This window comes from Schistocerca nitens, chromosome 3, assembly GCF_023898315.1.
Source record: "Schistocerca nitens isolate TAMUIC-IGC-003100 chromosome 3, iqSchNite1.1, whole genome shotgun sequence".
NCBI lineage: Eukaryota > Metazoa > Arthropoda > Insecta > Orthoptera > Acrididae > Schistocerca > Schistocerca nitens.
Window position 1 is genome coordinate 497,873,196 of NC_064616.1, and position 288,358 is coordinate 498,161,553.

At 42.0% G+C, this 288,358-nt stretch overlaps 2 protein-coding genes and 2 long non-coding RNA genes across 4 annotated transcripts; 1 reads left to right on the forward strand and 3 right to left on the reverse strand.

The window, feature by feature from the left end:
• Nucleotides 1–5,485: 5,485 nt before the first annotated feature.
• LOC126248428 (testis-specific gene A8 protein-like) lies at nucleotides 5,486–234,758 on the reverse strand. The gene is made up of 6 exons (XM_049949395.1): nucleotides 234,715–234,758; nucleotides 73,187–73,397; nucleotides 29,761–29,931; nucleotides 27,539–27,781; nucleotides 26,361–26,467; nucleotides 5,486–6,285 (listed from the first exon to the last, which is right to left on the reverse strand). Exons 2-6 carry the CDS (start codon nucleotides 73,392–73,394, stop codon nucleotides 6,193–6,195), a joined length of 822 nt encoding a protein of 273 aa, XP_049805352.1. The 5' UTR covers nucleotides 73,395–73,397; nucleotides 234,715–234,758; the 3' UTR covers nucleotides 5,486–6,192.
• On the reverse strand, nucleotides 110,784–120,467 carry LOC126248429 (uncharacterized). Its single transcript, XR_007545486.1, has 2 exons — nucleotides 120,225–120,467; nucleotides 110,784–113,096 (listed from the first exon to the last, which is right to left on the reverse strand). It is a non-coding gene; the product is annotated as an uncharacterized LOC126248429 (long non-coding RNA).
• A 7,839-nt stretch (nucleotides 234,759–242,597) lies between the features above and the next one.
• On the forward strand, nucleotides 242,598–243,267 carry LOC126248246 (uncharacterized). Its single transcript, XR_007545437.1, has 3 exons — nucleotides 242,598–242,722; nucleotides 242,881–242,991; nucleotides 243,171–243,267. It is a non-coding gene; the product is annotated as an uncharacterized LOC126248246 (long non-coding RNA).
• Nucleotides 243,268–250,262: 6,995 nt separating this feature from the next.
• On the reverse strand, nucleotides 250,263–266,818 carry LOC126249296 (polyadenylate-binding protein 1A-like). Its single transcript, XM_049950949.1, has 2 exons — nucleotides 266,039–266,818; nucleotides 250,263–250,313 (listed from the first exon to the last, which is right to left on the reverse strand). The coding sequence occupies exons 1-2, from the start codon at nucleotides 266,816–266,818 to the stop codon at nucleotides 250,263–250,265; spliced, it is 831 nt and encodes a 276-aa protein (XP_049806906.1).
• Nucleotides 266,819–288,358: the final 21,540 nt, after the last annotated feature.

Here is a 288,358-nt window from a genome sequence, read left to right on the forward strand (position 1 = left end):
AATATTGGGTATGATGAGACCTCTGAGATGGGTCACAGAACTTAAAAGATCAATTTTCTGAGATATATTTAACAAGATATGATCAGAGAAGATTCCATAGATTTTTTTTTAAATTTGCAGGAGCCAGAAAAAAATCTGTGGAATAAACTCTCAAAGGTCACCGCAAACTTAAAGTTAACGAATATCTCTCTTCAACATCTGAAAGTGACAGTGATCAACCTAAGGCCTCTGAAGAAGACAAATATGCCAACATTTCTGATAAAGATGAGGCTGATGAGCAGAATAAGGATCCCCAAATGATTAGAATAAAATGACACAAAACTATGTTAAACGCTATGAGAAGTCAAAACATCGATCTTAATAAAATGATTGGTATTGCTACATGTGGGAGCTCTGCCATGAATTACAAGGGATCAGGGCAGTTGTGACAACAAAGAAAGAAGGTAATGACGCTGGATGAGCTCTTTGTTTCAATTATTCTCTAGCATGGTCTATTTCTAAGCGTTCTGACGTGCAATTAGTGCGAAACTAAATTGGGATCGTTAAAGCGGTTGTCTCTTTGTTTACAGGTTCGCCGAAAAGAAATGTTGTACTCATAAGGCATGTATGGAGTCAGCTTCCCTCCATGTGTGAAACAAGGTTGGTAGAAAGGCATCAGCCTGTAACGTCTTTTGTAAAAAATTAACATTGAAAAAATCGTCATCCTTTAAAAAAATTTATCTGTGGTCAATCTTTTCAAGTGATATTTCTAGCCTAACAGCTACGACCCTTTTATACGCAATTACTAAAAGAGAATTCATCATAATTATTTTATGCCTTGCTGATGTACTCAGCCAAACATTACCTCTCAGTAGGCTTTCCAACATTAGACTATTGTTGTTGCCCGCATCTCGTGCTCGTGCGGTAGCGTTCTCGCTTCCCACGCCCGGGTACCCGGGTTCGATTCCCGGCGGGGTCAGGGATTTTCTCTGCCTCGTGATGGCTGGGTGTTGTGTGCTGTCCTTAGGTTAGTTAGGTTTAAGTAGTTCTAAGTTCTAGGGGACTTATGACCACAGCAGTTGAGTCCCATAGTGCTCAGAGCCATTTGAACCATTTTTGAACTATTGTTGTTAGCAAAGGAACTAAAATCTTGACTGATGCTTTCTTAGTTTTGAAAACAAAGCCGGAAAATGTGGAACGTTCAGAAAAAAGAGAACCTGGCAGATACCATGGTAAGCAACATTCAAACATCCAAGGGCAGATCTCGACAAGTTAACAGGCCTAACGTTACTTCATCAAGTTTGGAAAGTTATTTTATGGCGAATGACTTTATCCCTATTCTTGACACAATAAACACCTATATATAAAACAGATTGTCAAAAGACGTTATCCATATCTACAACCTGAACACACTTCTACCAAAAATCTCTTCATTTTCAACAACGCTATTTTTGCTTTGTATAGGTACTCATTCTTTGGGGTATAACCATATGCAGCAGTATTCGCGTGAATGTGATGCACATATTGTTGTTGTGGTCTTCAGTCTGAAGAATGGTTTGATCGGCTTTCCTGGCTTGATATCTCTTTACAGTTTTCACACTACACACTTTTCTCTTTTACCAAACTAATGATACGTTTATGCCTCAGGTAGTGTTCTACCAAACGATCGCTTCTTTTGCTCTAGTTGTGCCACAAATTTCTTTTTTTTTCTAGTTTCTTACGGTACCTTCTCATTTGTTACCCGCTCTATTTGTCTAATCCTCAGCGTTCTCCTCTAGCACAGGACCTGATCTTTAATTCCTGTAAGAAATTTCTCTTTGGTTTCCTTTCTGGCGTGCTCTATCTACAGATGGAACAACACACCTACTGTTTGCATTTCATGTCCTTCGACTCTTATAACTGGAGACTTCTTTCTGTACAAGCTGCAGTAACTTTTTGCTCTATGTTTTTTTTTTATCACTGTTACATTCAAAACTTCAAAGACTGTGTTTCAGTCACAATTATTACAGATTTCTCTAACAAATGTTAAATATACGTTTGCAGTGTGTAAATATTGCTACTAAATATATGACTGTAGTAATACTGTGATATTTTTTTACTCAGAAGTAAATGAGAGGGTTTGTTTGTTAGTTATGTATGGAACAATGCTGTCTTTCTCCATTTCTGTAGTCATGGCGTCCATAGCTACTATATAAGTACTTGAGGTATTTCAAAGCTGTCTTTACAGGAAATAAAAATGTTATTGATTTCACCATCACGTTTCCGGCTATTCATTTGGAACATCATCAGTTGTCTGGAATCTAACATAATATGTTAGATCCAGATCCAAAAACAGTTCGTTTCATAGGCTACTGAAGTGTGAGTTTTGCTTAGTTTTACTTACCTCATTTAGTCTGTTTTGCTCATATCTGGAAGCGTCTTCAGCATGCACATGTTTCAGACATTTTTGCATTTGATAATTGTCTTTTTCGTGTATTTGCTCACGGACTTACAGCACTACACATTTCACAATGGATAGTACGACTAAATGTTGCAACACTATTATACAGAAATCTCTTTTTACACTCCTCTGACTGACCTATGTCAATGTATTTTGTGCGAGCAGTATTTCCGATTTATGTTAGAGCGGTTTCACTTTAACGAAACATGTTCTTTTGATCTATGGTCTGTATATGTGTCCTATGTCGCTTCATTTATGTTGGCATGTATTTATTTTACTATTTGAGCGAAATGGAGGGAGGGGTAGTATACATGTTATAGATCTAGATAAAAGGTAATACTCGTTTTAGCGGTATAGTGTTAATATTTGGAAAGGTGAACAACTATGGTATTCCTGTGTATGTCACTAATTACAACTAGAATAATATTTTCCAAAATTCATTCGATGTAGATATGCATGTGAAAGATATCTCTGATCAAAAGGGGCAATTACGTTCATAGTAAACCTCCAAAGGCAGGTAAATTTCTTTTTAAAGAATGTATATGGTGGGTGGAACTTCGATTCGCAGTATGTGTTAATCTTTTGTAGGTTTGCCATTTGTAATTTTTTAATGAGCCATAGACTGGGAACACAGCAGTAGATTGGAAAATTGGTGCTACAAGAAATGCACCAACAGGAAAGTCAGAAGTAGGAAAACCTGCTGTATTGAGTAAATTTACTGACTGTTCTTCGTAGCTCACCAAAGTAAGGCACATTACCAGGCTTCGAACAGCAAGTAAATCAATTTTTCGTCGTGTTATACGTTTATGATAAAATCTTGTGATTCGCCAGTAGAGCTGTGAAAATCCATTGTCAGAACATGTTTCAACGTTTTCTTAATAGCCACTGTGAAATCTAATACGTTAAGATACATAGAAAACCACAGTTTCAGAAGGGCATATCCTAAACGGAGAAACTAAAGTGCTGTTTCTTGCCTTTATAAGGTCACATTCATGCCTACTTAACTCACAACGAACAGCATATACTATCACTTTTATCATTCTTCCCTCGGTTAGGTGATGCTGCTTCTTGTGTGGTAGTTTTCCAGAAGACGAAGATGTCTGCTGCTGACTGTTCCAGTTGTTTCCATGTAATGTTTGATGGTGAGTGATCTACTTGCTTCAGTAGTTCCACGAGTGACGAGTGAAATGTATATAATTAAGTTATTTGATGTCTTCTTTGGGAAATATGTCAAAAGCTATACTGATCGTTCCCAGATACAGATCTTGCAGTTCTGATTGTTTAATTGGTAGATACCATTATGTCTGAATTCTGGTGCTTGCTACTGTACCCAGCCGCTAGTTTTTTAAGCTGACAGCACGTTATACACTTACAAAATACACGCAGCACCAAGGGGTAGTCTTGCCATGTAGAAGACAGTTGATAGGCGTGTTTCTACATGTGAAAGATGATGAATCTTCAAATTTCGCGTCAGTCGCATAAGAGTGGAGGCAGCAGGTTTGCTTTAAGTACACGCTGTAACGGTCGTGAGCGCTAGTTACGTTTGAGATAGGGCGTGGTGAGCTGATGATAGTCAACAATGCCTTTAAGGCGAAAAAGAAGCCATTATCAGCACTAGCCTGAGTTTGAACGAGGTCGCATAATAGGGCTATGAGAAGCTGGATGCTCCTGCTGCGATACTGTAGAAAGGCTTGGCAGGATTGTAGCCAGTGTATACGACTGCTGGTAGCGATAGTCACGAGAATATACGGTCGCAGGAATATCGTGCACTTACCGGCCACGCGGTACTACCGAGAGAGAAGACTGCGCACGTTCCACTGACCCCAACATGCGCCATTTACGATTTCAGTGGCGCCAAGCTACAGCTCATTGGAGGGCATGGTGGAAAACTGTTGTGTCTTCTGATGAAATCCGGTTTTGCCTCGGTGCCAGTGATAGCAGAGTGCTGGTGAGAAGGAATCTAGTTGAGGATCTGCAAACAAACTGTCTGCGTGCTGGACTCACTGGACCTACACCTGGAGTTATGGTGGGAGGTACGATTTCGTATGACAGCAGGATGACTCTCGTGGTTACTCCACGCAGCCTGACTGCAAATTTGTATGTCAGTCTGGTGATTCGACCGGTTGTGCTGCCATTTACGAACAGCATTATAGGGAGTGTTTTCCAACAGCGTAAGGCTCGCCCACATAACGCTATTGTAACCCAACATGCCCTAATGAGTGTCGACGTGTTGACTTGTCCCGCTCTATGACCAGATCTGTCTCCAATCGAGCACATACGGAACATCATCGGACAATTCCAGCGTCATTCACAAACAACATTAACCGTCAGTGTATTGACTGACGGAGTGCAGCAGGCAGGGAACTACATCCCGCAAACTGACATCCAGCGCCTGTAGAAAACAATACAAGCAGGTTTGCATGCTTGCAATCAAAATTGTGGTGGTTATACCGTTATTAATGTATCAGCATTTCACATTAGTTTTGGTGTCGCAATATTCTTCCGTAAGTGTATATTACTGTTTCCGCTGTTCTCGTACGTTGAAGAGTATTTTGTTTGTGGCTTCTTTTTCGCTGTTCTGGCTTCTGTGTATAGCGTACTGTGAAGATCATCTTGATCGTTTTGAGCTCCCCAGCTGTTTGGCAGTAATATTAATGATTAATGAAAACCATCACATCTTTATTACTACTCATTTATTGTGTCACGACCGGGTTTCTTTCGAACATCACAAGGTTGGCAGTAGTTAGAACAAGCAGTTAGGCTGAATGCTGTACTATCTTCACGAACTGAATAGGAAAATCGCACTGCCAACAGCCTCATAATCCTCAATGAGTTGTGCAAGGAACAACACTGTGCCTCTCCGAAACAAATATTTGTTTTAATGATTTCTTCTATCAGATTCCTTAAATATTTAAAATTTGCAGTTTACTTGGGTCAAAAATATACGTTAAGTAAGAGATGTCATTTTGTACAGTGAAAGTCATATTCAGCTTCTTCGGGTTTAGGACCTTACTTACACATCACTATCGGCTTACACAATATGTTGTGAGTAAAAGTCAACAACAGTTATTGAAATTTTAATTATTTAATTTTTTGATGATCATTAAGTACCCCTAGCAGGGTAGTACACTTTACTGAAAACTCAATGTTGCTAAGACTAGGTTAACAGAAATTTTCAGGTTCTAAACCCGACTTACAAATCAATACCTCTTTAAAAAGTATGTTAATACAAGTCTATAGGAATTAACGAACTATGTTACATCGATTAATTGAAAGCAGGTTGCCGAATAAATTTTTTCTAATTACATTGGTGCACAGCCTGCAGAAGAAGACTGCTGCAATTGCCAGGAGAGCTGCTGAGTCTTATCGTTATCTTACCTGGTGACTGGGTAGGCGCGGTGTGGGTGTTGCTGCCGGTTCGTACGTGAGTCGTAACTCTAAAAGTAGCTGTGCCAAACAGAGGACACATCGCGCGATGCACATACAACAGCATTCCACAGAGCACAAATAACAAGTGAGTGGTTGTGGGGGTTCCGGCCCCTCCCCTTTGTCACACAGTCCACAGCCACCATATAAGGTAACACAAGTCTCAGTTGGTCGTTTAAGGGACTACAAATAGGGGGTGAAAGTACTTTATTTCTTACTAATATATGATAGGTTATACAAGACACTACTTCTATATTATGATACGCAATAAAATGTTAATATTTATGAATAATTTATAATAGTAAAACACGTAAGGTATAAGATCTTCAGTTGAGGATGAGAATAATTCACATATATGCTTCAGCAGCATATCTGCCACTCTCCATACACTCAAAGGGCAATTCGAAGATGTAATCTGAATCATCCACGATCACGTACATCTGAAACAATGAAAGAAAATTTCAACTTGACAAACAGGCAAATCAAGACGAGGAAATGAAGAAGTTAACGAGATGTTATGGGAATGGTTCGTAAGTGCCCGGCAAAAAAACTTATTTTTGTCTCTAACCGTGTTGCAAATTTAGGCACTGAAAGTCGCTGTAGAGCTTTGGAATACGGAGTTTAAGGTATGCACAGGATGGCTAGACAGTTTTCAAGCTAGACACCATCGTGTAGAATGAAGTGTGTGGGGAAGCTAAGGATATGCAGGAAAGTGTAATAACAGACTGGAAGACAATAATGCACTACCTACATAAGGTTAATGACCGGAAGGAAATGTTCATATACCGATGAAACGGAACTATTTTATCGTATACTGCCTTCAAAACCTCCAGCAATTCGAGATGAAAAGTAAATCGGCGCAAAAAGATTCAAGGAAAGAATCGGTATACTGCTGTGTGGAAACTGGTCAAGTAGTAAAGCCACTAGCGATTGGAAAGGCGGCAAAACCCAGTTGCGGCGAAAACAGACGTCATTAAGCTTTCAGGCGATGCAACAAAAAGGCGTGCGTAGTAAGTGGTCTTCCGGAAGCGTCGCTGGGCTCTTTCAGAGCGAAAATGAGAAAGGAAAATAGCCAAGTTCACCTTTACCTAGACAGTGCAACCTGCCACCCAAAAGTCACGTTTACAAACGTGAAATTGGCTTTGTTTCGGCCAGGTTCAACGAGCCTATCACGACCCATGGTCCATCGCGTTATTTACACATTCAAGCATCATTACGGCCGATTACTGATGCAGCCTCTTATTCTAAGTGTTGAAGAAGCCAAAAGTGCATTTTTTCTTGCACGGTCTGTCCTGGATGCGGTAAACTGAATTATTTTGCCAAAAATGTAAATAAAGTCGAAACTGTCACCAAGTGCATCAACGAAGCGGGGTCTGGAGGTGATGAATAAGACGCTTCTGTATTCTTTCGAAGCTCAAGGAAATACAACATCAATTGCTGTAATAACTCAAATGGAAAGCATTTCACTTATTCCGGGCGACTACATCCGAAGGAATGACTTTCTTTCTGTCAACTCACTCCACTTTTACAAGTACTTGACCAACAGATCTGATAGAAATCCGCAACACAAAAGATGAGATGGAGACAAAGGTAGAGTAAAAGGACGAAGAATAAGAATAAGAAGAGCAAAATAACGAAGCCAGAAAAGTTAATGCGCGAGAAGAAGCTATTGAATGGATAAACGATTTCATCAGATTTTCAACACATGAAAATTGTCCCAACCTGTTTGAACTATTGTATAGCGCAAAAAATACATAGAGAAAACAATTTAAACATGTAATTTTACAGCTTTATCTCCTTGGTATGTGGCGCAAAAAGTGAAATGTAAATAAAATAAACGCAGGAATTATATGTGTGAACAACAACATACGAATGTAAATTTACAGCAAAATTCAGACATGCCGTAATTATGTATCAGCTACTGTAATAGCCTAGTGTTCTATTCTATAGTAGACTATATATTAAGTGACCATCGACTGTACATGAGTAAAGGTAAGTAAATACGTGCATAGTTACAAATTCATATTTTTGTGCATGGTACTTGACAAATGTTATGTAGCCTAGAATGTTTTATGTAATGTGGATATTTGTCCAATTTGGAAAATTATTTTAGTCGCGTGTGATTCCATTTTGAACACGTTTTACTGTACAATGTCTCTCATCTCTAGGTATGTTGGCTGAGACATTTTTACCAAGCAAAATGAAAATAGGTACCGAAAGTAACAACTAATTAATATATTTTTGAAATATATTGTTTGTCAGTACCGGATGTGCATGGTTCATAATATGGTCGGTATTTCTACATGGCTTATGTATTTATATGCATACTTGTAGCTTGCTCCTGTATGTATTTTTATTCTCTCAGCAATGTATCATGTGATGCAATAATACCACGTGCCGAAAGTCATAGATGAAATTAGGCAATGCAACCGAAAACGACGCCTCATTCCTCCTCATGCATATCAGTATATTAAACAACCGGATATCGTATGGAGAAAAACATAGAACTAATATATCATTGGCAGTATTCACTTGACTTGCCGCCTAATGAGTTTTTGTTCCTTAATGGTAAACAAATCTGCTTAGATAACGATTTTCATCTCAAGAAGTTTGAATCCTTCCAAAGACAAGTTTCTGAGGTTATTCAAAAGTAAATAAATTTTAAAGGTAAAAATTTTAAAACAATAACATTTCCACCAAGAAAGGTTTTTCTTTCATTACTTGAATTGAGGTCCTCATACAACGCAGGTTGTTTGAGAAAGATACATCCGAAATCGTAAAACTCTATGTTATACAGACTGAAAATAAAAACTTAGGGTGAATTTTAACTTATGTGTAGGTCGTAAGATTTTTAATCGAAAGAACCATTCGATTTTACAATGGTATTTTTTAAATGCATGCACATGTAACCTTGGTACCATCAGCAGATACGTTTAGAATTAAATTATCGTTCACCTTTCACAACTGTTCGATATGCTGGCCACCGAACGAACGACAAACATCCAGACGATTGTCAGATTCGTCCCATACTTTTGAAAGTGTGGCTGGAGTTGATGCATTCAATGTATGCGGGTAACAGTTCACTCAAATACGTTGGAAGGGTAGGCACATGCACGGAGATTTTTCACAAACCTTCACAAAAAAGTAGAATCGCATGCTGTGAGATGAGGCGACCTCTGCAGCGACATGTTCCAGCTTACAACTGGCTCAAGGTAAACCTTTTGCCTCGATGCGTAGCTTCAAATTTACCCCAAATATCTGGCTCCTGTATAAATGAAGATGTAGTATTGCGGCATGCGATTAGTATGTTTGAAACACGCTGTATACTACATGGTGACTAATGTATACTGACTAACGTGTTTCTGACGATGGCGCTGCCAGTTAATACGGTCACAAACCTATATTGTGAGGGAGACCACTCACAAAGTAACGTTAACTGCGTAAAAGTTTTTGCCTGTTGTATAGTTACCTAGAAGCCGACAATGACCTCCAGTGGCGTGGTGAATAAGGAAAGCTCGTCGCACAGTGAATCATTTTAAGAAAGTTGTGCATATACCATTAAGTGGTTCAGCGTGCCCCCGTGAAATACCACGATAAAGAATCACTATCGGCCGAACTAAACGTCCTCAGTCGTAGGTGCATTCACACTGTGGTCGACGAATATGTCGAAAACTTCCAGTTTAGGAGCGCCATGGTGTTGCTTAACCCACTGAAACATTACATGTATATTAATGCAGGAAGAAGTATAATCAACGGTGTAATTGTCTTATTTGTCAAGAAATGAAAGTCCAGTCCTCTGAACATTTACTAGAGCTATAATCTGCACATACTCAATGAATAAATTTATCGTTCTGAAGGATATATTGTACTGAAATGGCAGGAACTAGTGACAAGTGTTGATGGAATTTAATTCCCTAAACCATGGATGTCTTGAAACATTTACTGATCATCTGATTGAAATACAACTTGAGCATTTCCCGTTCCTCGGTAGCTGCTAGGAGGCATTTTCACGAATGAGTTACGCCTCATTCACGTAAAAGCGTACTCTGTCCACTTTGCTGACACGTCATGGGATACCTCCTAACATCGTGCCGGATCTAATCCTGCACTGCGTAGTGCAGCAAGTCGTTGTGGCATGGACTCAAACAAGTCACTGGAAGTCCCTTGTAGAATATTGGGCCGTGTTACCTCCATAGCCATTCATAAGTACGGAAGTGTGCCGGTGCAGAACTTTGTGAACTAACTGGCCTCTCGATTATGTCCCATAATGTTCGATGATATACATGTCGGGTGATTTTGGTGACCAAATCATTCGCTCACATTGTCCAGAATGTTCTGACATGGCGCACTGCATCCATTAAAAGGTCATCGTTGTTTTGGAACATAAAGTCCATGAGTGGCTGCAAGTAGTCTCCTAGTAGAACACGGCTTTCCAGTCGTGTAGGGTCCAACTGAAATGGTCACGAACTCACGAAAGGTGCTGCAGGCGATGTCGTGCTGTTAGCAAAGGCACTTGGGTCGGTCGTCTGCAGCCATAGCGCATTAATGCAAAATTTCGCCTCGCTGTTCTAACGGAAAAGTTTGTCGTACATCCCATATTGATTTCTCCGGTTATTTCCACGAATTGTTGCTTGTCTGTTACCACTGACAACTCTACGCAAACGTCACTGTTCTTGATCGTTAAGTGAAGGCCGTCGCCCACTGCGTTGTCCGTGATGAGAGGCAATGCCTAAAATTTAGTATTCTCGGCATACTGTTGACGCTGTATCTCTGAATATTGAATTTCCTAACGATTTCCGAAAAGGAATGCCCCAAGCGTCTAGCTCCAACAAACATTCCGCCTTGAAAGTGCCTTAATTCCCGTTATATGGACATACGTCGGAAACATTTTTTTATGTATCACCTGAGTACAAACGACAGCAGTGCCAATGCACTGCCCTTTTATATATTGTCTACGCGCTACTAGCGCCATCTGTATATGTGCATATCGCTGTTCCTTGACTTTGTCACCTCGTATGCTCTACTGGAGTGACCAGAAACTGTCAGTATATTTCTCAGCAGAGTGTGACTTTATTTGCATCACTGCCGACTTTTGGTTATAAAGCGGTAACCATTAAGAGAAAAGACTTGCTACTTATTAAGAATAAAATAACGACGAAGTCCTAACACGTTGTTCATACTTCATAACTGAGAAGTTAATGGGTTACCAAAATTAAGTTCATTAAACATATGTAACTGATTGTTGTTATATTACTAAAAGTTGTATTTGCTTTGTAATGTAAGCAGAAATCTGATCCTGTTATGTCGTCACTTCCTTCTTTTTTACCTTATCTCAGCTCTCATCCATAAATTCCAATATGTCTCTTACCACCGAAAGAGCTGTATCGTAAGTCATTCCAATGAAGTCGTCGAATGAATGTTGATGTATGTAGTTCGCCTCACGGCGGGATAATGCTTTTCAACTGCTTTCTTTTAATGTATGCTCGGCTTGTTATGCTGGCGCATCATCGTAATCAATCAGCTGTTCTTCCTAGTCATATACGATTGACATGCCATCGTAGAGTGTGCTGGTGTAACGTTAAGAGTTCAAGTTATAGACATCTTGGCTTTTCGTTAGGTAGCTGCTGCTAAAACGACGTAGCAGCAGGTCATAGCTCGGCCGCTATTTCTATGTTGACCCCTCCCGTGGCTGGCTACGCTCTGCGGCGCTGTCATTCGACTCGTCTCGGGACGGATTTCCGGACATCCACTCCTAGTATGTATTTAACTGCCACTTGTCCTAACAGATACTCCACTGGAAACGGTTTCGAGAAGCACCATATTCTTTAACCTGAGTACAGATTTGCAGTTGTGTATACGGACACAGATCAGCTGTGTAATGGATTGGTGACAGTGAAAATTTGTGCCGGAACAGGACTCGAATCCGCATTTCTCACTTATAACGAGAGGTTGGCCTCATAATTAGTCTATCCGAGCACGCCCCACGGCCAGACCCAAACTTCCATATGTCGCCAACCATGTGTCTACAACCTGTACCCGTATTCTGATTATGTATATTCCCGTACAGGCGTGACATTTTATTTGAAAGTCGCTTGCCCTGTGTCGGCGAATAAACAACGAAATTGCATTTCCCGTGCTATTTCGAATTACAATACAATATTCCTCGCCTGTACAGGAATGTACGTAATAGATGTATGAGTACAGGTTGCTGACACGTAGTTGGCAACACACGGAAGTTGGTGTCTCGCCGTCAGTCGTGCTCCGATAGTCTAATTATTAGGCGACCGCTTGCGATAAACGGGAAATCTGGGTTCGAGTCCCGGCGCGGCAGGAATTTTCATTGTCATCATTCCGCTATACAGCTGATGGTAGTCCATATTCGCAATTGCAAATACATATCTTGCATTTCACAACGGCTGTAGTCAGCACAGTACCTTTTCCTTTGGACATGCATGCATCTCCAAAGGAACATTGCATCGTAATTAGGAAAAACAAAAGCACTGAAATGCAGTATTTAAGTTTAGTGGTGACATCACTTCAAGGTCTGACAGTCTTGCAGATTTACATTTAATATTCAAATGTGTGTGAAATCTTATGGGATTTAACTGCTAAGGTCATCAGTCCTTAAACTTACACACTACTTAACCTAAATTATCCTAAGGACAAACACACACACACATGCCCGAGGGAGGACTCGAACCTCCGCCGGAACCAGCCGCACAGTCCATGACTGCAGCGCCGAAGACCGCTCGGCTAATCCCGCTCGGCTACGTTTAATAGAGCGATCATTTACATCTGCTAATATGTTCATTTAGAAGCCACAAGTAAATTAAAAGAATATTCTACTACTATTAACGTGGAATGCTGGTGATTCACATGTTGGGAAAATCGACACCCTTTGAAGAAAGAGATGGAAGGCCAAAAATAAATGTGGTATGGGTTAACGGAGTAGAAATAATGAAACTTACTTTTGATTCGATCACCGAAGTGGCGTGGTGCCACGTCAAGTTTCACAGACGGCTTCGTCCGGAATTCACGCGCTATTAACGGTCCGGTCACACCAATTCTGTAATTTTATCTGATTAACAACCGAACACTGAGATTTGCCCAAAACTATAGGGTTGCTTTCAGTTAAACATTCGTTACAATAGCCAGTGCAGACGGAAAAAGTATTTACCGTTAGGGTGTCAAGATTTGTAGAAATAATGTTCAGTCTATGCGCTGCAGGATTTGCGTTCGTACCAGTGTTAATGCCATGACTTGCCATTAGGACCAGTGCTGGTAAGGCGACGAAGAGCTAAAATACAAACATCAGTGTGTATTACAGTTGTAAACATTCAACGTGAGCCTGGACGCACTGAGGAGGGCTTCACTGTTGAAGCTACTTCACCAAAACAACAGCAGTAATGCTGCTGCTCTTCTCGAGTATCGACGCATTACGGAGAGATCCTCTTTCCCCATCGGGTCTGAAGAACGTGGTTCGGAAGTTAGAATTAACTGACGATTTGGGAATTTGCTCCCGGAAGAGGCCAATGACCAACTGCTATACCAATTGTTGAAGCAGTTACTGCTGCCATGACTGATAATGCTGCACGCAATCTGCGATCTTCAAGCAGTGCAAGAGTTGTGTCACGACAACTGAACATTCCGTGGTCCACTATTGGGAAACTGCTGCAAACAATAGTGAAACGGTATCTCGTGTGAGGTTCCAGGCTGCCGCGGGTACTGATGGTCATCACATTGAGCAGCATTTGTAATATCTTACGTAAACATGATATGCACTTAACAAATGCTACCCTCTCACGTAGAAATTAAAATGTGTTTCGTTCAAAGGCTTATTCTTTATTTCTCTTCAGCATGTCGTTGAGAATGTTTCCAAAAATCTTCATTGTCCTACGTTCACTCGGTTTTCATGGGGGCACTCACCAGTAGGAAACAACCCTGCATATTTACCGCCTATGCCCGAACTGTTGTATTTCCTGATAAAAAGACCGAGCGGGGTGGCGCAGTGGCTAGCACACTGGACTCGCATTCGGAAGGACGACGGTTCAATCCCGCGTCCGGCCGTCCTGATTTAGGTTTTCCATGATTTCCCTAAATCGCTCCAGGCAAATGCCGGGATGGTTCCTTTGAAAGGGCACGGCCGACTTCCTTCCCCGTCCTTCCCCAATCCGATGAGACCGATGACCTCGCTGTCTGGTCTCCTTCCTCAAACAACTCAACGCAACCCCTGATGAACGCTGGTTCTGGCTTGGTGCCAGTGATAGCCGTCTGTTGGTTTGAAGGAGGCCAGTTGAGGATCTGCAACCAACATGTATGTGTGCTAGACACACTAGACCTACACCTGGAGCTATGGACTGGGATGCTGTTTGGTATCACAGAGCGAGCACTCTCGTGGTTATCCCAGGCTCCCAGACTGTAAATATGTACGTCAATCTGGTGATTCGTCCTGTTGCGCTGCCATTCATGAACAGCACACGAGGGGGTGTTTTCCAACAGTATAATGCTCGCTCACATAACGCTGTTGTAACCCAACGTGCTGTACAGAATGTGGCTGCTCGATCACCAGATATGTCATCAGTCGAACACAGATAGGACATCATCGGACGACAGTTCCAGTGTCATCCACAAACAGCATTAATCGCCCCTGTGTTGACCGACAGAGTGCCACACACATGGAACCCCATCCCACAAGCAGACATGCTGCATCTGTAGAACACAATACACGCATGTTTGCATGTTTGCATTCAACATTCTGGCGGTTATACCATTTATTAATGTATCAGCATTTCACATTTTCTGTGTTGTATCTCGCGTTTACACTAATGTGAAATCTTGCAATGTTAATCACTTAAATATGCCACCGAGACTAATGTATTTCCAAAAATTCTTTGGTGTATATTAATTATATTTTAGTGTTGGGCTTTTTGAAAAATGGCTGTAAGCACTATGGGACTTGACATCTGAGGTAATCAGTCCCATAGACTTAGAACTACTTAAACGTAACTAACCTAAGGACATCACACACATACATGCCCAAGGCAGAATTCGAACCTGCGACCGTAGCAGTCGCGCGGCGCCAGATTGAAGCGCCTAGAACCACTCGACCACAGCGGCCGGCGTTGAGCTTTCTTTTCGTCAGTTTATTTACGAGTCTTATAGTGACGTCGCACAGAACTATTGATTGTCATATATGAGTTCTGCCCACATTTGAAGCATACTTACTATTAATCAAAGTTAATTTTACGTAGCAACCATTTTTTAAACATTGCAGTGTGCTAGTTGTCAAGCGTGTGTCTTTGGCTATGGGTCAGTCGAAATTACATTAATACCAATGATCATACCATGACTGTCCTGTAATTACTATACAAGACTTATAGCAATCTCGCATTTAGCAATAACATTGCACGATTTATTTTGCTTAGACATTGTAATTAGGCTTCATTCAACCTGGGGATGCTACCTGGCTGTAACTGGAGTCATCCATGCAAGTTTCAAGAGCATGATTGTTGGGAGAGGACAGTGGAGGATGGCAAGCTTGTTACTGATTGGTCTAGAGAGAAAGGGTAGGGAGTGCCATTTGCGCCACCATAATTGTCGCTCGCATCGGAGGCGTTCATTTCAACTGAAGGCATTTAAATATCACTGAAACTACACATCGCATTAAAGAAGGTTAGAATTCCAATTTGTCTGTCTCTGAGGAGGACATCGAACGATACTACAGTCGACATCCCACCCTACAAAGTGCCAAGGTGGCGAGGGCTACTTTGAAATCTTTAGTGGGAACCCATGGTTTTTATTGCAGATTACGATTCTACGGCAAACTCTAAATACTTTTTGTCCGAAGTATTTTCTTTGTTTCGCCACTGATGGCCCTGCAATTGGAGGAATAGAAATGAGTACACAATCGTAATTCATGACATGCTACTCAATGGCTATTGAACATCCAGTGGCACGTGTGACCCCACTTCCATGCTGCGAGGGTAGGACAGGCCAGTCTTTCATAACTTCTAATTGGAAACCCCATTCTCAAAGTTTTATTCCTCCGATATATCGAACAGGGGACTACTCGAGTTGCCACTGTGACCGTGGCTCGAGGTGAACGCTACTCTACTTTTCCAATTAGAGTATGTGTTCAATACACTTAGCTATCCGCTTTTCAAATGACATACGACAACAGTATCATATCTGTGAGAATGTCAGCACAGATGTTTCTGATGCGGTCGACCATGTCTTCACGACCGGTTGGCACTTGCTAGTACATTTTATCTTTTAAATATCTCGAGCCATCTCTGCCGTACCCTGATCATTGTAAACATGGCCTAATAACTCCCGTGCGTCAATTGCGTAATGCGCTCGGCAACTGTAATGCTGAAATCACATACGTTGTCTAATGTCCAGTAACAGTACCGGTACTTCCTATCCCAAAAACGTTTGATATTGGCGACGATTCAACGTGCCGTCGATAAAATATGGATGGACCAATGCGTTTGTTCCCCTCGATGTGACATGTGAGGTAACGGGCGAGTTGTGGCGCCCTGAAAATATTCTGAGTTCAGAGTTGGTGGGCACCGCTCGTGCCTCTCGGCAAACCGCGGTTCGTTAGCAGTCGCGTGATGCCGTACAACGACCAGAGCACGCGGTCCAGGGACCGTGTGGCTGGAAATTCTATGGTGACGCTGTGTCGATGAAGGAGAAATGCCGGGAGTGCCAGACATGGCGTACTTTGTGAAACCTTAATGGCAGACATTTCACAGTTCATATAGAAATTAATAGTAGCCAGAGGAATCATGATACCTCAAAAGAAACATGTACATTACCATTATTTGCACGAATATTCTGATGGTGTAATCAGATTTTCAGTATCTTTATTAGTTTAAAGTTAAGTATCTGATGATAAATAATACAAATAACACCCAGCAACAAATTTCCAAAATCTAAACGGTTCGTCCGATTTTGTCGATCGGCGTGTCTTTAGAAGGCTATTAGAGTAAACCTAAATTGGTATAAATTACAGGCATGTAACTTGAATAGTACGCGAGTTATTGGAGGTCAAAGTGGCCGATTACTATCGATCGCGTCAGGACATAAGTACTCCACAGTTACACAAAAAACCGTAGCAGCATGCTTATAAATATATTTATTCATCTATGTCTTTGTTTATATCCGATATGTACTATTCATGAAGAAATTGGTCAATTGTTTATTGTGTTTTAGGAAGGACAGAGACATTAGGCTACTGGCGTACTTCTGCTCTATTCCATTGATACATGTTTATTTAATTTGTTTATGTATTTAACAATGTATGTTAGACCTTGTTTATAGTCCAGCCGTAGGAATACTTATTTAATTTCAAGTTATTTAAATGTAAATCCAGTATTTCGAATGTGTTTCATTACCTTTGTGAGTGTGCATTGGCTTGGAGACAGGGCGGGAGCGCTCTAGGCAATCACAGTGATCGTTCCAAAAAGGACACGTGGAGAGACTGTATGGAAGTGGGAGACGGTACGGGAGAGGACATGAGAGAGTCTTGGAAGTACGGCGCGACGGTCGCACGGTCGCGGGGAAGACTTGGAGAGTGGAGCAGTTTGCGCGTGGTCGCGGGAGATAGAAATATTTCGTAGTGCCATCTTGTGCACTTGTGAGATTTCCGTGGCTTCTGCAGTGAAGACGTAATATGCGTTTAGAAGTGAATATCTCGTGAGCTATGTTGTTGTTCATAACTAATTACGGGAAGTAGGAATCTATTGTTTCCCTGTTATTCAACTTATATTTTATGTAGTTGCTGGACCATCGACACCAATACGTGTTTTACAGTAAAAAAGGGCAGTCTTAAATGTACTTCTGCTATCGCACTCATCATTTAAAGTCGTTAAAATAGTACCTGCAGAATTTATTTAATTGCAGTTGGTCGGTTGTTTTGGGGAAGGCGACCAGACAGCGTGGTCATCGGTCTCATCGGATTAGGGAAGGACGGGGAAGGAAGTCGGCCGTGCCCTTTCAGAGGAACCATCCCGGCATTTGCCTGGAGTGATTTAGGGAAATCACGGAAAACCTAAATCAGGATGGCCGGACGCGGGATTGAACCGTCGTCCTCCCGAATGCGAGTCCAGTGTCTAACCACTACGCCACCTTGCTCGGTATTTAATTGCAGTCTTTCATTTATAAATGTCTATATTACGATCAAAATTCGCAATTGCCGAGTTATAGGAACCTTCGACCATTCGATTCATGTGTATATTCATCTTGTATACTGTAGACTCAGCAGTATTTGGCTTGTAATGAGGCAACTACGTATCCCAGCTCCTAGACAATGAAACCAGCCAAAACTTTTAATATTTCATCTCTGATTCTGTGGATATGTAGTTGAGGGACATCACACCTCATTTCATTATTTTATTTTGAAAAACCACACACACTAAATGTTAACCGATCAAGGTTGCTGATGGTCAGCTTGCCCTAACCAGCGGGGATCTTCTACACTCCAGTAATGTAATGCCGGTTAACGCTACCAAGGGTTTGTGAAAGTAGACTCATCGAAAAATAATACCTCGGCAAGGAACATGGGAGTCGTTTGCTGACGCCCATATTCACATAACACTACCCGGTTATGGAAATCGGCGCCACGAAGTTCTCGATGCAATGACACGTAGTATGGATATTACTTATGACGATGCAGTATTGTGACAATACTACCTACGGACATACAGGAATCGTGGTGTAATTGGCGGGCTCTTATCCATGGGTTGTGGTGCACTACCGCTAGTGTAGCTATTTCATTAGCACCTCCTGTGACACGTGGCTTCGTTTCCTTTTTCCGGTCTGTGCGTTGCAATCAGACATAAAGGCGTCCACAGCCCTGTAAAAGAACGAACGACAGCGAGCTTTCTCTGGAAAACGCTTGGCATACAAGGCAACAGCAGCCTCAATATTTCTCCTACGTTCTTAGTAAATAAGGATCATATCAGTCTTTCCTTCTGTGGTTGCAATATTCATCATCCACTTGCACGTCTGTTGTCCGAATTGTAGGTAGGTGTGCACACAATAAACAATGCGCAAGTATTGTAACGTTTAGAGCCGCTATCTGTTCTACGTCTGCACGATACGTGGGCAACGGTCACAGTGGACTGACTGTTATTATACATCGTAGTTCCCTACACGGCCACGGTGGCGCTTCGAGTAGTCCCCTGTCCGAAATGGAATACAGCGTTGCGATTTTGGTATCCAATTAGAAGTTATGAAATACTGGCCTGTCCTACCCCCGCAGCATGGTGGTGGTGTCCCACGTGCCATGGGATATTCAAGGGCCATTGCAGAGTATGTCGTAAATTACGATTGTGTACCCATTTCTACTCCTCCGATCACAGCGTCATCTGTTGCGAAACGAAGAAAATACACTCCTGGAAATTGAAATAAGAACACCGTGAATTCATTGTCCCAGGAAGGGGAAACTTTATTGACACATTCCTGGGGTCAGATACATCACATGATCACACTGACAGAACCACAGGCACATAGACACAGGCAACAGAGCATGCACAATGTCGGCACTAGTACAGTGTATATCCACCTTTCGCAGCAATGCAGGCTGCTATTCTCCCATGGAGACGATCGTAGAGATGCTGGATGTAGTCCTGTGGAACGGCTTGCCATGCCATTTCCACCTGGCGCCTCAGTTGGACCAGCGTTCGTGCTGGACGTGCAGACCGCATGAGACGACGCTTCATCCAGTCCCAAACATGCTCAATGGGGGACAGATCCGGAGATCTTGCTGGCCAGGGTAGTTGACTTACACCTTCTAGAGCACGTTGGGTGGCACGGGATACATGCGGACGTGCATTGTCCTGTTGGAACAGCAAGTTCCCTTGCCGGTCTAGGAATCGTAGAACGATGGGTTCGATGACGGTTTGGATGTACCGTGCACTATTCAGTGTCCCCTCGACGATCACCAGTGGTGTACGGCCAGTGTAGGAGATCGCTCCCCACACCATGATGCCGGGTGTTGGCCCTGTGTGCCTCGGTCGTATGCAGTCCTGATTGTGGCGCTCACCTGCACGGCGCCAAACACGCATACGACCATCATTGGCACCAAGGCAGAAGCGACTCTCATCGCTGAAGACGACACGTCTCCATTCGTCCCTCCATTCACGCCTGTCGCGACACCACTGGAGGCGGGCTGCACGATGTTGGGGCGTGAGCGGAAGACAGCCTAACGGTGTGCGGGACCGTAGCCCAGCTTCATGGAGACGGTTGTGAATGGTCCTCGCCGATACCCCAGGAGCAACAGTGTCCCTAATTTGCTGGGAAGTGGCGGTGCGGTCCCCTACGGCACTGCGTAGGATCCTACGGTCTTGGCGTGCATCCGTGCGTCGCTGCGGTCCGGTCCCAGGTCGACGGGCACGTGCACCTTCCGCCGACCACTGGCGACAACATCGATGTACTGTGGAGACCTCACGCCCCACGTGTTGAGCAATTCGGCGGTACGTCCACCCGGCCTCCCGCATGCCCACTATACGCCCTCGCTCAAAGTCCGTCAACTGCACATACGGTTCACGTCCACGCTGTCGCGGCATGCTACCAGTGTTAAAGACTGCGATGGAGCTCCGTATGCCACGGCAAACTGGCTGACACTGACGGCGGCGGTGCACAAATGCTGCGCAGCTAGCGCCATTCGACGGCCAACACCGCGGTTCCTGGTGTGTCCGCTGTGCCGTGCGTGTGATCATTGCTTGTACAGCCCTCTCGCAGTGTCCGGAGCAAGTATGGTGGGTCTGACACACCGGTGTCAATGTGTTCTTTTTTCCATTTCCAGGAGTGTACTTCGGGCAAAACGTATGTAGACTCTGCCGTAGAATCGTAATCTGCAATAAAAAGCTGGGGTTACCAATGAAGATTTCGAAATTGCCCCCGCCGCCCAGGCATGGGGTGGGATGAGATCGACTTTGGTATCGTTGGATGCCCCCTTCCCACACTAGCAGATTGGAATTATAACGTTTCGGGATCTGATGAGTATTTTTCGAGATATTTCAATGTCTTCTGTGAAAATGAACATCCTGTATTGTTTAAGTAGTGTCAATTTCTCTACCATGCCTAGGATACGGTCTGGCGTAGTCTTTGGCAGACATGTGGTTCTCTCTAGTTTAAGTCCTGGCGGCTGGGATCACATGATGAATACCGTACCCTATCGTCGATATCGAACAAGTACAGGGGAGTAGTTCATCGTAATGTAGGTGTGTGTTTCTAGCAGTCTTTTGATATTTCTACCGATGTGTTGTGATCCGTTTGCCATTATTAGTGCAGAACGAGAGATCCATTGGCCGGAACTGATATAGCAGCAGGGGCATCCAACTGGCCCAGTTCGAGGACTTAACTGATAAACCACTTGTCCCTCCGACGTATGTTGCAGTTCGCAGCAAATTCTTGCTTTGCCTTCCACGCTTGTGGTGTGTTGGGCGTCTTCGTTCTGGACTGTATTCTCGTTGTCCTATACGCAGTTTCTTCGGCGCTACCTGAATAGTAAGCAGATGCGGCCGTCGTGTGGTGACGCTGCTCGGCAGTTTGCAGCACAGCCTGTATACCTTGCTGTTGCGGGACCGTCCAACACGTTCTTAGGTGCAGGTGGTCACTTTCAAACGGTCTCGAAGCTGAGGAACTTCTGCCATGTCATAAAGTGGAGTGTCAGGAAAATCATATGGCAGTTGCAGAGCCAGCCGAATGGCACGACTCTGCACGGTCTGAAGCGTTTTCAGGTGTGTGTCGGCAGCGAATACCTAATGACGAAAGAGTACCCAAGGAGAAGACAGAGCAGAGCCTTGTACAGCGTAACGCCCAGCCGCGAGGGAAGCCTCGAGTTCGAAATCAGAAAGGGGTAGAGTTTGGTGAGTCTGCTCCTGGCTTTTTTCTTCGCCACCTGGACGTGTGGGCGCCAAGTAAGGCGGCGGTCGATGGTGACGCCGAGATATTGTGCCGTAAGACGCCATGGGACGGCACTTCCACCGACGAGAATCGGTGACACGCGTGCAGGGATGATGCGCCTGGCCGCCAACAGGAACGGCGTTTTTGCGCCGATGAACTGGAGACATCATTGACGACCCGTGTTGCAAGTGTGTCGACAGCGAGTTGCAATCTACAGCGCAATACATGGGCGTTCAGACTTCTGCTGTAGATCATCGTATCGTACGTGTAAAGAGTGAGCTGTACGAGATCGATCTTCGGTGCGTCTGAGGTGTACAAGCACGGAACCCTGCGGCACGCCTGCAGTAATTAGAAGAACGGTGCACAAGATATTTGCAGCTCCCACGTAAAATGTCCATCCCTCGACGTAGACACTGATGAGGCGAACGTGTGACGCTGGTATCCCAAGTTGAAAAAGTTTGAACAAGAGCCCACGATGTCACAAGCCTTCGTTTTCATTTTCCACTAGTGTGTGTGATTTGATTAATCGATTCCCAGCAGACAAACTACGAGAAAAGATTAGACGTTAGCAGGAACGAGAAATTATTGAGTATTAGAAGTAAATGTGCATTTTTAAAGAATGTGAGAAAATCTGTATACTAAACAATAGCATGCTAACAGTAACAACTAAAGCTCAGCAGTAATGGGCAGCACGGGACATACTGAATGAACAAAAAGGAGAAAATAATGCTGACATCTGGAACATTGTGAAACATAGGAGATACACACATTACGCAAACGTAAAAACTTTTCGAACTAGATGATATTGAAAAGAACGTACATCTACATTTACATGGCCACTCTGCAATTCGCACTTAAGTGCCTGGCAGAGGGTTCATCGAACCATTTTCATACTACTTCTCTACCATTCCACTCTCGAATGGCGCGCCGCGCGGGATTAGCCGAGCGGTCGGGGGCGCTGCAGTCATTGACTGTGCGGCTGATCCCGGCGGAGCTTCGAGTCCTCCCTCGGGCATGGGTGTGTGTGTTTGTCCTTAGTATAATATAGGTTAAGTAGTGTGTAAGCTTAGGGACTGATGACCGTAGCAGTTAAGTCCCATAAGATTTCACACAATTGAATTGAATCGAATGGCATGTGGGAAAAAGGAACACCTAAATCTTTTCGTTCGAGCTCTGATTTCTCTTATTTTATTCTGATGATCGTTTCTTCCTACGTAGTTGGGTGTCAACAAAATATTTTCGCATTCGGAAGAGAAAGTTGGTGATTGAAATTTCGTAAATAGATCTCGCCGCAAAGAAAACCACCTTCGCTTCAGTGACTGCCACCACAACTCGCGTATCATAGCAGTGACACTCTCACCCCTATTGCGCGATAACATGAAACGAGCTGCCCTTCCTTGCACTTTTTCGATTTCCTCCGTCAATCCTACCTGGTAAGGATCCCATACCGCGCAGCAATATTACATCAGAGGACGGACAAGTGTAATGTAGGCTGTCTCTTTAATGGGTTTGTAGCATCTTCAAAGTGTTCTGCCAACAAAGCGCAGTCTTTGTTTCGCCTTTCCCACAATATTATCTATGTGGTCTTTCCAATTTAAGTTGCTCGTAATTGTAACTCCTAGGTATTTAGTCGAATTGACAGCCCTTAAATTTGTGCGATTTATCGTATACCCAAAAGTTATCGGATTTCTTTTAGTACCCATGTGGATGACCTCGCACTTTTCTTTGTTTAGTGCTTATAACCACTTTTCGCACCATACAGCAATTCTCTCTAGATCACTTTGTAATTGGAATTGATCATCTGATGATTTTACTAGAAGATAAATTACAGCGTCATCTACAAACAATCTAAGGGGGCTGCTCAGATTATCATCTAGATCATTTATATAAATCAGGAACAGCAGAGGGCCTATGCCACTACCTTGCGGAACGCCAGATATAACTTCTGTTCTACTCGACGATTTACCATCTGTCACTAAGAACTGTGACCTCTCTGAGACGAAATCACGAATCCAGTCACACAACTGAGGCAATACTCCATATACAAGCAATTTGATTAATAGTCGCTTGTGAGGAACGGTATCAAAAGCCTTCTGGAAATCTAGGAATATGGAATCGATCTGAGATCCCTTGTCGACAGCACTCATTACTTCATGGGAATAAAGAGCTAGCTGTATTGCACAAGAACGATATTTTCTGAATCCGTGTTGGTTACGAATCAGTAAGTCATTTTCTTCAAGGTGGTCCATAATGGCCGGCCAGAGTGGCCAAGCGGTTCTAGGCGCTACAGTCCGGAACCGCGCGACCGCTACGGTCGCAGGTTCGAATCCTGCCTCGTGCATGGATGTGTGTGATGTCCTTAGGTTAGTTAGATTTAAGTAGTTCTAAGTTCTAGGGGACTTATGACCTCAGCAGTTGAGTCCCATAGTGCTCAGAGCCATTTTTTTGATCCATAATGTTCGAGTACAGTATATGCTCCAAAATCCTACTGCAAATTGAGGTCAGTGATATGAGTCTGTAATTCAATGGGTTACTCCTATTTCCTTTCTTGAATATTGATGTGACCTGTGCTACTTTCCAGTCTTTAGGAACAGACCTTTCGTCAAGTGAGCGGTTGTATATGATTGCTAAGAAAGGTGCTATTGTGTCTGCATACTCTGAGAGGAACCTGATTGGTACACCATCTGGACCGGAAGACTTGCCTTTCTTAAGTGATTTGAGTTGTTTCACAACACCTAAGATATCTGCTTTTATGTCACTCATGCTAACAGCTGGTCTGGTTACGAATTCTGGAATATTTACTTCGTTTTCTTTCGTGAAGGAATTACGGAAAACTGTATTTAGTAACTCCGCTTTAGTGACACCATCATCGGTAACATTTCCATCGCTATCGCGCGGTGACGTTATTGACTGTTTTATGCCTCTGGTGTACTTAACATACGACCAGAATCTCTTTGGGTTTTCTACCAAATTTTGAGACAATATTTCATTGTGGAAACTATTAAAAGCATCTCGCATTGACGTCCGCACTAAATTTCGAGCTTCCGTGAAACTTAGCCAGTCTTGGGGACTTTGCGTTCTTCTGAATTTGGTATGCTTTTTTCGTTGCTTCTGCAACAGTGTTCTGACGTGTTTTGGGTACCATGGTGGATCAGTCCCGTCTCTTATTAACTTAAGCGGTATGAATCTATCTACTACTGTCAATACTGTATCTTTGAATTTGAGCCATATCTGGTCTACACTTACATAATTAGCTTGGAAGGAATGGAGACTCTCTCTTAGGAAGGAATCAAGCGAATTTTTATCTGCTGTTTTAAATATATATATTTTGCGTTTATTTTTAGTGGTTTTGGTTTATATGGTTTTGAGCCTCGCTACAATGACCTTGTGCTCACTAATCCCTGTATCCGTCATGACGCTCTCTATTAAATCAGGATTATTGGTGGCTAAGAGGTCAAGTGTGTTTTCGCAACCATTTACAATTCGTGTGGGCTCAGGAACTAATTGTTCAAAGTAATTCTCAGAGAAAGCATTTAGTACAATTTCGGAAGACGTCTTCTGTCTTCTACCGGCTTTGAACATGTATTTTCGCAAACAAATAGAGGGTAGATTGAAGTCTCCACCAACTACAACTGTATGAGTGAGGTACTTACTTGTAATGAGATTCAAGTTTTATTTGAAGCGTTCTTTGAAGCGTTCAGCTATTACATCATCTGAGTCGGGGGGTCGGTAGAAGGAGCCAATTATTATTTTAATATGACTGTTGAGTATAACCTCTACCCATAGTAATTCGCAGGAACTACGTATTTCAAATTCACTACCCAGCCTCCGATCCCTACATCGTTATAAAAATGTAAGCATTTTACCGGACGATGCAACGGAACCCGAGGCATGTCGGACAAGAACTGTAGTAGGTAAAGGCTATGAGTGAGACATACAATTTTCGCTCTTTACGAAAGGTGTTGCCGCAAATGAAAACCATTATCCGCAACGATAACTGCAGATATGATGAGTATGAAAGGTAATTTAGTACGAAAACATATGTGACATCATTCTACATTTCATGATATACACGAATAACCGTCTGATTTGTAGACGGTGGTGAACATGAACCAAGATCTTTGAAATTTAATCTCAAGAATGAAAAACATAGCATGGAAGCTAAATGTGGTGGAGGGGGTTGAAGGGAGAAGTATTTATAGTGAGAAACCAGTTGTTGGGGAAAAAGAACAATAACACAATTATATAAAAGTTATACTTTGCTGCTTGACAATCACTAGGTCTGATAAAATGACATCCTTAACTCAACCACATTCTGTTCTCGCACGGAGAGACGGCAACTGAAAATATTTAGTACTGCAGTCTGTAAATTACGTGATCGAAATACCTGAAGAACTTCTCTTTCGTTGTTGATGCAATGTGATGGACATAGTTTGGTAAAGAGTAGATGAAGTATTACCTCGTAAACTGTGGATAACTGCTTAAAGAATACCGACATAGTTCTAAAAAAATTCCAAAACCCGCGTGACAATCGATACCGCAACCAAGACGGCGTTTGTGAGTGTATCAACGTTGTGTCATCTACAGTGCTGTTACTTACATCATGTGTATCGCTCTCGAACAATGGTATGGAATCGGTATATTCCACAATCAGTTCTTCGTCAGATCCCTGCGCGAACACCGCATCAGCACTGCCTGCATTTTCACCTGAAAGGAGAAACAGAGACAATGTACCAATAAAGAAACATTCTGCAAGTTCAGTCCGTTCTTTACATAAGCTGTAATCTATAAACTAACGCACATCTGACTTGGAGCTGCTAGTATGGATTGGAGTACTAAAAGATACGAACCGTGAAGTTGGTTTGCGCTTTTTGATAGGTGCTTTGGTTGTACACATGTTGGAACAAAAGGGATAGGATTCGTTGCATGTTTTACAGGTGAGAAGAGATTTCAGATTAGAGAAGTCTTTTTGAAGTTGTCAGTGTGGACAGGTGGGAAGGACTGAGGGTTCTTACATTTACTGGTGAAGTGATCATTATACAGTAGGCAATGGGGGCGTCGGATGGATTAGGACTGGCGAATCCCAGTTCAGCTGCATACCGTTTGAGGCATAGGAACGTTCCGTTATGGATTAGGTGGCCAGTGGTGTCTGTTGATTCGGTGAAAGGACTAAATAAGCATGGATGTGGTTCTTATGAGTGCAAAATGATGCAAATTTCTAGGTAGGGATTGGAATTTAATTTCCACACAACCTTTCTACGGTGATCTCAGGGTCCACCTAACTGACAACATCAATGAGGATCGGTGGGCAATGAGGCAAATCTGGTTTTGACCTGCAAGGGGACAGCAGGGTGAAGGTGGCATGGGTACAAATAGAAGACTTACTGGCGTAGATTGTTGATGGGATTGGAATCAGTGAATTTTATGATAACTGAGTTTCTCCTGGGAATTCTTTTGAAATAGAGTATTTAATTATAGATTTCTTGGAGGTGAGTCTTTGGGTTTAGGAATTTGGCTTCTGATATTGATAACAAAGCTTTATGTGTTTGGGAGATTTGGTTAAAAATATCGGTAGCTGGATTATTAATGGATGGTTGGGAGGGAGTATTCTGGGTGGGTGTTGTGACCATGTAATCTGTAACCACTTATCGTTTGAGATTTTTGGCCGTTTTGAAAAATGGGCGTGTGCGGTGTTACATTTCGGAGGCTTACTAGGGATATGGGATGGGGTTTGTTGGGCAGTGGAAGATAAGAGGTAAGTATCTATTCGAATGTTACCTGGAAACGGCAATGACGGCACTGCGGTGGCGATGAGCTGTTCGTTGGGTACTGCAGCTAATGGTGCAGATGCTGGCGACATTGGTGCTAATGGTGCTGTATCCGGAAGAACTGCTGTTGGCTGTGTTGATATTGGCGGTAGTGGTGGTTCAGCTGATGTCTTGGGCTGTTCAGCTGCTGCTGCCGCCAATGGTGCCGATGCCGCTGATGGTGCCAATGCCGCCAATGCACAGTGCTCTGGATCTGAAAAAAGTGATACTCAATAAGTTAACTGTAAAACATCAAGTAGATGAAGGCATCAATTTTCTTGACCTTACAATATCTAATGTAATCAACAACCGTGCCTTCCACATTTACAGTAAATCTACCACTAGTGACATTGTCATTAACAACTCCTCATGTCATCCAGTATAACACAAAATGCCATTCTTCAGATCCACATTCTATCGTATACATAAAATCCCATTCAGCCCACATGATGAACAAAAAGAAATTAACATTATCAAAGAAATTACACATAGAAATTGATACAGCCCAGATGTAATTGATAAACTTAACAACAAAATCAAAAAGAAACAATGTACACCTACTAAATCAGATGCACAAGATGGAAAAGACACATTCGCGCGCATACCCTTTATAGGTAAAATTTCATATCAAATTGCCAACATCTTTCGGAAAACTGGTATTCAAATTTCTTTCAGCACTAACAACAAGCTACAACAGCACATCATCCAAAACAGTAATACAAACAACCAATGCCATCACAAATCAGGTATTTAAAAACTTTTATGTGACAATTGCCCACAGTTCTACATAGACCAAACTGGAAGGAGTTTCACTATAAGATACTGTGAGCATATGGGTGCCTTCTGGCTAAATAATTTTGATAAATCCACCTTTTCAATGCGTCTAAAAGACCATGGTCACTCAGCCACAGCCATTACAGAAAACCTACAAATACTACACACTGTGAACAAAGGAAAGAAAATGAATCTGCTTCAAGAACTAGAAATTTATATCCACAGCTCTAACTCACCAGACCTTATTCTCAACGAACAAGTGGAGCTTGCAAACAAATGCTACCTTCACATATTTCACGAAATATTCAAAAACAGAAACTAATTATCCTCTAATATAATAACAATGTAATATTCTATGGAAATTCGATGTAGCAGTCATACAACAGTCCAAGTGTCATTATCGTAATTTGTAATAGTCATATTGTAAACACAATCTGTAACTTTCATTCTATAAATTGTAATAGCTTTCAAAATTTCATGTGTGTAACATTACTGTACTTCCTAGATCTAAGTTCTCTGACAACAGTGTGGCTCAAAACAGTTCTAGCTGTCATTTTTAAATTTGTAATAGCTTTTAGTAATTTCATATATGTAACATCATTGTACTTGCTAGATCTAAGTTCTCTGACAAAACTGTGAATAAAAAAAATTCATATTATGTATCAAAAAACTTCGCAGTCTATAATAGCTTTTTAAGTTTCTATATGTGCAACACCCATGCACTTCCTGTGGCTAAGTTCTTTGACCATAACCTACATGTTTCTGTATGAGCAAAATCTTTACACCTGCTATGTCTAAGTTCTTTGACCACAGCCCACATGTTTGTATGTAAACGCAGTGTATTTTACAAGTGCACCTCGTAATAGTGAAATATGCAGCTAAACTTGGTAAAACTGAAATATGGACGTGAAAATGATAAGAAGTGCGTAACTAAGTGGCAAAACTGTCACCACAGCATAACTATAATAATGGTGCCTCATCTTTACTGTCACCACAGCATAACTATAATAATGGTGCCTCATCTTTATGTAAGTACAGATATATTTTCGACAAATGCTGCCTTGCCACTTGTATTTGTTTAGTCATTAGCAAATATTTTTTGTATTTATACACTGATCTCCAACAGTATAAACATGTACATGGATGTATAAACACCTGATTATGGGCGCAAACCCGAAACCGGTCGTGTGACACGTAAATAACATTTTATTGTGACTGCTAGCAGGTATTTCTCTACACCCTATAAAGGAACAGTCATGTAGTTCGACAGCATCCAATATGGATAAAACCCATTATAAGCATTATTTTTCATGTTTAATTTTGAAACTATAATATGGAATTTCTAATCAGCGACCTCAAAACTGTTACATAAAAATTCAGGTTTATATCTAAAGCTTTTTCTATTTTTGGTCAACTCACTGTGTGATTCCTGTGATGCCACCGATGGCTCCAATGTCACTGAAGAAGTACCGGTCGGTGACGAAGGGCCGGACGCTGATGAAGGGCCGGACCCTGATGATGGGCCGGACCCTGACGATGGGCCGGGCTCTGAAGTTGGCTCTGGTTCTGTTGCTTCTTTTGCTCCTGCGGCTGAAAATTTCAGAGTTCTGTTTAATATTGTGCTATAAGAGAAACAACCGCACAGCCACAATTTACATACAAGTGAACAATAGATGAGAACATAAACACAAACGCAGAAGCAATTCCTGTACTGATACCAGCAGTTACTCACGGCCAGTGAACACAAGATGAGAGGCATCTAGCCAAAACCTGAAGGTGACCATGATGGAAACTAGCCAGAGAAGGAGAAGAATGTAAATTAGATCTCAAAAGCGAGAACACGCACTCTCAAACCGACGTCCATTGAAAAAGAACGTTCTTGTGCAACAATCCATGGAGGAAATGGGCCAACACAGCCTCTCCCGGCGGAAATCTGTAGTAGTAAGCAATTTTACTTAAAATTCCTTGAGTTCTTTGACATTTGTAGTGCGAGGCAGAGTTCTGACTGTAGTCATATGATAACATGGAGGATTAACACCTTCCCAAGAAACCTAAAACTCCAACTACAATACGAATGTTTAAGGAGAGAGGAGAGATTAGTGTTTAACGTCCCACAGACAACAAGGTCGTTAGAGACGGAGCACACACTCCGATTAGGGAAGGATGCGGTAGGTAATCGGCCGTGCTTTTTCAAAGGAAAGATCCCAGAATTTGCCTGAAGCAATTTAGGGAATTCACGGAAAACCTAAATCAGGATGGCCGGACGTGGGTTTGAACCATCGTCTTCCCGAATGCGAGTCCAGTGTGCTAACTAATGCGCCACCTCGCTCGGTGATGTTTGAAAAAGCTGACTTGGCCAAGTTACATTTCAACTCTGCAGTATGTAAGACCGTGAGCAAGGGGCGTAAGTTACATAAATACTCTTCCAGGGATGAACCCATCACAAGGAAGTCATCGACGTAATTGATGGGCTCCGGAATGGACAACATCAGTCGTTCCAAGAAACGCTGAAGAATCGCCGGGGGAGCTAGCCACACCGAACGTGAGGTGCTGATAAAGGTACGACCCGCGGCGCGTGTTAATTACAACGAACTGTTTAGAATCCTCATCCAAAGAACCTGTAAGGTGGCTTCAGACAAATCAGTTTTTAAGAAAAGCTGTCTGCTGACGAGTTTAGCCAATAACTCGTCCGGATGGAGCAAAGGGTGGGTGTCAGTAATAGATTGAAGGTTAACTGAAACTTCAAAGCCAGCTCAAAGGTGAAGCTGACCAGTCGGTTTTTTAACAGTCACTCGGTGTAATGGACTGCCCAATTCTAATTACACTTGATCACCCAAAACCACTTCAATACGGAACACACGGGAAAAGCGCGGCCGCCCAGTACGTTTCAGAGTAACGTGGACCACAAAATTAGTGACCCAACCTAAACCACCCGACAAAAGGGACGAAAGGAAAAACCAAAAGTACTGAAATTATCCAGGCTGAACAAATTTGAGGTACCAGCATCATCCTCTACCAAAATAACAGGGAACGAATAACAATTTATACACAGTGGGTGGCGTAAACTGCCCCAAAATTTGAATATGCTGCTTGTTGTAACTCACCAAATGTCGAGTAACTGGAGACAACGACGGAGATCCCAAATTCACAGAAGTTTGTAAGTTCAGTAAAATCATGGTTGTACCCATGTCCACTTGTAGTGAGGGCACTTGCCCATCACTGGCACTGCGAGAAAGAGCTTTTTGTTATGATTCGTAAGCATTAGAGACACCTGACACACGTGACCATTTCTACAAGAAGGGGCTGAGGACGACCCGCAGACGCTATATGCCTTTTTTCCTAGAGTTGTTGCACGTCGCCCAGTGCTTAGATCACGCGGCCCAAACATGTTGCGCGAAACAGTATGGGGAAGACGGGCGCTCGGCGGAGCGCTGCCGTTGCTGTCGTTTTTGGCATGTCGATGTCTGACGGCCAGCAGCAGGAGCCACCGAAACGGTGTCACACCAAGCCTCAATCTGGTCACCAGCAGCACGAGATACCTCGAAAGATTAATCAATATTTAACACTTCAGCCAAAGATGACCTCTAGCGAGTGTTGAGGCACCTCCTTATCAAGAGCCAACCGAATGAAGGCGTCACTGGCCATAGAATCAGCACGGGAATAGTGATGAAGATCGGTAGCAATCTGCGACTGGAGTTCGACCGCCCACGCGCGGTAGTACTTGTGGACAACGATAGAACTTTACAAGTTTGCATTTACGGTAAACCAACACTTTTCGTCGAACGAAAACGATGCGGGTCGCTGGAGCGGGGCTAGCTGGCACAACAATTGGTAGATCCGAGCAGAAATGCAAGAAAGAAACAAAGCGTTACGTATGTTTGTATCAGTGACATCGGGTGTTGCCACAGCCGCTTCTCGTAAGCCTTCCAGTCTTCGACCGAATCCTCGTAAGGGAGAAATGGCGGCGGGTACGCCGTCGGCGTGAAAGCCTACCTAGTCAATGCGCCCGACAGGTTCGAGGTAGCATCCGCAAGAGCCTGCTGCTGCTGCGACTGTTCGAGGAGAGATTGGAGCACTGCATCCATGGACAGACGAACCGAAGCAGGAACTAAGCAAACTGAACACGTGGAAGGGAGCACCCTATTCATCGTCAGTTCTGTTGTCTACACTACGGCCACACTCAACCAATGATAATTATTGATCCACATACAAGTGAACAGTAGTTGAGAACATGCACGTAAACATAGGAACAATTTAGGTACTGACACAAGCAGTGGCGGACAGTAAGTATGCACACAATATGAGAGTGAGTGCGTGCTGCGCTGCGGTTATAAAGAGGAGCCCTCCGGTAGGCGGCGCGGCGGATAGCGCTCCGTGTGTACAACTCATGGGGCTCACCGCAGGTCGGCGTTGCTGGAATATTCGAAGAGAAGCGCGCCGGTGGCCTTGTGCCGCGGCACGTATTACGTACAGTGTTATAGCAGTTAACGCTATATGTACTGAGGAAGGCAGAGAGGGATGGGAGGATGTCAATTACGACAACGATGTAAGGGCAGTGGCTGTGATTGAACTGCTTGTACATGTGACGGTGTCAGTTGTATGTTAGTGCTACCGTCCCATGTCGTTCTTCGTGTAACACGTCTGAGTGGAACAATGTGTCAGAGGCGGGCGGTAGCGACTATGGTGACGACTACGGCGACGGGGGAGATTCCTTTAACCGGCTTCAGCGGGGCGGCAATTCCCGGTCTCACGCCGGTTCGATTACGCCCGGCAGTGGCGATATCTTCCAAGAACGGTCCACCAGGTGACCGGAGGCACCAGGTGACCAGCGGCAGCGGCGTTAACGACGAATTCTTCGAACAGTGCTAGCAAAACCGTGAATCCACTTGTTTCTCGTGCACATTCATACGGTCACTTGTAAAATCTCGACACCATTGTCAGACATTTCACTAACTCATTACACCAGCCACATATAGTAGGCACAACTCCTGAGCACTCTGAGTAACGATTTTGTAAGTCAATGTTGTTTGCTATCGCTAAAAGCCTGATGATTATTAATCAACAATAGTTACATTTATGACATCCTAAAAAACGACACATGTTACTGTACTCCTGCAACCTCATTCAGAGCTGCAAACATTTAACTGTACCTAAACGCCTCTAGGCTTCGTACAATCATTCCTTTCACGATCCTTCCGTGAATAGAACGGTAAGAAGCGTCAATGTCTGGCACAATGAACGTATTTTGGGATATGTTGAAGAGAATTAATGTTGACAAAAACCGCTAAAACATGGATCCCAAATGGGGAGATGATCTGTGCGAACAGCACATTCATACGGTCACTTGTAAAATCTCGACACCATTGTCAGACATTTCACTAACTCATTACACCAGCCACATATAGTAGGCACAACTCCTGAGCACTCTGAGTAACGATTTTGTAAGTCAATGTTGTTTGCTATCGCTAAAAGCCTGATGATTATTAATCAACAATAGTTACATTTATGACATCCTAAAAAACGACACATGTTACTGTACTCCTGCAACCTCATTCAGAGCTGCAAACATTTAACTGTAACTAAACGCCTCTAGGCTTCGTACAATCATTCCTTTCACGATCCTTCCGTGAATAGAACGGTAAGAAGCGTCAATGTCTGGCACAATGAACGTATTTTGGGATATGTTGAAGAGAATTAATGTTGACAAAAACCGCTAAAACATGGATCCCAAATGGGGAGATGATCTGTGCGAACAGCCCCATAATTGTTGAGCTACGTACGTGCAATAGCAGTCGGCCATCGGCTGCTGACGAGTATGTGGTGCCTTTGTTTCAGTGCAGTTCTGGCAGAAATGTATTCTTGAAACCCCACGTTCAAATCAGCGATAATCCGACTTTCAGCACATAGTCGATCGGCTCGTGTGGAACTGCAGAGGCGACGCGAATCCCGCTTGGCATACACTTCTGGTCGTCCTGTGTGCCACTTAATGTAAGTGGAGACATTGTCTTTTCGATATTGTAGATCCATCCTACACTATTTTTATCTCGGAAATCCGAGTTCTTGTGTAATCTTTTATATGCTATGACCCAAGCGTCTAGCACCAGCTATCAGCCCACGTTCAGAGCCGGTTAAGGAGCACCCTGTCACGACATTCACTGCACACTTGCCTGAAACTAATTTCTCGGATATCGTACCAAGCCATACATCTAGTAACAACGTTCGGCCACCATACACAGTATACCCTCAAATGGGATAGCCCTAGTGTAACGTTTAGCTACCCAGTTCAATAGAGACGCGATCGTGGAACGCTGTGCACTAGAGAGGCAACGGATGCTATAACTTCAATTACAAAAGAAAAAACCTGCGTGAGCAACGTTCCTAGGGTATGAATGAGTCCCCTTCGTCTTCAGTTCACCATTATCCAGCGTCTGGGCAGGTAGGGACGTTTATAGCACTTCTCCACTTTCACCAATTGTTCTTTTGTGACTGTTTGTTTCCAGTCCATATTCCTTCTTGCTAAACTAGTCTCGACCGAATCAATAAATTTCGCTATGGGTTTCCCTCTTGCCCTCAGACTTGGCTACCATGATTCGTTTTGGGATCCTGCCATCGTCCATTCTCTTAAAATGTCAAAATCATTGTATCCAACTCCTCTTAAGTCTATCACTCAACTTTTCTATTCCTATTACCTTCCTACCATGTTATTTCCCACTCTGTCTCTCCTCGTTTTCCCGAATATATTTCTCAGGGATTTCATTTCCGAAGATTGGACTTTACATTCCTGTCTTCTTGTCATTCCCCAGGTCTCCGATTCAGATGTTAATATGGGTGTAAAGTACGTTTTGTAGAGCACTTACTTACAGTTACTTTCGTACCTCCCTTACCCAGACCAAGTCCCTCACACACTGGTAAAATTCATTGTCCTTGTGTACCCTTCTGCTAATTCCTTGCACGTGGCGAAATAGAATTTAGCGTGGCATATTCGTTGTAGCTTTAGGAGCTTCTGGAGATAAAGCTCCCTCAACAATTACCTGTTTCTCTCGCAAGCGACTACATAACAGGGTGTGTAATTTCATGTTTAAATGTCATCTACTAAGATTGTTTTAGGGAGGTGTGTCCAGAAGATCTACGATACTGGGACAGTCAAAGCTGTCAGACTGTTCAAAAAAAGACAACGATGTCCATAGAGGTATTAGTATTAGCAGAAGGCGGGTGAAATGAAAGTTAACACTCCGTTCAAGACAAATTCATTATGTACGGAGAACAAGCAGTGGAAAACCTAAATCTAGATGGCCAGGTCGTAATCTAACCGTCACTCCCCTCGAACGCGATACGATTGCCATAAGCTTTGCACCACTTGGCTTGGTTATTTTTGGACGATTTTTCATAGTATCCTCATTATCTGACCTCGTAGCAACGTCACATCAACTGCAATTGATCTCCAGAAGGCTGGGGGTGGGGCAGAATAAGTGAATTTAAAGTTTTCAACTAATAACAATAATTCCATGTGACTCAAAGACCGGAAGCAAGTCTTTCAATTGGACGCCACTTCAGCGGCTTGTGTGTCACTCACCTAACCCTGTATTCTCATAGAGGAAATGGGACCAACAGTTAAACGTGGAAGCCGAACCGCCTGTCGTTCGTGACATATCTTCACCTCATAGAGAGATACATTGAAATAATCTGTGGCCCATCTGAGATTTCATCCGGCGGCGTTTCGATTTACAGTCACATGCCTTACCACTAGACCACCAGTTCCAACAATTTTCAACTAAAAAGACCTGTATGATATATTTATTTCGCTTGAACTGAGAATGAAACTCACGATAAGCAGCTCCTATGGAGCACTACAAATTTTTAAAATTTTATCCGCATGTCTTGGGAAGTAGTAGGACATTTAGGATCATCGCGATTTCCCGTTGACCTTGGTGAGGCGCTACGTAACATGACCTGGATTGTTCACAAGGAGTAACCGACGTAAGTAATGTATTGACTTGCTCAAACAACTGCGACGCATACCATTTCTCACCTATTGTTTGAACGTATTCCCAATAATTCTCTACAATTAATCAGGCTATTTAGAAGCCATGCAAAAAGCTGGACTTCAGAAACAATGTGGAGAAATTGAGGCTTTAACAAAGTTCGAATACACCACTTATCAGGCCAAGTATCATTCCGTATTTGACATGATCTAAAAATAATCACATTTTAAATGTACGTTTTATATTGTTATTTGACAACACTGTATATTAGCATTGTATTTCTAAAACTGCGTTCATTGGTTGATGTAAGCTGGGGAACTTCCTTAGCTACTAATCTTCAACTCTCATCGTGTCTTCAGATTTCGTCCCCCAAATGATTTCATTGTATACTACATTAACACGTTTGCGGTTCTGATGGTACTGGAGCAGATGAGATGCTATCAAAGGATAAACCACTACAGCAGCGGAAACCTGTATAACGGCAAAAATATTTGTAGAAAAATTTACGTTGTCGGTCGGAACCGCTGTGCACAGTGTATATACAATAGTGTGAGATGCAGTATACTGAAAAATGCAGTCAAGTAGTATCTCATTTGGTGTCAGTAGCACAACATATAACAAGACATCAATGATTCAGGTGGTAGTGGATGGAGCTTGGCATGAATGCAGTCGGCTCTGCGCGGAGTCAGTCTGGGTGTGCGCACCTTTCCTGCTGGTACAAAACAGACACCATTACTAAAAGTGCGCATTGTGTACATAAAACACGCGAAAAGCACTTAGAATGCAATGAAAAAGCAAAAGTCGATGCGTAGAAGGAAATGTGATTGTCTGATCGTTAAACTGCCCAAAAGTTGAACTGCTCAAGTAAAATGATGTATAATTTCGTTAGATTAGGTGCACGCTTTGGACAGAAATAAAAACATAGGGAAAGTAGAATATTATCTGAGGCATCGAAACGGTTACTACCTCGCAAAGTAAGGATCACAAACCGTTATTCTTCTCATCTTGTTGCTGATTTAGAGTTGCTAGTAACTAACAGAGGTGTACAACAAATTTTGTCACAAGACAAACATTTTGCATTCAAGAAAAAACTGCAGAAACCAGCTCTAACACCCAAACATAAACAGGCTAGCTTCGAGTTTGCTGAAAAACGTGTGTCATGGACTTGACAATGGGATAAATTGATCTTCAGTGATGATAAGAAGTTTAACTTAGATGGTCCGGATGGATTTCAATATGACAGCCATGATCTGAGAACAGAGCAACATGTAAGAAAAAGCAGACGTTTTGGTGGTTGAAGTGTTATAATTTAGACTGCATTATGCACTAAAGGTAAATCATGCACTGCTTGAGTGAACAGTAGAATTATCTATAATATGTACAATGGGACACTAGAGACAGAATGGATTATAATATATGAGGACCTACGGGACGAAGTCTAATGTTTCAAGAAGGCAATGCATCTGTGCAGGTGTCGATAAAACTCAAAATGGTTTGAAAGTAAAGAGATCGATGTCTTTCCTTAGGCTGTACGTGGCCTAGGTTTGAACCATGTGAAAAACCTTTGGGAAATACTTGCAACGCGGCTTTGTTGCAATGGAACGCAAATTGAGCCCGTATGTGAGCCGGAGAAAGCAATTTGAGAAGAATGGACGACATATTCACTGCAATAACTGCAAACCCTCACAAAATCAATGCCGAAGAGAATTTTCTAGGTAGTTAGGAAAAACGCAAGTTGGAAAAAATACTAACACCCAATAACAACTGGACAGTCAGTTCTTTTACACCGATTTCCATCCAGAAAATGCAAAGGCATTATTTTGTTACTCGTGTTATGAAAGAATCTACGTAATTCTGTCATGATTGTTTATGTCTTATATGTACCTAAGTGATTCAAAACGTCCACAACTTCCTTCTCTTGCTACAAATGTACGAGTAAATTGTATCTCTCTGCTAGTTGAACAAAGGGATTAAAGCAAGATGGCACAGCGATCAAGGAGGTTTATATGGAAATACTGTAGTCTCCCTGAAATCGGATATCTCATAGTTTTGTCAGAGGATGAAGCATTAGTGGTCGCAGTAGGAAGAAAGAAGACACAAACAGTGCTGCCAACAGTGCACCCTATGTGCACCTCCATCAGGTTATAATAGCAAAATGACATCATCCATACTCGTATATAAATGAGGCTTTGTCTTTTGACGTGTGGTCTTTTCCTCTGGCCGAGTGCCTCCAACTCCTCCAGATTTTGTCTTACCAGAACTCCCGCCTGCGTTCGTAATTTGGAGGGTTCAGTCTTTTCACAGAGTGGGCATGTTATATATTTTTACGCTATTGATGTGCCAGTCACAGCGTTTTAATTCTTCACATATCGCGACTACTCTTTTTACAAACAGTGCATTACCCTTTCCTTATGTCCTATGTTTTACAAACAGGTTGTCTCCACAGTTGAAGAGTATGGTGCACAACACTGTGTGTGTGTGTGTGTGTGTGTGTGTGTGTGTGTGTGTGTGTGTGTAGCGGGGAGGGTGAGGGGGGTAAAAATTGTAGAGGGAGACGAAGAAGTAAGTACAGTTAGGCAGTTCAAATGGTTGTGGGTTGCAGTAGTTATTCGGAGATTAAGAGGCTTGCACAGGATCGAGTAATAGTGGAAAGCTGTATCCAGCCAGTCTGCGGAGTGAATACCACAACAAGAACGTATGTTAAACATCCGGTTGTCATATATTTAAGCCTCAGAAATGTGTACGGGTGCTACGGATTATGCTGATCATCTCTGCATCTCTACAGAGAGAGAGAGAGAGAGAGAGAGAGAGAGAGGAGGAGGAGATCATGAAAGAGAGGGAGTGAGGTAAGGGGAGAGGAACCAGAAAGGTCGAAAGAACAGCAGGGATTAACGTCCTGTCAACGACAGGCTCATGACGGACGGAGCACCCTCTCAGATACGGCAAAAATAGTGAAGGAATTGGTCAGTTTTCGTTCTTCAAATGAACATCCCGTAATTCATTTTTATACTTTAATCTATTTATAAAAACCAATGAAAACGAATAACAGTATAGACGAAAGAGAGGCCAGTACACTAACCATTGCATGTTTTACTTATAAGTAATGACTATGAAGTTCAGTCTGCTAGAAGCTCTCAGTGAAAGTTTCATTTGTAATCTGGCCTTCGATTGTCCTTCGAAATGTTATACGGAGTGCTGTGAGACTTTAATACATTCGTGTTTTGTTTCGGACTGAACAGGAGGCCCAAATCTGTGGTTTTCAAAAAAGATGAATCTCGGTCACAGGTGCTAATAACACTATTAATGAAACCCTAGACAGTTTGCATTCATGTTGCCCTCTGCCCTTCGGTGAACTTGTACGGCAGGAATGGAGAACTGAAGTTTCGCTCACCCATTTCGAGGGCTCTGGGCATGCAGCATCGTTGGAGAACGTCTGCGGAGTTTTTAAGACATGGAGAGGAACTAGCGATAAGGTGAAACTCCTAGTGGAACAGTGGGCGTTCTGAGACAGTGTAATTAATTACAAACTGCCCGTGGAATATAGAACTTTGTTTTCGACTCTACAACCAGTACAAAACTTGAAATCTGAAACAGATTTCACTAAATATGATATCCTGAGAATATCTTGTATCATAATTCAATGTTTGTAATCTTATATGCTTGAATTACTTGCGCAATTAGTTAATTTTGTCACATTGCTACACGAGAAAAATAATTATATTCAGAATTATTCCGTAAAAAAGTATCATGTAAAGAAATATTTCAATATAATATCAGTCTAAAGTCAGTTTGTATCTAAGTTGCTATTTAATAGACAGTAATTAAGTTTTTCGACGTATTGTACATCTTAGATGTGTTTTCTTTGTTGGCTGTAATTATAAAATTAATTTAAAAATTAAGTTAATAATTTAAATTAATTTAATATGTTTCTCCACCTTTCTCATTTAATTCTCATCTCGTATCACTCATTTTAATACACAGGAAATAGATGTTGAAAAATCTTATGTCGCGAGACTCATCGAGATATGCTATGTCACTGCCGCCGCTCACTGGCTTTTTGTCTAGTGTAGCGCTAATAACAAAACCAGAAACTGAGAGCAGAGGAGAATTTCTATACACTAAAATCAGAAGTACATGGAAAGAGAAATACATAAAGCATCCAGTAAAACACTATTTCCTGCACTTAATGAATTACATAAAGCCGCTTTCCAAAAACACGTGGCTTTCCAACCCCCTTCCATCTCCCTCTCTCTGCCTCTATCTATCTATCTATCCCCCCCCCCTCTCTCTCTCTCTCTCTCTCTCTCTCTCTCTCTTTCACACAAACACACACACACACACACACAAAATTTCCCCCATCAAAAGCAGCACACAAACTCGCACTAAATATTTAAAAGTAGTGCCACGCAAAACAACACCAAAACGATGAACAAGTGATCAGCGACAATAATATAGCATTTCTCGATGAGTATGGTGAAATGAGGTTTTTCCTCATCTCTTTCGTGTATGAAAACGTGTGCTACTAGTTGAGAGTGAAATAAGGAATGTAGGACAACCAGTGTATACAGGGTGTTACAAAAAGGTACGGCCAAACTTTCAGGAAACATTCTTCACACACAAAGAAAGAAAATATGTTATGTGGACATGTGTCCGGAAACGCTTACTTTCCATGTTAGAGTTCATTTTATTACTTCTCTTCAAATCACATTAATCATGGAATGGAAACACACAGCAACAGAACGTACCAGCGTGACTTCAAACACTTTGTTACAGGAAATGTTCAAAATGTCCTCCGTTAGCGAGGATACAGGCATCCACCCTCCGTCGCATGGAATCCCTGATGCGCTGATGTAGCCCTGGAGAATGGTGTATTGTATCACAGCCGTCCACAATACGAGCACGAAGAGTCTCTACATTTGGTACCGGTGTTGCGTAGACAAGAGCTTTCAAATGCCCCCATAAATGAAAGTAAAGAGGGTTGAGGTCAGGAGAGCGTGGAGGCCACGTAATTGGTCCGCCTCTACCAATCCATCGGTCACCGAATCTGTTGTTGAGAAGCGTACGAACACTTCGACTGAAATGTGCAGGAGCTCCATCGTGCATGAACCACATGTTGTGTCGTACTTTTAAATGCACATGATCTATCAGCACAGGTAGAGAATCCCGTATGAAATCATGATAACGTGCTCCATTGAGCGAAGGTGGAATAACATGGGGCCCAATCAAGACATCACCAAAAATGCCTGCCCAAACGTTCACAGAAAATCTGTGTTGATGACGTGATTGCACAACTGCGTGCGGATTCTCGTCAGCCCACACATGTTGATTGTGAAAATTTACAATTTGATCACGTTGGAATGAAGCCTCATCCGTAAAGAGAACATTTGCACTGAAATGAGGATTGACACATTGTTGGATGAACCATTCGCAGACGTGTACCCGTGGAGGCCAATCAGCTGCTGATAGTGCCTGCACACGCTGTACATGGTACGGAAACAACTGGTTCTCCCGTAGCACTCTCCATACAGTGACGTGGTCAACGTTACCTTGTACAGCAGCATCTTCTCTGACGCTGACATTAGGGTTATCGTCAACTGCACGAAGAATTGCCTCGTCCATTGCAGGTGTCCTCGTCGTTCTAGCTCTTCCCCAGTCGCGAGTCATAGGCTGGAATGTTCCGTGTTCCCTAAGACGCCGATCAATTGCTTCGAACGTCTTCCTGTCGGGACACCTTCGTTCTGGAAATCTGTCTCGATACAAACGTACCGCGCCACGGTTATTGCCCCGTGCTAATCCATACATCAAATGGGCATCTGCCAACTCCGCATTTGTAAACATTGCACTGACTGCAAAACCACGTTCGTGATGAACACTAACACTAACCTGTTGATGCTACGTACTGATGTGCTTGACGCTAGTACTGTAGAGCAATGAGTCGCATGTCAAAACAAGCACCGAAGTCAACATTACCTTCCTTCAATTGGGCCAACTGGGGGTGAATCGAGGCAGTACAGTACATACCGACGAAACTAAAATGAGCTCTAACATGGAAATTAAGCGTTTCCGGACACATGTCCACATAACATCTTTTCTTTATTTGTGTGTGAGGAATGTTTCCTGAAAGTTTGGCCGTACCTTTTTGTAACACCCTGTATACACTGTAGGAAAATAGTTAGTACACACAATTACATGATTTCAATTCATTCAAGATTTATTGTTGCGCATGAGTGCATCTGGAGTATCTGAAATAATTACATTTTCAGATCAGTAGCACAAGCAGTTCTGAGGTTTCAAATATAGACCCATGCTGCAACACTGGTATAGCCTCCAAGGGCGGAAATGGAGGAGCTCACTCGGGCATCCAGTTGATAGTGCAGATGGCGAACACTGACCTGCGATACGCTATGCCACACCTGCTCGACCTGCTCACGTAATTCTCTAAGAGTTGTTGGCTGACGAGTCGCACCAGTCACTTCTCGTCCCATCGTATCCGAAACGTGCTCGATTGGAGACAAGTACGGAGATCGCGTTAGTCATGGAAGTTGCTGCATGTTTTGCAGAGCACTTTCAGCTTCAGGGGCAGTGTGTGGGCAAGCATTATCCTGTTGTAACAAAACATCATCTTCCTGTTGCAATAACGCCAGAAGAACGGGTCTAACAACATTCTGCACGTACCGAGCGTTGGTTAGCGTCCCCTCCAGAAACACCTGAGGTGTGCAGCAGTTATAGCTTATGGCAACTGGGGCCATGAGGCACCGGTCGTGGCCGGTGTGTCTAGGTCGAATGCACTCTCGAGATAGCGACGATCAGGTCTACGTCATATGTGCAAACGACCATCACTTGCGTGCAGGCAGATCTGCTTTCATCGCTGAAGACCACGGCTCGCCATTCCATATCCCAAGCAATCTTCCGACGGTACCAGTCGAGCCTTGCACATCGATACTGTGGCGTGAGTGGAAGACGGGCTACAGCTATGTGTGCCCCTAGGCCCACTGCTAATAACCGGTTCGCAACACTTCATGCTGACACAATTGGGCTTACAAGGCGTCTTATCAATGTTATGGCAGCTGTACGATCTGCCACTGCTGCTCTTGGAATAAGACCACCCCGGCGGGAGTCTGTGGTGCGTGGACGTGTAGAACCTCACGTACAGGTGTGAGAATGTTCACCTGGCCAATGATACTAGCATCGCTGTACTACTGATACAGCGCGTCCAACTTGGGTGGCATGCCGCCAGTCGGAAGGCCACAATTAAACCCCTTCCTGATTCGCTCAGTTGGCTGAAGGAAGAACACTTGTGTCTCCATGTTATGGTTGCCTGCTCGCTTCATATGTGTGCACCACAAAGAGCCTTCTGCCTGAAAGCAATCCCTATGAAAAGTTAGCTTACCCACTACGTTATGTGCTGGCGAACGACATTAAATCCAGTATCAGTACATTTGCTAGCCCCCAGGTGGCACATGCTGCCATCGGATCAAAATCGACAACACTTTCCAAGTGTACTAATTGCACTAATTTTTGTTTCGGCGGCTGGCCGGAGTGGCCGTGCGTTTCGAGGCGCTACAGTCTGGAACCGTGTGACCGCTACGGTCGCAGGTTCGAATCCTGCCTCGGGCATGGATGTGTGTGATGTCCTTAGGTTAGTTAGGTTTAAGTAGTTCTAAGTTCTAGGGGACTGATGACCACAGCAGTTAAGTCCCATAGTGCTCAGAGCCATTTGAACCATTTTTTTTTTCCAGAATGAGATTTTCACTCTGCAGCGGAGTGTGCGCTGATATGAAACTTCCTGGCAGATTAAAACTGTGTGCCCCACCGAGACTCGAACTCGGGACCTTTGCCTTTCGCTAGCAAGTGCTCTACCAGCTGAGCTACCGAAGCACGACTCACGCCCGGTACTCACAGCTTCACTTCTGCCAGTATCTCGCCTCCTACCTTCCAAACTTAACAGCAGCTCTCCTGCGAACCATGCAGAACTAGCACTCCTGAAAGAAAGGATATAGCGGAGACATGGCTTAGCCACAGCCCCCAGGCTTGAAATTTTGCATTGTCGACAATCGCTGGACAGAGTGTGGATCTCTGAATACTGAATTCCCTAAAGATTTCTAGCTTCAACTTCCATTCGCGTTGGAAGCCTGTTAATTCCCCTGTTGCGGCCATAAACACGTCGGAAACGTTTCCACATAAATCACATGAATACAAATGACAGTCATGCCAATGGACTGCCCCTTATACATTATGTACGCGATACTTATGCTATTTGTATATGTGCATATCACTATTACTTGACTTTGTCACCTCAGTATGCACATTCTATGGGTCTGAATGCTGAATTAAGAAACATCGTGACGAATTGTTACGAAGAGCCCTTCGACCAATATTACGATCTGCCTGTTAGCCCGGCCCCTCAAAATCGTTTCATACGCTGCTGGCCATTAAAATTGCAATACAGTGAAGGAACCATGCAACGTTTGTCAAACTGGCATGAAATGTAGTATGTACTAGTACAAGAAAATGATCAGAATTTCAGAATAACCACACAAAAGAGGTACGAACATTGCCATCTACATTCTGTATATATTACCCAGCGTGTTTCTCATTCAGTAATCGCATTTTTGTATTGCTTTTTGTGAGAAGATTACGTTTTGCCTCATGTAAGAAGTAGAGACGACTACCAGCACGTTTCGGAAATTAAAAGCCCAGGATCGTGACCTATCGAGACGCTATTGTCATTCCGCGATATTGCTGCTCGCATTGGTCGAGACCACATGACTGTCATGCGAATATGGGATCAAGGGATTCAGCACTTGCACTCTCTACATCGCGGAGGATTTCAAGAGCGACAGGTGACGAACTCCAGAGTGATATAACATATTGTTCGCTCCGCCGTGCAGTATCGTACAGTCACGTCACGTACCTTGTGTTAGTAAATGGGCTTGCGTGCAGCAAGACAAGAATCTGCGAGGATACTGCGACGATATCTGGAGCAACACGCACTATCAGCACGGGAACCATTGTTGCGGTTTCCCTGGACGCGATAGCAGAGACAGTTGGGCCGCGAGTGGCTTTCACAACGAAATCGCTGGACTCAGCAATGATACTACATCGTCTTTTCAAACGAGTCCCGGCTCTGCATGAAACATCAAGAACGGGTGTGTGTCTGTGTCTGTAGCCTTTGAGGAGAACGAATGTTGCCAAATTGTATTTGACATCGTCATACAAGCCCAGAATCTGGCCTCATGGTAAGGAGTGACGTTGGATATCCAATAGTGTCAGCTATTTGAAGATAGACAGTAACTCGGATAGAAATCATACCTTTCTGTTATGTTAAGGCGGATGACTGTCGTTAGTTTTGAGATACCCGTGACGTTATATTCCAACAAAATAAAGTAAGGCTTTAGAGTTTCCGTGCTGTCCAAACCTACCTCAGTGCACAGGATGTATTTCTGTTGCCCTGGCCAGAATTTTATCTACATCTCTAACCAAAGGAAAACATCTAGTTCAGGATTATCGAGAGACTGGCAATCCACCACTTGCAAGCCGTTACGAATGCTCAATACTGGCATAGAGTTGAAGCAACATCCAAGCTCATTTCAACTAGATGCCCAGCTGGGATGGAGCCAGTGTTGCTGCCAGATTTCGCAGCTCTGTTACTAAATTTCGCACCCTGTATACCCCCAAATTACGTATCAATTTAATCACGTATTTTTCCTAATATACTATACACGCGCAGTAGGTAAAATTTCGTTATTTGGTACCCTCCTGGCTTAGCAATTTTAATGGTGAGCATGTACTTGGTAAAGTGTATTCGTGGGAGAGGTACACTGAGTCATTCCTACTGATTTGACAAAGGTTAACAGTGAAGAGGCAGGCTGAGGCGATCTGAGCAAGCTTACACGCTTCCGCGTATTTTCCGCGAGCTGAGAGGTCACAGGACGCAGGCACGTGCCTGCTGGCGCTCAGATATCGACGCGCGAGCTTCGCCCGAGCCGGGGAGGGGTGGCTACCCCGCCCTGGGAGGGGTGGCCACCCCGCCCTTACCCCCAAGCCAACTTCCTCGTTCTGCTGCCTACCTACACGTTCTCACTATCACGAGATCTGAACGATGGAGATACCAAAATGACCGTCATAGCTGATACATTCGCATTATTGTGGAAAAAGGGTACCTTGTTAAAAAGAAGTATATCTGTAACGAAGTATTGGCTGTTAAGATTTCAAGGAAGTGGAAATACTGACAAAATGCTATAAAACAGGAAAATAGAATCTTATGACTACAACACCAATAAGTCAAAAATGGAGCAGTCTACCGATACAATTACTCAGGTGTATCAGCTTGTAGGGATATGAAATGGAATGATCACATCAGGTCAGTCATAGGTAAGGCAGGTTACAGACATGGGTTAATTGGCAAGAATCTGGGGAAATGCAGTCAATCTACAAACGAGAACGATAAGAAACACTTGAGCGTCCCATACTAGAATATTGCTCAGTTGTGTGCTACCCATGCCAAGTAGAGCTAACAGGGAGTACTGGACGTGTATCAAGAAGAGCGGCGCAAACGGTAACAAGCTTGTTTCACTCATGGTTGAGTCACTAAAATGCTCAAAAACCTGAATCGCTAAATAGACGTCAATTACCCCGCGAAAGTCTGCTTAGAAAGTTTCTAGAACCAGTACTGAGTGTTTACAAATATTCTTCTGCCCCCTAAACAACGTTTCCGAAGAGACACAGACAATTTTTGACTAATTACACCGCGTAAAGAGGTATTTAAGCTGTCATTCTTTCCACACTCAACAACCACATGTAACGAGAAGTAATTCAAACATCCGGTACGATGCTACGTACCCTCTTCCGTGCACTTCACAGCGGTTTGCAGAGTATGTATTTCAAAGTAGTCAGGCGACCTAAAATTCCTAGGGCTCTACCTGACAGAACTTGTGTTTATTGTTCCATCTTTCATGAACGAAAATAAACTGCGTTTTTTCTTCGAAATTTTATGTCATCTCAGTTTCTAAATGTTGGTAGTATGACGGCGCGCTGGAAAATAATGTCTCAGAATATTTTATGTGGAAACTCTTAAAATTTTTTAATAAAACAAACGTTATTAGCATTCTACACCTTTGTTCTTCATATCCACATATTTTCTGCCTCTTCCGCTGGAGGGCTCCGAATTGTAGCGTGTAACATGATGGCGTGTAACGTAACTACATTGATGCGTAAGAAACAGCATGCTGTAATCGATTTTCGAATTCAAATAGTTCGTCCACACATGGGGCACTCCCTCCTTCAGCATGAAATTGCCGGACCACACACGAGCGCTGCGACATCTGCTACAATCCGACGCCTTGGGTTCTCTGTCACCGATCACTCTCCATAAGTTCCCGATTTGGCTGCATCTTACTTGGATCTGCTTACAGAAGTTAAAGAACACTTTTGAGGACTTCACTTTGATAGTGTTGAAGCGGTGCAAGCAAAAGTGAGGTGGTGGCTCCGTCAACAATGTCAAACATTCTGCAGTGGCCGTATCAACAAAATGATCTGTCGTTGGGAGACGTTTATTCATCGCCAGAGTGACAATATCGGGAAATAAATATGTAGACATGATGAATGAGGATGTTAAATGTTAATGATGTTTGTTTCATTTGAAAAGCTTTAAGAGTTTTTACATAAAATATCTTAGCCACTATTTCCAGCACACCCTCGTATATGGAAGTATTTCTGCACTTCCTTACGATCACCCAAAGACAGTATTTTCGGTAGACAACAGCATCGCCAAGCAATAACTTGTTAGTGCTGTTGACCCTACGAGATAAATCTAGTATTTATAGTACTAGCACTGGAGATCCTGTTACGCATAATTGGTGCACCCTCGATGATACTCTCGTTCCTGGGGCTTATTCGCTGTCCTGTATAGCGGACTGGGTGCTATTAATCATATATTTGGCGAACCAAACATATTTATGAAGTTACTGCATTACTACATATGACAGCGTCTCAGTCAGAAGTAGGCCGTATAGTACAGTGTTCAGTGCTTTTTGGAAATCAAGAAGGCGGGATCTACGTGTTGACCAGTATCGCAAGATTGCAAGATATTGTGTATGAGTAAAAAATGGTTCTGAGCACTATGGGACTTAACATTTCTGGTCATCAGTCCCCTAGAACTTAGAACTACTTAAACCTAACTAACCTAAGGACATCACACACATCCATGCCCGAGGCAGGATTCGAACCTGCGACCGTAGCAGTCGCGCGGTTACGGACTGCGCGCCTAGAACCGCGAGACCACCGCGGCCGGCATTGTGTATGAGTAAAGAAAGCTGTGTTTCACACAAGTGGTTTTTTGCTGACTACATGCGGATTCTTTTAGAAATGCTACTTTTGCTCCACGATTGTCATATCTTTTGAAATTACAATATGCTTCCGAGTGCTCCAACAGACGGACATCAGCGATAGAAATCCGTAGTTCTGTACATCCAATTTTTCATGCTTTTCCAGTTCTACAATATGTACACAGAAGCGCCAAAGAAATTGGTATAGGTATGCGTACTCAAATACAGAGATATGTTAACAGGCAGAATACGGCTCTGTGGTCGGCAACGCCTATATAAGACACCTAGTGTCTGGCGCAGTTGTTAGATCGGTTACTGCTGTTACAATGACCGGTTATCAAGATTTAAGTGAGTTTGAACGTGGTGTTACAGTCGGCGCACGAGCGATGGGATACAGCATCTCCGAGGTAGCGATGAAGCTTGAATTTTCTCTTACGACCATTACATGAGTGTATCGTGAATATCAGGAATCCGGTAAAACATCGTATCTCCGACATCGCTGCGGCCGGAATAAGATCGTGCAAGAATGGTATCAAGGACGACTGAAGAGAATTGGCAACGTGACATAATTGTAACTCTTCCGCAAATTGCTGCAGATTTCAATGCTTGGCCATCAACAAGTGTCAGCGTGCGAACCATTCAACGAAATATCATCGATGTGGGCTTCGGAGGCGAACGTATGGAGACAACCTCATGAATCCATGGACCCTGCATGTCATCAGGGGACTCTTCAAGCTGGAGAAGACTCTGTAATGGTGTGGGGGTGTGCAGTAATATGGGACCCCTGATACGTCTAGTTACGACTCTGACAGGTGACACGTGCGTAAGCATCCTATCTGATCACCTGCATCCATTCACGTCCATTGTGCATTCCGACGAACGTGGGCAATTCCAGCAGGACAATGCGACACCTCACACGTCCAGAATTGCTACAGAGTGGCTCCAGGAACACTCTTCTAAGTTTAAACACCTCCGCTGGCCACCAAACTCCTCAGAAGACATGAACATTATTGAGCAAATCTGGAACCACTTGCAACATGCTGTTCAGAAGAGATGTCCACCTCGTCATACTCTTATGGAGAGCCCTGCAGGATTCATGGTGTCATTTCATTCCAGCACTACTTCAGACATTAGTCGAGTCCATGCAATGTCGTGTTGCGACACTTTTGCGTGGTCGCGGGGGACTTGCGTGGTCGCGTGGACCCTACGTTGTATTAGGCAAGTGTACCAGTTTCTTTGGCTCTTCAGTGTAATTGCAATCATGATGGAATTTCAAAACTTGGTCCCATGGGACTAAATAACTATTGAATATAAGCTGTATTGTACTTAAGGGCCACATTACACAAGGATGTTCTCTTAGAATTTTTTCTTTGCAAGCGATTTCAATCAGTTAAAGTAGGTTTTGTGGTATCAAGTATCGATGCCATCCCACGCGCGTCAAAGTTGCCAATGGGATTATGAGTTTCCGTCAGACAGCCGTAACAGCCGTATGGAATCCGACGGACACCATGAAGCAAGCCCGTTGAGTCACACCCCCAGCGGATGTGGACTGTGAGTGGCCTCTGCTGTCGCAATATAGGACGGCTGGTGGCAGCCACGCAGCCCACTCGCCCTCGGCGCCTCTTCGCTGCATGGCGATAACCAGACGCCTTCCTGTCACAGCTCTGTCACCGTTGTTCGTGCTTAACTTCAGTGAACCTCATCCTTGTTGACGTTGAAATTGCTGGATTTATTTCTTTTTGCATTGTTTGTAATGAGTCTTTGCACACTTGGATAAATATAAGTTAAGTCTTCTGTTATTGTATCAACTTGTTCGCTAATCATTTCTGCTACTCTGAAACTTCGCTTCGACGACAGCTGCCGCAGCACTCTGTAGCCCACATCTCCTTACCATTGCGTACGAAGTTGAACACAACAAATCCGATGCTGATACAGCACTCCGAGATCATCCAAAAGTCGAGACGACCAATTTACAGTTAATAACTTTTGTCAGTAGGCACTAACCGCTAGTAACTTCCATCAATAGGAATCACGCTCTCAGCTTATTATGCGGTGATAGATGACTATTAGAAAGTTACATTACTGGAGCTAATAGGACTTTAAGGTGCACCTTTTCACACTTCGAGTTCGTGTAACGTGGAATTTACGATTTCCACTACACATTCAACCTTACAATGGTATTACGACCACTATTGCCCCATTGGTGTACATTGTGGAAGCCTTGCGATCTTGTTATTACTAGTAAAAATCAGATCACGTTGTCCATACATCATATTTTCAGTTTGATGGCAGGTATTAGTGCATGAACAGTTCTCATATTACCGTACGAACAAACGTGGTTAGTTCAAGAAAGAGAGGCAGCTTTCTACTGCGAAGTACACAAGAGATTCTCAATGAATATGAGTTAAGAAAGGGACTAATTACGTACTGTATTCAATGTAAAATGTATGTACAATTTTGTCAGGGCATGATTCCTTGCTCGTTTTAAGTAGTAGTAATTGTTTTTCGATACTGGAGGTGTTTCTATCACTGTCACTTATTTGGGACCCTGTGCCACAATCAAATGTTGGTACTGTTGTATTCTCATGTGTAAACGCATGTTTCAATGCGTACTTAAGTATTTCTGCTTCCTGTCTGCTATCTTCAGTTCCTACACTGATCGACGAGAAATTTAATGGAAGTTTCGATCTGTTCATTGACAATATACATGGTGTCTCAGGACTGCCGCGACAAACTTCGAGGGGTTGTGGAGGGTGTCTTGAGGGACAAATGGAGGACAGGAAGCTGTGTCCAGAAACGTCCTCCAACGACACTACTGAGGGTTTATTTTGCCTCCTGTGTACCGAAAACCATTGAAGAATATAGGATTCAGTAGAAAAATAAACCTTGTATTTAAACCTATATCCGAAAACGTCAACCACGGAGGCACCAGAGGATCACATTCATAGGAGACAAGACCTCTCTACGCAGTGGCTAACTCCAGTTTCTCTACTGGCGATCGCGGCAATCAGTTGCGATCACTGGATAACAAATAGATCTGTAAGACGTTCTGCCTTTTGACCTTCAACGTACAAAGTCATGTTTACTACCGAAGGGGTGGTGTAGCGGAAGTGTTTATATCACTATGACTTATTTGTGACACTGTGCCACAGTAAAACAACGGTATGGTCGCATTCTCATGCATAAACACAACATGGATGTTAGGGTCACCTACTGCTTCATTAATCGCAGGACTTCTAGAGTATTGGCGTCCGTAGAAAACAAAAATCGATACAGTTTCAAACAGATTTCGTATTTTCCTTCGCCACTCAGCAATCAGTTTCCTCACCTAGTAAACCTGTGACAATTACTTGTTAAAACTTCGTCTTCTTTATTTACACTGTATTGCATCCAAACATCCTGCATCAGGTTTGAGCTGTTAACATTCTTGTCAACCATGCTCAATGTGTCTCTTTCACATATTACACAGCTAGTGTACTGCATGTAGTCATACTTACAGGGCTGTACACTTATGGACATAATAGTCTTCTACTATTGTTTCAGTCCTTTCATAACTTTGTCTGCACAAAATAAAATCCTGCATTCAGGTGTCAGATATCGCCTTCATGAATCTGTTACACGCTACTTCCACTTCGTAAACGTTTATGGTCTGTTGCCTGTATCGCAGAGCGGGCAATATCTTCAACGAATACACAGACAGGGACAGGTCTGGTGATCTTGCTGTCTGTACGATCATCCTGGAGAGTGCCATGGGTAGAGCTAAGAGTTTGTTTATCAGTCTCCTTCACGTTGTAGGAGTGGCAACCGAGTGAACTGGATGATATTCTAGCTCTAAACTGCATTGTACAGCGTTTTCTCAAGAAACGCCGACCATGTGCGGCTGTTGTAGGCCATGGCTCCCAATACAACGGCATCGAGAGTTGATTTTGGGTGTCGCAGTATGATTAACACCACTGCTGTTATTATGGTCGACGCTACCTTTCTAAAGAGTTATCATTACCACCATGAGAGACATGCAGTTTGGCTTCAGGAATGGGGCAGCGACAGAAAATGTAATTTATTATTTAATGTGCCAGGACTACGTAATAGCTAAGGACATCAGGAATCTTCTGCTATTTAGCAACGTACATATTATAGTGGCATCCGTCCATCCTCGAAGGATGATGGTGTAGCATACTTGATTCAGAGTCTGCAACGTCTGCTGTGTCTCAAAAGTTCCACTCGAGGGTGACAGTCCATACTGCAGTTTGGGCACGTGAACCGTGAGTTACTTCGAACAGAAGCTGATCTCTCTTTACGTATTGTCGTCTTCCTGATTTGTTCTTGTGTGCGTTCGTCCCCTGCAAACCTAACCCCATTTCGCACAGTTAATCTCCACATGACACGATCATCAGCAGCACTTTACCAGCAAGGTGATTATAATGACCTTGGTCAGATCTCTTTTGTAGACGTCTTTGAATCGAAGGTGCGGTCTTCCGACTGCCTCGCACACTTCTGAAGTTCTCCGTACGGCAGCTTTCTCGGTATTCGCTCAGAATTCATGTGCCTGACATGTACGAACCACCTTAGACGTCGGTGGCTCATGAGTGCATGAATACTGGATGTGATTACGAACTTCAAAACGTCGGTGTTGAGTACTCTGTCTCTTCAAGAGATCTGAAGAATCCTCCAAAGATAGCGGAGATGAAAGTTGTTCAGTCGAAATTCGTGCATAGCGAGACATGTCCATGACTCACGTCTAAAGAGAGGGGCGCTAATAACAAAAGCGTTTATACATGTAATTTAGTTTTCATTGTGAGCAGTCCATTGTTCTAAATTCTGTTTTTCCGTACAGCCATGATAGATAATGTTTTTGAGATTCTGTTAGTAATCTCAGCGTCCACGGACAAATTGCTACATACCGCAGATAACAAGTAGGTAAAGTCATCAACTACCTGGAGAGAATTGCCGTCAATGTCGATGTATGGAAGGTTTGTGGTGCCCTGTGCCATGATCTTAAACTTTTGGAGGCTGAAGGTAATACCAAATTTTTCACATGTGATAATTTGTTAATTAGACACTGCAATTCATCTTCTTTGTTTGGTACTAGAGCTGCATCATCTGCGTATAAAAACTTACGAGTAACAGCTGTATTTAATTTGGTCTTGACCTTGAGGAGGACAATGCTGAAAAGATTTCCATCAGACCTAGTATGTATAGAACTCTTCAGATTTTTTGCCGCTACAGCAGAGTGTTGCCTGTGTTTTGTCATTTAAGCAGACAGTTATTTGTTGCAGCTTAGGTGGGCATCCAATCTTTTACGACAACTCGGTGAGTCCATTTCTGCTCACTAAATCAATTTTTTTAAAAAGGTCAATAAAAGCAATATAAAGTGGCCTCTGCTGCTCACGACACTTCTCTTACAGCTGTGCTTCCGTTGAACACCTCCAACTTTATGAGCATATAAGTTCAAATGGCTCTGATCACTATGGGACTTAACTGCTGTGGTCATCAATCCACTAGAACTTAGAACTACTTAAACCTAATCAACCTAAGGACATCACACACATCCATGCCCGAGGCAGGGAGATGATCATATCCACGGTTGATCGACCAGGTATGTTGCTGCAATGAGATTCTAGGTAGATTTTGGAAGCTACGAAATGGAATCGCATGGAGCCTTTCCATTAGCACAGGAATCTACCGTTTTACTGAGTTCTTCTATAGTAGGCATTGCAGTTAGTTCTGTCATGATGGCATTTGTTTGGTGGCGTCAAGTGCACTCCTGCTCACTTCATTCCCTGCTGCGGGCAACTCGAAGTAGTGGTCAACCCAGCATCAATGTAATGCCGAAACTGGTAGCACATAGAAGTTCATAAAATAAAATAAACTTCTACAAATCATAAGGCTGTTGGTAAATTGTTGCATCAAGACAGTCAGTTTGGAAACCCTCGACAACGCAGCCAAACTGTTCTAGTTTCTTTATGTTGTAACTGTCTTCTATTTAAAATCATCCACAGTGTGTCACGTGTTATGGTACCTGCAGTAACAAAATGATTTACACTGTCCAGTGTCTAGTTTTCTGTGAGAAATCGTGGTTCAGAGCGTCTTAATGTCAGTTTAGAAGCTGTTACAGGCATCGAAGTCATGGCAGAAAAACGAAATGTTTGGCATTGTACAAAAGCGTTTTAAAAAAACCGTGTTTCAAACAACTAAACAGCAGCAGAGGAGGCGTCTCTTGCGACTTGGAATAGTATGTGGGATACGATCGTTCGCCTAGAGTATAGGTGATCAAACTTTAAAATGGCCTCTGCAGTGCCTGTATACTAATAGGATCGTGCCACACTGGCAGAAGTAGCAGTTTGAGGTGTAAATTCGGCGAGGAATGTTTGGAGGGCGGCACGCTGCGCTCTTCTGGGAAGCATTGCGAAATATCCCTCTCCGTGCTGGAGCCCCAACGCAGCTTTGCGTCATCGCGCGAGCAATGGGGCCTATGTGAGTTCTACATCGCATAAAGTTAGTGGAGCTTCTATAGTTCTTAATTTTTCTCTGTTTAAGGGTAGCGAATAACGATGATAGCATGTTGGGCTGGTAGATTTGAATGGCCACGGATATGTAGTTTGGGGACGCACCACAATGCGCGCATTTCCACCGAATGGTCAAAACATGAACCTGTCGCACTAACTCGTGTCGCTCTGTTTCTACACGGGTTGCAGAAGGTGATAGATATGGTTTTCACCGACTTCTGCTCAGTTCCAACTTAAATGGGACGATCACATGCGCAAAGCTGTAGAAATGGGAGCAGTTTCAAGATGCGTAGCTACTGACTAAAACCAGGTTGTCATTTTACTGTAGAAGACAGGTTCGAGGAAGGTGACTCGTTGCAAGATATGAGAGTGCCAGAAATATTATTCACTTGTGGCTGTGATCTAGCGCAGGTTTGATGTTGACTGGAAGGACTTCATTCCAAATCGCAGACAGCATTTCTAGTGTATAGCGTACCACTAGAGATCTGAAAAGCTAGTGCACATTTCTTACGACCTCAATAAGCACACGAGATACTACTGTTTGTGATCCTTCTCACTCAGTCATCACCTATAACTCAGTGGATAGTTAGCACAAATTCTGACATGTTATCGCCGGCCGTAGTGGCCGAACGGTTTTAGGCGCTACAGTCTGGAACCGCGCGACCGCTACGGTTCGAATCCATGGATGTGTGTGATGTCCTTAGGTTAGTTAGGTTTAAGTAGTTCTAAGTTCTAGGGTACTGATGACCAAAGCAGTTAAGTCCCATAGTGCTCAGAGCCATTTGAACCATTTGACATGTTATCGAGACAGAATATGTTACACATACTGGATAAGTATCTAGCGGCGTCAGGGCGTCGCAAATACCTATTTATACCACGTTCCTTAGCCGAATAACTTCGAAAATTCAGCGATTTTATCATGATGTTGCATCGTAGGCTAAGTGTAAGTGCGCTGCTGGTCTGATAATATACACTCCGGAGATCACTGTCTGGATAGAAAAACCACATCATTCAGAGGTAATGTCGTACCTCGATTTATAAAGCGAGTATAGCTTTTAACATGGATACTTGTGTGCACCTGTAGAAACATGACCGCTTGTGACAGTAAAATACAGTAGTTGCCGGGACTGAGTTTTTTTAACATCTAGCCGATTACTTCTCTCTTTCTAGGACACGTAAGAAAATCTTATGAGATATGTCCACCCATGGTTGATTTTCTCTCAGGATTATTTCGTATCGCCAGCGATCAGTTATTGACAAAGTAGTATACTTCGTAGTAGGGGCTGCATGATATGTTCGCATTGAGCATCACGCTTATAAAGTATATGTTTCTGTTCTGTCATGTACAAAGGGAATGACTATGTCCAGTCGTAAGGAATGTATGGTTTTGACGTGGAGTACTGTGATATCATGGGAAGAGTATGTCAAGTCATAAGAATAGTACCGATATTTCTATTTCCAGAGCCACAGCCTTCAACAGAGTGTATTTACAATACTTTGCTCATTGTCCAATGTTGTTCAACTTAGACTGCGAACGCAACATTTAGTTGTAAGGATAGGGATAAAGCATATATGTGACTGATATATTAGGATAAACATTCTGCCTGTGTGTGCTCGGCCTTCAGCGCCAGTGACCAGTGTGGGGGTGATTCACATTTCCTGTTAACGGAAGGAGCCATCAGACTGGAGATGCCTGTTGGAGTGTGGGAATGTAAGTGAATTAACCATGTTGTCCTCTAGACGACCGAATAGCCATCTAATACTTAGTATGTGTTGGATTGCTTTCGTGATTGCGTGGAAATTTGGGAATATTGAATATGGACGTGAGTTTGTGCTGGATCGTTATTCCCTCCCATTTAAATTGTTCAGTTGATTGCTTCTACATATTTCGCGCCTTTATTTAGTTTGAGAAAAGATCGACTGTGGTGTGTGCATCTAGTGTGTGAAAAGCACGTTTGCCAGTTCTCTAGACATGGGAAACACTTTAGTTGACCTTGTAAATTATAGGAATGATTTGGAATCTACTACATCACCTACATCGGTATTTGAGAGTGGAAATATCAGTTTGCTCTATTTGTTTCGAGTTGCAGAGTAAATGTCTTCGCAGATGTGACAAGTTTCTAGTTAGTCAGTGGTTTACAGCATGTCCCACCTAGCTAAAGTTTCGGATTTGTTGAGAAATAATTTCCAGTTTATATCTTGGGAATTATGTTGTGCTACCGATCGGTAGGATGCTGCCTAGTGCTCGATATCGAGAAGTACCGCGAAAACAGTATAATATAATCTCGAGCAGTATATACGGTACTGTCCATCTTTGCGGTATGTGTACGAATGATGTAAAAGGGATGATTTTGTTTGGCACAGGTACGCGGTGATATATTGCTGGGTTGAAGTTCGGTTTCACGCACTAATACTGAAGCTCCTGTCCTCCGTAGGAGGGCAGTGTAGTTGAGTAGGAGTCTTTCAGTATTTCACGATATGTATGGCAGTTTGTAAGATTTAATTGCCAGTGCAATATGGTGATCTGTGTAAAATAACGTCTCGTCTGCAGAAGGAAAAAAGGTGGACGGTGCTTCGATACCGGCGGCAACAGTAATTCGGCGGGTAAACTCGATAAGAGCCAATCGTAATGCTTGATTCATTCACATCCTTTGTGGTGAAATATAGGAGCCTCTACATAGAGGAATGAACGTTTGTGTGTGTTGAAAGCAGGAAGTGTAGCACGTGATGGACGGGGTAGCACATTAGGTCCACGACGAAGACTGCATTCGACATTATTCTGCGTTAATTTCGTAAACAGGTTCTGTTAGGGCAATAAATGTCTTGCATACAAGCTGAGACATCAAGAAAGTGAGCGTTAACTATTTACGGGACACTATACAATTTCCGTGAGGTCGTCTCAGTTCTTATTTTTTACATAGTCATGTGTCAGCAGTATAAGATTGAGAACCTTGTTAGGTGTGCTTGCGAAGGTTTGTAGTGCGCACTTCGCGTTGTTGCGTCAGTCACGCTGGGCAGTTAAACAGGGTTAGACACGTCTCTCACGTTGCATTAGGAACAATGTTCCCTGTGCTACTCTGTCATCAGCGGTAAAGGCACATGCTGCCCAGGGGTGTCTCACGTATGAGACTAGCGTGAGTGTGCCTTGGAGTTCTGTGATGCCAGTATAATGCTGACTGTATACGCAAAAAAGGAAACAACTTTCACCTGCGTCCGATGGTGGCTTGTGGCTGTGATGGCTCGCACGCCCCTGAAGCGTCCACACCCAAGCCTTGTCACGTCATCAACGGTGTCTAGGAGAACACATATTTCGAGAGGAATTTCTCTGGTATTAAGTATGAAAGGGATGCCGCCGCCTCAAGCGTGTGGGACCCCAATGCGCATCTGTTTGTGGTTTGACAGTTGGTGGCCACGTCACTTCACGGGGGCTGCCGCTAACCTCCTATGCAGTTGTGCGGTCCAGTGTGGAGGGAAGTGCTTGCGCCTGTTGATTTCGTGTCTGTTGCATTATTTTGTGAGCAGGTCTGTAGGTTGTGCTAAGCATTATTTGGACAGTTTACGATTTTGTGCCTGCACGTCAGTGTACTGCATTATTTAGGAGGAGTTTGCATGTCTGTGCTGAAATTATTTCGGTAAATTAGGAGTTGTTTGCATAGAAGTAGTTTACAGGTTTTCAGCCTGTGTATTGTGACCCCAAGTACATCAGGGCGAGTGTTTTGCGTCAGTGTGATAAACATCCTCCATCCCTAAATAAAATGTTCCAAAATAAATAGAGTACACTCCTTCCTCACTCTCCTCTGCAGCCCAGTGCAGGCTGACTCATTCTCGCGCCATTTTCCCCTCCAGACCACCATCTCGTATTACATCACAGGAGGGATGAGAGCACTCTCTGGTGGCAGTACTGTGTACTAGGTCAGTTGGACTCTAGATCTCATGGTGGAGAGACTGCATGCACAATAAAGACTTATGTCCAGCATAGGCAGAGTCCTTTTCCCACCATTTTCCCCCACCCCAGACCACCATCTTGGATTATGTCAGAGGAGGGATGACAGCACCCTCTGGTAACAGCATTGTATAGTATGTCAGTTGGACTCTAGATCTCATGGTGGAAACACTGCCTACAATATAAAAACTCATGTCCACCACAGGCAGAATCATTTTCCCCCATTTCCCCCCACCATATTGGATTACGTCACAGAATGGAAGTTGGCGCTCTCTGGTGGTGGTAATGTGTACTAGGTCCTGACCTCGTGTTGAGCACACTGTTTGCCGCCATCTTGGATAATGGTACTTGCATCATCAGCTGATGTCATGGCTACCATCTTGGACAACAGTGCCCTCTGCTGGTGGTTGTGTGTATTAGGTTAGTCGGAGTCTGGACCATGTGGTCAACACACTGGACAGCTGTACTGCATGAAATTATTTAAATAAAGACTGTTCCATGCAAAATAATAAAGATTTATGTCCAGCACTGGTCAAGTCCTTTTCCCACGAATCACTGGGAGGTGGTGGCAGTCGGGAGACTTAAGTTAGTGGAGGTAGTACAAGTGTCCCTTGTTTCGCGCCATTTTCTTTGCTTCGTAGAGATAAGTGAACTGACCTTTCTTTACCACCAAAATTCAAACTTGGCACCATTTCCTAGGAAGTGGTGGCGGTCAGATGACTTAGGTTAGTGGAGGTAGCCAAAGTGACCCATCTTCCCACGATTTTTTAGGTTAGTAGAGATAACCGTGGTGTGATGCATTATCCTGTTGGAATTTGAACTACCTGCCGTTTTTCTGGGGGATGGGAGAGGAGGGCCGTTAGGTTAGTGGAGGTAGCCCAATTAACCTTCTTTCTGCCAAAATTCAATCTTCCTGCCAAAATCCGCCATCTTGAATTACGTCATAGCCGCCATCTTAGATGATGTCATGTACTGTTGCCAAGTCTATACACCGCCATATTGGATGACGTCATCGCCGCAATCTTGAATACATCTGGCAACAATGCAGAGTGGGGCAGAACATACTTTGTCCTAATACTAATGACAAGTTTAGCTGAAGACACTTATCCTCAGTGAAACTGAAGAAAAATTACAGGACCTGTTGAATCGAATGAACGGCCTAATGAACGCTGTATAATGACTAAGAATAAAAGAATGTAAGGCGCTGTAGCAGAAATGAGAATCATGATAAACTTAACATCAGAATTGAGGACTATGTAGCAGACTAAGTAAAGGAATTCTGTTAACTTGGAAGTGAAATACAGCCTGACTGATGAAGCAAGACAGATATAAGCAGCACGCTAGCACAAGCACAGAGATCATTGCTCTCTAAAGGAGTCCACTACTAAGAAGAAATGGATATTAACCTGAGGAAGAAGAAGGTGTGTCTGGGTCACAGCATTCTATAAAACTGAATCGTGGACTATGAGGAAACCGGAAAAGAGAATCGAAGAGTTTGAGATGATGTGATAGAGAACGATGCTGAAAATTAAGTGGACCGATACGATAAGAAATGAGGAGGTTATCCCCAGAATATGATTAGAAGAGTGTACAGGAATATGGAACATTTATTATGACATCAAGGAATAGCCAGAGGGAGTCATAGAGGGCAAAAATCGTAGGTGAGGAGAGATATTGAAATATGTTGAACAGATAGTCGATAACGGACGGTGTAAGTACTGCTCTGAGATGGAGAGTTTGGCTCAGGAGTGAAAGTCGTGTCGGGCTGCATCAAACCAGTCTGAAGGAGCTCCCCACTACTCCATGCAGCAAATAAGTGTAAGTTAGAATTTCTCACCGATACTGACGTCGTTAAAATCGGATCACAAGTTCAGCTGCTCAAGGTGAGGGAAGGATATCATATGTGTTTTTCTGAAGGGACTATCCTAGCACTTGCCTGAATTTATAGAAACAGGAAACATGAATCTCGGAAGCCGGAAGAGTATTTGCCCCGAATAAGAGTCGTCTGTCTTAGAACGGTAGCGAAGGTGTCGAAAGTACTAGACGTTCACCACTATTATTTGAGGAATTATGGAAAACCTAAATCTGGATGGCCAGATGTACATCCTAAGCCCGCTCCCCATAATGAGAGCAATGTCTTAATCTCTGGGCCACCTCCCCTGACTTTCACCAGCTGCGACATAGTCGCGAATGTAAACAGTGGTTCAGGTGCTGTCAAATGTTTCTTTATTCCAGTCTTTGATCACAATGTAAATTCCTTCGACGATGACCGGTTTCAGGCAGTAAAGACCATCTTCAGACTGAAACCGGTCATCGTCGAAGGAATTTATATTGTGATCAAAGACTGGAGTAAAAAAACATCACCTGACTTTGTCTAAGAGATTATCTTGTTACTCCTAACATCTACATTCCTATATTCTAAGAGGGGAATGATCGTAGGCTAATGGCAAATATTTTTATGCGCGGTCAGTACGGAAACAATCTCGACAATTCAGAATTTTTTGCTGCACTGTTTCTATAAATTATTTCAAAATTCGATAGTATATTCGGTAGTATTTTATGTTTCTTTTAGAATTCACAAGGAAGAACGACGTAGAAAAAATCTCGGCGGATAACTGAAGTTGAGGATTTATATGTTCTTGCACTGTGCAGTGAGGAACTGAATCTGAAGAGGTATTCCTTGTACCCAGCAGGTGGCCATACGTCTCATTGAGTCGCAGAATAGCTCCGGAAATGCGCTACGAACTTTCTACTGACCTCTGAACGGACTGAAAGCAATCAGTTGTTACATAACTGAAACGCTTATTGCATAAGATTGAGCTGGTTGGGAGAAATCATCCCGAATACCATACGGGATCCGATAATATTATGTTATTTGCAAAAAAAATGGTTCAAATGGCTCTGAGCACTATGGGACTCAACTGCTGTGGTCATAAGTCCCCTAGAACTTAGAACTACTTAAACCTAACTAACCTAAGGACAGCACACAACACCCAGCCATCACGAGGCAGAGAAAATCCCTGACCCCGCCGGGAATCGAACCCGGGAACCCGGGCGTGGGAAGCGAGAACGGTACCGCACGACCACGAGATGCGGGCTGTTATTTGCAGATGATCCATCGGCGAGGCTACACAGCGAAAGAGGAAACAATAAAAAAGACGAAATTTTACAGGCGCCAAAAGTAACGGAGATCGAGGTAAATGTGGTAAGGTAAAAGTGTAATATATTTACTAAGATGGTATCTGTTCCTTCGGACATGTCCGAAAGAACAGGTACCACCTTAGTAAATATATAGTTAAGGCTCACCGGCCACTTGACCATCTTCTTCTTCTGTGCGAACTCACAAACAGTGCCCGAACTCTTACGGGAATCGGCAACGCGCCGCGAGTAATGAGAATAATGGGCGGGGGCACTACGAATCTAGTGCGGGACAATACGTTGAGAATGTGGGTTTCGCGGGAGGCGTGCCAAAGGTAAATCCCTGCAGTCGCGCTATCCTCTGTGTCCTCGGTGGCTCAGATGGAGAGAGCGTCTGCCATGTAAGCAGGAGATCCCGGGTTCGAGTCCCGGCGGGGCCACACATTTTCATCTGTCCCCGTTGACGTATGTCAACGCCTGTAAGCAGCTAAGGGTGTTCATTTCATTGTAAAAGTGTAATAGTTTAGATATCCACTATGAATTATGTGTTCCTTGGGACGTAGTTCTTGCCAAAATTTTAATGTCTGTGTTTCTAATTGCAAAATATTACTGGAATATTTTCTGTAGGGTACATCATTTCAGGTCAGACAACCCGGAACCGTTTGTTTCACAAACGTTTCTTAATGGAATCAGCAATGTTTTTATTTATTCTTAACGCCGGACCAATTCAAGGATGAAGATAGACATTTTAGCAAGTTGGAACATGGCCATTTTTTATTTCTCTGCCGAACACTGTCGTTGAAATATCATTATTGAAAAAACGGGAAGATACTGTAGAAGTTAAAAAGTGATATATATGGATGAAACTGGTTTTCACCTTCTTCAAATAGCCATATTGTACGTGAGTATGTATACCTACGGGCATGGCACCTAGCGGATAGGCCGAGTATTTCAGACACTGGTCTCTCGCACGGGTTCAAAACTCCGGCCAGTATCCATGTTAAAGTGTTTGGTGGTTTCCTTAAGGTCAGATTCACATTTTAAATGTTGGCGTCCACAACAGCTGTCGCAGAATGGCAGCAGAATGGCACATCTTTATGAGACGTCAAGGGCTCTCTGGAAGAATGTTTTGACGCTGTCGGAATGGTGGCGTCAAGCCAACCTCTCTCAAGTTCAGCTACTCTCGCTGCGCGTATTCATGATATCATCAGGGATTTTTTACGTTTTTGGCAAGCGTAAGAGTACAACCGAAAATCATCTACTATAAAATGAACTTAATGTGTAACTAACATGTCGAAAAAAAGTAGTACAAATTAAATTCATTAACGGTGAAACCGTAGAACCATCTGATTGGTCTTCTGTATTTAGGAAGCTGAAGAAAAGGACTGGAGGTACAAGAAAGAAACAGGTAGAAGACTAAAATAGCCTGCGATGCTTTTTGTCCAATAAAAAGCATTTTCGAAATGGGGTTTTGACGTATTTGAAAATAAAAGTTCACAACCAACATTTTCTACAGGTACTGGACAAAACGATTAAAAACTGAGTGTTGCTCAGAAAACAATCGAGATATGTATTTTAGGAATTATGGGGAGAAACTCGGGTAGAAGACGTAATTACGACCGTAATGAAAAAGACGTAAGTTGGACGGGTCTTGCAACGAGCTGAATGGTTAGTAGATGGGCCTAGGAAGTTCTTTGCAAGATTCCATGACCTGAGACGTGAGGGAGAAATGACATAATGGCAGGTGGAAGAAACGACGTTCGGAATCACGTTGGAGCGATCTGGATGTGAGTAGCTGAAAACTATAGTGCTTGGAAAAGTATGAATAAAGCCTGTATCCAGCAGTGGGACGATAATGGTAGGAATGTAAACTGTTGGAGACATTCAGTAAGAAACAACCCGGATGCCGTAAAATAAAAGCCTCTGGACGGACCGTAAGACCATTGCATACGGAAGAAGCAGTTATCCCTGTGAGACTGATGAGGTCCCTAACTCGCCACTACAGGGACCTGAGCGCACACCCAAACGGCAACAGAGCGAGCACGTGCACACGTCGACCATACACTGCACTCAGTCGTGCTGAAAATGGAAACGTTGGCTCCAAAAGAAGACCCAAAGGGTGTAATGGGTTTCCTAAAAGTGCAAAAAAAAAAATTGTACCTCTAAATGTAGTTGATGTAGTTGCATGGGCAGAACTAAAAAATACAGTAATGTTTATATTAGCACTATTCATGTGTGTATATACAGGGTGGTCCGAAAGTCCGGAAAAACCCTGATAAAATCCAAATGGAGTAGCAAACAAGGAAACAAGAGTCCCAACACACGAGGAACGGGAAGGGGGAAACTTTATAGGCTATGCCACCAACATGGCGGCCATCTTGAAAGCCGGATTCAACTCCAAAATTTCAAAGGGGAATGTGGTCATGTGACATATGAAACAGACAGAGAATTTGACCAGAAAAACAATGTCGTTGTTATTTTAAACATAGCTTTATTCGTTCTCAGGTTATAGCCAATTACTTGCGGCAGCAGTGGGCCGCTCGGCAGCGTGAGTATTACGTATTGAGAAGCCATAAAAAGGAGTCTGAAACGGTGCAAAGTGACTATCCCATGCCTGATATGTTACATGTGTTTAACTGTTAGGTATCATTTAATCACGCAAACGTTTTAATCATTGTTTCCTTATTTATAGGTTACAAAATGTCCTTAACACATGAAGAACGCATTGAAATCATCTTGATATCAGGAGAAGGAAGCACACGGGTCATTGCTGAGGATTTCAACAGTCGTCACCCAACCAGACAGCCCATTACTCACAGCGCAGTTGCCAAGCTTTTGACCAAATTCCGAGCAACAGGTTCTGTCGCAGCTAAACCTAAGGCTGGAAGACCAAAATCCGCCACCGATGAAGCAACAACAGTGAGCGTGTTGGCATCATTTAGCAAGAGTCAGCAACGGAGTACTCGTCGCCTGTCACAAGAATTTGGCGTTAGCCATACCTCCATACTGCGAATTTTATCGCAGCACAAATGGCACCCGTACAAAATTCAGCTGCTCCAACACCTGAACGAGGATGACCCACACCGTCGGATACAGTTCACAGAATGGGTGACACAGCAGTTGCAGATAAACCCACGTTTCCCGTTTCCCCTATCAGGTGCTGTTCAGTGCTGAAGCCAATTTCTTTATCAATGGTGAAGTGACCAAGCAGAATCACAGATACTGGTCCGACACAAATCCGCACTGGATTGATGCTTCCAAAACGGTCGACTCAAAAAGTAATGGTCTGGTGTGGTGTGTGGGGTACCAAAGTCGTTGGACCTTTTTTTTATTGATGGTACGTTAACAGCCAACGGTTATCTGAGGTTATTGGATGAAGAAGTTGTTAACGGAGGACGGGACATTTCCGGAATTCTTCCAGCATGATGGAGCCCCACCACATTATGGACAGAATGTGCGAGCATACCTGGATGTGCAGTTCCCTAAAAAGTGGATTGGTCGTAGGGGTGCTGTGGAGTGGCCACCACGTTCACCAGATTTGACTCCTTTGGATTTTTATCTTTGGAGTCATGTCAAAGCACTGGTTTATTCTGTGAAAACACGGGATTTGCATCATCTAAAGCAGCGCATTGTTGATGCGTGTGGTCAAATTCAGCCAGATGTGTTGGTCAAAGTTAATCAGGACTGGGTTCGGAGGATAGCACTTACAATCCACCTTAATGGACAACATATCGAGCCATTCCTATGACTGTTGGTGGTCTTTCGGGACTGTGTAACATCGACGTAATGTCTCTTCGGCACATAACACACATTCTGCCGAGCGTCCCACCACTACCACAAGTAACTGGCTATAATCCGAGAATGAATAAAGCTATGCTTAAAATAACAAAGGCACTGTTTTTCTAGTGAAATTCTCTATCTGTTTGATATGTCACATGACTACATTCCCATTTGAAATTTTGGAGTTGAATCCAAGATGGCGGCTTTCAAGATGGCCGCCATGTTGGTGGCATAGCCTATAAAGTTTCCCCCTTCCCGTTCTTCGTGAGTAGGGACTCTGCTTCCTTGTTTGCTACTCCATTTGAATTTTATGAGGGTGTTTTTGGACTTTTGGACCACCCTGTATATCTTGTAATCTGACATTTTCCACATCATATCGATAAAATAATCGTGAAAATGATCTACGGAACATGACATAACTAAACTAAACAAACAGTGATTCGTCAGATTTTAATATTCATTTTCGAGTTGTTTCTTGGTCATTGACAGATTGAAACAGATTGTTATACCACAGTAAATGGAAATACCGTGTGGCTAGGGCCTCCCGTCGGGTAGCTCGGTCGCCCGATGCAAGTCTTTCGAGTTGGCGCCTTTTCGGCAACTTGCATGTTGATGGGAATGAAATGATGATAAGGACAACCCAACACCCAATCCCTACGCAGAGAAAATCTCCGACCCAGCCGGGATTCGAACTCGGGCCGGTACGTTCAAAATGGCTCTGAGCACTATGGGACTTAACTTCTGAGGTCATCAGTCCCCTAGAACTTAGAACTACTTAAACCTAACTAATCTAAGGACATCACACGCATCCATGCCCTAGGCAGGATTCGAACCTGCGACTGTAGCGGTCGCGCGGTTCCAGACTGTAGCGCCTAGAACCGCTCGGCCACTCCGGCCGGCCGGGCCGTTAGGTATGACATTCCGTCGCGCTGACCACTCAGCTAGCAGGGGCGGACTATACCACAGTATGAGAACATAAATATCATCTACGTCTATCCTTGATATACTATCTGATCAAAAGTATCCATAGTGCGGAACTGATCAGTGGCTGTCACGAGACGAGTACTTACAACTGTAAAAGTACGCAGGCAGTCCGTAGAGAAGCAGTAACGCCAGAAGGGGCCAGGTAGGAGAGCTCAGTGACTTCGAACGCGGACTAGTCATTGGATGTAACCTGAGTAACAAATCCATCAGGGACATTTGAACTGATCTAAATGTCACGGCGTAAAGTCAAGTGCCGGTACACCAGTCGGGAACGACAGAGCAGAGAGGGTTGTGAGAAGACGTCAGCTAATTGCACGCTGACCGACCCCTCTCCAGGACGACAACAGAGGCGGCATCTATGCGAAGACGACACAAGGGCTGCGCCCGACTGATCGCGGCCCAGTTGAAGAGTAGCTTGAAGACTAGCAACGTGGGTAGCAGCGTCAACTCTAATCTCTTGCTTGTATTGTCTATGTAACGCGGACTTGGGAATTGTTATACCGAAGAGATTTCTTATTTTGTCTCTCGCCCTTTGCTTGCGACACATCTGTGTAACAGAAAGTTTTATAATAAATCTCATTAATACCATTTGTTTGATTGTTGTCTAGCGATCCGAGAAAGCATGTTTCCTAGACACCCAATACTGGACGACTAGGATGGATTTAACACTAAATCTGCTCCAGTTAAATGTTGCTGATGAAACTGAGAAGTGGAAACGCGAAGGGACAAACACAAGTGAACCAAGACAAGGTAGACCTCATGTACTGACGGACAGGGATCGTTCAGCATCGCCGAGGATGGTGGTAAAAAAATCGCATGAAGTCAGGGAAAGAAATCACTCATGAGTTCCAAAGTACTAACAGCAGTCCAGCTAGCACAGTAAATGTGCGTCAGTAGTTCAAAAAATGGTTCAAATGGCTCTGCGCACTATGGGACTTAACTTCTAAGGTCATCAGTCCCCTAGAACTTAGAACTACTTAAACCTAACTAACCTAAGGACATCACACACATCCATGCCCGAGGCAGGATTCGAACCTGCGACCGTAGCGGTCGCGCGGTTCCAGACTGTACCGCCTAGAACCGCTCGGCCACTCCGGCCGGCGCATCAGGAGTTAAGAAGAATAGAGTACAACAGTCGAGCAGCTCCTCATAAGCCATTTCTGTTGTCAGCACTAAGCGTCGCTTGAGGTGGTGTAAAGACCAACGCCAATGGACAGTGGATGACTAGAAAGAAATGATCTGGAGTGATAAATTACGCTTACCTTATGGCAGTCCGATGAAAGGGTTCGGTTTGATGAATTACTGGAGAGCGGTACTTGCCACCATGTTTAGCATCATCAGTGAAGTACGGAAGAGGTGGTGTTGAGGTATGGGAGGGTTTTTTTTTTGTCTAGAGTGTGGCGATATTTTCTTCTGAGGAAGCAAGGTATGGGACATAGTTTCGCTTTATTGTGTATTTGCTTACAAAGGAACTTGGGCTCTATGTGGGTCCTTAAGGCCTGAGTGTGTTGGTTAGGTAATCGTACGAGTGATTGAATGTAATTATTTACATGTAAGATACCGAATAACTGAACATTGCATCATCTTTGCTGGTGCTGTGGGGGTGCAATAATGGCTCGAGGCACCTTTTATTTGTGGCAATGTCGTGGTTGGGCCTGGCCCACATTCGCAAGTTGGCGGACATTACCCCGGTACTCGTCTAATTTTTGGAAAAGACCGGTTGTCTGGTCTTTTATCTTCTCAGCGACGTATTTTTCTCCAGTCAGCTCATGTATTTCTCTCGTCCTGGCCCACCTTGGGGTGCCTAGGCTCCACTCCAAACACCTGTTTTGTAGTGGTTGCAAACTACGTATATTAGAGTCACATATTGTTGCCCAAGGCGTCGAGCCGTACAGCAGTGAGGGTTGTACTGTTGCTCGATAAAGTTTTAATTTCGTTGATGGGTTTAAATTCCTGCCCGTGAAAAACGGCATGAGTTCCCGTATCATCTTCATAGTATTCAATTTTCTGTCTTGTACGTGTGGGGTAAAAGTCATCCCTTTATCCAATCTCACTCCCAGGTATTTCGTCGTCGTAGTTCAGGGTATTGACTGTCCATTGATGACAAGTCGCATCCTCAGTCCCGGCTGTTTCTTCGTAAACAGTATTTTTTGTAGGGTTTAGGGTGATTTTATTGCTCTTCGCCCACTGTTCGGTGACGTCAAGTTGTCGCGGCATCCTGTTGACACGTTGTTCGATGTTCCTCCCAGAGGTTAGGAAGGCCGTGTCATCGGCTTACAGACTGGCGGTGTCGTGCTGAATGTTGGGAATGTCGTTAACACACAAATTAAAAAAGGCATGGCGAGATCACCGATCCCTGAGATGAGCCAGCTGAGACAGTTTTCAGTGATGACTTCTTCCCATCGACGCCTGTCCTGCAGAAAGTTGTCAATCAGCTTGATGTAACAGTCGACTAGTTTGACTATAAGCTAGTTACGCCACACCCGATCGTATGCCGTTTGGATATCTAGGAAAACTCCAACTATCGAGTTTCGTCTATTCAGTTTGAGTTGTATGGATTCTGTGATCCGAAGGAGCTGAAGATCCAAAGATAACTGTGGCTAGAAGCCAAACTGTTCGTGGCGGATGATGTTATTTTCTTCCAGATAGTCTTTGAGACGCTGTAGCAGCACCAGTTCCAATATTTTACCGAGTGTGGGTAACAGACTAATCTGGCGGTAGCTGTCTGGCAACGTTGCGTTTTTTCCTCTTTTGGGAATATAGATCGTCTTCACCATCTTCAGTTTGCAGGGAAGTAACCGTTGAGTAAGCACCTGTTGCTAATTCGAGTTAAGAGAATGATGGCCTTTCTCGGAAGATGCTTAAGATCGGCGTTGCTCACAGAGTTCTTGATATGCGACGAATTGTTCGTCTATCTGATGAGTTTTTTTTTTTTTTTTTTTTTTTTTTTTTTTTAACTTTAGCGGGAGTGGTAACAAAAGGCCTCTGTTGTGTGGGGAGTTGGAGAAAGTCGGTGATTCGTTGCCTGATACCGCCTCATCCCTTGCGTCCTCTGCATTCTGTGGGGCAGAGCTGTCATGTGGTGTTCGTATATGTCGGCATAAAATTCAGCTTGGCCAAGCGAGTCGTACATGAGGCCATCTGAGCCGCGTATTGCTCTCTTTGGTGGTCTCGGTTCGGCTAGTGCCCTGACAAGTTGCCACTTTTCTCTATTCTGGAGGAAAATTTCGTCCATCTTCGTTTCCCAGAGGCGTTTTTCGTGGTAATGATGTGGACCCGTAACTGAGCTCAAGGAAACGCTAAATGTGGAAGTAGATGAACAAATTTACGTCATTGTGTACTGTATACAGTACAGGAAACTTCGAGGTCAATAACTGTATTAGCATGACAATGTACTCTGTGATTAAGCATCATATTTGAGGCAATGGTTTGTAGACAATAATATTTCTGAAATAGTTTCGCCTGTAGGGAATGGCAACGTCAACCCAATGGAGCCCCTTCCGGATGAGTTACAACATAGGCTTCGCCCCAAACCCAGATCCAACATCACTACTTTCTATGCTTTCGGCTCTTGAGGAAGAGTGGGATGGCTTTCCCCCATAGACTTTCAGATACTACATTGATATTGCCTCCAGCAGGGTTCAATCCGTCATACAGGGCGTTACACACTTCTAGAGGTTACAGAGGGGACTATGTCCGTAAGGGGGACACTTGCCTCATCGTCACTCCCCAAAATCTGGAATACAGAGTTTTTATTCATATACTGACTGGATAACCGCGATTATTCTCTCGGATATTGGAAGTTTTATGTGTCACCTACAAAATTTACTTTTTTTGGCATGACACGTCTTCAACCTGGCCAATTCATTTATGTTCACCTCCCTCCCTCCATCTGGATTAATTTCTGCCAACGTCCATATCTGTGTCGTTCGTCATTTATTTTCTTATTTTGGAACGATCCATGACGGAGTTCGAGTACGACTCGTACAACACAAAGGTTCTGTTTTCGCAGGAACACAGAAAACGGAAGTAGGCTGCTAGAGGGAGGTGGGGCTCATTCTCCCTTTCCGCTCCTCTCCCATCCGGAGGTCAAAGCCCTCGTTTGATGACTGCCAAGATATAGTGTCAGCACTATACAACTTACCTATTATTTAGGTCTCTCCTTCGCTATAATAACTTTTGGAATGAAACTATTTCCATTGTACATTGTTTGGTTGATAACACCTTATAATAGAAGCGTTTACAGATATAATTATAGTAACAGAAGTATAATTGTTTCCGTAGTGTATTCGACGATTTTTTCTGGAGCAGCACTGAAAGATACGTTGAGCTTCTTGAAGATAAGCATTTTTGTCTATGACTGTCATTTTAATATCAGATGAAGCTAAAAGACATGAAAAAATTATCCTTCAAATAGTACTAATGCAGTTGTTACTCGTTTTTTTTCAGTCTTGAGCGTATTGCAGTTTAAGAAAGTTTTACACCAAATGCGTTTCGTTTTTCTTTAAAAAATGTCATGAGTGGTTAGTTGGTTCAAATGGCTCTGAGCACTATGGGACTTAACATCTTAGGTCATCAGTCCCCTAGAGCTTAGAACTAGTTAAACCTAACTAACTTAAAGACATCACACACATCCATGCCCGAGGCAGGATTCGAACCTGCGACCGTAGCAGTCGCGCGGTTCCGGACTGCGCGCCTAGAACCGCGAGACCACCGCGGCCGGCGAGTGGTTAGTTCCTCCGTTTTATAGCTTCTGAGGATTTTCCCTCATTGTTGACTGGGGCTGTCGCTAGAAAAAAAGCTGGTTGCAATGTCAAGTTTCCTGATTTTTCGGTTTTAGGATCCGGTTTCCTTTTGCTACATTTGTGTTACGTGCACTTAACTGCACTTTGTTAAACTTCATACAGGTTGCCTCTATAGACATAATTATAGTTCTTTCACCTGTTTTGTACTGAGCACAGCGTTTTTGTGTCGTGCAAAGCGGGTGAAACCACAGTAAATTTTCTTGCGTGAGGTTTTGCGAAAGTGATGTGCAAAATAACGCGAGAGCAGCAAAGAGAAAGAGGGTTCCTACAACCGAAAAATGGCGAAGGGAGTAAGCGTCACCAAGTGTTCTCGACTGCAACCAGTTCCAACAACGAAGGGACAAATTGTCGATTTTAAAACAAGTGAGAAGGAGTAATAAACAACAGCCATCACTGATGATGCTTTGTAAATAAAAGGAAAACGAAGCTGCTGTAAAAGACTCTTGAATTCCAGTACGCTTAGTACAGAACAAAAACAAATAATACAATAAATGACTGTTTGCAACAGTTAACTATGCAACATTTGTGTTCAGTGCACTTTACGAATTTAAACATAAATAATGTACATTACAACAAATATGAAGACTGAAAAGAATATTCAAATAACATGCAATATGATTATAATCTTTACTCCCTCAAATTTTTTTTTCTCATTTTGGTCTATATTCTTTTGTTACCTTACAAAAGCATAATAGTAATTATTCAACAGGGTCAGTCATAAAACAAAAATATTGATACAAGAGACTGGACTTCATGACGTATCACGTCAACGAGTACAAGCTTGACCGTGCAAAATGAGTTTGCGCAAATAGTATCTTCAACAATTGAATGTTTATCCAAGACTTTTATCAGCTGCCGCGAGACTTCACGGAAATACACAAAAGTTTTCCGTGACAAAAAAATGGCTCTGAGCACTATGGGACTCAACTGCTGTGGTCATAAGTCCCCTAGAACTTAGAACTACTTAAACCTAACTAACCTAAGGACATCACACACATCCATGCCCGAGGCAGGATTCGAACCTGCGACCGTAGCGCCGGCCGAAGTGGCCGTGCGGTTAAAGGCGCTGCAGTCTGGAACCGCAAGACCGCTACGGTCGCAGGTTCGAATCCTGCCTCGGGCATGGATGTTTGTGATGTCCTTAGGTTAGTTAGGTTTAACTAGTTCTAAGTTCTAGGGGACTAATGACCTCAGCAGTTGAGTCCCATAGTGCTCAGAGCCATTTGAACCATTTTTGCGACCGTAGCGGTCGTGCGGTTCCAGACTGTAGCGCCTTTAACCGCTCGGCCACTCCGGCCGGCTTTCCGTGACAAAGTGTAATGTACAGATAGGCGCGTGGTAAAGCTTGTACGAGTGGACGGAGCCTTGCTGATTTACTCACCCTTATTCATGAAGTACTTGATGATTCTTATCCAGAAGAGTACAAGCTGTTGGTACTTTTCGTTCTCTTCAATAATGCGCTGCTTGCGCTGGCGACGAGAAAGACGCGCTCGTTTAGCTTTTTTCGAGCGCAATACAGCAGGAACATCTTGGTCGACTAACTTTCGACGGCGTGGGTTCACGCCGCTGGGCCCCGCAACCGCAACCATAGGCTGTGACATTGCGGAAAAAATATCTGACCTGAGTACTACAGAGAGAGAAGCACCGCGCGACCTAGCCGACCCCTCAGCACTAATGCCAATATGTGAGGTGCCGCCCCGCGTTGCCAGTGCTGCCGACGGCAGCGCCGCGCGGCGGCATTCGGTGCTCTGTGCGCAGCGCGGCGCCAATTCGAAACGAGCAAACGAATGCGGCTTAACACTTCACAAAAGAAAATAGTGTCCATCTCCATTACCCGACAATGGCAAATTTAAAGGTTGTCAAGTCAATTAAATACCATGGATTGCAGTTACGAACACCTAAATTTGAGCCTTCACACAGAAGATGTGGGGGACGGCGAACCGTAGACTGCATTTTATTCGTAGGACACTTAGAAATTCAGCAAATTTACTGAAGAGAGTGCCTACACTACATACGTCCATCCTCGACTGCAGCGTTGTATGGGATCCTTACTATATAGATTTGGTGGACGGCTCGCTTTGTATTATCATGAAACAGGGGAAGGAGTGTCACCGATATGACACATGAGTTAGGGTGACAATGATTTAAACAAAGACGTTTTTAATTTCAGTAGATTTTTTCGATAAATTACAATTACCAGATTTATCTTGCGACTACGAATATACTTTGTTGAGTGCCACCTGAATAGGAAGAAATGACGACCATGGTAAAATAAGAGAATTCAGAATTCGCACAGAAAGATTTGGGTGTTCATTTTATCTACTTACTGTTCGAGAGCAGAACGATAGAGAAATATTCTGAAAGTGGTTCTATGCACCCACTGCCAAATATTTGTGAGTGGATTGCAGAATAAACATATGGATGTAAAAGTAGTCTGGCTGTTGGAAGGATCAAGCGTTGTCATGTGACAATGACATCTGCATCTATACTCCGCATATCACCATGAAGTGTATAGCCGAGGGTTCTTGTTATTGTATCATAGAATAAGGTTTCTGTTCCGGCTTAACGACAAGCACCGGCACGAAGATGAAGAACGCCAAGAGCAGAGAAGGCTTTGAGACAACGTCAGCCAATAGCCCGCTGGCTAACACCGCACCACGACAGGGGCGGCCTCTATACGAAGAGAATATAAGCGTCACTCCTGCCAACCTCGGCCGGACAGTACTAGGCCGGCACTAGAAGACCCGGACACTAGAAGACGGATGTCAGCATAGGCACTAGCAGAGAGGCAGTGATATTAACGATAGCAGTGACTTACGAGCGAGTGTGAATAACTTACATGGACATTGTAATTAGCGAAGGACACTGACTGTTCACATGTCGCCAATCACTTGCGACACGTTCTTGTAAACCGAAGTTAAGAATTGTCAATCTACTTTATTATAATAACCATTAATGTGATTTGCTTGGATTGTTGTATAGCTAACCAAGAAAGCGGCATCCTATAGGCACCCTATAAGAGACGAGTGGGCAGGACCCCACAGTTTCTACCCATTCTGTTCTTTCTGTTCAAGAATGGAGCGCCTAAATAACTACTAGACATACGACCCTATGTGATATATATGTATGGAGAGGTGAATACTAGTAATTTAAACAAAACTGAGTAGTATGTAATTTAAAGTAGATCAGTTTACAGATATATTATTATTTAGAGAATATGCAATGAGTAGCCAACACCTCGTCAGCTGAGCTATCCAGTCATGCCACATCGCCTAATTTAAAGATTCAGTTTGCTGATAGGACGAAGAATTCCGCCTTATGCAAGACACGTTTTTTTGTTTTGTTTCACCCAGACATGTTTCAGAACTTTTTGTGCTACCTTTAGTGGGTTAGTTTTTATTTTCTAACTGTAAAATTGTTGTCACATATTACCATTTAGCGAAGCTTTTGGTACATAATATTTACAATTGTGAATGAATAATTGTTGTAAAATATTATACATCATTTGTTCATAGTTCACAGTTGAGATATGTATTAACGACTTGATGCACTGAGTGTTGTTAATAACATTATGACAAAGTTCTACTTACAGCTTAATTGGCAGAAAGAGTGGATGTATGCATTAATTTACATACCTTACATTATGTTATTAGACATTTATTATGGTAGGTACTGTGCTACACAATCTACAACTTGTCATCAACAAACAGCAAAACATAATTTTTATTTTTCTGTTTATTATGCATCTACAAACGGAAATGAGTGTATATTACGTTTTTTGTGTGTAACTTACGGTTTTGTTATTGTGGTGCTTTCTCACATTGGCGAAGTGAATAGGCTGATTTCGTGACCTATGGTCGCTTGACACTGCACTTTCTCCGATTTTTCAGAACATTGGCAGAGTTTTCGCCTCCATTACGTGTTGATGTGGCTGTGTAGTATTCATTTGTTTCGTAGCGTGATTGGCTGCGTGAGGCGCCTGAGTTTGAAGTGTATTTGGCGTCTGTGGTGTTTGGTTTGTGTTTGTGTGTGTGTGTGTGTGTGTGTGTGTTTTCAGGACTGGGGCAGAGAGAGAGAGAGAGAGAGAGAGAGAGAGAGAGAGAGAGAGAGAGGAGGGGGGGGAGGAGGCAGAGAGAGGGAGGGAGAAAGAAATTTTTTTCCCCATGAGTAGTTTTGGTGTGGGTGTTATTTGCGTAGTTCTCCTATTGTGGTGAAGAAGGTTTCTTGCACAATGATGTGAATTCATTCAGTACTTTCTTTCCTTGGGCTATTGATTTTTGGATGTGATAGTTTTCTTCTATCGTTAATTTTTGCTATAGGCTGCTACTAGTTTAAAGGATGTGTAAGTTTCAATGTTTGTTGGGTGGTGATTGTGTGCTATCAGGTGATCTGCAAATGTTGAGTGTGAGCTATTGCTTTTCAGTGCTGTGAGGTGTTCTGTATACCTGGTTCTGAAATTCCTGCATGTTTGGCCCCATATACAGATTAACAGTAGTTGCAAATAAGTTGGTATATACTGGACTGGCTGTATTTGTCAGTGTTGGTGGTATTTCGTCCAAGTCTGTTTTGTATTGTGTTGTTGGTTCTGTATGCTATGTTGAGTCCTTGTTTCTTTAGTATATTACCCACTCTGTGTGTGACTTTGTTGTTGTAAGTCATTATCTGCAATTTGTTGCTTACTGTCTGCTGATTTGTTGTGTGTTGTACTGTGTTTCTTTGTGTGTGTGTTTCATGGTTATGTATTGTTCGTTTTTGTATTTTGTGGTTTATTTTACTTACTCTCTTTGCATCATAACCATTCTCCTCTGAAATTTGTTTTATTGTGTTCAGTTCTTGTGTGTATTCATGTTTGTTTATGGGTATTTTGTTCAGTCTATGTAGTAAATATCCGAAGCTGGCTTCTTTGTGAGTTATGGGGTGACAGGATTGGTTATGAATAATGGTGCTGGTGACTGTGGGTTTTCTGTAGACTGTGAATTCATGTTTGTTGTTTCTCTGGTGTAGGGTGAGATCTAAGAAATTAAGCTTTTCATCTGTTTGTGTCTCAATGGTGAACTGTGTTTGTAGGTGGATAGAGTTTATGTTGTCATAAAGTTCTTTTATGCGAGACTGTGGTTCATCTATTAAGCAATTTATGTCATCTACATATCTGTACCAATATATTATTTTGTACTGTTTTGGTATTACTATTTTGTGAAATATTTGTTTTTCTATCTGAGTGAGGAAAATGTCAGCTAGGAGGCCATCGATTGGAAATCCCATGGGTAATCCATCTTGTTGACAGTAAAATCTGTTGAATGTGAAGCAGCTTTTCTCTGCGATGAGCCTGAGTATGGCTGATATTTCTTGTATGTTTATAGTGGGCATGTTTCCTTGTAGTTGGAGGTTTGTTTATATGATGTTGATGGTTTCTTCAGTTGGGATGTGTGTGTACATGAAAAGTATGTCAAATGAACACAATGTTGCTGTGTTTGGTATGTTTTCATTTCTCATTTTTTCTATTAAGGGGAGCCGGAGGTGGTCAAATTCAAAAAATTACGATTTTTTTTTGTTACCGAAAATTAATTGGAACATTCCTCTTTAATGTAAACTTTGAATTATTGTTCTACTCGCCCTAGAAGTGGAGTTATTACCATTTTCCCCCACGCCTGCAGAGGAAATGGGCGGCCGCTGAATGCATCTAACACCCTCTCGTGAATTCCTGGCGAACTGTTTGGTATTTTCTCAGCCTGTTACGCACACAGCGCCTTATGTTACGCATACAGCGAGTGTGCAAGTGTTGGCTACATTGCTTTCTGTGACAAATATTACCCGTATTTCCTTACAGCTTACTCCTATTTTCCTCAGAATTTCGAACATCTTGCTCCATTTAATATTGTCGTACACTTTTGTTCTGGTTACGATGCCACGTTTTAGTAACCGTGTATATAAGAAGAGGAAGAACGTAGGGAAAAGAAAATTAACAATAATACCAAGTTGCGATACTACAATGAATAAGAGCGCGGAACATCGTCTCTTTGCTGTTTACCGATTCGAATTAGTGCAGTGTTGCGCCTGTTGTTGGTAGTATTATACTTCCTGTGGAAAGCGGGTAATATGCAGTATGTACAAGAATCAGGAGGGAACAATAAAACCCATTTTTCATGACTTAGCACAGCCATAATTGTTACACAACTGTCTACACGGAAAGACGCAGAATCCTAATGAGTGCGTAAACAATTTGATTTGGAAAGTGATTCCTAAAAGAGTGTTTGTAAGCATAAAAACACTGCACTTTGGCATTTATGATGCAATAGCAACCTACAACCAAGGGAACAGTGTGAAGTGTGAAGTTCTGAAGGCATTAGGATTTACAGCTGGGGTGAACACTGTACGAGCACTAAGAAATATTGACAGAGAAAGGATAAGAGAAGCAGAAAGAAGTATGATGGAACAACAGGCCAGAAAAGAAGACAGAAGAGGAAGCTTTTGGAGGATGAAGAAGAAGACCCTGATAATCCATCCTATAGTGCAGGAATGTATTGAGAAACTTTGATAGCCATTTCCCGTAAATTAGAATTTTTCGAATATAAGGAACATTTTCTCAAAATCCACTCAAGCTAGAGAGATGAAAGTTTTATACAGCACTCCCAGTGGTCAAACTTACATTTTAACACAGCCACTTGGCAATATGTTCAGTAGTTTCATTTCAGTTTAATTATAAAGCAATTATTTGTAAAAAAATTTTCGTCATTATTAAAAAAAATAATTGGAAGGAAACTAGAAAAGATACTCCAAAATCCCTCTGTCATAACTGCAATACTAAACCACTCTATATGTAAAAAAAAATTCAAATTTTTCTATTTGGTAGTTTATTCATAAATGTTCCTCAAACTCAGTGATTTTAACATGGGCAGCATAGGCACCTCCGGCTCCCCTTAAGTCACTTAAGTTTTTTAGACTTCTGTTTTCAGTGTATTTGTATATTGTCTGCAGCCAGTGTGTGTGTGTGTGTGTGTGTGTGTGTGTGTGTGTGTGTTTGGCTAAGTAGTATGTTGGTGCTTTGCTAAGTTTATCAGTGGAAGAACAGATATTCCAGGTTGTTGAACTTTAGGCAATGATTTAGGGTAGGGGCCTTGGGATTTTTCTGTATCATTCTTTTAATCTATATTTTTGCGAAAATTGTTTATATGTTTTCCAGGGTTTTCTGTAACTTACTTTGGTAGCGGTTTGTTGGAACACTTCTTAATTCTGTAATGTTGTTGCTTTGGAGGTATTCTAATGTTTTTCCAATGTATTCCTGTTTGTTTATGACTACTACTGAATTACCCTTGTCGGATTTTGTGATGATGGCATTTTCTTGTGTTAATTTGTTCTGTAGTTTTCTGTAGGGTTTTTCTTCGGCACTCCTTGTGTTTTCTTTTATGGTGCTTTTGTTCTCTTTGATTATGTTTCTTATTTCCTCAGCAACTTGTTCTCTTGTTAGACTTGCATTGAATTCAGGTGCGATTAGTTTTTCTTGTTGCTTTATATTGTGTTCAGTTTCTGTTATGATATTTTCTACTGTCTTATGTGTTTATGTTATGTTTGGGACCCTTTTCAAGTAGGCTGCTTTCTTGTTCAGATAATTTTATGTCTGTTAATCACCCTTTTGTGAAAGGTGTGTTCGTTGTATTGGTGGTGGGATTGGTAAGTGTTTGTGTGGTTTATCATTTTCGTGAGTTTCTTTTGTTGGTTTGTCTGTTTTCTGCCTATTTGGATATCTGTGTACGTTCTAACCATATACGGTACATCAATTCATCAAAAAATGGTGGATACTGTATGTGATTTGCTAGTTCCATATGCAATTTGTATAGTTCAATATTCATAGCCTGTTTTTTGGAATGCAAAGACCGGATTTCATGCTTTATCCACATGATTTCAGCCTTACGTTTTGTCTGCAGTACAGCTGATGACATGTTGTCTGCTGTTATGGTTACATAGTTAGGTACTATTTTATAAGCCAAACATATTGTCAAACGAAGTAGTTTTATCATTTTAAAGTTTGCCACTGTAGTAATTGGGGCAGGAAACTTATGGGGTTGTTGTACATCTGATGTTAAGCAAATATATTCTGCGTTAGAATGTTAAGAGTGTTGCATTCTACACAACTAATACTTCGTAAACCATATGGTTTTAACAATATAGCATTATTAGGTGCAGGCCCATGTAACCACAGGAGTGTGTGTTTAGCTCCACGATAATTTCTCTCATGCCAGTACCTTCCTGGTTCTGACTCCAGACAGTGGAATAATGCTTCAGAATTGATAGCACGGTTGATTTACGTGAAATGTTTCAAACTCCATCCATCAGGAGCTTCGTCTTGTATAAACCACGTTTCTTCTTAACAATCTGTTACATCACTAGAACACACTCATGTTTACTGTACACCAACAAGAGAGGTGCTACCCTCCTTGACATGCATGCATCTGGAGAGAACTTGTGCATTTGGATGGGTTCCATGGGTAAGACTGGTGCAGAACAGTCTTTACTGAAAATCGGCTATGAACATAGTTCGCCTTGTTCCTTCACGAGATATGGAATGTAGTGGATGTTGGACCCTCATACTTCTTGTTAGTTGCAGGTTAAATTGGCGACAGAGTTGCAGGGAGGGTTGGTCGAGGACAATGTAGGAGTGATCTGTCAATCTCAGACTTTATCCTACGAATGCAAAAATACTCTGTGATGCCCATCCACACAGGAAAAAATGGCAAGTCGTTATTGTAAATTCTGCACTATGATCGATGTGATGGAAATATGTAGACAACCAAAATGCATCGGTACAGTTTATTGTACATGGCCGAATGGACATACTGCACAGTCACATATCTGCATTCTCAGTCTAATATATGGTACCAGCAAAGTAGTGGAAGGGTGCTGTAGCAATGATACAGAAATCAGGAAGTATTCAGCTGTGTCATTGGCTGGCATTGAAATTACGGAACAACTGGTATGCTTTGTTTTATATGACTGAATGGACTGCAATGTAGTATAGGGTCTATATGACCGAGTGGATGTACTGCACAGTCATCTATCTGCATTCGCAATCTACACTACTGGCCATTAAAATTGCTATACCAAGAAGAAATGCAGATGATAAACGGGTATTCGTTGGACAAATATATTACACTAGAAATGACATGTGATTACATTTTCACGCAATTTGGGTGCATAGATCCTGAGAAATCAGTATCCAGAACAACCACCTCTGGCCGTAATAATGGGCTTGATACGCATGGGCATTGAGTCAAACAGAGCTTGGATGGAGTGTACAGGTACAGCTACCCATGCAGCTTCAACACGATACCACAGTTCATCAAGAGTAGTGACTGGCGTATTGTGACGTGGCAGTTGCTCGGCTACCATTGACCAGACGTTTTCAATTGGTGAGAGATCTGGAGAATGTGCTGGCTGGGGCAGCAGTCGAACATTTTCTGTATCCAGAAAGGCCCATACAGGACCTGCAACATGAAGACATGCATTATCCTGCTGAAATGTAGGGTTTCGCAGGGATCGAATGAAGGGTAGAGTCATGGGTCGTAACACATCTGAAATGTAACGTCCACTGTTCAAAGTGCCGTCAGTGCGAACAAGAGGTGACCGAGACGTATAACCAATGGCACCCCATACCATCACGCCGGATGATACGCCAGTATGGCGACGACGAATACACGTTTCCAATGTTCGTTCACCACGATGTCGCCAAACACGGATGTGACCATCATGATGCTGTAACCAGAACCTGGATTTATCCGAAAAAATGACGTTTTGCATTCGTGCACCCAGGTTCGTCGTTGAGTACACCATCGCAGGCGCTCCTGTCTGTGATGCAGCGTCAATTGTAACCGCAGCCATGGTCTCCGAGCTGATAGTCCATGCTGCTGCAAACGCCGTCGAACTGTTCGTGCAGATGGTTGTTGTCTTGCAAACGTCCCCATCTGTTGACTCAGGGATCGAGACGTGGCTGCACGATCCGTTACAGCCATGCGGATAAGATGCCTGTCATCTCGACTGCTAGTGATACGAGGCCGTTGAGATCCAGCACGGCGTTCCGTATTACCCTCCTGAAGCCATCGATTCCATATTCTGCTAACAGTCATTGGATCTCGACCAACGCGAGCAGCAATGTCGCGATACGATAAACCGCAATCGCGATAGGCTACAATCCGACCTTTATCAAAGTCGGAAACGTGATGGTACGCATTTCTCCTCCTTACACGAGGCATCACAACAACGTTTCACCAGGCAACGCCGGTCAACTGCTGTTTGTCTATGAGAAATCGGTTGGAAACTTTCCTCGTGTCAGCACGTTGTAAGTGTCGCCACCGGCGCCACCTTGTGTGAATACTCTCAAAAGCTAATCATTTGCATATCACAGCATCTTCTTCCCGTCGGTTAAATTTCGCGTCTGTAGCACGTCATCTTCGTGGTGTAGCAGTTTTAATGGCCAATGCTACAGAAATTGGAAAGCAAACTGGTGTGTCATTGGATGGTGTATAAATTATGGAATAACTGGTAAAATTGCTAACATTGATCACACTATCAACTGTAGTTAATATTACAGTACATCGTCCCTTATAAATGGTGTCTTTCTCGCCTATTCGTCCACCGGTGTGCTGTTGATTACCACATAATTGATTGACTGACGCAACTTGGTTAAGATGGAGATAACCTTGGATATCTGCTACTTTTCGCTATAGAGTGTCAGATTAATTGCAGAGGTCATCTCCTTCGGACAGTTGTTCGGAGGTATTCCTCAATGCTACACACTCATCCTACTTCAATATGCTGCAAACCCCTTCACATGTTTTTCTTTTTCACCAATAAGATAGCAGTACCTCTTTTATTTCTGCAATTCTGCATGTGTTGTGAACTGCACCTTCTGGCAATGGTCAACACTCGAACAGTAATCATGTGACTTACTTATTGACTGTTGTTCCTGTTGGATCATAGAGCAGCAGTAAAGACCTTCCACCTGGTTCTGTTGGCAGCCAAACGTTTCACTTCACTCCATGTTTTACCAGCTTTCAAAACTTCTTCTTCCACCGTTCTTTTCCAAGTCTTTTTCAGGCGGCCACATCTCCATGTTCCTTGTGGGTTGCAATTCAGTGTTGCCTTTTCAACAGCTCCCTGTTGTTTGCGTATTGTGTGACTAATCCACCTCCAATTTCTTTCCTTTATTTGTCCATGGATTGGTCGCTGGTTTGTGATCTCACACAATTCGTCATTTGATATAACATGTGGCCACCTCACATTTATAATTTGCTGAAGACACCTGTGTATAAAGACTTGCAGATGGTTTATAATCATGTTTGTTACCTTCCAGGTTTCGCAACTATACAGGAGGACTGACTTTAAGCTGCTATTGAACAAGCGCAGCTTGGTTCGACTGGAGATGTTCTTATTACTCAACACAGGGTACAGTTGCACAAAGGCCCCATTTGCCTTCCGTATCCGACTCATTACATCCTCCTCGGCCGCTCCATCTTTACAGACGGTACTTCCTTTCCATACACTGTTAGCTTAGCTTGTTTTCCAGATCACATTCTCATTGACTTAGTTTTTTTGAACATTTATTTTAAGTCCTGCATTTTCTGCTTCCTCTTTCGGTCTTTCCAGCTGTTCTTCCATGTTACGCAATCTCTGCGAGAGCAGACAGATATCGTCAGCAAAGTCAAGGTCTTCAATCCTGTCTTGCATTCCCCACTGAATACCTCTTCTCCTACCATCAACAACGCTTTTCATTGCGCTGTCCAGTACCAACAAGAACAAGGTAGGTGCCAGAATACATCCCTGTCTCACCCCAGCATTTGTTTGGACAGATTCAGTAACTTTCCCATTGTGTAGCACCCTACGTTCATATCCAGCATACATAGCTTTAATAATATTTATCATCTTAGATGGTATTCCATATTCTTCCAAGGTATGCCACATAACTCTCCTATTAAGGGAGTCAAATGCCTTTTCAAAATCAATAAATCTAAGGTAGAATGTGTTCTGCCAATCCACACTCTGCGGTGTATTATACGCGGTGTGTTGATGAGATCGAATCAACTTCTGTGCTCTCTAACCCGGCTTGCTCTTTTCTCAGTCGTGCCTCGACTGGGTCCTTGATACGATTTAGCATCAATCTACAGAGTACTTTACTTGGTACAGGTTGGAGGACGATGCCTCGCCAGTTATTACAGTTGGTAGTATCCCCTTTCTTTGGCAACTTAATAATCAGCCCTTCTTTCCAATCCTTTGTTATTTTATCTTCTGACCATATCTTCTCAAACAATGGATGCAGTAGATTTACAGTGGTGTCAATGTCTGCTTTTAGCACCTCAGGCGCAATATTATCTATTCCTGGAGCCTTCCTGTTCTTCATCTGTTTCAGAGCTATTTTAATTTCAGTCTTAGCTGGTGTGTTTACATTGATTCTGTTACTGGCTTCTGGAAAATTCCGTTGCCTCTCCCTCTCTTCAGGTTGCTCTCTGTTTAAGACTTCAGAAAAATGTTCTCTCCGTCTTCTAAGTTGGTCTTCTCCTGTCATCAACAGTCGACCCTCCTTGCTTTTAACAGGTCTGTTCTTGTTGAAACCTTTTTTGGACAACATTCTAGTGATGCGGTGCAGTTCATTTGTATCACCCCTTGCTGTGGCTGTATCTGCTCTCAGAGCTTGCTCATCCATCCACTTTCTCTTATCATTCCACACACTCCTCTTTATTTGAGAGTCAGTTGCTGCATACTCAGCTTGCATTCGAGTTTTCTGCTGTCTTATTTTACTCGTATTTAGTTTTACCTTAATCTCCTTCCTACAGGTGATCAAATTCCATGTGCACTCAGACATCCAATCTTTCTTCAAATGGTTTTTAAAGCCAAGGACCTGTTTGGTAACATTGCAACAGACGTCCTTAATCTGAGTCCATGTATCATCAACAAAATTTTCATCATTTTCCTGTGCTTCTTGGAGTGCCTCGTAGCGGTTCCTTGGCTCAATACAGAAAGGTTCTTGTTTTGCTGTTATTCTAAGTTTTTCCACATCATATTTTTTGTGCCGCTGTTCGAACTTTCTATTTGTAGCCATGACTTTTAGTCTAAAATTTGCAACAATAAGGTGATGATCACCGCCAGCATCAGCCCCACGTTTATTTCTCACTTTCATCAATGACCCTTGTAACGGAACATATTAAAGGCTTTACTTTACCGAAGTATGCGATGCCCTCCAAATTCAACCAGTTTAACGAGTATTTATGATTATAGAAAAGTTATTGTGTATGTTAACAATGATTGCACAACATGTCTCCATAAACAGTCAACCCATTAAATTATACTGAATAACTAACCCACACAAAAGTTAATATCACTTGATCACTGATACAGCAAATGTCATCATGTAAAAACACTAAGTTTATCTTAAATAATTAATATGAAGTACGAAAAATAGTGGCCAACTTAGGTATGTTGGATCTCCTTACATAAAAATCACCCAGTGAAACCTATTTGTTCACTAGGAGCGTTTTCACTCAGTATTCACGTAATCAATCCTATTTTAGACGAAAACCAATGTAATTCTTAATAATTCATGTTACTTACTTATTTATGCAAATTAGAGAAGTCAATTGACAAACTTCTAAAACACGGCCTTTTTGTAACAAAGAATTATTCTGTCAAGTCAACAAATCTGTCTGTCATTTTAATAACATGTTAAATTATGTCACTCGATGCAAATTAATAACTTTTCTGCACAAATTATGATAACAGATGTACATGTGACTTATAAACTATATCTCTTTTTAGTAGTTCTTTGACAATGTTATAAATACAAGCAGCAAGAAGGGTCGGGAGGCAGTCGAAATGTCACTTTGGTGAGGTGTGTTTCTATGTTATTGTCTGAGGTGGATAAACAATGCAAAGAACATGTAAAGGAAGTACGACTTTGTGTTGTGTTATGGTCTTTGATGGTCTGTGGAATTAAGATGGCCACCAAAGTAATAAATATTTGATGTTTACATATTTGTTGGTTTCGCTCGTTCTTTATCATCAACAGCACATAAAAAACACGGGACCTCATGTTTTTATCCTAGACAACCAGATTTAGAGCCAGCATCAGCATCGAGACACAGCAGCGACCCTGCAAGCAGCAGCGATTACTACAATGCATTTTAATGGTGCCAACCTAACATCAAGTGCTAACAAGCTCCGTAAATGGGAGTGAAATAGTGCGATTACAGCAATTAGCAATATCTACGACTAGGCGACCATTACACCATCTAAATTTTTTGCTTAGCACTATATGATCAATTTGGTCTTCCGTTCTGTTCAAAATGGTTCAAATGGCTCTGAGCACTATGGGACTCAACTGCTGAGGTCATTAGTCACCTAGAACTTAGAACTAGTTAAACCTAACTATCCTAAGGACATCACAAACATCAATGCCCGAGGCAGTATTCGAACCTGCGACCGTAGCGGTCTTGCGGTTCCAGACTGCAGCGCCTTTAACCGCACGGCCACTTCGGCCGGCTTTCCGTTCTGTGATCAAGGGATACCCATGTAACCTTATGGCAATTCTTGTGTGGGGATAATGTACCTCCAATCACCAAATCGAGACTGGCACAGAAATTTAAAAACATATCCCCATTTTCATTCATTTCTCCGATACTGTGGACTCCCTTCACATGTTCTAGGCCTTCATTGTTCTTTCCAATTTTTGCATTTAGGCCTTTCATAATAATCTAGATGTCTCTCTGTCTCTCTTACTGATACCTTTAATGATGCCACGGAGAGGTATAACTCTTTTTTTTCTGTTCAGTATCTGAGGTTTCTGTAGGAGCATAGCATTGGATAACGGTGACATTTCGAATGTTTGTCTTAAAACTTGCTGTCAGTAGTCTTTCTGAAACCGGTTTCCATTCCATAAGGCTCTTCTTCGCTCCTTTGGTTAAGTCCAACTCCATTTCTGTGCTCTGCATCCCCTCCAGTGGGTCCAGATTATAAAAAGGTGTATCTATCTTGTGTTTGGATTTCTCCAAAATCTAGCCATCTCACCTGTAACTCGTCATCTCCTTTGTAACCTGTTTAAGTCTGCTGGCATCTCTTAATGTTCTAATATTCCAGAAACCTATTTTTGTTTACCTTTTCATGCCAAAGGTCGTCATATTTGAGTCCGTCCGGCTGTTCTTTTCTGCTGTTTCTTTAATCGTTTGTTTTTGGGAGTGCCCGTGATTGGCCCACAGCTTCCTAGTCTGTTTGTGGGGCTGCCGACTAAGAGCCTCTAGACTTGCCCGATTTTCTTTTAAGGGTTTATTCCCCTAGGGCGGCTGGCTTCCCTACGCCTAAGAGTCCCCCCCTACCTTTTATCATCATTTGAGATGGTAGGAAAAGTAATGTTAAGGACAGGCTTGGGACAGGTAAAAAGGACCAGTGGGCCATTGTGGCTCCTCCCCTCTAGCTACAGTAATCATGTACACGACTGCAAAATGAGGAAACAATGCTCTTCGAAATGGAGCACTGAGACATCCGCCACCCTACCGCTGTGGAAGATGAACTGTATAGGTCATTACCTTCAGATACCTGTTGGATATGCTCTACGATGCCAAAAACTCTTCATTTTCATATGTTGCGATGTCTTCCACAGTTTTTTTCAATGAGAACCATCACCTCTGTGTTTTATTTCTACCATCCAATGTGTTGCAGGAAACTGCATAGTTTTACACTACGTGATATCCAGCTTACTGTGAAAGCCAACGGATCGAAATATGTTAATGTTGATTTAGCACCTAACACAGATCTTAAAGTCATGGGAGAAAAACAATATGTATGTTGATGTACAAAGCTTTGTCCTACACAGCTTGGATGTGACGAACAAACAATGTATCGAAATCCTTATGAAGGAACAATACAGAAACCCTCTCTTGTGATCGATAGTCTGTTGAATACAGCCTTCCTCCAGTGCAGTCAAGAAAACTTTATGTAGGTATGTGCAAGCAACTTAGACCACTGGCAATCTGATCGAAATGAGCGATATATGTACATGTAATACGCTCGATGACAACAAGCAGACGGTATTTGTTTTTCGATATATGTGGTAAAACCCTATACGAGGTTCTATTACAAAGTGTGATATGACTTGTTAAAGTATGGATTCATTTTGTTCTCTCAAAACTACTCCAAGTTTGCTCATAAAACTAATAGAAATCTGCTGTATTTATTCTTGTGGAATCATGACTGTTATTATTATTATTATTGTCACGATTACGTGTTTAAAAATAGATGTTACTGCAAGTCCTATATTATTTCATATTATATAACCTCTAATTATAAAGTAGACACTACTTGATTTATAGTTCTTTGTGGAACCTCGAAATGACATTATTTTTCTCGACATGTCAGTAGGTTACGTGAAACAGGCTGTGATGATCAAATTGCTTACAAAAGTAGAATGCAAGAATCTACTGTATAATGGAAACTTTACAGACATGTTGATACAGTGGACTATGAAGCAAAAATGTCAAATGTAAGCATGCAGACAGTATTTGTTCTTAATGTACTGGAAGAGAGATATGGAGTAAAATCTTTTAGAAGGTTCTGTTACAAGACAGGCTCTCATGATTTGCTTTGAAAACGCCAATGTGATATCAAATCACATTGGTAAAATGGGACCTGCCATAGTGTACAAAACAGCAGCGTCCTTTTGAATTATAACTTGTTTATGTCGAACGTAAAATGATTGTGGTTTTTCCGACATGTGATCAAATGGCGTGAAAGATTGTATTCTCTAACGTTATTTCATGTGTTTGAAATGTTTGTATTACACACGTGCTTGACAGTTTACTTACAGACACTGATCTGAACGCAAGAATTGCTCTCGGGTCGTGTAATTTGTCCATCCTGCTGAAAGAATTTGCTTGTAGCGAGGACAATTCTGTAGTGATTGGTAGTTTTCACAGCAAAATAGTGTAAGTTTTTTTCTGATTTTGTGCAAGGGGGAGGGGGGGGGGAGTCATGTATAGGAAGTATATAGCCTGATCTCTGAATTGTGGTCATTTGCAATCCACTCTGGTTCACTTCGTTGGATGTTGCAAAATAATGAGGTGCGAATTGTATCCTGCAGTTGCATGTAAAAACTACGCAAACTTTGCCCATAAAACTAAAAGAAAATGGAGTGCTCTTACTTTTGTGGAAAGAGGACATTTATTATCCTCACGATGGTGTTTTCCTTTTTAATAGAAGCTTGATTATAGGAGGTCGTTGACGTTAAATACAGTTGTTATGGTGCAGTGTTTCCACGTTTAGAATGGCGAACACTTGTAGGGGCAGTGTGGTGATCCAGAGAGAGAGAGAGAGAGAGAGAGAGAGAGAGAGAGAGAGAGAGAGAGAGTGAGTGTGTGTGTGTGTGTGTGTGTGTGTGTGTGTGTTCACTCTAGGTATCTGTGCCTCGACCAGTGTGTGGCATGTGGGTAGGGCGTCCTTCATTTATCTCGTTGTTTAATTGGCTTTACATCCTTTTGTGCTGGTGAAGGACCATCACCTCAAGGCGGGCTGGGTGCCACTCGTCTTCTGGTAGAAGGCCGATAGGTTACAGAAAAACAGCAGTTGATCATTCGAAAAGCTTGTGCCCCACCGTAGGTGGAGGGAGGGAGGGAGGGAGAGAGTGAGGAAGGGATGAAAGGAATTAGAAGTGCCCATAATTCCACTACTTCTAGGCTGTACATCGAGGAGAACGTATCTCCCAACTGCTGCCCAACTACAATCTTTTGGGATGACGATTTTCCCTAGTACAGGTGTTGCATTATGAGTGCTGGTTTTCTGTCGCAACAATTTTGGTGTGTAAGTAGAGCAGACAAGAATTTTCCATCAGTTGCGGTGGCATGTTTTCGGTTCGATCACCTCGGCTTCTGGGTGAGGCGTCTGTAGCGAACTCTGATGTCAAACAGCGAAAGATACAGTCCTCAGCTGTATATTTACAGGTAATACCCTCATTAAACTCCTCTCTGTCCAACACCAGCATCTTGTCAGTTGGACACAATTCCCACCAAAAAAATATAGATAGTATCTCCCACGCCAGTCTTTTTCCCACCAGTTTGTAAGTGAAGGGTAGAGGTTGAGTACGTCTGCCACTAGTTTCGAGTGGAATTGTCAACTTTTCTCCCAGGAGCTTAACACCAGTTGTATGGCATCGTCAAATTTTATGTATTGCGATTTTAGGAACTCCTTGTGTAGCGCTAGCCACATACTTGTGTAATTAGGACTGACCTTTATTTACGTAATTAGGACCGATCTTTACATCAGTTTTCCAACCAAAATAAATTATATCAACCTAACTTTCCTCTCCAGCATCTGGACAGTTTCCATGTTTTAGGGGGTGCACTTGCAATCTCCGCCCAGAAGGATCTGGGTTCGAGTTCCGGAAAGGGCACTGCCATTTTTAATTTCAATCCAGTTCTCAGTTGAGGAATGGGGTGGGATATCATCACAACCACGGAACAAAGTAATTACCACCAAAATTAGAAATTCCCAAAAAAATTCGAAATTTCCGCCAAAAGTCGAAATACCTGTTAACAGGGTAGGTAGGAGAGGGGGAGAGGAGGGGAGGTAGGGGGAGGGAGAGGGGAATCATGCGCCAGCTGAGAAAAACACATGGTGTCATCTGGGGGTGCGGGTGGGTGGATGTTCGGGGGTGGGTGACTAGTTGGGTGTAGGTGGGGCCAATTAATTGATCAATTTAATTAATTTGCATATCAATTTGATATCGATTTGATACTGAAATTTGGGTGGTGCTGCCACCTCCCTACTACTTGTATCCCACACCCGCTGCAAATAAGCAGTTACGTGAGTTTCTGGGACTCAAACCTGCATAAGAGTTTGAGCATTTCATCAACATGGAGGCATTCTCCACCCCACACATATGTGAGGTGACGGGAAAGAAGTAGCTATGGATATGGGACAATGGTGTGGAAAAACGAGTTTCAGCTCCTAAATAAGGTATTGTCAAACCCACAAATTCTTGAACATCCTGACTTTTCTAACGAATTATGCATGATTACGGATAGTGCCAAGATGGGATTGGGCATGGAGCTGTTCCAGGAGTTCGATTAAGATTTACAGCTTTTGAGAAAAGCGACTGCATTGGGCAGTATAGTCCTGTCGAAGTGTAGAGAGAGAGAGAGAGAGAGAGAGAGAGAGAGAGAGAGAGAGAGAGAGAGAGAGAGAGAGAGAGGGGGGGGGGAGGGGGGGGGGGGAGAGAGAGAGAGAGAGAGAGAGAGAGAGAGAGAGAGAGAGAGAGAGAACTATTCGATTATGGAACTAGGACTTGTAATAGTGTGGGGCTTTAAGAAATTCCAGTATCACTTATACGGAACTAGGACACAAGTATTAACAGACCAAAAGGCGTTGCAGTTCCAGTTAACCACGAAGTTATCGCTTGGATGCTTTCTTCTCTGGGTACCCTACCTTCAAGAATTTAACTTCACAGTTACTCACATCCTCAGTTCTGCAAACAATCTAGATGATGCACTGCCACATTCTTCCGTAGGCTTAGAAGGAAATGCCCTTGAAGAGCTAGAAGATAGCCTCTTACATACGAAAAATGTAGTGTTCGAGGACTTCGCGGCGTCTTCGCTCCGCGAAATGGTGAGAGAGCAGGACCGTGGCCCAGCACTGAAGAAGTTAAAGAATACGAGACGTTGGAGAAACGGCCATCCGGCAGTTCTGTCTTCCGTGAAAAAGACATCTTGTTCCGCCATCGAAATATAGACGAATCAGTTTGGTTACTCTGTATCCCAGAAGAGCTCATTAATAAATTAATCTGGTATACGCATTTTGGGCTTCGCAAATATTTTTTTAAACTTGATATTTTCGGAATACGGAACGCCGAATCCGGAGGGTGTTGGCAAGATGCAAGCGGTGTCAGAAGGCCAAACCCGCCACTTCATCCCATCACTCACCGCTGTTTCCCACTGTACTGGAAAAGTTACCTCCTAGGACACCTTCCGCAAATGAGGAACAGATACTGTTATGCGCTCGTTACAACGGAAATGATGTCAAAATTTTTAACTTTGCTTGCTTTACGCTAAGCAACGGGTAAAACGGTGTCCACTGCATTACAGCGCCGATTTCAACAACAAATGGGAAGAGTGGAGAAGTTGATCTCGAACTATGGTACACGATTTCGTTGTTAACACCAAAGCTGAAACAATCAAATCACGTAAATCCCGCGGTATGCACCATTTGCGCGACGTGAAATCCTTCACAGAGTAATGTCACAGGTTTAAGCGATGAGCATCGTTAAAATAAATTTTGTGAATAAAAATGGGTATGACAGTAAGGATAATTTGATCTTTACATCTGTTTGCAACAATTGGTTTCAGGGTCTCATAAGTGTCATGAGTATTGAGTATTACGGGGTGCGGGAAGTGAAGCTGTGCCACGAAATCGACGAATTTTGTTTGTGTTTGCTGTTTGTCGATGCGGAATTGGTTAAAGTTATTGAGGTTGACCATCGGTGATGATTTAGTTTTTGATGTTAGGGCACATAAAGATGTACTTATATAATGAAAATGAGATATTTTCTACAGAGCACGAGGTGTGGTCCAAGAAGTTATTTGTGAAAGTGGTGAAGTAGTTTCGCATGTGATAGTTCACAAGTGTTCGATACAGGGAAAACGGTGTACTGCGAGTATGGTAGCTCGTGTCTGACGGAATCTTAGTTACACAATTTATGTGGGCATACAGACGTAGTCCGTGTTGTTCGGGAGTTGCTGCTGTTTTAGGTTAGTAAGTACATGAATGAAATTGTTGTACGCGTGTTAAGGAGTGTTGGAGGTAATACATGAGGTGACGTTGATTAGGCGCACTTCAAGGGAGTTGCAACTTTTTTGCAGTTTATTTTTGAGGTAAAATTGACGTGGCACGCTCCAAGGGAGGTGTCGACGTTTTGCAGAGTAATGATTCTTGTAGTGTCTCAATGAAGCAGTGAATGACGATAGGAGTGGCAACGACCAAGCTTCCAGATGAAAGAGAGAATCCTTGTTGCTGTATGGCGTGCAACTGCCAATCACGGAGACTAAGAGACATAATACCGGTAACGACTTTACGTACTTCTTTGTCAATTAATAGTTGATGACGGAGATCCATCACGTGATATGGAGGTGAAGTAGCAGATAAGGGACTAATAAAAGACATGACTCGCAGAGAAGGAATGCCATATAATATACAGCATCAGACGTTCACGTATGCACAAATAGCCAGGACAAGTGGCGACGGCATTAATGTTTCACGCCAAAAGAAAATTGGAAGGGGTATAATAAAACTGGGTATTGTAAGATGAGGTAAGGTTTTCGGGAAATATGCAGTAGCTCGTCGTTTGTTACTAAATGGCCATAATACATGTACTATGTGAGGAGTTTATGCTTATTTTCCTTGGCGATCCGCGCGTGTTATTTGGTTTTTGGATTGTTGCAGATGACATAATGGATCACATAAGTCAGATGTCATACTCATGGAATTACGAAACGAGCGAGACTCGACAAAATAATGTTTGGTTTGTCCAGCAGTATATTTGGCAATAAGAGGTGGGTACGAGTATCAGAATTATTTGGCTGCAGCTGTTGTGCTTGTTCTTCTTGAACGTGTTTATTAATCTGCTTGTAGTACCAAACTATAATGATTCTCACTAATGATGTTTTGTCTCCCTTCAGGAATCTTGCAGGTGGTTGACCCTTTGTTAATTAAGGACGAAAGTCAACGAATTGTTCTTATTATTTTACATTTTTATAATTTGTGTTTTTCTGATTAAGATGCAAACATTTTAATCTTGTCGCCTAAGGACGCCCTTGTAGACCTATAATATGTTCTTAAAGTCCCTTCAGGAGAGCCGTGGCACAAGATGCCACTCCACTGCTTAATAATGAAGTAACGAAGATTAGTTAGATGATACAACTCTACACCTGCGTAGACGTGGACTTGCTTTGATTGAATCATAAAGTCACTCATGTAGTATTGTAATCCAGTATGTGAGGAGCCAGTACTGAGTAACTAATCTGTGCAGATCGTGTGTGTGATCAAGGAACGTGGAGGTCAATGAGAGCTGCGTGCATGGCATGCGGTTCTGGATATATGGAGGCGCAGAGGCGACACGTGGTGACACACAGGGGCGTGGGGTGCGACCAGTGGAATGGCTGACTGCTGGGGAGAGTAGCGACCCACCCTCCAATGGGGCCTGAACCGCTCTGCGCGAGTGTTAGTGGTAAGATGCGGCCCTCCAGAGCCAGCTTGCTACTGTGTCACACGTCACTGGCTGTAAACCGAGAACCACCTGATCCTACACAAGCGACCGATTACAGACGCTCAGAACCGGCTTGCCGCTATGACACACGCTACGCCACCTGTCAACAGATGAACCAGCAGATTCAGTATAGATGACGGATAGATGATCCGCCAGAGCACCTGTTCGTCCAGCCAACTTTCTGCTAGGTCAGTTCAGCGCAAAATGGACATTAGTATATGTGCCTGTGCATGTTGATAAGATACCTGAGTTGTTGGCCCCAACAGTAATACCCTGCTTCAATAATTAAATAACTCACTCAGATGGCACAAAACATGACTGAAGCCAGTGCTCAAGTCAACTGTCTTCTCAGTGTGAGAGGTCACAACTTTCATCTGCCAAGACATCTTGGCGCGAGCAACCAGCTACTCTTAATACATTCTTGGTCGGAAAACCACGTCAGGTGTCTCCGCTTCTACATAGCCTTCTTTTTGTTGGGAAAGCACTAAGCTGCGACCCTCTCGTATCGCTAGTTTGTATACCTTGGTATTCCTTGGCCGCCTGGTCTATATTCAGTTCATAGAGCTAACAGTCCCGTCGCTCCCTGGTCGAGTAAAACATGTAGCACCTCATGAATGAAGTTGAGTGCAATGCATGAGAATCTGTCATCATTGTTGCTGAGGCAACGTGTAGCGGCATAGTACATTAAGAACACAGGCCCAAAACGCTCTGACAACCAGCAGATTGAGAGGAACCCGTGATGGTTGGGGGCCATGACGACGCTCACTTCAAGAGGGAGCAGACGCAGTCGTTGACAGAATAGGCCGCACCCTCTTCCGCCGAACGAACTCCACAGATCTATGTTAAAACATACTTGGTTTCAAAATCTGCGTACGTACTTACCAAGTGACATAAAACGTATTTTGTCTCTAATCACCTTAATGATATTTCCTACAGATTGTGCAACTGCTATGCCTCACTTGGTACTTGTAGTGACAGTAGTTTTTGTCTTCGGGTCATGGACGCTGATTAGGCGCTATACTTCGTCATGTACAATAAGAAACTTATAGATCCTTGTGTTTTGTATGTGGCCTGCCATCGCTCTTCTTTAATTTCAGATAGTAATTTAGGTCGTCGGCCTCCGTGACTCACATGGGATAATTTAGCGTATTCTATTGTATCATGACGATTTTTCGATGTCTTACCTTAGGTAAATCAGTAATTTTGGTCGTCGCATTCTGCGATTTACGTTGCGTTGTTTAATGTATTTTCGGGTACTGTGATGTTTTTCGGTGAATTACATGATCTCAGTCAATAATTTTGGTCGTTACCTTCTGCAATTGACGTTGTATAATTTGATGTACGTTCCGGTACTGTGATGTTTTTCGATGTCTTATCTACAGTAAATTTGGTTGTCTCTTCTGCGATAGATGCTGTGTAGTTTAGTATATGAGCATTTTTCTGGTAGCTTACATCTGTTCGTAAACATTCTGTTAATGTGGACGCCCACTTGGGTAGCTGATGTAAATATTTCAAAGGATAAGTGCTATGTACATGTCACGTACTGATGATGTTTCCTTATTGCTGTATTTTAACATATGTATTTTAATCTTACGGAGTTACGAGTGCTTACTTGAGAAAGCAATCTCTAGTTTGAATGAAAGAGTACGAGTTAGAATAGTTATGTCGGGTTTTCTGCCCTATCTAGCCTGGAGTGTGTGTGTCCCTCATTGAAACTGTTCCGAAACCAGCTCCAGAGACATGGTATATGTGTTGTTGTGTTGGTATCTTGCTCAAATCTATATGTAAAGTTAAAATTGTACCAACTTCGACTGACAGAGGGAGATGATGTGGCTAGTGCTTAAGGCAGAAACAGTCATAAAGAAAATCAAACCGTACGGCACAGTTCAGCACTTCCCTTCTCACCTAGCCTCTTAAAACATACTCGGGACATGGTAGCACAAAATTTTTAGATTTGCTTGAGTTTACCATACTTGGACAAGTCTTGATAAAACAACCTCAATGCAGCTCTTACAACTGGGTTGGCAGGTAATGAAACGTGCTAGGCTGTAGCCAGCACGCTCGATAAGACAGGTTTAATAAATCAATAAACTCCGATGTATAAGCAAAAGAGCAGTGTAGAAGCTGGGAGTGGGTGATAGTTGTACAGGATTCCCATTAACTTCCCTTAATTCTAAAGTTCATGCTTAATTAAATTTGGCAGTTATCAGGAGGTGAAAACATGGCACTTAACAGTTTCAGCTCACCTTGGCCTGGCGGCTGACTGGACGCACGCTGGAGTGTAATGTGGGCCACCTGAGTATGGTGCGCGGCAACCTATTGTCGCTTTCACCGCAGCAGCATAGGGTAGCGTACATCTCTGACAAAATTAGCAGAGCTTGAAAAAGAAGAGATCATCGAACTCACCCTGTCCTCGCTATTTGGCGAATAAGAGTACTGAAAGTTTCTCCGAACGACAGACCACCTACGCAAGTGGCGTGTCCCGTACGGTAACATCGCAATATTGTGCAGAAACCACGTGGTATGCCGTCTCAGATTGCCCAAAATGGCAGTTTTGGAGGGCTTACACCCTGAAGCGACAGGAGAGGACAGTGTCAGACACTACCTCGCAGGGAGCCATAGTATACACTTTTTCAACGGAAGCCACTGACAACATTTCTCTGCTGGGAGCCATAGTAGAGGGGCAGGCAGTTCATGATCAGATGGGCCACGTCATGCTAGCATCCAACCCCACCTGAAACCCCACAATGCTTCGTCTCATGAAAAATGATGTGTCGCAGAACGGTGTATAAAATTCGTACGGAATGACAGGCATGTTGGTTCAGACTGATTAATCTCTCATTGACTGGTGACTTTTAAGCCATGATTTTACTCTTTGGAGTTGTATTTCCCTTTACTCACTAACCTTCTGAGGCTATCATCACGAACACATCAATTTTGTGATTAGTAGTCAGTTAACACGATTTCTTGCTCGTTTGGTATATTTTATAAGAACTTTTCCAGTCCTGTCTATATGAAAATCCACAATTATCACACTCTGATATGTGTATCACGGATCTGAAAGGGGTAGTAGAGCAAACGATGTATGAGCCCATTTTGTTAGTGTGGGTTGCCTACATCAGGGGCAGGTATGAACTCAGGGGCAAACCTATTGTTCTCCTTTGATTGACAGGTCCTTAACCTATTGTTCCCCCACCCCCTCCACCCACCCTCATCCCAACCATCAGGAAACCTCACCTCTCGCTGCTAAAAGTACAATTTCAGGTCTATGTTATTGGAATAGCCTCTCTCACTCTTATCAATTTGATAGACTACTTAATTAAATTGATCAATTAATTAACCTCTCCTCCTCTGGTAAACCCCTCCCCTCCCAACCAAAAATTGGCTGCTCTGTGGTGGAGACGAAGGATTTCATGACAGGAAATTCAAGGACATGTTGTTTATTTATAAAAATTCACTTTGCAGGGGTTGGATTTCTGTTGCTCATCATTCTCTGGTGTTTGGAGGGATGTAGGTCTTGTAAGAAGTAATTACATAGATTGCTTTTCTTTTTTTATTCCGGTCGCGCAAGGAATACCGTCACGGACCACCTATCACACGTTATTACATTGGCAAATCTTTCAATCGCGAAGCACGCCGCCCCCCCCCCCCCCCCCCTCCTGTTCACTGGACCGCACAGAACACCACCGCACACGCTACCAAGAGTCAGGATGCACCGGCGGCCCCCGCAAAGTGACGACGCGGCCGTCAGCTGCCAATCCACGTGCAGTTGTCAGTTCGGGTCCCGCAAGGATGAGGCGGCGGCGTCCCTTTGATACATGACACCTGAGAAATACCTATAGAAATACGAGTTCACCTAGGCACCATTGCTGGCGTGATGACGCAGAGCTGCGGGTCCAACGCTATAGAAATCTATTCCAATGCATCCCAGAATAGCTCAGGGTGCATTGTCCCTAGCGATCCTAATGGGACATGCAAGCTGACACATCGCCGCGAAATGTTAGCGTAGTGACTCACCATCTAAAAGGTTCTCAATGTTGTACTGAGGTATCATGGCTATTTAAGTAAGAGCCAAGTCAGCCTCTCGGAAATTGTAAAGTGTCACAGAAATAGTTAACAGTCGCTTTTGTAGGAGCTTCCATGATATCTCAACTTGCCTGCATGGAAATCCTGTTCCTAACAGGACCTGTTCACGAAAATAGCCCAGAATAACACCAATTGCATTCTTCCTTGCGATCCTTATGGGACTGCCCTTCCGTTCCTGAATTTACCCGTCAAACTGCTACTGCTGCCAGTGTGGGAGCACTGTCCGCCTTTTCTTTCTGTAGACGAGTCTTTCAGTGGCAAAACTATTTTGTACAGATCGCCATACTGAACTAATAGTTAAACCCCACAAAGTTGTCAAATACATACCACGTACTCACCGTGCCGCAGTGCAACGCCGATGGAGGAAATTACCGCCCTAAACGCGGCCCATGACTGCGGCCGCAGAAGCAAGTGTCAGTCAGAGAGAGGCCAGCCGGCCGGCAACCAAGAACTTACCCACAATGGACAAAGGTTCCTCACTTTAACGTAGACTTCTACAAGTATGAACAGACGCGTGGTCTTCCTCCGCTGCTTTCCCTACCGTTTTCGTACAAATGTAAATGACCAACGTAGGAAGGCTACGTGATCTAGGACATAGTCTAAGAGAAATAACTTTGGAATGCAGCAGCGCTACGTTTCTTTTGTAGGAGCGCCCATTCACTATGAGCCCTCAAGAACAACTGTATCGCAAACTAACTCGTTATTTTCTTTCGTCCACTCTATAGGTTACAGATGATAACCAATCAACAGCGAAGGAAAAACTGATGAGCTCCAGGTCTTGCGTCCAGCGAACGTATTAACAAATTCAAAATGATTAAGCCGTTTGTTGCGATTATCCTGCCTAACGTCTCACACCGTAAAACTTTGATGGGCAGAGTACGGTGGGCATCATTTTCCATTTTTCAATTTGGTCAGCAGATCTGTAGATCAGTACTCTCAGTCACAACTGATGCGAACTGAGTTAAAAACTAGCAATGCCACTCGATGTGAAATAATTATGGCAAAAACTATCGAGCATTAAAATTTTTTTCAGGCAGTCATACTTTCACTCTCTCATCTTATATTTTCCGAAACGTTCCTAGAATTATCGCTCGAGTTACTGGACAGTACAGTCACATCTACTGGCGTACACGGTTATCAGACAAAAATGTCAGAAGCACCCTCACGTTTCTAGTTACTTTCACAAACAAGTGGGGTAACTCGAGGCTCTTTCGATCATTTCCCAGTCAAATCCTTATTTTCAAAAAATACAGAATTTTCTCTAACAAAATTTGTGTTGGGATAGAGCATTTTAGCATACAATTTAAATTTTAATGAAGTCTTCTAGGATTAAAAATACCACACAACTAACTACCTGCATTATAAGCGAACGAAAAAAAATCACAAGGTAATTCTGAGCATCACTGGAGTTATTCTGATCAGTACGAAGCGCAAAAATAACTTCGTATACAAAATTTTAGGTTCTTCATGGGAAACAAAAAGAAACTTTTATGTCACAAATGTCACAGGTGCACTTTTCCCCAGCTAGTGGTCCATGAAGGTTTTGACGCTAGTGATATTCAGAGACGGAGTTCCAACTGCCATATGATGAAGGTTGGCTTAGAGGTGTTGCTGACCTAGATTTTTTTTCCTTTTTTTGGTTGGACATGAAGCGCTTGGTGTACAAGACACCGACAGACACTCCACAAAATTTGGCTGAAGCTGCAGAGATTATTCGTGAAAACACCTGCTTGTTCTGATCGTGTTAGACACATGATAGGCACGCAGCTACCAACTGTGTATTAACGTAAACCAGGTCCGACCACCGCGTGCCAAGCTTCACATGGTGAGGTGTGCGGGTCGCGTGTAGGCCAAGGCTCGGCTTTGCTCGTTCCTTCCCTGAAGTATTTTGCTGAGTGCGACATTTCACTTAGTTAGGTATCTGTTCCTTCGGACATGTCTGAAAGAACACACACCACGCGAAATCCACAGCTGTGATACGTATTACGCAAACTGAAGGTGGAGAAAGGAAACGACAGGGAAGGAAAGGAACTAATGATACCAGCTCCATTGGGACTTAATATGCGGAATCAGCGGCGATGAGTGAAAACGTGTCCCAGACCAGGACGCGAACCAGGGATCTCCTACTTACTAGGCAGTTGGGTTAACCACTGCACCACCCGGACACATTGTTTATTGCAAATGCGCGGACTATCATGGCACAGTCCCTGGTCGACTCACACTCCCACCTAGCGCCACATTCTGCAGTCCCCGTCCATGTCCTCCATACTCGCTTACTTTAGATTCCAGCTCGAAGTCTAACATAAATGTGCACTCACACTGAACGTTGTGGATTTATTGCCCAGCGAGGCGAATAAATTATATGAATGTATGGTGTCTGTTCCTCTTGATGTGTGCTGCTAAAACTGTCTTGTGGCTGATGATAACAGGTTCAAAACACACAGCCTCAAAGAGTTCAGGTCTATCTGTTGCCATTAGATCTGTCATGAGTAGTCTTCCAAACTACCTGCTCTAGGCAGTTTGCAGAGTGTTTTAGAAATATTTCGCAGGATGTTTTGTCATACCCATCACTTACAAGAAGGAAATATTCCCAAACAATTATACAGTGACTACGGTATCCTCCGAAGCTGAGGATTTGGCTGGGGAACATTCATACTAACACACTGGGGTTTACTCTAAATGTTTTCGGTTATATCTGGGGGTGAATCTGGAGTGCACCAACGTAGTTTCAACTTCATAACACACGTATCATCCCAACCAACTGATGCATAACATCATTGTGTTTAGTTTCATAGGCCTGTTTCGTCAGGAAGCAGCAATATATTGCAGTCCTCATGGAAAAACAATGCAGCGAATGACGTATACTACATTACGAAAAATGTTCATAAACTACCATTACCATATGGCCCTGCTTGAAAAAGGACGGTTACATTGTACCTAAATGTGATTGTCTCGACATCGTGCATCTGACAACGGAAAAGCCATTCACAGTGTTTTAAACTGGTGGAATAACTGTAGGGGGCAATCAAAAAGTTTTAGTTTGAGGGCGTTGCTACAGCGCATACGCAGTACGAAATGTGCCCTAACAGGATCAACGTGCTGTTATTCTTTTCCTGGCTGCCGAAGGTTAAACACCAGTAGACATCCATCGGAGAACGAAGAATGTGTATGGGACAGCAATTAAGACGAAACGTCAGGGAAAACTGCGACAAAGGGTGCTGCCGCTTCATGATAACGCACATCCCCATATCGCAAATGTCGTAAAGCAGAATTGGAGCTAAATCAATTGGGAGGCACTCGAGCACCCGCCCTATCGTCCTGTTCGCTCCCCATGCGATTATCACGACTTCTGTCCCTTCAAAAAGGCCTTAAAGGGTCGATGGTTCCTGCCGGACGACGATGTGCAGCCCTTCGAACGGAAACTTTTTGATCGTCCTCTTACGTATTTAACCGCCATTTGTTTGCTAAAGTGGTAAAAATTTTAAATCCTGTACGCAAATTCCACTAGAATATGGGGTAGAGTTACTGGAAAAAATTCGACAGTCTTGTTACTGATATTGGCAATATGCACTACATCGAAAATGATATGCTGCTTAGCGATAATAATTTAAATGTGTTTACTCTCTTTATATAACTGTTCCTATAACAATATTGTAGTGGTTATAATTTGTGACATATTGGAATGCCAATAACTATTAGAGGAAGGCGATCAGCCACGAAATGTTGTGTTCTGTTAGTGGAATTTACAGCACATTTTTCTTTGAGCACGCTTCCTGCGCACGGGGTCCCGGGTTCGATTCCCGGCGGGTCAGGGATTTTTCCTGCCTCAAGATGACTGGGTGTTGTGTCGTCTTCATCATCATCATCATCATCATCATCATCATCATCATCATTCATCCCCATTACGGTCGGGGGAAGGCAATAGCGAACTACCTCCGCTAGGACCTTGCCCAGTACGGAGGTGCGCGTCTCTCGCATCGTCCCCTACCGCTTCTCAGAGTATGGGACCTCATCATCATCACGTAACGAATAAAAGATAACTATGCCGTTTTCCAGTTTAGCACATCAGCTTCGTTTTACTGTAAATTACACACGGCAATCTGGTGTTATAAAGACGGCATATTGCTATACAATGGTTGGAGAAGACAAAATTAACACCCACACAAAATTCTGTAGAACCTCCTTTGATAAGCAGAACAGCTCATAGTATCCTGGAGATCAATTCATACATGTCTTAGACGTATATATACTTTTTTATCATTGCTTGCAAAGGAACTATCCAAGTTACTTGAGAGTTGGCTGGGATAAGTATGAGATCAGTCACTGTTATTAAATTACACACGTCGACGACACTTTAATATTCAAATGTGATAGTTCTTCAAATCAGAGGAGACGGACATTTCAACGTCACGATCGGCAAACCAGTCTCGGATATTTTCGGTTGTAAGAGTTTGAATATTTAATCCTCTCGTGGGGAGGGGGGTTAATCTTGCGGCAATGAATAAACCGTCGTCTAAAGCAGCATCTAAATCCAGCTTGTGCTAAGGAATAGTCGCTGGCAAACATGACATGTTTTCATTCGTTGGTACGCTAAGATCTGGCTTTCTAGCGCTGCTGAAGCACTCTCTTTGTACTCGCCTGGTTTATACGAGATTTGACAGTAGCACCACTATGGCACTACGGGTATATGTTCTCTTCAGTTACTGTCTCGCTTTTTTCGTTGATAAGATTCTATACGCACACATTAAGCAAAGCCGTTACCTCCACGGTCTAGAATGACTGCAGTCTTCTTTAATGCCGCCCTAAGCATACAACTAAATTTAGTCTTTCTTCCTCAATTACACGTAGCTTGTGATGTTTCCCCATGAACCATGTACGCTGCTTTAACACTGGATACAATATCTCTACATGCCTCTAAAATATTTGCGACGATTATCTCCTATTTTACTGGAAATTTGCCCTCGTTCAACGTCTTAGGTCTGATGTTTTGGCTTATTAACACCATCAGCAGCAGATGCACTGACACCTACAGATGGCCATCGACCAAGTATGTGTCTAACAGGTATTCAGGTATTACACTCCAGAGAAGAGAGATTATTCATACCACTTATTACCTTACCCAACCTATATAATTGTGTGTGAAGTATTGACGAAGAATGTGAGATTCTCTCAGTACTACGTTATGCATACGTTTCTCTAGCCACTTGTTTGCTAGTTGTGATAGATCGGGGTGAACAAGTATTCTGTTCTTGTTTGCAGCATTAATACGGTATCTGCAGCATTATTTTAAGTTCAGACCTCAAACGCCGCTGTACTCCCGTCTTTTCTGCCAAGAACCTCGGTTTCATCATATCGACCAGAGAGGTGCGTATTGATAACAACCAACTTTGCGAGTTCTCTACGTAAAGCTATACAGTGACACTGCAGTTACAGAGGAAAAACAAACTTCATAAATTTTTAGTAAAATTCGCTGTATGTGTGCACCATACTGTGTGTATGCATTTCGTAGTCTGTTGTACCTAGAGTCACTCCCACAGGCTTTCGTTTCAGTTATCTCCAACCTGATTTTCACACCACTTCATGCTTGACATCTTCCAACTGGCTAACTATCCGTAGTTCATAGTCAGAATCATGCAATAGTAATTTAACGAGCATTCATGTTGATGTCTTGCCAGCCAAACTCTTCTGATCTGAACCAGAGGGATGCTATTTGATGCCGGCTCTGCGCCTGCAATTTACGGGAATCATGTGAACACTTGATGCCACATACATCCAGAAAACTACAAAGAGCTTGTGCAGACCACGCCCCGAGGTTTCTTGGCTAGGCCTTCGTGTTTTGCTTGGAGCTTCCACGATTCCCTCAGATTCGGTGATATTTCTTGGACGGACACCTGTAGCCCAATTTTTGCCTGCTATGGAGTCTTCTGCATTGAAATTATGGGCAATCCGTTTCGTACTGCAATGTCGAACGTAAGTTTTCTTACATCTGACATAATTAAACCGAACATCATCTCTTCAGATGTAAGAACATGTTCCAATTAGTTTTCAACTTAGTTGGAAAACACTATACTACGACCAAAAAATTTTCGATCCCCGTTTACATTTTTATTTCTATTTTCAGAATGCCTCTGAATCATTGGCTTAGACACATTTTATATGTGTGCATGTTCATTTAACCCCTGGTCCCCATTTAAAGATACTGAAGTCAGCTGTAACGTTTCCATCTGTCCCCCACTTCCTGTAACGCCCTCCTGTCACGATAGTGCAATAAAAAATAATTATTTAATTACTTAGGATGAAGAACGCATTAAAAATTCAGCACACCATTATAAACATAATGTTGTACTAACAATACTAAATTCAATTTTTAAATCTCATTATAGATCAAATGGTTCAAATGGCTCTGGGCACTATCGGACTTGACTTCTGAGGTCATCAGTCCCCTACAACTTAGAACTAATTAAACCTAACTAACCTAAGGACATCACAGACATCCATGCCCGAGGCAGGATTCGAATCTGCGACCGTAGCGGTCGCACGGTTCCAGACTGTAGCGCCTAGAACTGCTCGGCCACTACGGCCGGCTCATTATGGGTCAAGTTTCTTAGTTCGATACAAAATCGGAAGTCAAGAGCGATACATTATAGTCAACGTCGTCATTTCCTCTTTGTTAGTTTCCTACAAACGAACCATAACGAATACAAACTCATTGTTGTCTGAGAACTAAAGTTATTCCATGTAAACTCAACCATAAATAAAACATTATGTTAAAATTTTCTTATAATAGTAACTGTCTTCCATTGGTGTACAAAAAGTTAGATCGAAATTACAACAAAATCAATGGTGTCTTCAGATGATCTCATCCTCAAGACACAGAACTCATTGCTGACATGGCTCCTAGAAGCACATGGTTTATGTTGACGACACTGAATGTCAGACAGTACAAGAGGTACGAATCTTACTTTGGTGGTACAAAATACGAGACGTTACAATATAGGCAACTTCCCCCTACTCTGATCTCGACTGCCGGTAAATGCATGTAATTCAGCTTCACCTTCAGATACCTCAATTGCTTTAAAAATCATGTGACTATGATACAAAGAAAGGTTCGCCCGTCAGCGACCTGCTGATTCTGAATGTCAGTAGCTCGCTAGTTCGTACTCATCCCATTCAAAAGTACCATACATTTTCTATCCACTAACATATGTTCATCAACTTAAGGTAGCTCCGTCTATGTCGAGAGAATAATCACCTAGATGCTCAAGCTTATCTGAGCAAGAAACCCAATTTTCTCTGAAAAGGTTACTACTGCAGTAGTGGACAAGCTCTCTGACCAATGTCTCTACAGACCTAGCTCTACCCAATGATGGAGGATGATTGAAATGAGGTCAGCAGACTGTCCACAGTGTATGAACACACATTTCACTAGGCACAAGTGAATTATACCTTTAACATATATAAAAAAAGAAATATATGTTGACAATGAAGACTCCAACATTTATAGAATAGGACATGGTATTTGGTTAATTAACTGAAAAACTTTCAATTAATTGGATAAAGCATGTGACTGCAAGTAACGCAGACTTAGAAAGCTAACAGCAAATTTTGCTGAGAGATGTCAGTTAAGACAAGGAGGCAATAACCAACATATTAATTTGTGATATGATGCTGAAAGTTGGTAAGGTATGCAATGAAATACTATTATTGAACATCTGAACTCATGAAAAACAACACTGTGAGCCACCTACTTTGTGTTACTCTCAGTGGATGGACATTCAATACATGGCATGTTCATAAAGCACTGCGTCATCAGGCCACGAGTGGCCTACCAGTACCATCCGACCGCTGTGTCATCCTCAGAGGAGGATGCGGATAGGAGGGGCATGGGGTCAGCACACCGCTCTCCAGGTCGTTATGATGGTATTCTTGACAGAAGCCGCTTCTATTTGGTCAAGTAGCTCCTCAATTGGCATCACGAGGCCGAGTGCACCCCGAAAAATGGCAACAGCACATGGAGGCTGGATGGTCACCCATCCAAGTGCCGGCCATGCCCAACAGCGCTTAACTTCGGTGATCTCGCGGGAACGGGTGTATCCACTGCGGCAAGGCCGTACGGCATGTTCATAAACATAACGAAAAATGTAATACAATGAAAGTGAATAATAAACACAACAAACTTTCTATAAACAATGTGAAAACACTGCTCAGAGTTACATATCCAACCCTGATGAATAAATGTGCATGGGAAAATACAGAGCATGCCACCAGAATTCTAAATGATTTTAATTTTTTAAAAATGTCTTAACACTTGGCGTGTGTGTGTGTGTGTGTGTGTGTGTGTGTGTGTGTGTGTGTGTGTGTGTGTGTGTTGGCACATTGGAACACTGATAAATGTTGCAGGTGATGTCAACCAAGTTATCAAAAGAAAACAGAAGGAGTGAGAGGACTAAGCAAGCATGTATGCCAAAAATTTTGAAGAAAAATAAAAATCACTTTCAACATTACAAATCTTTTTGTTACAGATGTGTATTAACCACATTCTTTTACCTTTTTGTGGTGATCTTTGGGAGGTCTTAGCTCCTTATCTGAAACAAATTTGTAACTTTTTGGAACACAGATTTTGCAATAAGGAAGTTATTATGTTCCAAAAACAATAAATTTTACTGCACATAAATTTCATATCAAGGGTGCGGTTTCTGGGTTTATGGCAGTAAAAGGGAAAAGTTCTTTTAATTATTGGTTCAAAAGAAGTTTTATGTAATAAAAATGTTAATAGGTACAAAATTTTAAATTTTTGTAACATCTTTATAGCATAGTTTTTGAGTATTATGTACATGGTGCCATCTACTAACCTGTTCTTTTCCCAAAATATATTCTCTCTTTTGATGACATGTTAACCAAAATTTTCTGCAGATGCAATTGCAAGCTTCTAACAGCTTCTCTACAGAAATGTACCACACATGTTTTTCAATTTTCACCCATACTATCTCTATGGCATTCAGTTCACAAACACATGGAGCTAATATGAGAACTGTGCAGCCAAGGCATTTCACTAATTTGTCGAAACAGTACCTCTTTACAGGACTTTCAAACTTCTGAAACTGTTCAAACTTAATTTTTCCTCCACATGGTATATAATTATTTTGTTGTTAATCAATCATAGTGATTTCAACAACATATTTTGTGGGTGTTTTGTTTCTTGCACACTATAATAAGGAGTATGACCAAAAATTATAATACTACCAATGAGTAGATGATTGTTCCTATACCCCCTTATCAAAATTATATCATTCATTTACCTGTGATAAACATCACTAGGGTTTCAGGCTCATAAAAATCAGTTCTGCTCCACTCACAAATTTGCTCGTGGTATTTGTAGTGACACCCATTATATTTTTGCTCTGCCTGCATTTACTACATGTAATACCACTGTTCACCCAAGACTCATCTAAAACAATGTTCTTGTTTTATGAATGGAAAGTTCTGATGCTACTGAAGTACTTTGCTTGCTAAGTGACAATCAGATACTCAATCAAAATTTTCCTGTTGCTAGCATGTCTTTTCCATTTTAACCCCATTGCATGCAACACTCTTCATAATGTGATGGCAGACTGAAAATTTGATTCTTTTCCCATCTGTTGTGAGGAGCTTTGGCTCAGTTGCTACTTTATTCTCCACTAACTATTAGTGTCTTGTGTTACATCCCTATCAAAATTATCATAGTAGACTGTATTCTTCACATCTTGAATGCTTGAGTTCAAGTCACAGTACAGCACAAATTTTCATGGTCATCATTCCATTCTCCAGCTTATGCTTGCCCTTATATGCAGTCGCGAATACATTTAATGTATTTTGTAATGGTTGCAGTCACTGCAGTGCCTGTTCCTTTGGACATGTATGCATGTCCAAAGGAACTTTGCACTGTAACCAGAATAACACAGGCACTGCAATCTGTATTTCTCTGCCGATAGCAGGCAAGTGACTTTCGAGTACAGCGTCTGACCTGTAAAGGAATATACATAATGGATGTACAGCTACAGGTCATAGATGCATGGTTGACAGAAGTTTGGGTCTGGCCGTGGGACATGCACGGACAGAAAAATGGTAAGGTAACAGCTCATGACAAGAGGGAAATCCATGTTCTAGTCCCAGTCTGGTATAAATTGTCACTGTTGTCATTCCATTCTAAGCTGATGATTGCCCTTGTTTGCAATTACAAATACATTTAATGTATTAATAACTGTAAGAGATAAAAGGGGAGCCAATGACTTCTTTGTTTTTTGTTGGTTAGCTTTACACATTATTAGAACTGCACACTGTTCAGTATTATTCCATTTATTCCTTTATATCCTTACAAAATATAAACTGCATTTTATATGAAATAAAAACTAGCTGAGCGTGTTAGTTCAGCAATTTTATGTAACTCAAGCAATTATGATTCAAGTGTAGTTTGCATGCACAAAAATAAAAATTATCTTCATAATTATTGTTGTTATTTTGTACTCAACAGGTCATTCTTCCTCACGATCATAGGCAAGACTTTCCTGTTAACACTGACAATTCCGGAGTCATTTATGAAAAACAGAAACATGTTGTACATAAGCTCAACAAAGTATTGAAGCAATGTTTGAAATTGCACCTTCTAGCATTCCCCCACTCTGCAGTGGAGTGTGCGCTGATACGAAACTTAACTGGCAGATTAAAACTGTGTGCCGGACTGAGACTCGAACTTGGGACCTTTGCCTTTCAAGGGCACGTGCTCTACCAAATGAGCTACCCAAGCACGATTCACGCTCCGTCCTCACAGCTTTACTTCTGCCAGTACCTCATCTTCTACCTTTCTAACTTTACAGAAGCTCTCCTGCGAAGGCAAAGGTCCCGAGTTCGAGTCCCGGTCCGGCACACAGTTTTAATTTGCCAAGAAGTTTCGGTAATGCAACTCTTTTTTTCTGCAAGCAGGTTGGTTTTATTTAGGTTTCCAAAATACCATATTATTCCCCATTCTTTTTTCTACAAAAACGTACTGCCTCCCAAGGAGTGCATCCTTCACTGGGCCACTGCTGGCTGGATAAGGAATAGCAGTCCAATGAGGTTTTGTGAGCTCCTCTTGGGTGCACAGACTTGTGTGAAGCCTTGCATGCTATCCAAGCATGACTCACAGCCCGCTCTCACAGTTTCCCTTCTGGCAGTACTACTACTCGTACCTTCCAAACTTTCTCCTGCATACCTTGTGGAACTAGCATTCCTGGAGGAAAAGATATAGTGGAGAAATTGGTTAGCCAGAGCCTTGGGAATTGCTTCCAGGATGATATTTCAGTCTGCAATGGAGTGTGTGCCAATCTGAAACTTCCTGGCAGCTTAAAACTGGGTTCTACAACAGGACTTGAACAGTGGACTTTTGTATTTCACAAATAAGTGCTCTAAGGACTCTCACAGGCAGATAATTTATTTGAAGAACTTGAGAGGCTATGAAAAATATCTAGGGATTCCACCTTTCGTGTCTGCCTGGTGCCTGGCAGGCAGAATTCTCTCTTCCACTTCTGATAGCAAATCTTAAACTTCTGTTTTGACCTGTTTTTAACTTTTACCATTTTTTTTCCTAGCCCTCTTCTTGCAGCTTTGCCCGCATATACATTTGAGACATATATTTAACACATCCCATCCTACCACTCTCTGTCTTCTTCTTCCCGCTGCCTGTCTGTCTGTCCACCTCATTGTCCCACCTTTATCCATCTGTATGTGTCTCCCCCCCCCTCCCTCTCTCTCTCCTCGTCCCCTCTCTCTAACCATGTTCCTCTCCTTCCCTCTGACCATATCCTCCTCTCCCTCCCTCTTTCCATCTCTGCCGCCTCCTCTTCCACCTGCCCACCACCTCTCTACACCTCCCACCTGCTTCATTCAATTATTTGCCCCTGATGAATAGGGTGCCATGCAAAGCAGGTCAATAAAGCTGATCAATACTACAATATAACACACCTGTCATGCAGGTTAGCTTACATGGCAAGGCCCACAAAACAGTTTCTTGCCCCTGACATGTACACTTACCTGCAAACCAGGTCGATTTGGCAGTCTGGTTCTGTTCCCAACAACAAATCTGTCCTGCAGTGCGGCCTATACATCATAGACTGGAAAAAACACATTTGAGTCCGTATCTCCACTCCTATTTGAGCTAGGATGTTATAAACCCCACACATAGGTTAAAGACACAACAGCAGCACGACCCAAGCTCAGGCATTTGAAAAATTTAAATATTTAATTATCAGGTCCGCCATATACGTAATTATCAGGTTCAGATATTAAATAAGCATAAAGGTGAACATTATGCTGTCTAGTTAATAACATATCTTTTTTTACCATTTACAGAAGCATCTACAGTGTTTTTCAATGGAATTGGGCATTTGCTACGGAGGGAGGTGAGGGGTCAAACAAATTCACAATACTAATGCTTATTCCAACATCCCGGTCTTCAAGAAATAGAACTATTGCAACAAATAGAAGATGCTCAAATATTCTCAAACTTTACAGTAAGAGAGGACTTGTTACACAAAGCAACTTCCAGAACAGGAACCTAGCAATCCCTGTATGAGCTTATGAGCTTCCCATTCAATACAGTCAACAATCATGTGTAATCCAGCATTATCCTACCTCTATACAATTCAATTTAGATGTATCTACCATTGCCTACACTACACTTCATTCAAAATAACTTACAAGTTAATCTGCTGTTGCTCAATATTGCCACAAGATTAACAGTTAGCTTCATATATACAGATTGTTTCACTAAATGTGCTTGCCTCCTTAAGTTACGAAGCAATAGGCAACGGAAATATTTACTGTGATAGGTCACCATAAGAAACATTACACTGTCTGCAGAACTATGAACATAGTTAATTGTGTTATTATCCAAAGAGTCACAGCAAAAAGTTACAATTCTTTAAATGGAATAATAGTTGTTTCTATCATGCACTGGAATCAGTAACACCAGCAGTGTATACATCAATTTAAATTGCATTCCTATCACTTTTAGTTTGGGAGCTACAACCCTTCAAAGTTTCAGGGACAGATACCACACGCTGTACATAATACATGGCTGTGTTGTGGGTGATGGATGTTCTGGAGGTGGGAAGTTGATTTAAATGTGATGTTCAAATGTGTGTCTATGTTCCTGAATGCACAATGCAATGTGCTTTCTTAAGGATCTATGGACGAGATGTAACATCGCCAGTGTCACAGAGCAACATGCATCCTGTGCCGTTTTAGATCATCTGGGGATGTGGGCTCAGTGACATAAACACGATCCTTTAGATATCTCCACAAAAAGAAATCTAATGGTGTTAAATCGGGCGATCTTGCAGGCCATGAATGAGGACCATGGTATCCCAACCACCTTCCCGCAAACCTGCTGTTTAGTTCTTCCACAACAGCGTGCGCAGAATGGGCTGGGTGACCATCGTGCTGCATCCACATATGGACTCTCATGTGTAGACACACACGTTCAAGGAGACCACCCAAACTTTCGACTATAAACGCACAATATAATTCACCTGTCAGTGTAACTGTGAAGTAGTCTCGATTCCACACCATACGTTAATAGACCACCTACATTGACGGTCGACAGGTCGTACCCACTGAGGATTGTCTGTGGTCCAGTAGTGCGTGTTATGGCGATTCACTGCACCATAATTTGTGAACATGGACTCATCTGAGAACTAACACCTTGTAAGGACTCCAGCGTGAAATTACGCACGGCCTATTCACAGAATGTAACTCTTGCACGGAAATCATTCCCCTGCAGCTCCTGGGTCAGTGACAGGCAGTACGGGTGAAACCTGTGGGCATGTACTATACACCACACAGATGTGAGACTGACACCAGCGACTGCAGCAACGGTTAGTAAGCTGACATGTGGATCGTGGTGTACTGCAGCTAAAAACAACTCCATAAGAATGTAATGGCTGCCAGATCTCTTCGCCTAGGATATCTCACAGCATATGCCATGGCTGCTTCAGTGGCATTGTGTCGGCACTCGCTGAGCATCAGCAACATGTAAACGTACTCATTGTTTGTGTATGCCATATTCATCCAATGCCAGTAACTGTGGTATATTGATCCCCGTTTGTGTGGCTCAAACTGTCAGGTATAAAGCCGTGTGCAGTGACACTCTGCAGTCTAACAGCACATCGAGGAAGCTTCTTGTTCCGTGACACTGGCGACATTACAACTCAGCCACACCACACGTAGAAGGTGCATTGCGTTATGCGCAGTGTGTGCGGTATCTGCCCCTGAAACTTTGAAGGGTTGTAGCTACCAAATTAAAAGTGCTAGGAATGTAATTTAAATTGATGTATATACAGCTGGTGTTACTGATTCCAGTGCATGATAGAAACAACTATCGTTCCATTTAAAAAATTGTATATTTTTGCTGTAACTCTTTGGATAATAACACAATAAACTATGTTCACAGCTCTGCAGATAGTGTAACATTTCTTATGGTGACCTACCGCAATAAATATTTCCACTGCCTATTACTTCATAACTTACAAACACATTTAGTGAAACACCCTGTATATATTTACAGCTGTATAGCATGTCAGTTGGTTGAGAGCAAATCATCTATATTGGACACATCACACTGACTTTAACTAGAACATTCCAGTCACATTCTAACAGCAAAGTGTAATTACTGTAGCACAATTTACTAATGTTTCAATCACTGTCACTTTCTGAATCACACTGGTTCATTATTAAATTACTTATAGATCTCTGACATCCTCATATTCACAGCAGTGTTTCTTTGTGTTTAGTTACTGCATCCATAGTGATAAACTGCTTTTATAGGTTATCTAATGCTTTGAGTTGCACTTCCTGTCAACTGTGGTGGATGTTACATAGATGATCATGTTTACTTGTCACCAGGCACCTGTAAGCAACAGAAACACAGACAGCTACAGTAACAATTTTATTAAGATGTTTCCAATATAACAGTGCAGCAAGAGTCAACTCAAGTGTTAGATAACACTTGTCTACTTTGACCCATGACATATCTGTGTTGTGTGATATCCTGCTGGTGTGGCATATTTGAAAGGTGCTGGGTCTGCAGAGGGTGTGTTGGAGTATGCAGTGGCACACACTAGTGTGGGATGTTCGTGTTTCTGAAACATTTGTGGGTGTTGTTAGTGCCACTGGAGTCTCTGACTGCTGTTAGTGATACTAATATTTGAAGGGTTTATGGTTGTCTGTTATTGACATATTTTGATATTGGCAGTTAAGGGCAAAATATTCTTTTTCAGGTTTTTATTTACTAGTGTAGTATATTTTCTATGGGTAGATATTTAATTTTATGTTTTGTTTTTTGTTCGTTATGGATGTGACAACTAAGATCACAAGCAAGTTCCTCCACGTCAATATGGAGGACGATTTGTTAAGCATGATTAAATTTCTGTTTTGCTTCTGAATAATGGTACCACCCCAAACTGCAACTACAAACTGCATGTGCAACTTTGAATTACAATGCAACAGCTCAGCAAACATTTCAAAATTATGTAGAATGCAAAATAAGTTACTGCAACTGTGTCTTTCTACACCTACATCAATACAGATATTCTACAAGCCACTGTATGGTGCTTGGTGGAGGGTATCCTGTACCACTACTAGTCATTTCCTTTGCTGTTCCACTAACAAATAGTGTGTGGGGAAAATGACTGCCTATATGCCTCCATATGAGCCCTCATTTTTTTGTGCACCTTATCTTCATGGTCTTTACAAGCAATGTATGTTGGTGGCAGTAAAATAGTTTGGCAGTCAGTGCCAGTTTTCTATATGTTCTCAATAGTGTTTCTCGAAAAGAACATCTTCCCTCCAGAGATTATTGTTTGAGTTCCTCAAGTCTTTCTATAACACTAGTGTTGTTTGAACCTACTGCTAACAAATCTAGCAGCCTGCCTCTGAATTGCTTTGATTTCTTCCTTCAATCCAATCTAGAATGGATCCCAAACACTCTAGCACTACTCAAGAATCTGTCACACCAGCATCCTATATGCAGTCTCCTTTACAGGTAAACCACTCTTCCCTAAAGTTCTCCCAATAAACTGAAATTGGCCATTTGCCTTCCCTACAACAGTTCTCACATGCATGTTCCATTTCATATTGCTCTGCTACATTATACCCAAATACTTAAAGAACTTGACCATGTAAAGCTGGTCACAAGTAATAATGTACCTGACCATTACAGGTTTGTTCTTTCTCCTCATCTGCATTAACTTACATGTTTACACATTCAGAGCTAGCTGCCATTCATCACATCAACTGGGAATTTTGTCTAAGTCATCTTGTATCTTCTTACACTAACTCAACTTCGACGCCTTACTGTACAACACACAATCATCAGCAAACAGCAGCACATTGCAGCCCACTCTGTTCGCCAAAGCATTTATGGATATCGAGAACAACAGTGATCCTATCACACTTACCTGTGGCATTCCTGACAGTATCCCTGTCTCTGATGAACACTTGCCATTGAGGACAACTACTGGGTTCTAGTACTTAAGAAGTCTTCTAGCCACACACATATCTGTAAACGTACTCCATGTGCTCCTACCTTTGTTAGCAGCCTTCAATGTGTTGTTATACACACTGGGACAAATCCACTAAAAGCAGCAGTGAAGATGAAATTATTCATGAGACAAGAAACCTGGTTCATTAAACCAGAAGTGTATATGTATGATCAAGGTGTATAATTACGCAGTAACACAAAAAGGAGATCAGTGAGTGAATGTGGTAACCTTGGAGCAGTCTTCACAGATGTGAATAATTTTCTAAATTTAAGGTGCCTATAAGAAGATGGTGTGCATTTAACTAGGTTGGTGTCTGTAATATTAAAGGTGTTTACTCATATCCGCAAAACAGTCAGAAACTAATATGGTCTGATGGGAGTGAAAAATCAGATGTGCTAGCTGAAAAAGACAAATATACGCCTTATGACCCCATAGTGAAAAAACTTTGGTATATAAAAGTATCACGTAACACTAATTTCATAAAAATGGTGGTAAGCTTACGTACAGAAGAAGATGACATGAAAAAGATTGTGACTCAAAAGGAAAACACTGGTAAATGCTCAACCACGCAATACTGAGAAATGATACATTACTATGTTTTTCCATCAAAATGTTCATTCTCCATGCAATAAATTAATTTGAAATTATACTTATAATTGAATTAATAAATGATTATGCCAAGTGTCTAATTGAGTAATGGTTGAGGGAGGATAAATCAGTGACAGTAAATTAGAGACCTATGAATTGTTGTTGTTGTTGTTGTTGTTGTTGTTGTTGTCTTCAGTCCTGAGACTGGTTTGATGCAGCTCTCCATGCTACCCTATCCTGTCCAAGCTTCTTCATCTCCCAGTACTTACTGCATCCTACATCCTTCTGAATCTGCTCAGTGTATTCATCTCTTGGTCTCCCACTATGATTTTTACCCTCCACGCTGCCCTCCAATGCTAAATTTGTGATCCCTTGATGCCTCCGAACATGTCCCACCAAGCGGTCCCTTCTTCTTATCAAGTTGTGCCACAAACTCCTCTTCTCCCCAATTCTATTCAATACCTCCTCATTAGTCATGTGATCTATCCATCTAATTTTCAGCATTCTTATGTAGCACCACATTTCGAAAGCTTCTATTTTCTTCTTGTCCAAACTATTTATCATCCATGTTTCACTTCCATACGTGGCTACACTCCATACAAATACTTTCAGAAACGACTTCCTAACACTTAAATCTATACTCGATGTTAACAAATTTCTCTTCTTCACAAATGCTTTCCTTGCCATTGCCATTCGACCATCATCAGTTATTTTGCTCCCCAAATAGCAAAACTCCTTTACTACTTTAAGTGTCTCATTTCCTAATCTAATTCCCTCAGCATCACCTGACTTAATTCGACTACATTCCATTATCCTCGTTTTGCTTTGGTTGATGTTCATCTTATATCCTCCTTTCAAGGCACTGTCCATTCCGTTCAGCTGCTGTTCCAGGTCCTTTGCTGTCTCTGACAGAATTACAATGTCATCAGCGAACCTCAAAGTTTTTATTTCTTCCCCATGGATTTTAATTCCTACTCCGAATTTTTCTTTTGTTTCCTTTACCTATGAATTAGCAGTTTACAATTCTAGAGGGGTGGAAACTGCATCTTCATTGAAAAAAGGAGTACTGTAAAACTACTTTGTGTCTATAACTCTTCTTGTGACTCACAGATTGCATGGAGGAGGAAGGGGGGGGGGGCAGTATAGGTGGTGTGCTGCCAGCTATATTTGACAGAACTGGCAACACAGCAAACATGTGGCACTTGATAAAGAGCTACAATTGGCTAGTGGTTCGCTGCTACAATTTTACAAAGAAGCAACTTATTAGTATGACATTGCACCTGCCTATGACCTAATTGTGTGCTCCAATTCAGTTGGAAAGGGTGTCGAAATCGTTTTAGCCTTTCAGAAGGCAAGCTGGCCCATAATTGTTGGAACTGGTATATGAAATTGCAGCTGCTACTGCGAGGCAGAGTTGACATCCAAGCTGGTCTCACACATGTTCTATTGGGGGACTGATTTGGATATCTTCCTGGGCAGGGGTGTACCTCACCATTACAGAAGCTTCCTAGGCATATGTGCCATGTGTGGACGAGCACTGTGTGTTGAAAAATGGGACTACCATACTGTTGTGCCGGAGGTAACACACGAGGACGCTGGATGTTCATGATATGCTGTTGCACCATTAGCATTCCTAAATCACTACCAGCTGTGACCTGCAGTCATACCCGATGGCTCCCCACACTATGATGCCTGCAATAATACTGCTGTGCCTCTTCAAAACATTTGAAAAATAGGACCTCTCCGAAGATTGATACTATACTTGCCAACAATAATCCTTTCGGGTAGTGCAGAACCACTATTCATTGCTGAATATAATGCAATGGTTCATGCTCCCCAGTCATAGCACCACTCCAAATGCAATTGTTTGTGTTGTGATGTTAACAGCAACCTACGCATTGTGCAGCAATTTCCTAATCCGGCTGTTGCACCAATGGTGCAGCATGGAACAGAACGTTGCATGGAGTCCAGAGTGATCACTCAACATATGACGCTGTTCATGCCCCTTATATACCCTAGCAGACCTGGTAAAAAGACTGAACACAAACAACATTAATGCAGTTCTACCTGTCGTGGAGAATTTACATACCTGACAATCGTGTGCAAGTGTAGGAAGTTCTATTGACATCCAACTACTACTTCTGGGTGCTCCACATTCTTTGTATCAGGCAATGTACATTAAAAAAGAAAAAGATGACGAAACCTTATTCATTTGTAGGTACTTTAATATAGACTATAAAAAAACGCACAGTGCAAGAACTGAGGTAATGAATCTGTTCATCTCTTACAACCTAGAAATCAAGTTGCATTACCAAATATGAGAAACTTCTTGCACAGAAGTCCAGTTTCAATTAAATAATACTTAATGTCCTTCAGCATCAATACAAATCAGAAACACATATACTTAAGGCAGAGGTAGAATACTACTACGGCCAAACCACAAGGTTCCACTTGTAAAGTAATTAATCACAGAACAGCAAACCAACCACGCCCAGAACTAGATCAACTGTTTTTTACAGCGAAAAGGGAGTCGAAGCATTTATACACTATTGACAATGCGTACGTCATACAAGCTCAACACTTCCTGAAGGACATGGTGGTGAAACTCATCTTTCATCTTATCATCAGAGCAGAACCACCATTCACACAAATGTTCCTTCAACTTTTGGAATAGGTGGTAGTCACTGAGTGCCATGTCTGGACTGTATGGCGGGTGGATGACAAAGTTTTTGCATGAGACTGACGGTTTGACAGGCGAACTGTAGGTGGGCGTTCTCATGGAGAATGCTTATGGCCTTGGTCAACGTTCATGTTCTCCAGTTCTGAATTGCCCTTTTGAATTTCTTCAGTGTTTCACAGTACCTATCACCGTTCACTGTTTTCCCAGCAGACAGAATGTCGGCCAACAGTACCCAATTCTGGTCCCTAAACACAGTTGCCATGACTTTACTGGGAGACACTGTTTGTTTCAATTTTCATGGCTTGAGTGTAGAGGGATGCCACAAACCACATGACTATTGTTTCAGCTCAGGCATGAAGTGGAATGACCACTTTTATCACATGTGACAATCGAGTCAAAGGAGCTGACATTTTTGACTGCATTGCGGTGAATAAATGCGCAGGAAGAATCAACTCACTGCCACTGAGGTCTTCTGTCAGGGTATGCAGTATCCACCTTGCACACATCTTCAGATATTGCAATTTATCTGTTAAAAGCCTTTGGATGATGCTTCAGGAAATCCCAGGAACCAAAATTCAGTGAGCATCCAGAGTGATCCTCTGATCTTTGTGCATGGTTTCTACAACCTTCACGACTGCCTCTTTGGAAACTGACACCCTAGCGCTCCTGCAGTAGTTTGTTTTGCATTTTGCATATTGCAAGTTTTTAAAATGTTTGTTGAGCTGGTGCATTGTAATTCAAAGCTGCAAATGGATTTTGCAGTGACAGGTGATAAATTTCAACCAGTTTAATGCTTTTTGCATTCAAAAATTCAATAACTGTTAACATCTCATTTGATAGTAGCATTAAATGAGAGCTCCCTTTTGCATGGCTGTCAAGCCAAGACTGAGCTTCCAAGTTAAGTGCGCGTCTGTTTAGGAGTGAAAGAAACAGGACTCAAGAATGTCACCAACAACCGTATTAACAGTTTCGCTATATCCCCTAAAAATAGGAGACCTCACTTCTGGGGTTGTCCTTGTAGCTTTCCCACTTAAAAATAGAAATTTAAAAATAACCTACATAAACAACTGAAACACTCTTAGTGTAAAAAGAGGTCATGTGCTTAGAAATGAGAGTCTATTTCTTCAATGAGCAATAAAGCCTGTCAACTGATCGATTTTTAGAAAGTATAATGCATGACTGTGGAGCATAACAAAAAGTGCCACAATGTTGTAAACTGACAGATTCACAAGAAATTCACACAATAAAATAGAACAGATTTGAAACATTATAAAATAAGAAAAAGAAAATAACAGAAAGAGTATTAATAACACTTAGTCGAATGAAAATTCTTGAATTACCTGCAATACAATGGATCTTTTTAGCAATTTTTTAATGTAGCTGAGAAGCTTGCTGAGAAAAACGTAACTCATGAAAGTTATATGCATACAACGCCAAATACAGTGTAGGTACATCAAACAACATTTCTAATGGTGATGGACATACAAGAAGTACAGCAAGAAATTTGGCTAATGTGCATAAAAGATACCACAAGAGATGGGTCACTGGCTATGCCATCATTGGTATACCATTCTTGGTCCCTCGAGATTCAGTCAGCATGATAGCAGAGAATCTACCTAAGATAACTGTCAGAACCAGTTTACGGCATAATGGGGGAATGCATTTCGTATTAGGGAATTCTGACAAGAATATGTTAGGGAGTGTAATGGAGTTGAATTAAGAGGCATAGGTTGTAGCTGGTAGATAGGTCTGTGGCATCGTAGTGCTCATGAAGCACAGTACCCTGGACGGGTCTCTTAAAGACGAGACATAGAGTTTAGGATCTAAGTGAAAGTTCTCTTGATATTAAGATCAGAAATATGACTGTACTGATTTTATCATGGACATCTTTTTGTAAATAATTAATGTTAATCTCTTCTTACACAACTTGTGTGTGTTTCACAGTGTAGTGATAATACACTATTGTGTAACATTGTTTTTAGTTGAAATTTTTTCTTAGTGGAAGAAAAGTTTGTAATACTTAAGGACCAGTACAGCACCTAATGTACAGAAGTACCAGGCCCATGAAACAAACAAACCAGCAAACAAATTCTGCAGGTAGCACTACCAAGAAAAAAAATATATTACAAATGCCATAGCTATCACTTCAATCCAGATGGAATATGGCACAATTTCATAGAATTTTATTTCAATTCCCACAACGAATGCAAATAAAATCACAACTTACGCAAATTTACATGCTCACACAGTCTGACAATGAAGTATCAATACCATCTCCTGAAGCTTAGTGGCTTCCACTAGGTCTTTGCCCTTCCTGGTTAACTTTTCACTGTCACTTTACATTGCATCTGAAATTTGTACAGAGTAGCATTTTCTTTGTATATCACCAAGATATATTTTTACTTGGTTACTATGTGGTACTTCTCGGAGGCCGAAAGCTAACAAGGGGCAGATGGTAGCAACCTTGAAAATCCCTGTTTGAACAAAGGAGAAAAATAAAGGGCTATGATGGGTACCAACCTTTTAGAAACTATTTCTTTTTTACTTACCAATGAACATTAATTTTCAGACAGGAGAAACCCAAACTGGAAAAATGAAGGGTGGGATCAAAAAATTCATGAGTATGTGTACAAACCTGGAAAGGGGCACTTGGAAAATTGAGCTCAACACAGAAAATGCTGGCACAGCCTCGTGTACTAGGTAGTGGAACAACTGACCATTTATAGCATACCATTACATAAAGACAGCAAAAATACAAGACAATGGCTGGCAAGCTCATAGCTTCAGGAAGTGAAATTTTAAATACTTTAATTTCCACATTTTAAAGTAGAAAATTTGTCTCCTATTGTTCTCACAACAGGTGGGTTTCTCGCAACCTGAGGTCTAAGTGACCTGTACATGAGGAAGGAATTAACATGTTTGAGAGCTGGAACATTTTTTATGCTTTAAAATATTTTTAAATGTGTTTCTCAGCAGCAATTGGAATGCCACCCCCTGAATGTAAGTACTGACAAGCCATCCTGCTTTGAATTTGACAGTTGACTCAAGTGAACTTTCCTTTTGATACTAAAAAATAATTATATAAAGACTGACTAACATATACATTGCTACCTCACAATAACCACAACTCATAGTGTGTTGGCTATACCACATCCCGTACACTAGTAGAATATTTATGCTGGAACAAGTAGAGCAGTGATATTCAACCTGCATATGCATACCCCCAAGGGTACAGGACGACTTCATAAGCGGTATGCAAAATTTAAAATATACATACTATGAGTATAATATGTTTCCTGAATTATCGCAAATAATGAAAAATATTACAGCCAGAGAGATCTGAATTGTCTTCTATCCAAGAATCCATTTTAATTACTCTACTGGTATACCTAACAATAATGTTTTACAGCTGCACTAGCTAATGATTTATACTGTTTGTTTCAAAACACTGCCAACAATAAGAGTGTCTCCAAATGTACATTACTGACTGATTTACAATCTTTCCGTACCCAGTGTATTTTCATGACTCATGTGCAGGTTTGTTTTCTTTACTCACAGGCCTCACTTCTCATTATTTATAATTGTGAACTAACTTTCAGATTATCACTGCTGAACTTATTTTCATTATTGTGGTATGGAGCTATATGTTTTAACTTTCTTTGTAAGATGGATAAATTTGTTACAGGAGGAAAATATAAAATCAATTAAACAAGTAATAGTGGTGATACTGTTCAACCACCACCAGTAAAAAAAACAATGTGTGTTCCACCAAAGGGCATCACTGAAAACAGTGTTAAAGTTGAACCACCTATGAGCAAGTCAAAAAACCCGAGAAATGTGACAAACAGATATTACAGTGAGTCTTACATTAAATATGGATTTGTATCAAATATGTGTGTTCCACTACTTCCCCTCTGCATTATTTGCAGCCAAACTCTGTCGAATAATTCTATGAACCCATCCCTACGTCACCAACATTTGGTAACCAGTCCCGCCTATCAAAAAATACAAGTCAATAAAACTTTTCAGCCGCATAGCAGAAAATTTCAATAAAATTTCAAATGACAAAGCTGGTACTGGAGAAATCTATGAGTAGGTGTTGCTAGTTGCAAAAAATAAATCATCTTATACCGCAGTTGAATCTCTTCTTATTCCTGGTTCTTTGATTATAGCAGAAAAAGTTATACAAAAATTCCACTAAAGTAATTAATATAACTCCAAATTCTGACAACTGTAGGGCATAGAATTCATGATATGGCACAAGATATTGTTGATCAAATAGCAGAAAATAATAAAATGAACAAAATATTTGCCATTCAAATCAATGAACAGGTGGCTGTGTCTGATGAAGCTGAACTACTTATACATGTTCGGAATTCTGAGATTAAAAAGGGTGCTATTGCTGATGAAATTCTAGGATGTATACAATTATCAAAATACAACTCTGGAGAGGAAATTTTTAAATCTCTCTACAATTTTATAAGATTAAAATTAAGTTTGTCATGAGACTGGTGTGTAAGTTTGTCCACAGATGCTGCTGCTTCATTGACAGGTAAAAAGTGATCTTATTGCTCATATTTGTGATATTCATCACAAAATAATTTGGGAAAATTACATTATACACAAAGAAAATATGGCTGTGAAAAAAAAAATAACTCCCACTTTACACAAAGTATTGAACGCCATGATAAAAGTAGTTGATTTAATAAATTCATGTGGACTGAATTACTGTCTTTTCAAAAGTGTGTGGAGTTAGGAGCTAAACACAATTGTTTTTGCATGCCAAGATACACTGTTTATCATGAGGGCACATACTAACTTGTCTTTCTGGACTGAAAAATGAGGTAAAATGATTCCTTACAAAATTGGAATCTGATACGGTTAAGCATTTTGAAGATGGAAAGCGGATTTCCCAGCGAGCTTATTTCCAGATATACAGGGTGCACCAAAAAAATGTATACACACTGTGAACTGTCATAGACAATTTATTTCCCATTCTACAAGGTTAAATATCTGTGAGAAAGTAATGTTACGTTTCTTCAACAGGTGGCAGCAGTGGCAAGGAAGTAATTGCAACATGGCAGACGTGCGTTTGAGCTTTGAAGCACGGAAGCAGATAATTAAGTGGTACTGGAAGTTTGAGAATGTAGCTGCGGTTCGAAGACAGTGGAGAAATGAGTATGGTACAGAACCACCTTCAAGGTTAACAATTACATGTCTATGAGACAAATTCGAAATTCGTGGAATGGTGTGTGATGCACATAAAGGTCGATCAGGGCGACCTCGTACAGCTACAAGTGATGATTCCACAACTGCGGTCTTGGAACTGTTTCAGCGTTTGCCTCAAAAATCTTCACGGCAAGCGGCACGCGAAAGTAATGTAAGTGCTAGTAGTGTGCTACGCATTCTGAAGAAAGGCAAGTTTCGTGTGTACATTCCAAGGCTGGTGCAAGAGCTAAGGGGCAACGATCCAGATCGAAGGTTAGAATTTGTGAATGGGTTCAGGAGATGGTGAGACGTGAACCGGGATTTATGAGTAGCATAATTTGGTCAGATGAAGCCCAATTCAAACTCAATGGGACTGTCAATAGACACAATTGTGTGTACTGGGCTGATCATAGTCCTCACATTACAGTTTAAAAGGCTGTGAATTTGCCTGGTGTAAATGGGGGGGGGGGGGGGGGGGGAGAGCATAATCTAAGCAACTTGGTGTGTAGTGCTATAGAATATAAAATGAAAGTCACTACTGGTACTGGTTCTACCAGCCTCAATGATACATGATGAGTTAGTTAAGAATGGAACTTTTATTACAAAATTTTATGTGAAGTATTCAAAATTGTGACGACACAACTTGTTATTTCTTTGTTCCATGAGAGAAACAGCAGCAGCTTCACAGTGAAGAGCATCTTCAGAGCTGTAAGAATTCAAAACAAAAACCAACAACACAGTTCCATCTCATAGTTGGAGGCTACCTGTTTGAGCATTGGAGCACCGAGTTCCTTCTGTGGGTTTTATATTTAATAATAATAATATCATACTTTTGACATGTTAGCATTTTTACATGAAATGTGTATTGTGCACATGAACATGGTGTATGTGTTATGCCAATAAAACTGTGATGAGAAAGTGTTTTTGTGAAATCTGGCAGTATCAATATTGTAACAACAAAAATAATCAATTATTGATAATACAAATGGACATATAAAAAATCTACTCACCAAGCGGCAGCAGGGGAACACACACACACACACACACACACACACACACACACACACACACAAAAGGGTAACACTTACAAGCTTTCGGAGCCAATGGCTCCTCCTTCTGGTGGAAGAGTTGAAGGGGAAGGAAGAGGGATGAAGGAAAAGGACTGGAGAGGTTTAGGGAAAGGGGTACAGTTTAGAAAAGAAGCACAGGTCAGGGGAGACTTACGGGACAGGATGAGAAGGAAAAACAGACTGTTGGAGGTTTTCAAATCTCATCTGGTGCAGTTCCAACAATCAGTCTTTCCTTCTCATCCCATCCAGCAAATCTCTCCTGACCCAGAGTTCTGGGTAACTTCTAAACTGTACCCCTTTCCCTCAGCCTTTCCAGACCTTTTCTTTCAGCCCTCTTCCTATCCCTTCAACTCTTCTGCCAGAAGGAGCCACTGGCTCCGAAAGCTTGTAAAAGTTAAATCCCTTTGTGTGTGTTTCCCTGCCACCGCTTGGTGAGTAGATTTTTTTTTATCAGTATTAATATTGTAATTTATAAAGTATTTTGAAAATATCATATCACAGGAATTTCTCACCAAGTTTAAATCTTGGTGATTGAAAATGTGTAAGATCTTTGGCAATAGAATAATCTGCAGTCTAGTGAACAAATATTAAAGGGTTATTTTGGAGAGAAGCAACTAAGTTTGTGGAACGCAATTTTAAAGTTAAAAAGGGAACCATGAACGGCAAGAAATGTAATTAGAGTCTTGGGAAGTAGATTCAGTTATAAATGTGACTTCTCATTAAATTAACATTTTGGTTACAGAGGTCAGAGGTGATAGGATTTAATGGCTATGAAATGGTGATTATCTCTGGTGCATTGGATTTATGACAGTTCTTTTGTGAAGAAGTTAATTGCTATAAAGAGACAGTGAGGCGTAGCGCCATATACTGATCCTGCCTTGGAGGCGGTTAAGTGGTGACGCGAGACTGGACGCGCACGTACTTTATGTATCAGCCAATAGAGGACAATATTGGATAGGGGGACTGTGATTTTAGTTTCGATTGTGCCCACTAGAGTGTTTTTCATAAACTGTTCTAGCATTTTCATAAAGTGTTATTATGTCTTTTTGTGTACGTAAAATGTTATAAATGTGTTTTAGCAGTATGAATGATGCACGAGTGTGGTTTAAGGTTAATACGAAGATAACTGTTTAACGAGTTATGTAGTGGGATTTGGTGTGGGAACATTTCGAAGTAGTATGGATATGGACAAAGGGAATTTTTGTAGAATAGATTTGTAAAGTAAGTTTATGGTAAAGGGAAAGTTCATTCAGGTATAAATAACAATAGTAAAAAACTTTATGCATAAACAAAACTTCAGCATATTAGATAATTACATCGGTAAAAAGTGCAGTCGTTAGGTTTACTATTTTGTGATTGGTAAATGATGAAAAGCACGGACTGATGTGGGAGAATGTTGTTTTGCTATTGGCTGTTGAGAAAACTGACCAATGGTAAGGTAATATTCTTCGCGTGCCTTTCCCTGCTGGTAGAGAAGACTTAGACTATTCTAGAGAAGAGTTGGAGCCTAGCCATGAAACAGTTCGGACGTGTGTAGTAGTAGTTCTGATGGAAACAATAAGTTGCCAGATCTAGCAGAGTTTCATACATCAGCCATAGTGCCAGTAGTGTCAGTGTCGTCGGAACTGCCGTCTGCTTCACATCTGCTGTGCAGCAAGCAATGTTAATTTAAGTATTAACTGTATTTTTCTTACCTGTCACTTCTTCCGTGTGTTTTTGCTTTTAGGAAACTTTAATTGTCGAGTGCTAGTAATAGTGTTCAATAGACTTTGTGTTTGTTTTGAATACAGTCAGAGAGAGAGTCCCTTTAGTCAACCATAGTGCCAGTAGCGCTAGTGTTTGTTTTCAATACAGTCCAGAGACAAGTAGTGCTATTTTCATTGTTTTCTACAAGAAGTGTCTAGCAACCACAATTTAGTCAACAATCAGCCACCTTTAGTGAATTAGCAGTCTAGTTAAAAGTTGATTAACTCTCTACAGTAAATTGATTTCTTAGGATGGATAGGATGTGTGACTGCTGTGTACAGACGCAGGAGGAGCTGGCGACTGTTCGCGAACAGCTGAGCGTGTTGATGGCCGCGGTCAGCCGTCTTCAGGCTGCTGCCTCGGAGTGTAGCGGCAGTGGGGAGTCTGGTGTGTCGCATGGTACACCCCAGGTGTTACATGCTTCACCCACTGTCCCTGCTGTCGAGACATCTTCGCGGGTACCGGGCGCGGTTGGGCCACCCTCTCCCCAAAGGGAGTGGCGGGTTCAGCGGCGTTCGCGGCGCACGAGGCGGAGGGTCAATGTGGGAGCTGGCCGTGTGGCATCGCCCGCTCTGCCTGTGAGTGGACATGTGGCTGCTCCTTCAGCAAGGTCTGAGCAGGCACACGGGGGGAGGGGTTTATTAGTTATTGGGAGCTCCAACGTTAGGCAGGTGATGGAGCCCCTTTGGGAAATAGCGGAAAGGTCGGGGAAGAAGGCCAGTGTTCACTCTGTCTGCTTGCTGGGGGGTCTCATCCGAGATGTGGAGGAGGCCCTGCTGGCGGCGATAGAGAGCACTGGGTGCACCCGACTGCAACTTGTTGCTCATGTTGGCACCAATGACTCCTGAAGTCTGGGTTCAGAGGTCATCCTCAGTTCGTACAGGCGGATGGTGGAATTGGTGAAGGCAGAAAGCCTCACTAGCGGGGTGGAATCTGAGCTAACTATCTGTAGTATCGTTCCCAGAACCGATCGCGGTCCTCTGGTTTGGAGCCAAGTAGAAGGCTTAAACCAGAGGCTCAGACGATTCTGCGGAGATCTGGGGTGCAAATTTCTCGACCTCCGCTATCGGGTGGAGAAATGTAGGATCCCCCTGAATAGGTCAGGCGTGCATTACACGCCGGAAGCGGCTACAAGGGTAGCGGAGTACGTGTGGAATGCACATGTGGGCTTTCTAGATTAGAGAATTTCCTACCTAGGCCCGACAAGACGCCTCCTGAGACGTAGCAAGGTAGGAGTAGGCAAAATGCAACAGGGAATAACAATATTAATGTGCCAATAGTAAACTGCAGGAGCGTCTATAGAAAGGTCCCAGAACTGCTCTCGTTAATAAACAGTCACAATTCCCATATAGTACTAGGGACAGAAAGTTGGCTGAAACCAGATGTAAACAGTAATGAAATCCTAAACTCAGATTGGAATGTATACCACAGAGACAGGCTGGAAGTGAAGGGGGAGGCGTGTTTATAGCGATAAGAAGTGCAATAGTATCGAAGAAAATCGACGGAGATCCAAAATGTGAAATAATTTGGGTGAAGGTCACGGTTAAAGCAGGCTCAGACATGGTAACTGGATGTCTCTATAGGCCACCTGGCACAGCAGCTGTTGCAGCTGAGCACCTGAAGGATAATTTGGAAAATATTTCAAGTAGATTTCCCCACTGTGTTATAGTTCTGGGTGGAGATTTTAATTTGCTGGATATAGACTGGGAGACTCAAACGTTTATAACGGGTGGCAGGGACAAAGAATCCAGTGAAATCTTTTTAAGTGCATTATCTGAAAACTACCTTGAGCAGTGAAACAGAGAACCGACTCGTGGCGATAGCACATTAGACCTTCTGGTGACAAACAGGACCGAACTATTTGAAACAGTTAATGCAGAACAGGGAATCAGCGATCATAAAGCGGTTACTGCATCGATGATTTCAGCCATAAATAGAAATATTAAAAAAGGTAGGAAGATTTTTCTGTTTAGCAAAAGTGACAAAAAGCAGACTACAGAGTACCTGACGGCTCAACACAAAAGTTCTGTCTCAAGTAAAGATAGTGCTGAGGATCAGTGGAAAAAGTTCAAAACCATTGTACAATATGCATTAGATGAGTATGTGCCAAGCAAGATCGTAAGAGATGGAAAAGAGCCAATGTGGTAAACAACTGAGTTAGAAAACTGCTGAGGAAGCAAACAGAACTTCACAGAAAACATAAACATAGCCAAAGCCCTGCAGACAAACAAAAATTACGCGAAGCGAAATGTAGTGTGAGGAGGGCTATGCGAGAGGCGTTCAATGAATTCAAAAGTAAAGTTCTATGTACTGACTTGGCAGAAAATCATAAGAAATTTTGGTCTTATGTCAAAGCAGTAGGTGGATCAAAACAAAATGTCCTGACACTCTGTGACCAAAATGATACTGAAACAGAGGATGACAGACTAAAAACCGAAATACTAAATGTCTTTTTCCAAAGCTGTTTCACAGAGGAAGACTGCACTGTAGTTCCTTCTCTAGATTGTCGCACAGATGACAAAATGGTAGATATCGAAATAGACGACAGAGGGATAGAGAAACAATTAAAATCGCTCAAAAGAGGAAAGGCCGCTGGACCTGATGGGATACCAGTTCGATTTTACACAGAGTATGCAAAGGAACTTGCCCCCCTTCTTGCAGCGGTGTACCGTACGTCTCTAGAAGAGCGTAGCATTCCAAAGGATTGGAAAAGGCACAGGTCATTCCAGTTTTCAAGAAGGGATGTCGAACAGATGTGCAGAACTATAGACCTATATCTCTAACGTCGATCAGTTGTAGAATTTTGGAACATGTATTATGTTCGAGTATAATGACTTTTCTGGAGACTAGAAATCTTCTCTGTAGGAATCAGCGTGGCTTTCGAAAAAGACGATCGTGTGAAACCCAGCTCGCGCTATTCGTCCACGAGACTCAGAGGGCCATAGACACGGGTTCACAGGTAGATGCCATGTTTCTTGACTTCTGCAAGGCGTTCGATACAGCTCCCCACAGTCGTTTCATAAACAAAGTAAGAGCATATGGACTATCAGACCAATTGTGTGATTGGATTGAAGAGTTCCTAGATAACAGAACACAGCATGTCCATTCTCAATGGAGAGAAGTCCTCCGAAGTAAGAGTGATTTCAGGTGTGCCGCAAGGGAGTGTCATAGGATCGTTGCTATTCACAATATACATAAATGACCTTGTGGATGACATCGGAAGTTCACTGAGGCTTTTTGCAGATGATGCTGTGGTGTATCGAGAGGTTGTAACAATGGAAAATTGTACTGAAATGCAGGAGGATCTGCAGCGAATTGACGCATGGTGCAGGGAATGGCAATTGAATCTCAATGTAGACAAGTGTAATGTGCTGCGAATACATAGAAAGAAAGATCCCTTATCATTTAGCTACAATATAGCAGGTCAGCAACTGGAAGCAGTTAATTCCATAAATTATCTGGAAGTAAGCATTAGGAGTGGTTTAAAATGGAATGATCATATAAAGCTGATTGTCGGTAAAGCAGATGCCAGACTGAGATTCATTGGAAGAATCCTAAGGAAATGCAAGCTGAAAACAAAGGAAGTAGGTTACAGTACACTTGTTTGCCCACTGCTTGAATACTGCTCAGCAGTGTGGGATCCGTACCAGATAGGGTTGATAGAAGAGATAGAGAAGATCCAACGGAGAGCAGCGCGTTTCGTTACAGGATCATTTAGTAATCGCGAAAGCGTTACGGAGATGATAGATAAACTCCAGTGGAAGACTCTGCAGGAAAGACGCTCAGTTGCTCGGTACGGGCTTTTGTTTAAGTATCGAGAACATACCTTCACCAAAGAGTCAAGCAGTAAATTGCTCCCTCATATGTATATCTCGCGAAGAGACCATGAGGATACAATTAGAGACATTCAAGCCCACACAGAAGCATACCGAGAATCCTCCTTTCCATGAACAATACGAGACTGGAATAGAAGGGAGAACCGGTAGAGATACTCAAGGTACCCTCCGCCACACACCGTCAGGTGGCTTGCGGAGTATTGATGTAGATGTAGATGTAGATGTAGAAAAGTGTCGTAGAGTGACGGCATAATTATTCCGATGGGCGCGTAGAAATTTCGGAATTTTTAAGTGAATTTTGTGACGCGAAAAGACATATATTCTGCGTGGCGTATTGAGCAGGTCGGTGGCTAAAAACTGTGACTGCATTTGGTACCAATAGACTTAATATTTGGCAAGCATTCTCAATCAAAAACAATCAGTATTTTTGTAGCTATTACATTTTCGGGAAATGCAACACCATAAACTTGCTAACACGAGTGAAAGGGATTGTGAGTGACTGTGTTAAGACTAGCACGGGCTTGGCAGTGATACTTTTTCATCTAAGTTTCAGATAATATTAATTGAGGACAAAATTTCCAACCTTTCATTTCATGTGACTTTAATTGCAGCTTGGTTCATGTCGAAGTACAGTAGGTTTCACTCGGCTTTCCTGCTGAGGATCTGCTGAGACAATGTTCACAGGTAGGTGCAGGTTCGTCATAAAAGGGACGGAAAGAACCGTGCCGCCGCAACAGTACTATCATTTATACATAAATAGAGACAATCAAACATGTTTAAAGATGTTGTATGCTGATCAAGTCAATGTGTAACAGAAAAGCACAATTAAATGATTTTCTAAACTCTAACGAAGGGATAACGTTGCATCTGAGAGATTGCAATTGTTAACGAAGAGGCAAGCTATAACATATCTGTTGAAGTGAAATTAAACATGTGAGTAAGCCACTTAGTTTTCATGCGAGTTTAATGGACATGTCTCACTTAGTTTTGGTAAACCAATGAACAAAATAGTCTATTTAAAAGAAGTTACTATATCAATTAAACATCAAGCAGTAACACATCTGAAGTTAGTGGAGACGAGACCACTGCCGGTTGATATACTAATGGAAATCAACGGAGAATAAATAATTATGAATGCAACAGATTTGAACATACAAGAGTTGTCTGGTAGTGTAATTGAATTTGTTTCCCAAGTTCAGGTCTGTGCAGACAGACAAGAAGTTGCTAATATACATAGTAACTTCAGATACAGCAGGTGTATAACCTCATCCCCCCCATGAACCATAGACCTTGCCATTGGTGGGGAGGCTTGCGTGCCTCAGCGATACAGATAGCCGTACCGTAGGTGCAACCACAACGGAGGGGTATCTGTTGAGAGGCCAGACAACTGTGTGTTTCCTGAAGAGGGGCAGCAGCCGTTTCAGTAGTTGCAGGGGCAACAGTCTGGATGATTGACTGATCTGGCCTTGTAACACTAACCGAAATGGCCTTGCTGTGCTGGTACTGCGAACGGCTGAAAGCAAGGGGAAGCTACGGCCGTAATTTTTCCCGAGGGCATGCAGCTTTACTGTATGGATAAATGATGATGGCGTCCCCTTGGGTAAAATATTCCGGAGATAAAATAGTCCCCCATTCGGATCTGCGGGCGGGGACTACTCAGGAGGACGTCGTTATCAGGAGAAAGAAAACTGGCATTCTACGGATAGGATCGGGCAGGTAGGTTAGAAAATTTAAAAAGGGAAATGGATATGTTAAAGTTAGATATAGTGGGAATTACTGAAGTTCGGTGGCAGGAGGAACAAGACTTTTGATCAGGTGAATACACGGTTATAAATACAAAATCAAATAGGGATAATGCAGGAGTAGGTTTAATAATGAATAAAAAAATAGGAGTGTGGGTAAGCTACTACAAACAGCACAGCGAACACATTGTTGTGGCCAAGATAGACACGAAACCCACTCCTATGACAGTAGTACAAGTCTATATGCCAACTAGCTCTGCAGATGAAGAAGAAATTGAAGAAATGTATGATGAAATAAAAGAAATTATTCAGGTAGTGAAGGGAGACGAAAATTTAATAGTCATGGGTGACTGGAATTCGGTAGTAGGAAAAGGGAGAGAAGGAAACGTAGTAGGTGAATATGGATTTGGGGTAAGAAATGAAAGAGGAAGCCGTCTGGTAGAATTTTGCACAGAGCACAAATTAATCATAGCTAACACTTGGTTCAAGAATCATAAAAGGAGATTGTACACATGGAAGAAGCCTGGAGATACTGACAAGTTTCAGATAGATTATATAATGGTAAGACAGAGATTTAGGAACCAGATTTTAAATTGTAAGACATTTCCAGGGGCAGATGTGGACTCTGACCACAATCTATTGGTTATGAACTGTAGATTAAAACTGAAGAAACTGCAAAAAGGTGGGAATTTAAGGAGATGGGATCTGGATAAACTGACTAAACCAGAGGTTGTACAGAGTTTCAGGGAGAGCATAAGAGAACAACTGACAAGAATGGGGGAAAGAAATACAGTAGAAGAAGAATGGGTAGCTTTGAGGGATGAAGTAGTGAAGGCAGCAGAGGATCAAGTAGGTAAAAAGACGAGGGCTAGTAGAAATCCTTGGGTATCAGAAGAAATATTGAATTTAATTGACGAAAGGAGAAAATATAAAAATGCGGTAAATGAAGCAGGCAAAAAGGAATACAAACGTCTCAAAAATGAGATCGACAGGAAGTGCAAAATGGCTAAGCAGGCATGGCTAGAGGACAAATGTAAGGATGTAGAGGCTTATCTGACTAGGGGTAAGATAGATACTGCCTACAGGAAAATTAAAGAGACATTTGGAGAAAAGAGAACGACTTGTATGAATATCAAGAGCTCAGATGGGAACCCAGTTCTAAGCAAAGAAGGGAAAGCAGAAAGGTGGAAGGAGTATATAGAGGGCCTATACAAGGGCAATGTACTTGAGGGCAATGTCATAGAAATGGAAGAGGATGTAGATGAAGATGGAATGGGAGATATGATACTGCGTGAAGAGTTTGATAGAGCACTGAAAGACCTAAGTTGAAACAAGGCCCCGGGAGTAGACAACATTCCATCAGAACTACTGACAGCCTCGGGAGAGCCAATCCTGACAAAACTCTACCATCTGGTGAGCAAAATGTATGAGACGGGCGAAATACCCTCAGACTTCAAGAAGAATATAATAATTCCAATCCCAAAGAAAGCAAGTGCTGACAGATGTGAAAATTACCGAACAATCAGTTTAATAAGTCACAGCTGCAAAATACTAACGCGAATTCTTTACAGACGAATGGAAAAACTGGTAGAAGCCGACCTCGGGGATGATCAGTTTGGATTCCGTAGAAATATTGGAACACGTGAGGCAATACTGATCCTACGACTTATCTTAGAAGGTAGATTAAGGAAAGGCAAACCTACATTTCTAGCATTTGTAGACTTAGACAAAGCTTTTGACAATGTTGACTGGAATACTCTCTTTCCAATTCTGAAGGTGGCAGGGGTCAAATACAGGGAGCGAAAGGCTATTTACAATTTGTACAGAAACCAGATGGCAGTTATAAGAGTCAAGGGACATGAAAGGGAAGCAGTGGTTGGGAAGGGAGTGAGACAGGGTTGTAGCCTCTCCCCAATGTTGTTCAATCTGTATATTGAGCAAGCAGTAAAGGAAACAAAAGAAAAATTCGGAGTAGGTATTAAAATCCATGGAGAAGAAATAAAAACTTTGAGGTTCGCCGATGACATTGTAATTCTGTCAGAGACAGCAAAGGACTTGGAAGAGCAGTTGAACGGAATGGACAGTGTCTTGAAAGGAGGATATAATATGAGTTTTGCTATGTGAGGAGCAAAATAACTGATGATGGTCGAAGTAGAGAGGATATAAAATGTAGACTGGCAATGGCAAGGAAAGCGTTTCTGAAGAAGAGAAATTTGTTAACATCGAGTATAGATTTAAGTGTCAGGAAGTCGTTTCTGACAGTATATGTATGGACTGTAGCCGTGTATGGAAGTGAAACATGGACGATAACTAGTTTGGACAAGAAGAGAATAGAAGCTTTTGAAATGTGGTGCTACAGAAGAATGCTGAAGATTAGATGGGTAGATCATAAAACTAATGATGAGGTAATCAATAGGACTGGGGAGAAGAGGAGTTTGTGGAACAACTTGACTAGAAGAAGGGATCGGTTGGTAGGACATGTTCTGAGGCATCAAGGGATCACCAATTTAGTATTGGAGGGCAGCGTGGAGGGTAAAAATCGTAGAGGGAGACCAAGAGATGAATACACTAAGCAGATTCAGAGGGATGTAGGCTGCAGTACGTACTGGGAGATGAAGAAGCTTGCACAGTTTAGAGTAGCGTGGAGAACTGCATCAAACCAGTCTTGAGACTGAAGACCACAACAACAACAACATGACCTCATAAATGTATCTTGCAAGCAACATGAAAAATAAGACAGATCAGCAACAAATTATTAACTAACTAACACAGTTACACTGACTGGTCAATGAATGTACCCCTGTCTACTTGGTGACTGTCAAGAAGGACAAGCAGTGTGAGAAGGAATGAGAGTACTGGAATACAGTCATCTCTAAAGAAAACTCCATCCAGAAGATTGAAGATATTTAGATGAGACAAGGAGCAAGAAATCTACGAAGTCTGAAGTGAAGAAGGTGAAGACTGTGGAATAGGGGATTTTGTTTGTGCAGGTGGCGATTGAGTCAGCCGATCAAGTGTGTTGAACCCCCTACCAGCTGCCTACAATGTACATTGGAGCTAGCGCAGTTTCCCATACAGCAGTTATGAGCTGTTGCACTCCCTCGAGTTCGTGGTAGTTGTATCTAAATGCTGTCTCTCCACCACCATGGGTTCGAGACAGGGAACTCTGCAAGCTGCCTTTACCCACTGCGAGTTGCTGTACCACTTCACTAATGCAGTCCTGCTACGTTCGACATTGGCTAAAGTCGGCGAACTATCTTCAGTGTGTTCACTATGGGCGAGTTCGGTTGTTGCTGACAACTGGTGTTTTGGTCTTTGTGGATAATGAAAGCTTTAAGGGAAACTATAATTGCTATGTAACTGAGACTATAGGAAACTGAATAGAATTGTAAGAGTGATATATCACCAGGTTTTGGTTCATAACAATGCAAATAAAATACTTCACACTTAATATATGGAAGAACAAACTAAAAACACAACTGAAGGTACCCTATTGTTACAGGTGATGACCAAAAAATCTGATGTTTGCTTAATAATTAATGGTATGTTGTTTTGGAAAATGGTGGAAAATGTGTGTTTCTTGGCAGATAAAAATAGATCAGCTAATCTCTCATATTCACCATGGTTATGGCCACACTTCAGCATAAAAAATGTGTGAGTCATATGAGTAAATATTACCACTGCAAAAACTTAGGAAGGTTAGTGAGGTAGAATTTTACACTGTTTATCATACGAGGGTGATTTGAAAAGTTCTTGGAATGGAATAGAAAAAAAGTATTTACATTGCAAACTTTTTTATTTTTGAATGTACTCCCCTTGTAGATTAATGCACTTGGTCCAACAATGTTACAGTCCCTTTATCCCATCTCAAAAATGAGTTTCCTCCAGGCCTGCTAAACAGTTGTGAACTCTGGCTATCAACTCTTCATTTGAAGTGAATCTTTGTCCAGCAAGAAAAATTTTCAGTTTTGGGAAGAGATGGAAGTCTGACAGAGCCGTATCAGGTGAATAAGGTGGGTGTGGCAAAAATTCGTATCTTAGCTCGTGTAATGTTGCCATGGTGATGGCACGTGTGCGGGCACGCATTGTCTTGATGGAAGACAACTTTCTTCCTTGCTAAGCCTGGCCTTTTTTTTTTTTGTATGTTTTGTTGCAATTTATCCAGGAGGTTAGCATAGCATTCTCCAGTAACTGTTTGCCCAGTGGGGAGATAATCTACAAAAAGAATCCCCTTCAAATCCCAGACCACTGATGCCATGACCTTTCCTGCTGAAGGAATTGTCTTTGCTTTCTCTGGTGGCAGAGAATCGGCATGTTTCCACTGCTCTGACTGTTGTTTTATCTCTGGGGTATAGCAGTGCACCCAAGTTTCACCTGTTATCACAAACTGGCACAAGAAATTTGTTCGTTTCTCCTAAAATGGGCCAAACATTGTTCTGATATGTCCATTCTCATGTGTTTTTGATCCAGTGTCAAAGAGTTGTGGCACCCCTTCAGTTAAATTGTGATATACCCTTTCAGATGACATCTGGCAAGCATGAGCAATTTCACACACTTTCAATCAGCAATTTTCCATGACCATTTTGGGCACTTTTGCAGTGATTTCTGGAGTAGTGACACATCTTGGCCGACTGCATGGATCATCATGTAAGTTCTCCTGACTAAATTTAAATTCATTTGTCCACTTGGCAACAGTTGAATATCAAGGAGCCTAGTCCCCCAGTGTATTCTTTAAATCAGCATGAATGTCTTTTGCTTCCATACGAAGTACTTAATCACTGCTCGAATCTTGATTTTTTTTTTTTTTTTTCCCCATCTTCACATATCACTATGCAGGAAGAACAACAGAGCCACATCGCCACCACAGCTCTCTTCCAAGAGCACTGAGATGGCATGTGTTTACAGGCAACAGTCCAATGAATATCATGTGAACAACTCGTTGTGCTAACGCTGACCTCTCATGGTGATTCTGAGAACTTTTGAAACCACCCTCATATGGGATTTATGTACACTTGATTTTTTTTTTTTTTTTTTACCTTTGCCACGAGGAAAAGATGGAGTTGAGTACATGTTTGTGGTCAGTTAGCACTGATCAAAGTAGGTTTATGACTCTAAGATGGCTACTTAGAGCAGATGACAGCAAACATAAATGTCATGTGAATATAAATATTAAGTAATGTTACACAAAACCAGAACCAAGTTTATAACATAATTAAAACAGAGAGTACTACTGGCTACCACTAAAGAAATTGTACTGTGATGGATTGTGTTTGCAAATACTGAGAAACCACAAAGGATATTTTGTGTTAGCAGGAGCTGAATTTTTTTTTGTTTGGGTGAGAATGCACAGTTATTAGAAAGAGAAATGGTAGTAAGATTATGTTTGCAAAGTGAGTGTGCGTGTGTGTGTGTGTGTGTGTGTGTGTGTGTGTGTGTGTGTGTGGTGTGGGAAAATCAGCAAGCTCTAGTTGGCTAGTGGAGATGGCATCCAGACTGTGCCATATGCACGTGGTGTCTTCATCCATCCCCCCCCCCCCCCCCCCCCAGCAACACCTCCCCTCTATCACTAAGACATTATAGATAATGTAGTTAGACATACTAACAACAGAGTTCACTAATCCATTCAAGAAGAGGCATGCTGTATTGTTGAAATTGAAACTGCCAAAGTAGTAGTGTTAAGCTGATTTTAAGTAAAGGTCTATAAAACTCATCAAAGTTAATTACAGATGTAGTGACCTCTACTAACAGCCTCTAGTACTCAATGAGTATTTAAGATCACTTCTAAAAAAAGGAATGTAATATCACGCATATTCTCGGATTGGGACTATGGACAACAGAGAATACTCTAGTATGGTAGTTAACTAAAAGGTGGAATGTAACGGTCCTTTTTGTATAAGTAAAGCAAAAACATAAAAAATCTCAGCTAAGATATAGTTTATTGGAAGAATAGGTTTTATTTTATTTGATGCAAACTAATTGAAATTCAGTGTCCATAAGATTAATAGCAAAGGAAGGATCTGACTGTATTGTAGCCACAATGGCTGACAGTATTTCTGTTAATAAACTGGTAAAATCATAATTTCTAAGGACACAATACCCTTAAAGTATGCTATATAAATGACTGAAGACATTCTTAAATAGTGGAAAAAGAGGAAAAACAATATTTGTACATTTAATAGTTAGCATTAATGTGACTTTACAAGACTCATAGGATATCACAGCTAGCATTAGTAATATGAAACAAAAATGAGATGTATGCATGTGGGCTGTAACAAGTGGATGTTTGAACATTACTTATAATGGTACTTGATGGCCATGAATATATTACAAAACTAGATTTATGAGAAGGATGAGAGATCAACTCCATTGAGAAGAGGCTCATGAACTAATAAGAATATAGTATCTGATAGAAAACAAAAACACTGCGCTGGACAACCATAAGTGTTTCCCATAGACTGGTGATTATGTATGGTGATAGGTAGTTACAACTATTACATGTATCTTTACCAAGTGTGTATAAATGTTTATTGATCCCCCTAATCCTCATGAAGTCAAATAACAGACACTATAGCAAAATTAGTGATTATTCTCCATAAAGTAATCGTGCAAAGCCTCCAAAAAGTAATTTAACTGTGGATGAGAGGAATGTCATAAAACGCCAGAATGAGGATGACAGTATTATCATTATCCCCACTGCAAGGGAAATGCAACAGCTCTTTTGAATGTGACTATCATAGTAAAATTAAGGACTTATTAGATCCTCATACGTACAGGAAAGCAAGTAAAGACCTCACTGACACATTTCTTAGAGCGGTTACACAGTTGATAAAAAAAAAGTCCTCTATGGAACACAGAATTCAGAAGAGTCTGTTGAATTCAGTTGTGCTACCACTACGACTATATGGGTTGCTGAGGGTGCACAAAGATGATGTTCCTCTAAGACCTCCAGTGAGTGCTTTTCATTCACCTACCTATTCAATTGCCAAGTTATATTATTATGACTGTATGTAGACTGTTCAGATTCACATATGAAGAATTCAGCACATTTTATCAGTAAATTAAATGGCGTAGTGATTCAGCCAGATATTAGTTTTGATGTGGTATCACTATTTACTATGGTTCCACTCAATAAGGTGTTGCTACATCTGTATTGGATTTTTCCTCTCGATATTGCTGAACTGTTTAAATTTTGCCTCACAACCACATATTTCAAATGGAGCAAAGAGTTCTATGAACAGACAGATGGCGTGGCTAAGGCGAGCCCCTTAGGCCCAGTTACAGTGAATTTTTTTAAGGAAAAATTCAAGGAGGAGGCACTGAAAACTGCTAACAAGAAACCGAATATTTGGCTCACTGAATATTTGGTTCCAGTATGTGAATTATATGTTTCATTTTGTGGAGGCATGGCAGAAAGGAACTAGATTGTTTTCACAAACATCAACAGTATCAATCCGAAGATTCAGTTTACCTCGAAGTAAGAGGCAGGCTGAAGATTAAAGTTTCTTAATGTGCTAGTTTTCAAGAAAGAGGATGGCAGCTTATGACTACATGGTTTCCCATAAACCAATGCACACAGACCGTATTCTACACTGGGATTCAAACCAACACCACACCAGACATGAGGCTTCATAAAAATATTGGCAAATAGAGGAAAGAACAGCTGCAAACCACAGCTTCTTGACACAGAATTAAAAATATCATCAATGCATTGCAGAGGAATGGTTATTCATCCACTGAGGTAAAAAGAACATTGAGACCACTGCACAAGTGCATGTGAAATTGAAAATTTTCCTGTCTTTCATTAAGAAAATTATTGACTGCATTGGAAAAATCTTTGAAAACTGGAACATCGTGGTAATCTACAAACCCACCTGGAACAAAAAGAATGGTCATAAAAAACTGGAAGAGCCCAAAGGCAATTACAGAAGGGAGACTCATCAATCAGCTGTTGCGGAATGTGCTTTGCAGCCAGGAGACCACCACATTCATTTTAAGGACTCGTGTACTGGCAGCCACAAGCGGACAGCATGACATGCTATACAGAAAGGCCATAGAGATTATAAAACACACCACGAATTTCAACAAGGAGGAGAGTGTGAAACTCAATGACACCTTCATTCTGGTGCTGAAGATGACGTGTACCAGTCTTCCGCCACTGGGTTATAACAACAGCAGATGACGGCAACCAACAAAGACCAATTGCGCTTGGACATTCAAAACACGTGACGTCGTGCCACTGAGTGGAGGCACGCCAAAATGGAATTTTGCTGCAGTCAGTAGCGAGCCAAAGTGTGAATTGGACACTAAAAGAAGCATGATCCCCCATGAAAATTTCATCTGCAGATGGGGACAAAATGTTGGATTTAATTGTGAAATACATTCAACCATGGAATAATAGCCCAGAGCATTTTATTAAATATGACATATCCAACTATCAAAGTTTACATTTTACTATTGTTTGCACGAAAATCGAGATGATCAAACACATTTCAAGATACTGTATAAGTTAAGGCCAGTGTATAACAGAAAAGGCAATTTAATGATTTTACAAACTTTACTGAAGGAATAACATTGTGTCTCAGAGACAGTAACTGTCAATGAAGAGGCACACTGTAACATATCCTGTTAAGTGCAATTACACCTGCGGGTACGCCAGTCTTTAAGTGAGTTTAATGGACACGTATCAGTTAGTTACAGTATAGCAAATGGACAAAATAGACTATTTAAAAAGACTTACTGTACCAATTAAATACCAGTAGCATATTGAAAGTTAGTTGACAAGAGATTGCTGCTCATTGACATAGCAGTGAGAATCAGCGGAGAAAGAAGAATACTGAATTGTGACAGATTTTAACATAAGAGAGTTATCTGGTACTGAAATTGAATTCATTTCCCACATTCAGATTTGGGCAGATTGAAGCTGCTAATGAAACACAATTACTTCAGATACCAGAGGAATATGACCTCACATAAATATAGCTAACAAACAACTCGAAAAATACAAAAGAAAGATCAGCTATAAATTATCATCTGGCTAACACCCTCTCATCACGTGGGTCTCCAGTTTCCTTTAAACTCCCTTAAATGATCTGCCCTGAACTGTAGTACGGCTTCATACAGAGGACATGGATGACGTCTCTGCACTTTTGTCTTCTTGATGTAGGGTCATAATCCTCAGCTTCCTATGATACACCAACCAAGTGATGAAGGATGTGATATGGCCCAAAACAGCACTTTAGTAACTATTTCAGTAGGCCCACTTTCTGCACAGGTGTAAAAGTTAATACCAAGTCACCCGGGCTGTATCTCATGGTCTGGTGCTTGGCAGTACAGTGCTCTCGGTCTTTCTTGGGGTTTCCAGGGTATATATGTGAGCCCACTGCCTTGCTTCCTCAGTCCGGAGGTGTTTCATGCAGACCCCCTGAGTATCATCTGCCTGGAAGGGGAACAGCGTATCCATTGGTGTTTCAGCCACCTCTCTCTTTGACATCAGTATACATCGAGAACATTTCAACCCAACATCTTATTAAACAGATCACTGAGGCAATTATCTGAGGATGGTTGGCAGTTTTCATCCTGTGGGTGACGTTGAAAAGTGAAGTTACAATTGATACTTTTCTAACTGAAAAATCTTTCCACAAGCAGAGATCGTAACATGGAGTGCTCCATACCTTAAAAATGATGCCTTTGATCATGAACTTTGTAATTTCTGGAGCTTCAGCAGTCAACACAGCTTTGGCGACAGAACAGTGGCTGAGGTAGTCAGTGCAGACTATATTATCCATAAATTCTTGTTTTTTGATTTTTTGAACCTGCCAAGAGGTTGATTCCAATTCAGTGGAAAGGCACTGCTCCAGGAGGGATTGGTACCAGATGTCCTGGAGGTAACTGTGACACTTGCTAGTGAACTGGTAGAGACCTGACCTTGTGATAACCTCATCGGATTCTGTCCAGAGTCTTCAGAATCCCAGGTGACCATGTTGGAGCCTCTTGGAAATACTTTAGGACAGCTGGCCACAGATTTGCTGGGATGACAAGCAAACATTTCTGCACCACTGGATCATAATTCCTCTTATACAATGTTTTGTTTAATAATTGGAATTCTCCTTCAGTTGGTTCATCCTCCTCCAATGCTTCTACGGCTTTCAGCAGTGCTAGATCTTCCCCCTGTTCAACAGCAATATCATTTAATGCACTGATGACAAATTTCATCCACACTGCTGTGTTCTGTCGAAGGATTCCTTGAAATGCAAATGCCATCCTTGTATTTGCATCCACTTTTGTATAGTGTGATGTCATTCTGAAACCTCAGTGCTTATCTTGCTACTCAATGTGACGAATCTTTTAGGCTAGTCAGCCAATATAGAGAATAGTGGTCCATCACAAAAGTGAATGATTTGCTAAACAAATATGGCCTGAACTTGTTCATGGCCCAAATAACTGCAAGGCCCTTTTCCTCAATAGGAGAGCAGTTCATCTCTGACTTTGAGAGTACTTTGGAAGCTGACTTTGAGAGTACTTTGGAAGCATGAGAACCCTCCTGAATTTGCACTAGAATTGTGCTTATCCAAAACTGCTAGAGTCTGTGTGAAGTTCCATCTCGGCATTCTTGTCATACAATGCTAGGACTGGAGATGATGATAGCATCTCTTTAAGGACAAGGAAAGATCCTTCTTGCACCTAGTTCTGGGAAAATTTAGCATTTCCCTGGAGTTCTTCTTGCAGAAGACATGTCTTGCTACCCAAGTCCTTTATGAATTGCTGGTGGTATGAGCCCATTCTGAGAAAACTTCTCTTATCACAAGTGCGTTGATGTGTTGAAAAATCTGTGACTACTCTTAATTTCTCTTTATCAGGATATACTCCATCGTCATTTGCTAGATGCCCCAAGATATTCCATTTGTTGAGCACCAAAGGGGCATTTTTTTTTTTTTGGATTCGTGCAGAGGCATGCAATTTGAACACACTTCAACACAATTGCCAGGTGCTTCAGATATTCTCCACATGCCTTCAAAGAAATGACAAAGTCATCCAGACAGCAAAGACATGTTGTCCATTTAAGGTGTTGGAGCAGGTTGTCCATCATATGTTCAAATATGGCTGGAGCATTACACAGTCCTAAAAGCATAGCTTTAAACTCATAGAGGCCATCACAAGTTAGGAACGCAGTCTTTCCCCAGTCAGCCTTGTCAACCTTGATTTTCCATAGTCTTTCTGCATGTCCATAGTTGGGAAATAATTTGGTCTTTTCAGGCAATTTAGGGTGTCAATCAAAGTGCGGCAATGGCCACCTTTCTTTCTTTGTGATTTTGTTCAGCCATCGACAGTTGACACAGAAATGTCATGTGCTGTCCTCCTCCTTCACAAGAACCACAGGAGAGAACCAAAGAGACACTGAACATTCAGTGATGTCATCTTGCAGCACCTTCTCCAATTGCTCCCAGATTATCCATCATTCAGCCTGTGTGGATATAGGTAGTATTTTACCACAGGCTACTTGGTCTGTCTTTTCCCCACTCTGGATTTGAAAACATCCAAAAATTGACACTGATAGCTACTACTCATCAGTGTTGTTTCTGTGTCACGCAAGATCCTGTTGGCAGTTCAATAGCAGTTTCCTCCCCTGCATTGGCTGTATCAACAGTGGAGCACAATTCTTTGTCAGTGACACAAAACTGCCCTTTCTGAGCAGGTCAGCTGTCCCTACACACCTTCAGCGATGAGTTGTGGCTGTACCAGATAATTACTGAGCCAAAGTTACTTCACCACCTACAAGGCTTATTAACTTCACTGACGTACATTTCTTTTGTGCTCCTGAGTAGCTTTTTGCAATCAAGGAAAGCTTCACAGGTCAACTGAGCATCTCGACTGATGACTAAGCCCATCTCAATAATGGCAGGGCAACATCATCTTCAATTGCAAATGATCATATAGAGCAATCTTTGATATATGTGATCGTTGGAACAGCTTCATCAATCTGGAACTCTGATCTTCCACAGTCTATAACAGCTTCTGATGCCTGCAAGAACCCCCACCTGATAATATCACCATGACTATATTCCGTTAAAATGACAAATTCAAATGACTGTTTTGTTTTTCATAGCTATTCTTGAAATACATGTTCCTGTTAGCTGGAGGTATTTCCCACTTGTGACTTTCAGCACAACTGCTTTCATATTGCAGAAAAGCATTTGACATAATGGAAAAGAATGTATGAGGTGACTAACACTCAGACAGGTTGGCCATCAATGACAACACCTATGAGATTTGATGTCTTGGTGATTGTAGTCCATGGAGGAGGACGAGATCAGTGTTTAACGTCCTGTCGGCAACAAGGTCATTAGAGAAGGGAGCACAAGCTCATAGTACGGAAGTATGGTGTAGGACAGCGGCCGTACCCTTCCAAAGTAAACATCCCAGCATTTGTCTACAGCGATTTAGGGAAACCACAAAAAATCTAAATCAAGAAGGCCTGATGCAGGTTTGAACCATCGTTTTCCAGAATGCAAGTCCAATGGGCTACTCTGCTTGGTCTGTAGTCCATGGAGGATTTGCATCTATGGTAGCCTCACCTAGATAGATGGTTACCACACCTACTTTACCTGAAGCCATCAGCTAGGAGAGTGGCTGGTATTACTGCAGGTCAATTAGGAACAGCTAAAGCATGTTGGGGAGCGACCTCACCCATGACATAATAATAGGCTTATCATCATGAGCAGTTGACTGGCATGAACAGAACAGTTTTGACTGTTGATGTCCAGCAGCACAGTAGTCATCAGAAAGTAGCTTGCTTTCACTGCAGTAGTATACAATGTGTCTAGGACTTTCATAGTGGAAACATACTGGTATGTTGTCCTTTGTCCTACAAATGTCCATTTTTTTTAGGGAGCATAATACTTGATATATGGGCTGGTTGTACCTGTGTGTGTTGGGTGCTAGGTGGTTGGTTGATAGCTGTGGCTTAACTTTGAGTAGGTCGAGTCCATTCTTCCTGGTGCACTTGGCTGGCAGCACAGATTGATGCTAAGGATTGATGTACCTTTCCTTCAAATGGTTCAAATGGCTCTGAGCACTATGGGACTCAACTGCTGTGGTCATAAGTCCCCTAGAACTTAGAACTACTTAAACCTAACTAACCTAAGGACAGCACACAACACCCAGCCATCACGAGGCAGAGAAAATCCCAGACCCCGCCGGGAATCGAACCCGGGAACCTTTCCTTCAACATTCTCTATTGCCTACTGACGTATCGGCTCAACATTCACGGCTTACTCAATCCGACAGTTATGGTTGCCAGTAAAGTACTATACCTCTTTTCTCACTATTTGGTGTACATGAGAGGATGTCATGGTCTTCCACAACTGCAATAGGAACCAATTTTGGGAGTCAGTTACACTTCTTTCATCTGACTTTTTCTGTTGCATTACCTCAATGTGCTTACCTCACTTGATGAATTCCTAAGTCGTGATATCCTTTACCAGAAGAGATTGGTAACTGCCTTCAGTAACTCCCTTCTCAAGTGCAAGATTTTGTCAGCTTCTGTGACACTTGGATTCACAATGTGGCATAGAGCCAAAACGTTCTTTATGTAGGACTGTGCTTTATCAGCATGGTGTTGGGTCTGATTCTTCAGTTGTTCTACTGCTAAGAGGAGTGGCTGATCATTCTCAACAAATGTTTTCTTCAGTTCAGTCTTGAATTTGTCCTAGCTATTGAGCTTCTCTTTGTTGTTCTCTAACAACTGCTGGGCTCAGAGTACACATAAGCCCAACACGTTGTCATTCCACCTATTGTACTTGACAACTCATTCAAATCCTTTTTGCCATTTCCTTGGGTCCTGGCCAGCACACCTGGAGGACACTGATGGATGCCTTAAGTGTAGATGAATGATTGCTAGTTTGGAATCCATTGGTCTCCTGAACATACAGAACTTGGGAATGGTGAACTGCTTGTATTTCAGTACCTGTCCATATAGGTGACAGCTTTTATGTTGCCAAATCGGAGCCACAATGATGCACATGTTTTGAAGTACCCCATCACACAGTATCACAATACAACCACACTGGAGCCCAAATCCGAAAGCAGGATTATCAATGAAATACAGCACTTAACATTAATGGTCCATTTATTATGGACACCAATATACAGTCAGAATGTAACTAACCACATGGACAAGAAGTGCAACTATTTGTACAAATAACAAATATTCCACAATACTTGTGTTTATACATGTCAGGTCATAACTGTAGAACACTAAGACGAAAAAGGAGTTAAGAGCGACTACACGTTCAGCCCAGTCAATGGAAGGAAAGACAGCTAGAAACAGGGACTTGGGGAGAGGTCTTTAAATTCAAATACACTACAGAGACAAGGGAGGTCCTGAACTAAAGATTAAAAGTCCTTTGCCATATTGCTGCAACAGATAAAAAGTAAAATGCAGTCAACAGCCCACGCATTGTTCACTAAAATGACCAATAACTCAGACAGCAAACATAATGAAAATGTAAGTGGTTAAAAAAAAGGGCTTTCCATCAGGAAATGGCGAACTGTCAAAGGCTGAGGACAATGAGCACAATGTGGTGGGAGTATCACCACTTAACAAACAGCGCTAGCTAAAAAGACAGTGCCCAATATGCAACCTAGCTCTATAATGATCTCCTTGTGGCAAAAGGGTTGCGAGGAGGTTGGCCAAGCCACTGGGATGCAGCCTTGGCAGCAGCATCAGCAGCCTCTTTTTCCCATCAGACCAACATGGCCAGGGGCCCACATAAACATCACAGTGAAAGCTTTCTTGGACCCGTTGCACTAAGTGATGGATGGTGCACAGCACACACAGGCTCTGAAGGACACGAAGTCAGAGCAGATGACAACTGAAAAGCCTGTGTTGCCAGACGTACTGCGTGGCCTGATACAGGGTGAAGAGCTCCACCGTAAATACCGTAATACCAGTGTCCTGGAAACTGATACCAAAAACCATTGGTGCCAATGACGAAGGCACCCCTGGGACCACAGTCAGTCCGGGAGTCATCAGTGTATACAAAAGTGCTATTGCGAAGTTCTGTGCGAGGGTTGAGAAACTAATGGCAATACAGTGTGTTTGGAGTAGTGTTCTTAGGAAGTGAATGAATTCCAAGATGAACAGGAGCTGCCACATGGAGGCAAGGTGGTGAAGGGTTCACATCCATTGGGAAAGTGGCAGGTAGTGTGAAGTAAAGATGCCAGAGCGATAACCAAAAGCGAACTACAGGAGATAACAGAGAAGAGGTATGCAGCCCTTATTGTCAATCAAAGAAGTCATCAAAGAAGGAGGCATAGGATGGGTGGCCACACATGGCAGACAAATGCCAGATGTACATGCTGAAGAGAAAATCACGGTGGTATGACAGCAGTAGTTTGGCAGCTTCTGCATACAGACACTCAGCCAGGCTAGTGTAAAAGGCACCAGTGGCCAAACGAATGGCACAGTAGTGGATTGCATTGTGATGGCGCAAGCTACACGGATGTGGAGATGCATAAACGAAACATCCATAGTCTAGTTTCAAATGGACAAGGGACCGGTACAAACAGAGGAGAGTACTCCGAGCCGCTCCCCAGGAAGTACCATTGAGGACACACACAACAATGAGGGACTGTGTATAGTGGAAGGCCAGGTAAGACACATGGGAGGATCGAGAAAGTTTCCTATTGAGCATCAGCCCCAGGAATTTTGAGGTTTTGATGAACACATTATTGATTCTCCACACGTAAAGACAACAATGAAGACACCGCTCAAGGAGCCAAGTCCAAGGAGAACTGTAATAGATGGCAAATTCATTAACGAAAAGGGAGCTAGAGATGCAACGCAGTAGACAGGCCACAATAGGGTTATTGGCGATAGCAAAGAGGACGCCGCTCAGTACCGAACTCTGATGCACACTGTTTTCAAGGATAAAGGTGTCCGACAAGGCAAAACTCACAAGTACCTTGAAAACTCAGTCTTTTAAAAATTCCTGAAGGAAATGGGGTATGTGCCCTCGGAAGACCCACATGTAGAGAGTATGGCGGATACCAGTCCTCCAGCAGGTTTTCTCCAAATCAAAAAACACAGCCACAGTCTGGTAATTCTATAGAAAACCATTCATTACATGGGTTGACAAAGTGACAAGACCATCAACTGCAGAACGGCACACTCAAAATCCAAATTGTGCAGTGGTTAGTAAATTGTGAGACTCTACCCACCATATGAGCCAGGCATGCATCACATGTTCCATCACCTTGCAAACACAGCTTGTTTTGTTTTAGGGCACAAAAACAACAGTGGTCATATGTGCCCAAGTCAAAATTATAAAACATGAAGACAGAGAGGAGTTGAAAATCAACTACACATCAGTCCCAATTGATATAAGAGAAGACAACTAAAAACAGGGACGCGGAGAAAGGCCTATAAAAGACACCATACAGAAATGGAGATCCAAAACTAAAAATTAAATGGCCTTTGCCATATTGCTTTGACAGATAAAAAGTAAAACGCCATCTATAACCCGCACATCATTTGCTAAAATGGCCGATAACTCAGACTGCAAACCCAAGTGGGAACGTAAACGATTAAAAAATGGGAATTCTATCAGGAAGTGGCAGACAGTTAAAATTAGGGCACAATGTGTACAAAGTGGTGGGGGAGTGCCACTTATCAAATGACAATGACTAAAAAGGCAGTGCCCAATACGTAACCTAGTTAAAATTACCTCCTCAAGGCGGGAGCGGAGGTCGTCCAAGCCACTGAGAGAGGCTTAGTAATCTGCAGCTTACTCCCATGAAGCAGTGACCAAAGGCAATGCCAAAGGGATACCACCTCCTGACAGACGGCAACACAGAGGCCATTGGAGGGAATAGAGGAACTAGTGGGCTGAGGTATGAGGACTGGAGCCTTGGCAACTGTGTCAGCAACCTTGTTTCCTGGCAGACCGACATGGCCAGGAACCCACATGAACATCACAAGTGGCTCCACCAAGAGTGAGCAAGTGACAGTTTTCCTGGACACGTTGCATAAGTGACGGGCAATGTACAGCACACACAGACTTTGAAGGGCACTAAGAGAGTCTGAGAAGAGGACACAACTGAAAACTCTGTGTCGCCGGATGTGCTCCATGGCCTGATACAGGGTGCAGAGCTTGGCTGCAAATACTGAGCAGTGTGCCAGTAGCCAATATCCAATATTGAATGACGTGGGCACCAATAACAAACGCACACCTGATACCAATGTCAGTCTGAGAGCCATCAGCATACACGAAGGTACTATTGCAAAGTTCCATGCAAAGGTGGTGAAACTGAAGGCAATAGAGTGAGGCTGGAGTAGTATCCTTACGAAGCAAATGAAGACGAAGGTTAACATGGGCCACTTCACGAAGCCAAGGTGGTGAATGGTTCACAGCCACTGGGAAAGTTGTAGGTAGTGTGAAGATAACAGGAGGTAACAGAAAACAGGAATTCGCCTCATATTGGTGATCAAAGGAATCATCGAAGAAGGCGGCATAGGATGGGTGGCCACGCATGGCAGACAAACGATACGCATACCTGCTGAGGAGAAAGTCACGGCAGTAGGACAGTGGTAGTTCAGCAGCTTCAGCATACAGACTCTCAACCGGACTAGTGTAAAAGGCACTAGTGGCCAAATGGATGCCACAATGGTGGATAGTGTTGAGAGGGCATAAAAGGGACGGACATGCAGATGCATAAACAAAGCACCTGTAGTAGAGTTTCGAACAGCCAAGGGACCGGTACAAACAGAGGAGGGTGGTTCGATCTGCACGCCATTTAGTACCATTGAGGACACTGAGGGACCACGTACAGCAGATTGCCAGGTAAGACACAAGGGAGGACCAAGAGAGTTTCCTATCGAGCATGAGCCTCAGCAATTTTGTAGTTTCAGTGAATGGAAGAGCAACAGGCCCAAGATGTAAAGATGATGGGAGAAGCACATTGTGCTGCCAGGAATTCCTACAGATGGTTTTGTCAGAGGAAAAACTAATGCCATTGTTGATGCTCCAGGAGTAAAGATGATCAAAGACATCGCTGAAGACACCACTCAGCGAGACAGGTCCAAGGAGAACTGCAATAGATGGCAAAATCATCAACAAAAAAGGCAGCTGGGGATTCCTGGTGGTAGACGGGTCATTATAGGGTTACTGGCCATAGCAAAGAGGACGACACTTGAGGCACACCGTTTTCCTGGATAGAGGTGTCTGACAAGGCAGAACCCACACACACTTTGTAAACTCGGTCTTCTAAAAATTCCTGAAGGAAACAGGGCAGGCTGCTACAGAAATCCCATGTGTAAAGAGAATGGAGGATATCAGTTTACAAACAGGTGTCATAGGCCTTCCCCAAATTGAAAAACACAGCCACATTCTGGGGTTTCCGCAGAAAACCATTCATGACATGAGTGGACAAAGTATCAAGATGGTCAGCTGCAGAATGGTATGCTCAAAATCCACACTTTGCAGTTGTTAGTAAATTGCGAGACTTGAACCACCATACCAGCCACGCATGAATCATACATTCCATCACCTTGCAAACACAGCTGGTGAGAGAGAGATGGGGCAGTAGCTAGAAGGAAGGTTTTTGTCCTTACTGGGCTTATGTATGGGTATGACGGTGGCTTCATGCCAATGCCCAGAAATTGTACCCTCCGCCCAGATGCGGTTATACGTATTAAGCAGAAAGTGCTTGCTCGCAAGAGAAAGATGCCCTGTGGCAAAGGATCAGGATGAACCGAGCATAATCTAACTCTCTCATAGTAAAGGCGGCATTGTAGCACTCACGAGTCTGAGAAGAGAAGGATATCACCCGAGCTTCCTTCGCTTGTTTCCAATGGAGGAAGGCAGGGCGATAGTGGGAAGAGCTCACAAAATTTCTGCAAAATGGCGGCCCAAGGTGTTCGAGATAGCAATAGGGTCCATGATGACATCATGTACTACTGTCAGGACGGAAACTGGAGACTGGACCTTGTTCACAGAGAGCCATAAGGGGTCGGCCCACACGACAGAGGAAGAGGTGGAACTGTTAAAAGAACTGGTGAAGGAAATCCATCTAGCTTTTTTCCTATCCCATACAATGTGACGACACTTTGCATGCATCTGTTTATAATAAATGCAGTTTGCCATTGTACGATGGCAGTTGAAAATCCGGAGAGCACGTTTCCGCATGCAAATTATGTCGCAGCAAGCCTCAGTCTACCAAAGGACAGGGACATGGCATGGTGAAGAGGAAGTGCGAGGAATGGAAGGTTCTGCAGAAGTGAAGGTAATGTTTGTGAGATATTCCACCTGATCATTACAACTGGGGAAATCTTGTTCTTCGAAGGCTGCCAGGGAGGGGTAAAGCTGTTAGTCAGCCTTAGTAAGCTGCCATTTTGGTGTGCACGCAGGTGGAGTAGGAGTCACGAAACGGATAGCACTTGGGAAATGGTCACTCGAGTAGGTGTCAGAAAGAATGGACCCCTCAAGATGGTGGGCAAGCTGGGCAGCGAATAGGTGTGTGAGGAGTTTGAAAAGAATGTGGGTGGTCCAGTGTTAAGACAGAAAAGGTTACGATGATTAAGGTCAGCCAACAGGGCACCTCTCTGACAGGTTCTGGGAGAGCCCCAAAGGGGATGATGCACATTAATGTCACCGAGTAGCAGAAATGGGGGAGGTAGTTGCCCGATAAGCTGAAGGGAGTCTGCCCTGGTGACATTGAATGACAGAGGAACATAAATGATACAGAGAGAGAAACTCAGGTGAGGTAGGAAAAGGAGAACTGCAACGGCTTGAAGATGGGTAGTGAGGGAGATGAACTGACGATGAACATCATCTCGTATGAGCAGCATGATGCCCCCATGAGATGGAACGCCAACCTCAGGGGTGTGAGGTAACGGGCGAGTCGTCATGCACAAAAAATATTCCAAGTTCGGAGGAAGCAGTAGCCGCACGGGCCGCTTGGCGCGCGCAGGCCACTTGGCAGGCCGACCACATGGTGCCAGACGCTGGCCGAAGCAAGAGGGGTCCAACTGCGTGGCTGGGAATTCCACGGTGACGCTATGTTGATGAAGGAGACACGCTGGGAGTCCCAAAGATAGCGGACTTCGTGGAACCTTAATGGCAGACATTTCACAGTTCGTGTAGATATTAATAGTAGCCAGATGAATAGTGATACCTCAAAAAGAAACATGTACATTACTATTATTTGCACAACAATTCTGATGGTGTAATCAGATTTTCAATATCTTTATTGGTTTAAAGTTTAGTATCTGACAGTAACACCCAGCAACGAATTTCCAAAATATAAACGCTTCATCCGATTTTGTCGATTGCCATGTCTTTAGAAAGCTATTAGTGTAAACCTAAATTGGTATGAATTACAGGCATGTAACTTAAATAGTACATGAGTTATAGGTCAAAGTGGCCGATTACTATCGATCGCATCAGGCCACAAGTGCTTCACAGTTACACAAAAAAACGGTAGCAGCATGCTTATAAATATACTTATTCATCTATATCTTTGTTTATATCCGATATATACTATTTATGACCATGTTGGCTGCAGATTCCTTGACTTGCGCCATAGGGTGGTGGGGTTTCGGGTTCCGCTGAATAGGAATAGGTCAGGAGTTCACTACACTCAGCTGGCGGCTACACGGGTAGCGGAGGCTGTGTGGTGTGGACTGGACGTTTTTTTAGGTTAGAAGACCTCGAGAAAGTACGGGGTGGGCTGCAATCTTAAAGGGTGCATGGCAAATACAGGACATGCTTGGATCAAGGAACAGTCGGAATTGTAGTTGTAAATTGTTGTAGTTGTGCTGGGAAAGTCCCTGAGCTTCAAGCTCTAATAGAAAGCACAGAAGCTGAAATCGTTATAGTTACAGAAAGCTGGCTAAAGCCTGAAATAAGTTCTGCAGAAATTTTTATGAAGTCTCAGACGGTGTTCAGGAAAGATAAATTAGGCAGAATTGGTGGTGGAGTGTTTGTGTCTGTCAGTAGTGGTTTATCTGGTAGTGGTTCTACAAATGGTTCAAATGGCGCTGAGCACTATGGGACTCAACTGCTGTGGTTATCAGTCCCCTAGAACTTAGAACTACTTAAACCTAACTAACCTAAGGACATCACACACATCCATGCCCGAGGCAGGATTCGAACCTGCGACCGTAGCAGTCCCACGGTTCCGGACTGCGCGCCTAGAACTATCTTGTAGTGAAGTCGAAGTAGATACTCCGTGCAAATTGGTATGGGTGGAGGTTATACTTAACAGCTGATCTAAGTTAATAATTGGCTCCTTCTACTGACCCCCAGACTCCAATGATATAGTTGCTGCACAGTTCAGAGAAAATTTGAGTCTCGTAACAAATAAATACCCCACTCATACGGTTATAGTTGGTGGGGACTTCAACCTTCCCTCGATATGTTGGCAAAAATACTTGTTCAAAACCGGTGGTAGGCAGAAAACATCTTCCGAGATTGTCCTAAATGCTTTCTCTGAAAATTATTTCATGCAGTTAGTCCACGAACCCACGCTAATTGTAAATGGTTGTGAAAACACACTTGACGTCTTAGCCACAAACAATCCAGAGCTAATAGAGAGCATCATGACTGATACAGGGATTAGTGATCACAATGTCGTCGTAGATAGGCTCAATACCGTTTCTTCCAAATCCACCAGAAACAAACGCAAAATAATTTTATTTAAAAAAGCGGATAAAGTGTCACTAGCAGCCTTCCTAAGAGACAATCTCCATTCCTTCCAAACTGACTATGCAAATGTAGACGAGATGTGGCTCAAATTCAAAGATATAGTAGCAACAGCAATTGAGAGATTCATACCTCATAAATTGGTAAGAGATGGAACTGATCCCCCATGGTACACAAAACAGGTCCGAACGCTGTTGCAGAGGCAATGGAAAAAGCATGCGAAGTTCAGAAGAACGCGAAATCCCGAAGATTGGCTAAAATTTACAGACGCGCGAAATTTGGCACGGACTTCAATGCGAGATGCCTTTAATAGGTTCCACAACGAAACGTTGTCTCAAAATTTGGTAGAAAATCCGAAGAAATTCTGGTCGTATGTAAAGTACACAAGCGGCAAGACGCAGTCAATACCTTCGCTGCGCAGTGCCGATGGTACTGTTACTGACGACTGTGCCGCTAAAGCGGAGTTATTGAACGCAGTTTTCCAAAATTCCTTCACCAGGAAAGACGAATGGAATATTCCAGAATTTGAAACACGAACAGCTGCTAGCATGAGTTTCTTAGAAGTAGATACCTTAGGGGTTGCAAACAACTCAAATCGCTTGATACGGGCAAGTCTTCAGGTCCAGATTGTATACCGATTAGGTTCCTTTCAGATTACGCTGATACAATAGCTCCCTACTTAGCAATAATATACAACCGCTCACTCAACGATAGATCTGTACCTACAGATTGGAAAATTGCGCAGGTCGCACCATTGTTTAAGAAGGGTAGTAGGAGTAGTCCATCGAACTACAGACCTATATCATTGACGTCGGTTTGCAGTACGGTTTTGGAGCATATACTGTATTCAAACATTATGAATCACCTCGAAGGGAACAATCTATTGATATGTAATCAGCATGGTTTCAGAAAACATCGTTCTTGCGCAACGCAGCTAGCTCTTTATTCACATGAAGTAATGGCCGCTATCGACAGGGGATCTCAAGTTGATTCCGTATTTCTAGATTTCTGAAAAGCTTTTGACACCGTTCCTCACAAGCGACTTCTAATCAAGCTCAAGGCCTTGGGGTATCGTCTCAGTTGTGCGACTGGATTCGTGATTTCCTGTCAGGAAGGTCGCAGTTCGTAGTAATAGATGTCAAATCATCGAGTAAAACTGAAGTGATATCAGGTGTTCCCAGGGAAGCGTCCTGGGACCTTTGCTGTTCCTGATCTATATAAATGACTTGGGTGACAATCTGAGCAGTTCTCTTAGGTTGTTCGCAGATGATGCTGTAATTTACTGTCTAGTAAGGTCATCCGAAGACCAGTATCAGTTGTAAAGCGATTTAGAAAAGATTGCTGTATGGTGTAGCAGGTGGCAGTTGACGCTAAATAATGAAAAGTGTGATGTGATCCACATGAGTTCCAAAAGAAATCCGTTGGAATTCGATTACTCAATAAATAGTACAATTCTCAAGGCTGTCAATTCAACTAAGTACCTGGGTGTTAAAATTACAAACAACTTCAGTTGGACAGAACCCCATAGATAATATTGTGGGGAAGGCGAGCCAAAGGTTGCGTTTCATTGGCAGGACACTTAGAAGATGCAACAAGTCCACTAAAGAGAGCACTTACACTACACTCGTTCGTCCTCTGTTAGAATATTGCTGCGCGGTGTGGGATCCTTACCAGGTGGGATTGACGGAGGACATCGAAAGGGTGCAAAAAGGGCAGCTCATTTTGTATTATCACGTAATAGGCGAGAGAGTGTGGCAGATGTGATACGCGAGTTGGGATGGAAGTCATTAAAGCAAAGATGTTTTTCGTCGCAGCGAGATCTATTTACGAAATTTCAGTCACCAACTTTCTCTTCCGAATGCGAAAATATTTTGTTGAGCCCAAGTAGGAATGAACATCAAAATAAAATAAGAGAAATCAGGGCTCGAACAGAAAGGTTTAGGTGTTCGTTTTTCCCACGCGCTGTTCGGGAGTGGAATGGTAGAGAGATAGTATGATTGTGGTTCGATGAACCCTCTGCCAAGCACTTAAAATGTGAATTGCAGAGTAGTCATGTAGATGTAGATGAAAATGGTTAAATATTTACTGTGTTTTAGAAAGCACAGAGACATTAGGCTGCTGGCCTGCCTTTTGTTCTATTCCTTTGATATATGTTTATTTAATTTGTTTATGTATTTAATGATGTGTGTTAGAGCATGTTTATGGTCTAGCCGTAGGAATATTTATTTAATTTCAAGTTACTTAAATGTAACTCCAGTATTTCGTATGTTTCATTATGTTTGTTAGTGGGTGTTGGCTTTAAGACAGGGCGGTAGCGCTCTAGCCAATCACAGCGATCGTCTCCGGGGAGGAAACGAGATAGTTATGAGCAGTGCAACAGTTCGATGGAGGACGGCACACAACACGGGAAGTACTGGGATGGTACAGGCGACAGATGCACGGTCGCGAGAGAGACTTGGCATGTGGAGCGGTTTGCGCGTGGTCGCGAGAGATAGAAATACTTCAGGGTGCAGACTTGTGAACTTGTGAGATTTCCGAGGTTTCTACAGTGAAGATGTAGTGTGCATTTGGAAGTGAATATCTCGCGAGCTATGTTGTTGTTCATAACTAATTATGTGCAGTAGGAATCTATTGTTTCCCCGTTATTCAACTTTTATTTAATTGCTAGACCATCGACACCAATAAGTCTTTTGCAGAAATATACCACATTCTTGAAAGTGCTTCTGCTATCGTGCTCATCATTTAAAGTCGTTAAGATAGTACTTGCAGATTTTATTTAATTGAAATCTTTCATTTATAAATTTATTTTATGTGTTACTTTCATAATTTGCAATTGCCGAGTGATAGAAACCTTTGACCATTCGATTCATCTGTGTATTCTTATTGTATACTGTAGACTCAGCAGTATTTGGCCTGTAATGTGGCAACTACGTATCCCAGCCCCTAGACAACGAAACCAGCCAAAACTTTTAATATCGCAACTCTGAGTCGGAGGGTGCGTTGTTAATTTGGAAAGCCTGCAGGGGGAAGGTCAAAATGAACTGGGAAGAAATGTTCAGGCTCAAAGTGGTCATGAGGATGCCATTTTGTTTCCTGAAGGCAGAGTATAATGGGACACTGCAATGCTAAAAGCAGCCGTAAATCCTCTTTGTGGGACTGAAGGCCGTGCATGTTCCATTGGAAGAGTGTCATGATGAGGAAGAAATGAATGGGATGTCACCTCAGCAGCTGCCAAGTGGAAGCCTGCAAAGACTCGCTGCTACAGGGCACAGAAGCAGGAGGATCCTGCTCCATGAGGTCCACAGAAGCATTGGCTTGCTTGTGCTCTCAGTTTGTGGAGTCCAATACAGAAAAACAGTTGGTGGTGCACACCAGTTGACACGGAGGTCGGCTGGGCTAAGGTGTCATGTGGCAACACCAAAGAACAGCATCTTCAAGTCAGTGAAGGAGAAGACCGTTTGCCTTTGTTGGACTTCTTTGAGCCTTTCCAGTTAGTAGAGGAAGACTCAGGAGTTGTTTGGTTGGAGGGATGTAGGAAGTCTTCACAGGAGTACTCCTTCCATCCTATCCAGCCTACCGGTTGTGTAGCTGGTGGCTTCGCCCCCTGAGGCGAGAGTTTGATGGCTTGTTGCACAGCTGGCTGGAGGGATGGCGATGCTACCTTGACAGTGGGGAATTTCACAACCTTAGAACTGAATTTGAGGTCGTATGTCTGCATGGCCACGTCCTTTATGAAGCAAAAGGTAACAAGGTTAGGTTAGGTTAGTGTTGTTTAACGTCCCGTCGACAACGAGGTCATTAGGGAAGGGTTAGGGAAGGATGGGGAAGGAAATCGGCCGTGCCCTTTGAAAGGAACCATCCCGGCATTTGCCTGAAACGATTTAGGGAAATCACGGAAAACCTAAATCAGGATGGCTGGAGACAGGATTGAACCGTCGTCCTCCCGAATGCGAGTCCAGTGTGTAACCACTGCGCCACCTCGCTCGGTAAGTAACAAGAACAGAACTATAAGTGCCAGATGGAAGATTGCAGGGTTTGTGACTAGCCAATAACTTGAGAGCAACTGGGTAAAGCAGTTATCCTTGACCTGGATCTCCTGGACAGCCCGCTCATCAAGATACATGGGACAATCCTGAGAGGCGGTGCCATTGCAGTTGATACAGCAGGGAGAAGGAGGCGGACAAATGCCCTCATGCACATCCCTACCACAGGTTACACATTTGGATGGGTGTCATCAAGACGCACTAGCATGGTTGAAACAACGACAATCATAGCAGCGCAGTGCATCAGGTTCGGAATGTATAGGCGGACTATGATTTTCATAGCCCGCTTTGATCTTAGACAGAAGCACCACTCTATCAAAGGTGAGAAAAAAAGGGTGGATGGGCACGGAGGAGGAATCTACCTTTTTCATCATCCAATGGACGGCAATGACATCCTGATCAGGGAGGTAAGATTAGATTTCAGCCTTGGTTAGACTGTCAATCAGCCTAGTGTATATAACACCACAGGAAGAATACAGAGTTCTATGGGCCTCGACACAAACATGACAGCTGTGGAGAAGTGAGGCGGCAAGCAGTTGTTGTGCTTGAGAATCAAAAATAGTCTCCAAAAGCGAAGTGTCATTCCGTAAACAAGAGCACGATTTTACACGGCCGGCAATGGCATCAAGACCTTTCTGAATAATAAATGTATTTACCATTGCAAAGGACTGTCTGTCTTCAGTACATGAAACCACAAGGAACCGTGGTGCAGCTGGAATGGTCTTTGAATCATTAGCCTCATTTTGTTTACGTTTTGTAGATGTTGATTGTGAAGATGATAGGCTCATTGTGAGAAAATCCCCCATGATTGCCAGTGTCTCCAATTGTGCACTCCTTGCAATTGGAGGGCCCTTTCACAAGGGGGTGCAACCACCTTACATGATTGTTCAAACCTCAGGTCACACCTGCCTAACACCCGACAGAGGAACGAATCAGCAATTTGGGAAGGCAGCAGCTCCGGCAATCACCCCTCCTTAGGCCTGGCGTGTACCAGGGGGTACGTGCAAACCCTACCTGTCGACCCAGCGCTGCGAATTACGTGTTACCCAGTCACCTGTTATGTGACAGGCGCGTGGGCTGGCCGTCAGGAGCGCACAGGGAGGAAGAAGAAAAGAGGTACCTCAAATGCTAAAGCAGAGGAACAAGAGGAGGAGGGAAACAAAGACAGGAAAAGGAAACAAGAAACAGTGGTGAGACTGTTCTTATGGGAGTGACAGACAATGCAGAACATTCCCAACAACACCCCAGGCATGTTCCCCAAGGGACGGGAAAAAGAACAACAAGAGGATAGACATGCAGCACGGAAGAGAAAAAGATGCTGCAAAGGCTGAGGCCCCATGGTAGACAAGCATGAACCCGCCAAAGGGAGGCGAGCCCCTGGGGGGCAAACACAGCTTGTGAGAGAAATGGGGCTGCAGCTACAAGGAAAGTGTATGTCCTTACCAAGCTTAGGTATGGGTATGACAGTGGTTCCACGCCAGCATCTGGGAAATGCGCACACTGCCCATATGCGATTGCACATATGAAGGAAAAAGTGCTTGCTGCAAGAGAAAGGTTCTGCAACATCTGAATTTGAACATCATCCAGCCCTGGGGCAGAAGATCAGGATGAAGTGAGAGCATGATCTAGCTCCCTCATTGTAAAGGCAGCATTGTAGCACTCATGATTCTGAGAAGTGAGGGGTATCGCCCAAGCCTCCTCCACTCATTTCTGATGGAGGGACATAAACGGTATAAAGGGAAGAGGTGAAGTGAGGAACGAGAACACGGACTGCAACAGCTTGAAGCGGTATAGTCAGGGAGAAGGATTGACTATGAAAGTCAAACCGGATGAGCAGCATGACTCCCCTACAAGATGGAATGCAGTTCTCAGGGGAAGATCAAAGCGGACCAGAAAGAAATGCGAGAGGTGAGGACGCAATTTCGTTTCCTGTACACAGAGATCATGTGGACGCTTTGATTCCAAGTGCAGCCTAAGTCCTCTTTGTTGAATCCAAGTCCGTGAACATTCCATTGGAGGAGAGTCATGATGAGAAAAGAGGAGGGAAAAAATGAAGGGGTGTCACCTCGGCAGCTGCCGAGTGCCAGCCTTCGAAGACACTTGGCTACAGGGCGCAAAGGGTGGAGGTTCCTGCTCCATGAGATCTACTGAAGTGTTGGTATTCTCCCTCAGACAGTCTGCAGAGTCCAGGGCAGAAAAACAGTTGGTGGTGTGCACTGGTGACACAGTGTTTAGTAGATGTAGACTATGAAGATGATGACTGGTTCATTGCAAGAAAATCCTCCTTGATTGACAGCATCTCTGATAGTGTTCTCCTTCCAACTGGGGGGACCCCCCTCAGAGGGGGGCACACTTGCCTTAAGTGACTGTTCACACCTCAGGTCACACCTTCCGAAGACCTGACTGACAGATCAACTGGCTATTTGGGAAGGTAACAGTTCAGGCAATCACCACTCATTGGGCCTGGCCTGGCCTATACCTGTGGTAGCCAAGCATGAACCTGCCAAAGAGCAGTGAACCCCCGGGGGGGGGGGGGGGGGGGGCAGGTTTGAACTGGTGACCAGCAACATGCCACCCAGAGATGGCTGTGGTGTTGCCTGAGGAGTGAAGTTCTGAAGTAAGGTTGGTGCCTCATAATGCAACCACAAAAAAATGATACATGGCTGCAAGCCGCATCAACAAATGATCAACATCGGCATAGCTCTACCCAGAAATGTTTCTTAACACCACTGCAATGGATCTTCCACTTATGACTGAACACAGTACCACTCCGTCTTGTCATCATCATCATCATCATCATCATCATCATCATCATCATCATCATCATCATCATCATCTAGTAGGCCAGCAGTGTCATCAATACCTTAGAAAGAACTACAAGTGAAATAAATGTACTTTGAGAGAGCGATTTGAATTTTGTCTGTATCAACTGATATGTTAAGGTTTAGATGCCATTGTAAATATTCATGGCATTGCTGTGGAAATGGATTGTACAAAGTTAATAAATTCTTCTTATCTGTATTGTAGGAAAATGAACTAATAATATCTTATGTGTTACTGTATCCATCCGGTCTCCTCCAAGAGCAAACAAAATAACCCATTGTTGTACAAGTGTATTTTTGTCCCATACAACACTAGCCACTATGATATACTGTATGCTGCACAGCACATGGAAATAATGAATAATTTATTCCAAGCAAATAAGGAGGAAATTGTCTCACCATAGCAAAAAAGCTGCTTCAATCAGTCATCATTTACTGTTCATCATCTCTATTTACATAGTATTTCAAAAATTCATGACTGTTCTTAGTGTCAATTACTGGTGGCCCATGGGACAGCACATTGTTGCACAGCATGGGCAATATAAGCTTCCTTGCCAGCTTAACAGACATTTTGGTGTTTTGTACCTCCATACGAACTAGAATCAGATTCATACTCCTGTGCAGATAAAGGAAGCCATCTTGGATTTTATTATGAATCCATTTTTCTTTCTCTGTGGAGAAAGCACTGCAGCATTAACAGCGGATCCTTCCTTGAACATGCCTCATACGTTCTGGACATTAGTTTCTAAACAACTTAATTTCAGAAACTAAATGTGCCTACATATATTAATCTAGAAGACACGATCAGGGAGAACCACAATGCAGTTGTTCTTGCTTAAAACTAGCATTGTAGCCCATAATACAATGACAATCTTTAATTAATATATTCTGGAACAAGCATGATGGATCATAGGTAGAGCTTCAGTCTATGGAGTCAATGACTGACAACGCAGCCACTAATTGTTTCAGTCACTAATTGTCATATGATTTAACAGTTCCTGTTAAATTCATAAACAATTTTCGGTAATGTATAAATTATTTCTGATAGCATTGAAAATCTCTCTGTTTTGTAAGTACAATATAGGTGCACACTGCATGGAATCCATTGTAGTGTAGCACTTAATGACTGGTTGGGCATGCGAAGGTCACCACTTTTCATCTCTGCTGCCTCTAATTATTTATCATTTGTAATTTCTGGAAGGCTCTGACAATTTATTTGTGGAATAATGGACTTCACAAGAAAACTCTGTGTATGTAATAATAGGAGCACACACTTTTGAGGCACGTATTACAGATCTGTCTGTACTTTTGTGTGGTCAATAAATCTGTTTTCATTTTGAAATGTTACTTCTTGTTAATGACTCTGCAGTTATAAACAGTCTACATTCCCAAATTCCATGTGAAATGCTTTTATGGTGATGATGTGTATCTTGGACAGTGACATCCCCATGGCTCCACTATGACTACATAGAAGCTGCCACCTTCATGAGCAGGAACCTGAGTTCCAACAGTAAATTCTTTACATTCCTCCTCCAGTCAAAACTGTCAAGATACCAATGCAAACAACAGTGTAGAACTGTCAATGCACATCACACATTCAGCAGTATTTATGGGACACATCTGTCACTAAACACAACATTTTAGATGACATAATGTGTCTTACCAACGTGTACTTTTACTTGGATAGTACAGTACAACAGTAGTTTGAGAACAAGAAAGGAATGCTTAAGACCAGGAAAAAAAAATTCAGGCTGAAATTCAGTAAACAGCTAATAGCATGTCCATATAACAGCTAACAGCATGGCTATATGGCCAAAGAACAACTAAAGAACAAAGCCCAATGCCATGAGGAGATGATACAGTCGTACATAAGTACAACCTGAAGGCTAAATATGGCAAAAGCCAACAGTGTTTCAACGTAATGAAAGGTGTGGCAATTGAGCATTTCTTTCAATCAATGTTATCACAAGACAGCTTCAGGTGGTGCCAGCACACTGATGCTATACACCAGAAAAGAATACAACAAAAGACATTCGAAAAACTTCCAAATGTTATAGTGATGACAACACTGGAAAATTACCATCACAACCTCACACTGGGGTAGGAGGGTTGGGGAGGGGTGGTGCAGGGGGAAGCTACACTGCTCAATAAATAAGCACAAGCTGGAAAATAATTTTAATCAATGTTAGGCTTCCCAAATAGCAAGATTGGAAGATTTTGATGTATGATGAGCTCAGTCTGACAGACACAGCAGTTGTGACTTTTGAATTTGGCCAGGATGAGGTAGTATTTGTTAATAATTCGACAAGAGGTTCATCAATCATTGGCATACATGTCTACAAGATACACAAACACTAAAGAATAGATGTTGAGTCCCTGGACATGTACCACATCCTTCAGGCAACATCCAAAGTTCTTAATGACACAGGTACAGTTGGCTCCCCTGACAATTCATCTGCCACACAGAAAACAAAGATGACATGCTGACATTTTCACCGTGGACCCTCTGTGCACATCTTACTCTAAGTAATGAAGAAGTATGTTCAGCAACTATCACACAGCAAGATTCCTACCAACAGTGCACTTCTGTGCAGACCACACAGCTGTAGATGACTACATCCAACCTACAGTTCAACGCACATAGCAGAAATCTGAATGTTGGTCTCCAAAATGCCACTGTCATTCCCCATTGCCATACAGAGGTTCCAGCCACTTCCTCAGTAACCAAATCAGGAATACTAAGTGAGATGACTACCTATGGAAGTCAGGCTCCCATAGACAGATGTCCTCCATGGACAGCAGTTGCCAACATGTCAGGAAACCACATCAATGTCACAGTCAACGACTAACATGTTCAGGCACTAGCTGACTGCATCATAATTTTCTATCATATCATATAAATATTGTCTTCGCAAAAGGAAGATTATGTTTGGAGATTCAAAGGCCACTGTGCTGAAGGTTACCAATGAAAAATGCACCCAGCCGACAGGAACTTGTATTGGATAAAATCTGAATTTTCAGGCAGCGACAATGCCAATGAAATTCTTGAGCTTTTGACGACTAGCTCTGCTATTGTCATCAGGAGTAATACTACTGACTGCCAGGACTGGCACTATTTCCCACTTATATACCTAGTTTTAGTCCTGCAATGATGGTGTAGCTAACCATCGAAAGCTTGAGAATTTCATTGGAACTGACGTGGCTTGGAAACCAAAAAGATCTTATCCAGTTATGCCACCACGAAAGACTCCGAGGACATAGATACTTGTATTGTAAGAATAACTATCAATAACAGAATATAGTTCTTCAAATTTGTCAGTTTAATAGAATGCATGGATAACTGTGTCACCTGATGGGTCTTCTTTCAGGCATTGCAGGCAGTCATAGACTGAGGGAGACTTGAGATCCAAAATGATGGAGCTACTCCAAACTAGTTTAGTCAACAATTGCTCTGGGCCTTCTACTACACTAAACACACTTACCTTACTGTCATTTGTAACACAAGTTTAAATCAACAGTCTGGATGTTTAATTAAACTGTGAAGCTTTAGTAGAGTTCAAAATGATACTCAGCCTCACATAAGAAATCTGTGAGCCAGTGATCATAAATATCACAAGCTGAAAAGGATATTTCTGGATCACCAACCACCATTAAGAGTGGAAAGTCTTCCCTTAGAGTATGTGCTTAGGAACGATCAAACCAGTCCAGAAAGATCAGCTAAATGCCCCAGATGGACAATATGCCATGTCGCAATTACTAACTACCGATTAGCTGTTCTACAGCAATTTTAGGTTGCAGGTAAGTCAGGAGAGCAGACAAGGCCGGGGGGTTGGACAACAAGATGGAAACACCATGAGAAATGCATGCCTGAAAATAAACATCAATGCTACCCAAGATTGCAGGTTGAACTGTTATATCCGACCATGAATGGCACATGTGCAATGTCCGTAATATGATGCCAGTGTCACTCATGGTCAGAATAGCATTTTTCACGGTTGCCTGTGCATTATATCGGAGATAAGTGACAAATTGTTGGTGCTCACATGGTGGGTGCTCCCATAACCAAGGTAGCCAAAGTGTTTTGTGCTTCAAGAGGCAGAGTATCGAAGGTCTATACAGCATAGAGGGGGAAGTGGAAAAACATTCTCCTAAGTCACAATGCGGATGAAAGTGTGTGTTGAGTGATAGTGATGGTGGTCATTGAAGAAGATTCTGACCAAAAATAATAGGACAACAGCTGCAGAAGTCACAGCAGAACTGAATATCACACTCCCAAACCCTATCAGGACCAAAACAATACAAAGCGAGCTCCAACACAGCATCTCCTTTGGGGAACAAATATTTATGACACATCATTCACCACGGTGACTGATCATCACTCTCTATGCTGGCTGTCAAGCCTGAAGGCTCCATAAGGATGATAAGTACACAAAAACTGACAGAAACAAGATTTGCAACTGTCTTTTGTAGACTCCATTAGAAGATTATGATGATGATGATGATATCCCAGTCACCACTACACTAATGATCACTGTAGGTGAACAGAGAGGGATATAGCATTACCGAAGACCAAACAGGCCTTAGGTAAGCAAGAAGCAGTCGAAAAGAGAATTGAGACAAATAGATGGAACATTGTTTTAACTGTGTAAAAGAAACTGAGACCCAAGGGGACAGAAATGCTTGCCTGTCATCCTAGTTCATTTATAGTCTGCCATAATGAAGTATTTTCATGACATTCCAACTTCATCTGTCAGAGTCAAAACTGGTATCACTGGTGAGGTCTCTAACATTCTGACAGACATTATGTAAGCTACATGATGAAAGCACAAGCTTCAATTACCCTGAGGACAGGCCGAACCATTTCCTCCTCCAGCTGCTTTACATCACTGGATTGGAAAGGACCTCTTGGGGAGGTTTCCAAAGATGACAAATGGGAATAAAATTATTGTAAAATGCACCAACTATCTCGCAGCTACACAGTTCCCAATGTTCTGTCAACTGCTGAAACTTTTGAAATCACCAAGTTTCATGTAGAAGACAAAATTTTGAAGCATGGATCATTTCGAGTAATGACCCCTGATCAATGAAAAGTAATTCTGTCAAGAGAGGTCTCTGAAGTAACTTCACCCTCAAGCAATGTTTTAATAAGACATTGGCAAACATTCTGTTGAGGTACATTGACATCAGTTAAAGGTAATGGGATACAATACTGTGTTTTGAGACATTTGCACTCAGTACAGCAAAGCAACACACAGCGGTTTCACATCATTCTTCCTGAGCCACAGTTGAGAGCCAGGAATAACAATGGTAACTTTGTTTCCAGTTCTGTCTCATGCTGCTGCTGTATAGAATTACACCAAATACCTCATGACAAACTGAAGAGAAAACACAACTGACACAAATACAGACCATCGACAGCTGGATAAGGACCACAAACATCAGGGAGTTGGTTAGTTGCATATTCCATGGACCATAGTTCCAACCTCTCACTACAATATGGAATGGATTGGTTTTACAGTTATAGTACATCATCTCAACAGGTGACAAGAAGCCACATGATTTTTTTTAAGTTGTCTTTCTTTACATGCAAACTGTGATTTATACTTTACCATGTTCAATGCTCCAATCCCCCCCCCACACACACACACACTTTCCTTGGCGAAGTCAGCACAGGCTGCGTCATTTTCGGCCCTATATGTTGATTAAAATGGGGGGGGGGGGGGGGAGAAGGGGGTGGTTCAGTACCTGATACTGATTCAAATTCCCTGTCTAGCCCAAGTATCGATAGGGAGAATAAGTCAAGAGATACTCAGGCTCAAGACTACAACTTAATTGTGTGGCTGCGAGAGGTGCAGCAGCTGCAGCAAGCACCTCAGGTGGTGCCGCCCTCTGGTGAGGGTTTACCACTAAATACCATGGCCTGTCTCTGGCTAGTCAGTCTCCTGCTAGTCTTTGAAGCCTTTAGTTAAGTGTCATAGAATGGTGGAGTTTCAACCTTGCCTGATTTGTGTTTGTAATTTGGATTGCTCCTTGGACTGTTTTATATCATTAAGGCAAATTTGCTACACTCTGGACTTGTTTTGGTTATCTGTTCACTTCATGAACTCCACTGTCACTGACCTCAGGAAGCGCCTATTTTCTTCTGCTGGTCTTTGATTTACTACCAGTGCCAGTGAACAAAAACTGTTCAAACTAGCAAAGTATGATAGAAAACTTGTCACATAAGTCTCTTTCTTTTTGCTACATGATCTGCTATTGGTCACCTTACTTTCCTGTACCATCTTTTCCTCCTTGAGATACACTGATAATATCATCTGAAGTTGACTTCTTCTAAAGTTAACACATGAGTGTTCAGGGGTACATGAGTTTTCAGATTCATGGGTTGCTTGGCAAAAATTTTCAGAATTACATTATTATGAAGACATCAGTAATATATCTTCAGTGTGATGTATACTACATGAAACAATGTGGTATGTGCATATGTTCTCATGTTATCTGTTTGACTTTTCCCATATTATGTTGTACACTCCTGTACATAGAATGATTGCGTGGAACAATAAAGATACAATCAATGCAGATAGAATAAAATGAAGCACAATACCATAGAAACAGATTGTTCCCTACACACTAGCATGATGTAACAAAATATTGGCATTAAAATACCTTGAAGTAATTGACAATGATGTCAGTTCATGAGTTTTATTCAATCTTTAATTGTACTGAAGATTTAGAAATGTACAATAGAAAAAGGATTAAATAAGTAAGCCAAAGAGTAAAAAAGACCTGAACTGCATATGGTAAACTGAACATAGTTTTCAGAATGAAGATTCTGGTGTGTTTGAAACTGTAATTTAACAATTAACGTGTATTGCCAGTTTTCGATTATGGCAGGAAGATGTGGACTTCCTATCGTGTCACTCATCAAGCCTTGGAGAGATGTTTGGTGGAAATTACTATGATAGACACAAAAAACAAATGGACTGGAGATAGGCTGAAGTGGAAATGTAATTATATCTTTAATGAGAATGACATGAATATAAGCAAGAAATGTAGAAGATTGAATGGACGGTAAATGGAACAAGCGAGTTTCTTGTTGGGTTCCAAGATGAACAAAGACCTAATAGAAAATGAGTAGATGACCTTAGAAAATATATAGGAGCAGCATGGATGCTTATCACTGAAAACCATAATCTACAGGATGCAGCAGAACCAACTAAGCAGTTACATGGGATAATTGCTTGGGCAATGGCAAGGGGAGGCAGTCTCACTTAGTCTCCCTTTGATCCATTGGTGATCCCACTTCAGTAGCCAATAGGATGTGCACCTCCTCACATCGATGTGCACCTCCTCACATCAGGGCTTTGCCGTGCCTGTATATTTTGAAAACAACCACTCTGTGATTGTGAGCAAAGAGATTTCTGGTGACAGTTCAATATTCCACACAGCCAGTGTCCAAGGAATAGAAAAGCAACTGGAATCACTCAACAGAGGAAAGTCCACTGGACCTGACGGGATACCAATTCGACTCTACACAGAGTACGCGAAAGAACTTGCCCCCCTTCTAACAGCTGTGTACCGCAAGTCTCTAGAGGAACGGAGGGTTCCAAATGATTGGAAAAAAGCGCAGGTAGTCCCAGTCTTCAAGAAGGGTCGTCGAGCAGATGCGCAAAACTAAGAACTTGTTTTTTGCTCGAGTATCAAGTCGTTTTTGGAAACCCAGAATCTACTCTGTAGGAATCAACATGGATTCCGTAAACAGCGATCGTGTGAGACCCAACTCACTTTATTTGTTCACGAGACCCAGAAAATATTAGATACCAGCTCCCAGGTAGATGCTATTTTTCTTGACTTCCGGAAGGCGTTCGATACAGTTCCGCGCTGTCGCCTGATAAACAAAGTAAGAGCCTACGGAATATCAGACCAGCTGTGTGGCTGGATTGAAGAGTTTTTAGCAAACAGAACACAGCATGTTGTTATCAATGGAGAGACGTCTACAGACGTTAAAGTAACCTCTGGCGTGCCACAGGGGAGTGTTGTGGGACCATTGCTTTTCACAATATATATAAATGACCTAGTAGATAGTGTCGGAAGTTCCATGCGGCTTTTCGCAGATGATGCTGTAGTATACAGAGAAGTTGCAGCGTTAGAAAATTGTAGCGAAATGCAGGAAGATCTGCAGCGGATAGGCACTTGGTGCAGGGAGTGGCAACTGTCCCTTAACATGGACAAATGTAATGTATTGCGAATACATAGAAAGAAGGATCCTTTATTGTATGATTACATGATAGCGGAACAAACACTGGTAGCAGTTACTTCCGTAAAATATCTGGGAGTATGTGTGCGGAACGATTTGAAGTGGAATGATCATATAAAATTAATTGTTGGTAAGGCAGGTGCCAGGTTGAGATTCATTGGGAGAGTCCTTATAAAATGTAGTCCATCAACAAAGGAGGTGGCTTACAAAACACTCGTTCGACCTATACTTGAGTATTGCTCATCAGTGTGGGATCCGTACCAGATCGGGTTGACGGAGGAGATAGAGAAGATCCAAAGAAGAGCGGCACGTTTCGTCACACGGTTATTTGGTAACCGTGATAGCGTTACGGAGATGTTTAATACACTCAAGTGGCAGACTCTGCAAGAGAGGCGCTCTGCATCGCAGTGTAGCTTGCTCGCCAGGTTTCGAGAGGGTGCGTTTCTGGATGAGGTATCGAATATATTGCTTCCCCCTACTTATACCTCCCAAGGAGATCACGAATGTAAAATTAGAGGGATTAGAGCGCGCACGGAGGCTTTCAGACAGTCGTTCTTCCCGCGAACCATACGCGACTGGAACAGGAAAGGGAGGTAATGACAGTGGCACGTAAAATGCCCTCCACCACACACCGTTGGGTGGCTTGCGGAGTATAAATGTAGATGTAGATGTAGATGTAGATGTAGCAGTGTCATTCCAAATGCAAACACAAATCAGCCCTAGGTTTGGCAGCTGAGGAAACTGGTAGCACACTAACAAGAGACACATATGGCCTATGCAGATCCATCAGAACAGAAGAAAATGTGCAGCTGGTGAGAGCACCAGTTGAGCAATTGCCAAAACATTCTACTCAAAGGCATGACTTTGCAGTGTGGATTTCAGACCACAGTTTGCAGAGGATTCAGTATTTAAATTTGAATTTCCATTCCTTCAAAATAACACTGTTCAAGACTTGAGCTCAGCAGGCTACACCAACTGCCAAAATATGTATGAGCAAATGCATGCACAGATCCCTCCAGATGCACCTTTCTTCAGTAGCAATGAGGCACATTTTCATATCGGAGGAATAGTGAACACACAAAATTTTTGCTACTGGGCTGAAAATAATCCCAAAATTATTCAGAAGAGACTGCTACATTCCTCCAAACTAACAGTGTGGTGTGGTGTACAATATCACAATTTGGTGTGACACACCCATACTTCTTCCAGGAGGAAGGTGTGGCCATGAATTCTGGACATTATGTTTAAATGTTGCCAAATTATCTGCAACCCAGCATGGAACAGGCTGTTGAACAGGGATTAGGTGACTTGTGGTTCCAACAAAATGGGATTACAGTGCACAGAGTCCAAAATAAATTCAATTCTTTGAGAGAGATGTTTCTAGGATATCTCATCTCCTTGAGGGTGGCCTGCGTGGTCACCAAATTTGAGCATTTTTGACTTCTTTCTTTTGGGATATCTGAAGGAAAAGATGTTTTAACATTGCCCTCACATCCTAACAGAGCTATGGGTATGGATTATTGAAGATGCAAATGCCATACCCTGCAAAAAAAGTAAATGAGCAGTACAAAATATCAGAGGTCATCTCCAAAAATGTATTGCTGCTAACGGCTGCCTTCTTGAGGACATTATTTTCAACACTGAGTGAATAGAAAATGGTATGAACTATTAACTTCCAACACACAAATTTTTTTCTATATATACCCCAATTTCTTTTTTTGTAACTCCTAAAAACTGCTTAACTGGTCCTGCTGTACCCTGCATGCAAGAGGCTAATGCAGACCTTTATCCAGTAGAGGATGTTGAATAGCTGAGGATCTATACAATGCTTTCATTACGTAGAAAATGACAGCTTTTCCAACAATTTCTCTTCTCATTACAATATGAAACTTGTTCTAGTTATTGATGTTTGGTCAAAGGGACTGTAGCCATTACTTCACTTGCTGAGCTGGTGTTAGTAGATACAGCGAACCCAGTCAAACTTCCTGAGATGTTTTTGTATTTAGCAACAATTCTGAAGATATTTGGAAAGAGAAAGAAGATAAGGAGCTGCAGACAGGGGAAGAGGTAAACAGAAGGAGGTGACGCAGATTTCTGAACTTGTTTTCTCAGTGCCTTGTTACTATGAGATTGAAGATCCTTTAAGACTTCAATTGACCTCTCAGAAAAATGAGGGAAAGTGAAGAATCCAGATAAGAAACCAGTTGGCTTCCATTGTGGTCAAGCAAGACACACAGTACATTACCTTAGACAGAGAGTGATAATCTTTGGCAACTGCCATTCCAGCAGACCTCATACAACAGACAACAGAATTTGACAACTGGAATAAAGTGGATTTTTTTTTATTTATTTAGAGACAGGTCTCTATTATGCTCACCATACACAGATGAAAGAGGGTTGCTCACTGATGCACAAATCCAGATCCCCAATCAGTATTACACTTAGTTGAGGTCACCCACAAAGCTTGATTGTGACGCCAATAAACAAGTAACTCCACCTTTTGTGACTGTTGTTGAGGTGTAATGTGGCTATACATAAATTAATATGGATTGCTGATCAGTAAGAGCTTTAGCTAATATTCAAGTTTTATTCAACCAAAAGATGTTGCATAAAGGTACTGTTGGCTGATATTGAAAATCAAATACACCTGCAAAAAAATCACCTCAAAATGCCTAGAAGAAAACACAGGATGAAGAACAAAATGCTATGCTATACTTGGCCAACGTCATGCAGTTTGTTATCCAGATTAAAGACAAAAGTTTACCAAGCAAAATCAGATCGGGTGCATTTTGAAACACGGGTATGAAAATGAGGAGCTGGCAACACAATCACATCGTGCATAGTATCGGAACGTACATAGGTACCTGTATCAACTCACACCACTGTACCAGCAGTCACAGCTCACTATGTACGGTGTTGGGGCATCAAATCCACATCCATCGTGGAACTATGGTTCAAATTGTCATTGGGTTAATTTTTTTTAATTTTTTTAGACATCCGTTCCTTAGTTCTTATCATTTATAAGCAGGACATTGTTTTTTCTCATGACAACAGCCTATCACATGACAGTGGGATCCATTAAATTGCATGCAAGTATCTACTAACAGTGCAGCGCACAACCATAACTGGTCCTGTCAATTTTATGTAGGGAAGTTTCCTGACGGAGTACACAAATGTTGGATACGTCGATATGCTTTTGGTGCTGAGTACATCAATAACCAAGGAGCAGCAGCTGCTGCTGCTACAACTTGGGCATACGCTGCACAGTACCCTCAAAGGCGTCATCCCAATGAGAATGTTTTTCATTGCCTGGAACAACTTCTTCGGGAAACCAGTAATCTTCATCCACAAGTAATTGACAAAGGTCATCAAAGGACTAGATTTACTCTACAAAGAGGGTGCACTTCTTAAAATCATTCACTAATCACCTCAGTGAAGTACCCATAATATTGCAAGGCACTTCCACATATCTCAAAGACTCACTGTTGAAGTGTTGCACAATGAAGAACTGCATCCATTTCATTACTCATTAACTCAACACCGGCGACAAGAAGACTGCATTCAATGAATACAGTTTGTGAATGGCTCTTGCACCAAGTGGAAGGCAATGAACATTTTCTAAAAAATGTGATACAGACTGACAAATCTGTCTTCACTTGTGAAGACATTTTCAACCTACACAACAGCCATTGTTGGCTGGAACACAACCTACATCTTACCTGTGAATGTGGTTCTCAGGCATGCTTTGGCACAAATCTGTGGGATGGAATGGTGGGAAGAGTGTTTTGGGCCCTTCCCAATTGCTGGACAAGTTCACTGCATCCCTGTATCTTATGTTTCTTTGCAATACTTTGCATGACAAATTAGAAACCCTTCCATTTCGTGTTTGGTGACAGCTATGGTTTCAGCATGACGGTGGACCACCATACTTTAGAGTGAAGGTGCCTAGCTATATAAATGAAGCATTTATAGGGAAATGAATTGCTTGTGGAGGTCCAATGATCTGCCCTCCATATTGCACAGATCTTAATCCACTAGATTTATATTTGTGCAGACACTTAAAGGAACAAGTTTATAGTACTCCAGCCACAGACGTATACAATATAATAGCTGACATGCATGTTGCTTTGACAATGGTGGATGCAAATGTATAACATAGGATCCAGCAAAGTATGATCCAGCGAGTGGCTCAGCGTGATTTTTTTTTCCTTCTGCATTCTACGTATACCTCCTCTTTTGTATTTTTCAGTTGGTCTAGGAAACTTGCATTTATTATTTTCCCCTTCGCAAATTACTCAATAACAAGAATCCATTCTGCATCCCAGAAAATTTTCACTGTAATTTTTCCGGCAGATGAAAAATACTTAGCCTTCAGTGGTGCAGCGTTATTGGTTTCCATCCTCTGCTTCATTTGCTGTTTCACTTTCAGTGTGAAGAGGCAGATCCAAATCTGATTCAGAGTAACAAATGGACACACAAAATCAGTTGAATTCTATTTACAATGGTTCACACAACACAGATATTTGTTTTAACATAATTTTCTGACCAGCATTCAACTGATATAGCACCCAAGTTTCACAAAACCTTTCCAATGTTACTTTTTCATGTAAAATGTAGTGTAGTCTTTCTTCTGTCACAAATACTGTGTCAGCTATTTTGTATGTCTTCAATCATCCAACATCCAAACTGAAAAAGATTGTGTGTACAGATCTGCACATTCACATCACAAATCCCTTATCCATAAGTCTTTTAGCCATATCTGTGGATATTATGATTTTGTAAAACAATTCACTATGCACACCAGACCTCTGTCAATAGGCTTGTTCCTGGCCTAAAGTTTTGTCTGCTAAAATCAGGTCTCATAATTTACACTCCACAGACTAACAACGCAGACCCCAATCATGACCACATATAAAAAGACTATCGCCTGTTATATTTCTGATACATCCTGTATGTTACAACTTTTTGTGGTAATTACTGAAACAAATTTTACATAATTTCCTTTGGAACATTTCTGCAACATTCGGCAGTCAAATGAAATTGTGTTACGAGATACTGTCACATCTTGCACAAAGTAAGATGTTAATAACAGTGTTTGTCTATCATGTACATTGATCAGTCTTGTTAACATGCTGCACATCTCAATGCATTAAGGATTTGTTAGATTTATTGAGTTTATACAAGACTTTGTTCTGTATGTTACACAACAAAATGAGTAAAACCATGAAGGAAATATTTTAGTGGCTGAAGCGTCCTATAACAACCTTCATATTGTTTTTGATAACAGCATAAGTCATCTATATCTAAATCTACATCAATACTCTGCAAGCCACCATATGGTGCATGGCAGAGGGTACCCTGTACCACTACTATTCATTTCCTTTCCTCTTCCACTTGCAAATACAGAAAGGAAAAAACCACTGCCCATATGCCTCCATATGAGCCCTAATTTCTTGTATTTTGTCTTCGTGACTCTTATGCAAAATGTACGTTGGTGGCAGTGGAATCACTCTGCAGGCAGCTTCAAATGCTGGTTCCCTAAATTTTCTCAATAATGTTCCTCGAAAACAATGTTGCCTTCCCTCCAGGGAGTCCCATCTGAGTTGCCAAAGCATGTCCATAACAGTTGTGTTTTGTTTGGACATACCATAACAAATCTAGCAGCCAGTCTGTGAATTTCTTTGATGTCTTCCTTTAATCTGACATGATATGGATCCCAAACACTCTAGCAGTGCTCAAAAATAGCTTTCACTAGCGTCCTATACGCAGTCTTCTTTACAGATGAACCACACTTTCCCAAAATTCTCCCGATAAATTAAAGTTGATCATGCGCCTTCCCTACCAGTCCTCACATGCTCATTCCATTTCATACTGCTTTGCGGCATTGCACCCAGATATTTAAAAGACATGACTGTGAAGCAGGACACAACTAATGCTGTACCCAAACATTACGAGTTCGTTTTTCCTACTCATCCACATTAACTTACATTCTTCTGCATTTCAGGTTAGCTGCAATTCATCACACCAACTAGAAATTGTATCTTCCTACAGTAACTCAACTTCGGCACCACCCCATACAACACAGCGAACAACTGCAGATTTCTGCACACCTTGTCAACTATCTCTGTTACCGTGAATTAAATCGAAATGATGAGACATAGGGCAGCTGGCACATTGTCATTTTTAGCCCTAGCAGATGGCAATAATACATTTATGCTCTCTACGAAACAAGGCATTCAAGCCAATATAATAGAACTCCATCCTGAATTGCTAATAACAGTGGCTTAAGACAATAATTATTATTAGTGAGTGCATGTAATGCAAATAGACAACAACAATAATATTTACACAGTGGTAACTTTTGGCCACCATGTAATTATTGCTGCCAATACCTGCATCAGCACAGGCCTTTATCTACAAAGTAATTACAGCAGAAATCTGTATCCATGCATAGAGTGAGTTATGTATGTATCACCTTGAGATACCGAGACTAAATATAACATCTGTAAAGCTCAAGACAATCCTACACTGCTTCTTTAGTTTTCTACATGTAGTTGCAGTTTTGTGAAAGACTCTAACAGAAGATTTTTTGGGGTAAATCTAACTGTATCAAGACAACTGGCTAAAGCAAAATGGAGGTAGTGTATTCGTTGTAGCAGTTAAGAAACTCAGATTCTCCAAGACAGAAGTTGAAGCTACATGCAAGATTGTTTTGACAAGACTCGTATATGGAATAGTATCAGTCACATGCTTCAGTATTACTTCAGAGCCCACGTCACCACTGTCCTGAACATTGCCCCACTGTCAACTGACAAAGCACTATTGCCATTAACATTAAATACATGTGACAGACTACTTACTACAAGCAAGGCATAGTAATCACTGTAGTTCCATAGACATTGTGTCAAATTATTCGTGTGGTAACTTTCTGTATGACTCCTGCCAGCTGAACATGAACATACAGTTTATCTGTAATTGCCAAACTCGTCACACAATTTTTAGGTACACGACACAGAAGTATTCTTCTTCATTACATTACTTCACTCTATACAGGGTGGAGAAACATTGTCATGAAATTTTAACCCTGGATAGCTGATGCCAGAGGGCACCAAAATAATTAATGTTGTGTAGGTCAACAACACACCATTTTTAAACTATGGAAACTTGGTGCCAAGCGCTCTGATTGGCCATGGGATTGCCTGTTGCTGTTCGTTGGTTGACAGGCAGCACTATGGTTGTCAGTTCACACATACAAACATCCCTCGCCCCGTCACGGCCCCAACATGATATGCACATGTGTCGAATAGGTCTAGCTGTTTGCCTCTACAACCCACATCAGAGGCATTCACATGCAAGCTTTGCTTCGGAGCATACACACATCACCTGCTGTCCAGTTATACAGTAAGCATGGCGGCACAGCCTTCGTTTGAAGAACGAGACACAGTTTTTGTTTATGGACTAGCCAACGGCAATGCACATGAAGCTCGATGGTTGTATGAGGAACTGTACCCAGCAGGATGCCACCCACACCCCCAAACATTTACAGCCATTTACTGGTGACTTGGTGAAACAGGCTTGTTAGCGGGATATCATCATGATACTGGGAGACCCCGAACATGATGGGATGCTGCATGTGAAGAGACTGTTCTCGAGTGCTTCGAGGAAGCACCTGTGACAAGTACTTGAGCAGTTGGACATGACATGGGAGTCACTCATCAGTTAGTCTTGGAGGTTTTGAGGGATGATGGCCAGCATCCATTTAGTTTCCACCCTGTCAAAGACCTAAATTCTGTGGCATACTACAAACATAGGCTAGCATTTTGCTGGTGGTTTCTGCATTGTGTTGCACGAGATCCCGACTTCCGCACCAATGTGTTGTTTTCCAACGAGTGCACCTTCGATCGGGATGGCCTTTACAACACTTGAAACATTCATTACTGAGCAAGGGGAAATCCTCACGGCACGTACATCCAGGGATACGAGGAACATTTGGGCAGGCATTGTGGGTGATCATTTGATTGGGCCAGTCCGTCTACCTCCTCGACTTACTGGAACAAATTACCTTCACTTTTTGCAAGAAAAGGCCTGCTGGAAGACGTTCCCCTGGACATGCATGTGGTTGCAGCATGATGGGGTACCTGCACATAATGGTCGTGCTATGCACAGATATTTAAATGAACTCTTCGATGGCTAGGTAATTGGCAGAGGTGCTCATAGAACATGGCCCTCATGATCACCAGACCTCATGCCACTGAACTTTTTCCTGTGGGGATTCTTCAAGGTTCTAGTTCACCCACCTGGACACGAACCACCTAGAAACAAAGAGGAATAAATGGATCGCATTCAACATGCTGCCAATCACATCATGGCAATGGCAGGAGTCTTTGAAAGAGTTCGGCAAAACACCATTTGATGTTACCAAGCTCGTGTCACGTCAAGAGGGTCACCAGTTCAAGCACCTGCTTTAAGTAAACAGTGTCCTAGCTACAAAGAAGGCCCTTTTCACGGCCGACACAATTTATAAAAGACTTTCTGTATGCGAACTAATAGCTGTTGATTGGTTTGTCCCTGGTATATCTCATGATGAAACTAAAATGATTGATGTGTCGGGACCCTGGCAGGTTCGTCCCCAGCCCCCAGAATGGAAGGCTGGGATACTGCCTCCGAGCATGCGGGCCACCTTGGATACATCGCAATCTCTGGCAGGCAAAGTATTCGCAGTCATGCACTGTCCAGAGCATCCACCAACAGGGCACCCCACAGCCAATCTGAGCATGTGGTGCCAAGTTTCCATAGTTTAAAAATTGTGCATTGTTGGCTTACACAATATCAGTAATATTGGTTCCTACCCTGGCATCAGCTATCCAAGGTTAAAATGTTATGACAATTTTTATTTCACTCTGTATAAAATTCTAAAAATACAATTCTGTGCTACAGCAACATACCACTAACACCATCATTTTTGTTTACAGTGTTTCACATGAGCCATCAGAGTCTGGGGAGCAGTGTTCACACAGATCTGTTCATGTTTGACACTAACTATGACTGCGTGACTCCTTATCCTTTCATGGCTCACATGTTGTTGATGTGGCAACTAGCATCAACTTATGAGAGGAAGGTCAGGAAACCATGTAACATGGCTACTGTTAAAACCACTTTTTGGCTAGTGGCAAACATCAAAAGTGCACCCACAGATCTTTAGGTAAAGGGCAAAAATATGAAAGGAAATAACATTATTATTTAATGGCCTGTCAACGAACGGGTCATTAAGAATTGGACACAAGCTCAGAGGATGGAGTAGGAAATCGACTGTTGCCTGTTGCCTGTTCAAAGAATGGTTCCAGGATTCTCTTTGAAATATTTAGGGAAGCAAAGGAACACTAAACTAGAATGACTGTAATGACCAAATCATAAACGGTTGCCAGAAAAAAAAAGTCACTGGAGTATGAATATTAGCTGTAAGGCTTAACTTGGGTAGAGGCATACAGGGCAAGTACAGTTTGTCAGTCCATTAAGATATCATACGCACTGAGAAACTGCTAATTTCATGCTGTCATGTTCAGTAATGGTCAGTTGGAGATAAAAAGGGATGCAGTCACATCCCATCTGTAAGCAAACAGTCCCAAATGCCATGTACACATGCCCTCAATGCCAATCAAGGCAGAGTTTGAGGTCAAGAGTTCCAGTGACTACAGCTTCAAATGAGCAACTCTGCACCAGATACTGTGCAAGTGAGTATTAAACTCTATAAATTTTATATACGAAGACAGTAACTTGTTCTCGAAAGAACAGTTACTGTTGATGACTGTGCAGCTTTTCCCTGGAATAAATGATGACTAACTGAAAACCACAGCTGCCGATAGGTGTTGTTGATATACCTCGATGTGGACAGCTGAAAATGTGTGCCCCAACCGGGACTCGAACGCGGGATCTCCTGCTTACATGGCAGATGCTCTATCCATCTGAGCAACCGAGGACACAGATGAATAGCGCGACTGCAGGGACTTATCCCTTGCACACTCCCCGTGAGACTCACATTCCCAACTGTCCACAATTCTACATATGTATTGTTGCCCAAACTCTTACGGGAATCACCAAAGCGTGCGCGAGTAAAGAGTGGTTGGCCAAATGTCTATAAGGTACAACACATATGTAGGATTGTGGACAGTTGGGAATGTGAGTCTCACGTGAAGCGTGCAAGGGATAAGTCCCTGCAGTCGGGCTATTCATCTGTGTCCTCGGTGGCTCAGATGGATAGAGCGTCTGCCATGTAAGCAGGAGATCCCGGGTTCGAGTCCCGGTCGGGGCACACATTTTCAACTGTCCACATCGAGGTATATCAACAACACCTATCGGCAGCTGTGGTTTTCAGTTAGTCATCATCTATAAATTTTGTACACCGAGGACAAACAGATATTACCTGTAAGTACCTCTGGATTGAGGTAATTAGTTTCCTCATGTAGCTATGTCTGTATGTCACTTGTATTGCAATGATTACTTGAACCTAAGGGCTCGATTAGGGCAACAGAATCCGGCACTTCCATGGTTCCTGGACTGTAGTACATGACATTACCGTATATAGCTGGATCTGAGTAAAGTTATAGGCTGGAGAGGCCTTTTATTCTAGAAATTTATTGGAGAATCTAGTAAGCCTCATCTATGTTTTTATAGAGTAGTGCTTGTGATTTTTTGCTTGTTAACACGCGAAGAAGCAATAAAAAGAGCACACCAGTAAACCAACTCACAGTCTCCTTTCCCTACCATCACCATACTCACCTCTTTAGCCTGACATCTATCTGTACTTTCTAGAACTGTTGTTGTTGTTGTTGTTGTTGTTGTTGTTGTTGTTGACTTCAGTCCAAAGACTGGTTTGACGCATCTCTCCATGCTACTCTATACTGTGCATGCCTCTTCACCTCTGAATAACCTCATCCTTCTGAATCTTCTTTGTGTATTCATCTCTTTGTCTCCCTCTATGATTTTTACCCTCCATGCTGCCCTCCAATAGTAAATTGGTGATCCCTTGGTGCCTCAGAACGTATCCTAGCAACAGATCCCTTCTTCTGGTCACACTGTGCCACAAATTTCTCTTGCCCCCAGTTCTATTCAGTAGCTGCTCATTAGTTACACCATCCACCCATATAATCTTCAGCAGACTTCGGTAGCATCACATTTTAAATGCTTCTATTCTCTTCTTGTCTAAACTGTTTCTTGTCCATGTTTCACTTCCATACATGGTTACACTCCATACAAATACTTTCAGATAAACATCCTGATACTTAAATCTATACTTGACATTAAAAATTCTCTTCTTCAGAAACCCTTTCCTTGATATTTCCATAGTCTAAATTTTATATCATCTCTACTTTGACCATCATCAATTATTTTGCTTCCTAAACAGCAAAACGTATCTACTACTTTTAAGTGTCTCATTTCCTAATCCAATTCCTTCAGCATGGCCTGATTTAATACGACTACATTACATTATCCTAGTTTTGCTTTTCTTGATGTTCATCTTATATCCTCCTTTCAAGTCACTGTCCATTCTGTTCAACTGTTCTTCCAAGTCCTTTGCTGTCTCTGACAGAATTACAATGTCATCAGCAAACCTCGAAGTTTTTATTCCTTCTCCATGGATTTTAATTCCTACTCCAAATTTTACTTTTCTTTCCTTTACTGTTCGCTCAATAAACAGATTGAATAACATTGGTGATATGCTACAACCCTGTCTCACTCCCTTCTCTACCACTGCTTCCCTTTCATGCCCCTCGACTCTTATACCTGCCATCTGGTTTCTGTACAAATTGTAAATAGCCCTTCGCTCCCTGTATTTTACCCCTGCCATCTTCAGAATTTGAAATGTAGGTCAGTCTTTCCTTGACCTATCTTGTAAGTTAAGTTGTAGGGTCAAGTACTGCCTTGCATGTTTTACATTTCTACAGAATAAAAACTAATCTTCCCCGAGGTCAGCTTCTACCAGTTTTTCCTTTTATTTCTAAAGAATTTGTGTTAGTATTTTGCAACTGTGACTTATTATACTGATAGTTCAGTAATTTTCACACCTGTCAGCATCTGCTTTCTTTGGGATTGGAATTATTATATTATTCTTGAAGTATAAGGGTATTTCGCCTGTCTCAAACATCTGGCTCACCACATGGATGAGTTTTGTCATGGCTGGCTCTCCCAAGGCTTCCAGTAGTTCCAACGGAATGTTGTGTACTCCCGGGTCCTTGTTTCAAACTTATGTCTTTCAGTGCTCCATCAAATTCTTCATGCAGTATCACATCTCCCATGTCATCTTCGTCTACCACCTCTTCTGTTTCCATAATATTTCCCTCACATACATCAGCCTTGTACAGACCCTCAATATACTCCTTCCACCTTCCTCCTTTCCCTTCTTTGCTAAGGACTGGTTTTCCATGTAGCTCTTTATATTCACACAGGTGATTCTCTTTCTCCAAAGGTTTCTTTAATTATCCTGTACCCTTTACCACTGAATGAATTTTTCACTCTGCAGTAGATTGTGCGCCGATATGAAACTTCCTAGAAGATTAAAGGGCAGTGCACTTTCTCGCAAAAGGCAAAGGTCCCGAGTTTGAGACTTGGTCCAGCACACAGCTATCTTACCCCTAGCGCTATACACTTCTAAATCTTTACATTTGTCCTCTAGCCATTCCCACTTAGCCATTTTGCGCTTCCTCTTGATCTCATTTTTGAGACGTTTGTATTCCTTTTCAGCTGCTTCATCTACTGCAGTTTTATATTTTGTCCTATCATTGATTAAATTCAACATCTCTTGTGTTACCCAAGGATTTCTACTAGTAGTCACCCTTTAACCTAACTTATCGCCTGCTGCCTTCACTGTTTCATCTCTCAGAGCTACCCATTTTTCTTCTACTGTATTCTTTCCCCTGTGTGTCAATCACTCCCTAATTCTCACTCTGGAACTCTCTAGGACCTCTGGTTCTTTCAGTTTATCTAGGTCCCACCTCCTTAAATTCCTACCTTTTTGCAGTTTCTTCAGTTTTAATCTATAGGTCGTAACCAATAAATTGTGGTCACAGTCCACATCTGCCCCTGCGAATGTCTTACAATTTAAAACCTGGTTCATAAATCTCTGTTTTATGATTATATAATCAATCTGAAACCTTCCATTGTCTCCTGCTCTCTTCCATGTATACAGCTTAAAACAAGTTTTACCTATGATTAAGTTATGCTCTGTGCAAAATTCTACCAGGCAGCTTCCCCTTTCATTCCTTACCCCCAGTTCACATTCATCTACTACTTTTCCTTCTTTTTGTTTTCCTACTTTTGAATTCCATTCCTCATGACTTAAATTTTTGTCTCCCTTAACCGTCTGAATAATTTCTTTTATTTCATCATATATTTCTTCTATCTCTTCAGCATCTGCAGAGCTAGTTGGCATGTACACTTTTACTGCTGTGGTAGGCATGGGCTTCGTGTCTATCTTTGCTACAGTAATGCGTTCCATGTGCTATTCATAGTAACTTATCCATGCTCCTATTCCTTTTATTCATTATTAAACCTACTCCTGCATTAATCCTATTTGATTTTGTATTTTAACCCTGCATTCACCTGAACAGAAGTCTTGTTCCTCCTGCCACTGAACTTCACTAATTCCCGCCATATCTAACTTTAACCTATCCATTTCTCTTTTTAAATTTTCTAACCTACCTGCCTGATTAAGGGATCGGGCATACCACGCTCTGATCTGTAGAATGCCAGTTTTGTTTCTCCTGATAACGACTTCCTCCTGAGTAGGTTCTGGCCAGAGATCTGCCTGGGGATTTTTTTTTTTTACCTTCGGAATATTTTACTGAAGGGAACGCCATCATCATTTCACCATACAGTAAAGCTGCATGCCTTGGGGAAAAACTGTGGCTGTAGTTTCCCCTTGCTTTCAGCCATTCACAATACCAGTGCAGCAATGTGGATATGGTCGATGTTACAAGGCCAGCTCTTTCAATCATCCGGACTGTTGCTCCTGCAACTACCAAAAAGGCTGCTGCCACTTTTCAGAAACCACACATTTGTATGGCCTCTCAACAGATATCCCTCCATTGTGGTTGAACCTACGGTATGGTTATCTGTATTGTATCACTGAGACATGCAAGTCTCTCCACCTACAGCAAGGTCCATGGTTTTTTTTTTTTTTTTTTTTTGGGGGGGGGGGAGGGGGCTTCAACTACACACACACACACACACACACACACACACACACACACACACAAAAGATGCAGCCACTCATTTACCACAAAATCGATGACCAAAAATCCCATTTCACCTCTGATCTGAGTGTGAGTTTATAAGCAAGTATGCCACGGCCCGTGTCAGGTTACGACATGTAGAACTGGAGTCAGATGTGGGGTCCAGGACTCGATGCTATATTTACTAAGTAGTAAAGTGTCTTAGAGTATGGAAAATTGGAATTTCTTTTAGGAGAACTAGCAAGTCCTGTCTTACGATGAACTGGCTTGAGCTTTCAAGGTAGAGCAGGTACAGTGCAAAGGATGTGCAACCCATTTTAGTGTGCAGCAGGAGAGAAGCAGGAAAGAAAAAAGAAAAAGGAGAAGTCACCATCTTGTATCAAAGAATTATGAGACAGCAGTGAGCAGCAAGCAACAGTAAAAAACACATGGTGCCTTCGCAGTAGTTACAAAACTGAGGTCGGGTCCACCGACTTCTAAATCCATGGCCAGGTGTTCTGATCACACCAAATTCCAATCTTACACCTGCATGTGACACCAAAACAGCTCCGCTAGCTGACTGAAAAATGCAGTAAGTGGATCACAACAGAGTATGTATACAAGGTCAACAACAGCAAGAAATGAAGGACAAAAAAAGCTAATATGAATCTGGAAGGTAGTGAGATGCTGGCTCAGTATATAGTCTCATCTGATGCATTTAAGTCGATCCTGACAGTTTTTCATGGAAATAAAAATGAACTTCTTGGATTTGTGGGCAACTGTAACCCAGCATTCAAACTAATGCCAATCCATAGTCATAGTCATAGTGTGTTGTTAAAATTTGTTAAAACTAGAATTATGGGTGCAACTCTAAGTAAACTACTCTTACACCATTTGACAGCAACTTGCAGAGATTTGAAAGGAATTTTACTGTGGAACTAAGAGTCAAAATGGACTTTGTACCATGCATGTTTATCATTCTTTACTAGGCAGAACGAGGTTGAAAGTAGAGCTGAATGGGAGAGCCATGTTGACACAGTGCAGCACCAATTTTGAGAAGCCATCCTGAGAGTGACCAGGAACAGACAACCTGGGTAATCATGCTCCAACTGAGAAGCTGGCAAGAGCAGTATTCAAATACAGAATTGGAGATGAAATGATTAAAACAGCTGTGAGAGCACAAGGAGAGAATTTAACATCAGCATAGGCAGAGGATCTAGTATTAACAGCAGAAGCTACCATTGCCTTTCATAAAGAGAAGTTTGGTGGCTCCTGCTGCCAGGGAAATTATAGATTTTATGTAAGAGAGGAGGCCATCAAGCAAGATTGGCATTATGAAGAAACACACCAGGAAAATAGACACCATGCAGCCAAGTCATACAGGAGCAGAGAAACAGCCATCCCATCCTCTGTTACCACTGAGAAGGATAGAGGAAACTACACTCCTGGAAATGGAAAAAAGAACACATTGACACCGGTGTGTCAGACCCACCATACTTGCTCCGGACACTGCGAGAGGGCTGTACAAGCAATGATCACACGCACGGCACAGCGGACACACCACGAACCGCGGTGTTGGCCGTCGAATGGCGCTAGCTGCGCAGCATTTGTGCACCGCCGCCGTCAGTGTCAGCCAGTTTGCCGTGGCATACGGAGCTCCATCGCAGTCTTTAACACTGGTAGCATGCCGCGACAGCGTGGACGTGAACCGTATGTGCAGTTGACGGACTTTGAGCGAGGGCGTATAGTGGGCATGCGGGAGGCCGGGTGGACGTACCGCCGAATTGCTCAACACGTGGGGCGTGAGGTCTCCACAGTACATCGATGTTGTCGCCAGTGGTTGGCGGAAGGTGCACGTGCCCGTCGACCTGGGACCGGACCGCAGCGACGCACGGATGCACGCCAAGACCGTAGGATCCTACGCAGTGCCGTAGGGGACCGCACCGCCACTTCCCAGCAAATTAGGGACACTGTTGCTCCTGGGGTATCGGCGAGGACCATTCGCAACCATCTCCATGAAGCTGGGCTACGGTCCCGCACACCGTTAGGCCGTCTTCCGCTCACGCCCCAACATCGTGCAGCCCGCCTCCAGTGGTGTCGCGACAGGCGTGAATGGAGGGACGAATGGAGACGTATCGTCTTCAGCGATGAGAGTCGCTTCTGCCTTGGTGCCAATGATGGTCGTATGCGTGTTTGGCGCCGTGCAGGTGAGCGCCACAATCAGGACTGCATACGACCAAGGCACACAGAGCCTACACCCGGCATCATGGTGTGGGGAGCGATCTCCTACACTGGCCGTACACCACTGGTGATCGTCGAGGGGACACTGAATAGTGCACGGTACATCCAAACCGTCATCGAACCCATCGTTCTACCATTCCTAGACCGGCAAGGGAACTTGCTGTTCCAACAGGACAATGCACGTCCGCATGTATCCCGTGCCACCCAACGTGCTCTAGAAGGTGTAAGTCAACTACCCTGGCCAGCACGATCTCCGGATCTGTCCCCCATTGAGCATGTTTGGGACTGGATGAAGCGTCGTCTCACGCGGTCTGCACGAACGCTGGTCCAACTGAGGCGCCAGGTGGAAATGGCATGGCAAGCCGTTCCACAGGACTACATCCAGCATCTCTACGATCGTCTCCATGGGAGAATAGCAGCCTGCATTGCTGCGAAAGGTGGATATACACTGTACTAGTGCCGACATTGTGCATGCTCTGTTGCCTGTGTCTATGTGCCTGTGGTTCTGTCAGTGTGATCATGTGATGTATCTGACCCCAGGAATGTGTCAATAAAGTTTCCCCTTCCTGGGACAATGAATTCACAGTGTTCTTATTTCAATTTCCAGGAGTGTACATGCAGAGGTCATCACAGGAAATTTGAAGCATGTTACTGAGAATGTGTCATCAATGCAATCTTCAAGGGCATCCAGAGCCATGATCTGTGCTATGTTACGTTAGTAAGGACCAGGGACCCTTAGTTTGACAGTGTGATATCGATGCCCAGCTAGCAAATAAGAAGATTTAGAAACTGGCAAATGAAAGAACAGAATAAGTATGCAGCTGACATGTGCCACACAGTTGTACTGAATGTGATTTCATAAATATAAGATGCACACAGGAAAGCATGGGAATTGCATATTTCATTGCAGATCAGGTGAGGGTGATAAAGGAATCAGCATTGAAGAGTACGATGGGCAGTAACACTGACAAAAGGACAGAAGTTAAAGGGATCACTAAGGAAGTAATACAGACACATGGACCCATGACGTTAACACTGAGGATGACAAACAAGGTAATAGACACACGCAGAGCTATCACGTAAATGCTGACGACAGATAATGATGTCATCAGTGTCATACAGGGGAGGGTGAGTTAGACATCCTGTACGAATCTTCATCAGAGACTTCTGCAAGAGTTTAAGAGTAATCATAGATTACGCAATCAAGATACAAGGTCACAGATTAGTACTGTAAAGGAAATGGTTCACATGAATCACTTAAACAAAGAAGACAGGACTTTGATTATTGAATACTGCATTGTGTATCATGGTGTATTTTACCTGCCTGGGGATATAACAACATACAATGAGACAGTTAAGCACAAAATTAAGTTGAAACCAGCGGTGCAAGAAAAAAATGATAAATATCTGGTTGTATAAACTATGAGAGGTCCAAAAGGAAGCCCTCTGAAATGAAATGGATGTGATGATAGGGAGGATGATGATATGCTGAGCACAAGTGGGTGGAATTTTCTGTTACTGATGATCCCAAAGACATAGACACATTTCAGGTAAACAAAAGTTGAGAAATGTTGCAGACTACCAGATACTAAATGACATCTGTATTAATACTGTATTTCCACTAATCCGTATTGGTTACCAATGGAAATAACCGACAGTGCAGACACTTTTCTGAGACTGGTGAACACAGTACTACCAGATTTCATGTACACAAGATCGTTGTATATTTCGATTTATGTGGTCATGTCTGGAGCTACTTTAGAAGAGCATAAATAATACCAGATTTGGAGAAGTGTTTGAGAGGTTCTTACTGCACAATTTAAAATTACAGGTTGACAAGTATGAGTTCCTATGGAAAAAGTAACTTACTTACCTCAAGTAATTATGATAGGATTAAAACCTAAGCAACAGAAGATGAGTGCAATAAAAGAGCATCCAAGACCCAGTAACAAGAAGTAATTGAAGAGCTTTCGAAAGAATGTGTCATTTTATTATCACTGTTTCATCAAGGACTTCAGTCAGATAGTGAAGCTGTCAAATGAATTACAGAAGAAAGAAGTAAACTATGAGTGGTCAACTCAGCTAGAACGAGCTTTCCAGGAACTAACGGAGAAAATTGTTAGCCTTCTGATCTTACTGTAGCCCAATTTTATGAGGCAGTTTGTAATTATAACAGACACTAGCAAGGCATCGAACTGTGCCTTACTGAGTCAAAGAGACTTAGGAAAGGCTTTACCTTTGTGTCCAGAATGTTCAAGTGTGCCGGAGAGAGGATGTATTACAATCAAGTGAGAGCTCCTAGCCACAGTGTGGGCCGTACAACAGTACCAATATTATGTGCATGGAAGAAAACTTGCTGTATGTACTGATCAAAAACCCTTGAAATGACTGGTGCACAAAATAAACTGATCTGTCATCAAGATTAATGAAATTCAGGATTAAACTGGGAGAATATGACTGTGATAACATACAAAAGGGGATCGCACAACACAGTAGCAGATGGATTGTCAGGCTTACAAGGAGGGCCAGCTGCAGTCATTAGGAATGTGGAAGAGATTGAGAGAGGAAGAATAAAGCCCAATTCACACTGGCCCTCACGGCATGATCATGTACAGGTGGATTCACACTGTCTGACATGTCACATGAATTCAAAACATGTGATCTTAATTCTCACGGCTGTCATCTACTGTTTTTGGTGGGAATTGCAGTCTTTGCAAGATGATTCTTTTGGAATATGATTCTTAACTGATTTTATGAGCGAAATGAACATACAAAACACGTTAACTTATGTATGTTAATAATGGAGTTCACATTTGTACGTAAATGAAATTTAGTGGACTCAAATAGTTTGCAGCTTGTAGAGATGGCTTGTATATTAGAGAAAAAAGACGGAAGTGCAACATGATGTGAAAAAGTTTGGGTGCAATAAAAGTTTGGGTCCAAACAATGCATTTTATAAATATTTTTGAAATTTGGGCACCAATTTTATCAGTTGTTACGTCAAACTGCAACCAGAATTACTAAAAGGAACACATTGATATGAGCTGCCATTACACCCTATGAGAAATTGGTTTGTTTAGGGCTAAGTTCAGTTGCCACTCCAGTGCACATTTTTTGTGTGACAGCCATATCTCCCTCTATACTTTTTCCTTCAAGATTTGTGTATATCCTTTACATCTTGTATTTGGCTTTTAGTACTTCAAGTAATAGGTTGATTAATGAAACTGCATCAATGATGACCACTGATGCTTGCAAAACTGTTTCACACACAATCCTGAGAGCTACTTAACAAATATTTAAGAAGACAACTCTAATGTATCATTTGATGCATACTTCACAAATAAGCATGTTGCCATTGTTGCAATGTGTAAAGGGTTCAGTCCATTTCTTTATCAAACTTTACAAAAGAATGACAACATACAAATAAATTCCACTTACTAATAAATCTGATTCTACCCAAAGTGCCTTTTGAACTTCAAGTTGCCACCATACTGCAATCCATTTCATTACAAAACATTAAATATCGTACTGGTATGTACAAAAATTCAACCCAGGAAATAGTAAGTAATTTGGTACGACCATGTCATATTTCGCATTGCTACCTCACTGCTTCAATTAATCTTCTGTCATTCAGTATGAACTTATAAATTTTAACAAAAGAAATAACAAAATTAAACAATTTATAACATATAACAAAAGTAATGACTTCAAATAACCACTGATATCAACCATGAAAAACATGACAAAACGAAGTATGGAGATGAGTGCATGGCTGTGTGCTGGGAGGAAACGAGCTTTGAGGTCACGTGATCAACAATGGTTGATGACGTCAGCATCCAAACTTTCTTCCTCAGAAACCTTGACAGTGCTGTGATGACCAGAGTGGATGCTGCGATTTGAAATGTACCTCAGAATGTTTTGACAGGACGTGACATTACAGCCTATGTGAACTGGCCTTAAAGTGACCAGTACGAAGTGATTACTGAAGAGGAAAAATGAGCCATCCTTAAGAAATTTCATGATTTGCAAATTGGTGGATACCAAGGAATCAGCCAGGCATACAACTGGCTTAAAGGGTACAGAACATGAAGAAGTTTGAAGAAAGATATAGTGGAGTGCATTTGAAGTTGCGAGAGAAGTGTGAAAAACTAGATTATGCACAATAAGGTAAAGAGCACTTATTGCTGACTGAAATACCTAACCAGGTGTCTGCTCATTGTGATATAGACATAGTTGGATTCCTTCAGATAACAGAGAAAGGGAACAGATACATCTTAACATTTCTGGATGCCCTCGCAAAATTTGTGGTAGCAAAGCTTATGGTACAACATGATGGTGACAATAGTGCACATCTTAGTACACAGAATAATTTGCAATTAGGTATAACATCACTACTATTGAGTGACCCAGGATCAATAATGTCCTAAGTAACATCTTAAAGAGAAGTTTGTCATTTACAAGGCGTGGAGGTCGAAAAGTTTCTAGCCTAACAAATGAAAAATGACAGAAATTTCATAATACCAATTTATTTTTCAATGTAATACCTACGTACACTAATACATTTGTGGGCACACTCAGATAACTTCTGAAAACCATTCAAATAAAAGATCTTCCTTCGATTTCGAGTCCCACGAAGTGATCACACCATCAATCATGGGATCATCATTGTCAAATCGTCATGCTTTGATATCTTTTTCTAGGTTTGAAAAAAGAAAAATGTCTGATAGAGCCAAATCTGGAGCTTATGGTGGATGACATAAAAACTGGAACCCACAGTTGTGCAGAATTTCCAGTGTTGCGAAGGCTTTGTGGGGGGTGCAATAGTATGATGCATTGATAGTTAGCCCTCTTGCAAGTAATCCACCAAAACTATCCCTTCCGCATCCCAGAAGACCGATGTCACCACATTACTGGCTGATTTTTGCATCCAGAATTTTTTTGGGGTAGGGGATGAAGGCTTTTTCCATTGTTGTGACCTGTTTCGCCTCAGGACCAAAGTTGTGAACCCATATTTCATCCACTGTCACATACCTTGCAAGAAAGCTGTCTTCATCCGCTTCAAATTGGTGGACGATTTCTTCACAACACTGCTCATGCTCCTGTCACTGATCTGTATTCAAGTCTTTCCGCCCCACCAAGATGAAACTTTCCGCATTCCCAAAATATACACAACCATGTCATGAGCACGCTGATTGGAGATTCCAAATGTGGTTTCAACGTGCTGCAATGTTGTTCAATGATCCTGCCAAATCATATCGTGAATTGCAGTCACTGTTTCATCAGTGGCAACGGTGACAGGCCTTCTGCTCCTTGGTGCATCCTCCACATTTATTCTTCCAAAGTCAGACACTCAATTTTTCACTGATGCATAAAATGGAGCAGTGTCCTTAAGTGTATTCTACATGTCCTCTGCAATTTCCTTCGGCATGATTCCCTTCAACTGAAGATATTCAATCACAGCACAGTTCTTGATTCTCCTGATATTCACCATCTTGCTTACACTACAGTATACAACGCATCTTAGCAGCAAAAGAAACAAAGCTGGAGCTGAGAAATCTGACTTGCATACCCACAAAAGGTCACCATAAAAGTAGATGATGGTGTTTGTGCGAGACATTACAGTGCCTATATCAGGATAGAAACTTTTCAACCACCCCTCATATTACAGATTAAATCATCTCAATCACATGCATACCGTCTGCAAACAAATGTAGCATTTGAAAGATTGCATTGAACACTAACAGAATATCTACACTTATGTTGGAACAAAACAGGAAAACTGGGATGAATAGTTGCATTTTGTCGCTTTTGTATATAACACCACACTGGGTTCACTCTATTTGAATTATTTTTTTGGAGAATATGCAACGTACCTGGGATCCTACAGTGTGTGGTTGCAAGTTAATTCGCGATAAGAATTATTGCAGTAAGCTACACTGCAGTACCGCCTGCAGTATTGGAGCCATCGGCTGTGAAGGATACAGAAAGTTGTGTCTTAGCGATGAGTCAATCGCACCTGTCGCTAATGCTAGCCATGAGATACTGTATCTGCATCACTGCAAGCGACTGTATTTTCATGCCACCTATGAACCTAAATAAACTATATTAAATATTATTCAATCATTTGCAAAATCGGTACACTACCTTTCGTTATTCACGAGAAGATTGTATAAATATTTCAACCCTTTAACTATCATAGTTATGGAGATACAAAACATTACTTAAAAAGACAAAAACCAACATGTAGGGAATTAAATTCAGTTAGGTATTATAACAGTTTACCTTTTGTTATCATTTGAAAACATAACCAGAACCCTCAATGGGAAGAATTATTTAATTTAGATTTTAATTTAAAAACCTTAACTACTCTTCATTTTCGTAATATAAAAATCAGATAAAATTATTATTTGTGTGTTATGTTATTGTGGGAATAAATGAAAGTAAATGTGTTTATGAGAAACATACGTTAAATTTCAAGATTAATTTTATGTAATGCATTATGCAATCATAGCATGGGAAAAATGTTTGACCCACATTGCTGATGACATATGTCTAAGTGTACTTGCTTTTATAAGGAGTGTGGGCTTTCAAAAAATATAAAATGAAATGATGGTGGCCCTCAACCATGTACCCACTTCCTCAGAGCTGAAATATTAAAAGTTTTGGCTGGTTTTCTTGTCTAGGAGCTGGGATACATAGTTGCCATATTACAGGACTAATACTGCTGAGTCTACAGTATACGATAAAAATACAAACATGAATCAAATGGTCGAAGGTTTCTATCACTCGATAATTGCGAATTATGAATGCAACATATAAATTTATAAATGAAAGATTGCAATTAAATAAAATCTGCAGGTACTATTTTAATGACTTTAAATGATGAGTGTGGTAGCAGAAATACCTTGAAGACTGCCCTTTCTTACTGTAAAACACTTATTGGTGTCAATGTTCCAGCAACTAAATAAAATATAAGTTGAATAACAGTGAAACAATAGATTCCTACTTCACGTAATTAGTTATGAACAACAACACAGCTTGCGAGATATTCACATCCAAACGCACACTACGTCTTCACTGTAGAAGCCACGGAAATCTCACAAGTGCACAAGTCGGCACTGTAAAGTATTTCTACCTGGCACGACCACGCACAAACCGCTCCACACTCTCCAAGACTCTGCCGCGACCCAGCGTCCATTGCACCGTCACATCCAGCACTTTCCGTGTCTTGTCTCATCCTCTCCAGAACTACCGCACTGCTCATAACTACCTTGTGTCCTCTCCGGAGATGATTTCTGTGATTGATTAGAGTGCTCCCGCCATGTCTTCAAGCCAATGGCCACTCACAAACATAATGAAACATACGAAATACTGGAGTTACATTTGTATCTTGAAATTAAATAAATATTCCTATGGCTGGACCATAAACACGCTCTAACACACATTATTAGATATATAAACATATATCAAAGAAATAGAACAAAATGTAGGTCAGTAGCCTAATGTCTCTGTGCTTTCTAAAACACAGTAAATATTTAACCTATTTCTTCATGAATAGTATATATAGGAGACAAACATAGACATAGATGAGCAAGTATATTTATAAGCATGCTGCTACCGTTTTTTCATGTAGCTGTGGAGAACTTATGGCCGGACGCGATTGTTAGTAATCGGCCACTTTGACCTCATATAACTCATGTACTATTCACGTTACATGGCTGTAATTTATACCAATTTAGGTTTACACTAATAGCTTTCTAAAGACATGTCAATCGACGAAATTGGATGAAGCGTTTACATTTTGGAAATTCATTGCTGGGTGTTCCTTGTCTAATTTACAGTCATATACTTAACTTTAAACTAATAAAGATATTGAAAATCTGATTACACCATCTGAATCATCATGCAAATAATGGTATTGTACATGTTTCTTTTTGAGGTATCATGATTCCTCTGGATACGTTCACAAAGTCCGCCATCTTTGGCACTCACAGCATAGAAATCTCCTCCATCAACACAAAGCACCATCCTCGTCACAGTGTCAACATGGAATTGCCAGCCACATGACCGCTGGACTCCTCTTGCTTCGGCCAACGTCCGTCACCAAATGTTTGGCCTGCCGAGCAGCCCCCACCTGCCAGGAGTCCTGTGCGGCAAGCCCAACTCCAAACTAGAGCTCTGCATTTCGATGAAAACAACCGCTCGAGCATTTCCCGTTTCGTGCCGCTGCTCGACGACTGGGAAAGGCCCACGCTGCGATACGGCTGTGGCCGTCTAATGCGCCATGTGGCCGGTTGTCATCCACCTCTCGTTTATCGGTTGGAGTGTCGAGCACTGCCGGGCGCTCGAGCGTACTCACAATCTCGGCCGGTGACAGTACAACCGCCGCGCGCTCTACAGTGCCGAATCGCATTAGAAACCGTGTGTAAACGCAGTTGACGACCTGGTTTTGAGCAGCGCAGACAGCGTTTTGGATAAATCAAGTATAGGTCGTAAACGTTCCATTCATGAAACGAAGAGAAGTATTATGGAGAGAATTAGGAGCGGCTCATTACTCCTGAAGAAGAAAGATATGTCGGAAGAGGAGGCGAAAAGTGAAGCTTGGAAATCGTTTGCACTTGTAGTTGATCCTGTCACGCAGGCTTCTGCTGGTTTCGTGCAATGTACCATATGCGATACCATACTTTCGTACCAGTCAAGCACAACAGGTATGCTTCGGCACTACAAAAGTAAGTGCGGAGCAGAAGTCCACCGGCCACTTGCAGTACCAAGTAGCATAAAGAAAGTTGTTGTTGATAGGTTGGTCGATATGAGTGGAATAGATTTGCTACCGTTAAATACTTGTAGTAAGATTGGCTTCAAGATTTATTCGCAGGAGCTCATCAATGTTGGCGCCACTTACGGCAAAGTCAGTATAGAAGATGTTCTTCCGCACCCTACAACTGTATCGCGGCATATTAAAGAAAAGGCAGACAGAATACGGGTGACAATGGTGCCCAAGCTAATATGTGCCTTAAAGAACAAAATGTGCGCTTTAGACGCTGATCTGTGGTCTGATAACTACAAGAAGAGAAATTTTTTGACTGTGACGTCGCATTATGTGAATGATGAGTGGCAGCTGGAAATGCTTGTTTTGATAACAACCGAGTTTCCGGACGTACCTAAGACAGGAGAGAACATACGGCACGAAATCGAAGAGCGGATGCTTGAGTTAGGAATTAACGAGAATGATCTTACGAAATGTTACTTTGTCACCGACCAAGGAGCTGATATGAAGAAGGCACTTGAATCTTACGACCGTTTGCCTTGCTTTGATCACTGCTTGATGACTGCGCTTCGTCACACATTTCAAGAGACGTTTTTAGAAGACGAAGCCCCTGAAATCCTGTCGTGTCTACTATCAGCAAGAGCTATAGTAGGCTATTTGAAGAGATCAGATCACTCGGGGCGTCTGCGGCACTGTGTGAAGCAAGAAGCTGTAACTCGGTGGAACAATATACTGTTAATTCTCAATTCCATCATAAGTCAAATCGACGATATTCGAGATCTACTAGAATCCCGGGGGCAATCGACACTCTTAGAAACCTTCCAAGAAAGGTGCGTACGAGACGTTGTCGCTTTTCTAACCCCCTTTAAAGAAGCGAGTTTGGATTTGGAAACTGCAAAGATAACAACGCTGGAACGTGTGCTGCCGTGCTACAAGAGTCTGTTACATCATTGTGAACCAATAGACAGTGACAACGAGGTAAGAACACTTTCTACAGGTTACGATCCTTTGTTGAATTATCAGAGTGCAGTTATATATGTTGGGTTTGCTTTTCAGCTCATGGCGAAAATAAAAAGGAGAGCTGCATACTTTATCACAGAGAAGTGCAAAATTGAGTCTATCCATTATGCTGCCACGTTCTATGGCCATCACGGCGTCATTTGAAGAAACTTACAGCAGACGAAAATCAAGCCGCGTATGCTGAAGTTCGACGATTGTACTTGGAACTGCCCGTAAATGGGAAGGTTCATTCACTGAAACCAATTAGTAAACGAATGTTTGTTTGTCTAATCTGCCATCTTTCGTTAGATCAACATTTATTACGTCTACAATGTGATATTTGGGAAAGGTTTAGCAGCTTAAACATTCCACAATGCGTTTTGATATAATTTGTGCGATATATATAAAATGTCACCGTAAATATAGTCGTTTAGTAACCAGTAATTCTAACTACGGTGTATACATATTTGAAGGCGACAGGAATATCTTACGGATGTTTTCATTCATGTTTAGAGTCCATTCAAGCAAACAGTGACCAAGTTCTTCCCATGAAAAGGTCCAGGATGGACTGGAGTTCGGATGAGGACGACGAAGACGGACACACAGTTATTATCAGTGAACTCGACAGGTACCTTTCGCTCTCCAAATCCGACTGTAGCTGTGCCGAAGGACAAATTGTGCAGTGGTGGAAAACGCACGGGTGGTTATTTCCAAGGCTGTCGGTAGTAACCAGAAGAGTTCTCTGTATTCCTGCCACTAGTGCTGCCAGCGAGAGAAATTTTAGCCAGGCCGGTCACCTGCTGTCCAGCAAAAGATCGTGCCTGGTATCAGACAAGGTGGATGATCTCTTATTGATCCATCACAATTACGTAAGTATTCACAACATACCACGTAATCACAAGAAAGGAAACATTCCTCAAACTCTATAAATGTATAATTCCACTTTCATTGACTTCACAGGAAGAAGTTCAAACCGCCAGCTGTAGTAATAGCTCCAGGAACACAAATGACGCCTGTGTATCAGGGAGCACCAATGACGAAAAACGAATTGTATAGTCATGATTCACTTTTAACGTTTTTACAGGTCATAATTTGTTCAGAAATTAACGTTTGTGCAACAAAATTTCGTATTACTTTTAACTCCGTCATCCCTTCCCGATCCTGGATTCAATATTAGTACAACGTATACGTGGCCGAGTTTGGAGATAGGCTACACATAGTCGATGATTAGACTACTGTGTTCCCGTTTGTCTACCGAACGACACAAAATACTAAATACAGACATTACTATTTTTAACGTTGCAATTACTGGAATACATGATAACCTCAACGGCGAAACTCCAGTAGTCTGCAACATATTAACAAACATCAAATGTAACATATACAAGTGTATTATTTAGGTCATAGAACTGGTAGTAAACAACGAAAGACATTTGTTAAAGTAATAAGTGAGTGGTTAATGTGAAGCTGTGGCCTCTGATCTCAAGGAGTGTGACGAAGCGCGGCTCGCTGGCACTGAGTCCACCGGTTACTGGCGACCGGCCGAGCGTTTGGCGCACTCGGCCGAGCGCTGGCGATCGGCTGCCCACAGCCGGCTGAAGAGGACGCTCGGCCGCATACTCTCGAGAGCCAGAGGGCCGAGCGGGACTCGCCGGTAAAAATCGGAGATAATGCAGACCTCTACTCCAAACATATAATATTTCCAGGGTGCCACAACTCGCCTGTTACCTCACAGGAAGCAGCCAGAATATTGGTATAAAGTAAAATCAATTTCTAAATTTATTTCAAGATTACTTTTCTTTTTGTTGGTTTGATTAAATCTTATGTTAGTGTTTGCATGTTGGAACGATGCAGATGCATCTGTGAATAGTGATTGGCGCAGGCCAGTTTTGGCACCAAAATGATCAGCCAATCAGAGTTAAGCAGTACCCGCACACTGCTAGATAGATATGCTGTGGAAGAAACAGCATCTGGGGAGTTGCTAATTAGCTATTGGAAATGCAGGTCATGTTGAACATTTCAGTCTGTATTATGTGTAAAATGAAGAAGTAATTGGTTTCCCGTGTCCAGATTGTGTTGCCATGAAAGCAGTTGCATTTGCGGACAGATTGGTGAAAGTTGGAAGTTTTGCAATTGTTTTGATGGAAAAATAACCACGTGTGAACTTTTGGCCTGTGTGTAAATTTTGCGTGGCATGTTTTGTATTCATATATACAATATTTGGCGAGCAGTTTCTGTTAAAGAAATCCACTGAAAAGGATTGAGAGTGAAACTCACTATTAGTAGCAGAACTGTAACTGTGAAATCGTGTAATTATTCAGGTCAGACTTATGTATATTTCTTGCTGCTTTGCGTGTGATCTGGGTTGTGTGAACTGTTAACTGAGAACAGTGATCTTGTTAGTTAAGTACAGTTGGACTTGATGGCAGACTTTTTTTTCATTTGAGCTAAAGGAAATAAAAAGACTTGTATCAGAATTTTTGACATTTTACTAAAAGAATGCAGCAACCATCTTCCGCCCAAAATTTATTATAACATATTTACAGGGTAGTTGGCTACTAGAGTTACGCAGACTTTGCTATGCAAGTATCAGAGACGTTTTCATCAACGCGGCTTTTACGCCGTCTGAACAGTACATACATATGCAGAGAACAGAGATGGGGAGCTGTCGCCATACTGAGGAAGGTGGAACATTTGCAGTGAACACTACGACGAATGAGCAAACAACTCTATTATAACCCGCCTTGCCGCAATTGGTGTATTGGCCGGGAAAAACAAGAGTACAGTTCAGATGTGTAGGAACTTTATAAAGGCAGCAGTGTCAAGTGAGCTCGGGAAGTATTCACACGTGTGGGTAAAGGAACTATAGTAAGACAATAGGCGTGAGTGAAATGAACTTTCGTCAGGAAACGGCAATAAGTGGAATGAGGTGGCAGGCTACGTCTGCAACTGCTGAACTTCGAGAGGCGGCATTCTACAGTAGCAGCCAGGCGGATGGAGCAGTTGGCCAGCAGTTGGCTGGCACGTAAACTGGATCGATGGAAGCAGGGCCTGGTGTACGGACCTGCTGTTTCATCTCACCGTACAGTCAGCTGGACAAGGCAAAAGATAAGTAGTGTTCTACTAAGAGTTTCGGGTGTGTGTGCCAAGAAACTTTGCAAAATGGCTGAAAATGATTAAGAGACAATAGACGAGAAACTGAAGTTAGATTTAGGTAATGTAAATTACGAAAATGACTCCATGATAGGTAATTTCAGTTTTGATGTATCACAAACAGAGGACAGTGGTTTACCTGAGTATAGGTCATGTAACTATGGTGTAGATAATGAACTGAGCACGGTGGAAGCCGATGCTAAATACTTACCTGTAACTGTAAAAGAAATAGAGCAGGAACCAGTATCAGTGGCTTGTGAACCAAGAGAGAGTGTTTCAGATATGTTAGTAAATATTCTAAAGAATATGAATCACATGAATATTAATTTGAGGAAATGGGTAGTGAAATTAAAACATCATTAAGTTCCAACGTTGACACTAAAATTGATACATTGGGTACTGATATGGAAACCAAAATAAATAAATGAGGTATTGATATGGGTACCAAAATGAATAAAATGGGTTCAGATATAAAAACGTCCTTAAGTTCTGAAATAAATGAGTCACATACTGAAGTTGATCAGGGGTTTACTAACTTGTCAACAGAAATGAAAGCTAGGATGGAAGATAAAATTTCGAATTTCAGTGATACTTCGGAAAAATGATATGACTTTTTTCAGTAAAAATATGAAATTAATCAGATAAAACAAGAATGTAACCAGGCTGTTGTAACAGCAAAAGATGAATTGACTGTTCAGATTAAGCAAGTTGCTGAGGTTAGCAAACAATTGGAAGAGCAAGTAAATTCAGAACTAAATGAAGTTCATGTACAGGTTCAGAATATAGAAAAACACTGTAAGGATAGCCATGTTGCATTAGAAAGTCAAGTTAAAGATGGAAAAGATGTCTGTGCTAAGTTTGGTATGCAAGTGGCTAGTAACATTACTAACACAGAAACTAATACCAGCACTTCAGTACCAGTGTGAATGAGGAATTGGGTGAGCATGACGGTAGACTAATGCCAGTAGAGCAAAATGTTAACAACCATAGTGGCTGTGTAGTAACTAATGGTGTAGTAGAATCATCTGAAATTGCTTATGTAACACATTGCCAATTTTTTAGATTTGAGCATAGTAAAAATGTTCATCTAAAGGAATTTTGGAGTGATTTTGAGGATTCTTTGCCTAAATCTTGGAATGGTAAGCAAAAGGTAGGACTCATTATTTCAAATTTTATGGGAGAGGCAAAAATTTGGGGAAGCTTGCCTCAGATAAATATGACCGATTAGTGAAGTTCAAACAGGCTTTTTTCGATGAGTATTGGGGAAAAAGAAAACAAATGGAGGTTTTGAATAAATTCTGGTCAGGGGAGAAGTATGATCCTAATAAGGAAAGTGATAAAATATTTGTACAAAAGTGGGTTATGACTTTGTCATACTTGAATTCTAAAGTGGAAATGGAGCAAATAATTATGGGAATCAAAAACAAGATGCCACTGTATTGGAGGAACAAAATTAATTTCTGCACCTAGGGATGACGTTGACCAGTTTGTTCACTATTTGGAAAGAGTTGAGAACCTTTCGAAAGAGGAAGAGAGTGCTATGAGAGATTATAGGCCTCCCACTAGACCCAGAGCTGAAGTTAATGTAAACAGGATTGGCATGCAGCGAGCGAACAATTATAGAGGTAGAGGTCGAGGGAGAGGAGGTACTGTTATGAGCCTGTTCAACAACCGAGCTCGGTACTTTGACTGCCGTCAGCTGCAGTCTGGTGACATAACAGATAGGCGCAGCCTGCTCGCTGTCAGGAACGTCAGATGCAACGACAGCGTACAGGAGGGAAACAAATAGCAGTTTGTAATAACGCTAGCATTTGCAGACTGAAACAGTACAAATTAAACCCACTAGTGACACCCTTTGTAAAGAAGGTACCTAATAAACAGCATGGGGGTAGCATGATAGAAAACAGTAGGGCAAAGGAAAGTGACACTGCAATGAAGTTTGTTTATTGAGGAAATGAGATAGCATCTGGTGAAATAAACAATGAAAATAGAGATCGCAGGAACCATGGTAGTGAGGAACCTGGTATAGAAAGTGAAGACTTAGATCAGGAGGTGGGGGTCAATCAGCACTGCAAAACAGATGAGAGGCCTACCAGAGATGGTGGAAGTAGCATTATTATCGGGGATACAATTGTGGAAGTACCCAAGGAAGAGTATAATAGAGCATAGGAGGTTGTGAATAGGCTGAATCAAGTAATTTCAGAGAGTGAGGAAGAGGGGTCAGAAGAACAGGAAGAAGTAAATGATTTTGAAAATTCTGACAACACCTTGGAGAGGGTTGCGGAACTAGAGGTTATAAAAGAGGGCGAGAAGCTAGAGAAATATTTTGATTTATCAATAGTGGACAGGACAGTTAAAGCTGCCACTACTAATAAAGTAAAAGAGGACCCAGTTAAGGTATGTGTACATTCCACAGAAGGGGTAGGTTTTGACAGGTGTGAACTAGTGCAGGATTTACTAGATGAACCTGAGTCTGTAGTCAGAAAATAATATATTGGACAACCTATAATTGAAGTGATAGTGTTTAAAGAAAAGGTTCCTTGTTTTATAGATAGTGGTTTTGAGGTGTGTGCAGTGTCACAAAATTTGTAAATGCTCTACCTGAAAGTAAAGTAGTAGTAATCATGCCAGTGACTGGATTAAAAGTTATTGTGGCTACGGCAAAAAGTAAAAAGGTAGTTAGACACGAGATTATGTTACCGATCACCTTAGGTGGGGTGCAAATAGAACAAAACTTTTTGATCATTAATGGACTAAGTGTGTAAATGTTAGTAGGGGCCAATTTCTTGACTAAATACAAAGGCTGGATTAATTTTGGAACTAATGATGCGATGATTAGGATAAATGGAAAACTGGTAACTATTCCTTTCATGGGCAAAGGCACAATGTCAATGATTTGAGGATGAAAAACATACAGAAGGACGATGGGGAAAACAGTAACTAGGTGGCCTCAGAGGGTGTTGCAACCTATGCAATGCTATTTCATTTTCCTTTCATGTTGTCAATCTTCCTCTTCTGACATTCTGAGCTGAATCTATTACCTTTAATTTTCTTTGCCATCAGTGTAAATAGTGTACCTAATATAGTACAAGAGTGGAGAGGCAGGAGAAAGGCAGTGTTTTGGCAGAGAATTAAAACACTAACCAGAATGAATGAGGAGTGGAAATGGGAGAAAAAGAATCCAGTAACATAACTATGTGACAGATGATTAGTTTTTCAGAAATCTGTGACCTGTAAAGATGTTGTAAGAAATGCGTTCAAGGCAAGAGAGAATTGCCTACTAAATAAGTAAATTAAGTTGTACAAAGGTGTGTTGTAGAGTTATAGAGGAGGGCTTAAATGGATTCTAGTAATTTTAATAATGTGTATTCTCTTTGAATTTTGGTATGTGAGATATAATGAAGAGCCACAGTAGTTGGCTAGTGTAGAAGGTGTATTTACAGAGCCACAGAAGTTGGCAGGAGTCATGTTCAAATGTTTCTATAGAGTATGTATCCTTTGTGTATAATAGTATGTAGGGTGTGCTTCAGAGCTATTGAAGATGGCTAGAATAATTTTCAGTAATTTTACAAAATTGTTTCTCTTTTTGTAAGGTGTCTATGAAGGTGTTGCAGAGACGCAGAGGGAGGTCAGAATGAATTTCAGGGTGTTTAATGATTTTGTATTCTCTTATATGATGTGTAATGATGTTTAGCAGAGCAACTGGAGGTGGCAGAAATTTATTTTCAATGTATTTAATGATGTTGTATTTCTTTATGTATAGAATAGCTTATTTTATGTAAAGTTATGGGGCTTAATCAGTAACTGTAGAAGAATTTGTTTGCTGAGAGAATAAGTTCAGAAAAATAATATTTGTGGATTTTTTTTATCAGCAATATTTGTAACAGTAGCTTGCTTATGATTAAAAGGAATTTGGAAAAATAATTTATTGGTAGTACTAATTTTGGGTACTGGTTTTTTTTTCTTTTTTGGGGAAACAGCTAATTCACTTTTTACTGAGAGGATTAATATGAAAATGTAACTACAGGAAAGTTTGGAACAATTTTCAAAAAAAAAAAAAAAAAAAAAAAATTCTTTGGAAGAGTTTTACTTTTGAATTTGAGAAAAGATTAAAAAAAGTGTTTACTATGATAAATGTATGTGTTAGGCTAGGAAGTAAATATTAAGAATGGACATTTAGACATCCTGTATTTTGCAGGTACGAAAAAAAAAAAAAAAATAACAAACCCAATACGAGACTGTGAGTAACTTTATGTGAAACAGAGCTGAACGCTGTATCTTAGTGACGAGCCATGATGTGAGCCATATGTAAGTGTTGAATAGAAGTGATCCGAACCCATTTTATTCAACGGAGACAGTTGTCAGAACCCCAACATGTTGTCAGAGAACTGTTAGGTAAAAAGATGACCCCCATATCAAAGTGAAAATGTTGTTAGAATTTAGAGACAACCCCCATATCGAAGCGAATATTTTGTTAGAGTTCATGAACGCCATGTGGAGCGAATTGAAAAAAAAGAAAGAAAAAAGTAATATTGTAGGAAATATTGAGATAGGAAAGGACACCCTCCACAGTGCCAAAATTATATTTGTAGTGAATTCTTTGGACACCGATAAAGTGGAGTGTTAATGAATTGTTTTTGCTTAAAGTCAATGAGAAAGATAGAGAGCTTTTTGTTCTGAGAAAATTGTAATTTCAAGAAGAGTACAATGTAAATATTTTGCTAATTCAGTTTTGAGAAAAAAAAAATTCAAGAATATAATTTTGTGAGAAAAATGAGATTTTGGAAAAAGATGGAAATTTTTCCTAAATTAATTTGAATGAATGCCATCAAGTCCTAGCCCTTGACATTTAATGTAATTATGTATAATGTTGTAACATAATTTTAGATATTTTGTTTATCTAACAAAGACTTCAGTTAAAAATAGATTTTAGTAGGAACAATTTAGAATTGACAGTGTTGGTGTAGTTAACGAAATCATTACTAAAATACTCGTCTGCAATAAGAACCATAAAACATGCTCAGGAGAAATTTTATGTTCTTATGGGGTGCGTGATGTCACAAGTTAATGCTCAATAACAATTATTGCAGTAAGCTACAGTGGAGTACCTCGTGCAGTACTGGAGCCATTGGCTGTGAAGGAGATGGCAAGTTGTATCTTAGGGATGAGTCATTTGCCCCTGTCACTAATGCCAGCCGTGAGATACAGTACCCGTGTCACTTCGAGCGACTGAATATTCATGCCCCCTATGAACCTAAATAAACTATATTAAATATTATTCAATCACTTTCAAAATCAGTACATTACCTTCTGTTATTCAGGAGAAGACTGTAAAACTCTTTAACTATCACAGTTTCAGAGACAGAAAAAAATTACTTAAAAAGTAAAATACTGACACTTATGGAATTAAATTTAGTTATGAACTATAACAGTTCACCTTTTGTTATCATCTGAAAACATAACCGGAACTCTCAATTGGCAGAATTATTTAATTTAGATTTTAGTTTAAAAACTTTAACTACTTTTCATTTTTGTAATATAAGAATCAGATAAAATTATTATTTGTGTCTTATGTTAGTGTAGGAATAAATGAGAGTAAATGTGAGACTGTATGAGACACGTAAGTTAAATTTCAAGATTAATTTTATGTAATGCATTATGCAATCATAGCATGGGAAAGATGTTTGTACCCACATTATTAATGGCGTACGACTAAGTGTATTTGCTTTTGTAAGGAGGCAGCCAGAATATCGGTTGGCTGGTTGGTTGGTTTGAAGGTTAAAGGGATCAAACTGCATAGGTCATCGGTCCCTTGTTTCATAAACACACAGAGCACAGTGAAAGCATCCATTAGTCATACGAAGCACAAAAGAAAAATTCCAGGGGAAGAAAAGCCCCAAGGTCAATAATAAAGCAACATGGAAAACAGAGCACAGCAACAAAAACAACAGAGAGAAGAAAGGCAGAAAGAATTAAAACTGTACAGCAGAGGATCGTGGCTGGCTGATCACGAAAATAAAAGGATGAGCCAGCCACTCTGCAACACGTTAAAACATCCAGTCTAAAAGATTAGGGTGGAGTCGAATGACAACACAAAACTAAGTAAAAGATACAGCACAAAAGAGGGTGATGCAAAAAATTATATGGATCTATAAAAGCCGCTTGCGTGAATAAATCTTAAAACCCGATCTGTCATAGAGACATTGTCACCTAAAAGAGATGATAAATCACCCTGGAGATTAAAAGTTCGCCTGAGGGCAGTTAAAAGAGGACAGTCCAACAATATATGGGCCACTGTCATGTTTGCACCACAACGACAATGAGGGGGGGTCCTCTCGACGCAGCAGATGGCCATGCGTCAGCCAATTGTGACCAATGCGGAGCCTACAGAGAACAACAGAATCCCTGCGAGAGGCCCACATGGAGGAACCCCACACAGTCGTGGTCTCCTTTACTCGCCGCAGCTTGTTGGGTGCAGACAGAGTGCGCCATTTGTCTCCCCACATACCAAAGACCCGACGGCGCAACACCGATCGGAGATCAGTTGCCGGGAGGCCGATCTCCAACATCAGTTTGCGGGTAGCTTCTTTGGCTAACTTGTCGGCGAGTTTGTTTCCCGCTATCCCAACGTGTCCCGGGGTCCATATGAACACCACTGAACGTCCACGCCGTTAAAGAGCATGAACGGACTCCTGGATGGCAACAACAATGGGATGGCATGGGTAGCACTGGTCAAGACCCTGCAGACTACTGAGAGAGTCACTGCAAATGACGGAGGACTCTCTAGTGCTGGTACAAAGATGCTCAAGGGCACGAAAAATGGCTGTCAGTTCTGCGGTGTAAACACTGCAGCCTTCCGGCAAGGAGCGCTGGTCGACACAGTCCGCATAAGCATAAGCGTATCCCACATGGCCATCAACCATTGAGCCATCGGTATAGAGAACCTCCGAGTCACGGTATGCGCCTAGGAGAGCAAGAAATTGGCGGCGCAAGACTGCAGGAGGAACTGAATCTTTTGGCCATCGGAAAAGTTCCAGCCGAAGCTGCGGCCGACGAATAAACCAAGGTGGTGTATGTGGGCGGACCTGGAAGGCAGATGGAAGAGGCAAAGACTCGAGTTCACGAAGGAGCGACCAAACACGGATCCCAATTGTATGGCCTGATCGCGGCCGCCGGTGTGGGATATGGACTGCCGCATTAGCGAAAAGGAGACGGTAGTTAGGGTGATGGGGCGAACAACGGACGTGTGCAGCATAGTTAGCTAACAGTTGTTGACGCCGAATGGAGGAACCCAAGCCTCAGCAAGTAGGCTATTAACAGGGCTGGTGCGGAATGCTCCTGTCGCCTGTCGAACCCCACAGTGGTGAACGGGGTCCAGCAGCTGCAACGCTGAGGGCGACGCCGAGCCATACGCCACACTCCCATAATCCAGTCGGGACAGCACGAGGGCTTTGTAGAGCTGCAGCAGCGTTGTACGAGCTGCACCCCAAGTTGTGTTGCTGGGGCAGCGGAGGGCATTCAGATGCTGCCAGCACTGACACTTGAGCTGACGAATATGTGGAAGCAAAGTAAGCCGGGCATCGAACAGCAATCCCAGAAAACGGTAAGTGTCAACAACCCTGAGCATGGCATCCTGAAGATAGAGCTCAGGGTGGGGATGGACAGTTTGACACCGACAAAAGTGCATAACACAAGTCTTCGCAGGAGAAAAGTGAAACCCATGGGCTAGGGCCCATGCCTGCGCCTTGCGTATGGCTCCCTGCAACCTACGTTCTGCAACACTAATGGTGGAGCCGTTCTAGCTTCTTCCAGGCCTCTTGGTAAGTTAAATGGTCCAGGGTCTTAATTTCTTGTATCTTCCACTCTCGTTGGTAGACTGCACAGTCTGGCGAGCAGGGAGAATGATGCTCCCCACAATTAACGCAGGTGGGAGGCGGAGCACATTGAGCATTCGGCTGTAAAGGTCCTCCACAATCACAACACGTGGGGCTGGCAGTGCATCTGGAGGACATATGTCCGAACTTCCAGCACTGGAAGCATCGCATAGGGGGCGGGACATAGGGCTTGACATCGCACCGGTAGATCATGACCTTGACCTTCTCAGGCAAGCATTCGCCCTCAAAGGCCAGGATGAAAGCACCGGTAGTGATCCTATTATCCTTCGGCCCCCTAAAGACACACTGAACAAAGTGTACGCCTCATCGCGCCAGGTTCTCCCTTAGCTCATCATCAGACTGCAGCAGAAGATCTTTATGAAAGATAATCCCCTGGACCAAATTTAAGGACTTATGGGGAGTGATGTTAACGGGGATGTCACCGAGCTTCTCACAGGTGAGTAATGCCCGTGACTGTGCAGATGAAGCTGCTTGTATCAGAATGGCCCCGCTCCTCATTTTGGAAAGAGACGGCACTTCCCCAAACTCATCTTCAAGATTGTGAACAAAGAAGAGAGGCTTAGTCCCCAAAAACGAATCCCCATCGGTTCTGCTGCACACAAGGTAACGCGGTGAATACGGCTCCCGTCTGTCCGCAGCCCTATGTTCCTCCCATGGCATGGCAAGGGAAGGGAACGAGTTGGGGTTATATGTCACAGCGTTAAATTCTATCTTGCCACGCTTAGAGACGTTGGTGGTCGTGCGACCACCGGATTGAGACTTCACCCGCTTCATTGCGGGGTATCCGCCCCGATGCCACCCACTCCGACCAGGGGCTCTCCCCAAGGGCGCCACCCAGCCACAGCAAAGGCCACCTGGCAGGATGGCCGTTGCCGCGAGTCCTGATGCCCCAGAGAGACGAGCATCTACTCCTTGGCTTACGTGGGGAGGTGGCAGCTCAGGCATCGGCAGTACGATCCCTGTGTTGTCAGGGGGCTACAACCTAGAGGGTACATGAAGACCCCACCACAACGGGCTGGCTACCATGCTGGATTTTGGGTGCCATGGGAACTCCATAGGTATCGTGGGTGCAGATGGTGACGCACTAATGGTGCAACTTACACAATCCATCAGGGGTGTATGCCCAAAATGAGGGAGGAAGGTGCAGTTACGATACCAAGACGATAAGGAGTGCCAAGGTCTTAGGGCACAGAGGACCGATGGTGCACCACGTAAGGTGTCCTTCCCCAAAAGGCTCATACTTCTGTTGAATTTAGAAAAATGGAGGTCAAACCCCAATGGGGACCATCACATTAAAGGCCGAAACAGTTGAGACTCCTTTTAGTCGCCTCTTACGACAGGCAGGTATACTGCGGGCCTATTCTTACCCCCAGACCCGCAGGGGGTCAGAATATCGGTATAAAGTAGAATCGATTTCTAAATTTATTTCAGGATCAATTTTCTTTTCGTTGGTTTTATTAAATGTTATATTAGTGTTTGCATGTTGGAATGACATAAATGCATCTGTGAATAGTGACTGACACAGGCCAGTTTTGGTGCGAGAATGATCTCAAACAATTCTTCTGATTGGCCAGCCAAAATGATGAGCTAATCAGAGGTAAGCATTTCCTGCACATTGCTAGATATATATGATGTGGAAGAAGCAGCATCTGGGGAGTTGCTAATCAGCTACTGGACGTTCAGGTCATGTTGAACGTTTCAGTCTGCATTACGAGTAAAATGAGGAAGTAATTGGTTTCCCACGTCCAGATTGTGTTGCCAGGAAAGCAGTTGCATTCGCGGACAGATTGGTGAAAGTTGGAAGTTTTGGAATTGTCTTGGAAAAATAACCACAAGTGAACTTTCGGCCTGAGCGTAAATTCCGCATGGCATGTTTTGTATTCATATAAGGAATATTTGGCGAGCAGTTTCTGTTAAAGAAATCCACTGAAAAGGATCGAGAGTGAAACTCACTATTAGTAGCAGAACTGTAACTGTGAAATCGTGTAATTATTCAGGTCGGACTTATGTATATTTCTGGCTGCTTTGCATGTGATCTGGATTGGTTGTTAACTGCGAACAGTGGTCTTGTTAGTTAAGTACATTTGGACTTGATGGCAGGTTTTTTCATTTGAGCTAAAGGAAATAAAAATACTTGTATTAGAATTCTGACATTTTACTAAAGGAATGAAGCAACCATCTTCCACCTGAAATTTAAGATATTTACAGGATAGCTGGGTACTAGAATTACGCGGACTTTGCTACGGATCGGTGACGTTTTCATCAATGTTGCTTTTACGCCGTCTGAACAGTACATAAGTATGCAGAGAACACGGATGGGGAGCTGTCACCGTACTGAGGTAGGTGGAACACTTGCAGTGAACAGTACGACGAACGAGCAAACAATATCTTATAATCCGCCCCGCCGCAAGTGCGATCTGGCAAAAATACAATACAGCTACAAGATTAGTTAAAGGAACTAAAGGAATGGATGAGTCAGTGGCCTTAAGCTGCAAGTAGTTCTAATAAACAATGTAAAGAGAAGGATGAGGAATACTACGATCACACAACCCCAACGAATTCAAGGTGGGAGACAAGGTAAGAACTCGTGGACCAAAGGTAGTACTACTATTAATGAATAAGTAGTTCGCAACAGTACATGTGAACAGTTTAAAGGATTTCCACCAACTTTAGACATCTGTTCTGAAATATTCAGAAGAACGTATATGCTAAATTCTATTTGAACACTGACTAAAGAGGGATTAACGTATAGTAATTGTATAAGTGTAGGTGAGCAAGACACTGATCAGTCCTTAGGTACAGGCCAGCACCCAGTCACTTTGGCTCTATTAGCCTCACCCTGGTAGCAGTAGCAAGCAGAAGGGATAGGACAGCATGTGCATGAATCCGAAAATAATTTAGGGTTTCATAAACGAATATCAGTAACTTAGAGATACGATTGGAAAAAACACATATTTCCATCAATGTGTTAGCAACCACCACCACCACCACCACCACCACCAATTGCAATCGTAGGAGTGATGATTAGACATCTCAGCTGCAGAATCCAGTGCTGAAAGTGTATAAAGGAGAAATGTTAGGACTGTGTGTGTGTGTGTGTGTGTGTGTGTGTGTGTGTGTGTATTGTGATCCAGCTCATGAGAAAATCTTACACGAAGTGCATCCCTAACACGAAATTATTCCTCATCCCAGTGTTTAGTCATCAGACACACAGGGTCACAGATAAATGATGGAGAAGGTGTGATTACTTACTGTACATATTTGTGTTACACAGATGTATTAAGTGTGTCAATTGAAAATCTATGTGGTGTATATTCATATGCAAAAATAAAAGAGAAACTCATGTATCCGTGTATGTATGTGTACATATCAATGTAACTTGTGTATGTGTAAAAATAAGAGTCTAAGATTTGAGAACCAATCTTCCCCCGACAAGGGAGGTGTAATGACTAAATCATGAAAAGTTGCTACAGAAAACCATTTAAGATTATTAGCTGTAAGCCTTGTAACTTAGGTAGAGGCATACAGTGCGAGCCAATATTGTCAGTCCATTGTGAGGTCATATGCAATGAGTAACTGCTGATTTTACACTCACTGATTGTGAACTGCAGATAAAAAGAAATGCATGTCACTTGCATTATGATGAGTAACTTAACCTAAGAGTTTGATTAGAGCAATAGAATCTGGCACTTCCATTTTCTGTGGTCTGTAATATCCAACGTTACTTTGTATAGCTGAATCTTAGGAAAGTTACAGGCCAGAATGACCTACTGTTCTGGTACTTTATTGAAGAACCTAGTAAGATCCATCTATGTTTTAACAAATTAAGTGTGTGTGCTATTCCACATATTCAACGTTAACATGTCAAAAGCAATAAAAAGCACATCAGTACACCAACCCAGAGTATCATTTGACTACCAACAGCATATCTACTTCCTCAGCCTAACATCCACGTCTTCCTGTACTGTCTCCAACCACAGAGACCTGTAAAAACTCAGTTTGACTGCAATGTCATTTCACTCCTGCACGCAGCTGCTCATGTACCAAAGAATGGATTACCAAAACTCCTTCTTTATCTCTGATCTACACTTGAGCTTTTAAGTATGTATGTTGCAACCCATGTTGGGTTACAAGATAAACATACTATTCACCAACAAAAATCACCAAACAGCAGTATGTTTTGAGGATTTATTTTATTTAGACAACCAGTTTAAGGCATCTGATTAATGCCATCTTCAAGTCCCTATGCACTCCTTGTACAGGCATCAAATATATCAATACTTGCACAACTGGAGCCAACAATATCTGGATTCTATGAAGTTATTTTTGGAGAATTTACTTCGAAAATTTGTGGTAAAGTCTTTAAAGTAAATGCTCCAAAAATGAATTCACAGAAATCAGATACTGATGGCTCCAGTTATAATGTATACATGGAATGCATAGGGGCTGACGATGGTATTAATGAGATGCTGAATCTGGCTATCTAAATAAAGTAACTTCTCAAAACATACGCCTGTTTGGCAATTTTCCTAGGTAAATATCAGACTAGCCACTGTCCCTTATCCACAATGGATCAGCAGAGACTGATTAAATGGAGGTTAGAGTCTAGGGCTTGGCTCCTGTATCATCTCACTTGGTGGGAAATATCTGAGTAGCTGCAAATTGTATCACAAAAATTGGAGTAAAAAAACTAATACCAAGAGTTTACTTTACTGCCGGTGTTTAATATTCCATTATAAAGATTACTGGAGATGGAGCTGTTGGTCAGGTGGTTGAAAGGGATAATTCAGACATGCTATGCTCTCAATGAGTCCTTCATTTGTATGGAGTGACCTTTTTTTTTTAAAAAAAAAAGTACACCTGAAAAATAAACAATATCTTAAAAATGAGTTAAAAGACTGAGAAGAATCAAAGAGTATACTTGCCAGGATAAAGATTTTCTGTGAGAATGCCTGAGTGACTGTCACAACTTAAGCTAAGGAAGTCCAGACATTAAGATCACAGTAGGAATTTTACATAGAATGTGTAACAAACTCCAGTATCTCAAAGCCAAGAGTACATACATTGCACTCCTTTTACTATCATGTACAATAAATGGAAGGAAAGGAAAGAAGATTGGGATTAAAAATCCTGTTGACAATGATGTCATCAGAAAAAGAGGACAAAGATGTGGGACAAACCCCGCCATGATCTTTTCAAAGGAAACACTCAGGGATTTGCCTTAACTTTCGGAAACCATAGAAAACCTAACTCTGGATGATCAGATGGGGGTTAGAAATATTGTCCTCCCAAATGTGAATGTAATACCTGTTGGAAAATCACTGCACATACGTATGTCACCTTTTACTCAGAACAAACATTAATAATTAGTGCTCTGAAAGAGATGAATGGAAACACTAGCAGCATCTAAAAAGAGTGTAAATTATCCAATAAAATCCGTAACAAATTTCTGAGTCTCACATGGAGTTATCTGACATACAATGATTTCCCCAGATCCTCAAATGTGAGGAAATAGCGATTGGTAATGGCCACATACTGCTAAATTGTGTCCAGCATACAGTACACTCTCCTGGTTATTTTGTCTAGCAACTTTTCTTCTTTCTTCACATCCAGATACCACAGTAATATTTCACATCAATGTCATTGCAAAGATAAGCTGGTATATACGACCTCTAGCACTTTTGTTACAAATAATATCCACTGCTAAAACAGGAGAGCACCCATGGGAAAGTCATGCCAGTATCGTGCTCTATACACCCCAGTAAACTTAAATTTAGGCAGAGCTTAATTCTGAACTGAATCAACTCTAAAACTTCTGGGTCTTATGGACATTTGCCTGTAAGTTTTTCAGATGTGCAAGATAATATATATTTTTACAAATTTTTACTCATAAAAATTATCAAATTCTAAAAATTTAGAACACTATCCCTCATCTGGAGTACATGTTAGTCACAAACTAGATGTGAACCAAGCAGTTTTTTTGTTTTTTTGTCATAAACTTATTTTTACTACTGTGCCAATGCCACAGTCTTCCTAAGGCAGTTACCATCAATGAAGTACAGTGAAGGAAGAATCCATATATGTGAACAGTAGTTTCCTGACTGGAAGTTCAGCTATTTAAAGATAAATGTCCACACAAAGAGTGCTATGCAGACCTGTAACTGATATATCTCCAATAGCACAGATTTCACATTAAAAATATATTTCCAAAGGATGTGAGGCTGTGAGTTCCCATACATTAATCAGTACATCACAACCAACAGTGACTAGTAATTACAAAGATAAGATACTTGTTTACAACATTAGAAACACTATCCATCCTATTTATTGAAAGCTAACATTTCTAATTTTTACATTCTGAAGGTGATATTACATGACAAATGTTGTCAGTATATAAGCAGTTAAATTATGTAGCTGCATTAACTGTACCATCAACTATAGTTACAAAAGTTTTCATAACAGAAGTTACAAATATGATAAAATCGTAAGGTCCACTTGGAAGTGAGCACAGAATTTTAATCTTTCTGAATAACAAGTTCCTCCTTTGGCAGATAAAAGATTATGGGAATATTGGTGCACAAATTATTCTGTCTATATGAAATTTGAGGAAATCAAAGAAAACCTAAAATCTGCATGGTTGGATGGCACTCTGAGCTCTATTCCTCTGAAATACAAGTCCAAAACTTTCAGTACTGTGTTACCTTGCTTGGCTGACTGTGAAAACATGAAGTGGTTTATGGAGATGTCCAGGACATAAGGTTAAGAGGTATTTGAATAGTTCTTTTACACTTTGGATCCGAAAGAATGCATTCTTGAATTTAGATGCCTGAGACATTTAGTGTTCACATTCCAGTACATCTGCAAAGTATACTAGCAAACTTATATGTACTTGTTTGGATAAAGATTTTTCTCTGGGCATGTCTGAGGGACTTTATGTTGCAACTTAAGCTAAAGGTTTTCTTCCATTCTTCAGTTTTTATGGTTCTGTATTCAATTTGCTGTTTTCGATTAAATGACAGTAGCTATGTTGAGATAACTACCTATAAATCAGTATGTTAAATATAAGAATAGTCAGAGTTGCTGGAATACAGTAAAGTTATCAAAGGCAATGATGGAAAGTTGTGAGTTCTCAGCATCAGTTAATACATCACAACCATCCAAAACAGAAAGATTGTTGGGTAGAACAGACCAATGGCAATTGTCATACTCTTCCCAGTTCTGTAACTGTTCAATGAAATAAACTTATAATTTTGAATCTGCAGCCACCGACAAACATTCCATAATCATCAACATTACAGCAGAAATTGGGACACTGCTGTACCAATGAGAGATCAAACTGAAATATGTTTGTGTTAGCACACATTCAACTTTTGCCTGCACTCCATTAATGAAAAATTTTAACACATTATAGTACATGCAAAAGCATAGTTTAGCAAAAACTAAATTACACTCAGATAATAAATAACAGCAATTAAAATATTTTTATTATAATAATAATAATAATCCTGTATAGTGGAGTACCACACATTTTCCTCATACTCCACCTGTATGGACTAAAAATGGACACTCTTCTTATCTATACAACCAACATATGAACACATGATACATTGAATTACGACTGCACAGTGCTTATCTGAACTAGTCATAACTCATTTTTAAAGGAACATATGCATGCATTTTGCTTTCACTCAATATAGTTCCACTGTTTCTTTCTATGAACTATCTTTTCTACATGTTGTACTGCTTACAGACTGTATTCAATCAGTGCAACAAACTAGAAATGCTGTCTTCATTTAAATGTTACAGACTTCATGAAGCCACACTGTAAGTTAAAAACTGATTTTTCCTTTCTACTGGGTGTCCTGGTAATACATAAAATGAATATCACTTTAATGAAAACTAAATGTGTCTAGCCATAAACTGGATTATCTATGAATTTTTAAAGATGTAAAACTTGCTAATGAATTTAATAATTTTTCACATGCATACCAGTACTCAATTATAAAGACTTGTCTGGGCCTCATAAGCATGATTATTACTTACACCTTATAGATCAAAGTCCTCTCCAGCTGACAGCTGAAATCTAAAATTAGATAATTTCAGCCACACTGTCATTCATCACCCTGTAAAATCTTATTACACTGGTTGAGGTATGGTTATCTAGAAATGACAGTAAATGGGCTAAATTATTCCACTGCACTTATTCTCTCACTTCGACCTGTAAGAACATTTTACTCACTAACTAAAATAATGCATACAATTCATTTTCAGAGTCTAACAGTTTTTAGAAATTACTGCAAACCATTCTTCTTTTGTGATGGTAGAATTTTTATTTTCTCATTACTGTTTTCAAGTCGCCTAGAGACACGTCATCAGATGGTGCAGTCCTAAGTGATTATTGTTGTGAACAATAATTAATAACTGTACTATCTGACGATGAGGCACTAGAAAACTTGAAATCAGCAATGGGAAAATAAAACTACCACTATGAAAATCAACTGGTTGAAACCACTTCTGAAAATCTTTATTCATCAAAGTTGCATGGTTTCACCTCTCCACAATAGATATGTTTTATTTATGTCTATTCTTTTTACAGAAACAGTTTCTTCTTCTTCTTTTTCTTCAAAGGATTGTTATATCTTAGTGTTTCCCAGCAGTGTTATTCATCATCCATTTGACCATTTTCTACTTTCCCCAATGGACTTCATGATATTCACTGAACTATTCTATAACTTATAGCTATGTTACACAAGTTTTCATTCCCTGTCTGAAGCATTCTCCTGATCCCTTATTCCACCAATAGATGTTTTACTTTAATTCCCTGCAAATTTTTAAACACCTGTAAGTTAATATCGGTTTTTGTTTGAACAATAAACATGGACTGAAGCTCCAACTTAATTTTTGTAAATGGATTCCTACACTACAAAAATCTAAAACTTTACCACAACTGAAAATTCAGATAAATATATTTCTCCCAACAAGAAACCAGTTAGTTGAGACAGTCACTGCAGAATGTTTGACTTTGTTGATGGAGCCACAACCTCACCTCTGCTTGCACCAAGTCAGGATGACATAGTAGTAAGCATCCCTAACAGAGAACAAACTAAAAAATTTGAAAGCAAATAAATCACCAGGTTCAGATTGGGCCCCAATCCAGTTTTACAGAGAGTACTCTACAACACAGGCCCCTTCCCTGGCTTGCACTTGCTGTGAATCTCTTGCCCAACATGTAGTACCGTGTGACTGGGAAAAAACCAGTATGTAAGAAGTGTAAAAGAATTGACCGGCAAAGTTACAGAAAAATATCCTTAACTTTAGTTTGCTGCAGAATCCTTTAACATATTCTCTGTTCAAATATAATAAACTTTCTTGAGACTGAGAAGGTTACATCCACAAATCAGCTTGGTTTTAGAAATTATTGCTCATGCAAAACTCAGCTTGCCCTTCCCATGGAACCATGGGTGAAGGGCAATGGGCAGATTCCATATTTATAGATTTCCAGAAAGCATTTGACACTGTGCCCCATTACAGACTGTTAATTAAGGTATGAGCATATGCAGCAAGTTCACATATATATGAGTGGCTCGAAGACTTCTGAAGTAGCAGAAACAGTATGTTGTCCTCCACGGCGAATGTTCATCAGAGACAAGTGTATTGTCAGGAGTGTTCCAGGGTAGTGTGATAAGAATGCTGTTGTGCTCTATGTACATAAATGATTTGGCAGACAAGGTGGGCAGCAATCTGGGATTGTTTGCTGATGATGCTGTGGTGTACGGTAAGTTGTCAAAGTTGAGTGACTGTAGGGAGATACAAGATAACTTACATAAAATTTCTAGTTGGTGTGATGAATGGCAGTTACCTCTAAATGTGAAAAATTTAATTTCATGCAGATGAGTAGGAACAATGAACATGTAATGTTCAGTTACAGTATTCATAGTGTCCTGCTTGACATAGTCAAGTCGCTTAAATATCTGGACGTAACATAGCAAAGTGATATGAAATGGACCTAGCATGTGACAACTATGATAGGGAAGGCATATTGTTGACTTCCGTTAATTGGGAGAATTTTAGGAAAGAGTAGTTCACCTGTAAAGGAGACCGCATATAGGACACTGGTGCAACCTATTCTTGAGTACTGCTGATGTATTTAGGATCCGTACCTGGTTGGATTAAAGGAAGACATCAAAATAATTCGGAGACAGACTGCTTGATTTGTCACCAGTAGGTTCAAACAACACATAGGTGTTACAGAGATGCTTTGGGAGCTCAAACAGGAATCCCTGGAGTGAAGGTGACGTCCTTTTCGAGAAACACTATTGGGAAAATTTACAAAACCAGCCAGCATTTGAAGCTGACTGCTGAATGATTCTACTGCCACCAACTTACATTGCGCGTTAAAGATCACAAACATAAGATTTGAGAAAATGGGCCTCATATGGAGGCATATAGACAATCTTTTTCCCCTCATTCTATTTGCGAGTATAATAGGAAAGGAAATGTCTAGTAGTGGTACTGGCAAGTCGATTCTGAGACAAAACAGTTCTTCTGATCCTACTACACGCAATTAATTCATAATGTGATTGCTCATTTTAGAGCATGCTGATACATTAGTCCACACTTAGCAATAATATACAACTGCTAGCTCGTCAATATATCTGTACCCAAGACTGGAAAGTTACACTGGTCACACAAATACCTAAAAAAGGAAATAGGAGTAATCCAATGAATTACAGACCCATATCACGAACGTCAATTTGCAGTAGGATTTTGGAACATATATTATGTTCAAACATTATGAATTACCTTGAACAATATGATTTATTGACAAATAGCCAATGTAGATTCTGAAAACATTGTTCATGTTAAACAATTGGCTCATTATTCAAACTGACTCCATATTTTTAGATTTCCAGAAAGCTTTTGACATCTTACCTCACAAGCAACTTCTAATCATATTGTGTGCCTATGGGCTATCATCTCAGTTGTGCAACTGGATTTGTGATTTTCTGTCAAAAAGGTTACAGTTCCTAGTAACTGAGGGAAACTCATAAGAACTAATATCTGGTGTTCTCCAAAGAAGTGTTAAGGCCCTCTGCTGTTCCTGATCTACAGAAATGATTCAGGACAAGCCTGTTCACTGATCTGCTCATGCGAGCTGGCTTGTGCTCAATCCTCAGCAGTGACCAACTGTCCGGCTCACAGGGGAAGAATACGGGAGAGCAGAAGGAATTGGAACAAGGCAGCTTGGCACAAGGAACTGTTGTCAACAAGTCTATTGTATGATGCTAGTAGTTCTACAGAGATTTAATACTTAACGGTGCCTTGTTAATGTCTACCACGACAAATTTATTTCCTAAGACTGTTGCACTGATGAAAAATGACAATGAAATAAAACTTAAATTTCTTTCAATTGCTGAGGCAAAGAACATGCAGCAGCTACATATAAAACATGATATTTGTTGTGAATGATGTAGCCTTACGATGAATATCATTTTAGGAAAAAGTTAAAAACATCGACTTATAGTTCATAACCGTTTTATTCACATGTTAAACAAAGAAACACTTCATCTCAATAAATACTACTTATTTCACTTTTCACTAAAGCATCAATGTTTGGTACCACATTCTGAGTACTGCTAATTCGAAGATAAGCTTTTAAACTGAGGTCAGTCAGTGAGCTTCTGTGGGTAGATTCCATGCTCTTTATTGGGGGAAAACTGTTCGCACAAATATGCAGGTCCAAACATCAACGTTATTGTAGTTGCAAACCTCTGAAGTTGTGAAAATTTATGCCACAGAAAATTTTTTATGCAAGTCCACAACACTTATTTTATTACAAAACTTATCACTCAACTGGCCTGTCACACTACAGGCCTACAAGTTCTAACTGCAACTAGCCATCCTGCATTGATGTGCTGCAAATTGATACTGGTGTGTCTAACCTTTGTTTTGAAGTTTCTAACCTGGCCACAATTCTGCTTTTCATCAAGCTGCTCTGCGATCATGTATATTCACTTGCATTTAAAACTATGGCAAACTTAACATATTATCATTCTTCTGACGACAGTACACTGAACTTCCCCTGCACTACATAGTGACATCTGACAGCCACATTTTACCATGAGTGCCCACTACTCAGGTGGTGAGACAGCTGTCTAGCTGCCCCCTGAATGGGCCTGATTAAGGAGACAATCCAAGCAGCTCTCTTTGATTCTTGGCATATGACACTGTCATTTACCTTTTTGTCACCTTATCTGATGATCAAAACCAATTGAAAATTGATTCAGACAAGATATCTGAATTGTGAAAAAAATCGGCAGTTAACCACAAATAATGAAAAGTGTGAAGTCTTCCACATGCATACTAAAAATAAGCCAGTAACTTTTGGTTAGAACATAATCACAAAAATATAAAGGCTGTCAATTCATGAAATACCTACAGATAACAATTAAGAACAACTTAAATTGGAATGATCTCTCAGATAATGTCATGGAGAAGGTGAATGGAAGACTGCAGTTTATTAGCAGAAAACGTGGAAGATGCAACCAATCCACTGACGATACTGCCTACACTACGATTGTCTGTCCTCCTGTCCTCTGTTAGAGTATTGCTGTGTGGTACCTTACCTAATGGATAGGATTGACAGAGGACATCAAAAAGTTCAATGACGGGCAGATCATTTTGTACTATTATGAAATAGGGGGGAGAGAGCAATAAATACAATACACGAACTGGTGTGGCAATCATTTAAAAAAAAAAAGGCATTTTTCACTGCGGCAGTGTCTTCTCAAGAAATTTCAGCTACCAACTTTCTCCTCAGAGTGCAAAAATATTTGTTGGCACCCACCTATATAGGGAGAAATGAGCATCATAATAAAATAAATCGGAGCTTGCATAGTAAGATTTAAGTGTCCGTTTCTCCCATGTGCTGTTTGAGAGTGGAACACTACAGAAATAGCTTTAAACTGATTCAATGAGCCTTCTGCAGGCACTTAATTGTGAATTGCAGAGTCATCATGTAGATGTACATGTAGGTGCAGGTGAAGACTGTGAAACACAGCAATGCATTTTAAATGCTAATATGATTAACTGGACTATTAAATAATAAACAATATTCACAGTGTGGCCTCACAACTACACTTCACTTGTCAAACTGCACATAATATCCTACCAGACCAAATCACCAATAAGAGCAAAATAAATGTAATGTTTTAAGTAGCTAACAGTGTAATGAAAGGTTAAAAAAAATAATATTCACCTTCATAACAACCAAGAGGATAACACCCAATTACAGTCACATCAGATGAAGTTGAGTCGTTTCTGTGTCATTTCACGTATTACAGCTGTGGTAAAAAAAGAAAAGAAATACACTTGCTTGACTTCTTCTGAATAAAGTTTTACTACTGGGTGATAAGTTGCATGTCTCCATGTGCCATTATTTCTATTAGCAACAACGTTTGTAATTTCTAATGTTAAAATTTGTTCACCTATAAATATAGTATAACATAGTTTCATTTATGGTATATAACTACATAATAACCAGCAGTTATGAGCAGCAGCCAACTTCTGTGTCAGTATTATGTTTGCTGAGAAATTCTTTCTAGACAATGATCACAAACTTTCTATGACAACTGAGTTATTTTACATCAGCCTGGAAAGAACATCGACACTCATACCCTATACACAACAGTGAACAATTTGGACTTGTCAGTTTGACCACAGGGAATTCTAAACTTCTTTATTCAAGTTGGGTTACCACCTGATATTCATAATGAATATACGAGGTTTGTCCGGAAAATACGTATAAAAGTTGAATAATGTCTTTATGTTACAGGTTGCAGTCACCGCCAGGTGGGACTACTGCTGTAATCAATCCCATCAACACTCAGTTCGAGTCAGAGCACTCTGCGTGAAGGTGGGAGTGTGCGCAGCTTGTTGACAGTTACCCTTTTGCACCTGCCGTCGGCATGGAGCTCTCTCTGATTGAGGAACAGCGCGTCAACATCAAGTTTCTTGCAAAGCTAGGCAAGAATGGCCATGAGATTTTTGAGTGTTTGAAACAGGTTTACGGAGGCAAATCTCTGAAGGAACCAACCATGAACAAGTGGTTAAAAAGGTTGCAGGATGGCCGAGAAGAAGTGAACGATGACCCTCACCCAGGACGCCCGTCTACATCGAGTTCTGATACAAATGCTGAATGAATTCGGGCTTGTGTTTTTAAAGACCGTAGATTGACAGTCAGAATTATTGCTGACGAGCTGTCAATCCCCAAAACAATCTTTCATGAAATCCTGACACAAAAACTTGAAATGAAGAAATTGTGTGCGATATCGTACCGAAGCTCTTGATGCCAGAACAGAAAGCAAAGAGGGTTGAGTGCTTTGAGGATTGGTTGGAAGCAGAGGAACGAGGGGACTTTCTCAACCAAGTCATCACTGGAGACGAGTCCTGGTTTTACGACTTCAATGTGGAGCTCAAATCTCAAAGCAAGGAATGGAAACTAGCAGGAGAACCGAGAACAAAAAAGTCGCGAAAATCAAGGTCCAATGTGAAGACAATGTTGATTGTTTTCTTTGATACTAGGGGCATTGTTCACAAGGAATTTGTCCCTCCCGGCCAGAGAGTGAATGGAAATTTTTACGTTGAAGTTCTGACACATCTCAGAGCTCGTGTGGCCCGAGTTCAACTGGAGTTGGCAAAAGGGGGCAGGTCGATCCTTCAGCACGACAATGCGCCCGCTCACATGTCACTCACTGTGCACGAGTTTTTGGCCCAAAGCTCAATCACCATGACAGACTACCCGCCTTATTCACCTGATTTAGCCCCGTGTGACTTCTTCATGTTCCCGAAATGCAGAATGGTGCTTCGGGGGCGGCACTTGGGAGATGTGGAAGCCATCCAGGCGGAAACGACACGGCAACTGAACAACATCACAACTGAAGACTTTCAGCAATGTTATGAACAATGGAAACGGCATTGGCAGAAGTGTATCACATCTCAGGGTGAGTACTTTGAAGGAGACCATATTGTAATGCCTGAATAATTGTAAAATAAAGTTGAATAATAACTTTTATACGTATTTTCCGGACAAACCTCGTATCTCATAATATGTTGGGAGTCTGTCATGAGCAAATGTCACATGAAAGGGCCTCGACACATTCCACATTTATTGACAACACTAGTTTGTCAAACCTTCAATATATTGAACTCATCAGTAACATTAGCAAAAATTGACAGCTGACAATATGTTTTTACAATGTTAAGATGTCTAACACCCAAAAGAGAGAGAGTGCTGCAGTCACATTAGCCATGGTGTGCACACAACAGAAGACAGTGGAAAAGAGGAAATGCGTCTGAGAATGGTTGGAAAAAAAAGGAGCGGTTTGTCTCATGTTACATTACTGACAAATCAAAAACACGGACTGGGAACCCGACAGATTTCATAAAAAAATATTTTCCTACGAGTCTTGTAGCGTACAAGTAATTAATGTTGTTACTGGATAAAATAGAGACACAAAATACACTCCTGGAAATGGAAAAAAGAACACATTGACACCGGTGTGTCAGACCCACCATACTTGCTCCAGACACTGCGAGAGGGCTGTACAAGCAATGATCACACGCACGGCACAGCGGACACACCACGAACCGCGGTGTTGGCCGTCGAATGGCGCTAGCTGCGCAGCATTTGTGCACCGCCGCCGTCAGTGTCAGCCAGTTTGCCGTGGCATACGGAGCTCCATCGCAGTCTTTAACACTGGTAGCATGCCGCGACAGCGTGGACGTGAACCGTATGTGCAGTTGACGGACTTTGAGCGAGGGCATATAGTGGACATGCGGGAGGCCGGGTGGACGTACCGCCGAATTGCTCAACACATGGGGCGTGAGGTATCCACAGTACATCGATGTTGTCGCCAGTGGTCGGCGGAAGGTGCACGTGCCCGTCGACCTGGGACCGGACCGCAGCGACGCACGGATGCACGCCAAGACCGTAGGATCCTACGCAGTGCCGTAGGGGACCGCACCGCCACTTCCCAGCAAATTAGGGACACTGTTGCTCCTGGGGTATCGGCGAGGACCATTCGCAACCGTCTCCACGAAGCTGGGCTATGGTCCCGCACACCGTTAGGCCGTCTTCCGCTCATGCCCCAACATCGTGCAGCCCGCCTCCAGTGGTGTCGCGACAGGCGTGAATGGAGGGACGAATGGAGACGTGTCGTCTTCAGCGATGAGAGTCGCTTCTGCCTTGGTGCCAATGATGGTCGTATGCGTGTTTGGCGCCGTGCAGGTGAGCGCCACAATCAGGACTGCATACGACCGAGGCACACAGGGCCAACACCTGGCATCATGGTGTGGGGAGCGATCTCCTACACTGGCCGTACACCACTGGTGATCGTCGAGGGGACACTGAATAGTGCACGGTACATCCAAACCGTCATCGAACCCATCGTTCTACCATTCCTAGACCGGCAAGGGAACTTGCTGTTCCAACAGGATAATGCACGTCCGCATGTATCCCGTGCCACCCAACGTGCTCTAGAAGGTGTAAGTCAACTACCCTGGCCAGCAAGATCTCCGGATCTGTCCCCCATTGAGCATGTTTGGGACTGGATGAAGCGTCGTCTCACGCGGTCTGCACGTCCAGCACGAACGCTGGTCCAACTGAGGCGCCAGGTGGAAATGACATGGCAAGCCGTTCCACAGGACTACATCCAGCATCTCTACGATCGTCTCCATGGGAGAATAGCAGCCTGCATTGCTGCGAAAGGTGGATATACACTGTACTAGTGCCAACATTGTGCATGCTCTGTTGCCTGTGTCTATGTGCCTGTGGTTCTGTCAGTGTGATCATGTGATGTATCTGACCCCAGGAATGTGTCAATAAAGTTTCCCCTTCCTGGGACAATGAATTCACGGTGTTCTTATTTCAATTTCCAGGAGTGTATTTTAATGAGAGAGGGAATCACACTTGACAAGAGATTAGGAATAACTTTGACACTTCTGGTGACAGGAAGAATTCTCGAAGTTTAGTTCTGTATATCAGCAATCACAATTAGTAAATTCTATGTAAACCTGTGAAGCAGATATATCTGCCTGGCAAGAATATGTTCTGGAAATTAATGTAAGACTTTCTTTTACATTTTATAATAATTCATTGAAACTGACAAGTATTTTGGAGCCCTACTACTAGCCGCTGCAGGTATATGTTGTACCTACTTTTTGCAGCAGAATTGTTTTCCCAAACTCATGTAATTCACCAATCCATACTAGATTTTCAAATTAATAAGGTAAGCACTGCCACAGAGAATCTTCTGTTGACCATCCTGAAATGTTACATACAACGATTACCCTCACATTGGTCTATTAAAATTGTTTTGTGTTACAAGACTACTTGAAAAACTGAATCTGAGGTACGGTATGCAAAAAAGCGAACTGAAAACAAACAGAGTACACTAATGGCATATGGCTGATGCATGAAGCTCTGGCAATATGTGAAAGGAGAATATTGTCAAACTGTCAATACTTGATGTTACACATCAATGTACTGACAATAGTGAATATTTTGAATGCCGTCAAATTGTTCATTAATATTTCTAGTATTGACAAAATGTAAATACATGCTCTCAGACTGATAGTTTGACGATGATATTGTACACGTGAGAGCCCCTTAATATGCCACAAACAGTCCCTGCTTATAAAAGTGAAGAGCTATTGTAAGATTGTTAGTGGAGTGAAAGTCCTAATTTTCCCCCTCGGTAAGTCATTTTTAGGATAATTATGATGAAATATTTTGCCATTTTCTGTACAGTGCCTTTCAAAACTGTCTGCAAGAATTTCCATTCAGTATAGCTGACACATGATACCATCTTACCTTTCCATGGCATTTTCCTCCAAAATGCCTCCACATTACATATATGGAACACATACAGGAACTCCTCTCATGATATCTCCCAGTCCTCTTTAACAATACAGTGGAATTTTTCTCCTGTGATCTTAAATGCCATGAGATTTTCCATGACAGATGTGGGCTTTGAGCTTCACAGTATTTCTTGTCCACTATGATTACAGAGTGACTGCCCTTATTCCAGTGCAGGATGAACCACTTTTTAAACAAGACCAAAGGCTTTGGGAACACAAATTTCAATGGTTTGATAGATTACGTCTGTTAAATGATCAATTCTGTACCATTAGCTGTCTAAATGATCAAACAGTATCAACTTTCAAAGATCATTTAGTGTATTAAGTGCAGCTGAATTGAGGAGCAGGCACTAGAGAATACAAATTCTGGACCATATTTCCTCTGTGTTCTGTTTTCTAGAATAGTTGTACTGAAATAAGTTCAGAAGGCAGTGGCCGGTTCTCCACCTTTTAGCTTAGATAATATGGTTGGTTGCATAATGTTCTGGCCTGTAGGGTTTGATAATGATTTGCAGAGGGTGGCTTGTTTCCTGTAACTGCACAAGCAAACATGACTGAACACAGCGGCATTTCGTGGCTACATCCATGTCAATATATCAGTTTTCTCCAATTCCTTAATAGTAAAAGCAAATAGTGTTGTGAAGGGGAAGAGACTTAGTTCATGGTTGTCATGTGCTTGGACCTATAGTTTTTTTCATCACTACATTGAGTTCTTACATATATTTATGTTTTTCTTGAGGGGACACACTGGTGCATTTGGATTGAAGCCAAAGCCACTAACTCATTGCTGCTCAAAAGCTCAACATTTTTTGCGTGTTGCTATTAACATCAATGCCATATAGCTGACCAAGTGGAAGTAGTAACAGTGCACTCAGACTTACACATAGGAGGGTATCTTACAGCAAATGAATGAAAAATACCATCTGGATCCGTGTGGATTTTTTAATGATCACAGGTTTCAATCTCACTAGCAGATTACCTTCAGGTCTGGTGCTGCAAGGTGCAATTTATTAGTAGTGGTGTCATTTTTACTGCTAATGACAAACTGCAACTTGCAACACTGAATCTGAAGATGATCTGCTAGCTACATCAAAACTTATCATTAATGACAACAAAAAGTGACAAAAACGGTGTTTTTCATTCGTTATACAAATGTAGATCACAGTTTTGTGCAACATAGCAAAAATTATGTAAATGTCTTCTCTCAGTGCCATCTCATTACAATCTACAAAATGACAGTTTTCCCACCACCTCGGCAATCACTCTTTATGCAATATTTTTAACCTTGGTGATGTCATAGAAATCTGTTTCTAGCTTCCTGAAGCCCTATTTTGTTATGTCTTTGCTATTCACAACACCTGTACAAAAGCAGATCAGCCTACTTACAGGTGGGTAGAAACCACAGAGGTTAAGTGTCTGAAATCTTGCTACCAAATGGATGTTGTTAGTTTCATTTTCCAAGGATCATTTGCACAATAAAATGTAATGATGTAACCCATGACTCTCTCAAAGGAAAGTCAAATTTCTGAAATGCTTTACTTATTAAGTTTCCAGTAATCTAATAAGTATCTTTCCAAACAGAGGGAGGCAAAATGTACTGGAATTCCCATTTAACATATAACTACAAACATACTCTAACAAGCTGCTGGGCCTAAAAAATGTTCATTGCATGAATTGTAAATTTTTTAAAGTTTAACTCCAGCTGCAGCCTCTCAGCAGGGCCCAGTTCGGGTGATGTCCTATTCAAGTACACCACTGGACAGATGCGTTTGCTATAATAGGCGCAGGTGAGATGCGTAGAACCGCAAACACCATAGCGCAGTGTGACCAAGAGTGACGTAATATTTTGTAACTCAGAGCCATTGCATGCTACTGAGAAACACACACACTGCAAATTTAACTGGGCCTAGTAAACCATACTCAGGGCAGAGTGAGCTAGAAAAAGCTGACAGGACAAGTAATATGAGGAGCATTCAATAATTAATGCAACACATTTTATTTTCACCCAATTTCAGTTGAAAAAATGTCATATTTGTTGTGCAACATCATGAAATATTCCCACTTCAGTCACCTACAGTTTCACGAGGTTCTGGTAAGTGGAAGCAATATACATAGCCTTCAAAATAGCATCTGTAATGGAGGTGCATTCCAAGCAGAGAACTGTCACTGAGTTTCTTTTGGGGGAAAACAATAGCGTCACAGATATTCTTAGGCACTTGCAGATTGTCTACAGAGACCTACCAGTGAGCAAATGCATGGTGAGTCATTGGTTGAGGCATCAGTCACCATTGCAACTAGGTTGTGCAAACTTGTCTATCTCCTGCATGCTGGCTACCTGCCCACAGCTGTGACTTCTGAAATGTTGGAATGTGTGAACACACACACCTGAGGTGATCAAATGATCACAATCAAACACCTCATTGCACAATGGGACGTATTTGGTGGTAGTGCTGACACATTTGTCCATCAATTGGGATACCCAAAGTTGTGTGCCCGCTGGCTTCCTCACCACCTAACAGAAGACCATACACAGCAACAAAGGACAATCTGTGCAGAATTGCTTGTGTGTTACAAGAATTATTGTGACAATTTTTTGTCAAACAATATGGTTGGTTGGGTGGATTGGAGAAGGGTCAAAACTACATGATCATCAGTCCTTCCGACCTTGGAATAACTAAAACCAATAAAACCTCACACTATAAGAGGGAACTACAATGGCCATAAAATTACGAACTATTGACAGAGAAGGAAGGAAGAAGGCAGAAGAAGAGAGAAGGGAAAGAAAGTGACTAATGACAGGGACATGAAGGAAGAAGCAGAGGTAGACAAGATAGACACTCAAGATAAAACAGACCCCATAAGGAAAGGAATGGGAAGGCAGAGGGGTAGGGGTGAACCACCAAGTCCAGTCGAAGCCAGTCCAATTGGGGTGAAGGGGGCAGCAAGATGGCCTGCCATCCCCTCCACCCACCGATAAGGTTGAATCTCCCACCCTTAAATAAAGCAATAAAAACCTCCATCACGAAGAAACCGTAAAACAAGATCAGCCACTGAGGCATTGTCAGCTAACGCCAGGGGCAGCAAGTCAAGAAAGCTAAGAGTCCGTCACGGAGCGGTTAAGTTTGGACAGTCCAGACAGAGGTGAACCACAGTCAACATTGATCCACAACAACAGAGAGCGGGGTCCTCACAACGGAGGAGATAACTGTCAGTCACCAAGTATGGCCAATCCAGAGCTGGCGAAGGATGACAGAGGCCTTATGAGAGGCCCATAAGGAGAACCGCCACATAGTTGTAGAATCCTTTATAGCCCTGAGTTTTTTGGCGAAGAAAATCCCAAAACCTGATGATGTAATGCCGAATAAAGGTCTATTTCTGGAATGCCAATAGCAAGAGATGGCCTGTTAGTAGCTACTTTAGCCAGTCGATCGGCAAGTTCATTGCCAGGGATCGCAATGTGGCCTGGGGTCCAAATGTAAACCACTGAGCATCAACATTGATCAAGGAGAGAAAGGGAGTCTTGGATAGCTATGACAAACAGGTGGCGAAGGAAGCTCAAACTGCTCAACGAGTCACTAGAGATAGTGAACGACAGTCCTGAGCAGAAACTGACATGGTCCACTGTGTGCAAAATGGCTACCAATTCTGCAGTAAAAACACTACAGCCATCTGGCAAGGAACAAAGTTTCGTGTGTCTCGCATAGGTGTACGCAAACCAGTGTGACCAGCAACCATGGAGCCATCAATATAAATCACTTCTGAACCCTGGAATGAACAGAGGAGACAGTACAATTGGAGGTGAAGGGCCACCGGAAGGACAGAATCCTTTGAACTGATGGAGAGATCAAGACAGAGCTGTGGCCGAGAGACACACCATGGAGGGGTACGTGCGCGAGTGGAGAAAAAGAGGCGGTAAAGGGAAGTGCTGGAGCTCAGGAAAGAGCGACTGAATGCGGGCAGCCATGATAAGCCCACATCGTGGCCGCTGCCGCGGGAGGTTGATCTCCATGTCTGGATAAAGGAGTCCATAATTAGGGTGCTTTGGGGTGCAGCAAATACGGAGCGTGTAAGACATCAGCTGTTGTTGGCGCAAAACTCGCAGTGGTGGAACCCCCGCCTCTGCAAGAAGGCTAATCACGAGGCTAGTCTGGAAGGCACCAGTCACAAGTCGTACCCCACAATGGTGGATGGGGTCTAGTATCTGCAATGTCAAAGATGACGCAGAACCATAGACAGGATTCCCGTATTCTAAACAAGACTGGACCAGCACTTCGTACAATCGCAGTAGAATAGAGCAGTCTGCTCCCCAGGTGGTATTGCACAGACATCTAAGAACACTGAGATGTAACCAGCACATCCTCTTCACCTGACGAAGAGGAGGGAGCCATGTCAACCGGGCATCAAAGACCAGACCCAAGAAGATATGGGTGTCCACCACCTCGAGGGATTGGCCATCGATGAACAGGTTTGGATGGGGATGGACTGTACAGCAATGGCAGAAATGCATAACACACAACTTGACCACCGAAAACTGAAAACCATGGGAGAGAGCCCAAGATCGCGCCCCCGGTAGATTGCCCCCTGTAGACGGCAGTCTGCAGTGCCCATGATGGAGGAAGCGACATAGATACAAAAATCATCAGTATACAAAGAGGGGGACACTGTCGGCCCAGCAGCTGCCACCAGTCCATTAATGGCTAACAGAAAGAGAGGGACACTCAGCACGGAAACCCTGTGGAACTCCATTTTCTTGCCGATGGGAAGTGCTGTAGAAGGAACCAACTTGGACCCGGAAAGAGCAACATGAAAGAAAGTTACAGATAAAAACGGGCAGAACACCACAAAGTGCTAGGTGGTGGCATAGGCTTTATGCAGGTCAAAGGAGACTGCAATGAGGTGTTGCCGATGGGCAAAAGCCGAGCGGGTAGTAGACTCCAGGTGGACCAAGTTATCCACCATAGAGTGACCACAGCAAAAACCACCTTGAGTGGATGACAAAAGGTCGTGGGATTCAAGGATCCAGAACAGCCGCCGACTCACCCGGTGTTCAAGGAGCTTGCAGAGGGTGTGGGTAAGGCTAATTGGACGGCAGCTATCCAACTGAAGAGGCAGTTTCCCAGGCTTCAACACCGGAATAACAATGTTTTCCTGCCACTGGATAGTAAATAACCCCTCACTGCACAGACTCTTGAAAAGGGTCAGTATACGACAGTGGCCAGCCACCAATAAGTGTTGGAGCATTTGGTTATGTATCCGATCTTGTCCAGTCCAGGAGCCATGTCGGGACAAAGGGCGAGGACGCTGGTGAATTCCCACTCACTAAATGGGCATTATAAGGCTCCAAGCAGCGGGGAACAAAAGACAAAGGCAGTCGTTCCGAGCACCCTTTCAGGAGGAGGAATGCGGGCAGATACTGAGTCGATGCAGAGGCTTGGGCAAAGTGTTGAGTGAAATGCTCTGCAACAAAGTCCGGATGGGTAAGGACAACACCATGCACAGAAATTCCAGCAATGACGGTGGGAGGACGATGGGCAAAAATTCGCCTGAGTTTCACCCAGACTTGGGAAGACAGGGTGTGCGGTCCTATGGCGGCCACATATTGTTACAATCAAATCCGTTTCTGAAATTTGATGAGATAACAGGCCCAGGCACAGAATCGTTTAAAGACCATAAGGAGAGCAGTAGAAGGGTGCTGCTTGAAGTGTTGAAGAGCACGGCGGCGGTCTTTTATGGCCGCAGCAATTTCTGGAGTCCACCAAGGGACCATCTTCTGACGGGGGGAACCCAAGGAAGAATGGATGGCTGAAACAGCTGCAGAAAGAATGGCGGCAGTCAAAGTCTGTATAGACTCATAAATACTGCTGTGTGGTAGTACAGGGGGGATGGTAGCAGAGGAAAGGCTCCCTAATCAGCTTTAGAGAAGGTCCAGCTGGGAGAGTGACAGAGCGAGATACACTGGAGGAAGGTCAAAACAATCGGGTAATGATCACTCTCACAAAAGTCATCATGGACAACCCACTGAATGGAGGGAAGAAGGCCGGGACTGCAGATGGAGAGGTCAATGGCAGAGAAAGTGCCGTGTACAACACTAAAGTGTGTGGGAGCACCAGTGTTTAGTAGATAGAGGTCAAGTCCTGCCACAACAGCTTCAACTGTCCTCTGCAGGGCAGCAGTTGTGTGACTATCCCAAAGGGGATAGTGGGCATTAAAACCCCTAGAAGCAGGAAAGGAGAGGGAAGTCGCTGAAGAAGGGTGGTTAGGGCAAGGGATGTGGGCAGCCTGTCAAGCAGGAGGTAGGGACTACAGATTATGATTGGAGTGAGCAGATGGACCCTGACAGCAATTGCTTCCAGAGTGCTATGGAGGGGAATCCATTTACTACCGATGTCCTTACGGACCAAGGCGCAAACACCACCAGAAGCCCGCAATGGGCCAATTCGATTCCAACAGAAAGAAAGGAACCCACACATGATGGGTGAGTAAGAATTGACAAAATGGGTGTCCTGGAGAGCAATGCAAGCAGCAGAGTGGGAGGAAATAAGGGGCTGCAACTCCAGGAGGTGACACAAATATCCATTACCATTCCAATGGAGGATTCTCAAGCTGGAGTCCAAATGGGAAGCGAATGGACAGGAGCCAGTCACGCCGCCGAATTGCCATCCATCACCGATAAGGATGGGGTAATGTCCATACAGGTGGGGTCAGACTGTTGGTTCATTGGCTGGAGGAAGGGAAGGCGGCACCTCAGGGGTACCGGAGGGGCCTTGCCCTTGTTCTTGTGTTTCTGTTTCTTCTCTTGTGAAGGAAGAGAAGGGCAGAATGCAGTGAGGTCAGGCACGGAATTACACTTGACAATCTTGGTGCCCACCAGCAGTGGATCACGCAGCAGATGTGGAGTTGCAGATTGCCTTTCACGGGGGGGTGCCAGGAAGAGGAGTCCTGGGAGGGAGCTCCAGTACCAGCGGCTGCTAAAGAAGGGGAGCACTTCTCCGGCGGGGGAGGGGGAGCAGCACCTGAAGGGGAGTGGGAAGGTGTGGGGCGAATGGGGCGGGGCTGGGAAGAGGAGGGGGTAGCAGGAGGAATGGACGTAACTGAAGCAAAAGTAGAAGTTATAGGCACGGGATAGAGCTGGTCATACTTTTGACAACCCTCAGTGTAGGTAAGTCAATATAAGGTCTTGTACTCTTGAATCCATCCTTCTTTCACATACACTGGGCATGCTGGTGAGCATGGAGGATGCAGTGCACTACAATTTACGCACACTGGCGGGGGAGCACAGGCACTCCCCTCATGGAGGGGGCACCCACATTCATCACAGAGAGGATCATGGGTGCAGCAGGAAGACGTGTCGAAACCGTAAGCATTTAAAGCAATTCATCAGTGGTGGAATGTAAGGTTTTACATCACACCGATACACCATCACCTTGACTTTCTCTGGGAGGGTATCCCCCTCAAAGGCTAGAATAAAAGCACCTGTATTGGTGCAATTGTTTCTAGGGCCTCGTACATGGCAGATAAATCAAACTCCTCGCTGCTCGAGGTTTGCGCAGAGCTCCTCGTCAGTTTGGAGAAGAAGATACCAGTGGAAAATGATGCCCTGCATAGAGTTCAAAGATTGGTGGGGTGCGACAGAGACTGGGATGTCACCGAGATGGTCACAAGCACGCAGGGCTTCAGATTGGGCAGCAGAAGATGTCTTTATGAGCAAAGAACCGGACCGCATTTTACTCAAGAATTCCACTTCGCCATATTTATCTTCAATCGTCTCCACAAAAAACAAAGGCTTGGTCGTGGCAAAACTTTTGCCATCTATCCCAGTACAAACTAGGAACCGAGGGAAAGGTTTCAACCCAAGCCGGAGAGCTTGACCCTCTTCTCAGGGGGTGGACAGGGAGGGTGAGGTCGAAGGATCAGAAAGAGTGTCATGTCGTCTATCACTCTTAGAGACGGCCACAAAATGGCCAAGATGTTGATGCTTTTGTTGCTTCATGTGCAACGCGTCCACTCTAGTACCACCCACTCTGACCAGGGGCTCGCCCCGTGGGCGCCACCCAGCCACAGCAAAGGGCCGTCTGGCACAGCGACCATTGCCGGGAGTTCTGATGCCCCAAAGTGATGTACATCGACTCCTTGGCATACACGAGGCATTAACAGCTCAGGTACTAGCAGTGTGATCCCTGTGTTGTCAGGGGGCTCAGCCAAGTGGGCACTTAACAGCCCCACCACACAGTCTGGCTGGTGACCTAGCAGGAAGGGGGCCAGGGAGCAAGGCAAAAAGGGAGGGGAGGGGGAGAGAAACCTGCACCAGGGAAACTAGTTTGGAAGTTCATCCCCAAATGGCTCACACTGAACGGAAAACATTGGAAATGAAGGTCAAACCACAAGGGGACCAAAAATGTCGAAAAGGAGATGGAAACAGCAAACTAAACAATAGCACATACCAAAAGCAAGTAGAGTGGCACCACACCACCTCTCCTCATAATAAAAAGTTCAAAGTCGTACCCTCAACCGGTAAAGTCATGGCGACAGTCTTCTGGGACTCAGAAGGCATTATTCTGTTTGACATCTTCCCTCAGATCTCAAAAGTGGTTATCATCAGTTAGAAGCAGCACTTGAGGATAGGTCACGGACAGCATTTACCATGCCATGCAGACGTTATCAGCATAAGAAGACACCATCTGGTTTTAAAAAATGCACCTGCTGCTTTTCAGCACTTATTACATGGGCTTTTTAAGAGGGTTAAAGCCTAAGACCCGTACAGTCTATTTAGATTAGTCTTGTCTCACAGACGCAATTCAAAATATTCCAATACCATGGATGACCAAACGGATATAGTCTGTCAGTTTGTGCAGCTACTATATAAATTCATTCAGGATTTCACAAAAATAGCCAAACCTTTGAACAGATTATTCTGAAAGGGCATAAAGTTTCAGTGGACAAAGGACTGTCAGCTAATAGCTGAGGAATTGAAGGAGGCATTTATTTCGAATCTTGTACTGCTTTTTCCAAATTTTAAAGAGAGTTCATCCTCACTTACAATGCTTCTAATGAGGCAATTGGCTGTATTTTGGGTCAGATATTTATGGATGGGAGCACCCAGTAGTGTATGATTCAAGGCAACGTAAGGTGGACCATAATTATTCAACAACTGAAAAGTAAATGTTAGCAGTCATATACGGTATTAAATACGTCTGGTGTTACTTGTATAGCAAGAGACTAAGTTGTGCCTGATCACATGTAACTGAAATGCTTGCTTGGTCTAAATGACCCGTCTAGTCTTAACACGTTGGGCTCTCTAGCTTAGCGAGTTTGATGATGAGGTTGTCCATAAGCCAGGCAGAAAACACACAAATGTGGGTACAGTAAGTCGTACAGTAGCAATGTTGAGGATATTAGGCAAGAGTGTGTTAGAATGACAACAAGCACAAGCAGAGGATAAAGTTTGTTAGGCTTTTAAGTCACAGCTGCATTTTTATCATACATAGGCAAGGTCATTAAATGTGGACCACAGGCTGTGATCCCAGCAGTTTTTCAAAAGGAAGTGTTACAAAAAGCTCATGACCATGTGTTGTCAGGCCGTGGTGGCCAACGAGCAATATATAGGTGTGTTGCAGAACAGTTTTGGTGGAGCAATAGGTAGCGCGACATGAAGCAGTATGTGAGACTGTGTACTGTGCACACAGAAAATCCCTCTGCAGAGGTTACCAGAGGCATCAAAGGCAATTCAGATGCTTAACTCGACATTTGCGGATCATATAACTGAACACCTGGAGGGAATAACTACATGCTTGTGGTCATAGACCATTTGCCATGCTTTCTGGTAATGATAGTAGGTCCACACCAAGATGCCAGTACTGTGGCCCAAGCATTAGTTAAAAGTTGGATACTAGCGTTTGGAGTGTGAGATACCTTAGTCATGGATGACAGTTTCAAAACTTATGAAAAAGCTATGCCAAGTGTTGCATATTCGGAAGTTACAAACTAGCTCGTTCAACCTTCAAACCAATGGCAGGATGGATTATGTCCATAACACTACTTTTAAAATGCTAACCTTTTACGTGAACACTAGACATGACAAATGGGTACCGATCTTCCACATGTCATTTGAGTGTACAACTCAGAAATTCATATGGGAACAGGCATGTCACCACTTGAGGTAGTGGATGGGACAATGAAGCTGTCCCCTTTTGACAATTTAAGTCCTAAATTAGGACCAAATTATGAATCAGTGAAGCAGTTTGCGAGAACAATATGAGAGGTGTGGAGAAATGTACAAAAGGCAAACACAAAGGCTCAGAAATGTCAGAAACAGCCGAATAGGTGCCTGGCAGACTACAACAGCATCGTGTAGGGCATTGGGTATCTGTCACTAATCCCAATAGACCAAAGGGAAAGGTGAAGAATTTCTGATCAAATATCACAGACCTTATCAGGTCACGGAGATCCCCTCACCACATAACGTAAAGGTACAGATTCCTAATAAAATTTCTGTTGTGCATGTCAATCAGGTGAAACCATTTAAGGGTATGGTGGATGTGGTACCACAATTATCTGCAACTGGCCTGGTATGAAAATGTTCAGTAGGGAGAATGAAGAAACATCTAATGGTTAGACAGTTCAAGGCTCAAGACATGCCTTATGCTTTGAAGTCACAATTAAAAAAAAGAAAGGTTCAAATGGCTCTGAGCACTATGGGACTTAACATCTTAGGTCATCAGTTCCCTAGAACTTAGAACTACTTAAACCTAACTAACCTAAAGACACCACACACATTGTTTTTGTTGTTTTTAATAAATGAAAAGCACCAGTTTTGTTTTTTTTTATTCTAGTTTATATCTGTCATTAGCTAATCATTTTGGAAGGAGGGAGGAGGTGACGGACAGCTTCTTTCCTCAGGTGGTGAGTTGCAGCAGGAGGTACTTTTGATTTCGGACATTAGGGAAGCTCATGTTGTTATGCCAGAAGTGCATTTGGAGAACTGCACTCAAGGGAATATTGTTGTCAGTCTAGATAGACCGACAAAGAGTGATATGAAGACATTTGCAGTGAATATGTTTTTATGGAAAATGAATGAGACAAGCTATGAAAAGGAAATCTTGCCCACACGGACTTACTTTTAGAAGGTTGGGAGGCACTGGCTGTACTTTTTCTTCTCGCTGGAACCTGTGTTGGAAAATTGCCATGAAAAAGCGAAACCTGATGGGTTGTGAGAGTTAGAGTTACAAAGTAGTAGTATTATCATTAACGGTACAGCTAGTCAGATAGGCAGGAAGAATTTCCGCCTTCCAACTACACTCCCTGGTACAACTGTCATGACACTGACGTGGAATACATTGCATTGGCCGGAAGAGTCACTAATGCTTAAGGCTATTATCCACCCAGAATTTAACTTACCTTAATCCCACCTTCAACCCTGAACGTATGCAGTAATTAGATAAATTTCCCGAATCACAGTAGGGGAAAATTTCAATGGGGCAGACGTTACAACATGTTCAGAATTTTCAGAAAAATTGTTAGTACAAGAGTATATCAATAAGCATTTCACCTACCAGTTGTGGTTTGTTTCTACTAGATAATTGCATATTTTGTTTCTATAATAAACACAGACACACACAGACTGCAGGTCCACTAACGCGACACTTACCAGTTGAGTGGTTAGCTGGCATAAGCACTGGAAACAGTTGATGGAAGTAAAACCACCGTATTAAGTAGTACAAACATTAGGTTAAGGATTGCATTGTAGTAAGGTCTTTGAGACTGCACTTTACGAGTAGACTCACATTAGTAATGGCTAAGGGAGATATCGATGTGGGACAGCTCATGGTTGGAACTGTTTATTTTTTTTCTCTGGTCAAGAGTAACTGTAATTAAAGACTTGTCTTGGAAGATTCAAGATGGATCTTTTGAAAGTGGGAAGGCATGCTGCACCCTGAAAAAGTTCAGCACACAAACTGTAAATGTTATTTAAGCTTAATTCCAGCCCCACAGCATGGCAGTAGAAGCCAGCTCGGGCAATGTACTAATCAAGTAAGGCACTTGGCAGTATTGTTCAGCAAATGCCGCAACACAGTGTGACCAAGAGTGAAGCAATATTTCGTCACTCTCAGCACTTGCATGCTGCCGAGAAACTTCGAGTCACAAATTTACCTGGGCCTAGCAACCTGTGCTCGAAGCAGAATGAGCAAGGTAAAGCTAACAGGACAAAGTAATACATAGCAAACTTACTCATCTCCCTCCTGTAGGACTACACCAGCAGTGAAACTAGAAGGGTATAAATAATTGAGCTTAATGGTTCATAGCATTCAGTCATGCCACCATTCTGTTTGCATCTTGAACTGGAGAGAATGACGTGCTTTTGAGTTTCAGATAAACCATATCAACCCTTGGTGATGGAAATTTGTTGGCAACCTGTCCATTGATTAACTCGTTGAGTTTTGGCATGGCTGTGGGACTTGGGGCAAGTTTCACTGATGCAGAAAGCTGGGGTCCAGCCAGCTTCCACCCTCTGGGTGACTTCAACTGAAGGACTGCAAGGTGATTACAATGCGACTTGGGGAGATGAGCCCTCGCAGCGTCCTAGACATAATCCATCATTGTCCTGGTCTAATCCAGGGTGGGGTGACTGGGAAAGGAGTTGCTGCTCAGCACCAAGACATCTAGCTATCACATCCAAGCACAAGACACGGGGATAACAAATATGCATGGGGGGTACTTAGCCGATGCAACACTGGAAGGCATGGGTGGCTGTGCTCGTATTTGCCTGCTGGCTTACAATGGGCACCGGGGCAGCTGCCACCATAACCTGGGAAAATGGACATTGTCAGTGTGATTGGGGAATCAGCACATTCCTTAATCAGCTGTATTTGCAAGCACACAGTGTGGCCTTGAAGTAGGCTGGAGTGATGTATAATGCTGATTTAATAAACATCTGTCAATGCTATCACTGTTTCGCTGTATGTCCTGGCATCTTCCTCAGCATTTCTCTCTCCCATCCTGATTCATAGCAACCTGAAATACACCAGGTCATTACAAAGCAGTATATGTCCCTACACTACTATTATTGCACTTTTTATGAACTGCCTCTTCTCCTGGATCACCACAATACCAGTATGTCCTGGAAGTACACTCACACATCTGTTGCAAGTTTACAATTATTAGCAGAATTCTTGTCAAATCATACAAAATAACTATAACTGAAGTGTGAATCGAAATTTCAAATGTAACATAGGTGCTCACATCAGTACCCACACCTGAATTAAGCAGGTTCTATCGTCCTTCACAATGTGAAAACACTTTCTTGATGTGGAATGGGTCTCTTAAGTGGTGGGAAGAATGAAATGGGTGTCAGAAGAAACTTTCATGACAGAGTGTTTCGTTTTCTATCATTTTAGTCATTTATATGGTGTTAAACCAGATAGACACATGTAAACTGTGGACACTGTCGATTTACATGGTTGTACTGAAGGTGGAACCACATCAGTAAGGAACCTGTGGAGAAGCCAAGCTGTCTCTTCAAGAGGGGCAGACATCTTTTTATTATTTGTAGGGATAACAGCTGAAAGCAAGGGTAAACTAGTTATTACACTTACCAAGATGATGCAGCCCTGGTGTATGGTTTAACCATAGTAGCATTCTCTTAGGCAAAATAAACTGTAGGTAAAATAGTCCTTTACTCAGAACTCCAAGCAGGGACAACTCAAAAGGATGGTGACATCAGGAAGAAGAAAACGGGTGTTTTACGTGTTGGACCACGAAATATCATCAGTTTCCTTAGTCAAGTAGGCAATGAAAACTGCCTGCTTGCTCCCCCCCCCCCCCCTCTCCTCCCACCCACAAATCCATGCAACACACACCACTAAACACCACCCCATTCATGTTCCACAAGAAAAAGGTCCCTGTACTGAAGTAAATTAGGAGGTGATAGCTGAAATTACAATGGAGCGAAATCTAAACGTCCCCTCAAAAGAGAGCACCTTATCTGTTCCAGTATGTCTCACTGGCACTAAGTGAGCATTAACATCTATGGTTGTCTTCTAAGGTGATGAAAGGCTGACAAAGTCAGCTCAGAAAATGGAAAGTTAATATCTGTAAAAATATATATGCTTTCAGTAAAATTTTTCTTTGGGTTGGCAGTACATAATCTCCATAAGACAGCTCTACCCCCTAGTAAACTGCTCCATTCAGAAGACACTCTGCAGCACATAAGGTATTAATGGAAATTAAATTGCTACCATTCACCACAATCAATACTGTAACAGGTTGAGAGACATCACACTTACATAGATGCTTGGCCAAATTACAGGTCATTCTGTCACCTGAACCTACATTTCATATTTACATTCACTGGCTTTGCCAACTCACAGCAAACCTGCTGCTTTCCAACCTAACCTAGACACAGACTAAGCTACAGATAAGTCTCTCAACCCAAACAGCATTCCACTTTCACATTCATTGGCTTTGCCAACTCACAACCAAACTGTTGTCTTCCAACCTAGCCTAAGCTCAGGCTATGCTACAGGTCTATCAAAATTGAGTATTTTATGGAAATTACTTGAGATCAAACTGTCAGAAAACTAAAATTTACATAATTTAGACAGATCCCATAATAACAACTGCAACATAAAATACGCCAAACTGCTATATACATCAATAATATAAATGCCAAGATGCAGCAAAACTCGAAAATTAATAAAGAGCCGTCCATTAAATGTGAAAAATTCATATCAGTCTGATACCAACACAACATTACACATTTCAGAATAAATCATTAGCAATATTTCACCACACGAATTTCTACACATATCAATAACAGAAACACCAATATGCTGCAATAGCAAAAACAGAAGAAATGGCCATCCATAAAATGCAAATCATTCATGTGCATTCAACACCACAAGTAAAATTATGCATTTTCCACTAATTAAATCTAGACATCAGAGGTAAATGAAGATTTTGAGGTTTTTATTGCATGTGGCTTGTTTAAGACTTAAGTTCATGGTATAAACTATTGTATGTGCATGTTTCACAGAAAAGAAACTCAGCAATATGATGCTATCGTTTGCAAGCAGAACCCAGCACTAAATAATGGTACGTGATCATATGACAGTTGACCAGAATGTAGTTCTCCATACTCCTTTCGTACTAACTGTTACAATATTTTACCTCTCAGTGATATATTACTTTCTTATGTCATATGTGTTGTTAATCAATTGAAAATAGATTTGCTGTAGGTTTTGATATTTGGAGCAACATTTTATGACAGACTCTAAGAACAAAATGGATTCTATTAGTGGGAGAAGTAAAAGGATCATGGAATTGGCACTAAATTTAGTACTGGTAAGCATATGTATAGGTATTTCAAGTACGACAAATTGCCTTTTGGCTTCCGTCACGGGTTCTTCGGCCAATGTTTGTTTCATAATTTTTCTGACATTTAGTTAGCAAGAGTTGCTAGCATTGTCAGAGCTTCACCCTTCATTGCTGGTGGTGGAAGGTGAAGCTTTGACAATGATAGCCACTCACAATGGTGGAACATAAGAAAAATCATCAAAAATTGCTCAAAGAACCCTGGACAGAAGCTAACAGACAATTTTTCAAGAAGTTAGCTAGGGTTAACAATGTTGTACTTCAAGTACTTGAAGAATTAATGTCCTATCCTACAATCTCAATCCATCTTCAACCAAGAACTTTCAGTCGGTATGTGATAGCTATTACAGACTGTAAGATATTACTCGTTATAATGGAAAGTAACAAAGCTCTTAATGCACATTCCATGATTTAGGAAACAATGATGTGGATGCTTTACTGCCAGCTGACAGTGCTAAAATGACAAGCTCTCTTGGAGCCTAAAACAACTACAGAAGCAGCTCATTCTTCTGACAAAAATCAGTGGCTGTAATATATAGAACTCACACAATTGGAATGTTTCTCATATGATCAAAGGTGCACCTCTATTACTCATTGTGTGTCAGTTGCACCCAGAAAAATTCATCATGTTTTGCATAATAATATGTTTTTGCTTATTTACTTAGGAAAATGACACAGCGAATGGGCTAGATGTTGTGACATTACCTTACGGTAATGTTACGGGCGGAATCAATATGTTGTTAATGAATGGAGAATTCCAGGTATGCTATTTCCAATTATTGTTTATTTTTGGTTGGCTCTGCCATACACACTAACTTAGGTTTCAAGGAACCCGCCAATGATACATGTGATGACTGCGATGAGTAGAAGGTGAAACTAAAGAATGATATAACAGATGAAGAATCAATCCAAATTAAATCAGATTATGATGCCCACTTGTCAGAAGCAGATATAAGATAGAAAAACGAATCTGCAATAAAAATCTGTCAAAAGAACCTGGATTGAACACAAAGATTGCCGTGTTCAATCTTCAAAAATGTTTGCCTAGACCATGCTTCACTAATTCCACTGTGCTCTATCTAAGAAAGCTCTGTACACACAATCTGATAATCACTGAGGCCTCTGAGCAAAGGCTTATAGTTGCATGTGGAATTAAACAGTTGCAGGTTGTGGACTGAAAGAAGTGTCATCCTGTTTGCTGAAGTGGTCCTCACCTAACCTGCCAGAATCTCAAACTGAAGTACTTACAATATGGACTGAACTGTGGAGGTCAGAATTGTAACTTCCCCATGACTGTGCACAATTTTTGGATTACAGGGTGTGTTCAACTCAAATTGATTAACCATAAAGACTTATTGCAGGGATACACTCATATGGAGGTAGATTGTGTAAATTGCCGTTACTGAACGGCCCATAAGCAAAGTGAGCTCAAATACCATAATTCTGACACTTTGGGATTGGCAACATGTTATTCACCAATGTCGCTTCAAGAAACTGACCAATGTGTACAACATACAAATCGCATATTTCAAAGACTTTTCAAGTCTTGGACCATCACCACCTTAAGTTAAATGGACGACCAAAAATTTACCATCAAATATAGTTTTGGTTACCCAAGTTGAGCACTACGAGTGCAAGCAGAGAGGTCACGCTCTGTGTTCTATAAAACAGGAGAGCTTCTGTAAAGCTTGGAAGGAAGGAGACGAGATACCGGCAGAAGTAAAGCTGTGAGGACGGGGCGTGAGCCATGCTTGGGTAGCTCAGACGGTGAGCACTTGCCCGCGAAAGGCAAAGGTCCCGAGTTCGAGTCTCGGTTCAGCACACAGTTTTAATCTGCCAGGAAGTTTCATATCAGCGCACACTCCGCTGCAGAGTGAAAATCTCATTCTGGAAACATCTGATTGCATGTTTCAAGAGACTGACATGCAATGACGAACAAGAGGGGCAGTATAGCCAGAAGAACTTCCTACTACACAGAATACTGTCAGACCCACTGCTGCACTGTGTGCCAAGACCGATGAACTGGATTTCGGTTTAGTAATGTGTGCCCAATAATTATCATAATAGTTATGTATTGGAATCCCGCCGCAGTGAAATCTTTGTTTTGGTGACAGACTGATCCGTAGCACAGCCCAGGGTCAAGGCTTTGTTCGATGGCAACAGTTTGGTTCCAAGTTGGCAAAGCCAACGAATTTGAAAGCAGAAACTCTGTTTGTGGTAACAAATTGAGCGGTAGTGAAATCTAATGTTTACGCCATGCAAGGTGGGTTCAACGTGTAACTTTTTACCAAATACTCAAGCTTTTGCATTATCTGATAGAGGTTTTCTGAATTTACCTTGAAGTTTCAGTTTTTGTGACAAAAAGTAAGTTAAAATATGGAGCTAACGTAAACATTACGCAATGCCACTAATCGGTGTCTCAACAACAAAGATTTCAGGGTAGGCCAGGAGGGGGGAGGGGGGGGGGTGGTGGTGCATGTCACACCAGAGCTTACTACAGCTAAAATACACATAACCTCCTTAAGATTCAAATATGGTAACTGCTCTGAAGCGATCAGATGCAACTTTAAAATATATTTGTAATTTGAGTCCTGGGAGAAAAAATTGTATGTAACTAAGGAACCGTCCTTCGAGCAAATTCGGAAGAAATGTCTTGCACCTACAACAAATATTTGAAATTATTAATACTTTCATAAAATAGGGTACGTATGCTAACCAGGAAGAAAATATCATTTTGCAATTTCTTGACATAATGGCAGAGTCATTACAAACTTTTATCTCAAAAGCGAGTTTACTTTTAAACATACAATAATCAATTTACACTGATAACTACAGGCAGGAAGCACAAATGTTTATTTTTGCAGTTACTTTTCATTTTGTATACAACAAGCAATGTTACTGACATATTCAATTTTGCGTTAGGACACTACCCGCAGTCTCACAGATGGACTTGCATTAATAAGTCAATAATACGAATTGTTATATAAAACACTGCTGTTGATCTCTTATTCTTCGTGCTAATGTGTTTATTTCGCATTGATTGGTTCTATAAGTCAACTTTAGAATCACAAGACTTACGTTCTCTTACCGTGTTACAATAGTATATCCTCTAATTACTCCAGAAACGACAGCACTGTGCATTTATGTCAAATGATGATTTCAACTTTCTGAAGCATTCTACGAAGCGCAATTGCAGAAATGCATATACACTTCAACAACCTTTCGTATATGCTTGTACCTCTGTAGGTAAACATTGCAGAGATTATAGCTGTACGGCCGAAGTTTACCTTACCGAAAGCGCCAACGTAGTTTTATCTGTGGATACCGAAAAGTTTTGGTTGTCACATCCTTTTTTGTCAAGAAGAAATGGTGGGCCATTTATCCTTTGATTATAAAAATTAATCAGTTCAATAATGTAAAAACTCACTTGAGCACCTGTACAAACAATCAAAGTTATTGATATATTTAGGTCGATTCACATCAGACAATTACGTCACTTCCCATTAGTGATGGGCTAAACTGCGATTTTCCGATATCAGTGATTTCTGTGAGTGCTACTTCTCAGTATCTGTTATTCTTAAATGTGATTTGTCGCAGTTAAGGAACTTAGGTCGTGTATCCCTCCGCCACTGCTATTTCTGCGATTTCTGCGACTTCTGCGATTTCTGTGACTCCTGCGATTTCTGCGACTTACCACCGTATGAAAAAGTTACATCTGTCCACACAGAAAATTGCATCTCAACAAACCTGTCATTGGTAAGTATGTTTTACGTTTATTCTTCCGTTGGCTTTAATTTTGTATTAAAGAAACAACTGTGAAAATATTAATAGTGTAATTAATATGTAAGTAGCCATACAGTAGCGTAATAGTTCGTGTTTATAAAATGAATTCTAACATATTGTTATGTTCACAGGTACGCGAACTACATTTCAGTCACTCAGTAAAGTGATAACTCAAAATATCATTGTCAACAGATCTGGAGAAATTGCCACAGCGACTTTAGACCGTTTTCGTCAGACGAGAGGTTAGTTTCTAAGTGTTTCGATGGACTTAATTACTTCAGTGAGATCGTTCTTGCAAATGTGAAATATACCCCATTGAGTGGCTTTCGTTAGAGCAAATTTTAGCAATTCTACTCTGTCAATTACATTGCTTGTAATCTGGTGACAGCAAAAATGTTTAATAACCCTTTTGATTTTGCAGACACAGTTCCGACTCTGATTACTGGTTGCTGTACGTATCTATCTACGTCAAGGCTCTTGAGAGAGAATTTTGAAGATTCAAGACAGCTCTTAGAGGATTTGCGGATTAAAAGTGCCATAATGATCAAATAAGTGTTCAGAGTGAGTGATTAAACTGTGTTTTATTGAAGTTGTTGTGCGATTTTAAAGGAATAATAAATGTTAAATACAGTGAGTGAATAATGAAAATCTCATTTTCCACATGTTAAGCCGTCCTATACCCGTAAATTTTCCACCACTTATTAATGATAAACACTTGTTGGAGAGTGACATGCCCCCACCCCTCCCTTTCTGCACAATCTTGGTGTGACACTGACCTGTAACATAACCCAAAGTCTACAATATGCATTTTGAGGCTGTTGATATGAAAGTGGGAAGTACAGATCTTCCATTTAAATCAGTGCATTACTTGAAAGTAACACAGGAAAAGCTTATTTATGTAGGTGGTAGTAGTGTCGGCAAAAAGTTCTTGTGTGTGAAGTTGCCATGTAGAACACCAGGTGTAAAGCTTTTATCCCGAGTCTTGAACTGTGTTGGAACAAAAGTGAGGCATTCATATGACCCAATAATACTGTTTTCATTTCACTACACTTATACAGATGTCTGAGTTCCTCTGTGTTAACATTGCAAAGTCCTGTAGGCATGTGGAGTATTAAGCAAAACTGTCATATTGGAAGCAGCATCAAACACATTTCTTACATTACTTGATATTTTCAGGAGAAAAAGGCAATGTTGCTTCTTATTAATATAATACTTTCAGAGTCACAGCTGTGTTTGACCAACCATAACTGATGCTGAATGTGCATGTCGTCATATAATATGAAGGGCTTATTTCAATAGTGGTACTAGTCCATTACCTCCACTTTTCTGTCTATAATGCTTCTGAAAGGTTCATCTCTAGCAAGAAGCCATATGCTTGAATATTTCTGGTATCTCAATTGCAGATTTTTCAGCGCTCATTTAACTTTACGACTCTGTATCTCAAAATGAACAAAAATGGACTAGTACCACTAATGAAATAAGTCCTTCATATGCACACACAGCACACCGATCTCGTGAGGCACAAGGCTCTCATAACGAAGTCGGTCAACAGATGGCACTAGGAAAAGAATGTTAACTGCGCTTTTTAGTTGCTACTTGCGACTCTTAGTTGCGATTTGTCACAGAAATCGCAGTTTCTCGGTAGCGAATAGCGTAGTATGAACTTTGCTCAACAGATGGCACTGCTAACTGCGCTTTTTAGTTGCTACTTGCGACTCTTAGTTGCGACTTGTCACGGAAATCGCAGTAAGACTCGATATCGTATCGCAGAGATGGACGTAGTACGAACTATCGCCAACAGATGGCACTGTTAAGTGCGCTTTTTAGTTGCTACTTGCGACTCTTAGTCGCGACTTGTCACGGAAATCGCAGTTGGACTGGTCTGTGAATCGCAGAGACGAGCGTAGTACAAACTTTGGCCAAAAGATGCCACTGTTAACCGCGCTTTTTAGTTGCTACTTGCGACTTTTACAAGGGAACCTCCCCATCGCACCCCCCTCATATTTAGTTATAAGTTGGCACAGTGGATAGGCCTTGAAAAAATGAACACAGATCAATCGAGAAAACAGGAAGGAGTTGTGTAGAACTATAAAAAAATAAGCAAAATATACCAACTGAGTAGCTCATGAAGAGCATATGCAATATCACAGGAAACTGTACCCACAGAAGCGCCGTGGTCTCGTGGATAGCGTGAGCAACTGCGGTATGAGAGGTCCTCGGTTCAATTCTTACCTTGACTAAAAACATTTTCTTTGTTTATTTTCGCAAAGTTATAATCTGTCCTTTCGTTCATTGACGTCTCTGTTCACTGTAATAAGTTTAGTGTCTGTGTTTTGCGACCGCACCGCAAAACCGTGCGATTAGTAGACGAAAGGACGTGCCTCTCCAATGGGAACCGAAAACATTTGATCGCAAGGTCATAGGTCAACCGAAAACACGTCTGATATATTCTATACGACACTGGTTACGGCATTACAGGAATATGTTGTCGACTTACGTAACTTGTACACTTGGCGAATGGGTAAAAAGATTCTTCTACCTTGCCCGATTTAGGTTTTCTTGTGGAAGTGATAATCACTCCCAAAAAAGTGATGAAAACATAAGAGTTTGTCACATAAACTGCAACAAATGAATGCATCAGTTTCACAGTCGCACAGTTTTCCCTGTGTTCTGTCAAAACATATGTTTTTAAAGTTTTCAAATTTTTCCGTGCGTAGACCTTGAACTCCTGCATATGTCCGAGCAAATCTGAACATGTCCTGGAATTTTGGAGAGTGAAGTTGATTATGTGTGAGTGCCTGAACTTTGATTATTGTCTGAAAATAAAAAATTAAAATTTTCACCCAAGGGAAGACTTGAACCAATGTCCTCTTGTTCCGCAGTTGCTCACTCTAACCACGGTACCACGGCGCCCCTAGACTTGCTGTATATTGTTTTGTTACCTATCTTCCGCATGGTCAACTCAGTTTCTATATTTTGCTTATTTTTTTCATAGTTACACACAACTTCTTCCTGTTTTCTCGTTTGATCTGTGTTCAGTTTTTCAAGGCCTATCCACTGTGCCAACTTATAACTAAATATGAAGGGGGTGCGATGGGGAGGTTCCCTTGTTAGTTGCGACTTGTCACTGAAATCGCAGAAAGCAGTGCTAAATTCGACCAATAGATGGCTCACGTCTTTGAATGTGAAATACTACTTGCGACTGCTAACTGTGACTGAAATCGCAGTTAGCTCCTGTAAAGTTGTTATTGTGATATCTGCGACTTCTCAGTCACTGTGATTTCTAACAGATACGCGATTTCCTGCCCACCACTACTTCCCATCAAATCCAAGATGCACTCACACTGGATTTCGTGTCGCGTCAGTTCGCTTAGGCTTCGGTCAGCATGGCTCCGACAACGGTCGTCAGAGGCCGTCGCCAAGGGCACACGAGAACATCGGCCGACCGCTTGGTCACAGTGCGTCTGATCTTATTAGTCAGTTTTTGACGGGTCGAAGAGATTAGATTAGAATCTATTTTATGTATGAAGTAGGTTATATTTTAACGTCTAAGGACGGGATACAACGAAGCCGCTGTGCTTGATGACGAGTGCTGCAGTGCGGCTTTTACTATTATAAGATGCATGTAAATGAACCGTGTCTATCTCGAAACGAACGTGGCGACTACTGTACACCACAGGCTAACATTACGTTAGACTGTGCTGTACACTGTATCTTCAATTATTGGAATCACCAGTCTAGTTTTACGAATATACGAGATGTAAGGAAAAACACCATGCAACAAAAGTTAAAAACGCTTTTGCCGGCGACTAGCGTCAGAAGGGATCCCCACCTTAGAAACTAACAGTCCATAATTGATGGTCTTCCTATTTATACTCGTGTATTACGAAAATATATAGTATCAGGGATCACTGCGCTAATGATCTCTCCAAAACACGTTGTTCAGAGTGTGGTTTATTACGCTATAGTGGCAGGATGACCGACTTCGGCCTGTAAAGTTTTTGCCAATGAGGTCATGAGCATAACTAATGGTTAATTTATGTGGTGAAAATTTATGTCTCTATTAGCTCTCTAAACACTTACCCAGTGGATCTGAAAAAGGAAGTAACAGTATTTCTGGTAGCAGTATTATGACAGATTGAGTGTTGCTTTTAATAAAGGAATCAATATTTAGTGTCTTTTAGTGCACAGCTTCAAAATTCAGTTTATAAAAAATAAAAATTTTCGTAGAACAGGTGCAAGGGTGAAAACATTAGATTTTAAGTTAGTGTTTAGAGCATTGTAAATAACATCTAACATATCACACAAAAACTTTGGAACTGTACTTTTTAGAACGTGGTAGAGGCCTATTATTAGAAATATGTAATCTACATATGTCAAACATCAAATTCTCAGTTCTGGTTTTCTTGAACCAGACTAGTTATACGTATATATTAGATGACTGGAGAAACGTTCTATTACCTACTCGAGATAATTCGTGGTGACCTTGCAGTGTAAGTTATAAATACCGTGTTTCGCTGTATGTATTTAAAGTTGTGCTGGCGTACATCAATTAACCTTCAGTGACTGTCATTTAGCACATGAGTGAAAGACAAGCATGAAATGTAGCATAAGGTACTTAAAAATGGAAATACATATCGTACACCACACTTGCAAACCACTTGATATTAACAGTTTCACTACCCTAATGGCATAACGCCAGTAAGAAGTAATAATAACTTGTAAACAACTAATGACAACCCACCACCAAAAAGATCCCTACAAGCATATAATATATGCTACCCTCTTCACTTGAACAAATTAATTTTTGAGGCTATAATTTGTGCCTAAAATTTCCAATAAAGATTTTGCCTATTTGAGGTTTCGAATAAATCTACGGTCTCAGTCCATAGATTCCGAACTATGTCCCAATTAGGATATTTTCATCCTCAGAATGCCACAAACTCAATGTTTCTTGGACTAACCTTATCAGTTTCTCACGCTCTATATTTCGTGTGCGAGAACATCGGCTAATTTGACAGAAGAAAACAAAATGATTTGAATTTCACCGATTGTAGTCGGAAGCCTGTACGTTCAGGCGGTTGGATCGGCTAAAGTGTGACCAAGCACATAGTCATTTGAAAAGTTCGTCCGTCTCCAGACGATGTCGGTCATCGGCGGAATCTACCGATATCGGAGCCACTGCGACCGTAGCCTTAGCCCAGAGATATGAATGTGTCGTTGACGGCAGAAATATACCAACTGGAAATGCCATTCATTGTAATATGTGAAGTATCTTCACGATCTTTGCGTACACAGGAATACAGTTCACAAGACCATTGCCCACTACCGTCTGGATGGGCTAAACCATAAACCATATTTGGTCGATGGACTAAACTGTGATTTCCCGATATCAGTGATTTCTGTGAATGCTACTTTTCGGTAACCACGGTTCAGTGATTTGACGCAGTTCAGAGTCGCAGTTAACGAATTCACAACTTGTATCCCTCTGCACTCCACTAATGCTGTTTCTGCGATTTTTGCTACTTCTGCAATTTACGCTATTTCAGTGACTTCTGCGCTTTCTGTGACTTCTGCGATCTCTGCGGTTTACGCGATATCTGCGAATTATCACTGCAGATGTTACTCTGTCATTAGTCGTAAGTAATAAGTGAACTGTGTCAATACAATCAACAAATATGTTCTCGCCTGCATAAGCGATTACTTGTCAGGACCTAAGCTTAATGTTTCAGTAACCCACCTGACAAAAAGTTACGTGAAATGGTATTATTAATATTTCCAACGATTCTTCCTCAGTTGTCACATGATATAAAAAAGATAAGCTTGCCCACAGACAAAATTTCATATGAACAAACAGTCAGTAATATGTTTTACTTTATGCCCTTCCTTTGGCCTTAATTTTGAATTAATAGAATAAATCTGAAAATATTGATAGTGTCAAATTCAGAATCATAACACTAATTAACACAGAGCACCATAAGAGTTCATGCTTAGAAAACAGATTGTAACCACATTGTCATGTTTGCAGATATCTGAACCACATTTTCAGTCACTCAATATAGCAATAGTTCAAAACATCATTGACAGTAGAAGTAAGGTCAGTTTCTAAGTTTGTGAATAAACATTATGACATACTTTATACAAAGTGGGAAACCTGCCCTACTCAACCGCTTTCATCACTGGAAATATTAGCAGTTGTATAATGTGAATTTTATTGCTAGTAATTAGTAGCCACGTAGTAGTTTAATAATCCTTGTGAATTTCCAGACAAAGTTCCCATTTCGATTACTGGCTGCTCTATGTACCTCTCCTCATTTAGAAGAGATAATTTTGAAGATTAAGAAGACTCTTGAAGAATTCACGGCTTGAAAGAGCCTCAATTGTTAATGTAGGTGCGCAAAATGAGGATGGGTACAGTGTGTCATTGAAGACATTACATGATTTGAAAGGGATAATGAATAAGTATGAACTAAACTGTGAGAAAATAACGAAAATTCCATTGCCACCTTGTTTAAGTCATCCCATACCCCAAAATTTTCTGTTGCATATTTAACAATAAAGACTTGCTAGAGTGTGATATTGAAACAACCATCACTTTTGCTTTGTAATGTTGGTTGTGATTGCAGACTCAACTGTATCATAGCTCAGGGTCTAGGTTAGGTTGGAACGTTGTGTGGTTTAAGGTATATGATGTGCAAGTCAAAATAGTGGAAAGTACTTATGTTACTGTTAGAAGTTGATACTGGGAATAGTATTCGTGCAATACTTGAAAATGCACACAAAAGCGTAACTGCATATTGTACTCTCGGAAAAAATATCTGTGATGTAAATATAGTTGTTAAACATTTGGTAAAAGTTAACATAGTAGATGGCAAATAGCATCTTTAGTAGTTTATTCACGAAATATGTATAATACGCATCAAAATTCTGAGAAGAGCCTTATCCATTATCTGCAGTTTTCACTTTTATGATGAAAAGTGTGTCTAAATCTGTCACGAAAATTCCAGGCTACAGTATAGGTCTACCTATTAGCACAAGCTTTTTTCGTCATTCACATTTGTTGGCTGCACCAATTCTCAATTGAGTATAAAATTTTTCTCACAGCAAATTACCTTCTCGGTTCATTTCTTCAACCATAAGTATGTAATACACCCATATTGCGAGACACAAGGTTCTTAAAATGAAGTATGTGCGTAGGTCAACAGATGGTACACAGTATCTTATGTTAATTGCACTTTTTAGTTGTTACTTGCGACTACTAGTGGCGACTTATCACAGAAAGAATGACAACAGGTTCACAAAAAGAAGTACTAAACTCAGCTAACAGATGGCACACCACATTGAATGTTAAATGCTACTTGCGACTCCTAGTTGAGATTGAAATCACCGTCAGATTCTGTACAGTTGTTATTGTGATATCTATGACTTCTCAATCACTGTGATTTGTAACAGATACGCGATTTCTTGCACACCCTTCATTCTACCAGCCTTTCCACTCTGAGAAAAAGCGCCATCACACGAAGTACTCACATTCACCACCAGGGCACTGGAACTGTGCAGTAGTCTGTTAGTGTGGGATTACTTTTCTATTGATCGGCTTGGTTTTTAAGTATTTCACACTTTCAGAACGTTCAGTTCCTTTGTCTCCAATGTTTCCAAGATGATTGGAATAACAATTTTGCAGATTAGTCGGCCTAATCTCTTAGCATGATCCGAAGTGTTACCTGAGTCGCAATGTGAAACCTTTGAAGTGTTCAAATCATTGAGAACTGATGTACCTAAAATTGTGCAAGCCTGAGTACTGATAAATTTGGCAGCTTCACACATGAAATCATATATAATAATTGCTATCCAAACCAATAATCATGCAGGATAGAAGAAAAAATTTCACTAACCCAAGCACAGATCTGGGGGGGGGGGACCAGGGTATCTACCCCAGGTGGCAATTTCAGGGGCGCCAAATTCATGTCCTTGAACAAAAAAATCTTGTTTCACAAAATGCCTAGCATCCGGCGCACATTGGTCTATCGATTATTCATATGATTTTGGAACACATCTCTGTTGCTTTTTGAACATTTTTAAACACTTTCTAAATTGATTTCTGAACGAATTACAAACTGATTTTTGAATGTGTGCATAGTGTAAATGATGTCTCTGCCAGGGAAATACCTGCCCGTCAAGAAAGAAACAGCTTTCCCACAAACAAAAGGGGATGGGGTAATAGAAAATGAACCAAATAAAGGAGAATGGGTGAACATCAATCTCTGTTTGTTTATGTGGTTGACTGGGTGTGCAAATGATCAGCGTTGTTATAATTATTAGCGAAATCCATAGATTCAGGTTGCCAGAGTGGAAATAAACGTCTAACAGGAATAACAGTTAAGAAAGATTACATATTTCCTTCTCGCTGTATCCAGGAAAATTTTAGCCACCTACTAAGGACCATTTGTACAGTCCTTGGTTCGAAGGCAGTGAAGTTCTATTCTCTGAATACCGCGAAAAAACGCGTTGTAGGAACACATAATAACGCCTAACTGGAGAATAAATGTGAGATAACTAAACTGTTGATTCTGGTGGGATTAGTGAAGTTAAATGCAGAATAAGTTTTGACAATGGCTGGAATAGTTAAAGAATTCGTGATAATAAGATTGTTTGCTGGAATGAGGAAGGAGAAGAAACGGCGACATCTCATAAATCATATGGAAGAGTATGATGATTTCAAATTTATATAAAAATTTCGTACTACTACTGCTTTTTGATCTCATGAATGAGATACTGCAGCATACGAATGAAATGTGAAACTATTTGCTAACATAAAACTTTTTTCTTGTAATAGGCCTAATAGGCATTTGACATTGGGACCTCGTCAATTATATTCTGTTGTGTTATTTATGTAAATGAGGTAGATAAAACTGACAATTAGTGCCAAAACAATGTGTGTTACATTTGCTGCAATATTATAAAGGCCGATTTCGTTTGATCTAGAAGATAATGTGTAACGACACAAGTATATGTCAGACAGTGTAGGAATTGTTCCAGTCCATTTCGTAGAAGTTATTTCATTATCCTTTGTCATAACTTAAAAATACGATCAGTAGCATGTCAGTTGTAAAAACCTGTATAAAGCCAGCAGTGGGATGACAGAGCCCTGAGGGTGCATATGTCATCTATTTCGTTTTATCTAGAAGACAGTGTGTAATGACACAAGTATATCTCACTCAACATTTCAGTCTTGCTTCACATAAAAGTGTTTCAAGTTTAAAATAGATTTATTCTGTACTGATGAAAGTGTCTTTTGCTGCGATAACTAAAGTAATACATATGTACGGTCCATATTGTCCATATGCAGTGTGTGTCGCTATTTCAAAGTGGTTAGGACTTATATTGTGTGTTCTCCTCCCCCTTGTTTGCTTGACAAGTTACTATATCGGCTCCAATTATTCAAAATTAAAGATTGTGTGCTAACAAGGGAACCTCCCCATCGCACCCCCCTCAGATTTAGTTAGAAGTTGGCACAGTGGATAGGCCTTGAAAAACTGAACACAGATCAATCGAGAAAACAGGAAGAAGTTGTGTGGAACTATGAAAAAAATAAGCAAAATATACAAACTGAGTAGTCCATGCGCAGGATAGGCAATATCAAGGGTAATGCAAGCTCAGGAACGCCGTGGTCCCGTGGTTAGCGTGAGTTCTATCCTTATATAGATCATTTTTCGACTATAAATGACTGTGGTTGGCGGTCAGACTCGTAATTATAATGAGTGACAGTTGCATGCAGTAAGACCTCAGTGTTGATTTCACTAATCACTCTAGGCACTGCAGAGCTAAGCTCTTACAAGGGAACTTCCCAATCGCACCCCACTCAGATTTAGTTAGAAGTTGGCACAGTGGATAGGCCTTGAAAAACTTAACACAGATCAATCGAGAAAACAGGAAGAAGCTGTGTGGAACTATGAAAAAAATAAGCAAAATATACAAACTGAGTAGTCCATGCGCAGGATAGGCAATATCAAGGGTAATGCAAGCTCAGGAACGCCGTGGTCCCGTGGTTAGCGTGAGCAGCTGCGAAACGAGAGGTCCTTGGTTCAAGTCTACCTTCGAGTGAAAGTTTAATTTTTTGTTTTTAGACAATTTTCAAAGTTCAGACACTCACACATAATCAGCTTCGCTCTCCAAAATTCCAGGAAATGTTCAGATTTGCTTGGACATATGCAGGATTTGACGGTCTACACACGGAAAAATTTGAAAACGTTAAAAACATATGTTTTGACAGAGCACAGGGAAAACTATGCGAATGTGAAACTGTTGCATTCATTTATTGCAGTTTATGTGACAAACTCTTATGTTTCCATCACTTTTTTGGGAGTGATTATCACATCCACAAGAAAACCTAAATCGGGCAAGGTAGAAGAATCTTTTTACCCATTCGCCAAGTGTACACGTTAGGTGGGTCGACAACATATTCCTGTCGTGTGAAGCACATGCCGTCACCAGTGTCGTATAGAATATATCAGACGTGTTTTCCTGTGGAGGAATCTTTTGCCATATGACCTTGCGATCAAATGCTTTCGGTTCCCATTGGGGAGGCACGTCCTTCCGTCTACTAATCGCACGGTTTTGCGGTGCGGTCGCAAAACACAGACACTAAACTTATTACAGTGAACAGAGATGTCAATGCGAAAATAAAGAAATTAAATCTTTCACTCGAGGGAAGACTAGAACCAAGGACCTCTCGCTTCGCAGGTGCTCACGCTAACCACGGGATCTCGGCGCTCCTGAGCTAAGATTATCCTTGATGTTGCCTATCTTGCACATGGACTACTCAGTTTGTATATTTTGCTTTTTTTTTTCATAGTTCCACACAACTTCTTCCTGTTTTCTCGATTGATCTGTGTTCAGTTTTTCAAGGCCTAGCCACTGTGCCAACTTCTAACTAAATCTGAGGGGGGTGCGATGGGGAGGTTCCCTTGTAAGAGCTTAGCTCTGCAGTGCTTAGAGTGATTAGTGAAATCAACACTGAGGTCTTACTGCATGCAACTGTCACTCATTATAATTACGAGTCTGACCGCCAACCACAGTCATTTATAGTCGAAAAATGATCTATATAAGGATAGAACTGGGTGGGGCATCGCACGCAGCTTCCCATCGACTGGTCTTTCTTACATGGAGATCGGTTTTAGTGAACGTGTAGGCGAGTCTTGCAAAGATTTTGCGAAAGTTAGGAAACAGAATTGGGAACTGTTTTCAAAATTTTGGAGAGATTTTGGGTAAGAACAGTGTATAGGAAGTTTTCACACATTAATTTGAAGTAATATTACGAAGTTTTTTTAAGATGATGGATAAGCTGCCACTAGGAGAGGAGCATAGACTATTAGGAGATGTAGACAAAATCGATGCCACTGACGGGAATGCAACATTGTAGTGACAATCCTGGAAGTACAGTGGTCTGAATTTATAGCAGTGAAGCAAGAGCTGATAGATGTCGACCAGGGAGGTTCAGAGGATTCAATTATGTATCTGCTTTTGAAAATAAAGCAGGAAAAATAGATTCAGATCAAAAAGGGTTAGACAAAGCAGTTATATATCCTACTGAAGTAGGAACAGTGATAATGGGACTAGGTCTGAACATAATGAATAAGGATAATCCAGCAATGAGGATGTTGTAGTCAATGTCGTCATAAATTCAGACAGAATTTAGTCAGGCAACACAGAAGCAAAATCAAGCTATGCAAACTATAGATGCGTAATTTAGTCAAACTATGTACACTGTACATGTGAAATTTAGTCAACAAAGGGTGTTAATACAGGCAATGGATACTAAACAAAACCAAACCATGTGAGAGGTAAATCAATTACAACAGTCACTGACAACTCATATAAGTCAATCAATAGAGAAATTGGAAACTAAACACAAACAGGCCATGCAAACACTAACAGACAAGGTTACACAACTGAACAGGAAGTTAGACGAAAAGACAGGTTTAATTTACAAGTCATTAAAAGAGGAACTTGAGGAAGAGGTAACGGAGTTTGTAGACCAGAAAGTATATGAAGAAGTAACAAAACAGGTGAAGGTAGTTAACGAAAGGATAGATAATTTTGAGGGAAGGGTAGACAACATATAAACTACTGTCCAGGAAATACAAACTCAAACTGATATTAAAATTCAGGGCTTTGGAGAACTGTAGCAGAGAGATTAAATGAAACTGTTACCAAAATAAATACTGAAGCAGATAATAAAAATAAATCATTAGTAGAAAAGGTTAAGTTAGAGAATAGAAGTGTGTTAGCACCCTTTATTACATTTGAAGGGGCATGCCACAATCAGTTAAGAATTGAAATAGAAAAGTTTGACCCAAAAGGTAAAATTCATCCAGTGACATTTATGAAGTCATGTAGAAAGTTGTTCCTTAAAGAACTCCCAGAAAAACAGAGAATAATAATAGCTGAAAATAGACTCATTGGTGATGCTAGTAACTGTGCAGTTAAAGCTAGGGAAGAACGTGAAACTCTGGAGGAAGTTTTTCATGAATTTCAGGAATAATTTTGGTCAAGTAATAAACAAAGTGAAGTTTATCAGGTATTTTATATACACCACCATATAGAAGGTAGGGAAGTAAAAGTATGAGAGAGTATTGTGAAGTTCTATGTAGGAAGGTTGAACACGTTAAGGGACTGAAAATGGAGGAACATTTATTACATGTGTTACATAGAAAGCTGCCTTGGAGCATACAGAGTTATGTCAGTTTGGGCTACTGTGATAGAGCAACATTCTTGAGGAGACTAGATGAACTTGATGTTTGGAATAGGGCTAATGAAATCAGATATTATTATAATAATCAAAACAGATCCCACAATAACAAGAATAACCACAATAATAATAATAGAAATGAGAATAGGGAGTATGCTGTGGGAGCACTGAGGTCAGACAGAGGTAGGAGAGGTGGAATAGGTCGTGGACATAGAGGTGGTTACAGTCCTAGGATCTATTACTCGGATCATGATCAGTGAAATAAAGTGATGGGCCAAACTGGAGCGGATAGAGAGGATAGGGCCCCACAACAGCAAAGGCAGACTAATAAATGGGTGTTCAAGATGAATAAATGTTATGGTGAGAGGCACATTGATAAGTCGAAAATTAATAGTGGATTTAAAAACAGAGATGATAAATACTATGCCTGGTGTGACAAAGACATAAAGTACAGGGGAAAGAGAGAATGGGAATCTAAATTAAAATGGGTACAGGGTTTGCCTGAGATGCTTAGAAAACAGGAGATACAGAGGTATCATAAACTAAGAAAGGCTTATCGGGTAGACACAGATGATATTTTGCCAGTAGAGCAATATGAAACTAAGGAAAGTACATCCCAAAAGGCAAATTGTGTTTCCAGAGAGGTAGTAAGTGATTGTTGTACTTGTAGATACATAAATAAAGTAGTGAACAGTAGCACTAATGAAATGGGGGGGGGAGGTGTTATAATTGAAACCAGTGACAGTACTGGTAAGGTAGAGACTGAGGAATATGATCACTGGGTAGATATATTATGCAATTTAGGTGCAAATGTAATTGAATATGGGAAGAAGGAGGCAGGGAATGTGAAGAATAGGCAGGAGAAAACAGAGGAAAGGTGTAATGTGAATACAGCAGACAGTATTGAGAGTAATATTGCCGCTGCGAATTATAGTGAGGAGTCAGCGGATAGTGATAGTTCCAGTGATCATAGTGAAGACTGTGATTGTGATGGGGAGAATAAGGATGAAGAGATTACTGGTATATGTGCTACTGTAAATGAACCTGAGCTATGTGATACATGTGTAATCGATGATGGTGAACTACTAGGAGGTGATTTATTGGAATATGATGTAAATGAGGCAAAGAGAGAGTAAATAGATGGGCAAGATACACTCAGAGAAGTTTGTAGGCAATGAAGTATAGCAAGTATACCAGATATTGGACAGGGAACCTTGAAAGAAGCCCGGGAGTCAGATGATGTAGAAGCTACAGAGCAAGAAATCCCAGAAGACAAAGTACACGTATTTAATCCGAATGGATAGGCATAATGAAAGTGATAGTGATGAGGAAAATATAAATGGGGTGAGAGATCTGCCATAACGGAAATTCAGAAAGAAGGGGAAGAGCAGTGGACACCACGAAAAGAGTATGTAGGAGGGAACAGAAAGCAGGCCCCCGATAAGAGTTATGATTTAGTTCAGCGGAAGTCAACTGAATCAGATGTCAGGGAAAACTAGATACCTCCAAATGAATATGAATTAGACAGAAGGAACAAACCGCCTCATAAGATTAATAAAGTAGTCCACAGTATGTTGACCAATGGACTGATGAGGTGATAGAACAAGATTTATTGAGGAAGGTGAAATAGAGATGTCAACCAAAGTAGGGCAACCAATTATTGAAGTAAAGCTATATGGGATTAAGGAGTGTGTCTTGCTGGACACAGGGAGTGAAGTAACAGGTATTGTAGAGAGCTTATGGAAGCATTTGCCTCAGGATAATAAAATTGCAGATATGTCGGTGTCAGGTTTAAAGATAATTAGAGCTACAAGAAAACTGAGTAAGCCCATTAGGAAACAAATGTATTTGTCATTCAAAGTAGGAAAGTGTATGGTAGAGAGTGTATTCTTAGTAATCCCTGATCTGAACATGAATATTATACTTGGCTCAGATCGGATGAGTGACCAACCATGCAACCTATATTACCCAATGATGTGTTAGAATTACTTGCTTTGGATTTCTTTGGTCCATTACCAAGAACGACAGGAGGTTTCTATTACATTTTAGTAGCAGTGGATGTGTTCTCTAAATGTATCAGATGGAAACCCTTTGTGAAAGGCCACTGGAAAAGCAGTAAGTGATAAGATAATCAAGGACTATTTTACACAAGTAGGCAAACCTAAAGCCATTTTAATGGATAATGGATCTCAGTTTATCTTTGAGAAATGGAAAAGTAGTATGGAAGATCAGGGAGTAGAGTTAAAATACATAGCAGCTTACATGCAGCAAGTTATCCATCTAAATTTTGTATGTGAGAGATAGGTAGGCTGATAAACATAGTACTTGGGGAAATATGTGTCTTATATGGAGAATGTATTAAACAATTTAGGTCATGAGAGTACTGGGTTTACTCTCACTGAAATTATGAAGGGAATGAGAAAGCCAAATATCACTGAGGAGAATGTCCTATTTCCAACTAGGAAGGACATGGACATGGATGAAAAGAAGAAGCTGGTTAGAGAACATTTAGGAAAGAACTGACTGAACGTAAGAATAGGCATGATTGAGAGGGTAGATTGATCAGAATGCAAATAGGAGACCTGCTTTTGGTGAAATCACATGAGAAATCTAAAGAAATTACTGCTGAGACTTCCAAATTTTTCCACATACACAAAGAACTCTTTTAGGTGGTGAATATACTGCACTCCAATGCATATTATTTGGTATTTCCCAAATCAAGAGAGAAGTATGGAGTGAGGAATACTGAGGACTCTAAACTGCTGAAGAAAAGAGAAAAAGAGTCATTCAAAGTAATAAAGAGTACTGTAAAATATATATGGTTATATATATACATATTTGAAAAATAGGACTTTTGTAAAACATAATATATCAAATATTATTGACACTATAGTAATTATAAACCGTGAGGTAGATGTAGGGCAGTCTAATGAAGAACACTAACTAAATATTGGTTAAAATAGATTTTAAATTGATTCATTGAGGAATATATGTGGAGTAGATTTAAGTAAAGAAAGGACTAGGTAGATAATAAGGTTAGATTGATTAGTTTGATGCTGTGGTGGTATTTATTATAGAAATAATGATGTTTGTAGTAAATATTTTGAGTTACTCAACTGTACTGATAAAGACTTGAAAGCAAGTCAACACTACATTTTCGTAGTTTCAGATTCCTAAAATAAGATTTAAAGGAGTATATGGTTTAGGTTCTTGTAATATTATGAAACTTTACTATGTACTAGCGGAATTCTCGGTAGGAGGTGTGTGTATACAGAGACTCAGTGAGTGAAATGTTTGGTAAAAAACGTTTATAAAGACACTGAATGAGACACTGAATGAGACACTGAATGAGTGACATATTTGGTAAAAAAAAGTTTAAACACAGCTAGGTTTAGGTAGTTCTGAGTTCTAGGGGACTGATGACCTCAGATGTCAAGTCCCATAGTGCTCAGAGCCATTTGAACCATTTGAACCGAGCTTCCATATACACTACTGTGAAACATTTGGTAAAAGTTTTGTAGTGACCTCCCCCTCCCCTGCATTTTTGTGGTTTATGTGCGACATTTGTGTGCAATACGCAACAAAATACTCATCGGAGCATTGTACATTATCTAATATACGTTTCCTGAATTTGTTTTGCAATTTTCGATTGTATGATGAAAAGTGCGGTAGGTGTGTTTAAATATGGCGTGAATGTGAACGTTAGCCTACAGTGCAGGTCACTCTGTTTTCACAGCCTCCATATGGCACTCACATCTTTGGTTTCACCGAATCGCAACCGAATTATCATCTTTCAACCCAACATAGATCGTGGTGTACGCTACAAAACCAAGATTACAGAGGTGGGGTGGGGAGTTACATCGCACTCTAGCCAAACACATCAATGCTGATGCCAAGTAAAAAATCTCAGAGCAAATTAGCTCCTTGGTTCATTTCTTGAGCATGAGATACGATGTTCTTAGAACAAAGCGTAAATGTCAGTCAACAGATGGCACACGGGGTTGAATGTTAAATGCTACTCGGTTGTTACTTGCTGCTTATTATTATTACTTATGACTGAAATCGCAGCCAGATTCTGTAAAGTTATTGTTGTGAAAACCATGAATTCCCGGTCACTGTAATAAGTAAGAGATACGCGATTTTTTCCCTACCACTACTATACTCTGTTCGTCGTAAGAACGATCCTGATGTAAACAAACACGTGCGCGGCAATTGGTGAATGGTCCTAGCAGACATTCATGGATTTTGTTACACCATTGGAAATAGACCCTACTTATGTATTAGACTTTTGTGTTATGCTACCGCTTCTGAATCTTTAAGGCATTCTAATGCATTAACAGACAGCTATGGTTTTGCTGATCGGTATGATAAATGCTTACGTCATGTATTTCTTATTTCAACTCTCAGTGTACAGTCGATTCCTCTGAATAGTTCTGAGAACGACGTTGTGGCTAGTTCTGATTGGTACATGTGAGTTTGGTTTGTAAATACTCTCTCAACTTCTCCTTTGAACACAAAATGCCGAAAAGCCTAAGTTTTCAGCTTCTTTTTTTAAAGAAATTGAGAAACATGGTATAGTATCATTATAATACAACTATTCCTAAATCTACACAGGTACTGAAGAAAATGGCTTCTCAACACCCACGCGGGTAGTCATTGTGGTGCTTCCAACTCATTCTTGTTTCCCACGTGTACGGCGAAAATGACTGAAACTGCATCATCTTCTTTTGTGAAACATAGATGAGGAACACAGTAAAAAAGCGGTGAAACACTGATAGTTCTCATTATTTATGAGAACTTATCGGAAAAACATCCATCACTACTGATAAAGGAATTTGCAGCAATGACATCCGAGTTTACCGGTGTTTCTGTGACAGCTGTAACGTGTGCATATAAAGAAAGACGCAATACAAGTAAGCTGTCAACTCCAGGAAAGACAAGACAAAGTCAATCGTGTGTTTTAGGATTATGTGATGGTTTCGTTAAAAATGCTGTGCGGTCAAAGGTGCAGGCTTTTTTTTTTCCAGGAACGCAACTCCTGCAGTAAACAAGGTACTTCAAACGGTAAATAATGACGATGACTTGCCTACTTTTAAACGAATAACATTTTATAAACTGATAAAAAACAATGGTTTTCAGTTCGAAAGTAGGAAAAGGAATAGCGCAATTACAGATAGAGAGGATATTGCTTTTTGGAGGAGGCGTTCTCTCCGGCAGATACAATAGTTTCGACACGAGAAACGGAAGATTTTTTACCTTGACGAAACAGGGGTTAACGCAAGACACAAAAAGTGTGAACTGGGAAAACAGTGACTGATGAGAGACAAGCTTTTGTTGCAGGTCTATCGCACGGGTTAAAAAATCCGACGGGAAAAGGAAAAAGGCTATTATAGCGCATATTGGAAGCAGCTGTTTTGTTGTGAAAAGTGCTGAATTGATTATTGAATCAAAAAAGACTGGAGATCTTCGCGAAGACATGAATGGTGAAGTATTCCTAAAATGGTCCAAAGATATTCTACCCAAATTAGAGCCCAGTAGTGTTATAATTATGGAAAATGCTTCATATCATAGTGTTAACATTGAGTGTAGGCCCAAAAAATCTTGGAGGAATTTGCTGAGTGTAAAAGGAGGACATGCTAATCCTACTGCGAAGCTTGAATTACTAAAACAGGTTGAAGCTTACGTTCTAGATCATCACATTATTGATGAAACGAGACAGTCTGCAGGTCACATTGCCATTAAAAAAATGGTTCAAATGGCTCTGAGCACTATGGGACTTAACATCTATGGTCATCAGTCCCCTAGAACTTAGAACTACTTAAACCTAACTAACCTAAGGACATCACACAACACCCAGTCATCACGAGGCAGAGAAAATCCCTGACCCCGCCGGGAATCGAACCCGGGAAACCGGGCGCGGGAAGCGAGAACGCTACCGCACGACCACGAGCTGCGGACAATTGCCATTAGGTTACCAACGTACCACTGCAATCTGAATCCAATAGAACTTATTTGGAACCAAACTGAAGGATATTTCGTAAAAAAATAATACGACATTTAAGCTACCAGACGTGCTTAATGCACGAAGCTCTATCGCACTTCACTGTTGATCGCTGGTGGGAAGCAGAACAACACGCTGTAGAAGAAGAAGACAAAATGTGACACTTTCGTGGGTTCATAGATTATGTTGATGATCGGCTACTCAGAAATGCTGAAGATGGCAGTTCTATTGGTGACATGTCCTCTTCACATTCAGATTCATAGATGGAAGGAGCTCAGAGGTCACCACGACTGACCTGAGTAATACCTTAAGAGGCTTCAGTATTTAATTATACAGCGAAATCACCGCAATATACTCTTAAAATCATATATTGCTCTCTCACATAAATTATGCTGTGTTAACGCAAGTTTTTTTATGTTCTTTTTCTAAGCTAAAATATAGTTTTCGCCTGGTCCCTTAATAAGTGATTTACCGGAAATATTGATTTATCCCCGTTAAAATTTAAATGGCATTTTTAAAGTTTTATTCTTTGTCTGCTGTTTGTTGGTTTTATTAATTATCTGCAGGTGTAACGTTTGGCCTAATCTGCTTCCAAATGTTTTATTTTAATAATTTTGATGTGAATGATTTCAGTGTTTCAGCATTTTCAAATACTTATCTGCGTAAAGCGTTGTGCGTTGGGTTATCTTCTCTGAGTAGTGCGGGCGAGCTACGCTACTGCACATACCGTAACGTTATTGTTGTACCGGACTATACAAAGCTGAAGTTCCCCGCGAAATAATATACAGTGAGGTAATAGAAAATGCGCGAGAATATACAGTGCAATGTCCACATCAGGATTATTCTTACGATTAATAGATTATAAGGTTGTTGTTGTTGTGGTCTTCAGTCCTGAGACTGGTTTGATGCAGCTCTCCATGCTACCCTATCCTGTCCAAGCTTCTTCATCTCCCAGTACTTACTGCATCCTACATCCTTCTGAATCTGCTTAGTGTATTCATCTCTTGGTCTCCCTCTACGATTTTTGCCCTCCACGCTGCCCTCCAATGCTAAATTTGTGATCTCTTGATGCCTCAGAACATGTCCTACCAACCGGTCCCTTCTTCTTGTCAAGTTGTGCCACAAACTCCTCCTCAATTCTATTCAATACCTCCTCATTAGTTATGTGATATACCCATCGAATCTTCAGCATTCTTCCGTAGCACCAAATTTCGAAAGCTTCTATTCTCTTCTTGTCCAAACTATTTATCGTCCATGTTTCACTTCCATACATGGCTACACTCCATACAAATACTTTCAGAAACGACTTCCTGACACTTAAACCTATACTCGATGTTAACAAATCTCTCTTCTTCAGAAACGCTTTCCTTGCCATTGCCAGTCTACATTTTATATCTTCTCTACTTCGACCATCATCAGTTATTTTGCTCCCCGAATAGCAAAACTCCTTTACTACTTTAAGTGTCTCATTTCCTAATCTAATTCCCTCAGCATCACCCGACCTAATTCGACTACATTCCATTAACCTCGTTTGCCTTTTGTTGATGTTCATCTTATATCCTTCTTTCAAGACACTGTCCATTCCGTTCAACTGCTCTTCCAAGTCCTTTACTGTCTCTGACAGAATTACAATGTCACCGGCGAACCTCAATGTTTTTATTTCATCTCCATGGATTTTAATAGCTAGTCCGAACTTTTCTTTTGTTTCATTTACTGCTTGCTCAATATACAGATTGAATAACATCTGGGAGGGGCTACAATCCTGTCTCACTCACTTCCCAACCACTGCTTCCCTTTCATGCCCCTCGACTCTTATAACTGCCATCTGGTTTCTGTAAAAATTGTAAACAGCCTTCCGATCCCTGTATTTTACCCCTGCCACCTTTAGAATGTGAAAGATAGTATTCCAGTCAACATTGTCAAAAGCTTTCTCTAAGTCTACAAATGCTAGAAACGTAGGTTTGCCTTTCCTTAATCTTTTTCCTAAGATAAGTCGCAAGGTCAGTATTGCCTCACGTGTTCCAGTATTTCTACGGAATCCAAACTGATCTCCCCGAGGTCGGCTTCTACCAATTTTTCCATTCGTCTGTAAAGAATTTGTGTTAGTATTTTGCAGCTGTGACTTATTAAACTGATAGTTCGGTAATTTTCACATCTGTCAACACCTGCTTTCTTTGGGATTGGAATTATTATATTCTTCTTGAAGTCTGAGGGTATTTCGCCTGTTTCATACATCTTGCTCACTAGATGGTAGAGTTCTGTCAGGACTGGCTCTCCCAAGGCCGTCAGTAGTTCTAATGGAATTTTGTCTACTCCCGGGGCCTTGTTTCGACTCAGGTCTTTCAGTGCTCTGTCAAACTCTTCACGCAATATCGTATCTCCCATTTCATATTCATCTACATCCTCTTCCATTTCCATAATATTGTCCTCAATACATCACCCTTGTATAGACCCTCTATATACTCCTTCCACCTTTCTGCTTTCCCTTCTTTGTTTAGAACTGGGTTTCCATCTGAGCTCTTGATATTCATACAAGTGATTCTCTTCTCTCCAAAGGTCTCTTTTATTTTCCTGTAGGCAGTATCTATCTTACCCCTAGTGATATATGTCTCTACATCCTTACATTTGTCCTCTAGCCATCATTGCTTAGCCATTTTGCATTTCCTGTCGATATCATTTTTGAGACGTTTGTATTCCTTTTTGCCTGCTTCATTTACTGCATTTTTATATTTTCTCCTTTCATCAATTAAATTCAATATTTCTTCTGTTACCCAAGGATTTCTACTAGCCCTCGTCTTTTTACCTACTTGATCCTCTGCTTGCCTTCACTACTTCATCCCTCAGAGCTACCCATCCTTCTTCTACTGTACTTCTTTCCCCCATTCATGTCAATTGTTCCCTTATGCTCTCCCTGAAACTCTGTACAACCTCTGGTTTAGTCAGTTTATCCAGGTCCCATATCCTTAAATTCCCACCTTTTTGCAGTTTCTTCAGTTTTAATCTACAGCTAATAACCAATAGATAGTGGTCAGAGTCCACATCTACCCCTGGAAACGCCTTACAATTTAAAACCTGGTTCCTAAATCTCTGTCTTACCATTATATAATCTATCTGATACCTTCTAGTATCTCCAGGATTCTTCCATGTATACAACCTTCTTTTATGATTCTTGAACCAAGTGTCAGCTATGATTAAGTTATGCTCTGTGCAAAATTTTACCAGACGGCTTCCTCTTTCATTTCTTACCCCCAAACCATATTCACCTACTATGTTTCCTTCTCTCCCTTTTTCTACTCTCGAATTACAGTCACCCATGACTATTAAATTTTCGTCTCCCTTCACTATCTGAATAGTTTCTTTTATCTCATCATACATTTCATCAATTTCTTCATCATCTGCAGAGCTAGTTGGCATATAAACTTGTACTACTGTAGGAGGCGTGGGCATCGTGTCTATCTTGGCCACAATAATGCGTTCACTATGCTGTTCATAGTAGCCTATTTCTTAATTCATTATTAAACCTACTCCTGCATTACCCCTATTTGATTTTGTATTTATAAACCTGTATTCACCTGACCAAGAGTCTTGTTCCTCCTGCCACCGAACTTAACTAATTCCCACTATATCTAACTTTAACCTATCCATTTCCCTTTTTAAATTTTCTAACCTACCTGCCAGATTAAGGGATCTGACATTCCACGCTCCGATCAGTAGAACGCCAGTTTTCTTTCTTATGATAACGACGTCCTCCTGAGTAGTCCCCGTCCGGAGATCCGAATGGGGGACTATTTCACCTCCGGAATATTTTACCCAAGAGGACGCCATCATCATTTAACCATACAGTAAAGATGCATGCCCTCGGGAAAAATTATGGCCGTAGCTTCCCCTTGCTTTCAGCCGTTCGCAGTACCAGCACAGCAAGGCCTTTTTGGTTAATGTTACAAGGCCAGATCAGTCAATCATCCAGACTGTTGCCCCTGCAACTACTGAAAAGGCTGCTGCCCCTCTTCAGGAACCACGCGTTTGTGCGGCCTCTCAACAGATACCCTTCCGTTGTGGTTGCACCTACGGTACGGCCATCTGTATCGCTGAGGCACGAAAGCCTCCTCTCCTCACCAACGGCAAGGTCCGTGGTTCATTGGGGGTGGGGGTGGGGGGGGGACTATAAGGTATAAACGTCCAAATATTGGTGACAGGGAAGAATATGAATGTTATTGCTCCTCATTTCACTCAGAGTTATTTAAGATGTCCTCTTAGGTTCCTGCGTTAACTCTCACCTCTCACTCAGAAATCGCCACATATTCAGAAATAAAGGGCCATATTTGTGAGAAGAAAGGACGTGAATTCTGTTGCTGCTCGTTTCACTTGCTGGGATTAATGCTGTTCTCTTAGTTTCCGGAATACTTACACGCTCAGGAATCGCCACGTATTCAGAATTAAACAGCCAAATACTTAATTCGTCCGTCGTTTTGTAATCAACCTTAGCTTTGAGAGACTCATGGTGTTCCAACATATGCAGAAGCTCTGAATTATCTACCTCCAGTAACATTCCAGTAATTTTCCCAGCTAATTCTGGATACATATGCTGAATTAAGGGGAACAGACGTTCTCCCAACATCTGTTTCTGGTCACGATGGGAAGCCTCAGCCAACATTGAGGCAGTCAGTGGTTCTTGGCCTTGAATGTGCACAGCCTGCTGTACAGGCGGTTGCTGTGCCACAGGCATTGGTTGTGGTGGGTTACGCATATTAGCTGTGTACTTGTATGTAGCAGGACCTCCCTGAGCAGAAACTGACACAGTTGGAGCACCCATTGGACGGCCCTGGATGCTACCCGCTCCAACGGACTGTTGACCTGTAATTGACCTTGCAGACAGTTGGTTTCGAATTGAAGTTGGCTGCGCTGCAGGTCTTGGAGCAGCACGGAAAGGCAAATTTCCAAATGTCGAAGCAGTGCCCTGAGCATTAGGACGCACTTGGGGTTGTGCAGTCCAGCGTGGTTTTGCTCTTATTGGTGTCATCTGTGCTGGAGTGTAATAACGTTGCGGCTGGGCGGCAAGTGTTGGAACGAAGTATCCACCGCCTGCATTTGGCTGGAAGATCTGCTGTCCCATTTGCTGCATTCTCATGTTGGCCATTCTCTGCATATATTGAGACGCCAAATGAGCTTTGCGGTCTTCCTTTCTTTGCGCTAGGGCAACATACAGAGGTTTAGTACCAACAATCCTACCATTCATCTCTGTTACAGCCTTAGTTGCTTCCTCAGGTGAAGAAAAGCAAACAAATCCAAATCCTTTACTACGTCCATCTTCCAGCATGACCTTAGCACTAGTAATAGTTCCAAAAGGTGCGAACTCTTTACGCAGTCGTTCGTCATCTATTGTGTCGTCAAATATTGCAGAACATGCTTGTATCACTTTCATGATAATGTCCCAGAATGTGTTAACAACGTTAAGGTGAAAAAAATTGTATGCATATAGCTTCGACTCCATAACCTACGACTTTGTAGGGCCACTGCCTAGTCTTTAAATAAAAATTATATTTCCTTAGCAAAAGTAATGAGAAGTTACGTGAAAGCCGCTGTGGAGTGCTGTGTTAAAGACGTGAGCCGATATCCACCAGTGGGACGACATGTGGGTCATAGCAACAGACACACAAGTGGATAGCGAAGTCAGGATAGCCGAGTGCAGCAGTAAACTGCACTGCACAGAGGTAACCGTTTAGCCAGTGGGGTGATGTCACTGCACCAGGGCATGTTTCTTGCTATGAACGATGTTACTAAGTGCCGTGTTTTAAGAGAAACAAATGTGCGCCAGAGGCATATAAATAAGTCTTGAACTTTGAGGCAGAGGTCGTTTCACTTCGCCAGAAACCAGCAGGATCATGATGCTAGAGCTACGCTGGACAGCCAGACAACTGGCCAAGGGCAGCAGCAACCACGAATTCGAAATCTGGCCGTGCCTGCCACCAGCACTAAGTCCTTCACGAGACGTGGTGCGACAGCTCCATCGATCTACCATCTGAACTTGCTGCTGCCTCTGATGCTGATTTCCTGCCACCTTCTGACTCCTGTCAGAGGGCAGTGAGTTAAGGAGGCAGAATGGTGCACAGTTTTTCTGTGAGCAGTTGAGTACCGTTTCCAAGAGGTATTATGAAGCGGTTGAGGATTTTGCTGATATGAATGGGAAGTTAAGTGTACGTACTTGTGAGTTAATATAGAGTGAGGAGGTGAACAAAATATTGTTAAAAGAAGCTTAGAAATGTGAGGTTGATGCTTTTCTGAAAGGTTAGGCACCGGAGATGTCTAGGATAGTGCGCATTGGGGCGCCAAAAGATCTCCATGCAGCAGTCAGATTGGCATTCGAGTATGAGGAGACTGATATTTCCATAGGTGTAACGTATGAGAGGAGCATGTTTCCATTCAATGTAAGATGTTTTAACTATGGTTGTGCAAGGCATGTACAAAGGAAATCCACCAACCACAGAGGGGTAGAAATAGAGATTGTGTGGACTCCAGTCGGTTTAATAGAAATAATACTGGGGGTGGTATGGGCCCATGGCAGAGATATAGGGGTAATGGGAGAGGTGGTCTGAGTAGTATGAAGCACCTATTAAACTCAAGAAAGAACCCCAGAGCCGCTGGAAGGAATTCACAGTAAAGATGAATGCAATGAAAACGAATGCAGAGACGGCATGTGGCATAATGTGTGTGATAAGATGGTAGGGAATATAGTTTTGTTGGACACAAGGGCACATGTATCAGTGGCCTCAAGGAAGTTAGTAGGTAGGAGGCTTTGAAACTCACCATGTTACAGTTTGTATGGGGTAGGGGTCATGATATACAGCCATTGGGATCAACAGTGATGAATATTTCGTTGGAGGCTGCAATCTCCACCCTCGTTCCTAATTACAGTCATTGTCCACAATAAGCAAAGCCGTTCATGAAAAATTTGATAAGAGCGAAGATTACAAAAACCTTATAGTTTATTTAGCTTTTCGTATAGAGTTGGCTCCAGTTCTTCTTGTCTAGGGGTCTGATTCTTGAAGCTGATATTCTCACATCTTAGGTCTTCGTGGCTGAATTGATTTAAATAAATTTGATGATCGTTGTTGCAGAATTTTTGTTGTGATGTTAATATATTTTGTCACTTTGTAGTATATCATACAGTCTTTTGAATTTTCACATTAACAAAGCCGAATTACGTTGTTCGCCCAAAATACAAAAATACGTCCGATCACATTAGAGGCATGCTTCCTACTACTTCACTCTGCGGTAATAACCGTATTTCAAAGGCTTTACAATTTTTCTTGACAAATGAGTTTCTATTAATTTTGATTATTATATTATAAATAAATCGATGAATAAACGTAGCAAACAGTACTAGATTGCGTAATGAATAATAGAAATTTTATGTGTGCCAAAAAATTTGTAATTTCAAATGTTTCTAAAAAAATTATTTTAACTCTACATTTAGAGCTAGTACTTATCGATTGTAACATCAAGAATAAAGTAATTTTAGCTTGATATATAACATAATGTGTAAAAAATTATATGACAGTTTTAAGAAAAGCAGCAGAGATAACACTGGCTTGTCTGAATTTCGAAAAATAATACTGGTATCGACAACTACTGCTGAGGAAAAGTAATTTTAAAGGATGATCTCCCGTCAGAAGGCAACCAAGTTAAGGCAGTATGTGCAATCACTTTTGGAGGACTTTATAAAACAACAATTGGCTGATGGGGTAATAGATGAGAGCAGTAGCCCCTGGGGTGTGGAAATTGTGATCGTGATCAGGACGTCTATGGATGGCTCAAAGAAGTATCGCATTTGTTGCGATTACGGCCACTTGAGTAGTAAGACTACAAAAGGTGCTTATCCAATTCCAGACACCACAGTGACGATAGATAACCCAGAAGACCATATAACCTCGGTGGCACAGGACTATGAGGTTTTAATCTTTTGGCCACTTCTTGTGGAATAGAGGAAGAATTCAGCAGAGCTAATTTTTTCATTTCTATTTTCCTTGTGTGGTCTTTGACAATCTTCCGATACAATGGTTCACTCAGCAAGTTTTTTTCTTCATCATGTTCTTTTCTCAACATACTTTTTATTTATCAACGAGTATTTTGATCAGACTAACGGTTTTGCCATGGGCAGTCCTCTCCCCCTTTGGTGGCAAACTTTTTTATGGAATACTTTGAGGAGAGGGCCCTTTATTCGGCAGGACTTAAACTGAGAATCTTCTGACGATATGTAGATGACACTTTTGTAGTGTGGCCCCATGGTGAAGAAGAATGGTCACGTTTCTTGCAACATCTGAATGCAATCCAAGAGAACATTCATTTGACGATGGAAGTGGAGAAGGATGGTTGTTTACCGTTTTTGGACGTCTTGATTACTAGGAGAGAGGTTGGGTCATTAGGGTAATCTGTCTATCATAAGCCCACAGATATGGACCCGTACCTACAAGTGCCGAGCTGCCATAACCCTTCACAAACTACCGGCGCCTTAGAATATTGACGCACGGGGCTCATATTGTTTCTGATGAAGACAGCCCTACAAAGGGGCTAGAACAGCTACAGTCAGTGTTCGAAGGTAATGGTGAACTCTGCACATCGCATCAGTACAGCGCTAAGGAGGAAGAAACGTGACCACCCACAACATCAAGAAGGTACGGAGCTGATCGAGTCCAGGACGTTCGTTTCATACGTCGGCAGGATCTTAAGGAAACATCAAGTTAAAGTAATCTTCTGGCCACTGGCGAAGGTTAGTGCACTTCTCGGTTGGGTAAAGGACGATGTGGGTCTGCGGAAGGCTGTAATTTACAAAACTCCTTGCCAGTGTGGCAAAGCCTATGTACACTATTGACCATTAAAATTGCTACACCACGAACATGACGTGCTACAGACGCGAAATTTAACCGACAGGAAGAAGATGCTGTGATATGCAAATGATTAGCTTTTCAGAGCACTCACACAAGGTTGGCGCCGGTGGCGACACCTACAACGAGCTGACATGAGGAAAGTTTCCAACCGATTGCTCATACACAAACAGCAGTTGACCGGCGTTGCCTGGTGAAACTTGCTGGGATACCTCGTGTAAAGAGGAGAAATGTATACCATTACGTTTCCGACTTTGATAAAGGTCGGATTGTAGCCTATCGCGATTGCGGTTTATCGTATCGCGACATTGCTGCTCGCGTTGGTCGAGATCCAATGTCTGTTAGCAGAATATGGAATCAGTGGGTTCAGGAGGGTAATACGGAATGCCGTGCTGGATCCCAACGGCCTCGTAGCAGTCGAGATGACAGGCATCTTATGCGCATGGCTGTAACGGATCGTGCAGCCACGTCTCGATCCCTGAGTCAACAGATAGGGACGTTTACAAGACAACAACAATCTGCACGAACAGTTCGACGACGTTTGCAGCAGCATAGACTATCAGCTCGGAGACCATGGCTGTGGTTACCCTTGATCCTACATCACAGACAGGAGCGCCTGAAATGGTGTACTCAACGACGAACCTGGGTGCACAAATGACAAAACGTCATTTTTTCGTATGAATCCAGGTTGTGTTTACAGAATAATGATGGTCGCATCCGTGTTTGGCGACATTGCAGTGAACGCACATTGGAAGCGTGTATTCGTCATCGCCATACTGTAGTATCACCCGGCGTGATGGTATGGCGTGCCATTGGTTACACGTCTCGGTCACCTCTTGTTCGCACTGACGGCACTCTGAACAGCGGACGTTACATTTCAGATGTGTTATGACTCGTAGCTCTACCCTTCATTCGATCCATGCGAAACCCTACATTTCAGGAGGATAATGCACGACCGCATGTTGCAGGTCTTGTACGGGCCTTTTTGGATACAGAAAATGTTCGACTGCTGCCCTGGCCAGCACATTCTCCATATCTCTCACCAACTGAAAACGTCTGGTCAATGGTGGCCGAGCAACTGGCTCGTCACAATACGCCAGTCACTACTCTTGATGAAGCGTGGTATCGTGTTGAAGCTGAATGGGCAGCTGTACCTGTACACGCCATCCAATCTCTGTTTGACTCAATGCCCAGGCGTATCAAGGCCGTTATTACGCCAGAGGTTGTTGTTCTGGGTACTGATTGCTCAGGATCTATGCACCCAAGTTGCGTGAAAATGTAATCACATGTCAGTTCTAGTATAATATATTTGTCCAATGAATACCCGTTTATCATCTGCATTTCTTCTTCGTATAGCAATTTTAATGGCCAGTAGTGTGTATCAGACGATATGCACAGTACTTGAAAGGTGCGTTGAATATGAACATCAAACTCGGCTTTCTCAGCCCCAGTAAGTCGGCCAAAGCTGAGCACTGTATTTTTTTTTCCTTTATTGTAATTTAATGCCCCTGCCCTATATGGGAAGGGGAGGCCTGGTAGCGGCACAGTCCTCCGCTCTTCAGCTGAGTGGCTTTTAAAAAAATATAAAAAGGGGACTCATACACAAAAAGGACGAAAAAAGGCGATATAAAACACAGTAAATGGAGATAATGGAAGTTAAAGTATACATTAACACACTCACTGGGAGACAGTTAAAAAAGTCGACATAAAGTTAAAAGAACACAGATGGCAATTTGTGGGGCACTTAATATACACTGGAATCATACGCAAGTTAAAAGACAGCCACAGTATAAAAACACACAGAGTGAGAGACACTTAGAAAGCTACTGTAAACGATAGAGCACATACGAAGAATAAAAATCGTTAGTAGGGACCTGCTGAGGGATGGGAGGCCACAGAGGAGGAAAAAAGAGGGGAGGAAGGTCCAGTGGGGGGTGGTGGTGGTGGGGGTGGGAGGAAGAGGAAAAAGGGCGTCAGCGGGTGCACCAAGAGGCAGGAGAAGGCCAGGGTGGGAGATGGAGAGGGAAGATAAGGCAGGACAGACTGCACAGACACAGAAGGGGGGCACAGGAACGGGAGGGGGGTGTAGGAGGGAGGAAAACAGCTCAGAGGAAGGGAATGGTAGGAGAGAGGGAGCCCTGAGGAGTAGGGGGGAAGGTGGGGTTAGAGCTGGTAGGAGGGCTAGAGATCAGGCAGAGCTCATCATACAGGAGGGGTAGGTACTGAAAGTTGTGTTGGGAAAGGAAATGGAGGGTGTGGAGATAAAGAGAGGGCAGACACAACAGTAAAGGGATGGCAGTGGGCTGGGGGTGAAGAGGAGGGAAGACACCAGGTGGTGTGGGGGATGGAGTCTGCGGGCGATGTACAGGGTGTGGATGTGTTTGAGGAAAAGAAGGAGATGGGGGAAGGGGATGTCATAGAGGATTCACGTGGGGGACGGAAGGCAGATACAGGAGGCTTCGTGGAGTGCATGGCGTTCTAGGATTTGGATGCATATACAGTATCTGGGAGGGGCAGAAATTCGAGCAACGCTTACGTAACAGAGAATGGATCAGATCAAGGATTCATAGGTGTGAAGGATGGTGAAAGGATGCTGTCCCCGTGTCTGGCTAGATAGGAATTTCAGGAGACGGAATCTATTGTGGGGTTTGCGTTCGATCAGAAGGAGATGGGGATTCTAGGTGAGGTGACAGTTGAGAGGGAGGCCAGGGTACTTCAGGGTACGAGTGAGGTGGATAGGACAACCATAAATGGTGAGGTAAAAATCGTGGAGCTGGAAGGAGCAGGTGGTATGACCTATGACGATTGCCTGCGTCTTGGAAGGGTTGATGTGAAGGAGCCACTGGTTGCACCAGGTGGTGAACTGGTTGAGCTGGGTCTGAAGGGTACATTGGGACCATTGAAAGGTAGAATAAAGGGCCAGGAAGGCTGTGTCATCAGCAAACTGGGAGAGGTAAACAGGCAGGGGAGGTTTGGGAATATCGGCAGTATACAGGAGATAGAGGAGAGGGGAAAGGACGGAGCCTTGGGGCACATGTCAGTGGGATAGAAAGTATGGGAGTTGGAATTGTGGATACTGACATAGGAAGGACGATGGGAGAGGAAGAAAGCAACGAGACGGACGAAACTGATGGGGAGAGTATAGGTCTGGAGCTTGAAGAGGAGCCTGGGATGCCAGACGCGGTGGTAGGCATTCAGGACGTCAAGGGAAACAAAGATACTGGAGCGATGGGAGTTAAGTTGGAGGGAAAGAAGATAGGTAAGGTTAAGGAGCTGGTTATCATCTGAGAAGGAGGGCTGGGAGTCACACCGGGTAAGGGGAAGGATGTGGTGCAGGTTAAGGTGGTGAGGAATACAGCGGGAGAGGATAGACTCCAAGACCTTACTGAACATGGAGGTGAGGCAGATGGGACGATATGAAGAGGTGTCAGAGGGGGTTTTGTTGGGTTTAGGGACCAGCAGGACATGGGAAGTGAGCATGTTGTACAGGATAGCAAGGGCAGCCAGGATGGCCGGGGGGTGGGGGGAGGGGGGATTCCTTGAGGTGGCCGTAGGTGACACAGTTGTGTCCAGGGGCGGTGTTGCGTTTGGAGTGGAGGACGAGTGTGATGTCATGTGCAGTGATGGCACTGATTATGTCTGAAAGGGGTAATTGATCCAAGGACTGGAAAATAGGGGCGAGGGGTGGGACAGAGGTATCTGTGCGTTCAAGGACGGTGGGGAAGAGGGAGTAATCGAAATGGGGATCGTCAGGAATGGAAAAGACCTCATATAGATGGGAAGCAAAATGGTTAGCCCTACTAAGGTTGTCAGGGAAGGGGCAGTTGTCATGGAGAAGACGGTAATGCGGGGTGGGATGGGTACTAGTAAGGCGGTGGAAGGCTGACCAGTACTTGGAGGAGTTGAGGCACGTACATGTCTGGCGCCAGTCCGGGTGTTTTTTTGCTGTAAAGAGCTTCCGAATGTATCGCTGCATTTGCCGGTGGCGGAGGAGTGTATCCCAGTCACGGTTGAGGAGGAAGGAGCAGTAGAGCCTGCGGGATTCACAAAGAAGGAGAACGGCCTGTGGAGGAAGTGTGAATCAGTTTTGTAGGAATGTGGGCTTCCACAGCGTCAGGGATTGTCTTTTGGAGGAAGGAAAAGGCATGGGTGATGTCAGTGGGACGGTGAAAGGTAAGGGTGAGGAGCTGAGAATGGTATTACCACAGGACACTCTATGAATTATTCTGCCACAAAAATCTTGGCCCCGGCTGAATCCTTTTGGGATTCAGTAATTAAAGAATATGTGGAAATTCGTCTAGCACAAAATCTTATTAATCGGGACGGCGCCTTTCAACTGGACAAGGCTTGGCACTCGGTGAACTCTTTAATACCCTCTGAGAGAAAACATTTTATTCATAATGACACTTCTGGCGACATCTGAAGTTTGTTTTTAGCGGCATGAGCGCGCATTCCGACAGAGGGCGACCATGTACTTTCACCTTTACGCATGCACCTGCGCGCCGTGGGTGGAAGAGGACGCGGATTTCGATAGAGGACGCTCCTGTGACGGCCGCCAATGCGCATACGTTTTAACGCCAATTTTTGCTTTGAAGCCGACACCGTGAATTAGCAGACTCCAGTGGCGGACACTCACCTGAAGATGTCTGAACGGTTGCCAGCCAAAATATTGTGGCAAGAAGTCAACATGAGCCGGCTACAATCCCGAAACCTCGTAGAATATTCAGTACGCCGTGAAAACTTCAAGAATCACTGTAATCATTTGTTTATCTTTGCATGTACATCTCAACTTCCGATTTCCATCCCATTCGGATAGTTCCTACATGGTCCTTTGTTTTTTGTCATATAGTGTATTGAGGTCATATCATTAGCAAGGATGGTGTAAGAACTGTTCCTAGGTTAGTGAAAACAGTGCAAGATATTTCAGCACCAGGAGCAATAAAGGCGCCACCGAGATCGTGCATCAAGATGTTCAATGCAGACAAGCATAATTAAAGCCATATCTGAAGGACCGTTCCTGCATCGACATTGTCACGCTTGAGACTAAACACAATGGAATTAAGGATACAGGGTACTTTTCCAGCTCAATATTATGTAAAAATCAACACCTGCTTCTTTCAGGCACTGTTTATATCGTGTATGTTTCACAGATTTTTTGTTGATATCAGGTAATGCAGCACACTTTCTAAACAAATCAGAAGTACTTAGAATATTTTTTGAACCTGCTTAGGGTTGTTAAAAAAATTACAAAGAAATTGATGCAATTTTTTTCCAAAATGCTTTCTCAAATTGAGGTACCTTTTAATCCAATGTTATACATTTGAAGGAGACCAAATTTTTACCAGATACTAGGTACTAGACCTATTTAATTCCACCTATTATGTATATTACAAGGATAATAAAATATCACATCTTACATTTTAATTTTTATAATTTTTTCCTAATAAAAATGTTATTTTTTATATAATTTAATTGATTCTGCAATGAAACTTAGGTCTACTTCATAAGTATTGACTATTGCAAGTTACAGTAAAAAAATTAGAGCAATGCCTTATAAAGCTTAGGAAATATTTGTACATGAATTCTGAAAAATACCGGAGAGTAGCAGAAAAGTGCTGGTGGAAGGGAAGTAGGAATAATGGTGATTACTGTATCAGAAATGGTATAGAAAGGTCCAGCGAGAAAATACTAAGGCACTGGAGAAGCAGGAGGAGGCGTGACGCGAGTGGGAACATTACCTCAGTATATCGAGAAAGTTCAAGAAGAGCAGCACGTTCTGTACTATCGAGAAGTAGGGGAGAGAGTGTCACGGACATGATACAGGATTTGTGGTGGTCATCATCAAAACATAGGCGTTTCTCGCTGCGGCAGGATCTTTTCACGTAATTTCAATCAACAACATTCTCCTCCTAATGGGAAAATATTTGTTTACGCCGACCTACATAGAGAGAAATGATCATCATAAAAAAATTAGGGAAATAAGAGCTCGCAAGGAATGATGTAGGTGTTTCTTTTTTCCTCGCACTGTTAGAGAGTGGAATAATAGAGAATTATTGTGAAAGTGGTTCTATGAACCATCTGCCAGGCACTTAAGTATGATTTGCAGAGTATCCATGTAGATGTACATTTAGATGTAGATGTAAATAGGTCAGTGGGCGACGTTGTAAAGCCCATATACTCCAGAGAGAATGCTGAAGACGGGCCCGTACCACGTAACTGAAACTTCATCACACGTAAATGTGAAGTTGCAGCTGCCGACAAGGACAGCGATCATGCTCCACTAGAGGTATTAGTGAAGGCGAGGAAAGAGGCAAAGTGGAGGAAGTGGAAGGATGAGCTACAGGAGAGGGAGACCAGATACCTCATACTCGGAATCCATTGAGGCCAAGGAAGTAACTGATGTGTATTGTAATTGTGTAATTTCGGAAAATTTTTCTTTTCTTTATGTTTTAGATAAGGGAATAAGTCTTGTTTAGGTTAGATTTTATCATTAGTGTGTTAAGACGTGCTGTTCAGAGACAGCAGGCTTCTGAGGGGAGGGATGTGATATTATATCTGTCCGCAGGTTGACGTACAGAAGACGGGCCGGAGAAGAAGAACGTTAGTTTTGGTTGTGCTGTAAGTCTTTGCCGCGGGTGAAGTGAGGGCGCTGCTAGTCGTCGCCTGGACGGAGGAGTTTTGTTTTCCAGGTAACCAGACGTAATGTTATGCAGTCATAGATGATCATTAGGTTTAGTTTTTAATGTTTAGGAGTTGTGGAACGAAACTGGGAGGCTGATGAAGGAGTTTTCAGGGATACAAGGGTTAGCAGTTGGCAGCTCGAGACTGAGAGATGTTTCAAAGGAGCACAGGAAATTGTTCTGGGCATATGCAGGACTAAAGGAGCAGATGTAGGAGGTGATGAAAGTGATGCCGCAGGAATCCAGAAGAGCGAAGACGGTGTGATTACACTTTGGGGGTAGAATACTGATAATCATATTTGTGACAGCAAATGCAAGCAACGAAAGCCAATTGAACGAAACAGCAGATGCTGCAAGGAATTTAGCGGACTCGAATAAAGTAACTATAGAGCATCATTCCACACAGCACGGATTGTGAACTCGGAGAGTAGTGTGTTAAACAACACACGCATGGTTCGACAGCTGACTAAGGAAGTCATGGATTATGCCACGGCCTCGGCTAGCACTCTGAACTGGAATTTGGACACGGTACAAACACAGATGGAAGTACTAAATGTAAGACTACCGCTGGTGAGGCTATTGCAGTCACTAGGATATAGTATCTGAGACGAACGAGTGGAATTAACGAATTTGCAGGAAGCCGCCCGTCAAGTGCTACATGGGCGGTTAGGTCCCGTCTGTTGTCGCCTGAGCAGTATCTGAAATGGCTGAGAAAGGTGTAGGGAGAATTACCACCGGAACTGCAGCTAGTAGTGGCGACGAGCAGCCAGAATTTTCCACTCCAGTACCATGGTGCTACGGTAGGTATAATGACTTAGAGTGAATGGTTAGATGTATCACTGTTTAGGTGTTACAGTGTACACTTACCCAGTGAAGTTGGCAACAGTTGGGAAATTTGTGAAAGTGAAAGAGGAAGGGGTGCTACTTACTAGCCGAAGAGTGGGCTCGAGCTGAGGTTATGACTGTTGGTGACCTCTAGCAACGTGAGAGTGAGGTAGTCACCATATGTCCGAATCGTGAGATTTGACAAATGGGGATGCCTACATCGTGCATCTCTTCAGGGGTGAAATAGAGGGACCACCTTGTCAGAACGAGGTGACTGACCCGTAACCATACTTTCAGCGAGCAGATTTACGTAGGATATACTCAGTGTACAATGACGTGGTGTTGGTTGCTAGTTGCTATGAGCCGGCCGGTGTGGCCATGCGGTTCTAGGCGCTTTAGTCTGAAACCGCGTGACCGCTACGGTCGCAGGTTCGAATCCTGCCTCGGGCATGGATGTGTGTGATGTCCTTAGGTTAGTTAGGTTTAATTAGTTCTAAGTTCTAGGCGACTGATGACCTCAGAAGTTAAGTCACATAGTGCTCAGAGCCATTTGAACCAAGTTGCTATGAGGAAGGGAAAATCAATGGAGTAAGGCGTTTAGAAATGCAAGGTTGCGGACTGTTGGACTGTTAATCAACGGGACTACGTGTGAAATTGTAGGACCCACTTTTAGTTTACCGGCTGATATGATGTGAGTTACTGTGCTGAATGTAACACAGCCACAGCTGTATTGGCCAGACGAAAAATGGTTCAAATGGCTCTGAGCACTCTGAGACTTAACATCAGAGGTCAGGAAATCAGACACATCCATGCCCGAGGCAGGATTCGAACCTGCGACCGGTCGCGCGGTTCCAGACTGAAGCGCCTAGAGCCGCTCGGCCACAGACGCCGGCTGGCCGGACGAAGCTCTAGAGATGTTGTCCAGTCAAAACTTTATCTTCCTTAATGACGTCTGGGAATTGAGCCTGGCCTGTTCCTTAAGTCGGATGATAGCAGCACATGAGGAGCAGATCCACACAGTAATTTTTGCAGCATACGGAACAGTATTGAGATGGAAGACGTCAGGTAACTGTGACTTTAGGTATCGCTATACCTAGCGCTGTGGTGACTCTGATTTTGCTCTGCCTTGTTCTTATGCATTTGAGACGGCGAGCCATGCATCTACCTCATTCAGGGGCAATTCAAATTACACAGACCCCTGGGTATGTGTTTCCTCCATGGAGGCGGCAGTGTAGTGTCACTGCCTAGTCTCTGCATTAAAATGATAACTCCTTAGCAAAAGCAAAGAGAAGTAGTGTGAAAGCTAGCGTGAAGCACTGAGATAACGAGCGCAAGCTGGTACGCACCAGTGTGGCGACATGTGGGTCACAATAATAAACACGCAAGTGGCTTGCTGAACCAGGATAGCCGAGCATAGCAGTATATTGGATTGCACGGCGAATCCATGTACTCATCAGGGCGACGTGACTCTGTGCTGGGTTTTAGTAAAACAAATGCGCCAGAGGCATATAAATAACTCTAGGTTTTGATGCGGGGATCACTTATCGTCGCCGGAAATCAGCAACACCACCACGATGCCAGAGCTACACCGGACAGCCGGACGACTGGACTCTGCCACCAACCGACTCTTGCCCGATGGCAGCGAGTCTCACTGCTATCACAGCCGTCTTCGCACTCTGTCACCGTGATGCCAGTGGAGTGAGAGCCATGTGGACTTCTTGACACTGAGGGAAGTAGCGCGCCACTGACGTAAACAGCCGTGGCCCCTAAAGATTGTCGGCCTTCCACCGGCCTGTAGTCAGCATCACAGGGGACGAGTCGGCAGACAGGGTGGCAGCTGCTGCCCATACGTCAGCGACGACCAGGGGCAAGAGGAAGAGGGGTGGTCGCCTCACTACGTCATGTACTGAAGTCAGTAAAAATCAATCTTGACTATGAATAATGTTTCCACAGGGGACTTCCGCACTACGGCTCACCTCGCACCCTTCAACATTATCCAATAAGGTAGACCTGGGTCATGATAATTTCGCCTGGAGTCTCAGTTATGGTGGTACACTACTGGCCATTAAAATTACTATACCACGAAGATGACGAGCTACAGACGCGAAATTTAACCGACAGGAAGAAGATGCTGTGATATGCAAATGATTAGCTTTTCAGAGCATTCACACAAGGTTGGCGCCGGTGGCGACACCTACAACGTGCTGACATGAGGAAAGTTTCCAACCGATTTCTCATACACAGACAGCAGTTTACAGGCGTTGCCAGGTGAAACGTTGCTGTGATGCCTCGTGCAAGGAGGAGAAATGCGTACCATCTCGTTTCCGACTTTGATAAAGGTCGGATTGTAGTCTATCGCGATTGCGGTTTATCGTATCGCGACATTGCTGCTCACGTTGATCGAGATCCAATGACTGTTAGCAGAATATGGAATCAGTGGGTTCAGGAGGGTAATACGGAACGCCGTGCTGGATCCCATCGGCCTCGTATCACTAGCAGTCGAGATGACAGGCATCTCATCCGCATGGCTGTAACGGATCGTGCAGCCACGTCTCGATCCCTGAGTCAACAGATGGGGACGTTTGCAAGACAACCGTCTGCACGAACAGTTCGACGACGTTTGCAGCAGCATGGACTATCAGCTCGGAGACCATGGCTGCAGTTACCCCTGACGCTGCATCACAGACAGGAGCGCCTGCGATGGTGTATTCAACGACGAACCTGGGTGCACGAATGACAAAACGTCATTTTTTTCGGATGAATCCAGGTTGTGTTTACAGCATCATGATGGTCGCATCCGTGTTTGGCGACATCGCGGTGAACGCACATTGGAAGCGTGTATTCGTCATCGCCTTACTGGCATATCACCCGGCGTGCCATTGGTTACACGTCTCGGTCACCTCTTGTTCGCATTGACGGCTCTTTGAACAGTGGACGTTACAATTCAGATGTGTTACGACCCGTCGCTCTACCCTTCATTCGATCCCTGCGAAACCCTACATTTCAGCAGGATAATGCACGACCGCATGTTGCAGGTCCTGTACGGGCCTTTTTGGATACAGAAAATGTTCGACTGCTGCCCTGGCCAGCTCTTTCTTCAGATCTCTCACCAACTGAAAACGTCTGGTCAATGGTGGCCGAGCAACTGGCTAGTCGCAATACGCCAGTCGCTACTCTTGATGAACTGTGGTATGGTGTTGAAGCTGCATGGGCAGCTGTACCTGTACACGCCATCCAATCTCTGTTTGACTCAATGCCCAGGCGTATCAAGGCCGTTATTACGGCCAGAGGTGGTTGTTCTGGGTACTGATTTCTCAGGATCTATGCACCCAAATTGCGTGAAAATGTAATTACATGTCACTTCGAGTATAACATATTTGTCCAATGAATACCCGTTTATCATGTGCATTTCATCTTGGTGTAGCAATTTTAATGGCCAGTAGTGTATATCTTGAAGGCTTGTGCTGTTGATACGTTATTATCTGACATTTAATGATAAGAGTGACGTATTTGAGATAAATTTTAAACGTGCCACTGTCTTGAAGTGACGTACTGCAAAACAGCTAAATATGCCAAAATGAATATGGCGCCTGCTGCACCGAGTCAAATATAATACCAGTATGGTGCAGTAGTCTATGATCCGAAACAGAAGTGATACAATTCTGGCGTTAACATACAACAGGAACTGAGATTAAAAGTAACCATCTGTGATACAAAAAGTTGGAATACAAAATCGGAAGTGAGGATCTAATAAGTGTGAAGTTTATTAATGACCAAAGAAAATTCCATTACGTATGTTCTTGATCAATTCTGTGTGGTAAAGTGCTGAGAATTGGAATAACATTTAAAAACATCGATATTTATTTGCTAGCGAGAATATATACATACAAATACATCAAATAATATTTATATGGGGATAAATAGAGCCTGTTTACATTTTTCATTATGTTTTTATTATGTAAGTAATAACGTCATAAGCAATTGTATTTTTCTCCTTAATTAGAGCTGACTGACTGACAAATGATAATTGTTTCATTAATTTATGTCCTTGTTTATATAGTGTGTGGACATTAACTACGTTCTCTTAGTGCAAAACCTAAGTAGTTTTTAACTTTCAGGTATCTGTCTTCATTCTGCAAGAACACTCAACGGAAAAAAAAAAAAATCCAAGTCGTCATGTAACATTTGCAGTTCGCCATGAAAACAAAGCACAATAATAAAATATACAAGGTGTTCGGAAATTCCCATAAAAACTTGTGGAGGGGAGTGAGCACGTAATATTTTGAATAGGAACCATGTCTGGAAAAGTATTGTTTCCGTTTTACGACGGTTTCAATTCAGATGTCACTGTTCGACATGGGTTCTATTTCTGAAATTAAAGTATGTGCTTCTAGACCATTTTACCGTGGGAAATTCAAATATGTAAACAAAATATCGTTGTCAGGGATACTTTTTATGTAATATGTATATATATATGTATATCCACAATTCATGGCAAACACAGAGACGTTATAGAGAAATATGGGTATGTTGCCGCATCCAGTAGTAATAGAACATGATAATTTCTTGTGCAACAGCATGTGGGAAGAATCAGACATCATTAGGTTATCCCCCACACCTATGTCATTAAGACCACCTGAAACATCAACTCGAACGGCGACAGCCGGTCGCTGCCTCGGCAGTAAAGCTTCACGCCTACTAGGGGCAGGTGCATCGAGTTTACAACAGTGGTGTTAGCCGCAATTTGTGTCAGTCTTAACAAGTGGGTGTTTTGGCTGACAAGTAACTGTCATATTTCCGAGTATGGTTGAATTTTTTAGTTCCTGTGTGTAAACTGATTGAGCCTGGTGCTGAAGGTAAAACGACTGCTGGTTTTTACACATCAGCGTTCTTCTAGTTCCCCACTATTAATTTAATACAGGTGTATTACCAAAGTGGTATTTTTAAATTTTCAGAAATGCCACGTCGTCGTGGATGTCGATATAAGCCGGACAACTTCTGCTACATCTGTGGGAAGTTCATTTTTGCCAGAAACAGGAGGAAAATTTCTTCAGTCATAAAGAATGCATACAAACAAGGTAGGAGACCAAGATAAAGAATGGGCACCACATTTCTGTTGTGCTACATGTTACTGCAAACTAATTCAGTGGTGGAAAGGTAAAGAGAATGTGGCGATGTTTGCTGTTCCCATGGTGTGGAGGGAGCCTAAGGACCATGTTACTGATTGTTATTTCTGTCTAACAAAAATTCAGGGTTCTACAAACAAAAAGTCGAAGAGGCACACTGTTTACCCAGATCTGCCTTCAGCGAGAATGCCAGTGCAGCATTCCGACAACCTTCCAGTACCTTCAAGAGCTCGAGGCCAACTTCAAGGTGACAGTGAAATAAGTAGTACTGAAGACATCACAGATGATGATTCTTTATATCACTGCACAAGTGAGTCATCGCCACATTTGTTAACACAGGCAGATTTAAATGATTTAGCACATGATCTAGGACTAAGTAAACAAAAGGTTCATCTGCTTGGTTCAAGATTACAAGAGTATAATCTACTGCACCAAAGTACTAAAATCAGTTTGTTCAGGCACAGAGAACATGACTTTATCTTATTTTTCAACTGACGAAGCACTGACATTTTGCAATGACGTTGCTGGCCTGATGAAAGTGCTGAACTTCACTTATATTTCACAGGAGTGGAGACTTTTCATAGATTCATCAAAAACAAGTCTGAAGGGTGTTTTGCTCCATAACGGAAATAAAATACCCTCTGTTCCAGTAGCTTACGCTAGTTTGACAAAAGAGAATTACATTTTCGTACAAAGGATGCTAAATTCATTAAAATACAATGAACACAAATGGAAAATACGTGCAGATTTCAAGGTAATTGCTATGGTACTGGGAATGCAACAAGGCTACATAAAGTATGCCTGTTTTCTTTGCGAGTGGGATAGTCGAGACCGAAATTCTCACTACGTGAAAAAGAAATGGCCTAGGCAAAGATGGAAAGTTGGTGAAAAGAATGTACAACGTGAAAGTCTGGTAGCTCCTGAATATGTACTACTTCCACTGCTTCACATCAAACATGGCCTGATGAAATAATTCGTGAAGGCCATGGATCCAACAGGCTGTGGGTTTGCATGTCTAGCTACCAAAATCCCCCGTCTTTCAGCTGCAAAAATAAAGGAAGGTGTATTTGTGGGCCCACAAATCAGGGAGCTGCAGAAAGATGCAAATTTTGAAGCATGAACCGCATGGGACTGTTTCAAGATGGGGTTGGAAAACTTCCTCGGAAGAAGAAGAGCTACTAACTACAAAGCAACGGTGAAGGATATGATCAAAGCATATCAGGATTTTGGGTGCAATATGTCTTTGAAGGTACATATGATGGATTCTCATATGGACTACTTCACAGAGAGTTGTAGTGACGTATCGGATGAACATGGGGAAAGATTCCATAAAGACATTTCTACCATAGAAAGGCGCTATGAAGGGAAGTGGGTACCTTCTATGTTAGCAGATTATTGCTGGAATATCATTCGAGAGAAGAAAGATTCACAATACAAGAGAAAAAAGTGATGTGCATTACAAGGCAGTGGCTCATTGTTTGTCAATTTTCTGTAATTTCTCATGTTAAATAAATGCTTCAAAGTGTATACACAAAGGTTACTGTGTTATATGTTAGATCCCACCCTCCATTAATGTGATGAACTTATAACATCATGAAGATGTGCATTTGTTTGTCGAATTTCACCTCACGTTTGCTGCACTATATCAGAAACTGAAAAGAGAAATAAAATTGTGATTACTCATAAACTATCCCTGACAGAAAAAAAAACCAAAAACTGTTTTCAATTCAGCACTCAGAATACAAATAGGATCACAATTTATCAGAAATAGAAAAAAAGGCTTTTTTTGTAGAACAGTGTGTTTAACGCATCCACTTCTGTTTGAGGAATTGAATTAGGCGTGATGCAGTACAACTGTTAGGTAATAATTCGTAATGAAACAGCCAACTATCATTTCGGTACATTTGTTTGTATTAACACTTTAAGAAAAGGAAAACAATCAGCGTACTGTACGTACAGAACTGTACTGATGCATTAAAACAGCGGCTCGAAGTGACGGCCGCCAACGTTGTTAGATAAATCGTACCTACGAAGCATGTTCTGGTACACACACTCCGTACCACTTGGTGTCTCTTCAGTATCTAGTGCAGCGGCCAGAACTCGTGCCAACAGAACTTCCTCTGTCTCTACAGGAATCTCGTAAATTGAACTTTGCGTAAGACCCCACATCAGATGTGCGTCTGAAGTAGTACTACTGTGGCATATCCCGGTATTATAAGCATTTTAAATGTGTAGATATAAAGTTAAGGGCGTTACTGAGAGTACATAAAGATTAATTGTTTGAAATCAGAATTTGGCTTCAAACTTATCTCCATATTTTCTCAGTCTTGGTTTCCCTCCATGGCCTTCAACTGATATAGGTGCCGCTTAGAGATTTCCTTTTCTGACAGAAGGCGATGTTGATGACTCTTGTCGCTAATATTCAACAACACTGAACTTGAGCACCACCACTGACTGTTGGAACAAATCTGCCTTGTATAGGGTGGTTATAATTAAAGTGTAGTTACTTACAGAGGTCCAATGTCCTCTGTAAGTATCGTATGGCAGTGAATCTTGGCAGATATTCTAAAGCATTAATGTGGAACCAGTGTATGTTGGAAAAATTAATTCCAATTTAGGCCACCAGATGCAAATCTGGCGCTGTCAATGCAAGAAAAACGTATAGAAATGTTTCCATATATAATGGATTAGGAACGGGAAAGATTACGAACGGGAAGCGGGCAGAAAAGGTCAAACAAGTGAGAAAGACATGATAATGATTTTATTATTAACTGATGCATACACAGTTTGTTCAAGATGAGCATCGGAGACGTCGACGAAACTCTGTATCTGTAAAACGACGATCAACCGATCCTCACATCAGATCTGGTGGAATCTGCGCAACATGTACTTATATTAGTCGGAGGCGACTTCAACCTACCTAGGTATAGACGGGGATGTCTATGGATTCATTACAGGTGCTACAGACAAGCCGTCGTGTGAATTACTTTTGAACACATTATCCGAAAACTGTCTTGAGCAGCTGAATCGACAGCCAATGCGTAATGGAAATATATTAGATCTAGTAGCCATGAATAGACCAGACCTCATCGACGGTGTCAGTGTTGAGACAGGGATTAGTGATCATGATGTTGTCATTACGACTATGGTTACGAAAGTTAAAAAGTCGGTCAAGAAGGCTAGGAGAGTATTCTTACTCGAAAGAGCAGATAAGCAGTTGTTAGCATCCTACTTAGCAAATGAATCGACTTCATTTACTTCCGGTACGATGGACGTGGAAGAATTATGGGCAAATTTTAAACACATTGTAAATCACGCATTGGACAAGCATGTGCCGAAAAAGTGGGTTACGGACGGAAAAGTCCCACCGTGGTTTAACAGCGCAATTCGGAGAATGCTCAGGAAGCAAAGACAGTTGCACTCGCGGTACAAGAAAGATCGGGAGAATGAGGACAGGCAAAAGTTAGTAGAGATTCGTGCTGCCGTAAAAAGAGCGATGCGCGAAGCATTCAATCACTACCACCGTCATAACTTGGCAAAAGATCTTGCTGAAAACCCAAGGAATGTCTGGTCTTATGTAAAATCGGTAAGCGGGTCGAAGGCTTCCATCCAGTCACTCACTGATCAGTCTGGCCTGGCAACGGAAGACAGCAAAACGAAAGCTGAAATTTTAAATTTAGCATTTGAGAAATCTTACACGCAGGAGGATCGTACAAACATACCGCCGTTTGAGTCTCGTACAGATTCCCGTATGGAGGACATAGTGATAGACATCCCTGGGGTTGTGAAGCAGCTGAATGGGTTGAAAATAAATAAATCGCCAGCTCCTGGTGGGATGCCAATTCGGTTTTACAGAGAGTACTCTACTGCATTGGCTCCTTACTTAGCTTGCATTTATCGCGAATCTCTTGCCCAACGTAAAGTCCCGAGCGACTGGAAAAAAAGCGCAGGTGACGCCTGTATATAAGAAGGGTAGAAGGACGAATCCTCAAAATTACAGACCAATATCCTTAACATCTGTTTGTTGCAGGATTCTCGAACATATTCTCAGTTCGAATATAATGAATTTCCTTGAGACAGAGAAGTTGCTGCCCATGCATCAGCACGGGTTTAGAAAGCATCGCTCCTGCGAAACGCAACTCGACCTTTTTTCACATGATATTTTGCGAACCATGGCTGAAGGGTATCAGACGGATGCCATATTCCTTGACTTCCGGAAAGCGTTTGACTCGGTGCCCCACTGCAGACTCCTAACTAAGGTACGAGCACATGGGATTGGTTCCCAAATATGTCAGTGGCTCGAAGAATTCTTAAGTAATAGAACCCAGTACGTTGTCCTTGATGGTGAGTGTTCATCGGAGGTGAGGGTATCATCTGGAGTGCCCCAGGGAAGTGTGGTAGGTCCGCTGTTGTTTTCTATCTACGTAAATGATCTTTGGGATTGGGTGGATAGCAATGTGCGGCTGTTTGCTGATGATGCTGTGGTGTACGGGAAGGTGTAGTCGTTGAGTGACTGAAGGAGGATACAAGATGACTTGGACAGGATTTTTGACTGGTGTAAAGAATGGCAGCTAACTCTAAATATAGATAAATGTAAATTAATGCAGATGAATAGGAAAAAGAATCCCGTAATGTTTGAATACTCCATTAGTAGTGTAGCGCTTGACGCAGTCACGTCGATTAAATATTTGGGCGTAGCATTGCAGAGCGATATGAAGTGGGACAAGCATGTAATGGCAGTTGTGGGGTAGGCGGATAGTCGTCTTCGGTTCATTGGTAGAATTTTGGGAAGATGTGGTTCATCTGTAAAGGAGAACGATTATAAAACACTAATACGACCTATTCTTGAGTACTGCTCGAGCGTTTGGGATCCCTATTAGGTCAGATTGAGGGAGGACATAGAAGCAATTCAGAGGCGGGCTGCTACATTTGTTACTGGTACGTTTGATCATCACGCGAGTGTTACGGAAATGCTTCAGGAACTCGGGTGGGAGTCTCTAGACGAAAGGAGGCGATCTTTTCGTGAATCGCTACTGAGGAAATTTAGAGAACCAGCATTTGAGGCTGACTGCAATACAATTTTACTGCTGCCAACTTACACTTTGCGGAAAGACCACAAAAATAAGATAAGAGAGATTAGGTCTCGTACAGAGGCATATAGGCAGTCATTTTTCCCTCGTTCTGTTTGGGAGTGGAACAGGGAGAGAAGATGCTAGTTGTGGTACGAGGTACCCTCCGCCACGCACCGTGGATTGCGGAGTACGTATGTAGATGTAGATGTAGATATATACTGGCCTTCAGATCAGGTAGAGACCGAATGTGTCTCTAGTATTAGATATCCCCA

Coding starts and splice junctions, on each gene's coding strand:
- LOC126249296 (XM_049950949.1), bottom strand. CDS start 266,818: ATGCTGGAAGATGGACGTAGTAAAGGATTTGGATTTGTTTGCTTTTCT. Junction 250,314..266,038: donor TTACTGGAATGTTACTGGAG/GTAGATAATTCA, acceptor CCACACTAACAG/ACTACTGCACAGTTCCAGTG.
- LOC126248428 (XM_049949395.1), bottom strand. CDS start 73,394: ATGGTTGCGGTTGCGGGGCCCAGCGGCGTGAACCCACGCCGTCGAAAG. Junction 29,932..73,186: donor CAAGTACTTCATGAATAAGG/GTGAGTAAATCA, acceptor TGAAATTTTCAG/CCGCAGGAGCAAAAGAAGCA. Junction 6,286..26,360: donor TCGAGAGCGATACACATGAT/GTAAGTAACAGC, acceptor TCATTGTTTCAG/ATGTACGTGATCGTGGATGA.